This window comes from Carya illinoinensis, chromosome 8 (assembly GCF_018687715.1).
Source record: "Carya illinoinensis cultivar Pawnee chromosome 8, C.illinoinensisPawnee_v1, whole genome shotgun sequence".
Lineage (NCBI taxonomy): Eukaryota > Viridiplantae > Streptophyta > Magnoliopsida > Fagales > Juglandaceae > Carya > Carya illinoinensis.
The window spans coordinates 535,997-816,513 of NC_056759.1; the positions used below are offsets into that span (position 1 = coordinate 535,997).

The window sequence follows — 280,517 nt, forward strand, 5'->3', positions numbered from 1 at the left end:
TGCCATTTAACTCAACAACAAAAGTAATGTAACAAAGTAACTTTTGCATGCTGGCCATTATCATTGCTGAAAGACTAGTAAATAGAGAAGCATTTAAGACCCCCCATGTTGAGAGTGTGGAAATGCAAGAATTGGATTCAGTTTTCTGAAGTAGGAAACAACAAATACTTAGTAGAGTTTCACTAAGAGCTAGACCTTCAACAGGTTCTACATGGAAGGCCATGGTCTTTTGATAGGTAGTTGGTATGTCTTCATCTGTATGAATGAAATAGATCCATCAATGAAGTCCCCTTCACCACAGATTGGGTGCAGGCCTATAACATGCCTTTTGCAAGCATGACTAATGAGGTAGGCAAAGGATTGGTTATACTATTGGGAAATTTCTTACTCTCCAAGCAAATGAGAGGGGCATTGGCTGGGGGAAATTTCTGAGACTAAAGGTAGAGATGGATATCTCAAAGGCACTCCAGAGAGGCCTCTTTCTAACTTTTAAAGGTAAGAAAACATGGATTCCTCTTGTTGAACTCAAAGTTTCAAGTTTTTTGTAATTATATATCTACACATGGATTTTGATGATAACAAATGAATTCAAAGAATAAAGAAGTCTCAAGCTCAAGTTGTCTACACAATGGAGTCAAGCACATCAAGGAAACAAGCATGAGTAAGAAGGGAATAAGTTCACATTAAAGTCATAGAGTAATGTTGTAAATCTCTTAAAAATTCGAAATTAGGATTAAGACTCAAAATTAATATTTTATCATAAAGCATTAAAATACATTTTCCACATGTGCATGAATATTTTGAAAATTAAATTTGAAAATTTTGAAAGATGATTGATTGTCATCTTTCACATGTGCATACCTTGATTAAAGGGTTGGATTTTGAAAATATTAAAGATGATTGATTGTCATCTTTCACATGTGCATGTTTTATTTGAATATTTTTAAAAGTGATTAATGCTTTTTTTTACTTATACAAAAGGTAGATAATTTTATTTGAAAAATTTGAAAAGTAAAGTGTGCTCCTTTTGTCATATGCAAAAAGTAAAAGATTAGCTTTGAATTTTTTGAAAAGTAAAGTGTGCTCCTTTTGTCATATGCCAAAGGTAAAAGATTAGGTTTGAAGTTTTTGAAAGATGAATGATGTTATCTTTGACAATTGAAAAAGAAGAACCTTTTATTTGAATTTTTTGAAAAAGTGAATGATGTTGTCTTTGACATGTGAATCTTTTTAAATTTGAATATGAAGTCTCATATGCCTATAAATAGATCATTTGAGAGCTTCACATTTACAACATCCAGAGCATACAACATTCATTCAAAACTTTCATTCTCTCTTTTCTAAGCATTGAGCCTTAATCTTTATTCATTTTGAGAGATATAGTTTGCGTTGTATTATTCTTATTCCACTCATTGAGGAGTGTTTTCTGATAACCTACCCACTATAAGCTCTTGTATCAGTAAAATGGTGTGTATAACCCTTGTGCATGTAGAAAGTATTGTACACAGGGAATAGTTAAATCACCACGTATAAGGTGATTGCAAATGTAGAGGGTGCTCTACACGGATCCTTTATAGCGATGTTGTTCAAAGGTGTAATAGGTTTCTATCTCCACCTGAATGAGGTTGAATAGTGAATTTGGAAATCCTCAAGAGGTAGCTTGTGGCAAGGACGTAGGCAGTGGGGCTGAACCTCGTTAACATACTGAGTTTGCTTCTCTCTTACCCTTACTCTTTATATTTATTGTTATTTCTTATTTTGTTTATATTTTATATTGTATATTTAATTTATAATTGTTATTTTTTTAATACAACTCAATTCACCCCCCTCTTGTGTTAGTCATCTGGGCAACACCTCTCAAATATGAACGCTTGCCAACCTTTTGTTTCAAGTGTGGGGTAATAAAGCATGTATAGAACGGATATTCAGTTCTAACAACATGCAGCAACAAGTTGCAATATGGGACTTGGTCTCGAGTCCCAGCAGTTAGAGAGAGTGAATCCTCAAGAAAAAAGTATGGTGCAGTAGTGCCACCTGAAGAAGCAGGGGACCAACCATGGGAGGGGGAGGGATAGGTCAGGGATGACTCTCCAACCAAGAAGCATGTGCCCACAACAGATGGTCAGAATTCTAGCCTACTGGATGGGGACAACTCAAACACTAAAGGCAACTGAGAAACAACTTTCTACTACTCAGAATGTAGAGAGCAATCAGGTCCCTTTTAAGGAAACAGATGGGGAGCTACTTTTGGACATCCCAGAGAAGGCTTTTCTTTCTACAGATATCTGTCTGATGCAAGGTGTTGAAGAGTCTGAACCCCCAAACAGCAAACCAATGACTCCCAGCTATGACAAGGCCAAAAATACTACCTTGGATCTTGAGAGCAACAATGACCTAAAGGCCCAAGCATCATCTCTGGCCCATTTTGTCATAGGCCAAGTCCAAGCCCTGCAAAGGATCAAGAGACAAGCAACCTAGAAAAGGAAAGCAAGAGACAAAATTTTTGCTAGCCTTTTAACAGATTTAGAAGAGAACAAAGAAAATAGGTCAATTGGGTCTAAGAGAAAGGTGGGTCAAATCACCAGAGCAGTAGTTGTAAAAGCCCTTAAGAAATCAAACATTGAGAAGAAACTTGCATTATATGTTTGCAAGGATGATGTGGTGGTGGATGGTACCCAGCCCCACCAAATGAGATGAGCTACTTAAGTTGGAATTATCGAGAGCTTGGGAACCCTCAGTCAATTAATAACTTGTGCCTTATAGTGCAAACAAAGTCTCCAACCTTTGTTTTTCTAATGGAAACAAAGAGTAGAAGAGAAAAAATGGAATTAATCAGGTAGCTGTTGAAGTATAAACACAACTTTGTGGTTAACTCAACAGGCTCTAGTAGAAGCCTAGCTTTCTTTTGGAAAGAATGGATGGAGGTTGAAGTTCTATCCTATACACACTCACACATCTCACTGTCAATCATGGGAATGAATGAAGGAACCACCTGGAACCTAACTGGTTTCTATGGTAACCCAAATATAGAAAAAAGACATAAAAGTTGGCAACTTTTGCAAGTTTTGAAACCTACCACAACAACTGGATGGTTGTGTGTAGGAGACTTCAATGAGATTCTGAATTATAGTGAGAAAAGTGGAGGCCTCCCAAGACCTTATAAGCAAATGGAGATGTTTAGGAAAGCTATAGATAGCTGTGGCCTTCATGACATGGGGTACTCAAGGAATAAGTTCACTTGGACTAATGGAAGGCAAGGGTTAGCCTTCACAAAAGAGAGGCTAGATAGGGCATTTGGTAATGGAGAATGGTTAGACCTGTATATAAATCCAAGAGTCATTATCATCCCCTCTCTTAATTCAGATCATAGCCCCATCTAGACAGCTGAAATACCCTGATAACAGAAACACCAAGCCATTTAGATTTGAAGCTAGCTGGACACTAAGTGAAGGCTGTTATAAAATAGTGGAATAGGCATGAAAGACACCAAGAATGGCAGACAACAAAATCAACTTCACCTCAGAAGGGCTAAAACACTGCCAGTAGAAGCTTACTCAGTGGAGCAAGAAGGCCTTTGGAAACTCTAAGAGAGTGGTCCAGGGTTAGATGGCACTTCTCTCTTACTTGTAGAAAAGAAATACAAGGCAATTAAATGAGGAGATTAAGCAAGTGCAAAGGGGTGTGGAAAAAATATTAGAGACCAAAAACATAAAGCGGAAGCAAAGGGCCAAGCAAAGGATGTTGAAGGAGGGTGATAAAAATACAAAGTACTCCACTAGGCTGCATCACAAAGAAGGAAAACTAACATGATAAAGAAGTTGACTAATAGTAATGATCGTGTAGTTAAATTGAGAGAAGGAATTTGTGATCTATTCCAAGACTATTTCACTTATCTTTTCTCCTCCTCCGATCCCAGCCACCCTACAGAATGTCTCTCTTCCTTAGAAGCCTAAGTGACTAAGTCTCAAAATGAGTATCTCGCCAGACCTTACACACAGGACGTGGAAGAAGCAATTTACCAAATGAATGGACTCGGCTCTACAAGATCAAATGGCTTTCCAGTTATGTTCTATCAAGAACACTGGCCAATAGTGGGACCCCAAGTCTGTGATGCTGTTTTGAATGTGCTAAACTCGAGAGGCAGCATGGGAAGCATAAACAGCACTTTCATTGCACTCATACCAAAGAAGAAGACACCAACAAGAGTGACAGAGTTCATACCCATCCCATTATGTAATGTTCTCTATAAACTCATATAAAAAATTATAGCAAATAGACTGAAAAAGGTGCTTCCTAGTATCATATTTGCATCTCAATCAGCCTTTGTACCTAATAGACTCATCTCAGATAACATAATTGTTGCATTTAAGGCATTGCATACCATGAAATGTAAAATGGCAAGGAAAGAAGGTTATATGGCATTGAAGCTAGACATGAACAAAGCATATGATAGAGTGGAATGTGGTTTTTTGAGAGCAGTCCTTCTCAATCTGGGATTTTGCAACAAATGGGTAAAGTTGGTGATGCATTGCATTGAAAATGTCACCTACTCTCTACTAGTGAGTGGTGAACCTCAAAAACTATTACCTTAACTTTTCATATTGTGTGTTGAAGCCTTGAGTAATTTGTTAAACAAAGCATAGGAGAAGAAGTTAATACATGAGGTACTAGTTGCTCGTAGATAGATAAGGGTATCCCATCTTTTTTTTTACAAATGACAGCTTATTATTTTGCAAGGCGTAGAATGGGGCATAATGATCAGCTTACTAATAGTCTATGAAAGGGTCTCGGGCCAGAGATTAAATGTTAAGAAGACTTCAATTGTTTTCAGTAAAAAAACTAGCAGACCTACTCAAAATTTCATCCTATCTATAGCGGGAATAAGAACCACCATGCCGCATGCAAAGTACTTGGGGCTACCTTCTGTGGTTGGTCAAGACAGATTCAAAACATTCAAAAATATCCTAGACAACATAAGAATGAAGCTAAGTAATCAAAGAGTTAATATTCTCTCTCAGGTAGGGAAAGAAATCTACTTGAAAGCAATGAGTCAAGCCCTTCCAACTTACATAATGAGTGTGTTTAAGCTACCTCTAACTTTATTACAATCCATAGATAGTGTAATCCAAAACTATTGGTGGGGTCAGCAAAAGAAAGAGCATAAAATACATTAGATTTCATGGAAAAGATTGGGGCAAGCCAAAGCTGAGGGGGGCTTGGGCTTTAGAGACCTTGAATTCTTTAACAAAGCTATGCTGTCCAAACAATGCTAGAGGTTAATTCAAGACCCAACATCCCTTACTGCCAAAGTATTAAAAGCTAAATACTTCCCAAGTTTGAATTTTCAAACAGCCAAGATAGGAGCCAAGCCCTCATTTGTGTGGAGAAGCCTTCTTGCTAATAGACAAACTGTAGAAGCAGGCTCTTTTTTTAGGTTAGGCACAAGAGACCAGATACATATCTCGATAGACAAATGGATAGCTAAGGCAAAACCAGCAAAGGTAACGAGCCCAGTTAAGGTGCTGGATGGTGAGGCTACTATTGTGGAACTTATTGACCCGACTACTATGAGATGGAAAACTGAACTTGTGCAAGATATTTTTGAAGAAGGGAAAGCCCATGTGATCCTTAAAACACCCATTGGCTCAATGAACTCCATGGATAGGCTCATCTGGCATGGCACAAAAGATAGCTCATTCTCAATTAGGAGTGCATACCACATGGAGAAAACAAAGGAAATGGAAGCCAAAGGCCAAGCCTCAACCAGTAACAGTTTCAAAGAGAACAAGATATGGCAGCTTCATGCCACTCCAAGTGACAAAATTTTTATATGGAGAGATTTTCAAGAATCCCTCCCCACTCAGCTCAATTTGTTCAAAAAGAATGCAGTGAATGATCCACTTTGTCCAATTTGTACTAGAGAGGAGGAAAGCACCTTGCATATTCTGTGGAATTGTGAGGCAACAAATGATGTTTGAGGCCTATGTTCTAAGAGACTACAGAAAAGCACCAACTCTCAACTACCCATGCTAGTTTTCTTGGAGGCTTTGATTAAAGCTCTCAATGTAACAAAATTATAGGAATTCGTGGTGATACCTAGGCAATTATGGATAAGAAGAAACTCTTACATTTTCAACAAAGTTTTTTTGCCTCCAAATTTTTTGCTTAGAGAAACAAGGCTGAGACTAGAGATGATGTCTGAAGAGGAGGAAGTTTTCCAAAACTAAAGTAAGGGCCATCATACATGTGTTTTAGCTGAGATATGGAAGGTTCCACCATCGAATTGGTTCAAAGTCAATTGGAATGGTGCAGTGGACTAAGCAAAGTAAGTGATTGGCATAGGGGTTAGTCATAAGGGATGATAAGGGCCAATTCATAGCAACCATGAGGTAGAAGAAAATGCTCTTCCCTGATCCTCTTCTAGCTAAATCTTATGGAGCACTAATAGCAGCTCAGTTTGCTAAGGACCTAGGATTGTCACAAGTTGGAGAGGGATTCACTCAAGGTAACAAAGGCTCTACAAGAAGAAAAGAAAGCTTGGAGTAGTTATAGTATGTTCTTATGTGAGACTAGAATATGTTTTAAATCTTTTGTGAAGTGGCGTGTTTATCATATTATGAGAAATGGCAACATCATAGCCCACTTATTAGCAAAAGATGCTTTTACCATTTCTGATTTTATTGTAACTTTGGAGGAACTCCCTCATTGTATCTCTTCTTTAGTTCAATGAAATGGGTTAAGGGTATTTCCATCAAAATAAATGAATAAATAAAGATGATTCAAGCATCTTGGTGAAGCCTGAAAATCTATGAACGACATTTGGATTCATTAAAGTAGACTTGTTTTCTAGATTTCTTTAGCCACTAGTCTGGCAATGGATTGCATCCTTCAATGAAAAGATTCATTTCATACATATTGGTTGGTACACATAGAATTTAAAATAGAGAATACACATGCTACACATTCTATTTTTTAGTGAAGCAAGTCTTGTAATAATCAGAATTAAGAAACAATATGATTTTCAAAATAAGTATTGTACCGTGCACTAAAATCTGACTAGCAAAAATATTTTTTAATAAGTTGTATTAATATATGACCGTATCTTCAAGAAAAGAAATCGTTTGTATAAATTCTAAATAGACAAGTCTCGTATAAGTTATTATAAAAGAGTGTAGGAAAAGTAATAACCTTCTATTTTACAAAGGGTTTGGTGAGTAGAAAAATTCAATTAATTTAATATGAGTAAAATTAAATATAATATATAATATATAAATGATAAATAACAAAACTCATAAAGATTAGGTGAGCTTGTGCCAGCAACAGCATGCTCTGGGTATTCACGGAGAAAAGCTTACAACCCCCAAAACTTTATAAATTCTAAGAACTTTTTCTAGGATCTAAACTTATATTTGATAGAAAAATATATCTTTATAATCTTGCCCCGCCTCGTCAAAATGTGTTCTTCCACCCGTAGCTTAGATCCATATGACGTGGAAATCCCGAAATTCAAGACTTTGAAATTGTAAAGTAATAGTAATAATAATAAATAATAGTGTTATAATTAAGCTTTTTGTCTTTCTATGTTTTAAAGGAAGAATAATGCTAAATATAAATTTTAAATAGAAACATTTTGCGTAAATAATTTGTAAAAAAATAAATTTTATTAATAAATAATAATTTTTTATAAATTTATTTTTTAACACAAGCTTACTCAAAAATTTTTTTATATATCATTTCTCTTGAAATAAAATTGAGAATAATGAAAGGGGTGGAGAATCTAGTATTCTAATGTTGGGCTGGGCAGTTCTATACTTGTACAAAACTAATAAACATCCTATCGTTACATAATTTTACTTAATAAAATGTTAAATTTTTAAAATTTTCTTAAGATTTTACTTTATTTTAATGTATTTTAATAAAAATATTACCTTATTATAAAATAGTGAAATAGTTTTTAATTAATTAATTATATTTTCATTACTTCTCTTACTTTTTTAGTTATTATAGTGAGGAGGCAAACGTAGTTTATATTAAAGGCTCTTTTTCCCAACTAAAAAAAAATATTAAGGTCTTTTTTTTATAACACTTTATAATAGTTGATGGCCCTTTACTTTATTAATTCTTATAATTGATAATTTCATACCATTTGCCTCATTATATACTTATTACAAGCATAGTTTCTAATTATGTTCAGGGTATTTCGATTATCTCTTTTTATATATATCATTATTTTTAATAAATTTTGCAGTTCTGTTATTTTTATTTTTATTTTTCTGTTTCAACTTAAATTTTTGATTTTCTTAATGGTATCTTTGGAGACTAATATCTCTACTCTTTTTAATGTTTTCAACATATATACTTTTTTTTTTTTTTTTTGAATTTAACATATATTCATTTTTATAAATAGTCAATTCTTACATATATATATATATATACACACATATATGATGCACATTTACATATACATATATTTATTATATAATTAGTTATCAATTATTATATATAATTAATCCAAAATAGTATACCGAAGCATATTGGTACCAAAATATTACGTTCAAATACTTAAACCGGGATATACAAAGATACGACGTTTGAAATTAACTCCAAACTTGAGAAACTCTCCCATCTCTCTAGAGAACAAACTCGAAAACACCTTAAGAGGGGGGTGGGGAGCCTCGGCTCCTCCCTCCCTCCCATCGTCTCCATCTGTTTTAGTGCTTGTTTATGTCATTTTAGTTTTCTTCAAATAAGGCTTGAGGGGCTGTTTAATGGTGGCTTAAGGGCATTTTTTGGTGTCTCTCGCGTAGTGACTCCGGAGCATATGTTGGGTTTGTGTAGCTGTGTTGGCCTCCGGAGCAGGTAAGGTGGCGTGAGGCTCGGAAGCGCTGGGGGCAGAGGAGCCCTGTTTTTTTCAATCAAAACAGAGGCCGACTAGCTCTAGCATATATATCCCCCAAGTGGTCCGTTTCGAACCCACCACCACGGAGGAGAATGGCGGCATGAGCAGACTGGCATGAGCAAGAAAGCAGAGCCAAGCCGAAGTTTAAACCAACGAGATGAGGCGCTTGTGTGGTGCCAAAGGACGCACGTCGGACTGGAACGGATGGGTGCCCTGTGCAGTGCCAAAGGACGCAGAGGTGATCTGTGTTATGTGCGGCATCGGGGGCAAGGCTGGTTGAGAAGTCGGCGGCTATAGGGACGTCTCTGTGCGGACACTCATGCACTTGTATTTTGGTGGAGGGGACCTCGCGGTGGAAGACGCAGGGGATGAAGATGAAGGGCGGCGGCTCTTAGACGAAAACGATGAAACCCTAAGGGCGAGGGCCGGGGCGAACCTTCACGGGTTTGGGGGAGATACGGGTCGGCGGGGGAAGATGCAGAATATGTTGGGGAAACCCTAACGGGTTTGGGCCCCCACAAGCATTCAATCTGGGCTTTTGTCTCAGACTGGGCTATTTGTTTTTACAACCCATAAGCCAGTTTTTATTTGTATTTGTTAGTTTAGTTTAGTTTTATCAATAAAAAAAAATAGACTTGTGTCTCACTCCTCTTTTGGAGGAAGAATGTGGATGTTAGTCCTACTCCTCCTTTGGAGGAAGGTAGATATTTGTACTCTTCCTCCTTGGGAGGAGAGAGTGTGGTGGTACTCCTCCTCCTTGGGAGGATGGAGCGTGAGTGTACTTTTCTTCTTTGGAAGAAAGGTCGTTTAGCTTTGTTTTGACAGAGTGTTTTCTCTTTTAACTGCTGTCAGGAGAGAAGGTGTAGAAGTTTAGACAATGTCCGTTACAAAGAAATTTGTTGACGGGGAAGCTTCTGAGCAGTTACGTTAGTTGACTTATAGTCTGGTTCTCCTATATTAATAAGTCACAGTTATAACTCCATTTATGAATGAATGTAATGAAGCATTTCTCAAAAAAAAAAAATACTTAAACCGGGATGATTACCGGAACCAAATTTAAAACAAAAACACAACAACCGTCGATTGCTATCTAATTCCAAGATTTTTCATTAACTTAATTTAAAATTAAGTTAAAATAAAAATTATTAGATGTGAATTCTTTTTTTATGTTAAATATATTTTATCCTCCATAGATCAAAATTTTTAATTTGATTTATAATTATGCACGTTTTTAAACAATCTTTTAATTTTTATTATATACAAACGTGTATATATATATAGATACATATATAGTCGAGTGAAAGAAACAGGCACTTCAATGAGAGGTTGAGTCTCAATCGAGTAAAGAGATTCCATTTGAATGGGTGTTGGTTGGCGGATTAGTTAATTATAGCCACATGTATCATAGACACGTTAACGGCTGCCATTGGAGTCAAAATGAGTATGAAAGGGAGGTGGGAAGAGTTACCGGCTATGGCCCATGGGAGCACTTGTGAGGTGTCTTGTCAGGATAGATAACTTATATAAAACTATACCTACAGTGGATTTACATAAGACTAGGCTTAGGCTTGTGTAGCGAACCACTTAAATATTAACTTCTTTACTTCCAGTTATTTATAATTAGAAAAAGTATTGTTTGACATTAACCAAAATACACCTTACATAACTAAGCAGATTGACCAATTTCTCTCTAAGCAAATTGTCCAACTTCTCCCTAAGGCCCCGACACTATGAAGCCCTTCATTCCCAAAAATGGCAAACTATCGAAACTATGTGTACTACGATGGAGAGGGAGGAAGGAGTTGTTGTGACTTAGGTTCGAACAGTGGGGGTTGTTGGGAGGTCGTGGAGCTCGATGATGATAACTGGACTGGCGTACGGCGGCAACATGGTGGCGAGAAAGGGAGAGACCCATTTCGAATTGTGAGATGCGATGGAGAGGAAGGAGAGGGTTGCCGTGACTTGGGTTCGACGGTGGGGGTTGCTGGGTGGTCGTGGGGTTTGGTGGTGGTGGCTGGGCTGGTGTACAGCGGCAACATGGTGGCGAGAAAGGGGGAGACCCATTTCGGGTTGTGAGATCCGATGGAGAGGGAGGAGAGGGTTGTCATGACTTGAGTTCGACGGTGGGGGTTGCTGGGAGGTCGTGGGGCTCGGCGGTGGTGGTGGCTAGGCTGGCGTACGGGCATGGTGGCTAAATTCATGTAAGACCCATTTCGAGAGAGGAGAGGGGGTTGCGCGTGGTGGCTGCCGTGGACGGTCAAAGGTGACTGGACGGTCGCCGGCGTGAGGGAGAGCCGGTGAGGTGGTTGGTGGCGCACGGTGAGATTGGGTGAGTTGAGAGAGGGAATCGGATAGGGGTAGGGGATAAACGTCGGCTGTGTTAAAATAAAATTTACACGTAAAATATGCTACAGATCAACCGTAAACAGTAATTAATTCGTAGCAAACCTCTGCTTAATTGACATGAACGAGAGTTTCAAATACATCACTATCGTGAACCACCACGTAATCCTTATGGAACCAGAAAGATAAGAGAGGAAATGAAAATGTGGAAGGTACTAAAGTCGTGCCACGTGCGTCCTTATAAACCATGTGGTATATATACAGAAGGCTGCCCATGCAATAGTGCTGTCGGTTGCGAACACAGCTGGAAGTAAATCGATGATAGATCTTAATGGGGACCCTTGCCATGGCCGGCTTAAAAGATCAAATTTAATTAAAAGAAAAAATTATTCAAACAAAAACTTTTGAAAAATTTAGTAACGAATTCAATAGAAATAAAAATAAAAATATCGAAAACAGAAAAATACAAATAAATTTCTTTAGAGATGTCGTCTTTTAGACAGTCGGATTAACCATGTTGTGGACGCTTGTGGGTGTTTGTGAGGTACTGGGGGAGGGGGAGAGTAAAACTCCAGAAAACTTCACAAAAGCATATTTGTCAGTAATAGACTAATGTCCCCCATGGCCTACACTCCCCCAATACATCCACTCTGTGAGATCACTATTATTCAATACCGCTCCATTCTTCTTCTTCTGCTGCTGCTGCTATCATGCTCAGTACTCTCTTCACTCATACAGACTTTTCAGAAAAGCAAGTGGGAACTGTCACAGACTCACAGTACCAGAGCTACCTTCCCATATGATCAGACACCCCTGCTCTGCTATATCTTCTCGTCGTTTGAAGTTTGACCAGTTAATCTCGTGTCTGTAGAGATCGAGATCTCTCTCTCTCTCTCTCTCTCTACACGGAATTGAGATCGAGTAACCGAAGCTAGCAATTAAGCAAGTTGGAAAGTAAGTTGCTTTGCTTTGTGGGTGAGCGTACTGCATATATGGAGCAGTTCAGGTTTTAGCTGCCTTGGGTACGTACTCTTACGCACATCTCTCCATTTTCAGAATCATTAACTGACCAAATATGATTCAACTTCTTCACATATTCTGCTTGTTATTCTAATTTCCTTCAAATATCAGATTCAGGTTTTTTGTTCTCTTCGTTATCTTTCTTTATGGAGGTTCATTAAAATATATTTTTTTTTAAATATAATTGACGATGTTGGGTTAGGTTTACTGCATGAAAGACAGCCACCCAACTAATAATAATAATAATAATTACGAGTGAGCGTGTTTGGAAGAATTATAATGTGTTCAGAATTCCTAATCACTTGGGTATCAATATATTGATATGGATCAGGTCGAAAGATGGTAAAGAATGCGGGTCAAATTGGCGTTTCACGTTCACCACTGCTCACAGGCCACCGGTTAGATGATATGATTGGTTAGATCTATTTTATTGGGCGACCATTTTACCCCTTATCTTTTCCCCCAATGGCCGAAATCCCATTTCCTTCCCCTCCCCTCCTCCTCCTCCTGTTCTTGCTCTTTACATCCTTTCCCTTTTTCCCGCCATGTACTCCCCTAACGGTCGAAACTGAAGCCCTCCTCCGCTTGAAAAACCAGCTCATAGACCCCCTCAATTCCTTGTACTCCTGGAAAGCCTCAGAATCTCCCTGCCATTTCTTCGGCATCACGTGCCACCCAGTTTCCTCTAGAGTCACCCATATCTCTCTCGAAAGCAAGTCTCTTTCGGGCGCGATCTCCCCATCTATTTCCTTGCTCGAAAGCCTGACTGTGCTCTCGTTGCCTTCCAACAACATCTCCGGAAAGCTTCCCGTGGAACTGAGTTACTGTAACAACCTTAGAGTGTTGAATCTCTCTGAAAACAACATGATCGGTCGTATTCCCGACCTCTCGTGGCTGCGAAATTTAGAGATTCTTGATCTTTCTACAAACCACTACTCCGGTTCTTTTCCAAGTTGGGTGGGGAATTTAACCGGATTGGTTTCCCTGGGACTTGGTGATAATGAATTCGACGAGAGTGAGATACCTGAGACTCTTGGGAATTTGAAGAACTTGACTTGGTTGTATCTAAAAGCTGCTAATTTGAAGGGAGAGATTCCGGAGTCTGTTTTCAAGCTCAAGGAGCTGGAGACACTTGATATATCGAGTAACAAGATCTCTGGGAACTTCCCTCGGTCGATTGCCAACTTGAACAAGCTTAAGAAGATTGAACTCTTTGACAACAATTTGACCGGGGAAATCCCACGAGAGCTTGCGAACCTTAGCTATCTAAGGGAATTCGACGTTTCTGCCAACAAAATGTATGGGAAACTTCCTGAAGAAATAGGGAATCTGAAGAATTTGGTGGTTTTTCAGCTTTATGAGAACAACTTTTCAGGGGAACTCCCCGCAGGGTTCGGAGATATGCAGCATCTTTTTGGCTTCTCAATCTATCGTAACAGCTTTACTGGGAATTTCCCGGTTAATTTTGGCCGGTATTCGCCACTGGAAAGCATTGACATATCTGAGAACCAGTTTTCAGGTGGTTTCCCCAAGTTCTTGTGCGAAAACAGAAAGCTAAGGTTTTTGCTTGCATTGGGAAATGATTTTTCCGGGGATTTACCGGAGTCTTATGCCGAGTGCAAGTCTCTTGAGAGGTTCAGAATTAATATGAACCGCTTGTCTGGGAAGATACTTGATGGGGTTTGGGCACTTCCATTTGTGCAAATGATTGATTTTGGTGATAATGACTTCAGCGGAGGAATCTCCCCGGAAATCAGGTTTTCTGACAGTTTGAATCAGTTGGTTTTGCTAAACAACAGGTTTTCCGGCGAGCTTCCATCAGAACTTGGCAAGCTGAGGAACCTAGAGAGGCTACATTTGAGTAATAATAACTTTACTGGTAAAATACCTTCTGAAATTGGTGCTCTGAAACAATTGTCTTCTTTGCACGTGGAAAAGAATTCTTTGACAGGATCAATACCACCCGAACTGGGTAACTGTGCGAGTCTGGTCGATTTGAATCTCGCCTTGAATTCTCTGACCGGTAACATCCCGCAAACATTTTCTTCGATGACCTCGTTGAACTCTCTGATTCTTGCTGGTAATAAACTTACGGGTTTGATTCCGGAAAATTTAGGGAAATTGAAGCTAAGCTCCATCGATTTCTCTCAAAACCGGCTGTCAGGAAGAGTTCCATCTGATCTTTTGACCATGGGTGGAGAAAAGGCATTTCTTGGAAACAAGGGACTCTGTGTTGACCAAGAACCTACAGTGCTCATAAGTTATAGGATGGATATCTGTACTGCAAATCATAGTCAAAGAGGGATATTTGCAGGTAAAGTTGTTCTGTTCTGTGTTATAGCATCCGCCTTGGTTGTCATATTAGTTGGATTACTGCTTGCGATTTATAAGAACTCGAAGCTTACTGAGGCTGTTGTAGAAAATGACTTGGAAGAGGAGAAGAAAGTAGATCGGACATGGACACTTACATCTTTCCACCAAGTAGAAATTAATGTTGATGAAATATGTGATTTGAAAGAAGAGAATTTGATTGGAATTGGTGCTACAGGAAAAGTTTATAGACTGGATTTAAAGAAAAATGGCAGCACAGTAGCGGTAAAGCAACTATGGAAAGGAGATGGTGTGAAGATTTTGGAAGCGGAAATGGAGATTCTGGGAAAAGTAAGGCACAGGAACATACTGAAGCTTTATGCATCTTTACTAAACGGGGGCTCGAGTTTTCTGGTGTTCGAGTACATGGAAAATGGTAATCTGTTTCAAGCTCTTCATGGAAAGATCATAGGTGGGCAGCGAGAACAGGATTGGTACTGGAGGTATAAAATTGCTCTAGGAGCCGCAAAGGGAATTTCTTATCTGCACCATGATTGTTCACCCCCTATCATTCATCGGGACATAAAATCAAGCAACATTTTACTTGATGAGGATTATGAGCCAAAAATTGCTGACTTCGGGTTTGCAAAGTTTGCTGAGAAGTCTCATCACGGGTCTGATTATAGCTGTCTTGCTGGCACTCATGGTTATATTGCTCCTGGTGAGTTCTCAAACTTTTTGAACAGTTAATCTTCTTATTTTTATTTTGTGTTCATGCACCAAACAATTACTCATGAATGACATTCATTAAATTCACGTGTTGGTGATTGTCTTCAATCGCAGCTAATTTGACATACTGGATAAAAACAAAGTGGATATGCTTATTAACTTTTCTAGTTGATAGATTCACGCTGCCTTTGAATGTGTGGATTTACTAATTTCTACACTCCAAATCCCTATGCAGAGCTGGCATATAGTCTTAAAATCACTGAAAAGAGTGATGTATATAGTTTTGGCGTGGTTCTGCTAGAATTGGTTACCGGTAGAAGGCCTGTTGAAGAGGCATATGGAGAAGGAAAAGATATTGTTTATTGGGTTACAGATCATCTCAATGACCGTGAAACTGTGCTCAGGGTTCTCGACAATAAAGTGGTAACTGATTCTGTCCAAGATGACATGATTAAGGTGTTGAAGATTGCTATCCTTTGTACTACTAAGCTTCCATCTGTGCGCCCTGCTATGAGGGAAGTAGTCAAAATGATTATGGATGCAGATCCTTTTGCTTTCAGGTCTCCATAGAACAATCCTGACAAAAATGGCAAGTCTTGCATCAAGTCATATTTTCTCTCAGTAAATAGCCGACTTTTGAGGTTTGAGACGTTGCACAATTTACTAATTTGGTGAACACATTGGAGTGTTTTATAGTTATGATCAGAACTCCAATGGTAAGCATTAGATGGTATAGTCTTATAATGATACTTACGTTGCAGAAAGCATATTGTTATTGTTGTCGTCTGATTGGGACCTTCTTGATGTTTTTGTATACGTAATATTGCACTCTTGATTCAGGAATGATACGAGACCCTGATTTGGTCCTCGTTTGAATTACATGCTTTCGAGAATATATGATGCAACATTACCTTTGAAATTTCAACTCGTTGACTTTTGTGAACACTAACTTTTTTCTGAACCACATGTTAAAAAGAACACAAAGAGACAAGTTTCTTTTGTGTTCTTTAGATATAATAGCTTGCGCAGAAACATTCAACCCAACTAGGAAGAAAAGTCCCAAAAAATTAAACAGAGGATCTGTAACCACTCTTGATTGAAATCTAGAAGCTAGACAAAATCACAAATGTTTCTCACAGTCACCACACTCGATGGAACTCGAAATTCCGTGCTCGATCGGTTTTATAAAGTATATGGCCTTTACTTTAAATAAATAACATAGAATTAGATGCTCTAGATCCTATCGTGATAATTGAAAATTTGCATCGACATTCTGGCCATTTGGCATGTACATAAATGTACAATGAATAATGGACTTAACTGGCTTTGCTCGACTTCTATTTTTGTGTCGAGAAGTAAAAAATTTCAATTTTGTTATTGGTTATGATCGATAATGCCACTGCAGATCATGAGTTAACAATAGAGTTTTGCTATTCATAAATAAGGATTTTAAATAGATTTTTTCTGAAATAAGGTGAAACTTTGATTATTTTTAGTGTAAAAAAAATGATTTTATGTATTTTTATATATTAATTTATATTTACTAAATTTAATATATTTTGGTGCATTTATCAGAATGTACTCCTAGTGTGCACAAACATAATGACGAGTAATAATTTGATGAAAGAAAGCAAACCAGGTTGCAAAGTCACGTCAAATTCAAATAGGAATGGCTGCTAGAGCCTAGTGCATGTGATGATATATGTCAATCGGCCTAGTTTTGAAAGCGTCTTACCGAGTTTTGAATGAATGGTTGAAGCTGGATTTAGTTTACTAGTGTTTTACAGCTTTCAGCTCTTTTTTGAGTCATGCCTAAACGGGGTCCAGTTCAAACAATAATATAACTTTTCAAATGACTTGGTCTTTGGTCCTCATAAACCCACCCTCGGTGGAAACCGCGTTCCTCTTCCTTCTTCGGCCTTTATTTTGGAACCCTTTTATAGCCTTGGATTTGACCCAGAACCTCATATCATCACATACTCGTATTTTCTATTGCAGTTTCTTTCTTATCCCACCACCATGATATTATCAAAACCAGCCGATTATTTCTATGGCTTTCATCTTTGATAACTCCAACTTTCTCCTGCTCTTACTCATAAGCTTATCCTTCTTTTCTTGTATTCCACTCGTCTATTCACTCTCCACCCTCTCAATTTCTGAGACTTCCAATCAAACATTAATCTGTGCAATAACTAAGCCCCCTAACCAGCCAGTTTTCCTCCTTAATTGTACTGGTTTCCCTCATGGAATTCAAATTCCCGTGAATCCCAATACATCATTTTCTGCGATAGTAGCTGGGAACGGGTTTCTTTGTGCCTTGAGGTCACCATCTTCCTCATCCACCTCGATCATGGGTTGTTGGAGGTTCTCTACCAATGGGACCATGACATACAAGCGCATCTATCGTGGCCCTGTACTCAAAGAACTTGAAGCTGGGAATTCCCACATTTGTGGCCTTGTAAATGGGAACAATAGCCTAGGATGCTGGCAGTGGCCCGGATTCAGAGCAAGCATGAATCGGAACTTTTCGAGTATTACTGTTGGTGAGAATTTTGTATGTGGGATATCGGGAATTGGAAAAATTACTTGCTTCGGAAACAATACTAATCAAGTCGTTGGCATGGAGCCCAGCGGGAACTATAGTGTGGTTTCTGCTGGCTTTAGGCATGCTTGTGCCATCGCTTTGGATGATAGTAGCTTGTATTGTTGGGGAGAGGGAGATGTGGCACGTGACAAACCACAAGGGCAGTTCACATCTCTTGCTTTGGGAGAGAACCGTAGCTGCGCTTTAAGGCTTAATCAAACAATCGTTTGCTGGGGCCAAAATGATTTCAGTCTGCCAAAGAGTTTGCGAGGGACCTATTTCACCGCGATTGAAGCAAAGCGCAGTATTTTCTGTGGAGTCGTGACATCTAATTATTCCTTGTTCTGCTGGGGCAATGATATTCTTGACTCAAACTTCATGGTTTTTGAGTATGTCTTGCCTGGACCGTGTAGAAGTAAATGTCCTTGCGGTCCATTGCCGGGGTCATCCGGAATTTGTGGCCAACAAATTATCTGCCAGCCTTGTCCGATGAAAACTCCCCCTTCACCGCTGCCATCATTGCCACCATCGTCATCACCGCAACCTCGAGAGGAAGCCGACAGCAATACTGGCTGGGATAACAAAATGGTGGCCTTCCTAGTGGTGGGGTGTGTGGGATCGTTGGCTCTGATAATAACTTGTTGTTTTCTTCTATTCATATATTGCAAAGGTAAAAGTTGCCGCGTCCATGACTCAGGCCGCTTGGACGAGACAGGAAGCACAATTGAAAGCGGTCCAGAGGCCGACGATGATGATCAACCAGCACCAGAACCAATTCTAGAGAAGAGGTTGAGCCACTTGATTAGCTTGGGAAACGGCACATGCCCATTGGAGGAATTCTCTTTGCAAGTGCTACTTAAAGCCACCGACAACTTCTCCGAAGACCACAAGATTGGAACAGGTAGCTTTGGTTCCGTCTACCACGCCATCCTAGATGATGGCCGAGAAGTGGCTATCAAGCGCGCTGAGATGTCAATGTCTTCGCCCTACACCACAAAGCGCGAGGGAGACAAGGACAGCGCGTTCCTCAACGAGCTCGAGGCTTTGTCCCGCCTTCACCATAAGAACCTTGTCCACCTATATGGGTTTTGTGAAGATAGCAACGAGCGCGTATTGGTGTACGAGCATATGCCCAATGGCACTCTCTATGACCATCTCCACAGGCTCCAAAACTCCCCGTTACTCTCATGGGCCGCACGCCTTAAGGTGGCACTGGACACAGCCAGGGGCATCGAGTACCTACACGAGTACGCAGTTCCATCAATTATACACCGCGACATCAAGTCCTCTAACATATTGCTGGATTCCAAGTGGACCGCCAAGGTATCTGATTTTGGACTGTCGTTGATGGGCCCTGCCAACAATGAGTCACACCTTTCACTTCATGCAGCTGGCACATTTGGCTACATGGATCCCGAATATTACAAACTTCAAAAATTAAGTACCAAGAGTGATGTCTACAGCTTTGGAGTGGTATTGCTGGAAATGTTGTCTGGGTACAAGGCAATTCAAAAAAATGAGAATGGGTTGCCCCGAAATGTTGTTGATGTTGTGGTACCCTACATTGATCGAGATGAAATTCATAGGATTTTAGACCCAAAGATGTCACCACCTACGCCATTTGAAATTGAGGCAGTGGCATATGTTGGATATCTAGCAGCAGATTGTGTTCGAGAAGGTCGAGATCGCCCCTCAATGACTGAGACCGTAAATTATTTGGAAAGAGCCTTGGCCATGTGTACAACGCACCCAGGACTCTCTCGATCCACGACTCAATCTTCAACGTAACATTTTGCACATGTGACATGAAATCGTCCAGTTTTGTAAAGCAACAAATCTTCAATTTTTTCCCTCCTCAGTTAATTTGATTGGGTTGGGGCTGAAAGTGTATTATGATGTAACTACGACCAAATGATAGTTGAATGTGCTTTTCAACCCATTGATTGTTTCACAAATTGTCTGACCAAGACTTGGTTTCTTTCAGATTTAGATTTGGTTTGCATTCTTCGAAGACGATGTCAAATGGGGTTGAGATTTTTGTTTTCAACATCAATCATGTAAAAGGGTAGGAATTAATAAAATAAAATAAAAACCATCAAAAGGGTAGGACTTTAAGAAAAGTTTCAAGGCCCCTCAAAATATATATGATAGTGATAGGGGCACGTGTGGTAGACAGATGACTGTAAATCTAGCATCCAACAAGATTAGAGGAAAGGTGAGAAATTAACAAGAATGAGAAAAAGGAAAAGGGAGAAAGATGGTGGAAGAAGTAGTAGTAGTAGTAGTAGTAGAGGTGGCGGTTTTCTAATTATTTCCATAAAAATATTGGGAGAGAGAGGGCACAAAAGTTTGATTTGAGTTTTGGAATGGGAAAAGAATGGTGAAATGGTGAGGTTCTCTTTTTCTTCCCTTCCTTTTCATCTTAAATACATTCCCCAACATACAGATTCCACAAGTTTTTTATTTGTTTCCTAGAAAGAGAAGATTTGACCTCTCTTTTGAAAAAAATCCATCCTTCAATTCAGTTTCGCTGGAGAGGAAGGTGTGAGTTTCGACTCCACCTTCCTCTCCATCTCGCTTTCTTCTTCTCTTTCCTTCTCGCTACCTATTCACATATGTGAATACTTTTATATGATAGTTTTTTGTCGTCGGTTTGGATTTTCTGAGATTTGCTGCTTTTCAGCCATGGAAAGTTGAGACGCACCCCATCATGATGTTCCCCTGCTGCAAATCTACTAGGACTACGCAAAGCCGTGCCCAAAACATCAACACGTGGACCTCACATGCGGCTTGTTTCTAAGTGTGATCTTTAAGCGCCACTACCCTCCAACATCTCTGCTAGCTACAAGCATCGCACCCGCAAATTCCCCTCCCTCCAATCCTTCAAATCAACCAGATCCCATCTCCATCCTACCGGCTTGTGGCCCTCAAGTGTTACTCCAGAGGCACGAGTTAATTGTCCCACCACCGCAGATCTACTCTTACGATGTCAATCTATTCGGATTTTTTACTTTCACATTTTGGTTGTTATATTGGAATATTTGTTGGGGAATCTCACCCCCTAACATGTATCATCTTTTATTTTAATAAAGTTTGCTTGCTAAGAGAAAAAATAAAAAAATACATTCCACAACATGTGCTGGTGCGCAAGCATTACATTGACAAGTCGTGAGTGTAAACGGGGCAACGAGTCTTCCACTCAATGGTCTGCACACATGCTTGGATAATTGGATGGGCCTTTTTCCTTTGTTCAGTTAAGCCATTGATGAGTGGCCTGGCCTCCTTTCATTATTGTACTAGTGCTGGCCCCTTCTGGATCCAGGCCCCTCCCATTATTGTTGGATAAACCAATCGACTTGAATTGTAGTTCTGAAATTGGAAGGCTTGGCAAATTGGACATTGTAGAAAATAATTTCATCGAAATTCCAAGATACTTCTCCTAAAGTTTCGTTGCAAAACATCCACATTTCCTTGAGAATTACAAATATAAGTGTGAGTGAATTTCTGTTAGAAAAAAATAATACAATACACGAAAGATAAAACGACAACATTTGAGGTGTATATAAGTAATAAGTGAATAGTATGCCAGACACAAATTCAATTTCCCAAGGCATCCAATCCAAACACCGAATCAAGAGGCGACATCTTCCTTCCAGCTCCTCGTTTAGCAAAAAAATTAACAAGAGCCCCACCTCCCTCCCTATTTTCCTGAACGCAAACCCGTTTGATCCAACCCATGGCGAGATCCTTGAGAGCCACCGCCCGGTCAATACCCTCTCCATCTCCTACCCTCACCGTCACCCTAGAAAACCCCGCCGCCTCCCCCTCCCCCTCCCCCTCCTCTCAGCCCCACGAACAACAGCAAGAGCCGCAAACCCTCGTCCTCCGTCTGAATCGCAAGAAGAAGAAGGTGACCTGGAAGGAGGGCACCGTGGATAACGAGTTCATGCAGAAGAAGAGCTCCAAGAAGTGCTGCATCTTCCACAAGCAGAAGCCCTTCGACGACGACGACAGCGACCAAGACGATGACCACCCCCTAAACGAAGACCACGCTTGTTGTTCGCAGGATCACTGATCGCTTTGTAAGTCTACGATTTCCTAAAAATCTTTGCAATCGTCGATTTTTTTTTTTTTTTTGGTGTATATTTTGGGGTTTTATAGAAGAATTCGAAGTGGTGTTTAAATTGGTTAGAGGATTCATCCGGTAATCTAGATTTAAGTTGAACAACCAGATTCTAATCTTAATTTAATTTCGTTATCTCATTGTAGTTGTTTTGTAATTAGTTTGTTTATTCATTTCCTCTATGTTTCTTTAAGAACAGATAATTTTCAAATAATTTTCTGTATGAGGATTAAGTAGTAAGATTGATTTTATTTTCCGCTGATTACATTGATTCTAGTTTGGAAACGTCTTTGCGGAAATTTGTTAGATTTGGCTCTGGTATATTATGTTCTAAGAATCTCGGGGGCAAAGAAAAATTTCTTTTGTGATACCCTGGATATTGTGGATTTTTTTTTATGGGTGGGCATATTCCGCGTCCCACATCGATCTGGGCTGTATAAGTGATTACCGTGACTGGTCCCTTTGGGGTATTATGCAGATTAGGCTAGGGCATTCATGTATCGTGACAGCTTCAATTGGGAACCAAGCCAACAATAAGATCAACTTCTCTTCATCGGAAACTTGTATCTGAAATAGTTTTTCAACATGTAAATTAGTGTATTAACATGGGAATCACCTGCCACTTTTCTGGTGCCAAGATGCTAGGAAATGTGGGATACTGTCACCAGTCACTTAGTGACAACCTAACAATTCCATCACATATATAACTGGAGTGAGCCGAGTGGCTAGTATTTAGAGGAGGATTTTGTTTGTGAGGGTATAGGAGACAAAAATCTTATCTCTTTTTGTGATACACTTAGGCCTTATTTGGTTATATAAATTAGACGAGATAAAATAAGAAATATGTTAATGGTAGTAAGATAACCTCTTTTTGTGATAGACTGCCTCATTTGGTTATATAAATTAGATGAGATGAGATGAGAAATATGTGAATGGTAGTAAGATAACCTGTGAATAGTAGTGAAATGGTTTGAGTTAAAATATTTTATAGAATTTTAGGAAAGTACAGAGAAAAATTTGAATAAAAATGTTATTATAATATTATTTTTGTTTGGGGATTTGAAAAGGCTGAATTATTTTTTGTGTTTTGTTTGGAAGTTTGGGACTATTATAATGATTAGATGAAAAAGTTGAAAATTTGAAGATGGTATGCAAAACCAAATGGGGGCCTTAACCTCCCCTGAACAGTGGCATTTGTTCAAATCGCAATTGCAATTTATTTTTGTTTTCTACACATTAAGTTGGTCTCTGTATATCACTTATCCGAAAAAAAAAAAAAAAAATTGGTCTCTGTATATCTGTTGTTTCATTCGTTTTCCTTCAACTTCTAGTTCTGCAGTCGCTTTGCCAAGGTTTGAAGGAATCGATTTGTGTAAGGCTCTCTCCCCGACCATGAAGAACTCAGATGGTGATCTTGTTCAGAGAACAACTTTATTAGAACTTGTGGCTTCAAGCACTGAAATCAACCAAAGCTGTGAACCTAAGTTGGGCAGAAAAAAGTCTATTCTTCGTAACACGTCTTCTTCTTCATATTAGTTGGGCTTTTCGTCTGGAATCTTGTTCTTAATGACTTATTATACCCTTCCTGTGAACTTGTTTTCCACCTATTTTTTAGTTTGAATGAATTCTTATTCTAAAAAAAAACTCATCCCACCGTTTTTACGTTATAACTAGTAACCATTGACACGGAATAATTGCTGTTGATATATTCGTGGACATGCTTCGCTTTCAAGTGATGCTGCAAGTTAAATCCTGTAATTCGTTGTCAGGGTTTTAAAGAAATGATTGTTTGTTTTTTAATCCAGAGGGGTTGGCTCAATTAGTAAGAACTTTTATCTTGGTGGTATATTACCTCTAGGTTTAAGGCTTGAATCCAGAACCTATAAAAAAAGAAGGCTTGACTCCATATGCAAACAATTTTTAGGAGTGGAGGAATTTTGTAACACCCCGTTCCTGTAGGATAAAGACGTTATTATATACATGACAAAATGTCCGGTAGAAAGACTCATTATTCTGAAATACTTTATTTATTAAAAAAAAACTTAATTGAAAGGACATAAATAGTCTTGAAATTGAAATAAAGCAAAACATGAGCTAGTCCTAAAAAAGACTAGTTATTGAAATGACATAAAAGAAAACTTAATCTTTGTATAAATGACACTTATTCATCTCTAAGTCTTTATACTAAAATTACTCCTAGCCATTCAGCTCTGCATCATCATAATCACCATATGTGGCAATCAACATAGAAGAAAATAAAAGACAAACAACAACAAAAATGAGTTGAATACTCAGTAAATAATACATCATATCGTAAAATATTATTTAGCTTAGCATAAACTTGATTTTTGAAATCTCATCATAATTTACATATAACATTCATAGATTATCATAACATGTCTATATTCGTTAACATGAGCGGAAACATACATAATCATGGTAAACATGAAACGTGAATGCATGACTAATTTGTTTATCTTGAATTATACTTATTACATGGTGAACCACGCTTGAGTCCATCGCACCAAATAACTTGTCATGCAGTGAAACACTCTTGAGTCCGTGTTTCACTTAACTTGCATGGCATGAAGTAAAACACGCTTGAATTCATGTTTTACTTATCTTGTATAACATAGAGTGAAACACGTTTGGGTTCGTGTTTCACCTAACTTATATAACATAAAGTAAAACACGCTTGAGTCTGTGTTTTACTTAACTTGCACAACATGAAGTGAAATACGCTTAAGTCCGTGTTTCACTTAACTTGTGTAATTTGTACATGGTATTTTTTTGTACTCAGCGTAGCATAACATGACATGTCTTAACATAATCTAAACATTTTATAACATTTCATGCCATGCATGATCTGAGAACTACATAAACATGGCATACATGATCTGGCTATTTATTACATGGCATGCTTGACTTAAGTTATTGCATGAACAATACATGGCATACATTGTTTAAGTACTTCATGAATATAGCAAATTCATAGCATACTTATCTTAAATTATTATATGATCATAACATGGTTTCCATGTGATTTTAGTAACATTCAATCTATCAATCAACAATCCATAATAGTATATATAAGTTTATTTTCATGTAAATCATCGTAATTCATAGAAGTTCGTGAAAGCGATCTAACCTTAACTTGGCTCTTAGCGCAATGTAGATAATCATCAAAACCATATCATATTATCATACCTAATTATAATATTTTCATTATGCATACATTTATATGATCATACTATTTACCTCTTAGCGCTGCTTCCGAAATCTTACGTCGTAGCTCATGGCCTATAAGAGGTACTAGACGTTACTAAACTTTCTAGAAAATGTGTTGTAACAATCTAGTTACTTAAAATCTTACTATAGAGATAATTTAATAAATATTCAAATATAAAAAGATTATATAAAATAATATTATTTCAAAACTCATATCATATTACTTAATATTCTGTGTAAACGTATAACTTAATAATTTTATAAAAACTATTTAAAAGTTAATTGGAATATGAACTAAGATAATAAGCTGAAACAATATAAAAGAATACTTTAAGGGTATGCTTAAATTAAACATTTTCTATAAAAACAAGTCTATGACTAAAATATTTATTTAAGTAAAACAGCCCGCTCAAAACACTAAAACAGTAAATACCATCAACTCACATTAAACAATATGCTAATTATAAAATCAACTTATTTAAAATAATAAATATTTTCTGAAAATAGAACGGTAAAGCGAGCCTACCCAAATTAAACAAGTCCAGTTAAAAACTAAGTCTAATAGGTTTATAAAAAAACTAGGCCCAATACCCTTAAAAGGAAAACTCTTGGTCAAAAGGCTTAAAGCCCAAAGGCCATTGTAATAAAAGAATCTGGTTATGTTCAGGAGGGTATAAGCTAAGGATCAAAGAGCTTTACAAGTAATTATGGTAGTAATGAAGGGGATTTTTGGGAAATCTGGAACAAAACAATTAAAATGAAAGGCAAAACTTACGGGAATGGCTCACATACATATCATTAAAAGTCTAGAACCAAACAGAAAAAGAAACAAAGACCGTGCGATGCTTACCAAGAGAAAACTGAGGCAACGACGGCTCGGGATGGCTGAAAGTGACCGGCAATGCTACTGGCCTTCTAGAAAAGGTGGTGCGATACGAGAGAGAGAGAGAGAGAGAGAGAGAGAGAGAGAGAGAGAGAGAGAGAGAGAGAGAGAGAGAGAGAGAGAGAGAGAGAGAGATCTATCAAACCAAAACAAAGAATGGAGGGAGAGAGAAGATTCCGGCGTGGGCTTACTGGAAGGGAGTAGGTTCGAGGGGAATGGGCTGGTCGGCACTTTCTATGGCAATTTCTGGCAAGTTGGTTGCCTCGGTTGGCTGTGAAAGTGGTTTTCTAGGTTTATAGGAGTTGTTACGTTGGGCTGGTATGTGTATTTTTTCCTCTTTGTCGACTAAATTTATGAATGATTAATCTGAGGGATTTTATAAAGGTGAGGGAAAGGGTTTTACGTGAGTTTTCAGGAGATTAGTTAGATTTGATTTGGTTCTGATTTTAGAATCTTTTCAAAAAATTTTAAACCTATTCGATAATAACAGAGAATATAAAATAAAGGAAACCACCTTAAAACTCTAATTAATCTGGTTTATTATCTCATTTAACAAATAAATAATTATAAGCATATGATAACAAAATAAGTAAATAATAAAATGAATAAATAAAATAATAACATAAATAAATAAATTCTAACTGAATTAATCTAAAATCTTATTCTAAGTTCGTATGTTACAAATTTTCCCTCCAACTAACTCAGTGTACTTGCATAAAATTCTTAGTTGAAGGCGTGTGTTGGGAGCTCTTTAAAGAAATTGAAGGGTTTGCCTAGAAATCAAAACACCACAACCCCCAACCTCGTATCTTATGTTATAACCAAGGTGATTGAAGATTAAGCTGTTGTTGTAGTCTATAGATAACTCGTTATTAGGCTTCAATATGTACATGTTATTTATGGGTTATATATGATAGTTGCTGGAGCCCAAATTAAGAATAATCTCCAATGTCCATGGACCAGGCCATGTGAGCCCCATGACTCGCTTAAATGAACCTATTCAAGGGCATTTTATTAGCTCTCAAAAGGAAACCAACCAAACGGTATTTTTATGGATCTGATCCCTCCCTCCCTCACTTCCAGAATGTATGTTTCATCATTACATATATATATATATATATCTTTATATATATAAAGTGGCTATCTAACGGAATTTTATTGGTTTAACGGTTTTTGTTGTTTTACCGTTAAAATTAACGCCGTTAGTTACATAAATAAATTAAAGTGGCTCTCTCTTCTTAGAAGTTCTTAATTTTTTAATCTCTCTCTCCCCAATCACTTATGAATAAATTCATAATTATTAAAATTCATGCAGCATGCATGATCCTGTAACCTATGCATTGATGATCATTTATTTATGAGGTATATTAGATATCTATATATATATATATATATATTCTATTATATATATCTATATAAATTATATAAATATATATTCTATATTCTATTATATATATATGATCTTTTATATAAATTATAATTTATATATCAATTTATTTATGTGATTTAAAATTTTTATTCATTCCTTATATAAACAAAGAGAAATGTAAAATAATTAAGTTTAAATCTATTTACCAACTACATTTACGAATACAATTATCCTAATAAAATATTATTTATTTATCAATTTAAATTCATTATGAAACATTAAAATCAAATAATAATATCTTATAAAAACCTTAGTATTTTATTTCTTTATAAAAATTATGTTACTTTTTAAAAATAATCGCTTTATTAAATTAAGAAAACGTGCTATGCACGTTCCTTTACTGTTAACAGTTTATCTCCTGTACTGCACATGTTTGTTTCAAGATTTTTTTTTTTTTTTATAAATTCTAAATGCTTTAAAACTGATTTAAGTTTATCTTACTATTTGACGTTAGAATTTATATATATTTTTTCTAAAAATATTACATTATTATTCAAAATTTTTTCCTTAATAAAAATAATATTTTTATACACTGGATGAACGTCCCTTGGATGTTGCCCAACTACTAGTATAATAAATAAATAATTAAAAGTCTTGCATAGCCATCGTTATTAAGAGAAAAATAACTACATTCCAAAGCATCTTTTCTCTTATCAATCTGTGATGTGATTTCCCTTTTCCATAATTAGAACATAGTACACATGTTTTGTTAGGATTCCAAATGGTGTATGGCGTGTGTATTGCTAACGTGTCATCTAATCGGCCCAATAAAAAAGAAAAAAAGAAAAATGACGATGACGACAAGTTAAACAGTAGGAGACAAAACAGATTCAGCAGGATTTGAGCATATCATTTATTGTATTGTATTGTATTGTGTCGTGTTGGATTCAACGTTAAGAATGTGTTGTTTAACTCAATTGATTATTATTATTTTATTTTATTTTATTTTGAATAAAAACACACTGTATCATTACTTAAAACTCAATCAAGTACAAAGCTTCTCTGACGAAACTAATCCTGACACTCAATCAACTACAAAGCTACCCCAATTAGCCTCTCTCTTAATCAAATCAGTCTCCCAACCTACTCTGTTTTTGAAAACCCTCCTTTTTTAACTATCATTCTTTCATTTATCTTCTTGTAAGCTTGACAGTTAAGTGAAGAATTTTAATAATTTAATGCAGATTAGGGATGATTAATTAGGAGAATATTCAAAATAATAATGGTGAATTGGATTTTGTTATTATTATATAATAAAAATTTGTACTAGAAATAAACATCATCCACTCATCATATTTGTTATTTATTAAATAAAAATATTATATTTAATTTAAGTTAATAATTTTTATTTAAACTTAGTTTTTGTAGATTTCCTATATATATATATTGTTGACGTGGCACTTCCCTTCTTGTATATAAATTGTTGACGTGCAGGTGAAGGTAAAATAATTCAATAATATTGTCTCTACACTACAGTAAATTTAAATCACATCTATCATCATCAAGAACAAAGACTGCAGATCGATCGATCGATCGATCTAGAATTTGACGATAGCATTTAGAAACGCTTATCTCGTTCATGTGCTGTCATTTCGAGAGGACACCAATGTTATGAATTATCAAAACATGGCAGAGTTATAGCATGCAATGGCAGAACCACGAGTTTATGTTTGGGTGGGGTCCACTCTGGAATCTGTTTTTTCGCTATGTAAAACAATATGACAAAAGATCCTAAGATAGACAACATTTTTCAATACAATATATGCATCATTTGTTTATATGTGCGTCATCATTCATTAAGATAACATATAAACATCCATCGACTATACAAAAGGAAACCAAAAGAAAAATATACAAATGTGTCTAAAGCACAAGTTTAGATCTATCAAAGAAACAAAACCAAAACCTAAATCAAAATTATAAAAAAAATTTGAATCTTGTCATGTGATCTTATGTAGAACATGATTTCTGCCAATTAGGAAGTCATTTATTTATTTATTGCATAAAATTTGATTTAGGAATTCACAGTTGGGCTAAATCTTCTTAGCAAATTTGGATCTATAATTTTGTAGAAAATAAAAGGTGCCATTAGCCATCAAACTAATATATACTTTTTCATTTCTCTCAATATGTAAAAATGGAAATTGCTTAGGCCACAGATGGTGGTCACCGATGGTCACTGGTTCTTTTTCTTTTTTTTAATAAAAATTTATAAGTTTTTTATTTATTTTTAAAAAAATTTAATAAATTTAAAAATATAATTAAAAAGATAAAAATAAAATAAAATAAACAGATAAAAATCATCTTGTCTATTCGGTGGAGCTTTCAGTGGACACCCTCTATAAAAGCAGCACCGTTCGATAAAAATTATGTAGAAATTATTGATGATGATGTGATAAACAATACTTTGATTTCGATACTATTCATGTGGTACAAATGTTGTTATTATAACGTGTTATGAATAGTTTGAATAAGATTTCCAAGTGTACGACGTGTACATTTTGGGTGATTTTTTGCCTCTTGGAGATGCATGCAGAATCGACGTTTACCACCATCGATAATGAAGAAAGTGAAATATGGAACAGAATCACGTGTTGGTGCAGGCGCAGCAGAATCACACAAAAATCTAATGGGACCGAAAGACCCCCGAGTAGTACTGTCCTGTGTAGACAATTTCTGATACTAGTCGTCAGTGTGTGTATATATATATATGGAAAATTTTATATGCAGTTATTTTTACGAATTTTTTTTGTACATTTTAGTGATATGATTGGTTGTATATTAAAAAAAAATTAATCCAACCAATCATATCAATGGAGTGCATAAGAAGTACGTAAAAATGACTGTATGTAACATTACTATATATATATTTATACATGTACGTACGTTGGTCACAGGATCTATATCGTCCTGAATAATATTATTTATTATTCTTCTGTCATTTTATAATATGATATTAAATTATTAAAAATTATTTATTATATTTTACTTATAAATTTATTATCTAATATTACATAATAAGATAAAAAGAAAATAAATAATAATTAAATTTTTTCTAAATCTTTATTTTCTTCCGCTAGAAATGATATGTACATTTCATTTTATTATTTTTATTTATTAGAAATACGTGATAATAAAAAGAGCCATCTCATATGTGCTAGTAGTACTATAAATATTACATATGGCACAAACCTAAATGCTATAACTCAACAAGAAGGAAGAAAGAGCTCAAGAAGAAGAAGAAGAAGATCAACATCAGAGATCGAGCTCATATATATATATATAGCAATGGAGAAAGAGATCATGAAGAGCAAAATCTTGATATTTGGGGGAACGGGATACATAGGGAAGTACATGGTGAAGGCAAGCATCCTCTTAGGCCATCCAACTTATATTTATGCTCGTCCCATCTCTCCCAATACCTCTCCTTCAAATATTCAGAACCGCAACGAGTTGCAGTCTATGGGCGCCGTCTTTTTCCAAGTTTGCTCTCTCTCTCTCTCTCTCTCTCTCTCTCTCTCTCTCTCAAACACACACTACATGTGTATGCATAAATTAGCTAAACATATATGCAAATTAATTAGTAGCAACAAGATGTTAACGCCCAGAACATGATGAGGTTAAATTGAGTCAACATGCAGGGAGAGCTGAACGAGCTCGATAAGATTGTATCGATACTTCGAAAAATGGATATTGTGATATCTACACTGGCATACCCTCAAGTTCTTGACCAACTCAAAATTATAGATGCCATCAAAGTTGCTGGTAATATCAAGGTAACTATTCGGCCATAAATGAAATAAATAAATTTTATTGAAGATAATCTTAACGTTCTATTGAATCATGAATATTGTATTCCCTAGAGGTTCCTTCCGTCAGATTTTGGATGTGAAGAAGACAGGATATCCCCTCTACCACCTTTTGAAGCTTTCCTTGATAAAAAACGAAAGATTAGAAGGGTCGTAGAGGCAGCTGGGATTCCTTACACATTTGTGTCTGCAAATTGCTTTGGTGCATACTTTGTCAATATTTTGCTTCATCCTCATGAGCAAGGAGATGATATTGCCGTATATGGAACTGGTCAAGCAAAATGTATAGTATATGAACATGTCCATTACTAAACTTTCATTTTTCCAAACATTTTGAAACAGTACACATCTTCTTTGTTTTATACAATTTTCTGATGATCATGTTATGTTCAGCTGTGCTGAATTATGAAGAAGATATCGCAATATATACAATCAAAGTGGCTAATGATCCAAGAGCATGCAACCGTCTTGTCATTTATCGACCCGAGAAAAACATCGTGTCACAGCTCGAATTGATTTCACTTTGGGAGAAGAAGACTGGTCGGAGTTTTAATAGGGTTCAAATTCCGGAGGAAGAAATAGTAAAGCTTTCTAAGAGTATGTACAAGCTCTGCACTTCAAGTTTCTCGATATCGTCTTAAATGTAAAACAAAATTATTTTTGAGAAATGATAGATATACAACTCTTTTTAAACCCCATAAACATGCCTTTATCAAGTTATTAAAACCCCTTTCTTTTGGTATCAATGACATGGCTCTTTTGTGTGTTAAGATAGCGTTTATAGTGCAACCTATTTATAAACATAAAAAGGTTAGAACGCCAGTGCTTTTTTGTCATTGTAGGACCACTTCAATAATGTGTAGTACTAAGCGTTAGAAAAACTTGCTAATGGAATTCCACCACAACCCCCCCCCCCCCCCCCCCCCCTTCCTTTCTCTCAAATTTTCATGGTTGTTGCAGCCGTACCACCTCCGCAGGACATACCGCTGTCTATCCTTCACAGCATATTTATAAATGGCGACCTGATGAACTATGAACTAGGGGAGGAAGACATCGAAGCCTCGAGTCTCTATTCAGATTACAAGTACACAACCATTGACCAACTGCTTGATATTTTTCTCGTTAATCCCCCAAAGCCCGGAATGGCTACATTTGAATGAGCTTAATTCCTGGGTGGATCACACTTCAAAAAACAGAAAGAAGAAGAAGAAGACGAGCAGATAGATCGAACGAACGCGTTATTGGGGAATGATGGTCGTTGAAGGCAGATACTGCACTACCTATGTTCATTTTAACTATTTCTTGTTTCTTATTAGGATGAGGAAGGTGGTATCCTGTATGCTTTACTGTGGACTATGGATTTATCACATTATGTTCCAGGACTCTCTCTGTATTATTTCTGTTGCCACTCCTGCTTTATTGAATCTTCATTTCACACACCCAAAAAGAAAGGTACTGAAGAGGCGAAATTGGTCTCCGCAACTCCAGAGTTTCAATAATTTCAAACCAAGTAATGCTGTTTACAATTTACATCGCCCTGAGCTGTTTATCACTTATAACATACGAAGCCACAGGGTTCCTTATTTCTGATACTGTCATTAAACTAAATGAAACCAAGCCAATGATTGGGGCGTTTCCCAGCAATTGAAACCATAAGCCTACTGAAGAATCCTGTTATCCCACAATCCATACTCAATAGTGCTATAGCCTCGTGCCAGTCATGGAAATAAAATAGAGGAAAAAAACAATATCGGCACAGGCATCATGCGATTAAAAAAGAAGAAGAAGAAGAAAAGAACATCCACGTATAAGAAAGAAACTATCTAAACCTGCCTTCGTTGATATCATACTTTTCAAGCACTATATACACGCATAAGATCATGGTAATCGCAAAAACATGAAAAAAAATAAGTACAAAAAGAGTGTAGATGTAGTGATTATATGGAATTCATAGTACATACCATAAATTTGCTGATTTGAACCCAATGAAGGAACAGATCAATCATGCATCCTGACCTCTCTCCCGGTTAGACCAAGAAACAAGGCTATTGACATGAGGTAGGAATAAACAAGACAATGGAAAGCATCCCTTTTCCATCTCAACTTTTGCCATCACTTGGCGCTGGAAGTCATAAGCATAAAGTGATCCATCTTTGTCCCTCTTGAAAATCATATCCCCTTTAATCCTTAAACTGAAAAGGGGAACCATATCCATTTTACAACCCTTTGTGATACAATATTGCTTTGTCCAAGATTCGCTTAAGCCCTTCAAGACCCAAATGTCTATTTGCTTCACTCCTTCATGAGTGACAAAACTTAAGAAACCACCCATCTCGACAACCCTATCATGAGTCCTGCAACTTTTTGGGAGTGGCGTTGTATGAAACTTTTCCTCGTTCACATCCATAGACACTATGTAATCACTACGATCAACATGAGGAATCCAGTGCAAAGCTCCAATTGCTGAAACAGGCATGTAGCCAAACCAGCTAACATGTCCAAAAGAAGGTCCATTTGCCCCTCTCCATAATTTTGTACCAAGAATTAAGATTTCACAACCGATGAAACCCAACTCATCTCGAAACAAGTGTATCACTTTGTATTCACCAGTAGCACTGTTTAAGGCGATGCCATAAGATTCATTGTGAGGAGAAAATAAAGTACCCAGAGGAAGTGCAGTCAACTTCCTGGTCACAGGATTCATTACTATTAGTCCTTTCTTCAGTTTGTTATCAAGCAAGATTAGACCATTGCAAGTAGCCCTAATACTGCCCAAGCAGCTTATATTATATTCTCTGATTTTGCTCTTTCCACCATTAATTTCCAAGCACTGGATATAAGACTTTAAATTGGGGCTGATATTTAGCAGCCCAAAAACAGGGGTGCATTCTGTCTGAAGACATTTCTCTTCAACCGAAATGGTATTTGGTTTCTCTGGTGGGATTGATTCCATAGGAAAAGGGTAGAGACTCTCTCTTTTACTTGACGATAGAAAAATCAAAACAGACTCAGATCGACCGAGATGAGCATCGATAAATAAGGGGCTATTGATTATGGTATACCATGGCTTACAAACAAACCTTGACTTCTGAAGAGAGTCGAGAGGAAGTCGAACAAGAATGTTGGAGATGCAATCTTGGGGAACAAAAGGGACTAGAGACCCATGTTGCTTCTTTTTCTTTTCCATTGACAATGCTCTCTCCTCCACCAATCTTAACAATTTTGCATTCTTGTTGCCTGATTTGGCCGTTGTGCCTTCTTAATTTATCATCAAAACACGAGACCAGGGGGAGGGGGATTCACATACACTATCAGTACCTTAAATTTTCAGGAGATTAGATTGAATGAACCAAAAAAATAAAAATAATCTAACATTGGAAAGTGAATTAGAAAGACAGAGGAATGATAATGCCATTTTGCATCCAATATTTCAAAGATCAAAAAACCTCACAAAGACAGAAAACTATAATCTTGTTTCTTGGGGGTACCGTTCATCAATGTCCTTGCCTGTATGCAATGTACTGTCACAAATATAACATGCAGCAGACACATACAAGGTAAATGTTGAAGCCCATACACAAATGAAATCAAATGTTGAAGCCCATACAAGGCAAATGTTTTCAGTTTGGAAAGTATGCCCATTCACTTTTCTTATTAGTGGGTAAATCTTTGAACTAATCTACAACAAATAGTCAATAGGTGTTAATAGTCTATCTAGTAATAAATTTTTTTTATTGACACTGGGTGTTTGAAAACAAAGTCCTAACTAATCCCAGCGGTGCACAAGCCCTCGGCAAGGAGTTTTCCACAAGTGCATCTCAGATAATTTAAGAGGAAGTCTCCCCAGTCCGATAGCCCCTATAAATTGTTTGCACCCAAAAGGATTCCAACCTTAGATCTAGAGGGAGCATGCCACCAAGACCACGGCCTTTACCATGAGAGCCAACCCCGAGGGGTTCAGTAATAATTTAATATGACCTACTGTATTCCTTTCCACAGGTTAAAGCCAAGACATCTACAATCATAATAGAGAAAAGAATCGAGAATAGCAATAGCATACGTAACATAATCAACAAAGTGGATGTGGTTGCCATAAATAGAAAAGATAAGAAGTCATATACCAAAGCACCCTCATTTAGTACGTACATGATAAACACACCAATGCAAGAATATTAAACAAATTTGATTGAGTCAAAGAATTTTCTGGCAAGCAAAATTCTGGTAGCGTACACCAATTTAGGATATTCAGTCATCATCACACAGCTACTATTACATGAGATTTAGAATGCATAAGGTGACAAGGATACCTTACCTTTTTTCACTTCTTTGTTACAAGTATTCATTGAGGGATCCTCCATATTAACTTAGTTCGAATAAACCTCAAGTGGCACCAGATTTAGCCATCTTTTGTGAAGCCCCTCTCCTGCGCTAATCCTAAAAATAAGAGGGCATATATTAGATAAGGAATGATGGAATGTTATGCCAACTGTGGAAGCCATGCACAGGTGTGGGGTTTTCCTGGTTTCCATTATCTTGAAATGTCCAGTTCAGTTGACATATCAGTACCGATTCATAAAGAAACAAATATGGTGATTAAAAAAATTAGAAACGAGTAGTAACAAAAGGCTTCGTTTGCAAGAGTGGTATGTAACAGAAACCATTATGTAATAAAAACTTAGGGGAGGTTTGGATTCAAAACTCATCCCAACTCATCTCATTTCATCTCATCTAATTATTACAAATTTCACAAACTTTCATACAAAATACAATAAACAATTCAACTTTTTCAAATCTCAAAACAAAAATAATATTCTAATAATATTTTATTCAACTTTCATCTCATCTCATCTCAACTCACTTCCTTATAATCCAAGAAACCAAAAAGGTAAAGACGTTCACCTACCCTAAATCATCTTCAAGAGGAAAAATGGAAAGTTTTTTTTTAATCGGAATTGCAGGGCTTAGTCTGAGTACAAAGTTAAAGGAAACAGTTAAAAAGTAAAAGCGGTGGTCTTTCAAAATCTTAGCTACCCACCAATTGTAAACATTTTGTGCAGAGAAACAGATTTATAAAAATCAAACCTTTTATAATCATCCTTCAATGTTGCTACAAATTTCTCAGGCTTATTTAATTCAAACGGCATCATTTTCATATTCATCAAGCAATTCTGACATAATTCATATAAAAATTTGCCCCTCACAGCGGCTTGAATTTTGTTCAGCACTTAACAGGAGACAAGGCTCGGTTAAGGCTATAGTTCAGCCACTCTACAGTCCACAGACACTGAACCCAATACTTGGTAATTCGTCGTTCATTTCTTATAATCTAAACAAACGAAGTACAGAGTAGCAGACTAAACGAAATATTCTTGTTTTTAAATAGAAAGAAAGAATCCGTAAGAAAGTGAAAATAAAAAAATCCGAGTGATCGTCTCCTTGAAGTTGAAGGATACGATCGAGAATGTTCATGTTCTATATACCTGATGTTGTCCCATGCCTTCTCTGCCTTGAGTTCTGAGAGTTTGCAACTACGCAAGAAAAACCAAGCAGCTCGGTCGCTTTCCCAAGGGCGATCCGTTCGATAACAAGGTGTGTTGTTAAGTTGCAAAATTTTTCTTGGGAGGAAGGGGGAAGTGAACTTAAGAAAGAAGTGTTGAGGACTGAGATGGTTGACTGCTGTTTCAGAGCTTTATCTGAGCTATTCCTATTGGATGTCAGACGGATTGGGGGCTCCTTCGATTCATTTTGGGCTTGGACTTTGGGGGCTCCAACTGATTGTAAAGTACAGATACATAAAAGGCTTCCTAGTTCCTATGCATGCAAATGGATCGACATTATGAGCCGTCTATAATTAGTGGCTTTTTCTTTCTTCTTCTTTTTTCTTTTTTATGTCCTTTTTCCCTCTTCAAATATGAACACAAGGCTTCTGATATTAAAATAAGAATAATTGTAACCTTATTACTCTTTTATTATTTTTTTTAATTTTTTAATTTTTTAAATAATTTTTCTTTTACTTAATGATTAAACAAGTGACTATCACTAAAATTATATATTTTTAAAATTTTTTCTTAATGACTAAGAATGTTAAAAAAATACTTAAAAAAAATAATAAAAAATAAATACATTACAAATGATAAAATAATAATAAAAGAGTGGTAAGTTTATCATTATCAATTGAATAATATCGATCTCTTTATCTTCTGTTGCCAAAATGGTACACATTTCACTGTGCCTGATCCCTATGGTATCATCATCCTATTGACATTAATCATGAAAAAGATTAAGCCTTGTAAACTGATTTTTTTTTTGAAAAAAGAAAATAGCATTCAAATCCAAAGTATACATTAACCAATAAGAAACAAGCAAATGAACGTCACGGCATTGTTAGTGACATGTGTTTATCATTTTTTTATAATAATCTTAATTATCAAAAGGCCAAAAAGACTGTCAACAAGATTAAAAGGCAAAAATATGTGGAACGCAAGTTTAGTAAAAAACCCATAAGACTTTTGGGACTTTAAGAAATCCGTAGGTCATAGCAAAAATCTCACTTGTGATTTATCCGTCTAGATTTGAGTAATGTTATAAATTACACTCTCATTATGTAAAATTAAACATTTTTATTATCAATTTTAGATCATTTTTTTATCTTTTGAAAAAAGAAATTTAAAAGTTGATAGAACAATATATATCACTTCATTATAGTAAGATAAAAGAATGATGAAAATATAATTTATAGGATTTTTCTATCAATTTAGAAGCATAAATAAATGGAACCTGGCTTGGCTCGTGGATCTACCTACCAAATTATAATGGAAGGGGCATGGAGTGGGAACAGGTGCCTCTCTCGCTCTCTCTGTCTCTCTTCTTTCTTGATACAGATTCTATCCATATATGCGTCTCTTTTTGTCAACTAAGATTAGTTAGAATGCTGACCTTTAAATTAAAATTAGAGAATTGAAGTGTGGTCATATATATCAACAACCACCGTTAGTGTCAAAATAAATATATATATCAATATATATAACATCGTAAATATGATTATGATGCATTAATATTAGATACGATATTCTTCTCCATCTGATCTTATTTTAGCTAACCTAGGCTACCTAGCTAGCTAGGGCTGCAGGCAGATCGAGTTGATTAATTTGTAACTAAAGAGAGATATTTAATGACTATTGACTACCAATATCATAACTTTGTGACTAAAATTAAAATTAAAAAAGAAATTGAGTTTAAGTACCAATTAGCTCAATCGGATTATGTACTAAGTCAGACACAAATTATGGTTGTGAGATCGATGGAGATCGATCAGGTGCAACACATGACTGGACTATGCTATACATTAGCTATATATGCCGATATTAAGGGCAGAAGATCAAGAACAACACCTTAATCTGCAGAGTCCTCTCTCTCTCTCTCAAAAGGCATCCTTCATGTAATTCACAGATCGAGTGTTGGAGGGAACCCATGGACATGACGGGGAATCACGTTAATCCTGTCTAGCCTCTTTTTATATATAGATCCTTAATTAAAAATCTGATCCGGGACCATGTATAATATTATATATATATATATATATATATATGAACCGCTGCATCATCAGGAATCTAGCTAGATAGCAAGAGATTAAAGCAAGATCTTGCTCCGCGCGCTTGTATGAAAACCACATACTTCAAACGCTCCCAAAGAGAAAAAGATTCGAAGCTGTTCGGTAATCTTAGAAGAACAGCTATACAAGAAATTCAGATAACAGATTAACCAGCAAAAGTTTGTGCTACCGCAAAGGAATTGACTACACCCTGAAACGAGAACGTATAACAGAATATTGCAAAAGAATAGACATATATTGCAGATAAGGCTCTCTCTCTCTCTCTCTCTCTCTCTCTCTCTCTCTCTCTCTCTCATGATCCGGTCCCATGTTAATCAGACTGTAAAGTCACTAGCTTGCCATCAATGAGATTGCATGCCCTTTCATTTCTCATTTATTATATAGCATATATGTGTGGACATTATTCTTACTATTTCTATTCATCGCTAGATTCCTAACTATCAAATGGAATCGCCCTTAAACCTACATACCTGCATATTGGTGGAAAACATTAATGGAATATGGGGCCCATTAACACACGCTTGCCCAAATTGATCAGAGCGCGCATGCACACCTCTGATCCCCAAGGTTCGGACCCTGATCTCGGTTACGTAGTTGTAGGCGTGATAAACTCCCAATATAGAGATAAGAGGGGCCATGCAATGGCCAAATGCAGCAATGGGGCTGGCCTGCTGGCCAGGCAGAGAGGGTAGCAATTGCAAAGCATAAAGTACTGGGTGGTCGTGGTGGGTATTATTACTGGGGCACTATGTATCTATCTGCAGCAAAATGCCCTATTATTAATATGTTCGATCAATTTTTCTCCTACTTTCCTGTCCCCTCTCTAAAGAGTCAGGGAATTACAAAAAATAATAGAACATCGATCATAGGAAACGTTCATCATGATACTGATTATATTGTTTTAGTTTCGATATCGATGTCGTTTGAAATGGCCGGAAGATGAGGATATCATGTATCGCACTGTTGAAGATTGTATATTGAAAGCTAGCTTTGGGCCCAAGCTAGCCCTCCATCTTATACTGTACGTGTGAACTACTGGTGTCTACTATGGTGGGGGCCATAGGCCCATATATATATATATATATATAGTGATTGAACTGAAAATTTGATCAAAATATCTTATCCCAATATGCCTCCTAATTAAAAATATTTTTTTGAAAACTTAAAAAAACACAATGCAATGAAAAAGAAAAAATAAAAATAAAAACACCATGAAATCAAAATCGTAAAGCAAATGATGAAGATAGAGGAAAATAGTATTAGCTAGCTTTGTTGCCACTTTATGTTTGCTTAGTGCTTAATTTCACTGTACCAACATATCATCCATCGCATTGAAATTAAACTAGATCGAGCAGCAAACATTAATCTGACGCAATTAAGATATCATGTGTATATATATATATATATATGTATATATGTATGTATTTTTTTTCCTAAGGTAACATTAATATATAATTTATAGGGCACCATGGCCAAAGATATATATATATATATGTCATGACTCATGGATTCCACTCTTTCTAATTAGGACAGGTATTGGTGGGAATAATTCAATTATTCGATCCATTAACAACATGAGATATGATGATATCGCCAACAAAAATAATACCTGATGATCCCTTTATTTAAATCTGGAAAAGGAAGAACGTGGATTACTTTTTATAATTGCTTTAATTCTCTATGATCACAGCTTGCACTCTTTTTTCTCTAAAGATTAGTAGTAGTGCATGCGCTGCCACCATTTAATCAGTGCAATTTGCAAAGACATTAATATCCAGGCGGCCCCATGGCTCGACAACTCATTCATTTTTTTCATGCAGTACTTATGTATAGACCAAGCAACCTATTTATCTCCATTTAAATGAAGGTTGAATACCTATAAAGACAGACATCATATTTATGTAGTTAGGTGAACCATCATATTCATTCTTCTGGTGCAATATGCGCATGAGCTAGCAGCTGATCATGTATTTCATATATTATCACGAGGCACAGCAATTAATTCTATGCAGATAAATATTGATCAGCTACGAATTTTTTTCTGAATATATTATTATAGAAAATATTAGAAAATCATGAATCACATGAAATATATATAGCACAAGGGCTCCAAATGAAACAAAATTTCTGGAGATTTGATTTCGTTAATTACCAGATAGCTAGTCGATCAGAGGGACGTCGCTCTCAGGCCATCATACATCATTAATTGGTGCAATACATCTGAGCTCTACAGTCTCATGACCATCCAAAGGAGCACATAATCAAGTGCGCAGATAGCGGATACAAATTTTAAACGAATCGGGCGTCCTATGTACTCTCGAGTTTTGATCAGAACAACGTATATAAATATTCCAACATGTACAAAATATTTAGTTATTAAACTTTCAAAGTATCGCTTTTTTTTTAAATATATATATATATATATATATTATAATCTTAAGTTTCTTGAAGTAAATTTACTTTTCATAGGGACAACAATATGTAACATGACCCGTTAATACAACACGATGATAGTAGGTTTGAGTCAAAACGGATTGACCTGTTAAGACACAATTATTTAACAGGTTGATAACGAGTCAACCAGTTAAGAAAGTTGTCACAATTATACCATTATACCTAAAAGTAAAATTATTAGAATTTTAATTTTGATATTTTTATTGTTTGGATTGTAATTTTAGATTTGTTGTTAATTTTTTATCTTTTTTATAAATGTTGTGATTTTAATATTTATATAAAATTATGTTAAACATAATCAGGTCAAATTGGTTAATTTCGGATATGTTCAACTCATTTACATAAACAAATTGGGTCAGGTCATATTAACCTATTTCGTAGTATTTACTAACAGATCGTATCGTATCAACCCGTTATGTTAATAGATCATATTAGGGTTTGAAATTTTAACATGATTAGTTTAACGAATCGTATACGAATTTACTCGTATAATATAATATACATAAAATAACATAATACGAATACAATACGTTAACACGATTTGATACCGCTAACTTTTTGTACTCAAATTTGAAACATATTACTCTTGATTAAAAATGTGTGTAGGTGTGTGGATGAGTGTGTTGTGCACGAGCGTGTTGTGTGAGCGCGTGTTGTATGCGGTCTTTATTCTTGTGAGTTTTATATAATTATAGCCAAAGCATTTCTGGTCTGTATATAGAAATATAGATTAGATTAGAAGAATTCCATCTAATTCTCTCGTGGGCATGACTAGATATTTAAACTACATTGTTTTAATATTAATTGAATTAGAATTAGGATGGCCAAATCCGGCCGTGACCTCAACGAAAAGCAAAAGCACATAAATGCGCAGGTTGATCTGCCTCTAGCTATATATAAATACGAACCCTACCTCTTCCTTCTCAAGCTTGCATTCTATTGCCCCCACTTTCCTCTAACCACAAAGCTTCTTGATTAAGAGAGAGAGAGAGAGAGAGAGAGAGGAGAAATATCAGAAGCATTGCCAGCACAAGCGCAGCAACAAAAACTTCTCCATCAATGTCACCAGCACCATCTTTGTGGAACTCTCCTGTGCCGTACCTCTTCGGAGGTCTGGCGGCGATGCTGGGTCTGATAGCATTAGCTTTATTGATCTTGGCTTGCTCTTACTGGAGGCTCGCCGGGCAACTGGATGAGAGAGAAAGGCGCAGCGAGACGGACTTGGAGAGCGGCGGCGAAGGAAAAGATGCGAGTGATTCCGAGAGTAAGGTGCCAAAGGTTTACGAGGAAAAGATCTTGGTGATCATGGCTGGGGATGAGAAGCCCACGTTCTTGGCCACCCCTGTGTGCGCTAAAGCAGCGACTTGTGGGGATGGGAATGTCGAGAAGGGTGATCAGAAGAAGAAGGGAGACAAAGCAGATAACTTTGAGACAACGATAAAGGAAGTGGATGATCAAGATGAAGATACCAGGACAGAAGAAAATAAAGTGATCTCCAACTCCCAGGAGACCCCAGAAGCCCAAGGTCACAACCAGTGAGCTGCTTGGTTTCTTGTTGGCGTCCTCTCAGTGATTTATTGAGTATTTTGGTCCATTTTCAATTTATTTTCCTCTTCTTTCTGGGGTTTTGGATTTTGTTTCCAGGCATGTAAAAATTTTGCTGAGATGAAATAGAAGATGACATGGTTTCCATCTTTTCTTACTGCCCTGAGTGAGTTTTCTTCCCATTTACTTACAAATTATTACTTCTTTTTCTATGAGCGGTTGACAGAGTTCACCAACCAGCTGGTTTCTGTCTGTGACATGAATTGTTTGGACAAGAGAGAAAAATTTGTCCAACAATTTTCAGGAAGAAAATTTGGAAATTTCACAGAAAGTCGAGAAGGAATTCCATTAATAACTGTTTATTGCGAAAATCATTTAGGGCACCGCAGAATCAAGCAAAACAAGTGAACAAAAATGAAAAAGAAAAGCATAAGAAAAAGGTAATGCCAATAAGCAAGCAGGAAAGGGAACACTCCCTTATTTATTTTGAATATCACTGGCATAAACAACAAAAAAGCATTGTTTACGTACGATAATTTAATTATTTACATATGCTAAATCATTTCTATTGGAGATGGAGTCTGAAAACAAATGATACCAGAATACATACAGCAAAGTAATTATTCGGAAGAAGAGAAAAGTACTGGATACAAAGGTCATGGCGTCCAAATTAAATTTTCATTTTCATAAAAGTGGAGAAATAGGATCTGGACAATGGAGTTGTGTCAAAGAGATCAGAGACTTCATTCACTAGAAAAATAGATATTTTGATTGCTAATATTTTTTTCATTGTTATAAATTAATCATAATTTCTTGTAGTGAATAGAAACTTGGATCGGAAGATAACGCGTACAGCCGTACACATGCAATTAGGAATCGGGATGGGCTGTCCCTTGAAGCCTGAATAAGTTGCGGGCGGAGACGCGAAGCCGCGTCCCTCTCAGCTTTACTTGCAAGCATCTGACTCTGAACTGGCAATGAAAATTATTTTAATAACTTAACCCTCGGGTGTATGTAACTTAGCGTCTTTTATGGTAGAATCTTACCAATTTTCATGCAATTTATGTACATATAATTTTTTACATTAATTATTTTAAGAGAAATGATAGAGACACAAAAGAATCATATAAAGAAATTTCATAAATTGCATGTCCGTTAAATTTTTTTCTCCCCCTCCCGCTGTTGCAAACCAACGTCTTCATTTTATTATAAGGAAATTGAATTTTTATGACTAATTTATTATAATTAAAAGACTATTTATAATTAATTTTAACTAGAGATAATCATTTTGTTAAAATTAAATAGTCGCAAATAAGCAATTTTCTTATAGTATTTCCAACAAATAGCCAACGTCATTCGTCGGAGCCAGTCCTAACAAACCGCTAACGTCGTCTCACCACTCCCATTCCTCACCGGCAGGTATGCACAGTTTTTTTTCCCCACGGTTTCTCCCTTCCCCTCCCTTTCAATGATTTTTCTCTGCAATTCTTTTCAGTTTCGATCTCAACCGGCCACCAAACATAGAACAAGTTGCAAATTCGAACTAAAAAAAAAAAAAATTCCTGTTTTGTGAGATCCTTTTGTCTATAGTGATTACCTTCTTTTTTAAATGAGTGTTGTTTTTATAAAATAATTTTATAAAAAAAAATACTGTTGTAAAAATAGGATATACATGCATCATTTCTGGACCTCGGATTTTTTGCCTCAACTTCAATAATATATACACATCAAACTCATCAATCTGCCTCGACCATTCCTTGCCAAAACCCTGCATGGGTCACTTCTTTTATTTTTGAGAAATGATAGTATGTCAACTAATGTATATCGCTCCAAATGATTGTTCATCAATTTTTAAAAAAAAATTTTTAACTTAATAGTTAAAGAAGTAATTATTAGTGTATTAATATTTGTTCTATATTTCTTAAAATATTTTAAAATAAAAATATATATGAATAAAAAAATTGGGAAAAAATCAAAAACTGATTTAAGACTAGTTATAACTTGCAGCGGGCAGCTGCAAGCGGCATAGATACATAGTAGCACAACTCTTTATTTATTTATCATTATTATTACTATTACATCGTTGGTGTTGTTATTAATATTATTATGACTATGATTCAAAATTTTTCAAAAAAAAGTATCGGCCACCTAGATTTAGTTGTAAAATAAAAATAATGCTAGATTCAATCATAAATTTTATGAGCGGGTAGTGATAGGCTAAGAGCATTGGCAATGACTTATTTATCTTCATATTCATCTTCATATTTATATAATATCCTTTTAAATTGGTCTATATTGGATTATGTATCTTCAAAATTTTACATAACTATAAATAGTGTTTATTCAAGTTTGAAGAATCACAATTCACTTTTCAAACATTATTTTACTATTTTTTCTCTCTCCTACCTATTAAAATTAATTTTGTGAAATTTGTATTAATATGATTTTGATATATTAAGTTAATGATACAAAATGTTTGTTTAATATATATTAATATTTATTGATAAAAGTAGTCATTTTGATATATAAAATTGATAATATTTAAATATATGAAATTTGGAATTTTGAGCACATTGTGTTAATTGTAAAATATATAAAAATAATAATTTTAAGAAAAAAATAAAAAAATAATAATATTTTATTGTTATTTGGTTCAAAAATACATAATTCAATGTGGAAGTTTTTCTTTATATGCAAAATCAATTTTCAAAAGTTGTGATTTTGAAGATACATATAAAAAAACTAATGCTAGTGCTCTAACAACACATGCATTCCCAATTTATAGACAACTTTAAATATAATAATTTTTTTATTATATTTAAACACATGAAATCAAAAGTAAAAATTAAATTAAATTTAAAATAATATTATTTTATTACATAATTGTATACAAATTGTTAATTAGTATTAACTTTATGATTTTCCTTTATAAGCATCGTGTATTTTTTTTAAAAAGAATGAAATCTACCATAAAAAATTAAATTTTTAATAATAATACTAGTAAAAAATAATATTTATAGTTATAATATATTATATTTAGCATTGCTCTTCTCATATTCATTCAATTTTTTAAAATATAAGTGTGCATTATTAGCATACTTTGCTTGGCCCAACCCAATTAGTAAATGGGTCAGTTCTGTTGGAAAGCCGCGAAAACAAATTGGAAAATGGGTCAGGTGTGGTCAATGGTTAATTTCTCAAGTAGAGAGCAAATATGTTAAAAATCAAAACCAGTCACTCACACCTGAGTTAATTGATCAATAGCAACGTACACTCCCATTGCAATCTAAACAAATCTGATTATAGATAGTATAATAATAATAATAAGGCTTGCTTACTTATAGAATAATATCCCAAATGAGATTCGCCATTAAGAGCTTTTTTTCAAAAAAGGGAAGTACATCGTAATACCCTACCACTGAGTACTAAATAAATACCCATACAATCAAGGCTGAGAGTGTCACAAAGAAGACGAAAGCGTGCATTTTTTTTTTTTTCAACTGGTAAACATGAAGTTCTTTCCAGCTTTCCCCCTCCTTGTGGTGTTTCTCCTAGTTTTTTCAACTGGTAATTACTTCCTCTTTATAAACGAAGTTTTTCTTCATAATCAGTAGGTTTTAATAGTTTAGGCCTTCATATACATATGATCATTGACAATTCAATTCTTTGGGAAAACATGTATGTTTCTTTTTCAAAGCTTTCCATGTGCCTCCTTCATCGACTAACTTGTATTTTTATTTTTATCCTTTAGAGAGAAAGAGAGAGGCTCATCTAGCATATACTGCAGACGAAGCCTACGAATATTGCATTTGCTATATTTTGATTGAAACTTTAAATTCATGGGTGTATATGTTTTAGTTAATTTCCCTTTTAAACAGGTACCATCTTAGTGAAGGCGGAAGAATGCTCCAATGCCATCAGTATTGTGAATTGCACAAAGCTGGCATGCGTTGAAAGGTGTGTTTCCCAATATGGCAAAAGTATTAATGGCGGGTGCATTGATGATGATAACTGCTGCTGCTACGGTTCCAATATATGAAACCAAAACATACATCAAATTCTAGCTCATTCGAATAAATGAAAAGAGTTCTATAATGTTCGCGTGTTTCGTTATCTCTCGTTGTTCATATGAATCGGTTTTCTTTTTAGATCAAATAGAATTAAGAATGTAAAACCAAACCAAACCAAACCGAACGGTAGATTTAATTCGATTTATAAGTGATTTAGCATGGTACTGATTCTTAAGAACCAAAACAGCATAAATCAATGCGGCACCGATTTTCATATTTTGAAAACCCCTTTAAACTGAACCGGAATATATATTTATAATTTTTTATATTATATTATATATATTATATATTAAATTGTTAATTCATATAATATAAAATTCTAATATTATTATTCAAGTATATTAATTTTATAACATAAATTAATATAAAATGTGATATAACATAAAAATTAATCTTATAATTTTTAATATAACATTTCATATAACATCTAAATTTTAATCTTATAATATCAAATTAATATAATATAAAATTTTAATCTTAAAGATAAACATTAATATTAAGTTATTAATATAAACTTAGTTTAATATATACATATGATAAATACATTTTTGACATAATAAATTATAATACTTTTTTTTTATAAATATATTTTTACACATTTGATCATATATAAACTAAAATAAAAAGTCTAAAATTTATATAGACTATAATTAAATTCAATACTATTCTAGTACGTATTAATTATTAATAATATTCTTATGCTATAATATAAAAAGACTAATAATTTAATATATGTAAATATAATATTATTACTAACTGGAGAATGTTACAGCAACTACTTCCTTAAACTGCAAGAAGAAAAGAAGTCCTGTTAATTTCAAGTTTTCAGCAACCAAGACCGAAGAACCACTCGGATCAGTATCAGTTAGCTTGGCTTAAATCGTATGAGCGATCGATTGACACCTGATCAAAGTCTATATGCATACCAAGCAATTGAATAATTACACTGATTATGTAAATTCAACATTTGTTGTTGAGCGTGTATGTTTTCTTCAACAAAAAAAAAAAAAGGGGGCGTTGCCAACGAATTATACTAACCAAAAATCGTTGACATTATTTTTTGTATTTTTAGAGTAAACTACGAATTAGGGTTTTACCAACCTTCTTCGTCTTTTCTGCGTCAAAATTGAAGTGTTCCTTAGTGTGCCTTTCTCCTCTGAGGCTGTTTCTCGGAGGCTAGTCTGTAAATCCAGTATACCTGGAAGGAGAATAAAACGCATGGAGGGAAAATAACATATTCGCTTGGAACTAGATGAAGAAGGGAAAGGAAGGAAGTAAATAACAAAGAGATAAAGAAGGGGTTTCTGAGAGTACCAAAGCGAGGACGTGAGCTGCTATCAGGACAACGACCATGAGAGGCACTGCCTCGAGGAGCCATGGCCGCGACGACGATGAATGGTGTTGATTCGCCATTTTGAGAGAGAGAAACGGAGGGGATGCAAATTGCAGAGCCATGGAAGCGGGTTTCCCTTCGAAATACACGGAGACGGAATCACCGTTTATTAGAGAAGCAAGCAACATTAACATATTTGATGTGCAAAAGGGGGCGAGTATCGGGTCGGTAATGTTTACTTTCAGAGTAATTATCCGATTATTGGGAGTTTTGGATTGTGCTTGAAATTGAACTTCCCGTTTTATTATGAATGAGACTAATAATTTAATAATTACGAGATATGCCACTTTATTTTGTGCAAAAAGAAAAAATCCAAAATAAGAAAAATGATATAATTCATAAGAAAATAGGGGCTCACTAAAAAAGGAAGAAAAATATATAACAATTTAAAAGGAGACCCAGTTCAATTATGCTCTGTTGACATAATAATTGAAGAGAAGTAGTATTTTTCAAATAATAGAATCATACATATTTTATTTAAGTAATTAACTTATGAAATCATTAAGATGTACCACGTAAACTTGTATAAGTGAAAATAATAATAATAATAATAAAAAAAACATATAATTGCTCAAAGTTTATATGCATCAATTGGTTGGCTTTGTAGTTTTAAAATTATCGAAATTATCATTCACAATTAAGAAGATTACATAACGTGACTTGAACTCTTAAATTCCCTTGAGAAAGAAGGTTATGAATGATTAATGCAGCTTGTTACATGCGTTGCAACTTGCGCCTCCACTCATTCAATTAATGAATAAACTTGTGCAAATTATTCTCGGTGATCAGGTGGCTTTGCTAATGTACATGAAGATGATGATATGTCATTATTGCGTGCGCTGATGGAACAAGATATCCTACGCGGAGCGAGCTCCGGTTGCTGAAGAGGCTACCCTGACCCCAACCCACTTTCATATTGATATGGTAAAGTGAGACGTGTACGCTAAGGTTATAACCTGAAGACGTATATATGACAGTCCAGATTTTTGGTTTCGCAATCGGGCTTCGCTAGCGTTTTCACTATTTTTAATTTGAGTGGCTCTACTACAGCCACAGTGGGGCTACAGTACTTTTTTTAAAAAAATATTTTTAAAAAATTCACAATATTACTAAAAAGATATTTTCTTAATTATTAATTTTTTTTTTTTTTTTAAAAACACCATAAAAATACCTCATTTGAAGTAGCAGCATTTCTCTTTTAATTTTGTACGATTTTTGCGGAAGTGATAAAACTATACAGATTTCAATAAATTATTTATATATAAAAAAAAAAAAAAGACGACGACAACAACAACCTTGATTATGGTGATCAAATTAAGAAGCTTTATTTTCCTGCCAATGCATTATCGATATACCACGACGATCAACGTCAGAACTGATTAAATAACATTTATCATTCTCATTATATATCATACAGACTGCATTATTAACATATTATTAACATATTAACAAGTTTGATTGATACGAAAAATATGTAACCACCCGATTCAATAATTTTAAGGTCGGAATATTGATACTTTTTATTAGACTTAAATTATATTTAATGAATCATATTAGATAAGCTCATTTATTACTGAACGAGTTATTGAGATTGATTAGAAGTTCTAATTAAACTCATTAACTAGTTTAAATTTTATTTATTATTGAACGAGTTAGATTTTTTTTAGAATTTAATGATCAATCATTATAAATATATTTTAATTTAAAATCATCATTGATTAAAGTCTCTTACATAATCTCAGTCACTGTCAATCCTATATTGAATGAACTATTAGATCACGTTTTTAAATTCAAACTCTCTTCTTAAATGATCACGATTGAGCGTTTAGATGATTAGTGTCACAATAAATATTAGCTAAGTCCAACTTAAACTCGTTGGAACTTTCTCTCAAATATCTCTATAAATATATCCATTCCGTATGTTATTTAGAGGGAGGGAAAAATCATAAACCTCTATAAGTACAGTGACCGAATCCAAAATAATAAGTGACTTGATTATAAATTAGGATTAGTATATGTTAGTTAGTTAGTTATATTATTATTGAAGCTAGTGTTTATGTACCACGTCTATCATGATATTTGCAAGCACGTCATTCATCACGTTTCATTCCGCATATTATAATTATATACGTATTATGTATCTCATGCATTCATGTTACATAAAACACGTAAGTTTTCATAAGATCAAGTCTAACATAAAGCTCTGAACAATTAATTAAATAGTCATTCAAATGTATGATACCAATCCAGTTTCAGGGTGAATGTGCAAGCCACAAACTCAAGTGTGTTCCATCATAGTTTGCAATAATACTATCAGTAGCTTCCATTGTGGCAGTGAGATGTGAGGCTGATGCACAACCTCGCACACATGATTAAGTGTGTAGGCTAGTCAGATCAGTTAAATAAATTAGTTAATTCAGATAAAGTAGTCATGCATACCATAAGCAACAGTTTGAGAAATCATGATTTTAAGTTCTCAACATTAAATATTTTATAAAAAATCTTATGTTAAGTATGTTTACGTTATGATGGATTTCTTATTGAGTTATCAACTCATTTTAGTTGTTTTATATTTTCAAACCACATTGGGTCAAAATATTTATGAACGTAAAGTTACAAGACGAGACTTTTTATAAGGAGGCATGACAGTGGCCTAACTAATGTACAAAGATTTTAAATTTATAATTTTTATGATACCAACTTTGAGAAATTTTAATAAATGTTTCTAGACACTCTAATTTGTTATCTCAATATTTTAATACAAAATTGTTACCTATATGACTAACACAAGAGGGGTTGAATTGAGTTGTATTCAAAAAAATAATAATTATAAATCAAATATACAATATAAAATATAAACAAAATACGAAACAATAATAAATATAAAGAGTAAGGGTAAGAGAGAAGCAAATTCAGTATGTTAACGAGACTCGGCCCCACTGCCTACGTCCTCACCTCGAGCTACCCCCTGAGAATCCCGAAATTCACTATTCAACCTCATTCAGGTGTAAATAGAAACCTATTATACTTTTGAAAAACATCGTTATAAAGGATCTGTGTAGAACACCCTCTACACTTATAATCACCTTACACATAGTGATTCAACTATTTATTGTGCAGAATACTTTCTACACGCATAAAAGTTATATACACTTTTTTACTGATACAAAAGCTAATATTGGGTAAGTTATCAGAAAATACTTCTCAATGAGTGAAATAAGAACAATACAGCACAAACTATATCTCTCTCAAAATGAACAAGAATTAAGGCTCAATACTTAGAGAATAAATAATGAAAACTTTGAATGAATGTTGTATGCTCTTAGTGTTGTGAATGTGAAACTCTCAAATGATCTATTTATAGGCATATGAGACTTCATATTTAAATTTAAAAAGATTCACATGTCAAAGACAATATTATTCACTTTTTTAAAAAATTTAAATAAAATATTCTTCTTTTTCAATTGTCAAATATAATATCATTCATTTTTCAAAAATTTCAAACCTAATATTTTACTTTTGGCATATGACAAAAGGAGCACACTTTATTTTTCAAAAAATTCAAACCTAACATTTTTATTTTTTGCATATGACAAAAGGAGCACACTTTGTTTTTCAAAATTTTCAAACAAAAACATCTACTTTTTGTATAAGTCAAAAAAAGCATCAATCATTTTTAAAAATATTCAAATAAAACATGCACATGTGAAAGATGACAATCAATCATCTTTAATATTTTCAAAATTCAAACCTTTAATCAAGGGATGCACATGTGAAAGATGACAATCAATCATCTTTCAAAATTTTCAAATTTAATTTTTAAAATATTCATACACATTTGGAAAACGTATTTTAATGCTTTATGATAAAATATTAATTTTAACTCTTAATCCTAATTTCAAAATTTTAAGAGATTTACAACATTACTATATGACTTTAATGTGAACTTATTCCCTTCTTGCTCATGCTTGTTTCCTTGATGTGCTTGACTTCATTGTATAAACAACTTGAGTTTAAGATTCATTTATTCTTTGAATTTATTTGTTATTATCAAAATTCATACGTAGATATATAATTACACAAAACTTAAAACTTTGAGTTCAACAAAAATGACTCTATTTATTATAAGAATTTTTATACTTGGCGCTTCCTTCAAAATAAAAGAAAATATTTATAAGCCAAGGTTAAGTAATAGTAATCCGACTTTCCCAAAAATTTATGAAAGTAATTTTATTCTTAAACATGAGGAGCAGAGTGTTACAAAATATGATACCGTTGTTTTAGGGCATTCACTTGGATTGTTTTGTATTTTTATTTAAGAAAAAATATGGAATTAATTAAAAAGTAAAACGCAGGAAGTGATAGTTGAGAAAGTAATTCATTCAGGGTAGAGCGTAAGAATTGAAAACGTTTTTTTCTCTTTCTATAAAAAATGCTCTATAGAGAAGGTCTACAAATCTTACATTCTCTGTCCAGAGGCTCCAACCACCCCCACCTTCCTCCTCTTGTTTGTATAGACCTAACATCGTTATGACATTATTCTACTATATTTTTTGTGGTCTTTCTTTTGTTTTGTGACTATAGCACAGAGAAGTGCCAATCTACTGCTTTCTGGCTGCCCACAACGGCCATGCATCGCACTACAAGATTCCCCAACCACCGATATTTTGAACTGCAAAAGCAAATCGCCGAAAGAGTAGCACGTGTGTCTTATCCGTGACCCAAACAATGCATGGATCTCATGCTACGCAACACTAGGTAGAGTATAGCTATCATCACCACGCATGGCATTTTTGGAATCAGAGGCCTCAAATCTCTTAGATTCGACCAATTTCCACTCTCCCAGTGGGCACATGGTTTTCACACCACTAGGTCGCTCACTGGTGTTTCAATGCTTCTTCTACTTGCTATCTTCCTATATTATCGCTCACCCTAACCAAGTATTATGGGTAAAAAGATAGTGAAAATCTTTTTCAATCAGCCCAAAACCAGTGCACATGCAACACATATCCATTCACTGTAGCTTTTGGTCATAGTATTTTAGTCAATTTATCATACTGTATTAAAACCTGTTTGGGCGACTTCCCCCTATGAGAAATGAGTGGGAGTCAAGTCATTGACCCTATACCTTTTTTTTTTTGGTGCTATATTATCTATTTTGGAATGAATGTTGGGGCTTCCCATCCTGTTATCTCTTGTATCCTGTAACGGTTTTATATATATATAATGGGTAATAATACTCTTATACATCTTTTACTACTAATATACTACTCAACTACTTTTTTGTCCTTTTTCACTTTGAATATGATTAAAAATTTCATAAAATGTCCTTATGACGTAAGTAGAAAAAGATAAATTCAATCAACTAATATAATCATGTAATTTAATTAAAAAATAAATTTAATTTTATAAAAATTGAAATTTTTTTGCTCTTTGAGTCCATTTTTATACAATTAGATTTATTTTAAATTAATGTACATAATTATATTAGTTGATTGAATTTATTTATTTTTAGATTATATCAAAAAGTCATATTCTGAAATTTTTAATGTAAATTCAAATAATAAAAGAAAAAAAAAATTAAACAGTAAAATTAAAAAAAAATATAAAGATATTATTACTCATAATGCTTGCTTAAAAGAAAAAAAAAAATCATTCAGTCTTCAATAATAGAGCTCTACCTAGACAGAATATACGACAAAATAAAGAAGCTGCAGCTAGGCCTAACAGCGGACCTAACAGCTTTAGGCCTCTTTAAAGGGGCCCCCGAAAGCTCAACTGCCTTGTTACGAAAATTCAAAATGCATTTTGTCTTTTGAAGACTTCTTCGGTCAGGATGGATTTTGAACCTTTTATCAAAAAATAAAATAAAATTAATTTTTGATTTCAAGCGTATGTCTTATCATTTTCCATTAACCCCAAAATCAAAATGGCTATATATATATATATATATATATATAAAAGGGATCAAATAACATAGGAGAGAAAAACCGACCTCCTCCATGATTACTCAAGATGAAAGCTATAAAAAAATATATGTCTCATTTCCCATAATTATTTAAGACTTCTAGTTTGTTTTCATAATACATTTCATTTTTTTTAATTATTATAATTTTTTAAAATTTTTATACAAAATAAAATAAATAATTTAATTTTTTAAAAATTTAAAATAATAATATTAAAAAATATGTTTTATTAATATTTTATTTAATTTTTATTTTAACTTATCTCCCGTTACTTCCGAATACAAACAAGGATGAGAAATTGATATTTTCACGCAAAAGATGTAAAGCCAAAAAAGTCAAAACTATCTGTCATGCACTGAGTTAAATAATTAGAAGAAGAAAAAGAAATGGAGAAAAAAGAGTGTGAGGCAGGAAATAAAAAATCTGAAAAAAGAGAAAAGTGAGGAATGTAGCGGAAGGTAAAATAGTGCATGTGAGCCACGTGTAAGGTAGACACTACCGGTAAATAAGAAACACAACTCGCTCATCGCCCAATTTTAGCCTTCAAAGAAAAAAAAACAAAAAATACAAAGTCATTTCCTTTTTTGCGTTAATTCTTTTTTTATTATTATTATTTCGTTATCTGCATTTCATTTTCATTTAAGCGTTAAACCGAAACCTACCTCCCCCTCACCCTCTCACGGCGTTTCATTTCTCTTCCCTCCTTCAGGTAACCCCCCTCTCCCTCTCTCTCTCTCTCTCTCTCTAGAACTTACTCTTATCACACTCCCTGATGAATTCATCTCCTAAGTTCAAAAGGTAAATGCAAAAAATTCAATTATTCACCATGTAATCGTTCAATTTGTTTTTCTTTCGTGTCCATATATGCAGGTCAAATCTGAAAATTAGTAACTTCCGAAATGAAATGATCCCAGTCCCACTAATTTCCATATCATTGCGCTTCATTGGCGTGCGAAAATAGCTTATTTCCTTTCCCATCAACAGCCGCTCGTTCAAATATATTCCTAATAATTTACCTGCTGATTTTCATTTCTCGGCATTCGTAAATTCAAAGCGAAAATATGGGCTATCTCAATTCTGTGCTCTCATCTTCGGGCCAGGTTCATGCCGAAGATGCACCCGTATGCGGCGGGGGCCTCAGGTTTAAACTCTTTTTATCTTTATATGAACAAATTCTTTGTTGGTTTTATAAATTCCAGTGTTTTTGCCTTGCGCGTTATTGAATATATTATGTGCTTTTCGTTGATTTCTTTTTGTATTTGATTGAATATAGCATTCCATTGTGTTTTATTTGCCTTTTGTTGTAGGTTGAGGAACTTTAATGTATTCCTTTGTGAAACCTTTTGTTTATCAAGTAGTTATAGTCAATTATTTTGTATTTATTTTTTTCGAGAATGCTCTCGCTTTTTGCAACCTAAGGATCTTAGTTATGAATATTTATAATTTTTTTTCATCCGGGCTTTTCTTCAAAAGCTAAATTGTCGAGTAGATCTCAGTCCAATGGAGCGATGGGTACCGGTTTTTGTTTCAATTATTTTAAGCGGAAATGAGGTGAAGGAAAATAATTTGTTGTTTATGAATATGCACATTTGCCCCTATCATGTGTTCTCGTTTTTATAATATAATTGCATACTTTATTTGTACTTGGGTTGCAGCCATTGCGCTTAAAGTAAGAAAAGATAGTTTCAAAGATGGCTATGAAGCACAATTAAGAATAGATGGTAAAAGCACAATAGTCAGATATTTCCATACTGGCATACACCACACAGTTGAAGCTTCAATCTTGCTTTCTCATTAGCATTCTTTCCATTAGGGTTGAGATGACCGTATGAGTATGAATATTTTAAATGTCTTAATTATGTTTGCTTATGTCTGCAGCCGGAAGATAGTTCTCTATGGTTTTATCTAAATAGTGCAGAAAGTTTCCTCGTGCTTGTCCTTTGCTTCACTTTTTTTTTTTTTTGATAAGTGCTTCACTTTTAAGTGTATTAATATGCTCATGGGCAATAGCAAACTCAGTCCTATACATGGTAGTCACATTGTGAACCCCTAAATATCCCCATAACTTATGGTTGTACCTTGCTTTGCATTTTTCTGTTTGATAGAGGAGTTTGTTGTTGATATAGATTTTTCCTTTTATCTTTCAGCCAGCAACGTAGAATGGGTTAGGATTTCGACATGAGTATTTGTCTGAATAAATTAACTATAAATCATCCCCCTCTTCCCTCTGTGTGTGTATGTTTGTGTGTGAAGAATGAATCACATATGGTGCTTGTCATGACACATACATATGTTGCAACAGTCAGAATGGAAAATTCAGCTATGGATATGCAAGCTCTCCAGGGAAAAGGTCTTCAATGGAAGATTTTTATGAGACACGAATTGATGGTGTGGAAGGGGAGATAGTTGGCCTGTTTGGAGTCTTTGATGGTATATATATACATCTCTCTCTCTCAAAACACACACATGCATGCAGGGACAGAACCAGAAAATCTGGTTTGGGGGGCCAAGTTATGAAAATATAATTTAGGGGGCCCAAATACTAATTTTCATAGTCTACTCTATAAAAACACCTTTAAATTTTTAATTTTCATCAAATTTTGAAAATTTTGGGAAGCCCCTTAGTAGTTCCACCCCTGCAGGATGCATGCACATGCGCACAAGCACTAGAAAGGGAATTTTTTGCTGCTTATTTAATATTGCCACATTATTATTATTTTTTTCTTTTGGAATATTGAAGATAGATAACAATCCAAATCTCTCCTTTATGGTTGTCCAGGTCATGGGGGCGCCCGAGCTGCTGAATATGTCAAGCAAAACCTTTTTAGTAATTTGATCAGGCATCCAGATTTTATTTCGGATACTAAATCAGCTATAGGTTTGTAGTTCTTATGTATACTGTTATGATGTCTTTCTTAATTTTCTACAGTTTGCTATTTTTAATTTATGTTTTTTCTTATTGTGTTCTTTCTCTGTGCAGCTGATGCATACAACCATACTGACTCAGAGCTTCTGAAATCAGAAAATAGTCAGAACAGAGATGCTGGATCAACTGCTTCCACTGCCATCTTAGTTGGCGACCGTTTGCTTGTTGCAAATGTTGGGGACTCGAGAGCAGTAATCTGTAGGGGCGGTAATGGTAAGGCTCATTGACAATTTGGTATTCTTTATATTTCTATTTTTGACTTTGGTACTTATATGATATGTCCATTACGCCAAGACTAGTCCAGAAACTTGAATGATAAAGGGACTATCTTTCCAGTTCTAGTCATTGTTCTGATGCACACTTACTGGAGTTGTTGATTTTATATGGTCCTTAACATGACAAGAACTTGTTGGGGCTCCATTTAAAGGAACTTTCTGTCCATTATTGGCATTCGTTTCCCATTTCAATTATGTATTCCTCGTAAGGACATGTAACAGAACATCATGTGGTGGATACTAGCACTCCCCTGGTTTTATTGAAATGCCCTTTCTCTGCCCCCAATAATCAAATGGTTCTCCCTCAGTGTTTGGTATGGTAGTGATGCCTATAGTTGATGCATGTTGAATTGATTGTATACATCTTGCTGTACTTTTTGCTCCCCTTGCCTTTTCTTTTCCATATTCAAAACTCCAGTAATATTTTGCAATCAACATCCAAGTAAAAATTTGTAAGAAAAAAGATGTATTATTTTTAATTTTTTAAATATCCCTTTACTTTGCCAAAGCATTTTTTATGTTGATAATTGGTTACTTTTTTCACTGTATTATTGGCCAATATGTTTGTAGTATTTTGTCTTCATTTTTACTCATCAAAGCACTGTGGATCATATCGAATTTTCTGTTCGATTATCATGTGTTGTTAAATCGTGGGTATTATATGATAAGCGTTCTTTGGATGGATCTAATCTCCATCTCCAAAATTTTCTAAGTGATTCCTTCATCATTTTGGAGGCTTAGTTCAATTTTGTTTTTTGGAGTTCTGCTGAAAATTCCAATGATCTATTGCTTGTTTGATAGTGGCCAATAGCTAATCACCCAAAAATATTTCTAAGTTTGTATCTATCACATGTGAGAGATTCTGTTGATAGATTATTTGCTTCCTATTCTTCTTGCTTGTTATGTCACTTGCTTATCATCTTGTGGTTGCAGCCATTGCAGTTTCTCGTGATCACAAGCCAGACCAAACTGATGAGCGGCAACGGATTGAGGATGCAGGTGGATTTGTTATGTGGGCTGGTAAGGTCATATATTTTACTCATAAAGCTTTCTAGTAATCTGGTGAGTGAGTTGCTGACTGAAACTTGTATCATTAGGAACTTGGAGAGTTGGAGGAGTTCTTGCTGTTTCTCGCGCATTTGGTGATAGGCTGTTGAAGCGATATGTGGTTGCTGATCCAGAAATTCAGGTGCCATTTATTAATGTTTACTTTTAATGCTTATCTAATTTAAGTGAAGTGATTGTTTTTTCAATGTGGTAAATGGTTTAAATGAAAAAATTAAGATCAAGAGAGGGGGGTGGAGAAGAAAAATGAAGCTGACAACCTTATTATGTGTATCATCACTACCTTTTTTTGATGCGTAGAAAGTCTATCTTGTTCTCAATATATTTTAACTGAAAGGACATTGACAATATAAAAACTTTATGCTGGTATTTCTCAACTTTCACAACATAACTTAGTATTACATTTCTGCTAGGATAGCAGTTGTCTATTACTGCGAGTCCCTATTTAGAAGAAGGTTTCTTCTGATTGGTATATTTGGTTGGGTAGGCTGCTTCAATCTTGTTTCCCATGGCTCCCATTTTTTAGTTTGTGAGAATAATTAGCAACTGGCATCGTTATGGAACTTGCAGGAGGAAAAGATTGACAGCTCCCTTGAGTTTCTTATCCTTGCTAGTGATGGACTCTGGGACGTTGTCTCAAATGAGGTTAGTCATGCTTTCTGATTCTGGACTTGTTTTTTACCTTTTAATGTCTCGATGATGCCCATTTGGTGCTAAGCTTGAGAGAAAATAAGTAGTTTCTTGTAGTCTACTTAGTTAACGTCATTGAATAGTAATTATTTAAGATTTTGTTTTATCGCCTATGGAAAGAAGGGGGCAATTTGTTGTTTTGAATGGGTATCGGGTTTTCATGACTTTTGAATTGATCAGATCATGTTGGCACTCAAAACTTTTGAATCTCTGGTTCTTTTCTGTTTTCTCAGGAGGCTGTTGAGTTGGTTAAGCCATTTCAAGAGCCAGAACAGGCAGCGAAGAGGCTGATGCAGGAAGCGAATCAGAGAGGTAGCGCAGATAATATTACTATTGTTGTTGTTCGTTTCTTGGTCAATCAAGGGGGTTCCTCTCATAGCAATTATGGGTAAGCACCCTCTTTCAGCTTGGTTGTAGGTTTTGTTTTCCTACAGAGTGGAAGATTGGGTGCAATAAATTGTACTGGGTCGCAGTGATAGAAAATCTTAGTGTTGTACTGTTTAAGGATAGATATGTAAACCCAACTCATGAGGCTGTGTATTGCATATTATCAGCATAGAGCTGTATCCGAAGCTGGGTCTTGAAGGTTGAATGTGGCTACAAAAGGAGACTTTCGGGTTTGAATTTGTAAAGAACCTCCATTTTTTTCTGTTTTTCAAAGAAAAAAATGACCTCAATTTCATCAAATATCCTTACTCAAGGTGGAGGAAAACCATGCTACAGCCGAAGACCTCAGTATTTACAAGAATATACCAAAAGGGCAAAGGCCTAAAACAAAACTGATTCTAACAATCAGAGATACAAAACTGAACACTAATCAAACAAACTATATACAAGAAAGTTATTTACAGAGTCAGGGATGGCAGACCTCTCCATTCGTTGATTTAAGGCAGCAGCTCCTTCCTTTTGCAAAAAATCAGCTATATCTATCTATAAAACAAGTTGAAAAGATAAAAAATAAAAAATAATAGTTGTAGTTGTAAGTGCGCAAGCGTCGTTTAATCATTTTAAAAAAGTTGAATAAATACGTGATTCACATAAAAAAATAATTTTTTAATAATGAATTCTATTCTTTTTTAAAATAATTAAAGGACATTTGCACAGTTGATGACTGTACTCAACTTATGCCTAAATGCCAGCTTAGAAACAACATGATATAGATTTCTTACAACAATTCTACAGCATTATTGGACATATAATCTTGCATGGAGAACTCGTGGAAACAACCAAACTATACCAAGAAGTGGATGCGATTAATTAATGAATAACCAACAATGTGCAAGTTTCCACTTTTGCTTCGAATGGGTTGTAAAACGTGGTCGTATAATAACCTCGATCAGAAAGATGAAATAAATCAATTCGTTGCTTATTTATAAATATCAGTTTGGGCCTTGGTTTAAAAAACAAAGTCATACTAATTCAATTACAATTCCTCTACCATCTAAATCTAATCACAGTCCTCCTTGTATATATCATTAAAAAATATTAGTGTGACTTATAAATGTATCTATTCATATATTTTTTATTTTATTTTTTTTAATGATCAAGAAAATGATTATTATAAATTTCGTGTGCACCCTAACATTTAATGGAGCGCAGCGCCCTATTCATATATATATATATATATATAGAGAGAGAGAGAGAGAGAGAGAGAGAGAGAGAGAGAGAGAGAGAGAGAGAGAGAGAGAGAGAGAGACTCAGATGAATAGAGCAACTCGGCAAGGCATGGAATTTGCCATTACGCACGACGAGCAAACCAAAATGTAATATCTTCATCGTCCTCAGTAAAATACTAAAAATACCACTTAAAAAAAGAAATTAAACTGCAGCACAGGTAGGCCAAAAATCAAGAGACAGTTGATGGCTACCTCTGTTAGATTATATATATATATATATATATAGAGAGAGAGAGAGAGAGAGAGAGAGAGAGAGAGAGAGAGAGAGAGAGAGAGAGAGAGAGAGAGAGAGAGAGAGAGAGAGAGAGAGGGTGGGGGGGGGACTCAGCTGAATAAAGCAACTCTGCAAGGCATGAAATTACGTACGACGTGCAAACCAAAATATAATATCTTCATCGTTCTCAGTAAAAATACCACTTAAACAAAAGAAATTAAGCTGCAGTGCAGGCATGCGCACATGGAGAGATGGTTAATGGCCGCCTCTGTTAGGCTATATATATATATATATATATAAAGAGAGATAGGACTCAGATGAATAAAGCAACTCGGCAAGGCATGGAATTTGCCATTACGCACGACGAGCAAACCAAAATTTAATATCGTCATTGTCCTCAATAAAAATACTTCTCAACAAAAGAAATAAATTGCAACACAGAACATGGAGAGGCAGTTAATGATTGCCTCTGTTACGAGAGAGAGAGAGAGAGAGAGAGAGAGAGAGAGAGAGAGAGAGAGAGAGAGAGAGAGGCTCATATAAATAAAACAACTCGGCAATGCATGAAATTTGTCATTCCGAACGACCAGCAAACCAAAATGAACTCGGTAAAAATATTACTCAACAAAAGAAATTAAGCAGAGGCAGCCGGACATGAAGAGATGGTTAATGGCTACCTCTTTAGACGGAAGGGATCGACTGTACATTCTGCACTCCATACGGGCTTCAGCTTTTTATAGCATCGATTGTCCTTTCTGTTTTCATTATTGTTTCAGTGGGAATTGGAAATGCAAAGTTGTCTGCCTTGCTTACCAAGGCATGAATATTTAAAGATGATGAAAACGCATGCGTACTTTGACTACTTGACCTGTATATTTTTCTTAAACATTAATATACAAATATTTGATTTACATTAAAATTTTATATATTATAATATATCTAACCTATTATTCAAAACAGAAATATACCTAACATATTATTTTAAACTACTTTAATTTATAGACAGAGTAACGGGTCAAAGTTGCCTACCTTGTTTACCAAGACATAAGTATTTAATGATAATAAAAACATAGACTATCTCAGCATTTGTATATTTTTCTAATCTTATGTATAGAAGACTAATGCTACGAATAAATTTTGTGTGCAAGTAAATAATAATTTTTTAAAAATAAATTTTACTTTATTTCCAAAAGGCTTGCGCACCAAGTTATCAAAATCATTTTTAGATGATAATAATTTTTGTTTTTCATATGATACATTAAATATATTTTATAATAAAAATAATTTTACAATTTGAAACAACACATCAAGTTATGTTAGTTTATAAATTTATTTTTATGTAATCTTTTTGTGACTAAACCAATTCTCACAAAATAAAAATGAGAAATGATATTTGTAGTTTTAGTATGTGTAAGCTCTGCACACTCCATTTGTAAAAAGTGGATAAATTTGAGACCCCCGTGGCATTTTTTTTAATAATGGACCATACTTTTTTCATAGAAAATATGTGGGACGACTAATGAGACTTACATACTTTAAAACTGTATTTAACACTACTCTTATCCTGACATTTTTTCTGGAACAAACTGATAATGGACTCTTGCAGATACACTTGTTGAAGAAGTATTGTATTGGCACTCTACTGATATGATTGGTTGTATCAATTTTTTTTTAATATTCAACCATCACATCAGTAGAGTGTGCAAAAGAGTACGCAAAAGTGACTAAACATAAAATTTTTGGAAAGATAACGATATACTTATTACTTTTTTACTATCTATTTAATACTTTATAATGTATTTAAATTTTTTATTTATTTTTATTATTATTTTTTAAAATTTTTGTTAACATCCTTAATCATTAAGAAAAAATTAAAAAAATATACAACTTCACTAATAGTCACTTCCTTAACTATTAAATAATTTTTTTTAAAATAGTAAAAAAAAAATACTAAAAAGATAGTAAGCTATCATTATTCTCAAATAAATAAATAAAATCTATATACAATTGGTGGGTGCAGTCGAAATGAAAACGTCCGACGGTTTGTACAGATGGTCACACTTTCTTACTCCTTTCTCTCCATTAATTCCTCCCACGTGCAGTCACTTTCTTCCTCTCTTTTTCTCTCCACTTTCTTCCTCACTTTCTGCTTGCTACCTCCAAATCCTGTTTCTCGTTTCCTCTTTGCGAGTCCAAAATAGCCCTGGTAGTGAACAAGGAGTCCCAGCACATTCTGCATGTGCTGAACACCAACGTCGAGGGAAAGTAGAAGATTATGTTCACCCTCACCTCTATCAAAGGTATTGATCGCCGCTTAGCCAACATCGTCTGCAAGAAGGTTAATGTCGACATGAACAATAGAGCAGATGAATTAACTGTTGTTAAGCTGGACAAACTCATGGTTATTATTGCCAACCCTCAACAATTCAAAATCCTATACTGGTTTTTGAGGCTTTTATGGAACAACCGCACCTATCTTACTCCCATGTTGTAATACTCAGAGAGAGAGAGAGAGAGTTGCTTGAGATAAAATCTGGAAAACACGCTAGTGTACAAAGAAGGAAAAAAAAATAACTTATCCAGAACCAATAGATAGATCTATTAAAAAAAGTTGGACAAAAGATATAAAACCAGCCACAAAATAATTGATCTTAGAAAAAAACAAGGAAAGAGAGAGAGAGAGATGAGAAAGAAGAAACCAGAGAAAAAAAAATTTTAGAAAAGAGAAAAAGAGATGTCTAATTTACTTTTGTACTTTTTACTTTTTTTTATTCATCACGTTTATCTGCAGCTTTTATACGCCGACTATACGTAGAAAAATTACAAATAAATTATAAACAAATCATATTTATATATGCTGCTGTTCGACATTCATGTTTCGCATGCAAATTATCCCTATCTTTCTTTCATTTCCCATTATTTCTCCTCAGATTACAACACTCTCTAGAAATCTTGGCTCTCTATCTCCCTACTTCATGCCCTCAAAATACTCGAATTAATGCTGCGGCTCCTCTAATGACATCACAGTCTTCACTCTCCATCTCCCTACTTCATATCCTCCGATGACATCACTGTTTTTAACCTCCATCTCCATCTCCTTCTCCTTCTCCGTCTCCCTATATCGTGTCAACACTCCTTATTGTTTAAAGATAGGTCTTGCTGCATATGATTGAAGTCCAAATTCAACCATGTTCGTCATTCCCACCTCATTTCCCTTGAACTCCTCTCAGCTCTCCTTTATTTTATGGAAAAATCTAATTACAAGTACAATTGTGTATTAATATGTACACTAATTTATTGTGATTGCTTAAAAAGTATATTTTATTGAAAACAGTACTAATTTAAATTTTAAGTATAAAAGAATCAATATTGATACGTAGATTAATACGTGACTTTGCTTGTATGTAGCAAAAATCTTATTTTATATCATCTTCGTACGACTGTTGCTCACAAGAAGTTTGGATAACATTAAAAAGGCAGATAGATTCAATCATTGATGCATCTTTTTTCTTGTTATTCTAAAAAGAGAGCATGGATTAGAGAATCTCCTTTGTATTGGTGCTGCAAGAATTTTTGTGAAGAAAAAATTTTTGGGACAGTTTGATTTGGGACAATTAAGGAGGTGGAACATGGATTGGATTGGGAGTGGCACTAAAGAGAGGGAGAGATGAACAAAGTGAAACAGTAAACGGATTCAAGAAACACTACGATAGAGCAGGTGGTTGGCGATAACATGAATGCATCCATGTACAGAAATGAGATGCTCCTCGGTCTGAATGAGGTTATGTTTTAAGATTTGAGTAGCGAGTAAAAATCCCAACCAACCAAACTGTACTGTACAGATGTCATCCTAATTTTGATTTAATCATAAACTAATTAGTATAATATTGATTTAATCGTACCCTGCACTCGCAGCTTACCAATTGTAATTCAGATATTGATACCATTCCCACTTACAATTCAGAGCGTCACCAAAAGTTCATTACCAAAATAAATAATAATAAAAAAAGGGCAAGAGAGGAGAGAGAGGAGAGCCTCTCCATTCGCAGCACCACCACCACCGCTCTGGAGTTCATTTCATTACATATATATTAAAAAAAAAGAAAAAAAAGAGCAATATTCATTACTCACTAGTCATTACTACAGCATTAACATTAATTTTGTAGTCTACAAAATCAACGGTCAGCATTCCATGCCATCAAACTCCATCCAACAACAACTATATACAATACAGCCGTTATGAATTTGACGGGTTCACAATTACTGCATAATTTCTACTTAAAACGACGGCACCACTCCGTAACCGCACAAACGATCAACGTCCGATCCCATGTCCGATCGCTTCGCGAACCTCCCTTTTATTCGTGGCCTCGTCTCCGCATACGCTTTTCGCGACGCGTATCGGATCGTCTTCTCGAACTTTCGGTTCTTCCTCTTCTCTCTGTACCTCAGCACCCTCGCTTCACGATCCGCTGCTGAGATCTGAACTGCCCGATTTGCTGAATCGGTTACGGTGCCCATCGGCTTACAGTATGAATCCGACACATCCGTCACGGTGCTGCCATCTGGCACGACGCCCACGTCCATGGAGGAGGAAGACACCTGAGAGTGAGAGCAAAGTACGGGTTCAGAAAATCTCTAGCCGAGGAATCTATTTTGAGCAGCTGCGAAAAAAATGAATTACCGATTGGTTGCTCGATCAGAAAAGATAAGAAACTTACGCTGTGACTCAGACACTGAGCGTTGTACCCATAAACATAGGGCTTGGAGCCCGAGAAATCCATGTCGAAGCAGTGGTGATCACTCATCAACGGAGGCTGATGAACGCTCTTGCTCCGTACGGGTACAACTCCGTCAGTACCCGAACTGTTCTGCTCCTGAGCTTCCGACTTCGGATCCACAGGCCCGTAGTCCAGATTCAGATACGGATCCATGTCCGGGAAGACATACTGACCGGTATTCGGATCCGGATTCTCCATCACCTTATTATTGTTATTATTATTGTGACTCTGGTTGTTGTTGGGAGGAGGGTTGGGAAGCAACCAAGAGGCAGCCTCGGCCTCTTCCCTACTAACGTCATCATCGCCCTCGACGTCCGATAAGTAATCGTCGTGGAGGAACTTAACGGCAGCTCCGGCTTTGACGGAGTCGTAGAAGGGGGTGACGGGTACGCGCTCGTGGCGGCTGGCGAGTGGGTTGGCGGAGTGAATGTCGCGATCGCAGGTGACGCACAGGGCGGCAGCATCGGCCTTGCAGGTGACGTGGGCAGGTGCCTGCTCACAGACTTCGCAGAGCCAGACCCGCGCGTGTCGGGAGGCGAGCTTGTTGGCAGCGTGGATTTCAGAGTCGCAGCCCTCGCAGAGGAAAGCCGAGTCGGCTCGGCAGAAGAGAGTGGCGGTGGCCGATTTGCAGGAGTCACATAGCTTGGACGCCATAATAATCAAAACACACGCTCTATCCCCCCACCTCTGTACTGTCTGTAAGCACTGCTGAGTATTCCTTCCCCCCTTCCTTTTCTCTCTCTGGTCTAGGTTTGTGGTGGTGGTTGATTATGAGTAATTAATTGGGTCTATCTTGTGGCTTGGGAGATCTGGTGCGTGGCCAATGGAGGAGAGACGCGTGTGAAATGGGTTAGCCAAATAAATGGACTTTGTATGTCTTCTTATTATTATTGAGTAGAAAATTGGTGTTGTAGGGGCCCACGTGAAGGGGAGGTGAGTGTTTGGTTTTGCAGGGAGGAGGATGGATGAAGAGGACAAGTGGATCCCACGGGAGTGGCAAGTTGGTATTCCAGATCGATCTGTACTGACCTTCGCTTGCATTTATCCTCGTGAAGAAATTCTCGCTTGGGCTGTGGCCCATGCTAATGGTAAAAATGCTTTCTCATATTTGTCAATTTGATAGTTTTTTTTTTAATTATTTTTTTCTTCTTTAGAAAATAGGATATTTAGTTATAGATAAACTAACCTTACAATATATAAGTTCAATAGGATAGAAATTTTTTATAATCTTTCTAAAATCAACACACATTACAACATAAAGTAAACAAAATAAAGGAGATAATTGGAGTCAAAAGATTGGCTCCCATCCAATTCTCATAAGGAAAAACTGCTTGATGATAGTTTTAAAAAAATATGATGAACAAACTATTAAACTATAACTAAAAGCTGTAATACAAAGGCTTATGCTGTAATGTGTTAATCTGGACTGGCTGGAATAAATTATCATATCTACTTTCATTAAATCATTGGTTAGGAAAATCGGTAATAAAGTGTAGTATCAAAAAATTATGACAAATCGCTAATGAGAAGGTGTTATTAGTGGTAACGGCACGTGCAAGTTATCGCGCCACATCTGGAGAGAGGAGACCACTTTCAATTTGATGTTAAAAGAAAGTAAGATGCTATTCTCACTATTATTATCATTTTTTAAAAACTCCTATGTAATGCTAAATATTAGAAAATCAGCAAATGGTATTAAATATATTTTTAATAATTTAATATTACATTATGGGATGATGCAATGATAATAATTGAAATAATGGTAAATAACACTTCTTAAAAAAATCTACAATATTGTCTAACCATATTTAAACTATCATATTTAGATACTTTATTCCAGATGATTGCTTAAATTGTGATGTTTGGGTTTAATTTAAAGAGTTTTGTTAGGTGCAGGTAGAGTTGGTGCACTAATTCGCGCATCGATAATTTTTTTATTTAAAAAAAATATAAAAATTTTTTTGAGAGAAGAAGAAAATCTCCTAACTCAAAAATTATTTCTATCTTTAATTCACATCATTTCATTAAACATATGTTTTACATATTAATATTGGTACACGAACTCTACTTACAATAAGATTTTTCCTAATTTAAATGGTTCAGGATTTCATTTAATTTAGTTCCCGTTTAGATTCAGAGTTTATCTCAACTCATCTAATCTAATTATTATAACTTGAGAAATGATATTTGCAGTCGTAGTTGTGCAAGCAGTGTGCAGTCGCTTTGAAAAAAATGAATTAATATAAGACTCACATGAAAAAAAAATTAACTTTTTAATCGTGGACTCCACTCTTTTTCAAAACGATTGCACGGCGTTTGTAATTCCACGACTGTATGTAGCATTGCCGTTATAACTTATTCAAGTGTTTATATAAAATATAATAAATAATTTATTTTTTTTAATTTTAAAATAATAATATTAAAAACTAATATTTTAATAATATTTTATTTAATTTTTAATTTTTATCTTGACTCGGTTGAACTCAATTAACTATTTAAACTTTATTTTACTGTTCCTGCAAGTATGTAAAAAGTACTTTTTATTGTCCTACATTCTTCCGCATCTTATGGCATGCTAAATTTGTAAGAAAGAGAGAGAGATGGACCCAAACCCAAGTTACTGTAAGAGCTCTGAATCTTTCGTTAAAACCATTCATCAACGGCAGCCACAGCCACGGCTCACATCAAGTAGCGACCACTCCTTCTTGGGTTAGCAAGAAGACAATCATATTCATGGCCTTAGGGCCACTGTTTCCGCTATGGATCTTTGACCCAGTTTGCCTTCTTTGTATTGCACTTTTGAGCCCAACCCCAATCGATGCCTCCGTTGTCTCTCGCCCCCTCCCCCCCCCCCCCCCCCCTTTCTCTCTCTCAGCAGTTCTGTTTTTGTTGAAACTTCTTCTATCCCTTTGTAATTATGTTTGTTGCTAATAATGAAATTTGCTTTATCAGGAAAAAAAAAAAAAAGGAATGACCAGGTCGCACATTTTGGCTTTTTCTTGGTCCATTTTTATGTGCTACAACCAAATGATACATATTAACATCATGTTTTACATACTTTTAGACTAAGATATTAGCAACTTGGATATTTGATATTGGATCTGTGGATACAAAGAAAATATCGCAAGACACGAGCCATGGCGGTGGCCGGAAAATTTCCGATGCCAAAGTTAGTATTGTCTTAGAGTTTAATGCAAGTATGTAAATAGTTTAGAGATATTTCTTGATATCTGAGAATTACCTTTTATACCTGATCTCTAGGGTTTGATGTCCATGTTCTGTGTTAGGGAGATGTGTCTCTTCAACAGTTCTTTCAGTTAGGCTTCTTTAATGCAGTGTGGCTTTCTGTCCCGTTTAGTCAGAGGATGCATGTCGTCAGACTTTTCATTCGCCATCCGTTAGGAGATCAGGAGCTCCTCGCAATCTGAGACATCCTATCTTTTCAAGGTTAGATGGGGTCAAGCTTCATTGAGGTGACATGTTCCTTCTTCATTTGCATTATGGTAGATTTTCTGCACGTTTAAGGTTATAGACAGATTTCTATTTCACGACTTGAGACCTTTTGACTGGGCCATCGGGTCGTTCGGTTGGGCTAGGCTGGGCCCCTTGTGATATTGGACACATGCCCTGGGCTTCACTCATGAAAAAACTCCCTTACAATACCCATGATGATGATTATAGCTTTACCGATGAAATAGTAAATACCAAACATAATGAAGAAAGGGGTTCGCAATTAGGTCCAAAATAACAAGGCGATAATTCATACTGAAGAGGCACAGCCAGGTGGAATATGCCTTATTCTACTCGTTCTGAATTTTGATTGATGAGTGGTGAGCTTTTGCTTTGCCTGCAATTGGACGCTCTTACCCTTGCAAAAAGTTAATATAATAGGAAAAAAAAAAAAAGCTTGGTACAAGGGAAAGTATGCAAAATTTTATTTTACATACACTATTAAAGTATTTATTCGATTTCGTTGCTTTTGACTAGTTAGTAGTGCACACGAATCTCTTAGCTTACTTATAACTCTTATGGTTATTCCTGCCTCATTAATCCTGAGTTTATTCATGCCTACTAATCTCCCATGAATGCGCTTTGTCAATAAAAAGGTGGGACGTTGGGAGGGTTGTTTTTTTTTATAATCAAGTCAGAATCAGAGGGAGGGGATGATCTTTTCCCTCACGAGTTAAATCTTTTTTTTATTTTTATTTTCTAGAAAACTGCCTTAGAACTACTACTACTGTTACATAATGGTCAAGTTGCAAAATCCTTGACCATAGTAATAACCTTTTTTTTTTTTTTTTTTTTTTTTTTTTTTTTTTTTTTTTTTTTAACTTACACATTTTCTACTAGGGTTGAGCAAAAATTTGAAAATCCTATTACTCTATTTTTTTTTTCATATTTTTAGTCGGAGGTGTCACTAAACTAATTTTGACTCTGACTTTATGTTCCGACTCCAAATCCAACTCTCATATTGTATATATGTTGTAAAAATATGTATTTATCTATATATTTATCATAGATACTAGTATAATTATATAACTAGAACTTATATAATTAAATTCTATAATATACTAGCATGGGCTAATTATTATAAAATAATATACTTATATTATAATAGTAGAATATAATTAGACTAATGATAATTTAGCATATAGAAACATCATAGTATCATTACCATACATAATTAAGTATAAAAATAAGTTAGATAATAGTATTTAAATAAGTTTAGTATAATAAGTTAATCATTTATATAAGTTTTGCTATATACAATTACTTTTACGTAAGGTAGTTATTTTATATTTAAAAAAAATGACACGACCAATCACATTAATGAAGTGCACAAAAGAGTACGTAAATGTGATTATAAATAGAGTTTTTATATAAGAAATTAATAACATATAATACTAATTTACTAAAATATTATAATATGTAATTAAAAAAATAAAAATAAGTCCAATATAAATATAAGTTTAATATAAAAATAAATTAAATACAATATAATATTATATTTTCAACAAAAATGCTTCGGGACTTGAATTTAGGTCCCGAATGTTTTTTTATTAACTTAATGATTAAGAAAGTGTTTTTTTAGTGATGTTTTAAATTTTGTTATTTTTAATAAAATATTTAAAAATATCAAAAAATAATAATTTTTTTTTTTCTTTTAGCTTATTCGGTGAGTTTTCGACCTACATCCTTCGGTGAATGGAGTACCACTCTATTTTAAATCGATCAACACCTTGGACAGAACTGGACAAGACAAGAATAAGGAAATAATGATCCTACATGCACCGATAATCCCTACTGATAATTAATTGGTAAGCGTATTTCGATTTTTTTGCTTTTATTTTATTAATTTTTAACATTTTTAAATATTTTTTATAAAAAATTAGAAATTCAATAATATTCATTTACTTATCACTAAGAAAAAAAAATCAATAAAATATAAGTGAAACTATATGTTCAATCAACATTATTTATAAGGAAATAATGATGCTACAAGAACCGATAATCCCTACAGATAATTAACTGATAAGTGCATTTCAGATTTTTTTATTTTTTTGCTTTTCTTTTATTTATTTTTTAAACTTATTTAAAGACATTTTTTAATAAAAAAAATACATAAACTCAATAATATTTACTTACTTAATTATTAAGATTTTTTAAATTTTTAAAATAAAAAAAAAACCCCAAAAATCCGGTTCAAACTGCATTGTGCAACTTCAGTAATATTCTTACTTCAAGAAAGAAAAGAACCTATAGCTAGCAGCGTCACCTTCTTCCAAGAGCAAGAAACACTTTCTTCCTTCCAAGAGCAAGAAGCACTTTCTTCCAAGAACAAGAAGTTTGCCACATCGGTGAGTGCAACTTGTATAAATCTTAATTGAAACACTAGGGTTTTATTTGGCTTCAAGATTATGGGTGAAGAAACAAGACCGAATGGTACTAATCCGAGAACTTCCGCACCACCGACGATTGGCTCGTCTGTGATCCCGATCGTCAACAAGCTCCAGGACATTCTGGCGCCGGTTGGGAGCGAACTGTCCAATATTTCGCTCCCACATGTGGCCGTGGTTGGCAGTCAGAGCAGCGGCAAGTCCAGCGTACTCGAGGCGCTGGTTGGCCGTGACTTCCTTCCTCGCGGCCGCGACATTTGCACCCGCCGACCCCTAATACTGATGCTCGAGAATTTCCAGCCGAAACCTGGTGACCACAATGGCGAGTGGGGCGAGTTCCGTCACTTGCCCGGCCAGCGCTTCTACGATTTCTCCAAGATTCGTCAAGAAATACAGGTGATTTCCCTATGCCCTTATTTTTAAGAACGAAGACAATTATCCACATTCAAAAATACTAGTAAAAATAAGTAATAAAAAGATATGTCCATGTAATTAGGAAAAACCTTTTGCTGATTTATGCTCTTGGCCAGTACAGACCGAGACTGAAAGGGAAGCAGGATATAACAAAGGGGTTTCGGATAAACAAATTGGCTTAAAAATTTTCTCTCCGAATGTCCTTAATATGACCCTCGTTGATCTACCCGGTATCACCAAAGTTCCCGTGGGAGATCAACCTAGTGACATTGAAGCGAGGATTAGGAAGATGATAATGGCACACATCAGCCAAGAAAACTGTATCATTTTGGCTGTTAGTCCCGCAAATTCTGATTTGGCAACTTCTGATGCGCTTCAGATGGCAAGAGAAGCTGATCCAACCGGTACGCACATGGATATATCAAGTACTTGTTTTAATTGTTAAACTCATCTCTTATTAATTATCAAAAAAACTTGTTTTGTTAAAGTCATCCCACCGATGAAAAAATTTGTTTAACTTATCTATGCTTTTATATCTGTCTGTGGGTATATGCTCATTCTACTGTTCAATACCTGATGTGGTTCAAATGTTGACATAAATTTATTAACAGGTTCTAGGACTATTGGTGTAATCACCAAGGTTTGTTTTTCTTGCCCTCAAGCCCAAGAAGGATTGTTTTCTCCTACTTTAGTTTCCAGTATGCTTATACGCTTGAGTACCGGTATAATGTGGTACTTCTGTACTGTCTGTAGCTTGATATAATGGATAGGGGTACCGATGCCCGAAACTTTCTGCTCGGAAAAGTTGTCCCACTTCGCCTTGGTTATGTTGGTGTTGTGAATCGCAGCCAAGAGGTATTAATTGTTGTAGACTCATGCAACATCCAATCTTTTGTTTGTACCATAATGAAATGTATAATATTCTTCAGAAGAAATGAAAAAAGAAAAATAACGAAGAAAAATGTGGCTTTGATTATTTTGGGAACGGGGTTGGGGTTACAAAAATAAAAAAATACTTACGTAGTAACATGATTGAAGCTGCTGCAAAACATCTCTTGGATTTTTTAGACTTCAAATGCACCATTGAAATACTTACATATCTATATAAACACACGTATAAAGATATGTACCATTGAACATGGCCTTATTCTCTCAACTTGGGCAAAAAACCGCATGGTTGTAATTTTGCTTCTATAATCTGTTCTGTATTCTTTGATGTGCTTTAAGAGGGTTTGTGAAATAAGGTTATAAAAGTTTTTTTAATGGTTTGTTCTTTAGCAAGCAATCGAAGGTTTTATTGAAGAGCACAATTGGCGTAGCCCTATAAATAGTCAATTTCTGAAACAAAATTACTATTCCTTTGACCTTACCATGGTTCATTATTTCATAGATGAATCGATGATCTATTTTGGGGCTATTATCATGTGGTAGCCAGAATCATTTTTGGAAGCAAATAATGTGTCACTACATAAGGCTAACTTCTACAACCAAATATTTTGTGACTACATGGTATCTATGGTTTCTTTTCTTTTCTTTTAAAGTAGATAGAAAGCTACTAGGCTGCCATGAATATATGCTAATCTATTTACGACTTTCTATTGCAAGATCTTTCTCGCAGAGATTCCATCCACTATAAACTAGCTGAGCAACTGCATTCTACATAATTGTCACCTTGCTAATATGGCCTCTCTAGTGAGGTTTTTTATTATTCTTTTTTGTTTAATCAATGATTGGCCAGCTTTAATCATTGATATTGGTATCAATATGCATGTGTTGGTGCATTTGGAGGGAGAGAAATGCTAGAAGTTTCGAAGATCGAGAGAGAACAATGGATGAGTTAAAAGTTTTATTTTTTTAGTCATTGTTCTTATGGGCGGGGGCCATAGTTTGTAACGGACTAAGTGTCCATGACCTTCTTCTTTCTATTGTAACCTCTAGCTAGGCATTCCTCATGTATACTTTCTGTGTACTTGGGCTTTGTCTATTTCTACGAATATAATGTCTTTGATTACGTATCAAAAAAAGTTTTAATCATTGATATTTTTAATCTTTAAGAAAAACAGAATGCTTTAAGCTTTGAAGATTGAGATGTAATGCCCAAATGGAAGGCCCAAACCACATGGCCTATACTCCAAAAGGACTAGTCAGTGATACAATTGGAGCCTTATTGGAACCTTTAAGGAGTAAGAACTTCTCATTCCCAAGCAATGTGGGATCCCATACACCACCTACCTTTATCCTTATCATATAGGGTATCACGCGAGAGATGACAGTGTTAGAGCTAAATTCATAGTGCTCAGATTTCTTTACGTTTGGATGACGGCCCACCACCATTTTCACTTTCCTACCTTTGTAGATTTCTTGCATTCTTGCTTTCCTTGTTTCCCAGCTTATAAAATTGATTTACTTATGAAAGAAAATGCTAAAAGACAACTGCTAGATCACTCTTCCCTTCTTATGGTACTCACAAAAGTTTCTTGTGTGCTATACAATGAAGAATCCAGGTGGTGTCGCATTTACCTTAGTGAAGCCTTTTTTTTTTTGGCTACTTACGATTTGAATCTTGAGTGGTTGTTTTGCTTATTGTACTCAAAAGCCATCATTAATTAGCCCTATGGTGAATATTGGATTTGGCTCTATGGATAATATGTTTGTCACATCTATTTTTGTTTGCGTCACAGGACATTAATAAAAATCGAAGCATTGCAGAAGCTCTTGCATACGAGGAGAGATTCTTCCGTGATCATCCTGTATTTCTACTTTCTCAAATGATTTTTTTGGTTACACTAGTGATTTAGTTTTGAGTTGATTGTGTTTTTGCTGGATTGCCATGCATGTGAAAGGTATATTGTGGTCTATCAGATCATTGCGGCATTCCACAGTTAGCTTCCTTGCTGAATCAGGTTGGTTTGCACCCATTTCTTCAGTTTGATATTGTCAGTCACGAATGCATTCACTGTTTACAATTGATTACGAGTTTCTTAGTTTGGCTTACAGTTGTTTCTCAGCATTGTTGTATATTGTAATTAACTAGGGCCTAATAACAAGTTTAATTTCATTTGCCTAATGACAACTGCAAAATGATATGTGGGTGATACAGATTAGAAGAAGCTCAGTGTTTTTAGTTTTCCCTGAAAGCAAGTAGCAGTTGTGGACTCAAACTGTAATGAATAATTTTGAGATGCTATCCTTTCAAATGGGATAAGAGAATTCCTACTATTGTGTTGCAGTATTATCTTTTTCTTCTCTGAATTGAAGAAACAAATTTCAAAATAAGACAAGTAAAAAATGAATAATAACCCCAAAAGTAATTTAATTGTCATATATGAGAGTGTCAATTTTTAAGGAGGGCATTTTGGCCCAGTTTTGGGGGGGATTCAAAAACCTAGCTGAAGGCCCCATGGTAGATGCCAGTTAACCAACAGGTCATTGGCACTTTCTGTTTCTTTTTATTGGTCATTGTTGATGATATTTGTTTTCCATTTCAGATTGATTGCTCTTTATTATTTTTTTGTTTCTTTTGTTCTTTCATTTGTCATTGTCCATGTTATTTGCTTTCTTTTCAGATTCTGGAACAGCATATCCGAATGGTTCTCCCAGGTTTAAAGGCTGATCTCAATTCCCACATGGGTGGTATCGTTAAAGAGCTGCGAACATATGGAGATGCCATGGAATCTAAAGTGAGTTAGGAAACTATAAAATATATAAGTTGTTAGGAAATGCTTAGTATTCTTTGGTGCTTACAACGTAATTAAAAAGTTTGCAAATAGTGTGCTTTATTTTCATTGAAGTACCTTGTAGATCTGATAATCTTAAAATACTCTACCTGCATAGTTGATATGCTTTTTTCTTTTTGGGTCCTTCTAAACTGTACCACATACATACAAAAATGCTGCCATTTGGACCCCATCAGCAGATCAGATAAAAGAAATACTTTTAAGTTTCCATATTTGTAGTCTATAATGGAACAATTTAAAATTATCTAGGTAGGCAATCAGTTGATATCACCTTCCCTACGAAACAATGAGTTTCTTGTGCATCTCACTTGTCTGGCAATATTTTTATGACTCTGAAGTCGTTGGGTTGTTTCTTGTTCTGTATTTGGGCATCTGGTACACGTGCACTCACATTAATTTTGATCATTTATTGTGACTTTATTTGGGTGATTTTGCATTGAATAGGAAGCGTGCTAAGTTTGTAACTTTATCTACCTCTGTTCTGTCTAAGCATCTTTTGGCATATGTCATTAACTAGGGGGAACAAGGAGTGATTCTGTCGAACATTTTGACAAAATATTGTGAAGGTGAGATTTACTTATTCTGGAGTGAGGACCATGTAATTTATTACTTGATTGAGGTTTTCGACTTCTTTTTCCTTTGACTATAAATATTTTTTAATGCGCTAATTCTTCAGCTAGTTGTTGTTATAAATTGCGAACATCTTTTCACTTCACACTAATGTTTTGGTGTGGGAATATTTGTACAATGGGTGATGCCTGCCTTCATTTACCTCTAACAGCCTTTTCTGCCATGGTGGATGGGAAAAGCAACAAAATGTCAACTAAAGAATTGTCAGGCGGAGCCAGGATTCACTACATTTTTCAGTCTATTTTTGTAAAGAGTTTGGAGGTGCCCGTTAAGCACATATGATTTTCTTTAGCACAGCATATTAGATGCATTTAATTCATACTTCTATTGCTTCAATTTCTTTTTAGGCTTGATGTGCATGGTTCATGGAATTAAGCTTAAGATACACCATTATTTAAGGGCATTATCAGATTACTTTTGATTAGTCCGTTTGGAAACGATGGAAAGCATTATGTTGTTTTCCACATGTGCTGGAAAAATTAGTTGTGACTATAACTTTTAACCATTAATTAGCTGCTAACTGCCTCAGAATACTTGTAGGAAGTGGACCCTTGTGAAGATCTGAATGATGATGATATCCGAACAGCTGTTCAAAATGCCACTGGTCTGGGAAATACTTTGTTTGTGCCAGAAGTGAGCATTGCGACAATTACATAGGGTGTATTTGTTTTGCATTTCACCTGGGGGATTGGATGTTAAGTTACGGTGTTGGTGCCTCAGGTTCCATTTGAAGTTTTGGTTAGACGACAAATTGCTCGGCTGCTAGACCCTAGCCTTCAGTGTCTACGGTTTGTTTACGATGAACTGATGAAGGTGATGTGTACAACTCGTGTACTGTTCTCTTGGGAGTTCCTCTTTTTTGTTAGTGTGATGAATTTCAAGATGTTAATGATATTTTTTCCCTGCAGATGAGCCGTGCTTGTGGGGCAGTTGAGTTGCAAAGGTTTCCATTCTTAAGAAGACGTATGGACGAAGTCATGGGAAAGTTCTTGCGTGATGGTGTAAAACCTGCTGAGAGAATGATAGCAAATCTTATTGAGATGGAGGTTACAAGATATCTCTGTTCAATTTACTTTACCTTTTAGTACTTAAGTTAATGATCATAATGGAAAAGTAGATGAAAAATTATCTATAGTTAGAACTTCAGATTGCGTCTCTGTCCTAGTTAATGTTAAAATCAAATCATAAATTTTTAGGATTAATTGAAATTTTGTATAGGATATACTTTCTTTTTGAAAAAATAAATGTTGGGAATTTTAATTACAGAAAGAAGTACAAATCTGCCTTGAAAATGGATTAAATTACAGAGATTTCTCCATATGTTTCATTGCCTACTACAATTTTGATACAAGAAATAAAAATCTGATTCCTGCTTTCATTAGAACATTAAATGTGGTTTTAGCTTTTCAATATCACCAACAAATGATTTTAGAAACTTGTATCCTGAGATGAAGCATTCAGAATCACTTAAATATTTTGTATTTTAACTTCCAGTAGCTTTGAAAATTTCCTGCTTCAATTGTGCACCCCCAGGATTAGTCGGGACACTGTTCCCGGACACACGGTACAAATAAAAAAATCATTCAATGCTGTTGAAATAATTCTATAAAGAACAATGACATTCGTCCGAGAAGTGCTATACATCACTCAGGTGGCATTAAATGATTGGAAAATTATTTTTTATCCATCACTTATCACCAATCATTTGATGCCATGCATAGGGATGGTGAGAGGATAGTAATTAGGATGATAGTAAATTAGTTTGAATTTTAAATTTTACATAACCACCCTCCATTTATAAGAGTTTTACAAAAAGTTGTATGTGTATTATTAATCTATTACGCTTTCGACTAAATAGAAGTTTTTTGCTGAGTGAATATGTAATTTTACTCTATGTTGTTTGCTATATTGAACTATTTTCAACAAATAGTTTTGTTACTATTTTTCATGGCTTTGAGAACCTGCTGCTTTCCTCAGTTCAAGCAAATGAAAGTGATAAATTCGTTTGCTTTCTTTTTTCTTGCATGACAAGTGATTTTACTTCAGTTACTGAGGCATTTTATTTTAGATGGCAATCCTTCTAATGATCACGTCTTGTTTCTAATGACATCAACTGAGATGCACGCATAAAGCTGGTTGGTTCACTGCTGACACATGAACTTATTTTGTCCAGATGGATTATATAAATTCTTCAAATCCTAAGTTTATAGGCGGCAGCAAAGCTATTGAGCTTGCTAAGCAGCAGTTGAAATTATCACAGGTATATGCCACCACTTTGATAGTATCAAATATTTAAGTTTGTGGACCCATAGCTGATAGGATTTGTGATTAAGACCCATTGTACGTGCTTGTAAATGACTGGATCCTGTGTGAATGTTTTATGATTTTGTGATTTATGATCGACTTGAACTCATATTAACAGATACATATTAATTTCATATTACATTTTTTGACCACTTCTCCCTCTCTCTTTAGGCTCACTAGAAGTATACCCACTATCTACGGTGATAGTGCTTATTTTTCTTGATTATCAATAAAATTATCTTATCAAAAAAACCAATAAAATTATCTTATAAAAAAAAATCAATAAAATTATCTTATTTATCAAATTATCAGGGAAAAAAATTGGATCACTTGTCAAAACAAAAGAAAGGGCACCATTTATTTAAAAAAAGGGACCAATTGAAATTGACTTCCCTACTAAAGACTTTGCCTACCTTAGCTTCAAAATTTTTTTGTTCATATGAGTCGGGGCTATAGAGATGTTGAAAAGGTACCCACATCAGAGAGGATCCAGAGTTCTCGAAAGTTGGTTGTGAATGGTGTTTTGCTAACCAGGTTCTCATTTTAAGAAATTTAGTGGAAAATACACATAGAACGTTTCTTGTTATAGGGTTAAATGCTAAATTGGTCCATGTGGCTTGTCTTAAAATAAAATTACTCCTAGTGCTTTTCAATTAGACTTTTTACTTTCTAAGGTTGTAAGATCGGTAAAATTGATTTCTCCATCAAATTTCAGATTGTAAACTGTTAGTTATGCTGATTCTGATTTGTATATGATTACTGATTTATGGAATTAAGTGTTTTCTTTTGTATAGTTCTTGTGTACATGGGCTTTGCCTATTACATTCGTTCAATAAAATTTCATTTTCCTTGTCAAAAAAAAAAAAAAAGGGAACCAAATAGGTCTTTTGAGTACAGTTAGTGAAAAATATTGTTTAAAAGTAATATGAAAAGGAAATATCTGGTAGCGAGTGTGTGTGTGAGAGCAAGCAATGTGGAGATTGGTATAATCCATAGAGGAGAGATGCATATCCGTAGAAAAGTCAATCAGCTCAGCTAAGCATTAATCGTACCCAAACCTGTCATTCACTAATTAGGTTTGGTCACATGTACCCAAACCTGTCATTCAAATATAGCATACTTCAAAATTTGAAAAATGCAAAAAAATGATTGTGCATTTAAATTTTCACGTTGTCAAATCCTTTTTACATTTGGATTTGATTTCACTGTAGGATCTTTTAAGCGTGTATGGTTTCAAAGTTTTAGGCCTTGTTTGGGAACAGAAGTATTCTCTGGTATTCTAAGATATTCTAAGATATTTCCTTCCCAAATATCACTTAAACAAAACATTTTTAAATTTCAAATTTTAAAATTTTTCATCTATTCATTACTTAATTATTACAACTTTTCCAAACTTGCAAACGAAACACAAAAAGCAATACAACTTTTTCAAATTTCAAAACAAAAATTATATTCAAATAAGCTTTTAACGTTATGATATTTTTATTCAACATTTTTTCTTTCCTTTCCCAAAATCCAATAAAACATCTTAACTCAATCCATTTAACTACTTTTCACAAACTATTTCACAAGCATCCCCTTAGAATATCTATGAATATTCCTGAAATTGTTTGTGAATAGTAGTGAAATAGTTTGAGTTATGATGTTTTATTGGGTTTTGGGAAAGGAGAAATAAAAAGTTGTTAATTTTTAATATAATTTTTGTTTTGGAATCTTAAAAAGTTATTTTTTTGTTTTGCCTTTTTTTTTATTGTATTTTATTTGAAAGTTTGGGAAAGTTGTAATGATTAGATAAAAAAGTTGAAGATTTGAAATTAAAAAAGTTTGTGTTTTAGTGATATTTGGGAAGGAGATGAGATGAGATGAAACCTATTCCCAAACAAGCCCCAAGTGTCCAAACGAGCACTTAATCTTCATTGCTGCTAGGTGGGTTGGGTTGTTGCCTCCATTGCAATTAGTTTGTTTGGGGTGCTGCCCCTTTACTCAACGTAGGGCCGCTAGTCATGGCATGCTTGGCAATGCCCTCTGCATGTTGGTCTGCAGGAGTGGATCTTCAGCCACCATGGGTGCGTCTTGTCTTGCACATGGAGCCAGCAGGGAATGAAAAAAAATCCTTTTTTTTTGTTTTTTTTTTTTGTTTTTTTTAATTTTTTTTGTCTATTCTCGATGTATGCATCCCAATCTAAGGAAAGAGGAAGTGAACTCAACCTGCACAATAGATCACTGAGGGGGGCCTGAGCGATATCCTCATTAAATGCTCTTTCAAGTGGGAGTGAGTGACAGAATGACCCAATGTGTCTTGCCTTAAGGACTTACATGAAAAACTCCTATTTCTGGCAGCCGGCAGACTTGTATGTACGAGAATGAAAAGAAGGAAGATTGTTGTCTTGCTCTAACTTAGGACTTTAAATAGAAGAAGTAGAAGTCCTTGATCTACTATTAGCAACTAAAGGAAGTATGCTTTAGTCCTAGTAAAATAGTTTGAGTTACGATGTTTTATGGAGTTTGGGCAAAGGAGAGAGAAAATGTTGAATAAAAATATTATAAAATTAAAATATTGTTAGAATATAATTTTTTAATATAACTTTTGTTTTGAAATTTGAAATAGGTGAATTGTTGTTTGTGTTTTGTTTGTAAATTTGGGAAAGTTGTAATGATTAGATGAAAAAGTCAAAAATTTGAAATTGAAAAGTGTGAGTGGTGTTTGGATGTTGAGATCAGATGAGATTAAATCATATCAACGTCCAAACAGAACCTTATAGGCTTCCACTTAGCACATACATTTGGATTTCATTTCATTGTATAGCTTCACAGTTTTAATCTCTTTCGAAGACACTGGAATTGCTTAATCTTGCCTTTATTTGCACGGTTCAACTTATTTCAATCATACTTGGTATTGCTTTAGTATCATTCAGATAAGTATTGGAGATAATCAGTTTATGTCAGAAGACAAAGATACATGACAAAAATATTTAGAAGGCTTTGTGATACCTCATGATAAAGATAAGGGTAGGTGGTGTATGGGATCTCACATTCTTGGCAAGGAGAAGTTCTTGCTATTTATAAGGTTCCAATGGGGTTTCAATTGTATCATTGACTAGTCCTTTTAGAGTATAGACTATGTGGTTTGAGTCTTCCATTGGGGCATTACAAATGGTATCAAAGCCTATCTCAACCAGAAATGTAGGACTTGAGCCGTGCCACCTACAATGGACAAGCCCGACGAGGATGTCGGGAATTTAAGAGGAGCAGATAGTGATACCTTATATGATAAGGATAAGGGTATGTGGTGTATGGGACCCACATTGCTTGAGAAGGAGAAGTTCTTGCTCTTTATAAGGTTCCAATGGGGCTCCAATTATGTCATTGACTAGTTCTTTTGGAGTATAGGTCATGTGGTTTGGATCTTCCATTGGGGCGTTACATCTTTCCTGTAAAATTGTGGGAAAATAAGCAAAATGAATTGGAAATAGCTGACGGAGTAAGGATTTTTCCAACAAAGGTTGTCATTTTGGGTGATGATTTTGGTTTCTTAAAGTTATTCATTTGGTTGTATCTATTAGCTTGACAACGTTCTTGGCTATAGCATTTGTTTTTGACTATTGTTGTGAAAATGGTTTTTCCCTTTCTAGATAGGTGAATCAATTGTATTGTTGTATACATCTTGGGCACTTGGATTGCTCATTTTGTGATTTTAGTGATATTTTAACTAACAGAAAAAAAATCGTCCGGGGTTACTAGTATTGCTTTCAATTTTGTCCTTTAATCTACCTTTTTGTTTGGCTTTTGGCAGGGAAATCATCCTTCCTTGAATAATGAGAGACCTGTATCATCTGGTAAATTTTATTTTGTACTGATGATTTCCTAAGTTTTGGTATCATTATTTGCTTCGTGGGTAGCACATGTATAACTTTCTAAATTTCTAAATCTGGTAAGCTCTAACTCAAATGGCATTGCCTTCTTCCTTAAGAATGGGCCGGAGAGTGAGGTTTTGGATCAGATTTTTACTGTGTGCGTGTTTAGCATCCTAATAAAAAGAGGAAGTATTACTACTGTTTATCTCTATACGTAGTTGTATAGAGAAATTTGTTTATTTACCTTTTACTGGGACTTTCTCACTTTGTTAATTTGTTTATCATTTAATAAAATTTTCATATAACAAAAACCGTGTATGATGGGAAAACCCGAGGGTTTTGTGAGTGTTATGTTGGCGCAAGAGGATTCCTTTTGGCTTGGATTGGTGTGGATAGAATGAAGAGAAAAACTAAAGAAATGGGTGAAACTCTTCACTTATTTATTCTCTCCAACAAAAAAACAAATGATAATATATTTTTTCCAGTTAAAACTTTTGCCCGTTTTGTGCCCTACCCATCCCCCCCGCCCCCCACACACACCCAAAAAAAAAAAAAAAAAACAGTTCCCACTGAACCATAGAGTTCTGTAAGTTAAATTAGCTCTTAATATTGTTGTTATTTTACGCCTAATGGCTGTTAGGGACCTTGAATCAATATGGATTTGTGCTGGTAGCAGTTACCGTATGAGAATAAAAGTTACAGGAAACAAAGGAGATATCAGTTAACCTATGCAAGAGAGTGGATGTGCTAATGATTTGCTTAGACCATTTTTGTGTTAGCGTTTTAAGTGCTGTAAAACTCAGGTTTCCAATCTATTTCTACCCCTAGGGCTTGGCTCAAGTGGTAAGGGCCTTGGTCTGGGGGGTGTGCTTCCTCCTGGTCTAAGGTTTGAATTCTTGAGTGCAAACAAGTTACGAAGGCATGGGGGGTTGGTGTTCTAGGGAAGGTAGGGGGGCATATGGGGTGTGGTTATGGAAGTATATAAGGAAAGGTTGGTGTTCCTTTGCTAGTTATACTCGGTTGTGTGAGGGGAATGGCAGTAGGATCAGCTTTTGGCATGATGTGTGGGTGGGAGACACGGTCCTGAAGGATGCTTATCCTACTATTTTCAGAATTGCTCGGGATAAAGAAGCTATGGTGGCTGATCTACGGGTAATAACTAATGAAACACAGGAGTGGAACATTAGCCTTACTCGGGATGCACATGATTGGGAGATGACTGGGCTGGTGGAGTTTTTCAGCCTGCTGTATAATACTGCTATTGATGCCATAAACGAAGATAAGATGGTATGGAGTCCTTCTAGGAAATGAATTTTTTCAGTATGCTCTTTCTATGAAACAATTACTATGCAACAAAGGCACAATAATTTTCCTTGGAAGAACATTTGGAGGAGTAAAGCACCTACCAAGGTTGCATTCTTTGTATGGACAACAGCATTAGGGAAGATTCTCACTATGGACAACCTAAGAAGACAAGGCCTTATAATCACAGAATGGTGCTGTATGTGCAGAAAGAGTGGTGAATCAGTGGACCATCTTCAGCAGAATGGGTATAGCATGGGTCATGCCGGGAAGGGTGGTAGAACTACTAGCTAGCTGGAGAGGAGCCACGGGGACACCACAGATTGCAGCCATGTGGAAGATGGCCACTTTTTGTATTCTTTGGTTTATTTGGAGTGAAAGAAACAATAGACTTTTTGAGGATCATGAACGCTCCTTAGAAGAGTTTAGGAGGTTTTTTTAGAAGACTTTATTTATGTGGGCCATTGCTCTAGAGTTGAATGGTCTCAGCTTCCATGATTTCCTTGTATTAGTCACTAGTTCCTAAATAGGTGTATTTACATGTATACTTCTAATGCACCTGAGCTATGCCTATCTCTACATCAACAAAATATCTTATTACTTATAAAAAATAAACAAGTTACAAGGGCCACATCTTATCAGTAAAAAGCTGTTTTACCTGATCTGTATGATGTTGGGCGATACATGGGTCAAGGGTTTAACTGGGGTAAAAGACATGTTGCATTTACATGGTTTCTGGGGTGTTCCTTGTCTTAGCAAAAACTTCGGGTTCCTTTATTTTAGTTTTTTCATTATTATGCTTTTAAGTACCAAAATCTATTTGTTGAATATCAGTACCAGAAAGCTTTAAAAACTAAGACATGCATGTTACAGTCAAGTAGAGGATATTTTCTGTGAAATCCTCTTAAGTAGCTGAAATTTATAAGCATGTTTTATGACGTGCAGAATTTAAAAATAGATGGCTATGGTCCGGGATTTGCTCATTGTAGTTGCTATTTTCATTGATTACAAGAACAATAACTCTTTTCATTAATGCAATTGCTTCAAGGAAATAAAAGTTACATGAGCAGTAACATTTATACTTGCAATGCAGGAGGTAACACAGCCTCGAGGACTTGGGGAATTTCATCAATGTTTGGCAGCAGGGCAAAATCTGGAGAGGTGCAAGGTAGCCAATCTGTTGGTGAAACTGTTCCGTTTGTGGAGCAGATACCTTCTACAATCCAGTTGAGAGAGGTAATAATGTGGTTCACAGATGCTTATATGTAATGTTTTGTATTATCCATTTCTTCTTTTTCACGGCACTTTCCTCTGCCTTTGTCAATTCCAGCCACCATCCATGCTAAGGCCACTTGAAATGACAGAGCGTGATGCAGAGATAATAATTGCAACAAAATTACTCTTAGGGTCTTACTATGACATTGTTAGAAAGAACATTCAAGACTTAGTACCGAAGTCTATAATGCACTTTCTGGTAAGGCTTTTTTAACATCTAGTATCTCATCTATGCGCTCTACTTTATATCAGAGCGACTTTCTAGATCCTTTATTTTTGACACTTTTTCCTGTTCATCTGAATGTTTATGCTATTGCCAATGTCCTTCAGGTTAATCATACAAAAAGGGACCTTCATATCGTCTTTATACAAAAACTATACAAGTACGTGTTTAACCCTGGGACTCTTGGGCCTTTTGTGTTTATTACAACTATTTGTTTGGTCTCTTGATTTTGTTAAGTACTTAAAATTTTTCCTATTTCATTGGGCTTAAAATTCTACCAGTTTATTTCCAAACAAAATTCACAAATGTAATTAATGAAAAGTATTCTCCAAATAATGACATTTAAAATACGTAGTATGTTTACTTATAAAAACTATGTATGTACTGCATTGAGTTAAATACTGTACTGTATTTCAATTAATATGCATAAAATATATCATGCCCAGCCAAACTAACCTTTGTATTAGTTCTCTTATTACTTGATTATGATTATAAATGGATAAACACGGCGACTAATCCCTTAAGGTAGGTATTTTGACGTGGGGTTTTCAAAGTTTTTTTTTGGCTCCAGATCATTCGGATGATTCTGATTACTTGAAAGTGGACTCTCTGGGGATTTTGACATGACTCTGGTTATCAGTGTGCTCACTTTTTTTGTACTCTGAATGGCTAGCCATGAGAAAAATGAATAATTCTACTTATCATCCCCACTCACCACACATTACACCTATTTTATTTTATCTTTTCATTTTTCCTATAACAAGTATGTGGTGTATGGATGATAAATAAAACAACTCAACTAGTTTAACAAGAATAAAATAAAAATAAAAATAATAAAAAATAATTTTAAAATATGTAAAGTGTGTGGTGTGGGACGATGAGTAGCATTCCTCGAGAAAAATTTATTGGTTTTGAGATTCCAAAGATCTCAAAACCTGTCTATGGTAGCTAGTCTATGGTAGCTATATAATTTCCTTGGAAGTACCGACTTAGGCTTGCTCATCATAAACCATTGATTCTGTGAAATATCCCATACAAACAAATATTGATGTCATTGTATAAAAATCTGCGTGCTAATAAAAAAAAAAGAGAGAAGCATGCGCACAAGCACCCAAACTATACAAATAAATGCTGATAAAGGACATTGAACATGTTATTTTGCTTGTAATTATGCAGAGAAAACCTTTTTGACGAGCTATTGCAGGAGCATGACGAAGTTGTTGTAAAAAGAAAACAGAACCGAGAAATGTACAATGTTTTGCAACAAGCCATTCAGGTAGTTAACTTCTAAATCAAAGATTAATGTTGGTGGCATTCCATCTACTTCTGGTCTTAGTGGCAAAGAAAATTTACTAATTGTCTTGGAAATCTCTTCAACACATTGATCTGAAACAGCTTCACTTGGTTAATCTTTATTAGATCTAGTCCTTATGCTCGTATGGGGAAAATTATTATCTTTCGAATGATACCTAATTTGATATGAACTTTATGTGATGCTGTTGGACATTAGGGTTTCATTACACTTCACATTGGCAAAAAACCTGAGCTCTCTCTTGTTATTTGTAGACACTTGAGGAGGTTGAGTTGGTTGTGTCATCCCATAGTTCAAACTTAAGACCAGGCACTGATGCTACCACCGGATTGTCAAGAATCCCTGACTTTTCATCCCATCTACGCTCAACAAATTATGGTGAGAACAGGTCATCTGACGCATCATCATTTACTAATTCCAGAGCTAGTAGATTATTTCATTCAGAAGGGGCGGCGGTATTGCCTGTCAACTCAAATGGACTGTAACTATCAAGCACGTGGTAGGGGGTGTACACTAATTCAGAAAATGCAATTTGGATTTCCATATAGAAATTTAGCTAGGGTTCGAACTTTGCTGCGTCAATATTCTTTGATTTAGAAGTTTGTGATCAAGATTATATCTGTGGGGGTTTGGTATTGCTCCCAGATTTGGAGGTGGGCGTTACTACATGTTCCTGAATAGGTTTATTCAGAATCTCATATATATATATACACAAATTATTTGTGGTGCTTAATGGGTGTTATTGTTGTTGGTGTGATTATTTCAATTTGAGAATCCCTCCTTTAATTTTTAAATTCATTTAATGAACTCTTGGTTCCGATTTCACTAACAAGTGTTAACTTAGTTTTATCATTATGTAATACATTAAATAGGTAATTGATGATGATCGATGTTAATTGAGGGGAAAATAAGATATTGCTAAAGAAATTATATATATGTACTTTCACATCGGACGTGGTGTTAAAAACAGATCTACACATTCCAATATAATTGAGACATCTGCTTCCTAAGAATTTAAGAATACGACCAGACTCGAGGATTTCATACATCTCTCTCTCTCTCTCTCTCTCTCTCTCTCTCTCAAGTAGAACGTTTGTTTGTTCGTGGTGATGAATTTACATATATAGGCACAAATGAATGTGATGGTTTGAGGGGGGAGAGAGAGGGAGAGCGAAAAGTGCTTATGCTTGAGGAGAGAGAGAGAGGGAGAGAGGAGAAAGCATGCAAGAGCGATCGGGAGGGTTTGGCCTTTTAGATTTTTCATAAATTTTCATATAAAATACAATAAACAATTTAACTTTTTCTTAATTTTTTTAAATTTTAAAATAATAATAATATTAAAATATAATATTTTAATATTTAATTTTAAAACTCAAAATTTTCATTTGAAAAATCTCAGTAGCCAAACAGAAGTTAAGTATACAAGATTTGAAGATTTAAAGACGTCACAAGTCTATTGAAGGTGTAAATCCCACTTTAACACTGCATCCAGTCCCTAGGCTCTCTCTATGTATATAAAGAGAAATGCTACACATTCTATACCGTACACTTTATATATTAAAATATTATTTTTTTATTTTTATTTTATTTTATTCTTATTAAATTAATTAAATTATTCTATTTACCATCCATACACACCGCAATATGCAAGAGCGATGAGAATGGTTGGAAGGGTATTTCGGTGGGCCATCTTGAATTCATAAATTTAAGGAGTGTTACACGTAAGAATGGGCCATCTTGAATTCAGAAATATATTCCCCACAATGTTGGGCCCAACCAACCAGCGAAATTGTGCCGAGTTAAGATGGTCTTTTATAGTCTCCTATGTATCCTTATGAAGTTGGTTGTGTTCAGGGCAATGGCAGTTGAGCATCCATAAACCCCAGCAGAGCACAAGGTTGCCAGTACTAAAAGAAGGGCCTTCCACTGCCTTCCAGTTGCAAGGATCGCCAAAGCCGTCAGTGCAAGAGCTGCGGCAGTAAGGGCATTTTTCCAGACTTGGAATGCTTTAATGACGGTTCTGCATCCCTTGCAATGGATTACATGCCGGAAATACCGGTTGGCCAAGTTCGGAGCATGCATTGTTCCAATCCCCCCCTTGGCCGGGGAAGATGCAGAAACTCCAGCAACCAGTCCAGCAGGTGCATGTTCCACCACAGCAGGCTCTTTAGGCAATGAAATAGTGCTGTGCCCAAAATGATAAGGCATCCCATGCCCTACCTTGTCCATCCACTTCCGATATTCCGCCACAAATGTATCAGAGGATTTTAAATTAAGGTACAGCTCCTTGGTTGGCACTTTTGACTTCATTAGGTACTCGTTTTGGGAAGAGAGGAAACCCATATCTTGCTCAAACACCTTACCGGCATTCTGATGGAAGTACCATTGCGGGAACAATTTGGACAAGGGGGATCTTTTTGTTCCTCCAAACCTTACAATAACCATGGATTTCCCTTGTCCCGTCGGTCTACAAAGGAATAGCCCTGTGAAGTAGTGCTTCTCCCCATTCTCATCGACAAGCTCCCGGTTATTTTGAAGAACACAAGGCGCTTCAAAGCGTAAGAAGTTTGGCAGAGGTTGATCTTTTGCCTTACCCCACCAGCCTGCAAATCCTCGGTCAGTACGCTCAGTCACCTCGAAACCCAGCGGTTGAGCATCCTCCCTTTTTGCAGTCCAATCTGTTCTATCATGTGAAATTGGAATGTGTGCGGGATCCATGAGGTTTTCGAGAAGTATGGAGTGATCATAGGGAAGCTCATGAGTGGTCGAAGTATCCTGAAAACCTGGCCTGGCAAAGTTCTCAAACCAAGGTATTTTGTCAATGTTGGGTGGTGTCTTCTGAGACATCCACACCCACACAACTCCTTGTGAGTCCCTCACCTCATACGTTCTGAGGCAAGCTGATCGAGGAATTCTGGCATCACCCGGGAGCTGTATCGTAGAAATTCATGGTCATTAACTTGGATTAATCTGGGAGTAAATTAGTGTTTACCCGCATACAAAAATTAGCGACAAGGTAAACCATGCAAGACATACCTGAGGTATCTTCACACATTTACCGTTGCCTTCAAATTGCCAGCCATGGTACAGGCATTCTAGTCTTCCATCAATCAACTGGCCTTCGGATAGTTTTGCAAGTCTGTTAAATCAAGCAGCAACAAGGTCAAGGCTTTGTTCTTCATCTTCATATGCATGTTATCAACTACTTTGGCATAATGTTATAATTATATGGTTCTTACATCTACCCCGTACCCAAATGGCGGAAATTACCCGTTCATCAATAGCATGACACATTGTCTAAAAAGGCAATTTCTTTTAGTTACTACTTCTCGAATTCAGGAGTAGAAAATCAGATCCATCATTTTGTCTTTGTATAATTGAGCGTTTGCCCGTTCATAATTTCTTATTCCTCCTTTCCTTTTAGCTTATTTCCCATATAATACCAACTGTAAAATGGCATTGAAAACGACAAAAATCTGTCCCCGAAGCATGAATCGAACCCCCAAATTCTAACTTCATTTTGTGATCATATACAACTGTCAAACTCAATTTAGAATTCCACTAGTATGTTTGGGTTCGTAGAAACCGGATAGAGAAATATGAAGAAAGTCTAATCTGCAGTCTCTTCTCAAATCCTCCTATATATATATATTTATTTTTTTGTACGGTTCTTTTCTTCACCTGTGGGGGCAGCGATCCTCGTAACAGCGCGGATGCCCTTCCGCGTCTCTATACAGAACGATATGCTTATCAAAGACGGTGAGACCCAGAGGTGCATCATCGGGCACGTTCTGGGTGAGGTACAGCGGGTACCATTCTTCCGTCCAATCGTAGTCCGCCACGACCCTCTCCCCACGCCGCTCCTCTTCAGTGGCAGGACCCACAAGAACCTGGTGATCCTCTTCAAGCGGAGGCACAGGTTTGATATCAGCGACCGCATCGCACTTGGTGTTGCTTTTTCGTAGAAGTGTTTGTCTGAGGGGCAGTGGCAGAGAAAGTAGCGGCGGTAATGGCGCTGCTGTTAGTTTGAGGTTTGAGGTGGTTAGAGAGAAAGAGAGCGAAGCATTGTGAGAGGGAAATGGGAACAACAAAACCATTTTTTGTTTGTGAAGTGTAATTGCAGAAAGACGGAAGAGGGAAGAGAGAAAAGGGAGGAAAGAGAGAGTGAGGTGCTGCTTGCAAGAGGGTGGCACCACTCCTGGCCACAAATTTCAGACTCTATAACAAAATATTACAGGTAATATTTTTCCGTGCCAGAAGTAGGAAAAAAACGTAGGTGGATGATTTTTTCCTTTAATCAATCATACTCTCTGGACTCTTGATCACGGTATTGTAAAGGCCCCGTCACCCCACGTCTACGATATTCATGGAATATATTAATCATTATAAATAGAGTTTTGTTACATATAAACACAGTCACGCATTAATCTGTATATTAATACTGATTTATCCATACTTAAAATTTAAATTAATACTATTTTTAATAAAATTTACTTTTTGATCAATCACATCACATTAGTACACAAATTAGTACACAATTATACTTACAATTATATTTTTCTTATAAATAAGCTGTTACGACTTTCTACATAGGAGTACGATCAATTTCTATCCACCTGTCGCATTTCTTGTCTTATGCTTCCTTTTTATTTATTTATTTATATTTTAAAATCTATTCATCATAACGTTTCATCTTCAGAGCACAAATATATCACTCGAAAGCAAATGTATTAGATTCTCAGGTGCAACAGTCTCGACAATATATGATGGGGTGGTAAAAGACAAAAAACAACATTGTTGAGCTCTATATTCGAATAGTTTCCGCTGATCAATGATTCCTGCAAAACAGACAAAATATGAAATTAAACTTGTCGACAAGGGTGATCTAGGTGGTTGCTTTTTAAGTTAATGATAGTGTTAATAGAAGAGTATGCGGAAATTAGAGTGCAAAGTGTTCCTTAATTACCTGGGTTGATTAAGCTGTTTCATACTTTCATGTCAGCTGTTTCCCGCAATATGTCATCTTCTGCTCCAACTATCAGTTCGTATCTCATGTTATGCTATGAACACACGTATATGCGATCATGCATATGTTTGTTTCTTGGTCATGACTTCAGATTCATAACTGGTCGTGATCATTTTCAAATTGTTGCGGATTGGATATTTTAATGTCAGCACCGGCCACATATAATCGGTTTAAGGCAATAGAATTTTGAATGGTAATGTCACCGCCCGCATTTACCTTCCGACATCACCAAAACAACATAAATCCAGCTTTAATTAGAGATATGAACGTACACACGGCCAAAATGGATCACCTTTCACTCTCTTTTAGATGTTTTCTTTGTCACGAAGGAAGAGACTGAAAGATCTCGCGTTTACATAAATTAAATTACTTGTTGTGCTTGGAGTACTCCTCCTAATTAAGATTAGAAAGCCAGGACCCTCATGGACGATCAGTTCCTTCTGCAATACTCTTCATTAATTTTGTTGTGTTCTCCATTGCTACTGCTTCTCCTTCTTCTGCCAACCTCTCGTTTGACTTCCATGCAGCTTCATGCCCTTCAGCCGAGTTTATTGTTAGAAACTGTTGATTTGATATATCTTGATTTGATTAATTTGATATTATCTTCAACAGAAGAAACACAGTGAGATCGGCTTCCTCAGTCAAACAAACCATCCCTACAAAACTTCTTCGCTTGCTGTTCCATGATTGTTTCGTGGAGGTGGGTCCTTCTGTTTATTTTAATGTCGGGATATGATCGGTGGGGAACTTCCGGGGATACTTCTTTCTTATGGTCACCTAGAATATATGGATTATATAATCATTTTAGTAGCTACAGCAAAACCTACTAGCCCACCTTTTCTTTTGGCGGAGAGGTTTCAGATTGACGCTGAAAAATAGGACGATGCACGTTTCTTGGAGTAATATCTTATTCTTTAATATGCTCTTTACAATGTGGAAAAGTGGTTTCCATGCAGATTTAAATTCCAGATACAGTTACTTGAGTAAAAAATCTTAGGGCCCAATATGCAGCAAATAAATATATATTTTTATTCCTGAAAATGGGGTTATTCTTGGGGTTTAAAACCTTTTAAAACTAGTATTCAGACTATTTCTTGACAATGGCTGATCTTTTGGACACTCCAAAAAAACATAAAAAATCTGTTTCTGCCTTTGGTAGTCTTTCCATCTTAATAATCCAATTTGTAACATTGGCGAATGAGAGTTTAGTACTACATGAGATTTCATATTGTCTTGGAGGGATTTAAAATATTAGCCTTTGTATCTTGACACTGATCAATCTTTTTCGAGTATAGGCAAATATGTGCCTACTCCTTTCCTTGATTCATTACAAATCTTGATGGGCGAAATTTCACGGCTATACAGTCTAGCTAATTTGGACGTAATCCAATAAAAAATTACTGGGTTGTGATGCATCTTAGCTGCTACAAGGAAAGGTACAGAGCAAAGTGATCCGGCAAACAGATCTCTTGGAGGGTTTTCAGTAATAGATGCAGCTTAAAGAGTGCTCGAAATTAACTGTCCAGGAACTGTTTCTCGTGCCGATGTTGTTGCTTTGGCTGCTAGAGATGCTGTTGAAATGGTGAGACAGCCCTCATCAAGTACTTGCACTTTCCTGTTTTATTTGATTTCCCCATGAGTTTATTCATGAAGGCTTGGGAACAGGCTGGAGGACCAGCAATTCAGATTCCAACAGGTAGGAGAGATGGGTTGGTTTCAACAGCGTCAAATGTTAGATTTCCTGTGGATGAGATGATAAAGCTCTTCTCTTCTAAAGGGTTGTCCTTGAATGACCTTGTCACTCTTTCAGGTAATGTTACTTTGATAAAACATTAAGGTCTCGATCACAACTTTTACAGGGAAGTTGTCTTGAAATTTCATTTCTTGCTTTTAAGTCATTATCGATGAACGACCACATAAAAGTTTCATTCCTTTCAGCTGCAGATGCCCGAGAATTTGAGTTTCTTCTTATATAGCTCATATAAAATAGTTTGGCATATATGTATGATTGAAAAAGGATACCAAGCAAAATTTCCTTATGTTTTGTAATTGTCTCCGTCCTACAATCTATGCTTATTGAGACTGCACCTCCATGTTTAGTCTATATTTTAGAATAGTTCATTTTTACCTCTGGAGCTTAATCGTGAAAAGCAAACGCTCCATGATTATAGGAAATAGTTGAAATATTAACAATATTCATGGGATATTAGATCTTTAGTTGCATTTTCCACTACATTTACAATTGCCAGCTCACTGCAAATGAAAATTCAACCTTGAGCCAAGTCTTTTTGAATAAATTTTTATGCGTATACGTTTAGGTTATGTGGCAATCTAGGGGACTTGTTATGAGTACCAATAACGGTTGTATTACTAGCTTATGCATGATGCTTTGGGCTGTGCAGGAGCTCACACCATTGGAACAGCTCATTGCAGTGCATTCAGTGAGGGGAAGCTCACACTCATTGACAGGTCCCTTGACAGAAGTTATGCAGATGAGCTAATGAAACAGTGCCCTGCAGGCTCAAGCCCCTTTGTAACTGTTACTCATGATCCCGAAACATCCTTTACGTTTGACAACAAATACTACCGAAATCTTTTAGACCACAGAGGGCTATTCCAATCAGATTCCGTTCTCTTAAATGATTACAGAACCCGGAAACGGGTAGAAGATTTTGCAAATGATCAAGTTTGTTTCTTTGAGAGTTGGGGTCAGTCATTTTTAAAGCTTACTAGCATCGAAGTGAAAACAGGTGATGAAGGGGAGATTCGGAGATGTTGTTCGGGAAGAAACATGTAAAGAGATGGAGAGAGGATTCGCTTTTTCATATAATTAGCCTCACAAAACAATGACACTTTCAAAGTACTCTTCAATGATACTTAAAACTACATTATTAATATGTGCAAACTTGGTGAAGTCAAAACTACATTTATAGTTATATAAAACCCTGATTTGGGTTGCAAATGCAGAGAAACTCTGGGAACTAATGGTGGGATCAATGCAAATGCCGCTGCCCTTTTTAATTTTTTATCGACCGTGAGTGAGTGAGAGACACCAGATTCTCTCTCACAAAACGGCCGATCAAATAGAAACACCCATGGGTTTCTTTCTTCCTCTTGAACATGATCTTTTCATTTTCAATCGCATTTATGAATATAATATAATTTAAATAATTTCTTATATTAATTTTAATTTTTTAAAATTATAATAAAATATTAGATGAAGAATTATTAATTGAGGACAGCTATAAAGATAGAGTAACGTTGGGAATAAGAAAAATTATACTCAGTAGTCCTACGTCACACATTTATATATGTGATTTTTTATTCTTTAGTTTTTCTACTTATCATTCATATATTACACATTATACTTGATTTTTTATTTTATTTATTTTGTTTTATTATTGCTAAATTAAGGAAATTCTTCTATATGTTGTTCATACACTATATATTTAATAAGAGAAAAAAAATCACATGGTGTGTGATATAGAGATGATGAATAGATTTTTTTTTTTTTAATTTTTATCTTTCTATGTCAAAATTTTCATAGAAGGATACTTTTTTTTTTTTTAATAAAAAGTATACACAAAATTCATACATTTTGAACTTATATATAGACGAAAATGTACTAATTACTGATTCGGCCCGTTTCGTTGGTGCGTTGAAATACCTCAAATTGATGGTGTTAGGCTCCTAAAAAATGGACCGGGCCCATATGTGAAATTAAACCCAACCCGGCGTCACCTCGCAAAGCCGCATTTCATTATCTTCTCCAAACGAAGAAACCCTAGGAGCCCTCTTCGCGCTCTACCTCTTTCTCATTCTACAGTCCCCACCTTCCTCGCAGCGCACCAGGAAACCCTCTCTATCTCTCCCCCCCTCTCTCTCTCTGGAGGACTTGGTAGCTGAAGAAAGGCCGCGATGGCAGACGTGATGTTGATGAAGGAAATAGAGACAACAGCGGATCGGCTCGGTATCGATCTCGCCACTGTAGACCTTGACTCCATTAGCTTACCTCCTGGCCAAGATTTTGGCATAGTAAGGTAACCATTTCGAAACGGAACAAAAAAAACCAGCTTTGAGCCTTCTGTTTAGTTACGATTAAACATAGAAAGGATTTGTCTCCCAAATGCCATTTTACTCTGTACCATGTTTTGACTCTGAGCCTTTGTTCGCTATTTTGTAGCGATGACGAAGATGTCCTTCAAGGCGGGGACAATCCAGAGTTGGACATTGGGTTTGGAAATATAATTATTGTTGATAACCTTCCTGTTGTTCCTCGGGAGAAGTTTGATAAGCTCGAAGGTGTTATACGTAAAATCTACAGTCAGATTGGCGTGATTAAGGAGGACGGGCTATGGATGCCTATTGATCCCGAGACTCAAAAAACTTTGGGTTATTGCTTTATTGAGTTTAACAGTCCTCTGGTAATTCTCTCTCTCTACGGTACGATTTAGCAAAGATTTTTTTTTTCCTTTTCATTTCTGTTGAAAGGTCTTTTCACTTGAAACGTCTTCTAATATTTTCACTATGATGTTTAACGTAAGTATAATAGTTATGTCCTGCTGAAGGATTGATAGACTGAATATAACAAGTGCAATGAGTACAGAAGAAATGTAGATTACTTACAGTCTACCTTGGTTTTGAGCATGGCGTCGCCAGCTGGGCCGATCTTTGGTTAAGATTAGCTGGATAGAAATATATCGTGTATATATATATATATAAAAGTAACGGTACTTTTTTTATATGGTTATTAGAGGTTTTCCTTGTTACGGAGCATTGTACAATCCATATCCGAGGGTGAGGTATTAATGGTGTAAATGCTTAATCATATGTAGCCGTCATCTTTAGATTTAGTGGATTATCTGATTCGATTGTAATTCATCTTGGGGATGAAGTTAAACTGCTCATACACTTCATTATCAATGTCTTATATTCATTATACATGGCTTTTCCTTTGTCATTATTAGTAATGAGGATAGATTTTATAATGTGCTTGTATCCTCCAGTGCTTGGTGGTTATTAGGTTTATTCTGTGTATAATTCCTGTGTACTTGGGCTATGCCTTTTACTATCAATAAAATTTTACTTACATAAAAAAAAAAAGACTTTGGAGTTCTTTTCTCAAGTTCTGAAATTTTCTTATCAAATATCAAGTGAAGCAGCAAGGCTTGTTCAAAAAATTATAAATGTAACAATAAACTTTGGAAAAATATCTACAATGCAATTGGATTATTAGTCAGTTTCTGTTCATGTGCTTGTTGCCAGTTTCTGTTATTCATTGGGAAAACATGTACAGCACTTTATGTGGGTGCTATTGCGGTTCTTTAGTAACTAGTGAGGTGTGCTTTAGTGTATTTATTGTCAGATATGGTTTTTTGTTTGTTGCTTTTATAGGAAGCTGAACTCGCCAGGGAGAAGACAAATGGTTACAAGTTAGACAGGTCTCATATTTTTGCCGTGAACATGTTTGATGAATTTGATACATTCATGAAAGTTCCAGATAAGTGGGCCCCTCCTGAATTTACACCATATACTTCAGGGGTAATTTCTTCAATCAGTATATTTTGTTTTGTTTTGTTTTGTTTTGTTTCTTTCTTTCTTTTCTTTTTTCTTTTTTTTTTTTTTTTTTTTTTTTTTTTTTCTGGAATTTGCCTTAAAATCCATATGATGCAGTATAATGAATTGCATGCTTAGGCTGCATTTGTTTCAACGTAAAATAAGGAAAGTAAGAAAACATTTTTGGGTGAAATAATATGTTTTCCACCGTTTGGTGGGAACTAAAAAAAATGTTCTGAAATATCATTGGGAAATTGGTTCATTTGCAAATTATTGACAGGCTTCTATCACTCATATTCACCGTGTCACTCATATTTTATTTCTGCAATCATCACAAACCTTTGGAAACTATCTTAATCCCATCTGCCATTATCAATTCATGAACCTGCAAACCCCTAGGGGTTGTCTCAAGTGGTAAAGGCCTTGGGCTTGGGGGTATGTTTTTCTAAGGTCTAGGGCTGAAATCCCCTTTGGTGTAAACAATCTCTAGGGGCCATTGGACTGGAGGATTTTCCCCTTGAATTACCCGAAGTGCATTTGCAGGAAACTCCTTGCGAAGGGCCTGTGCACCCCCAGGATTAGTCGCGACGCTGTTTCCGGACACCCAGTGCCAATAAAAAAAATTAAAGTCGTGAACCTCCAATCCCAATAGAGGCATAGATGTTGTCAAGATGGGTTCTGATTTGAACTTGTATATTGTATTTTAAACTGCTATATCATTGCAGGAAAATCTTCAACACTGGTTGACTGATGAAAAAGCTCGTGATCAGTTTGTGATTCGTGCTGGTTCAGATACTGAGGTTTTATGGAATGATGCGAGGCAGCTGAAGCCTGAGCCTGTTTACAAGCGTGCTGTGAGTACAAATTAGGCTCTGTCCTCTCACTGCCACTTAGGACCATTAATTATGTATTTATGAGGTTTCGGACTTTTTGGTAGTTTGGTACAGAAGTTTAGTGTGGCATGCATCTATGAAATATAATGAACTTCTGCTCACTGCTGCATCATCACGTTAATTGAAGTTAATAAATTGGTCAATCGGTTTTTTATTTTGCAAAAAGTTAGTTACCTTTATTTTTAAATTTTGCTTCAATGAATGATCCCACCTGTTTCCCTTTACAGTTCTGGACTGAGAGTTTTGTTCAGTGGTCCCCACTGGGGACTTACTTGGCAACAGTTCATCGGCAAGGTGCCGCAGTTTGGGGAGGTGCCAGTACCTTCAATCGCCTCATGCGTTATGCTCACCCTCAGGTTGAATTTGGTTTTTGATTCCATGTTGTGTTCCATTTTTTACCATGATATTTAGCCTTGTTGATGTTAATTTCAGGTTAAACTTGTTGATTTTTCCCCTGGCGAGCGATATTTAGTGACCTACAGCAGCCATGAACCCAGTAATCCTCGGGATGCAAATGTGAGTTTTTCTACTTTGCCATTCAGTTTTCAATGTAACTTCATTTTCCCCAAGGACCATTGATAATGTGAATTCATATTTCAGAGGGTCGTGATAAATATTTTTGATGTGAGAACTGGAAAAGTGATGAGAGATTTCAAAGGAAGTGCCGATGACTTTGCTATTGGAGGAACTGGTGGTGTTGCGGGGGTGGCATGGCCTGTTTTCAGGTGATTTTTCTTGGTTTTTAATTTATGCAGGCCCATTGACAAGTATTTTCCCATGTTTTTGGGTTGCTTCTGATTGTATTCAGTATCTAATGGATTAATTGTTCTATTTTTCCAGATGGGCTGGCGGAAAAGAGGACAAATATTTTGCCAGAATTGGGAAAAACATAATCTCTGTCTATGAAACAGAGACCTTTTCTCTCATTGACAAGAAATCACTGAAGGTTGAAAATGTTGTGGATTTCTGTTGGTCACCAACTGATCCAATTCTTGCACTCTTTGTTCCTGAACTAGGGGACCATCCTGCTAGGGTGAGCGTTGCTTGTAATGCTTTTTATTCACAGTTTCTATTCTTTTTATCCTCTTGTTAATATTTATATATTAAGTTAAGTCGATATTCTGCATTCATTTGATTCTCAGGTGAGTCTTATGCAAATTCCAAGTAAAGATGAGTTAAGGCAGAAGAATCTTTTCAGTGTTAGTGATTGTAAAATGTACTGGCAAAGCAATGGGGATTATCTAGCTGTTAAGGTCGATCGATATACAAAAACAAAGAAAAGCACTTACACAGGCTTTGAGCTTTTCCGTGTAAGAGAACGGGATATTCCGATTGAGGTTTTTGAGCTTGAGAATAAGAATGACAAGATAATTGCCTTTGCTTGGGAGCCAAAAGGCCACAGGTTTGCTGTTATCCACGGCGATAACCCAAGACCCGACATAAGTTTTTACTCTATGCGTTCTGCAAACAACACAGACAAGGTTAAGAAGCTCACTACCCTGAAAGGCAAGCAGGCAAATGCTCTTTTCTGGTCACCTACTGGTCGCTTCGTAATACTTGCAGGATTGAAGGGTTTTAATGGACAATTGGAATTTTACAATGTTGATGAGCTTGAAACCATGGCAACAGCTGAGCATTTTATGGCTACAGATATTGAATGGGATCCGACTGGAAGGTAGTTTTGAGAGTGCGTTTGGTAGTATTCAAATAAGTAGTGGTTTTGAATTGATCTGAATTTATTACTGCTATATTTATTTATTTTTTTATTAAAATACCTGCTCAAATTCCTTCATGTCCAATACCATGTTCCTTTGGGCAGCCACTATAGATTTTAATGGGCTGGGTTTTCATGTTTTCCTTGTATCTTTTTCTGACTAAGTTTTTCTTTTGTGCTATTCTATAAAAGGGCTGATAACCTGTCGATACACATATACGTGTAATCTTGTGACTCTGTATCTTACTTATCTTGGTTGTTATATGTGACCTATTATCTATATGTATATGTATTTAGGTATGTTGCAACTGCTGTGACTTCAGTTCATGAGATGGAAAATGGTTTCAACATATGGTCCTTCAATGGAAAGCTACTCTATAGGATCCTGAAGGATCATTTCTTTCAGGTAACTTTACTTCTATTCCTTGGTTTAAACTGTCTCTTTGTCAGCCTATAAAAAAATGAACTGTCTAATATGCACACATCCATATACATATATGCCTCTATGTATATGACTTGGCAACACCACCTGTTTTGCAGGATGGTGTAGAGCATTTCTGAAATTGAAGAGATTCTATAGATTATATTGTTTTATATTAGACATAACAAAGTGGAATTGGAGTGAACTATATATAAGATGCCATGCTCCTAGTGCTTAAGCAAAATTTGGAAGGAGACTCCAAATTTGTGGTTTCTAGATTTATTGGAACTGTATTAGATCTATAATGATCCCTAGGCTACGTTTGGATTGCTAAGGTGATTTGAGATGATTTGTGACTAGTAGTGAACTCTTTATGAATAGTAGTGAAGTAGTCTAAGACTATTTCATTTACCAAACATAGCCTTAATTATGCCAAATGGGCTAGTCCTATCAATCTTGCTGAATAATTGTTTGTGTTGTTTCTGACAGTTCTTGTGGCGCCCAAGGCCACCATCATTCTTGAGTCCTGAGAAGGAGGAGGAAATTGCAAAGAATTTAAAGAAGTACAGTAAAAAGTACGAGGCAGAGGACCAGGATGTTTCGATGCTATTGAGTGAGCAGGATCGGGAGAAGCGGAGGATGTTAAAGGAGGAGTGGGAGAAGTGGCTCAACGAGTGGAAGCGGTTGCATGAAGAAGAAAAACTGGAGAGGCAGACACTGAGGGACGGAGAAGTAAGCGACGAAGAGGAAGAGTATGAGGCAAAAGAAGTAGAAGTTGAGGAGATATTGGATGTTTCAGAGGAGGTACTTTCTTTTGAGGAGTGATTAGTGATAATGATTTGGAGCCTTGGATACCTCTGTTTCAATACAACATACCCAAGCAGGACAGCACTTAAGTGCTGAAGTGCTTTTGGACACGTTTTTTGGTTCTTTTTTTTCCCAGTTTTGCCACCTGCCTTTTTCTTCGCAGCATCTTTTGTTAATTTTTCTTCATGATGTATTTTTTTAGTATAATATTATCATCGACTAGAGTTGTGATAGTCCCAATAGCATATCAGTCTCTAATCCGGATCCAAATAAATATGAAAATGCTATTAAAAGAAAAAAAAAAAAAAAAAAGATACACTGAACGTTCCAACACTCCGAACGCTGACTTCGGAAATTTGAGGCAAGAATGTACAACCAAAATTGATTGAGATTTATTTATTTGTAATGCTCCGTACAAAATCGTGGACGAGTAGAGGTGCATTAACCTTCCTATTAATGGGTTGAATTAACCTTCCTATCAATGAATAAGATTGATATTCCTTGCCATTAACCTTCCTAGATACATCTCTCATCTTTCCTGGACTGGATACGATCCAGGTCCCTTCTTATGAGTTATAAGGTCCATAGCCGGCATACGTTACTGTACTGCATGAGCTCTCTCTACTGGCTGGGTTAGGCCCTATAACTAAGGAGTATTGTTGGTATTAAAATTTGTATTCCTGTTATATCCAATAAGGATAAAGATAGGTGGAGTATGAGAATCTACCTTACTTAAATGAGAATTTCTTACTTTTTATAAGGTTTTAACAAAGCTCCTATTGTTTTATTTAGTAGCCTTTTTAAAATATAAGAAATGTGGTTCAAGCTTTTTATTGAGGCCTAGAGATTCATGGTTTTAAAATAAATTTCAATTTTATTTTACCTTTTTGCTTGGAATGCCCATTTTACTTTAAGAAAAGATTATGTAAGATTAATTATCAATTACTTGCTTACATTTGGGTGTGGTCACAAATGTGTTTATAATACAACCCACGACATATGCTTGAAATTACTTGTCATTGTTATTCAAACGCGATCTATTATTATATGTTAATTAATAGGCAAATCAGTGGCTTCCAACTAGACCAACATATATTAGTATGCCTAAGCGTAACATCGTTACAAATTTACAATTTGAGCTTTTGAAGGTACGTAAAACCATGAGAGAATAAATTAAAACTTCGTGTTAATATCTAACAGATTACATCAATATAAATTAACTGGCATCGCGATTCCAGTCCATAGGAAGAGAGAGACGTATGGGCTACCATTTCGGCACACGGTTCGGTTGGCCGACTCAACTATGTAACGAGTAACATGTTGAAAATAAATGGGTCTGTAATATATCAAACTCAGGCGAGGATGTCAATGGGTCTGTAATGAGAGGTAAAAGGCATAATGTCTGAAATTAAGTTATGACTCCTATTCTAAAGTTCTTGCATCTGATTTTGAAGAGATACATTTGATGCAAGTGATTGTTTCACGACAAGCCATTAGTTCAGACTGATTCCGGGATGAAGATCTTAATTCTTTACCCAAAGGTCAAGAATTACTCAACTTTGAGGCGTCTCATTCAATCTCGATTCAGACTCCAGACAAATAAACAGAGACCGGCGAAAGACCAAAATTGAAACCAAACCAGTCCTCTTCCACGTCCGCTGTTATTATTTTCCAAAGGGCATTTGAATTTCGTAATTCGCTGTTGTACACAAACATACCATCTCTCGCTCTCTCTCTCGCTCAATTGTCCTTCTTCTCTCTACTGTTCTCCCTCATTATTTCTGTTCCGTCGGTGCGTCTCACTTGTCTTATTTCAGACTGCCACTGCCTTATCTATTCGTTAAAGAGAACCCATGTGGTTTTGATGATAAAGATCTTCATGGACTAGTAGATTAATTTACATTATATTCTCCTGCACAAAAGAACAAACGGCAGCCATGCATCTCGGTGGTTCCACTGCATCCCAAGAAGCCATTTGTGTCCTCGATTTGGTATCCCAATTGGGTCGCTTTGCATTCGACACGAGGCTCCACACTTCTGGCTCGGATGGGTGCAATGCCTTCCTCTCCAATTTCCTCTACTACGAAGCCCTTGATGGTTCAGAGAAGCGCATCTTGCGGGCCTCACTGAGTTTAGGTAGTAGAAGCGCTTCTGGTATTAGGAGTATTTTGCATGACTTCAACAGATATATAAAGTTCCGTTGCGAGAGACTTCCAATTGGGTTCGCCTCTGTTCGGGTTGGCTTGGGGAACAATAATGGGCTTAGAGAAGATGGGTGTGGTGTGTTGGCGGACGATGGCTTGGCATTAGACGCTGTGGAGGCTAAGGCCCCCAAAAAGGTTTTGATTTTGATGAGTGACACCGGTGGGGGTCACCGGGCTTCGGCCGAGGCTATAAAGGCCGCGTTTCATGAAGAATTTGGGGATGAGTATCAGGTCAGTTTTAATGGATTCTAGTCTGTATGACGTGGTTTCAATCAATATTTTCTGTTTCGTTGCTTAGAGAAATGTGGGAAGAGAATAGAAATTCTCAAAATTTGACTTTCGATTCTCGAAGTTTGCCTTATTATGAACACGAATATGGTAGGATTAGAACATTTAGTTCGCCGAATAACGTATGTATTCGGTTTAACTGGGATGGAATTTCAACTTTAGAAAGCCGGAGATACTTAAAATTTTCTTTATTTTCCCCACCATTTCTCCTAAACGAAATGGAGGAATTAGTAAATGAAGTCAGTTGGCGCGTGATTCGTGTTTGTTGATTATTTTCTGCATGTTATGAGTGCGTGTCGCAGGTGTTTGTTACCGATTTATGGACGGATCATACTCCTTGGCCATTTAATCAACTTCCCAGGAGCTATAATTTTCTGGTGAAACACGGGACCTTGTGGAAAATGACATACCATGCAAGTGTTCCACGCGTGGTGCATCAGTCTAACTTTGTTGCAACTTCAGCATTTATAGCTCGGTGAGACTGTTATTCTCTGAGTCGAATACTTGTTTTTCATTTTTCTGGCTAATTAATTATGTGATGTTATAACACTAACGGATACAATGATATAAACATTTTAAAATTTCTTTTTAACTTTTTTCACACAGCATACAATTTAGGCATTCAAAGTATTAATTGAAGGAACATGCCGATGGAATTCATGTTACTGATTTATGATTGTAGAAGGAGAACCACTGAATGTTGAAAGATGAAAGCCCTATTAAACTTCTTGAAATCCATACTATGAAGTTGTTCCCCTTTCATCAATTTCCCAGCATGGGGAAACAGTGTTTAATCCAATTGGCATGCCAACCAAACCAACATGTCCAGTACCTGAGTCACTGCTTTCTTTTGTCCTGTATAATTAATCCATACTATTTGTATTATTTTTGCTATAAGATTTGTTGATCTTCTTTGATTATTGTTGTTGTTGTTTTTCCCGGAGTATAGAGAGGTTGCTAAAGGACTGATGAAATACCAACCAGATATTATTATCAGTGTGCATCCACTGATGCAGCATGTTCCTCTTCGAATCTTGAGGTCAAAGGGTCTTTTGAAGAAGATTGTCTTCACGACAGTAGTCACAGATCTAAGCACTTGCCATCCTACATGGTCTGTTCAATGCAGTCTATTTTAATGATACTCTGGTTGTATGGTTTAGGTCTTTTACGACTTTATCTTCAGGTTTCACAAGCTTGTAACCAGATGCTATTGCCCATCAGCAGAGGTAGCGAAGAGGGCCCTAAAGGCTGGACTCCATGCATCCCAAATTAAGGTTTATGGACTTCCTGTGCGACCCTCCTTCGTCAAGCCTGTTCGTCTGAAGGTTGCTTACTTTCTAATTGATACTCTTTTTAAGTTTGCATCGGGTCTGATGCAACTTGTATTCTGTTGCAATGCATGTTTGGTGATGGAGCTTTTAATCCTTGTACATTGTCGCAATTTATGTTTGATGAAGAACTTTTGGTCCTTTTATGCTCATACATGGCAAATACCTGTTGCTTTGCCTCTACTTTTCTGGGCATTGTCTATTTAGTAAAGTTTTGGGATAACTTTTTCAAGATCCTTCGAAACTACTTGTTGAATGTGCTTTAAAGCATCTTTCCAGTATGTACTGACTGGTACTTCTCCACGTTGGATTTTTTTTTTTTTTTTTTTGGTGAGAAATCAAACATTCATTTGTAAACTGGTTATTTTTTGTATTCCAATGTCTGTTTGTCATTAGATGTGTACCACACGATGATATTGACTACCGTGTGCCCACTTCATGTTCAACACCTATAGTTTGAGCTAAGGAGAGAACTAGGAATGGACGAGAATCTTCCTGCTGTGTTGCTGATGGGAGGAGGAGAAGGGATGGGCCCTATTGAGGCTACTGCTCGAGCTCTTGGAGATGCATTATATGATGAGAATCTTGGGGATCCTATAGGTCAGGTGCTTGTGATATGTGGCCGCAATAAAAAGCTTGCCAGCAAATTGCTTTCTATAGATTGGAAGGTTCCTGTCCAGGTATTAATATTCTCTCCAAAACCCAGCCACTGCCTTGATTGTAGTTTGCCTTCTCGTCGTGTGTGTGTGTTATTAGCATTTGGTATATTAACGTGCTGCAATGGCCATGGAGGATGGCGTTTCTCTAGGAGCAGACCATATGTAAACTCATGGAAGAACACTAATATGTGAGCTGGCATATGTGTATGGTAATATGGAAATGCAAACTCATTTATCGTAATATGCTTACCTAGTGTGGAAATAGGCAGAAGTGGCTGAAGGTAATTACTTCATAAATATAGGTGAAGGGGTTTGTCACCAAAATGGAGGAATGCATGGGAGCTTGCGATTGCATCATCACAAAGGTGGGTTTCTCACCGCAAATATGATTGTCTATTCTATTTATAACAGCCATCTACTAACAATTTGCTTTTGCAGGCTGGCCCGGGGACTATTGCAGAGGCCATGATCCGAGGCCTCCCTATTATTTTGAATGGTTATATTGCTGGCCAGGTATTTCTGTTGTAAGCTGTTCTTTATATTTTCTCAGTATTTTCTGTTAACTCGATTTAAAAAATCTTCATAAAATGAACAGAAATGTTTATGAATTTTTACTCGCAACTTCTATACCCATAAACATTTAGATGATATGAACATTGCTGTCACTACAGATTTGAGGCCATGAACAGCAATGTTTATGAATTTGATGTTGGTACTGAATGGTCAAGTTAGAAATCTGAGAGAATAGTTTATAGATTAGATGATATGAACGTTGCTGTCAAAATTATCAAAGGATCTGAACACCACCATGATAGTCATTTTAATGTATAAATAGTAAGTGGAAGAAAAAAAAAAACTAAAGAAACTCTACCAATTTTGCTGTTTTATTTATTTAGTTATTTATTTCTTCAGGAGGTTGGAAACGTGCCATATGTAGTTGAAAATGGATGTGGGAAATTCTCTAAATCGCCATAAGAGATAGCAAATATTGTTGCCGAGTGGTTTGGCCCGAAAGCTGAAGAGCTTAAGGCCATGTCCCTAAATGCATTGAAGCTGGCTCGCCCTGATGCTGTGTTCAAGATCGTTCATGATCTTCACGATCTTGTTAAAGGAAGAAGTTTCGTACCCCACTATTCCTCCACAACTTAACCCTCCTCTCATCTCCTCTGCAATTTTGGTACATCATGTGTTGGACAGATAACAAATTGACCATAATGATCACATACCTGCATTTGACAATTGTAATACGTAGGGACTTTTTACTGTTTTTCAATGCAAAATTAGATTTTGTATGTACATTAAACTTTCCAAAATCGTGAGCATTTCGTGTGTAGAGCACATTATATGCATTACTTAAATGGTAAGATTAATAAGATTTAAATTTAAATTAAATTATATATATAATTATTTTAATTTTATTAAGTGTGTTTCATACATCAACTCAAAAATAATTTTTTTTAAAAATATATTGCGCGGATAAGGAGAAACAATCGCTCATCCCCCCCAAATGATCGGGTTTCACTGTTTACAAGCCGGGTGCCCACCTAATTTCTATTCAAACTGATTGGGCTTTTTAAGATTGTTGCAAGCAGCCTACCTACATTTTCTTCGGCCCCAAAAAAGGGGAAATTTCACTCTCCAATAGCGTCGGGCAAGAGATCGTACAGAAGGGAAAGCGCAGAGAGAGAGGGAGAGTGCTAGAGTGACAGTTCCATTCTTGAAAATGGAGAAAGGAAAGGGGGTGATGGTAGGGGGTAGAAGATGGGCCGTTGACTTCACTGACTACTCCACCTCTCCTTCTTCCCGCGACGTTCCCGATCCCCCTGGTTTCTCTCGAGCCTCTCAAGATCAGGTTTTCTCTTTGTTTTGAGTGTCCTTCTCTTTCTTTCTTTTATTTTTTAAGATTCTTTTTTATTTTTAAATTATTTTGGTGATTATTTTCTGTAGGATGATTCAACTCTGAGCCGGCAAAAGAAGGACGCAGAATCAAACTGGAAATCTCAGGTATTTCCTATTGCTTTCCATCTTCGTATATTTTGGATCCCGATTAGGGTTGGGGTCGATTTTGGATTTCTGTAATAAGGGGATGTTCCAACTATTGTTTTCCACACGATTTTTTTTTTCCGTGTCTTTTCACGTTTCTCCGCTTTATCTCTTGTGCTAAGATTGTGTAATGGATCCCAGAACTCTTAGAACAGAAATGGAAAATAGATGAAGATTTAACGAAATGGGTTGTCACTTTTACTCACTGAATTGATAAAGTCATACATCCATAAGCTTCAGGAATTGATTCGAGGTAATTCCCAGACCTCCAAGGAAAGTTCCAACTTCCAGATGCAAGCATTTCGAATAATTCCCCTTCATCCCTTCCCTTCCCTTTATATGAAATCACAAAGAAAATAACAAACTCTTCTAACAGTCTCCACTAACTTCTGATACAGCCAGGCTACTCGACACGTGAATAAGACTACCCATTTCTGCATGCTACAATCATAAAATGCAACACTTCACTAACACTAATACTAAACGGCACCGTACGAAAGTTCCCTTGAACGACACTGTATGAGCAGATGATAGTTCATGGCTATACATCACCGTGGGGTTTACTCCAAGAGCGACGCCGTCTCAGTCAGATTCATAACAGATTGCATGGTTTGGAGCAATGTTTGCGTATGAAGAGTGCAATTGGGAAAAGGAAGCAAGAAATTTTGGGGGGCATTGAGATTGATGGTTTTTAACATTGAATATAATATTGGTTAGATTAATTGGTCCTATAGACATTTAAAAATATCGAGGCTTCAGTAGTTTTGATCCTCAGTTTGGTAAAATTGTGAAATACTGGGCAGAAAGCATGGAATCAATGAATCAAGTAAGTAGATGTGGGAATAAGATTCGCGCTTGAAAGCGTTTTTGGTGATATATGTTGGGAGTAAGCATAATTGAGCTTGTTGTTGCAGCAGATATATGAGAAATATTTTCAATTTTTTTTATTTGAGGGTGATGAGGTTTACTGGAAAAATATGGACGTCATAACTCTAAAGAAGGGCAACGAGCTGGATATGTAACTTCAGTTGTGTTTCTAATTTCTTACGGTTGTTTATTCAAAAGCTTTGACTGTGCCATTGATTGTTACTATTCTGTCTGAGTTGTAGGAGTTGATCTTGTGTTGTCGATATGATATGCATGGGCATTAGAATTGTTGAATACTTGTTATATTCAGCTGTTTTCCTTGTATTGTCACATGCTAACCAGACAGTATTGATTTTATTGGTGATGCAAATATACTGGACAAAATAATGAATTCAAATATGCTGGATAAAAAATGCAGTAAGTAATATTATGATCTGTTTCTGTTTGGACAGAAAGCTTGGGAAGTGGCACAGGCCCCTTTCAAGAATTTGCTAATGATGGGATTCATGATGTGGATGGCTGGAAGTACAGTGCATTTGTTTAGCATTGGTATCACGTTTTCTGCTCTTTGGCAGCCAATCAGTGCTTTACAAGGGGTTGGGAAGGGTAAGATGACAGCTAATTTATATATCTCCAGCTGTTATGTCTTTTAAGTTTTCTTTTTTTCTATCAAGTCTTGGATTCTCTTTTTCAATGCCCATTTGAATGCTGTCTACTTTGTGCTTATAGAAATCGGTATAAATTTTTTTAACAAGTAATTAAAGAATTCATTAGAAAAATGCAAAAGGCATACCTCAAGTATACAGGAAGGGGAGTGATCGGAAGGGGATTCATTGTGGAGAGAGGTTTTTTATCGGAAGTGTGGATGTCATTGGGGGGGATGGTGTTCTAAGAAGGGTAGGGGGCCTTGTGGTGTGTGCCTATGGAAATTTATTAGAAAGGGGTGGGATAGTTTTGAAAAACATATTAAGTTTGAGGTTGGAGAGGGTGCAAGAACTCGTTTTTGGTTTGATGAATAGTCTGGTGAGAGAGCTTTTTATTCTGATTTTTTGGTTGTTTCCAGCTTGGTTGGAAATCAGCAGGCTGCTGTTTCAGAGGTGTTGTGTCGTGCTAATGGGACTGTGCATTGGAATGTTATTTTCACTAGAATTGTACAGGATTGGGAACTTGATGAGATTGCAGATTTTTTCAGCTTCTTGTATTATCTGAATATAGGAGGAAATGAGAGGGATCGAATGCTGTGGAAACACACAGGGAGCAAAAAGTTTTCAGTTAAATCATATTATAAGGTGTTGGCTGTTTAGCAGCATATCTCTTTTCCGTGGAAGAGTATTTGGAGGGTTTTTGTGTCGTCTAAAGTCTTTTTTACTTGGACAGCTGCACATGGGAAGATTTTGACAGTTGACAATTTAAGGAAACGTGGTATGGTTTTTATGGAGCGGTGCTTCCACGTGTAAAAAAAATGGTGAATCAATTGATCATTTACTCTTACATTGTGAGGTGACTAGGGCATTATGGGTTGGTGTTCTTAGTAGAGCTGGGTTGAGTTGGGTTATGCCAAAGAGAGTGGTGGATCTACTAGCATGTTGGAATAGGCATCAAAGTAGCTCTCAAATGGCAGCGGTGTGGAGGATGATTCCTTTGTGCATAATGTGGTGTATATGGATGGAAAGGAACGAGAGGTGCTTCAACAACAAGGAGCGAGCTGTTGAGGATATCTGGAAATTTTTTGTCTTCTCTGCTTCAGTGATTTTCTGCTGTTGTTCCTAAGGGAGGGAATGTTCATGAGTTTTTGTTTTCGTTTCAGGTTTCTATAATGTAATTAGGTGTTTCTTTTGGATACATCATGTGTACATGGGCTTCGCCTAGTTTCATTCAATCAATAAAGTTTCTTACTTGTAAAAAGAAAGTGTACAAGAAGTATACAAGAGAAACGTTTAAATAGAAATCAGAATACTAGCACAAATGACTTTTCTGTACTCAAAGTGGATTGTCTAAGTGCTCCCCACCCCCCCCCCCCCCCCCCCCCCCCCCCCCCCCCCCCCCCCCAACCCCTCTCCTCTTTCCTTCTCTTTTCTCCTCGGCTTCAAGTCCCTCCGGATTGTGGGAGCCTAAAGTCAACTGGAACTCAATCTGGATATTCCTAGCTGAATGTGTGGCTTTATACCAGTGTGCTCCTAATTGGGCCCAGCCATTGTTTTTATGTTTTTGGAGATTGTATTCCTCTCATGTTTCTTACTTAACCAAATATTTCCCTTCCCATTACAATCGAGGTGAAATATGTAACAAAGATGCATTAATATGGCCTAAGAAACCCCTAGGGGTTGGCTCAAGTGGTAAAGGCCTTGGGCTTGGGGATATGCTCCCCCAGGTCTGAGGTTCAAATCTCCTTGGGTGCAAATAATCTCTAGGGGCCATCGGATTGGGAGATTTTTCCCTTGAATTACCCAAGGTGCACTTGCGGGAAATTCCTTGCCAAGGGCTTATGCACTCCCGGGATTAGTTAGAACGTTATTCCCGGACACCTGGTGCCAATCAAAAATAAAAAAATGTGGCCTAAGAAAGCTAGTTTGATTTCGCATCTCCCTCTGCTGGGTTGCCTGTATAACAGTTGTTTCTTTTTCTTTCTTTCTTTTTTTCCCTTTTGTTGGGGGTTGGAGAATCTGTTGCATCGAATTTGTTTTCTCATTTGGCTTGACATTTATGCTAGTTAAATGTATTGAATGAGTTAGTGTGAATGTCTCTTTTGTATAAACACCCTAGTTTGACATGTCTTATTACTTCCTGTAGCTAAATATTTATTTGATCCAAGTTCATTCAAGCACTTCTAATTTGATTTTGCAGTTTTTGAGCCTTATAAAGACGTTAAAGTAGATCTTCTTGGGCCTAAGTTGCTCTTTATTGCCCTTAATTTGGGCGGTTTGGCCCTGGGTGTTTGGAAGGTGAGATGTATTTTCTATTTTTAATTATGTCTCGTTAAACATGCTTTCTATATTTCTCCATATTAGACTTTTTGGTTGTAATTGTTATCCTTCGAAAAAAAAAAAAAAATGGCAGCTAAACACTTTGGGACTTCTTCCTACCCATGCATCAGACTGGGTTTCTTCCTTACCTCCGGCACAGGTTAAATTCTTCCTCCTATGATAATTGAATTACCAGATCAATTTTGTTTACCTTAGTTGTTTTTTGGAAATGATTGCATCAGAATTGGCAACGTTTTTCTAGCTGGGCTCGGTGCATCTAGTAGCTGAGAGTTTGGGCAGACTACTAATGTAGACATTTAAAATTGGAGTCTCATATCCCATTGCCATGGTTTTCATGGCTATACCATATTCACCAACAGAAGCAGCCCTTTGTTTTGATGTTTCTAATTTCATTGCAATCATGAATACAAATTACAAAAGCATGTCTTTAAGGTTCATGTTCTTCACTTTCTTTTCCATTATTTTATAAGCTTACTCGAAATGAGGTTGATATTTTTCCTTTTGAAGCATTTAATCTTGGTAATTGTCATTCTTGGTGCCATATCCTGATTATTGGCTTGCAGCAACATAGGGTTTTTTTTTTTTAATTGACTAGAATGCTTTGCACACCTTGCTATATACACCATCTATGGAGTTCCTCCTTACATTTTTTTTTTGTCTGGTTTTCAGGAGGTTGAATATTCTGGCGGGGGAATTCCTATACGTTGACGTGAATTTTTGGTTCAATTGGCCGTGGTTCTTAAAGATAGAATGAAGGAAACTTATTGGAGGATGTTTGATGTTGTTTATTGGCTGACGGGTTTTGACGCCTGGCCACCACGGACTGTCTAACCCTGTCGCATGAAATGTTTAAATTTTCTCAAAACGCTGTAGCTGAATTTTTTGGCACCTAAAAGACGTTGGAATATTGATTCAACCAACGGTTACTAGCAGTCGGATACTGACTGTCTCAGAATGGCAGTATTTTCGTTTTATTACTATTATTAAAGATGATTTTTCCTCTAGTAGAAGATACCCGATGTTAAAATGTGGGAAAATTAACCTTTGTTAAAAGATGATTTTCTTTCCCCTCAATTTTTTTTATTCTTCCACTTTTTTTTTAAAAAAAAAAAAGAATAGTTTTTGCTTGCGATGTCAACTTATTTCTTGTTTGTAAAATAGGCGTCACAATTCAAGCGCCGTTTAGGGGTTTTAGATCAACGGCCTGCCTTAGTTTCGTTTGGTTATACCAAACATATGAGATGATATAAAATGTTTTAAATAATAATAAATAAAATATTATTATAATATAAATTTTTAATATTAATTTTGTATTAAAATTTAAAAAAATTAAATTATTTATTATATTTTATATAAAAATTTAAAAAAATTATAATTATGAGTTGAAATGTGATGTAATAAAATTTTTAATATTATATAACCAATCCGGGCCTAAAGTATTCAATCATTGAGCTCTTGAGTTGCGCTTATGAAAAGGGCTAATGCCCCACTGACTCCACAAGCCTCGTAAGCTTGGAATTTCATCAATTTCGACTTTACTGTGTCTGTGCGGCCCAATGGCCTTCAGATCCTTTGGAGATTGAGCCCTCCTCCATACCAATGTCGGTCTTCTGTTTTCTTGCCCAACACTCTTAACTTTGACCACCCAACCAGAACCCCCCACTGGGACAAAGTTCCGACATTGAGGGCAATGATTTCCCAAAAATGTTTACTCCCACGGGATGAAAATCGAAATTCCTCAAAACAGCGACGGCTCAGATTTGTCCACGCAAAAAACTAATGAACTCCACGCAGCGCCGCACTGGTTCTCCCCTTTGTTTTTTTTAGTCCCCTCCATTGCCTTGGCACACAGCAGGCGCATCGCTTGGGGCTTCACTAATCAGAAGTCGAGAGATTGTTAAAGAACCTTCTTCTTCCCTTCTTCATCAAGTCATTCCCAAACAGACCTTTACTTCTCTCTCTCTCTTCCTCTAGATCAGTACAACCAAAACAACTACAAAATCAAAGGCCATTCTTTTCAAATCCAATATCAATCCTATTCTTAATCCTTTATTTTTTCAATAATTCCATTGAAAAATAGAATCTTCTTTTGGGATTATTGAATTATTGTTATTATTTATAATATCGACAGCTTTTCTTAACAATTTTTCTTTTTCGTGATCTGCAACAAATCAAAGTCTCTTTCAATCTTTCATCAACATGACGACAGGAAACCCTTCGTACACAAACCCAAAACCCTGCAAGCACCTTGCAGATTACAAGCTTAACCATGGCTTGAGTGGCTATAAATCCCTCCAAAAGCACCTCAAGACTGCCCCGCATGGGAAAACAAGTGTTGGGAAACCCAACACAAAGACACCCAGATGCATTTCTTGTGATGGGTTTCAAGGTAGACTCTATTTTTGCCTGATTTGCTCCTCAGTCTCATGTTTGGACCATAACCTTTTGCATATCCAGTCTGAGATTGGTCATGATGTGGCTGTAGACATTGAAAGGGCGGAGCTTTATTGCTGTGTGTGCTGTGATCAGGTCTATGACCCTGATTTTGATAAGGCTGTAATCTCCAAGCACATCATGGGCATCACAGGAGACAAGAATGGTGATGAGAGTATTGGAAAGAGATTGGTTAAGAGGAGGAGATTGAGCTCAGGTGTAGTTGAAGAATTGGTGGATTCGAAGATATCTAAACAGTTAATTTCCATGAGAGATCGGAGGGCGAAATCTTGTTATCCATTGGGTTTGAGAGGATTGAATAATCTTGGGAATACTTGTTTCATGAACTCCGTGTTGCAAGCATTGCTACATGCACCTCCTTTCAGGAATTACTTCTTGAGTGGAGGGCATAATCACGAAACTTGTCGGAAAAGATCGGTGGGTCGGCTGTGCTTACCTTGTGACATTGATGTCGTTTTCTCGGCTGCGTTTTCAGGTGATCGGGCACCATATAGCCCTGCTCAGTTTCTTTACAGGTCTGCCATTGCTCTGCATGTTCCTCTTTGATTCCCTCAAATCTTGCTGGTTATGCATTTTGATCCCATGATTTTGATGATTAATTTATATTAAAGGAACACTCACTTAGATTTGTTGCTTGATTAAGCTTGAGCGTGCTCGTGTGGATCAACCAATTTGAATGAATTTACGATTTTACGGAAAATTTTTCATCTGATTCAAAGTTATGTAATGAGGATTATTCTTATAGATGTTGAACACAGTTATCAATATTGTCGTGCACATCATTTTTCCCATCACTTGTTATGTGTTTGAAGAAAGCTGAACGGAATCACTTGCAATAATGTCATTGGATTCTGGCTCGGCTTATTGTCTTAGTTCTTATAGCTTTATCTTCCCTCCCCCCCTCCCAAAATAAAAAATGTCCGAGTCTACTCTGAAATGATGAAACTTTGTTTGCATTCAAGTTGGTGGCAGCATTCAGCAAACCAGGCAAGTTATGAGCAGAAGGATGCTCACGAGTTCTTCATTTCAGTCTTAGATGGGATCCATGAGAAGGAGGTAAAGTCAACTCAATCAAGGAACCAAAATAGAGGTAATTAGAAGTTGACTTCTGCTAGGTCTATTTAATTCTGAAGGGGAAAAAAAAGTGGCTTTTCTTCTTCTTAGTCAAGGAGTTGTAAATATTATGGTCCATGGTTCTCTATCGTATATGTGGAGAGACCATACATATGATTTGCAAAATAGGGACTGTGTTTTGAAAGGTGTAATTCACTAAGCATATGGATAGTCTATTGCATTTCTTAGTGGTTTTGTGTCTTATATAAATTAGTGATCTATTCTACAGATAATGGAGATTGCCAGTGTATTGCTCATGGGGTATTCTCTGGACTCTTGAGATCAGATGTCACGTGCATGACCTGTGGATTCACTTCAACAACTTTTGACCCTTGTGTGGACATCTCACTTGACCTGGACACAAACAATTTCCCTTCAAAAAATACAGCTACCAAGTCAATCAAACCCGATGCAAACAGCAGTATGTCTACTCTTCTGGGTTGTTTGGATTTGTTCACAAGGCAGGAAAAGTTGGGATCAGACTCAAAACTTTACTGCCAAAACTGTCATGAAAGGAGAGACTCGGCGAAACAAATGTCCATAAAGAGGCTCCCATTGGTGTTGTGTTTGCATATTAAACGATTTGAGCATTCACCTGTTACAAAAATGTCGAGAAAAATTGACCGCTATTTGCAGTTTCCTCTCTCCTTGGATATGACACCATATTTGTCCTCCTCAGTTGTCAGAAACAGATTTGGGAATAGAATCTTTGCTTTTGAGACTGGCGAATCAGATATTTCTGCAGAATTTGAGATTTTTGCCGTGGTTACTCATGCTGGAACGCTTGAATCTGGCCATTATGTTAATTTTCTGCGCTTAAGAAACCAATGGTACAAATGTGATGATGCATGGATTAATGAGGTTGACGAGGGGATGGTGAGAGCATCGCAGTGCTATATGATGTTCTACGTGCAAAAATCGCTTTACCAGAAAGCCAATGAGGATTGGAGCTGCCTGCCGATTTCCCCAAGGAGAAACATGTTTGGCCAGTGAGAAGTGGGGGAGAAAGAAAAGACTTCCTTGTTGATGGGTTGCTTTCAGGGTTCAGCCATGGAAGACATCATAATTAACTGTTTATCAAGGTTTAGCCATGAAAGGCATCAACAAATGCAGAACAGGATGATCATTAATTTGAAAAGAGATGCTCGTTTTCAAATTCCTCTAAATATGATTTATTAAATGGCTGCACAGGAGATTGATTGGCTGTATATAGGGTGACTAAAGCTAAATTCTGGGGTGCCACCTGAACTTGTACAAGATTTTTCTCTCAAGATTCTTTGACCGCTGGCCAGTCGTGTGCAAAATAAATCCTCACGACTGAAGTCATTCTGTTTTTAATGTTGCTATTCAAATATCTAATTGGATTAGGAAATGACTGGTTTTGGCCTCCAGGGTAAGATACAATAGCCTGCTATGGTGCTATGTCTCTCACAAACTAAGAAATTTTGATTGCGAAGCTCTTTCTTGTAGGAATTACAGGACAAGGTCTCAATGTACACGCTTGATGGTGAACTATAGTTTTCTTTCTGATGGAGAGAATAGAGAGAGGAGTAAAGAAAGATTGATGATGAGGGATAACTTGGGCACTCAACTTTTTTCTCGTTTATTTTTTTAATTGAGAAATGTCTGAAAGTGTTTGGTTCTCAAGGAGATTCTCTAAACATAAAATTGACAAATTGACGGGACATTTTGTGATAAGTTGGATCATCAACTTTTTATAAAAAAATCTGATAGCAAGCAGAATTGTGCATTAATATGTACATTAATTAATGTGATTCGTTAAAAAGTAAATTTTATTAAAAATAATATTAATTTAAATCTTGATTTTAAAGGAATCAATATTAATATTCAGATTAGTACGTGATTTTGTTTGTATGTAATAAAATTCTATCAATCATCGTGGATCTTGCATTTTTCTTTTACGTTTGTCGGGCCACTTATTTGGACCGTTTCAAATAGAGTGGGCTGAGTCAGGTTGAATGTAATCCGACGTAGGCCCATATCTTGAAAGCCCAAAATCTAACCCAAGTCATTCTGTTGTGTCGACAATTCAGACTTCAGAGAGCTACATAAGTCGGGCCATCATATGAATTTCCATTTTTACCCTCCTAGGTGACTTGCCAGGCTCTCAATACGCCAGTAGCCCAGTCGCCCGAGTCGTTCTCATCCCCTTCTCTGAGTTCTCTCCCTCTGTCTTTCTGGTGCTTCGCGCCGCCCTGAACGGAGACCATAGTCTTGCTTTGAACTCCTGCCGATTACTATTCCACATGGTATTCTTTATTTAAAAAAAAAAAAAATCTATGCTTATTCATTTATTTGTTATAGCTTTTAATTCTCTTAATCCCATGAATCCTAAGCTAATTTGGGTAGACGTTTATCTTTCCCGAAAATTAGGGTTTCAGCACTGTGCTATAACTTCTTATGGCTTTTTACCTTATTTTTAAGTTTTCAAAGACGTTCCTTCCTTTCTCTTTCTTTCCATCTAAGGCCCTGGTACTGGACCAAAGTTTATAGGCATGTCTTAGATTTTTCGCTACGTACTTGTTACAAGCAAGAAAAACAGTATCCGAAACGTCTTCAGCGTTGGCCCAGTCTTGTTTTTCTTTTCGATTTGGCTTGATGACCAAACTCCAGGCTTGGATTTAAATTCCCGCTTGACATATTTCATGCTTTTGGATTCTGATAATAAATTTTGTTTGGATGCAACGTATTGTATTAATAATTTGATAGCGTTTTTAATGCTTTTTGTTAGGTTTGTTTCGCTAATAATAAGTACGATGTATACTTAAGTATTAAATATCTTTTTGTTAGAAAACTCTTCAGAATGTAACGAGAACGGTCAAGCATTTAATGTTTCGCTTTTATAATGTATTAATAATGAAAGAGAGTAAGAAGCCCCACATTTGTTGATTAAAGTATGATAGAGGTAAACGTATAGGATAACTGTGCATTGAGTGCCAAGTCTTATATTAATTCTTTACTGGGTGAAATCAAGTTTTCTAATGATTCCAAAAAGCTTCAATTGTAATCTTGACTAATCTATTTGGAGTGTAAGGTCAGATATAGTGTTTGCTATCCTTGGATCGTCACAAAGGATATTAGAGCTAATGCAGTAACACTATACGACGCTAGGACACTTGATGCCACGTGGGCCTCACATGGACATGAGAGATTTGAGTAGGGGATTTAATAATGCCTCGCCAAATCTCATATTGGTTGGGTGAAGTATCCTAGAGTGATTAAGGTGTATTGAGTGCCAAGTCCAACATGAGGTCCTTACCAGGTGGAATCAAATTCTATAGCAATTCCAAGGAGCTCAAATTGTAACCTTAATTCATCCTTTTCGAGTAGAAGTCTAGACGTGACCTTGAATTTCCTTGAATTATTCGATGAATAAAATCTTTACTTAAAAAAAAAAAAAAAAAAACTTTCCTTGAATTGTTACACATATCTATTGTCAACGACTCATTTGAGTTTGGATTTATAATATTGTAGCCACTCCTCATGTTAGGTCTGATGATTGATCTTTCTTGAGGATGTAACTTTAGTGTGAAATAGTTCACTTTTCCTCTTTGGATTGACTACATGCTTGTTAATGGCAATGATGCCTGCTAATTTTCTTCTGTCTTCTTATGTAGGCTAATAAGCACACCATTATCTTGATGCAAACTTCTCCAAACAGAGCTACTAGAACATTTATGGATTATGATTCAATAAGTCAAGCTATGGATGGTATGAAATGAGCTATGTATATATAACATACGGTTCTTAGTTACTAGTACACATTCTTCATGATGATCCGGATCTTTTTTTTTTTTTTTTTTTTTACTTTTTTTTAATGTTATTCTTCAGCCATGGTTTCTTTTATGCGATTGTAAATCTGTAATGTTTAAAGCTATTGGGTTTGTGGTTTTACTAAAGAGTTACTGGAATGAGTTTAGACTGTGTGGTTACTCATTCAATCTCTGTCTCTCTGTTTTTCTCTCATGCTATGATTCTATAAACTCTACATCTAACCTTCTACGAAAAATCTAATGGCTCCAAAACTACTATAATCAGGTTGATCTATCAATTTTCTTGCACTTACTAGAGGTGACATTGTGCTGTTTGCAGGCATATGTGGTTTATACGAAAGGAAGCTTAAGGAGTTAAATCCAGCCATCAGAAACATCACGTATGACATTGCAGATCTCTACAATTTCATTGATGGGCTTGCAGATATGAGTGCCTTAGTGTACGTCTCTCTCTCTCTCTCTTTCTCTCCCTCAAAAGTGGTACTCAAAGCTCTTGAAACTTCACTAAACAGCTCCAGAGATACAAGTCCATGACCCCTAAAACTTCATTTTATAAATCGAGGCCAGCCAGTCAGCCAGTTGATTACTATTAGAGGACTTATTGACAGTGAGTGTGATCTTAAACTATGATTACTCTGTTTTGGTGATAGAGAGTATTCTCTTTTCTGCAGAAAAATTCAGGAATGAACCCAACAACACCATGGTGTGATAACTGATATATTTGCCATTTGATACTGTTTTACAGTTATGATCACTCCATCCCTGCTTATTTGCCGTATGATAGAGAATGGATTAAACAGCGGACGTTTCAACATCTAAAGAAATTGGCACACTGAATTTAGCATGATGCTGCAGCTCAAGTCTGTAGTTACTACCAGACTGTTGAGTTGGAGCTATCCGTGTGGGAGTAGCTTGTCTTTTGACACAAGGTGTTTAAGCAGAAACTTTTACCCTCTCTGTGCATCTATATTATACTCCCTTCTCTAGGGAGGTTGACCTTGACATCGGAAGCTACTGTACTTATGTGTGAAGTTCGATGTTTTTTCGAAATCTGTTTGCCTATATTGTTCTTCCTCTATCCTTCTATCCGCCGGCCTCACTTCCAAATCAATGCGTTTATGTATGATACAATATACGGTCATTATTCCTTGGGACTCTGTAATGGACGGTCAGATGTTTCATGTCAAATATGTGGAATATCCTTTGAACTCGAAGGAACCAAATTATGGGCTTGTGGATCAAAAGAACGTGGCCTCTTTGTGAATTGTTGTTAATTGCAAATGTAAAAATATAAAGCTTATTGACTCGGTCTCGAGTGAGTAATTCGAATAATGTTTCATGGTGTGCTATTATTAGCCTATTTCCTTTTGTGGTTAGCATAACTAAAATAATGATAGCCTCCTCCTCCTTAACTCAAATTCCCTTTATAAAAATCAATTATAATTATTTTATTATTTATATTTTGGACGTGTATGTGGACGTTGTGTATTTAATTAATAAAAATTTTATGTACAGTTATTTTTGTTTAGTTTTTGCACGTGTCACTAATTTGATTGACTGTATTATTTTTTTAATATAAATTAATTATTTTAATTAATCATATCATGTAAAATATATACAAGTGACTAATAAAACTCTTTAATTAACTAATAGGAAAGAAATAAGATAGTAAGATACTAGTAGTTATGGACTTGTTAAGAGTGTCACGGTCTGGGCTCAAGCCCTGAAGCCCGTAAAGTTCTTTTAGACCTGAACTTGATAAATCAGACCGACAGGAGAAAGAGATCTCATAAAACCCAGAACCCTAGCAAGCAAATGGGGGTTCTCTAAGCTACGCTTCTTTGTAATTGTTAGTCTGGAAGGATAGAAGGAAATCGAGTTCAAAGAAAAAGAAAATGGTGGTGAGGATCCGCCTATCGAGGTTCGGATGCAAAAACAAGCCATTTTACCGGGTCATGGCTGCTGATAGCAGATCTCCTCGCGATGGCAAGCATCTTGAAGTTTTAGGTTACTACAATCCATTGCCAGGTTCTCTCTCTCCAGACTGAAATAAAAACGGCTCTCAGAATTTATCTGAATTCCCCCATCATTTTTGTATTTTTTTACCTTTCGGTTTAGATGAAGAGTAGAGTTTTGAACAATCTTATTTCCGTTCGTATCGATTTCGGGCTTAGGGGAATTTGGATTTCCGTGTTTAGGGAGAGAATTTAAAACGACTTAATATTTGGATTTATATTTTCCATGGGTAAGGTTATTGCTATTGTTGCTTCCACGTCCTTGCAGATCTCTAATTAAATGCTTGCAAAAGACTGTGGAAGCACAAAGTGGGTCTGGCAATATCGTTGCCATTTGTCTGTCTTCCCAGCCATTTTGCATGCTAACCAACCGAGGTTCACTGTCTGGTCGGTGCGAAATTGTAGCGTTTAAATTTTTTACTTACTACATTAAGAGATTGTATTAGATAAACTTCATTTTCAAGTTTTCTTCTTAAATATTAGACAAATGAAAATATTAATGATTTGTGATTTTCTTAGCGTTTGATATATGTATTAATTTGTGTAGGCCAAGATGGGGGCAAACGAATGGGTCTTAATTTCGAAAGGGTGAAGTAAGTAATATTGTTGAATTTATTCTGCTTTCTTAATTTCAAGAAATACGATTTGAATACTCGGCCAAAATAAGCATTTGAAGATATTAACTTAATTTTTCAGAGCTGAAAACGTACATGTCATTCCTCTTTGTTTTTCATTATTTAAAATTAGTTGTGGAGGTAGCTGCACATTATAACCGTATAATCTCTCTCTCCCTCTCTCTCTCTACACACACACACAGACGTCATTCGTTTGCTATCATTTTCCTCTTACTACGAAGGTCAGGTTTTGAAAATAATGAAACAGTTGGTGCGGCTACCTGGTGATCCAAGTGTCTAGAGTTTGGACCTCAAATACAGGAAGAAACATGTACGCTATGTAATATACGCCCTTAGAAATGTCTGTTTGGTTGTGTGTTGACTTATTTGTTATAGGTTTGTTGTTGGATAAACAAAAGACCAAATAGTTCACATAGAAGAAAAGAGTGGATGAGACACATAGAGAAAGGCAGAAGTAGGTCAAGGTAACAGAATGGTTGGGAGGTGAACCTGGTCTGCACAGTCAGACCACCGAAGTAAGGAGAAATATGCCTGGGATGTGCTCGAAGTCAATTTCTATATGCATGGAAGGATTAAGGAGATGGAACTTTCATGGGAACCCCCCCTATTCATTGCTGTAAAAGGAAGGAGTGGAGGAAGAAACTTAAATTTAGAGTATGAAGGACCAAGAGGCAATGCAGCATGGTTGAGGGTTCTAAGATGATATGTTTTATAAGTTTCAAGAGTAATCTGGAGTAAGCTTGAGCTGAGGGTATTCTTCAACCTGAACCATGCTCTTGGAAATCATGCTTCAGATGTTAAAGATGCTCCATACAGTCCATAGGCTGTCTTGAGAGGTTCCCCGACATCAAAAAAAAAAAATTATAGCCATTTGTCAGGTCTTGTGGATTGGTCTTTCAAAAATTGCAGTTAGGGGCCATTTCTCTCCGATTCTAGATGCTAAGATGGGTTTTATCTGGTTTCTGAGCTGCTTTCAAGAAGACCATCACTTCCTAGCCACCTACAAGTCTTTGCCTCTTTATGTGCTTTTCAGTCTGATTTGAAAATTGACCCTCCATTTTAATTCTGTTCTGCTAATTTTGTCCTCATGGTCTGCAGATATTGGCTCTCTGTTGGTGCTCAACCCTCAGAACCTGTGCAGCGGATTCTTTTCAGATCAGGGTTACTGCCTCCACCACCAATGATGGCGATGGGACGGAAAGGCGGACCACGTGATACACGTCATGTTGATCCTATGACCGGTCGCATCTTGACTCTGGAGAAGCCAGCTAATGCTGACCAGCCAAAAGACCAAGATAAAAATAGTGAAGACGGTTCAAGTACCTCATGAAACTCTTCATTGCAATTTTTAAGATCTTATTTTTGTTTCTTTGATCCTTTCTTAGAGGGAGGGGGTATCCTGGGTACGAGTAATCCGTGTTTCTACTCAATAACTTCAAGAGAACCAGTGGTCTTGCTTAAATCCAAAGAGTAATTTTCATCTTTTTTGGGAATCAGCATATACAATGGTATTGAATATTATGTGGTGCCTTCCCTTGTCGATTACGTTCTATTGAGTATTATGCAGGCTGCTGAATGTTATTTACTAAATTGCAATTCACCATGTGAAACCCATTGAGCCCCCCCGTCTTTAATAAACTGTCGCTATCCCCAGGCATGTGGAGGGAGCATCCTTTCTAGATTATGCTCTATCAAGATGTGCTTGTCATCTTACTTATTTTCTCTCAAATTTTCGATTTTTCTCCTCTCTGTTGCGTTTACTAAATTCCTATAAATGTAATCTTTGTTAGATGAGGCCACTTAGATCAGAGGATGGAGCATCGCAATTGTAATGTTTTGGAATTTCAATTATAAGCTTTTCTTTATTTGTTTAAATGTAAGATGAGATGAAAGTATGTGAGAAATGTTTTGGGATAGTGTGATGAGGAGCATACTTTGGAGGAACTTCGAAATTTTTTTTTTTGCTATTGCTTTGGTTTTCTGCTTTAGTGATTAACGGAGCTTCTGCTCATATTTTTTGCTATCATTTTCTGATCGACAGCTGGATACTGGCCGCAATTCAATAACGTTTGGAAAATGATTTTTACGGCAATATTTTTCACAACGTTTTATATATTTATATATTAAATAAGAAATATAAGTACTTATCAAAAAAATAGTTTTTGCTATCATTTTCCGCTTCTTAGAATGTATTTAGGTATTTTCTTTTATACACTTCTTGTCTACATGGGCATTGCCTATTTCATTCGATTTAATAAAATTGTCTTTCTTACTTGTCGAGAAAAAGGTATTTGTGGATGGTTATAAGATGAGTATGAGATTAGGTCTTAACATGCTTGATGAATGGTTAAAAATATATTAAGGCCGCGTTTAGACGTTGAGCTGAGCTTTTTATGAATAATAATGAATTGAGTATGTGAAATGAGTTGTATGGGATTCATCTAAAATGAGTTTAATATTTGGATGTTAAGATGAGTTATGTACTATTTATGAAAAACTGAAAAAGATTGTGGGTTTCATTTATAAAGATGTGTTGAGTTTGAAAAGATTGTGAGTTTTACGTGTAATGAAATTTGAAGTTAAGATGAGATTAGTAATTTAAAAGTTGGATATTTTGATGTTATAATTAATTTAAAATTATATTGAATTAAATTGATCTTAGATGGATATTACAATTAAATGGGACCTAAATCCAACTAAATGGTAGAGCCACGGGCAGTCCAAATCCATGGCACTGCCGTGCACTTTCACTTTTTTTCGTAACAAAACATTTATCTTTAGAAGTATCCTCCTTGTGAGTAATCGATTGTGTGATTCTTTAAAGAATGTAATGGAAGATTGTTTTTCAATTAATGAGTTCTCTCTCTCTCCCTCTTTTATTTTTTGGTGAAGTTATAAAATTAAACCGTAGATACAACTATGTTTTGCAAAACATAGTGTGTCTAGTTAATTACTCTCTCTGTTCTCGAATGATAGGCCACATTTTTTATTGCCATCCTCCTAAAGTGTCAATTCATTGCTGGAAAACGTAGGAACAATTTTTGAGTCATGCCATTGCAACCGACGTGTGCCTCAAAAAAATAGAGTAATGGATATAGTCATGGATTACGTATGTATTCAGTAATTTTTTTGAAAAAGAATAGAATTTATTATTAAAAATTAATTAATATTTATTTAAATTTCATATTTAATCATTTTTTTCAAAAATATTACGTAACTCCACAACTACCACTATTATTTCTCTAAATAACATTCGACATTATCCCACAATGCAGGTTCGATTCAAAGAAAAAGAAAAAAGCAAGTTGCAAGCCGAGATGGGCTTAACAAACGTGGCGAAGTGGCCCACAGACCCTATAATTTGGGCCATAAGTGGGCCAGTCAATAGTCTTTTGAGTGCTTTACTTATCTCCTCTAAAGGCTAATCCAAGACTGGCGGGGCGGTCCCCTGTTAAGACCTCTCTTAATTTGGTCGTTCCTGCCATTTCCGGTTTTCTGTTCCGATCCGCCACGTCCCTCTCGACTTGGTATACCTCTCCGAACTCGCGCTAGCCGTCTTCTTATGTAACCCTAGAAACGAACACTGATTCGAATCGTTCCGCTCCGTACGAATCGGTTCGTTATTTTATCATTACCTTACTCTGCTTTCGATTTCCAAATTACACTTTTTGTGGGTTGAGTTCAACGATTTCTGGGCTTTTATTCAAGTTTTTCTTCGTCCAAAATTAAAGTTGAATTAACTTATTTCTTGCTCGAAAATAAGTATATCAGCGAGTTTGTTTCTTTCCTTTTTTAAATGGAAACTATGGGGGATTTTTAGCTACCTGATGTTGGTCGTATATCCTTTTTCATGCTATAAGAATCGTATATCTTTTTTTATGCATTTACGTAATATGCATTTATGAACTTTGGGCGAGTTTTTTAAACATTAATGATTGCGGCATGGGTCTCAAATTTGGGTATTTATGACTTTGGCGTTTTAGCTTGAATGCATAATTTTGCAATAGTTTGGAGTCGAGTGCATAATTTTTGGCGCATTCTTTTTTAAAATTGGTTTTCAGAAGTGGATGCAAAGATGAGTTCTTTCTCCATTACGCGGAAGAAGACGCCTTTCCAGAAGCACAGAGAGGAAGAAGAGGCAAGGAAAAAGGTATAGATTCTTTTTCATTATTATTACTAAACTTGCTGAGCCGATGGATTTTCACTTATAAGCGGCTTGCTGATATGTTATTTGCAATTTGTTTTGCAGAGAGCAGAAGATGAAACAGCTCGACTATACCAAGAGTTTGTGGAATCATTTCAAGGAGATATTACGCCTGGGTCGAAGACTTTTGTTCGAGGAGGAACAATAAACCCCAATGAGAAACTGAAGGCAGTTTCTGAAGGTTAGTGTCACATTAAAACTCTATTTTGCCTTATATTAATTTCCGATAGTTTCAGTTTTCAATTATATGTTTATTCTTGTTTTGTTTCAAAAACGGATAAATAAATAGTTTTTCTATTGTTGTGGGGAAAAATTAATAAAAGCATGGGCCTTTTTATTCATTCGCGGATGGCAGGTGAAAAGTCCAAAGATGGGGTGTCTGTTCCAAAGAAGGGAAGTAGGTAAATAATGCTTTTGATTAACCATGTTGCAATACTATTTTTATCAGGCATCGTAAATAGGATAAATATTTGGTCATAATAGCCACAGCTTCAACCTTATAATGCCTCAAGAGTTATTTGAGATGTTCTGATTCTAGTTTTTATAGAGAGAAGCCAATAAATATGATTGAGAAAACAATCTGAAATTTCAGTATTTGCAAAGTCGTAGTTTTCTTCACTTATTCTTACTTTCATTCACTTTTATTGTGAGATTGTGAGAAAACACCTGATTGAGGCAGCATGTAAGTTATGTGTTAATCATCTACTCTTATATTGTGAGATTGTGAGATTTCTATCTTCTTCTTCTTTTTTATAGGTAAAAATATTATATATATTAATATCAATAGGAGTAAACAAGTACATTGGGCCTATACAAGAAACACCTAGCCCATACTTGAGAGCCCCTAGTGACCTTCTACCTTTTTAGGTCAAAGAATGTTATGAACTTTGACCATAATGATTCACTGAAAAAGTTACCAATCAAAAATAATGACTCAAGAAAAAGTTATCTTTTTTAATGGATGGCAAGGAAGCTTTGTACTCCAAAGCATCAACTATGTTGTTTACTATTTTGATTTTCATCCATTAGTGCTAGATTATGGAAAAATATGAGCAGTTTTTTTGTTAGCAAAGAATGTATTCGAGGTTAAACTTGCAATTGATAATTTGTAATCTACCATGTTATTGCTGCCTCCTCAATGTGGATAAGTGTTTCCCAATGTGCTTATGGCAATGATATTTAGCATTTTTGGTTTTGAGGGGGTTATGCCCCAGACAACGGAGCATTTATGCCTCAGAAAATGGCGCATTTGTTGACATGTTGGTGTAATCCTTGTGATGATCGCATAAATTCAGAGTTTTGGAGGATGGCCCTTTGTGCTTAATGCGGTGCATTTGTCAAAAATGCAATGCTTGAACCTTTGAAGACTGTGAGAGGACGATGACAGAATTAAAAGCCATTATTTTCAGCAATCTCTATGTTGCTGCTCATTACAGCTCCCTATTCTACAGCCTTCTAGACTAAGGAATTTTTCTCTTTTTCTCCTTATTGCTAGCTGGTGGAATCCTTTTGTATATTTCCTGTATACTTGGGTTGCGCCCCTCTGCGCTTTTAATAAAATTTGTTACTTATTAAAAAAGAGATTTTTCCTTTCAAAAACTCATTCTTGTACCCTGTCTCTTATGGGATTTTACTTGTGATAAATATGAAGAGCAACTCCATTTTTGGTTATGCAATTCTTGGGAATTACAATCATATAGTTAAGAAGGGTGTAGAAGTCACTGGGACTTCACCTGCTTGCTTCTATGGATTGTTTATGAATAATGAAAGCAGCTGTGAGTATATTTTCTCCCTATTTTAACTGCTTCGTTTATTGCCATATCTTTGTCGATTTTGGTTGGTGTCCATTGGGTGATGTTCTAAATTAATGTTTTTTCTCCCTATGCATTTGTTTTCATTTATATCTTCTGAACTCAGTTTTGTTCATCACTAGTTAATATAGCTATAGAAACTTTTAGGTACATTTTTAATTCAATTCACTGATATAATTGTGCATGTTTTGTTTACGGTGTAAACAATGTAAGTTATAGCAATGGCTAAAAGAACCTTATTCTCCATTGTGAAGTGGCAAGGGCATTGTAGACTGTGATTTCAAGCCTTTTCGAAGTAGAGTGGGTTATGCTTAGAAGGTGATAAAGTGTCATTAGATTGTTGGAGAGGTCAATGGGGAGATCATTCAGTGGTAGTTGCTTGGAGGATGACCCTTTTTTGTTTAATCTCCTCTCTCTAGGATTTGGACTAGTTGTGTAGAAGGCATAGTTGTTTGCCTGGTCGTAACACTAGGAAGTTAGAAGCTTTTCAGATCTGTCCTTTCTTTTGCCTTTTTTTATATTATTGTGAAAACATCTTTGTAGTATGAAACTTTTCCTCTATTTTTTTTTTTTTTTGCAGGTATGTTCCATCTTTCATACCACCTCCCTTGGCAACTAAAGGGAAAGAATCTGAAAAGAAAGTTAGTAAAAGATGGGAAGTTATGATTTTTATGTTTTAGCCTTTATTAGTAATTTTCTAGTATCTCTAATCCTCAATGCGTTCAAACATGTAGAAGGAGGATGACAAGCCAAAGGAAAAAGAAAAAGGAAAGTCTCGGAATATAGATCATTTCATGGAGGAACTGAAGCATGAGCAGGAGATGAGGGAGAGGCGAAATCAAGAGCGTGATCAGTGGCGTGATGGGCGCCACAACGAAAATTCTGCTGTAAGTGTTGTTTTGTGCTTGCTTCTTTTCAATCTTTTGGAAAAGACAATAGCAAGTTCATTTGACCATTTAGATATACTTTCATCATTCTTTCATCAATCTATATATTTTTCTCTTCATGTATTTATATAGCTGTCAAGCAAGACTGTAGGGTATGTTCTGGAAACTTATGCAAAGAGGTGTCATGCGACACACTCCCTTTAATGCACACATTGATTATACATAATTTTCCTTTAGGCTATTTTTGCACTACACCAATTTGTCAGTACTTTATATCATTTGCTGAACTGTTTGCATCAATTTCTCATCTTTCATTTTTATTCAAACATTTTTTTTTTTTGATAAATAAATAAATTATATTGATCAAAAAAGGCAATGTCAGTACACAACTCTAATGCCCTAACTAAATTTTTTACTAAATTATGTTTAAATGTCGGTACACAACTCTAATGACCTAACTAAAAAATTGAAGCTTATAAGGTTAATGTTTTCAGCCATCTAGTCGCTTTGACGAACTGCCTGATGATTTTGACCCAAGTGGAAAGCTTCCCGGATCATTTGATGACGGCGATCCGCAAACTACTAATCTCTATGTTGGAAATCTCTCCCCCCAGGTAAGATCATTGTTTTTAAACATGTTAGTCTCTTTACTTTCTTATGACCTGTTGCCTCTAAGAATAATGACGTGTCAAGTTCATCTTTTCCTATTTTCTTAATAATTCAAGGTTGATGAAAATTTTCTTCTGCGGACTTTTGGAAGATTTGGACCCATTGCTAGTGTGAAGATAATGTGGCCTAGGACTGAAGAGGAGCGTAGGCGGCAAAGAAATTGTGGCTTTGTAGCTTTCATGAATAGAGCTGATGGACAGGCTGCAAAGGATGAAATGCAAGGTCTGGTTTTTTCAACTGTGTTCATCTTTGCCATAATTTGGATGATTGCTCTCAAATAGTGCTTGTTATATCTTATGTTGAGTTGCCTGCTATGTTTATAATTTCTACAAAGCACAACTTTACCCTTCTAACGAATAACATTTTCCTTCATAATTGGGATACCAAAGTTTTTTTTATACTTGTGTAGTCATTATTTTCTGAGTCATTACACCTATAAAAAAATATATTTTTTGTCTGAGTCATTGCTCATGATTCTATGATTGATTTTTGTTTTTTACTTGAAATAACATCTCCTTTTATATATAACTATGTCTGAGGGAATGATGTTAAGGGATTGAAGAAAAATATTTTATGTGCAGGAGTTGTTGTTTATGAATATGAGTTGAAGATTGGATGGGGTAAGTCGGTCGCTCTACCTTCGCAAGCACTACCTGCTCCTCCACCAGGACATATGGCGATCAGGAGTAAGGAGGTATGTTAAACAATACTCTGATGAATTGAGTGTGTGCATGCATATATTTACTTTTTTTCTAGAGAAAAGGTTTTTTGCAGTGGTGTAACCTATATGTACTCTAAGTTTATTTGAAGTATCCCTATGGTGTAATGCCATTGGCTTATTGGGAAAAAGGTTTTTTTTTCTTTTTTTGTATTTGCTTTGGGCCCAATTCCACACCTGCAAGAATACCAACACTGCTTCTTTCACTATTCTCATCATCAAATGAAGAATTCAAAAAGGCTGATGCTATGATTTTCTACTTGTTAAATATAAATGAAATGACTGATATCTAATTTACATTTTTGGTTGACAGGGTAGCACTGTAATTTTGTCTGGTCCATCAGGCCCACCAGTCACTTCTGTTCCAAGTCAGAATTCTGAATTGGTAGGTTAGTTAAGTCTATATTGTTTCCTTTTTTTATTATAATTCCATAGTTACGCTAAAATATTGACATTAGGATGTTCCTTTTTGAATTATTGCTTGTTTCCTTTTTTTTTTTTTAACTAAAAATCTTATCTTTGTTTTGGGCCACCAAGGGAGCTAGAGAGAATTTTATTGTTTGTGCGTTTTTTTACTCTTGAGGTTTTCTCTTTTCATTTTCAATTGGCAAAGTATTACTTGTCAACGTACAAACAGTCCATACGGGAGGCTACATACGGCGCTGCAATAGAGGGAGGCTGGTCAACACTGCTAAATAGAGGGAGGCTACATACGGCGCTGTAATCTAAATCCTTAGGCGTAATTTTAGGGGCTCTTCCCGCTCAAACTAGACAATACATAGATATGTAAATATGTTCTATATAAGGGGGATAAATCCTCTGAAAATGATCATCGAATTGTAATCCATTTTTGACATGGTATCAGAGCTTGAATCTTTTTTGCTCTATCTTGTTTCAGCCTATCTCTAGTATTGTGGTCCTTTGAGGCTGTCGACAGTTCTTTGCAGTATTAGGAAACCCATCCGGTCAAGAGCCAATCCAGCAGATAACGGAGCCAACCCCGGCCAACCCACTAAACTCCCACTTGACCCATACTCGGACTTCAGCTCAACACGGGATGCAGGGACTTTAAGTAATTCTCGGTCAACTCTGTTCGCTTCTCTCCCTTGCCCTGTTTCTGCGAGCTGGCTTCAAGCTTTCACAAATCTTCGGTCAATTTCCTTCACGTCTCAGCTTGCAGCAAATAATTATTTTTTTTGCTGTTCTCGGTCCCAATAATTGTTCACATGCTATTATTGAACTCGATTCAATTTCACTTGCTCAGCCATGGGAATATATAGATAAATCCAAGCTTGCAAGTTTCAATAAAGTCAGAAACAGTAATAGTCAAAAGTTGAAGATATTTGATTGACTCACACCTCAAAAGTTGATCCATCTTGTCCAGAGAATATCAACCTGCGTGAATAAATCTTTTGGGTTGAGGTGAAAAGTTTTTAGAACTTTGTTTTGATCTGATCCCTTGCTAGTTATTCCAAAGCACTTCGTAATTTCTTAGCCTTTTAACCGTGGTCATTTTTTTGTGGGTTTGCCGTGGGATATAATTTATTAGTCTTATCTCGGGTTCTATTTAATTTTCTTCTCGGATTTAATTTTTTAACATGGACTCCGTACCTGTATGTACTAAGTTTTCGGGAAATAATTATTCTACATGGGCGTTTCAGTTTGAACTTTTTCTTAAAGGAAAAGATCTTTGGGGGCATATTGATGGCACTGATTGTGCATCTAATCCTGATAAATCCAAGGATTGGGATGTGCTTGATGCTCAAATTATGTCTTGGCTTCTTGGCTCAGTTGAGCCACATATTATCACCCACTTACGGCCTCATCGTACTGCTCAATTCATGTGGACTTACTTAAAGAAAGTATATCATCAAGATAATGGTGCTCGTCGTTTTCAGTTAGAGCATACGATTGCCTTGTTTTCTCATGACAGTCGTTCCATTCAAGACTATTATTCGGCCTTTCTGACTCTTTGGAACGAATATTCTGATTTGATTACTGCGGATGTTCCTGTTACCTCTCTTTCCACTATTCAAAGTCTTCACGAGACTCGTCGTCGTGATCAGTTTCTTATGAAACTTCGCCCCGAGTATGAATTTGTTCGATCTTCTCTGCTGAATCGCTCGCCTGTTCCTTCTCTTGATGTTTGTTTTGGTGAGTTACTTCGTGAAGAACAAAGGCTCAGTACTCAAGCTTCTCTGGAACACTCTCATGGAAGTTCAGGGTTCCCTCCTATGGCTTATGCTGCTCAACGACGAGGACCGCCTGTTCATTCTCGCACCTTACAGTGTTTCTGCTGCAAGGAATACGGGCATATTGCTGCTAATTGTCCTAAGAAATACTGTTCTTATTGCAAGAAGAAGGGTCACATTATCAAAGACTGTCGTATACGTCCGCAGAATCGTCAGGCTCACGCATTTCAAACTTCTGTAGCACATGGCTCTTCCTCAGCTGCTTCCTCCGATCTTGCACCTCCTGCAACAAATTACTGTACACCAGAAATGGTGCAACAAATGCTAATTTCGGCATTATCTGCAATGGGGTTTCAAGGTAAAAATACAACTAAACTCTGGTATGTAGACTCGGGTGCTTCTAATCATATGACGAATACTCCTACTGCTCTATGTCATGTTCGGCCCTATGCTGGTCAATCTGCCATTCAGACTGCCAATGGTAGTGCCTTGCCAATAACTGCTATCGGAGATGCCTCTTCTCAATTTACTGATGTGTTTCTTGCTCCTCAACTTTCCACAAATCTTATTTCTGTTGGTCAATTAGTTGATAACAACTGTGCTGTTCACTTTTCTGGTGATGGATGTGTTGTGCAGGACCAGGTAACGGGGAAGCCGATCGCGAAGGGACCTAAAGTGGGGCGTTTATTTCCACTATTTTTACCTGTTCCACTACTTTCTTCAGTTTCGTCTATTAAGTCCTTTACTTGTCATAATGTTCCAACTCTGAGTATGATGTGGCATCGTCGTTTAGGTCATCCCAATGCTCAGATTTTATCTCATGTATTGCACTCGGGTTTTCTTGATAACGAAGAACGTTCTTCTTTATCTTTTCAATGTGATTCTTGTAAACTTGGTAAAAGTAAAATTCTTCCATTTCCATTACACGCTAGTAAAGCCTCTCACTGCTTTGATCTTATCCATAGTGATGTCTGGGGACCTTCCCCGGTTAGTTCACGTGAAAAATTTAAATATTATGTGACTTTCATTGATGATTATAGCAGACTCACTTGGGTTTATTTTCTTCGCTCTAAATCTGAGGTTTTTCGTACTTTCACTGAGTTTTTTGCGTACATTGACAATCAATTCTCTGCGACTATTAAAACATTACGCACAGATTCTGGTGGTGAATATTTATCTACTGAGTTTCAGGCATTTTTGGCTTCTAAAGGTATTATTCATCAACGTTCATGTCTTGCTACTCCTCAACAAAATGGAGTAGCCGAACGCAAAAATCGTCATCTTCTTGATGTGGTACGTACACTCTTGTTAGAATCATTTGTTCCATCCATGTTCTGGGTCGAGGCTCTGAAAACTGCTACTCACTTGATTAATCGTTTACCTTCCCAAGTCTTACACATGGAGTCTCCCTATTTCCGCTTGTTTGCTAAACAACCTAGTTATGATAATCTTCGTATCTTTGGTTGTGTATGTTTTGTCCATTTACCTCCTCATGAGCGACATAAATTATCTGCTCAATCTGTTAGATGTGCATTCTTGGGATATAATGTGTGTCAGAAGGGATTTGTTTGCTATGATCCCACTTTACATCGTACGCGCATTTCTCGGAATGTTATTTTCTTTGAAAATCAACATTTCTTTCCTGTGTCTTCTATACCTTCTTCCTCTACTGTGGTCCTCCCATCTTTTGAACAGCAGTTCTCAGATCTTCATCCAGTCAGCTCCCGTTTTAAACCAGGTATTGTGTATACAAGACGCTCCCACTCACAGTCTCTTCCGGTGGCTCAACCAACCACACCTGGGACATTGAGTCATGTCCTCCCACCATTGTTCCTCTGGGTTGCAAATGGGTTTATTCAGTCAAAATCCAATCTGATGGAAGTTTAGATCGTTACAAAGCTCGGCTTGTTGCACTAGGGAATAATCAAGAATATGGTGTCAATTATGAAGAGACCTTTGCTCCTGTGGCTAAAATGACTACTGTTCGTATGATTCTAGCTCTTGCTGCTTCCAGTGATTGGCCACTACATCAGATGGATGTTAAGAATGCTTTCCTTCACGGGGATCTTAAAGAGTGTATTTATATGAAGCCACCCCCGGGATTGTTCAGCTCTCCGACTTCACATGTGTGTAAGCTTCGTCGCTCTCTTTATGGTCTCAAACAGGCTCCGAGGGCTTGGTTTGATAAATTCCGCACAACTTTATTACAATTTTCATTCAAGCAGAGCAAGTATGATACTTCATTGTTTCTTCGGAAATCAGACATGGGTATTGTTGTTCTTTTAGTCTATGTTGATGATATTGTGATCACTGGTTCCGATTCTGTCTTACTTGGCCAGCTCAAGACTCATCTCTCAGAGTCCTTTCATATGAAGGATCTTGGATCTCTCACATATTTTCTTGGTCTTGAAGTACATCGTAGTCCCTCTGGTATTTCACTCAGTCAACATAAGTATGCTAGTGACTTGGTGGCTACAGCTGGTCTACAAGAGGCTACTTCTGTGGATACTCCTATGGAATTAAATGTCAAGCTTCGCAAAGAGGAGGGTGACTTACTTTCTGATCCCAGTTTATATCGAAAGTTGGTGGGTAGCCTTGTTTATCTCACTATTACTAGACCCGACATTTCTTTTGCTGTACAGCAAGTCAGCCAGTTTCTTCAGACTCCTCGTCATCTTCATTTGGCTGCTGTTCGTCGGATCATACGATATGTTAATGGCACTTCTGCTCGTGGTTTATTCTTCCCAGCCGGCAACTCGACTCGTCTGGCTGCTTATAGCGATGCTGATTGGGCTGGTTGTGCGGATACACGTCGCTCCATCACTGGTTGGTGTGTATTCTTAGGTAGATGCATTGGTCTCTTGGAAGAGTAAGAAGCAAGACCGAGTTTCTAAGTCATCTACAGAATCTGAATACCGAGCAATGTCTTTAGCTTGTTCTGAAATTATTTGGCTTCGAGGTATGCTTGCTGAGCTAGATTTTTCTGAGACCGATCCCACACCTCTACATGCCGATAATACGAGTGCTATTCAGATCACGGCCAATCCTGTCTATCATGAGCGCACGAAGCATATTGAAGTCGATTGTCACTTTATCCGTGAAGCATTTGAAGCTCGTATTATCACTCTTCCACATGTTTCTACTGAACTCCAAATTGCTGATATTTTCACCAGGCTCTCACTCGTCATCGACATTGCTTTCTAAGTAGCAAAATTGATGCTTGTTGATCTACGGGCATCAATTTGAGGGGGGCTGTCAACGTACAAACAGTCCATACGGGAGGCTACATACGGCGCTGCAATAGAGGGAGGCTGGTCAACACTGCTAAATAGAGGGAGGCTACATACGGCGCTGTAATCTAAATCCTTAGGCGTAATTTTAGGGGCTCTTCCCGCTCAAACTAGACAATACATAGATATGTAAATATGTTCTATATAAGGGGGATAAATCCTCTGAAAAGGATCATCGAATTGTAATCCATTTTTGACATTACTTACGGATGTGATAATGATGGTACTTTTTTTATTGTGCTGATAATGATATACTAAAACTATATCATTATTTGCCAATTGAAAATGAAAAGAGAAAACCTCACAAGAGTAAAACATTATCACGTCCGTAAGTAATACTAAAACATTATCACGTCCGTAAGAGAAAAACTCACGTGATACTTTGGGTGGGTCCAAAGGGCCCTGCCTTGGAGAGGTTCCCCGACATCAAAAAAAAAAAAAGAGATATGATATACTAAAACTCCACAGCTGTGTGGTTCTTGAAGTTAAACTCGCATTTATTTGTCCCAGTTTGTGAGTCACTTTCAGCCTGTGTAACAGGGCTGTATGACCCTGAATATGATCTCTATCCTTAGTCTTCATGCTCTCCACTTATGGTAGATCCTCGCATTTATATTACTATTGTGAAAAACAAAAAACATAACATCCGTTGGAAAAATTTGCACCTATTATTTGTTGAAAAAGTAAAGTATATTTCCATGACCAGTTCCATGAGCTTTTGAACTATTGGGTGATCACCATTCTCAAAAGAACTGCAAGGGGTTGGCCCAAGTGGTGAAGGCCTTGGTCTTGGAGTATCACTCCCTTCAAGGTCCAAGGTTCAACACCTCATGGGTGCAAACAATCCTTTGGGGCCACACCCCCTGGTGAAAAGCCAACGATTTAAATAGTTCCGTGTAGGGAAACTTTCGAGGGTGTGGTACATGAGACCGGAGTTTACTCTGCAGTGGTGGGCCCGAGGGGCCCTGCCTTGGAGAGGTTCCTTGACATTTAAAAAAAAAAAAAAAAAGCATTCTCAAAAGGCCATTTGCAGGAAATCAATGGAAAGTTTTACAGAAGGATATTTTCCAGAACATCATGTGGCTTTCTTTTAATGAAGGAAAAAACTGTTCATTGATATTGGAGAATTGGGTTTTATGGCTTGGTGACTTGTTTGCGGGGGTTGTGTACTATCCGAATCTTTTAGTGCACCGGTTGAAGTCCTGAAAATTCTGTCATTTGCTGCGGACTCGAGGTTATCTTAAAGGGTTCTAAGAGACTTTTTGCCATTTTATTATCATGTCTTTGCCTCATTCTGGATTAATGTTGTCTTCACTTTAGTTTGGCATTCCAGACGGAATTTGGGAGTGCTTAATTCTTATAATTTATGCTTAATTTTAAGCCAGTGGTTTGGGTTCATTTTTTTCCCAGGTCCTGCTAATTGTTTCTCATGGTAATCAGGTTCTTACCCCAAATGTTCCCGATATAATGGTTGTTACGCCCAATGACGATCATCTCCGCCATGTAATTGACACAATGGCTCTCTATGTTCTGGATGGAGGGTGTGCCTTTGAACAAGCTATTATGGAGAGAGGTCGTGGGAATCGTCTCTTCAACTTCTTGTTTGATCTTGGCTCAAAGGAACATACTTACTATGTCTGGCGGCTCTATTCCTTTGTTCAGGTACATCCTATCATCTTTCATTCCAGCCACCAAAATAAGAGGGATATCCTCTATTTGCCTGAATTGAAATATGTCACTCTCCTCGTAGCTTTTATAATGCTTTCACACATTTTTTGTAAGAATAAAAATAACTTTTTCTCTTAAGAGTGATTTCCTTGTTCTTAAAATATATTGGTCTTTGTATTGAAAAGTAAAAGGTGTATTCTTTTCCAAATGTATATTGGTTTGGATATATTGATTTTTTGATATATTGGCATGAATGCAGGGTGATACCCTTCAAAGATGGCGAACAGAGCCTTTTATTATGATAACTGGAAGCGGAAGGTACTGTCACCCATTGTTTCCTATTTCAGCGACTACAAGAATGATGTGATACATTGTTTTATTATATTTGCTAGATGGATTCCACCAACTCTGCCAACAGTAAAAAGCCCAGAGCACGAAAAGGAGTCTGGCTCCACATTTGCTGCGGGAAGAAGCAGGGTATTTTTCAGTGTTAAATCCATGAGCAGAATTAGTTTGTTTTATCAACATTGTTTCATGATTTAACTCTCCCTTTATTTCATTAATACTTAAAGCGGGTGGAACTGGAAAGAACACTTACTGATGCACAGAGGGATGAGTTCGAGGATATGCTGCGTGCTTTAACATTAGAGAGGAGTCAGATAAAGGAAGCTATGGGGTTTGCCCTGGATAATGCTGATGCAGCTGGAGAGGTAATACTATTTTTCCTTATTTGGGCCACTTAATTTAGCTACCCATACCACAGTTACTTTGTGGATTGCACAAAGGAATTGTCCCTCCAATTTCTAACCGTATCAAACAGTGCTTAATTATGCACCTGTTATCGATTTTTTTTTTCCATGGATGTTAATCACATGGTGTGTTTATTTCGTTTACTCTACTATTGATAGTTTCCACACATTACCTCAGTTTGGCTAGTGACAAGCTCGTGCAAGCAGAGATTAGTTAGCTTTTAATTTAGCATTTTCATTAACACAAAATAATAGAAAAAGAGAGAGGAAGACCCAGCTGTGATCAGCTTTTGGAACTTCTGAACTGTTAAAAAATGTGCAGTGATTCAATTTCTTATTGATATAGTCTGTACTGCAGATAGTTGAAGTTCTGACGGAGTCTTTGACACTTAAGGAAACTCCCATTCCAACCAAAGTTGCTAGGCTTATGCTTGTTTCTGATGTTCTTCACAATAGTAGTGCTCCTGTAAAGAATGCCTCTGCGTACCGCACCAGATTTGAAGCAACTTTACCTGATATTATGGAGAGTTTTAATGATTTGTTTCGTAGCATTACTGGAAGGATTACTGCTGAGGCTCTTAAGGTGGGCTGTATATATTTCTTGGTTTTTGGGCTTACAGTCTTTCCTAATTTATTTTGTTTGTTTCTGATTTTGTTGAAAACTCTGTTTGAAAATTCTTGTCTTTTCTTCTTCGAGATATGCGTCTTTATTGTGTACATCATGTGTACTTGGATTGTGCCTTGCGTGCTTTTTAATGAGGATTTATAACTTACAAAAACAATCTGTCTGAAATTCCAAAGGAACGGGTGCTCAAAGTGTTGCAAGTATGGTCAGACTGGTTTTTGTTTTCGGATGCATATGTTAATGGTTTACGAGCTACATTTCTCCGACCTGGGAGCTCTGGTGTCATTCCATATCATTCCATATGTGGTGATGCACCTGAACTAGAAAAAAAAAATAGATCTGAAGATACAGGTGATGGGGCTAAGGTCAACCAAGACGCTGCATTGGCAATGGACAAAGGAGCAGCAATGAGGGAGCTAATGAATCTTCCGCTCACTGAGCTAGAGAGACGTTGCAGACATAATGGATTGTGTCTTGCTGGTGGTAGAGAAATGATGGTTGCACGGTTGCTAAGTCTGGAAGAGGCTGAAAAACAAAGGGTCTATGAAATTGATGATGAGTTGAAATATGCACAGAGTCATTCAAGTTCTGGCAGATATTCCCACAGCCGTAGAGAAATGACTATTGAAGCAGAGCAAGTGGGTCTGTCTGGATGGAGTCATCAAGGGGAGGATGATTTGCCATCACAAGGTGAAGAGTCTGTTCCTTTGGCTCCAACCCTTCCCATTCCGCAGCCTGAACTAAAAGCTTTCTCGAAGAAAGAGAAAATTGAACCTATCCTGCCGGCATCTAAATGGGCTCGAGACGATGATGAAAGTGATGATGAAGAAAGAGGTAGCGCTAAGGGTCTGGGGTTGAGCTACTCATCTTCTGGAAGTGAGAATGCTGGTGATGATCCTGGTAAGGCTGATGAGATGGAGTTTGCAGTTGGTACGAGCATCCCAACACAACCCGATTCTGGAATGAATGAAGAGCAAAGGCAAGATCATACTTCCACTGTAACATGCAGTCATAGTTTCATTCTTTCAAGAAAAGATGGTTTATCAAAACATTCTGATAAGACCTTGCACCTGTCAAAAATTATTTCGAATTTTCCTTTGTTCTTCTTTTCCTTTAAGGTGTGATGGAGCTTAAATATTCCAATTTGAAGTTTTTCTGATGCTATGCAGAAAAGGTGTAAATGAGTTCATTTACATCTACTGGCTAATGCTCCCTGCTTGCCATGAATTATGTAGATTGCTTTTTTTTGGTGGTCTATTTATGTTTACAGTTCTTGACTGTTCTTATGTTGCTACAGACAAAAGCTGAGACGTCTAGAGGTAGCCTTGATAGAATATCGTGAATCCCTTGAAGAGCGGGGAATCAAAAGTTTGGATGAAATTGAGAAGAAGGTTGCCATCCGTCGGCAACAGCTACAATCTGAATATGGGTTATTTGATTCTAACAGTGATTCTTCAGGGAACAGTAAGTGCTCTCATTTTGTAAGCAGGCAAGATTTAACATGGTTGAATTTGTGAATATCTGTCCACTCTTACTGTTTTGTTTACCGTTCTGTACTATATATAGGTTTATGTCTACTTATAAAAAAAATATATATATCTAGATAGGTTTATCTATTGCTTTCCATGCCTTTTAATTCTATCATGATGTTAGAATTGGTATGAGAACTATTTCGACAAGTTGCTAAGAAAAACAAACTGGATTTCGATGAGAACTATTTTATAGATTTTTATTTGAGTCCTCGTTTAGCTTCTGTGTGAATGGTTCTTTGCAAATTTCAAGACTGGATTGGATTTGGTGTTTAACATGTTCCGGTTAAAGCAGCCTATTCTTTGTGATGCTCCTGCTGATTATGCAGTTTCTGTTATAAATTAAATGACTGTTAAAGATGATTTTTAACTTATTGTCATTTGATTTGATCTGGGCTTAGTTGTAAGCGTTGTAATCTGTTTTCTTAAATATTGCACAGCACATATTCAGGCTAAAACTCCTAATGTTTCATGCTCGGCTATTTTAATAAAATATTTTTCGTTTTACTTTGAAGCTGCAGCAAGAACATCTTCTGAAAGGAGGGACAGACGGAATGATGCTCGAGATACTTCAAGAAAGCGGCACCGCAGCGAAAGCCAAAGTGAGAGCCCACCATGGAAATTCTTAAACCGAGACAAGGAAAGGGAACATGCATTAGACAGGGACAGAGAGAGGCATAGGGATAGAGATAGAACTCATGATTTTGAAAATGAGAGAGGGAGGGAGCGGGACAGTGAGAAGAGTGGAAGCAGAGAGAGGGATGACCATGAAAGGGATCGAGGCAGAGAAAGAGACAGAGATAGGAGGAGACGGCCAAAGTGAGTTATTCTTGGGAGGAAAATTGAGGTGGAATGTTTTGGAATGAAGAGATGCCACCCATGTAATTGGGCCAGAGAGGTGCCATAAAATTAAGAACGTGTCGACATTGCTATGAAAAGTAGCTTCCTTCCATTTCACGTAATAAACCCAAGAGTGGTTTTTTGGTAAATTGTATTTTAGCTAGATGTATTTCGATTCCAAATTTACAACTTCAAACTTTTTTAACAGTGATCCATGAGAAGTTCTGAATTGCTTCAGTTTACGTGTTAATACAACCTGATGTGTGGTCCATGCTCTTTTGTGGAGAATTAGACATGCCCCCAATTATTGAATGAAGCCTCCAATCTCTCTCGTCTTGTCTGTAAATATTGTATAATTAACTTCATTTGTTTATGTTTATCTCATTGTAGGTCTTAAATGTTTGTATAAATACTTCAAAAAATCTTGATCCTTGATTTTGAATCTCGCCTGAAGATATGGACTCGATGTCATTTGGCTCAAGATCACTCCCATCTAAAAAAACACCAGTAAAACTTGTGGTGCATCTAAAACCCAACGCTACATTTCAGAGGTGTAATCCATCTATAGAATATATTGACTCTTCTAATAAATTGTGTACAGGGATATGCTTAACACTGTTCTGTTTCTGCACTATATTTATATATGGGTGATCGGGTAAAGGAAAAGAAATAATTATCTTATTCCGTCCCCGTCGAGAACCCTTCTAAACGTGGTTCATAAGGTCTCTTATTTGGGTTGCAGGGTTATCAATCGTGGGTGGTCTTTTTTTTTTTTTTGTTAATATTTGTGTTATATATTCGTTTTATTATTTCATTTGTCTTTTTCGACAGTTACAATCAAATTGATACATTGAGAGAGAGAGAGAGAGAGAGAGAGAGAGAGAGAGAGAGAGAGAGGGGGGGGGGGGGGGGGGGGCGCTCAATCGCTTTAGATATGTATTGGAGCTATTTATTAAAAAAGAAAGGCAGAAAATGTGGAGAAGGTAAGGAAGAAAGCAATATTATAATTATGAATCACGAAATAACTTTACATGGAAGCTAAAACCGCGTGTTATGTATACTCCATACATTCCTCTTACCCCTAGCATAGCTGATGATCAATATATGCCTCTGCAGCTCTATGTTCATCAGTTCAAGCAGCAAGGAGCCGTTGGATATCCTTCTGAAATAATTTGAGCAATAGATCAGAGAAGCAGAGAGCAATTTCTTCCAGCACTCTTTACATATAAAACAACTTAAGCTGCAGAAAATGCATCACTAAATGATACCAATGATTTATTCATCTTTGCATTACAGTTCCTGTTTTATTAACATCCACAGGACGCCTATTGGTGTGAGCAATACAGTAGTGGATAGCCCTCCCACAAATGTTGGTAGGATGTACTCAAATTTAGATCTGATTCTTCTTAAGTTTGGACCTATATATTAGTAGTTTAGCTGAGGAAAATGCCATCCATATACTTCAAGAAGATTGCAATCGAAAACACATTCAAGCCCCTGACATCTTTATATACACAAGGAATACTAATATGTTTCTCTCCACCAGCAAATCTGGGAAACCATCATATTAAGCTGACTTCATATCAATTTATCTAAATTAGTTCTCTCCATGTTAGAGCTCCGAGTGTCAAAAAATAAGATGCAAAACAGGCGGTATAGTGTACTCCTGTTAGCTTCCGAATATGACCTAGTTCGAAAATCTTGCACTTAATAATGATTATGTGTCCTGAAATATGTCGAGTATTAACATTGCTAGTAGTTTGCAGTTGTTGAAATGATTGATTTCAACCACTATCTAATATCATGGAACTTCCAAAACTCTAGAACTGAATGTGAAAAAAAGAGGAAAAAATACCTCAATTTGAAAAGGTGATATTGTCGGTGGGTATCTTTCGACAACTTTACCCTTTTTGTCAACCAAGAACTTCTCAAAATTCCACTTGACAAGATCACCCAAAAATCCTCCAGCACTTGATTTCAGGAACTGGTAGACTGGAGCTGTATTTGGTCCATTGACATCAACCTGTTGTGCACGATCTTACTGCTTCAGTAACACTCTCGGCCATTCATGTTTTGTATAGAAGGAAAAAAATATATTAAACACACCTTATCGAAAATTGGAAATTCTGCTTTAAACCTCGTACATGCAAACTGCTTGATGTCTGGGTTTGATCCTGGCTCTTGCCCACCAAACTGATTGCAAGGGAAAGCCAGAATCTCAAATCCTGCGTTCAGAAACAATTTAGGATAATCATTATTCATGAGAAAGCAATTTCTTCCATAAGTTATAAAACCAAAAGAAGTCTCTTCTTTTTTCTAGGACTTCTACAAAATGAACATGAACCATACTATTGCAGCAAGTGAACAATGAGTGTTGATGGGTTGTTACCATATTTCTAGGACAATAAGAGAGACAGAAACGAACTACCAAGTTTGACTAATCCCTACATCCGTGAACGTTACACATTTATGAAAAGTACACAGCCAGAGATATTAATCACGGTTCACTTGGGTGCAAGTGTCATAGATCTGAAAAATGAAATAAATAAAATGTAGACACTATCCTCCACTAACCATAGCATACCTTGAGTTTTGTACTTTTCATATATGTGAGACAGTTCTGAGTAATTTGCAGTCGTCAAACCACTGTGATTTGGAAAAAAAAACAACGTTGTGACAAATTGAAACGAGTATTCATGATGCAGCAACCGGGATTTTAAATAGTCAAAAAAGAAGATAAACTTCAGCTTAAACACAAGTAATCATAGCTGCAAATCATCATTCAGGTGCGAATACCATTTTGAGGCAACATTAACAATTAAGAGAACCTTCTTCTTAAACTTGCTAAGAGAAACATCCTTCTCGTCAATATCCTGCACCAACAACCTCCAAGCATAAGCACAATATATATACACACACACGCATGCATGCTTACTCGCTCTTTCCCAAATTCAGCCGTCCTGAACTCCCTCTCATACTGATAAAGGACAGAGCTGGCACATACCAGTTCATAATGTTCGATTATTTTCCTCTCGTACAAATTAAAATTTAAAGGTAGTAAACTTCCACACACACACACATGCACGTATATGTGACAATAATTCATTATTCAACTAAGACCAGAGCCACTAACCAAACTCAGAAGACCTCACAGAAGAGTCACAATTCCCAAAAAAATTTACATTTAAACATGGCGAAAATTAAAACCGTGGGGGGTAACAAAATAAGGAGTTCTTCCCCGAAACACTTACTTTGACAGTGAAATCATAGATAGTCTTATCCGTAGCCGCTCTGGCGTTAACTGCCAAAGAACGAGATTTCACAAGGAACCCAGCAATAGTTGGTTGTTGTAGAGAGAGCCCGTTCTGAAAAATGTCTGATTTGGAGGAGCCCATCGAGGTTTTGAAGGATGGGATCGATAAAGACATCGAAGGCCATAGAGGATAAGAAGTTAGATTCATTTTTGTTCGAGAAAGGCCATTTAAAGAAGCAGAGAACAGCATGGTAGCCATTCTTGTTTGCTTTAGGAACTTTGGTGGCTTGAGAGTTGCACAACAAGATCAAGCTTTGTTGAACCAGTTGAAACTAGTTGAAGGTTAATCGTGGACGCTCTGTCTCTCTCCATCCTTGTTTCTCTAAACAGCTACTTTAGTGGAACTCATGTTTCCACGTGGTATTTTTTGTTTGTTTGCTCCTTCGTTATGTATTTTGCTCGAATTTCGTTTTCAGTGTTCACGAAGTAGATTTTCCTAGTATTTTTCCTTCCTGTTTCATCTTATCCAAAAGGACTATAACTTTGGAAAATTCAAAAATTCAAAAAAGACTTGCGAGAAGTTACCCAATGATGTAGCTGATGTTATCCGTATGTGCTTTGAAATTGAACAGATTCTTATCTTGTGTGACAGTTGTCGCCTTAAGAATTTAATTGTTTTATTTATGTATAAAGTACTTCGGTTTTTTCGGCTGACAAATTTTCCTATGGATAAACGTTATCATTTTGTCGTTTAATTCCGACGGATGTCCACCCTATGTTTTCGATAATTTTTTCGGAATAATGCGAGTGCGCTCCGTGAATTTGTTTCTTTATTTTGATCGTTTATATATTTTAATTTTTTATTATTATTTTATTTAATAATGAAGAAAATAAATATTAATATATTAATATATTTTTTTATTTTTAAAAAAAATTTAAAAATTAAAAAAAAAAATTTAAAAATAACATTTAATCTATAGGACACGGCAGACTATCACAACTCATTTTTTTTTTCTTTTATGCTGGATGAGCTATTTCTCATGATTTTAGATGCACTTTGCATATTTTTTTTTTCTTTTTTAAATAAAACATCCCTCCTTTCGTTCATGAAGTCAAGAATTACAGAGCTTTTCAACAAAAATACATTGCTTAATAACATCTGGTCCATCTTCCAGCCATATAACTTCATTTTCATAACTCAAAGCTAATTTTGCAGCCTGATGAGCAGTATTGTTCCTTTCTCGTACTGGTGTATACCGCAAGTGCCAATAGTCACTCTTAGTGAAAACCTTCTTCATATCATCAATGAGCTGATCAAACCAATAGCAGTTTTCTTCAAGTGTTTCGATATCCTTAATGATATTCATTGCATCACCTTCAAATATAACAATAGTCAAACTAATTTTCTTACAAAAAGTCATTACTCTCGTAAGGCATTAAGTTATGCTAGCACTAGCACTGGGTTAGTTACAAAAAACTTAGGCATACATAGAGAATCAATTAAATCTCCTTCACAGTTTCTAATAACAATCCCACCACCCATCTTTGAATGATTCTCATCAAAAGCTACATCCCAATTAGCTTTATACCAAGCCCTTGCACCTTTATGCCATTTCACATTTCTATCTATGGTGCTAACTGTTTCAGCCGAAACTTTTGATAAAGCCTGTGCCTTTTGATACTCATCTAAGTAAACTTTGGCATGATTTTAAAGTGTGGTTGGACTATCAAACTTCCCATAAAAAACAACAGCATTTCGTCTGAAGCATATAACACAGGCTATTTCCTCCAATTCATGCTTCATGCTTCATGCTTCTGAAGTCTGCTAATCAACTTCTGCCACAGAGTTAAACAACCTTCCGCAACACATGGCCATTTCCGTAACAAGCTATGAGATTTTACCCAGACATCAGACACAACATTACATGTCCATAAAGCATGACAGGTTGACTCCACCAATTTACAAATTGGGCATAGACCATTGTAGGATCTTTCTATTACATGTCCATAAAGTGATGCCGCCTTTATAATATTTAATGAAGATGAAGATTATATATAATTTTATTTAATTATTACACCTAAAATCAAGAGATGGATATACACATTTTTAAGTCATAAAATTAGTCTCATCCCATTAGTCTCATATATCCCACAATTCTTATAAATCAAGTAACATTGAATATTTATAAATCAAGTTGTGTTAAGATTGATTTTATATCCCACAATACTACTTGTTTTTTAAATATTAGAAAAATGATTTATATAGTTCTAGGGTGTGTCGCGTACTCATTTAAAAAAAACAAAAAAAGTTTTGCTATATATAAACACGGTCGCGTACTAATCTGTATACCAATACTGATTCATTCATACTTAAAATTTAAATTAAAATTGTTTTCAATAAAATCTACTTTTTGACCAATTACATCACATTAGTGTACAATTATGCTTGCAACTATATTTCTAAAAAAAATAGATAAATTTAAGCCCCATATAAAAAAACTTATTTTTTAATAAGTAATATTAGATACAATTTTAAGGTGTGCATGCAAGTTTTGCACACTTTCTTTAAAAAATAGTGGGATCCACCATTAAAAATTTAATTTTTTCACGTAAATTTTATATTTATTCACTTTTTCAAATGGAGTATTGAGGCTTTCAGTATCTACTACCTAGAATTGCAAATATTGTTTCTTTTTTTCAATGATTGACTCTATTTTTATTCAAATAGAGTATATGATACATGTACATCCTAACATTATATCTAACATTATTCTAAATATTATCATTATCAAACATATTTACTAATGTGGTATTTTGTCAGCAGTATTTTTATATGTCAACCACACAAAATATATATTTTTTAGAAGTCAGGGAACCCCTCCAAGACAGATCCTTTGGAACCACCCTTGCAGGATAAACTCTAATCCCGTGCACAACACCTTTGAAAGTTTCCCTATACAAAATTGGTTAAATCGTTGACTTTTTACTAAGAGTATAACTCTAAATAATGTTAAGAAAAATAAAATATGGAATGAAGACCAATATTTATGAATTCGTTGTCTTTAATTACGCTCACCACTTAAATGAATCTTTTAAGGAAAATTCTATGTGTAGCCATTTTTGTGGACTCCTTTGTACACTCCAGTGATATGATTGGTTGTGTATTAAAAAAAAATTAATCCAGCCAATCATATCAGTGGAGTGTGCAGAGAGTGCGCAAAAATGACTGTATGTAGCATTACTCATCTTTTAAAATGTGTTATATCAACCTTTTAAGGGTTAAAATGATAAAATCAAATGCAAATTATACCATCGCCCTTTTAATGTGTGTGTATATTATGCAAATTGTATTTTTTTTTTCTTTCAAATATTTTAAAACATTTTGAACGTTTTAAAAAAAAAAACACCACTTCACTCATAATTACTTCTTTGACTATTAAAAAAAAATTAAAATATCTTAGCAGGAACTTTGAGGAATGATGAGGCCAAATATCATTTTCTATATGTATATATATTTGTGTGTGGATGTATTATCATTCTAAATTCTAATAATTAGGAAATCCAAAACACCTGAATATATTTTAATTCTCAGGTGAAGTACCATTTTGTTTCAGTCTGGCCATATTTGGAAGTATGACAATCTTGGCCTGCAACATCCTATGCCTGTCGAAACTGCCTGACAACCCACGAAGTTGGAATGAGACCATTAAGGAGCAAGTGCTCAAAGGTCATCCAAAGAAAGCAATTCTAACATATATACGTATGCAGGAACTTGGTTTTCATGCCGATAATTATACATTTCCCATTTTACTTAAAGCAGCAGGAGACCTTCCTAGTTCTCGTGTTGGGTTTGCACTCCACGGCCAGACTATAAAAACTGTTTTCTGTGTTCATGTTTTTGTCCAAACTGCCTTGGTGAACATGTATTCTTCTCTGGGATTCATTGGTGATGCTTGTAAAGTGTTTGAGAATATGCCTGTCAAAGATGTGGTTGCTTGGAATTCGATGCTAGATGCATACGTATCTAGTGGGCAGATGGATAACGCAACTGAACTTTTTGATTCCATGCCTTTGAAAGATCTTTCATCTTTCAATATCATGGTCTCCGGGTATGCAAGCACAGGAAGAATAATATCTGCGAGGCGTATCTTCAGTAACATCCCTGCAAAAGATACAGTCTCGTGGAACTCTATGATATTGGCGTGTACCAATGCTGGAGACATGGTTGAAGCACAAACGTTATTCAAGGAGATGCCAGCAAAGAATATCATATCATGGAATATAATGGTAAGAGGCTATATACGCAATCAACTCTACTCTGAGGCGGTTGATTTTTTTGATAAAATGCAGGCCGCAAATGTGGAGCCTGATTTTCTAACGGTAACTGGTGTTTTAACTGCCTGTGCTCATCTGGGATCACTTCAAAGAGGCACTAAAACACACACGCATGCTAAAGATCACGGGCTAGACTCGAGTCCTCATGTCACAACAGCCCTAATAGTCATGTATGCCAAGTGCGGAAGCCTAAGGAATTCTTTGGAGGTGTTCTATAAGTCTCAGGTTAAGGATATTTATTGTTGGAATGCCATCATCTCTGGACTCGCTCTTCATGGCCATGGCGATGCTGCTCTCAATTTTTTTCATAAAATGAGAGAGAACTGCATAATGCCTGATGACATTACGTTCATTGGCCTACTCAGTGCTTGTAGCCATTCAGGTTTGGTGGAAGATGGATTCCAATTGTTCGACAGGATGGAAAGGGACTTTGGAATCACTCCCAAGAGAGAGCACTATAGCTGCATGGTTGATCTTCTGAGTAGAGCCAAACTTCTTAACCGTGCATTTCAACTCATAGAAGCCATGCCATTTGAACCGGGGGAGTCCATCTTGGGTGCTTTGCTTAGCGCCTGTGTCATTCATCGTGACTTTGATACCGGAGAGAAACTAATGAAACTGTATTCAGAAAGGACGAGCCTCATGAGTGACGGGGAGTTCATGATGTTTGCTAACTTGTATGCAGCATTTGGTAAATGGGAGGAAGCGGAGAGATGGAGAGGCAAGATGAATGATTCAGGCATTTCTAAGACTGCTGGGTGCAGTATAATCGAGGTTAATGGGAAGTTGCACAAGTTTTTGGCCGGGGAAAGTGGCCTTGACCAGTGGTTCACATCCTGTAGAGTAGCTGGTCTTGAGCATATATTATTTTTGTGATTCGATTGATTTACATGGTATTGTTGGGTTGAACTCTCTACTCTAAGGTATAAATCTCAAAAGTCCATAACTTTTAAAATGGGCCTTTAAAGGAAGGATATCTTGATCTTATCCATCAATATCCACCGATTTCTAATTAAACCAAAAAAAAAAAAAAAAAAAAAGAACGAAGGATAGAATGTGAGAAATGTCTTTATACTTCTTTAAAATATATTGGAAACCAGCTGTATCTAAAGTCTGCATTTTGTTAGCAGACAGCTAAATTTTGCTACACCAATTACGATAAAGATCTCCTGATTCTGCAATAAACATTTTGAAGTATGGAATATATATTTTTTATGCACCTCCCATTTGTATATTCATTCTCAAGATTTGGATTCAATGTACTGGAAGATTTGGTACCTTGACTGAAATTTATTTAAACCCACATGTCCACACACTCGTATACACAGAGAGATTCCTTGCAACTGCAGGCATATTAGGTCACATTTTATCCTATAAATAAAGAAAAGGATATGCAGCCTTAACACCGATTCGTCTAGCCATTTACAGGAGAAAATATAAATTAATTATAATTTTTTGAAATTTGTTAAGCTTATTTTTAAGGCTGACAAGGTTCCACGTCCCGAGAATTAAACCATTCCATGTCCCCAGCTCGCATCCTTTTGTCTAATCACCAATTTTCCAAACTACTCTTGTTGTCGTTATCATCACCTCCACCGCGAAATCTGTGTGCTTCTATCTTTCTAGCTATACACGCCACTCAGAGAGATTTCAAACAAAATAAAAAATATCCTGAAATGTATTGTTAATTTGTTTTACTAATGAAAAATTGTAGACCCAACGGTATAATTTATAATCGTTTTTGCTTATAATATGTGTGTGAGCGCGTCGTAGATTTGGTTGAAAAGCGAAGAAAAACTGGCTGGGCACGTTGCAGGGCCCAATCCCATTTGTATTCATAAATTAATCAGTTTCTTCTTTCTTTTTTCTTTTTTCTTCTGACTTTTCTTGGTGGTGAAAGAGGCATTTTGATGCCATCTGAATGAAATGGAAATTATTTATGTTGTTGACGTTACAAAGTCATTTTCAGAAACTAATGTCTTATAAGTATATTCTTTCTAGCATCGTTGGCTGATGATAAGCCTCGTATTTACTGCACTAATCTCATCTCATGACTTGTTTATATATAGGAAATAAAACTGCGAGGTTAACTGGAAATAGAAAATATACGAGGGGACCAAAATTTATTGGAAAAGTGTAAAAAAAACTCGTACAGAATTTTTTTTCTTTTCTTTTCGTTTTTTTTTTCCCAGATATTTGGGAGGGTATGGTCCCTCTCCTCAAGCCCGCTGGCTACCTCGTTGGTGTAAATAACATTAATGATGAACGTCTGTCATGGCAGTGGTTTGCCATGAGTGATATTAGCACCAACATTTATGTTTTTTTACAATTTATTAACGAAATTATTATGGATGAATCAGTTTCATAAAAAATATATATATTCAATGAAAAAAACCACAACCATCAATTGAACTTCTAGGAAAATCAAAGGGATTAATTTTGTGTCAGAAGATTAAAATAAAATGGCCTCTTGATAATAGAACACAACATTCAGAATGTTAGAGTTGATGTACTACAGGTTTCTCCGATGTGTCGATTTCTTCATCGTTACTGTCGATGAATCGTCATCCTAGTCAGACATAAACCAAAAATGGAGGCCATCTTATCATTTGAAGTTGGAACTTGGGAAGAGAGGAGCACCGACTGTCTTTCACATAGATGACATCCTTAACATTATTTCCAAATAAAGGATTACCCAAATTCTCAACAAATATCTTATTAGTTTTAACCCAGTTAACTATTTTAGTTGTTATTAACTAAATAAAGCAATAAAGAAAGGCTTTATCTTTATTAGGTAGGTGGACAATAGAGATATGTCTCTCTTCGATTTAAAAATAATGGAAGTTCGAGGGAGAGAGAAGAAACAAATGAATGAATATAGAGGATGATACAAAACAGGTAGGAAGAGAGTGATAGAGACAGAGAGAGGCGCTCGAGAACATTGGCGCAGTCCACCATTAGTCACCAGAATTCCCTAAGCTTCACCAAGACACAAAGTAATCTCTCTCTCTCTCTCTCTCTCTCTCTCTCATAATTCATTGTTTCTATCGTCCAAATTCTGTGCTTTTCTCCTTATTGCCTAATAGTTCTCGTGGGATGTTTTGAATTCTTCAAAAGAAGCCTCCTTGATAGGCCCTCTTCTCCAACTCTGAACGGAGCCCCTATCATGCATCATATAAGTGTAACTCCAAATCCAAGGCACCTGAGCATTTTTTTTTTTTTTAGCTATTCTTTGCTCCACTTTAGTCACTTTTATCTCCATTGATGATCTATCGTTATCTCTGAGTGAAATTAGCTTCCGGCCTTGCACATACATATATATATATATATTTTAATCTTGGTTATAGTTTTCTGTACTTCGAAATTGTCTTCTTCTTCTTTTTTTCTCAGTAGTAATTCGTTTCTGATTGGTGTACGAGGTTCTTTCATGCTCGGATTCTGAGTTGATTTTGTGATTCTTATTTTGAACACGCAGGTCCGTGCTGGATTGAGATTAAAGATGTGGGTGTGATCTTATTCCATTGATCTTGCAGTTTGAATTCGACGTCTGGATGACTAAATTTCTCAGTTTGGTTGATAAGGAAACCGAGAAAACAAAGTAAAGAACTGCAAAGAAAGTTGATCTTTGTTTCATCTATTTACCATTTCTAAAAAGTGACAAGTGGTTGTGTTAAGCCAAGTCCAGTGGAGATTCTTCCTATACTCGGTACCAACTAATAAGAATGGAAATACGTTATGAATTTTTACTTTTTTTTTTCATTGTTTCCCCTGCATTTTCCGGGCAACTGAACGTAATTTAGAGGAACAAATGTTGTGAATTTGTGGCATGGAATCAAAATGGCCCATTTTATTAAGATGTTGTTTGATCCATGTTTTAGTTAATCGTTGCTAACCACGAGCAGAAGAAAGGTTTTTTTATTGGGTTCTGTGTGGTTTCAGATAGATATGGGTACATACCTCAGCACTCCCAAAACCGAGAAGTTCTCTGAAGATGGGGAGAACGATCGGCTTAGATATGGTTTATCATCCATGCAAGGTTGGCGGGCAACCATGGAAGATGCTGTGAGTAAATAAACAAAACCTTCGCAAATTCTTTTATTTTCCCCCATTTTGCTTCACTGATGTAAGTGGGATTGGGTCCTCTATCAAGTGACTGGGGTGTGTGAACACGGACTGCATTGCATCAACTGCTATCAATTGTAATGCAGTCTCCGGGGGTCAATAGCAATTAAGTAATTATACGACATATGGTGTTACACTTAGCATTGGGTTTGTCTCCTCATTTCTACTAGCTTCCACGGTTAGTTTGGTTACAATTTCTACTGATGGTTTGTTGGATTTCACTCTCTTGCAGACGTGAAGAATTCAGTTAGGACTTTGACAACTCGTTTGATTTTGATAATATAATCGTCACCTGTATGATTCTCTGTATTGATTCTGTAGTAGTTCCACGTTTGTTTTACTTCATGCAAAATGGTGCATCTAGTAAGCCCCCCAAGGATGTTTTTCTTTTTCATTTTCTTTTTCATTTTCCTCCTCACTTGAATCCTTTGTCGGGTGGGATTTAGGATAATTGCAACAGCTGGTTATGAGATTGATTCAAGCATTTAGCGTAAATTATTTTTTCTTTCCTCTATTTGAATTTATATTTTGATTTACTTAGTACACATGTTGCATGATTTTCCTGGAGTCTTGTAAACTGCTTTCTACTTTCTGTTCGGGAAGTAAAACCTTAATTCTTTAGGAATGTGGAACATCACAAATAAATCTAGTGTTCATTCTGGTGATTTAGCCTTTTCTGGACTTATTTGATTTTCTATTTACTTTTTAGAAAATATTAATATGTTTTTTGCTGATATGATTGTTGCTTTTGTCAGCATGCTGCATATCCTGATCTTGATTCATCCACTTCATTCTTTGGTGTTTATGATGGCCATGGAGGTAAGAACTGTCAGGTTCAGAATCTTCAGATGCTCAAATCTATGTCAGATGGCCATTTTGACACATGAAATGGGGATTTTTTTTGTTTTGAATCATTGTTGCTTAATATTTGTGTAGCTTTCCAGTCATTGGTTATGCTGTCCTCTGGACTTAATAATGACTTCATAGATCAATCTGTGGTGTGATTGCATATGTTACAATATTATGTGAAGGGTATTCTGCCAGATCTGATCTGCCTCTGTTTTGGTTATAGTATACGATCAACTATTTACATGCTTATAAAAGGACTAAGTTTTGTTGTATGCATTAATCAGGCGCATTGGTTGTTGTGGTGCAACTTTATATTTTCACAGATATATTTAATATCTCAAAATCTTTTAATATTTCAAAACCTTTGAGGTTCTATAGATTCTATTTGGCTTTTTTGCTAATCTCAAATGGTTAATCTATGTAGTAATCAAATTCTGTGTTTGCAAGTGTCCATTCCATTGTCCTAAAACATCAAATCTCTTGCCGACAGAAAAGGAGGGGGGGTGGGGGAAGAAGATCGTGCAAAATCCAATATTGGAAAACTTAAATTAGTGGTCCTATTCTGTGTGTAGATATGGGTGGGGTTTCTTTTTATTGACATTTTGTTACAGGGGCCTGCAGAGAACAGATTTTTAATTCAGGCTCCACGAAATGGCTCTTATGTACTCTCTTCTTTTTTTTTTAATTTTTTAATTTTTTAATTTTTTAATTTTTTTATAGAGACAAGACCCCATAGAGATCTTATGTACTTAGATGTTTGGCAAGAATTCAGTTCTATTTCTAATCGTATTCCTTGTTGGAAAACTATCTGACTCAAAGTCTGAACCCCTTCTGCTTCTTGATCCAAGATCCAATCTATTTCTCATATTGGTGTAGTAACTGAGAAAATTGTACTCATGTAAATCCAATTGCTTTTCAGGCAAGGTGGTTGCAAAGTTCTGTGCCAAGTATCTTCACCAACAGGTGCTAAAAAATGATGCATATGCTGCTGGAGACATAGGAACTTCTGTTAAGAGAGCTTTTTTCAGGTTTCATAATTATATTCTTGAGGATTCAGTTCTTTTTAATAACTTTCTAATAATCAGGATGCTGTTTCAAAAGGCCACTGTTCTGCTTCATGGTAATCATACCCAGATATTTATATATATAATTGATTGGGAAAATAAATTGGTAAGACTGTTGGTAGCATTATTTTTTCTTGCAAAAAAGAAACTTACGTATGCATATATACCTGTCTGCAGACATTTGTGTAAAGCATGCACATGTGCTTTAAGAAGGGTATATTATTGTATCTTTTGTGACGGGTAGTTTTAGCTTCTTGGATTAAGTGATAAGATATTATACCTCATTATTTACAGGCTTACCATTGGCTTTCAAACCTTTTGTGGGTTTATGTCTCCATTGTTAGTGGTGCTGAGTTTACACTTGTGTCCTTTTGTGGTTTGAACCAGTGATGTTTTGGTTACGCAGAATGGATGAAATGATGCGTGGACAAAGGGGTTGGAGAGAATTAGCTGTTTTGGGCGATAAGATAAACAAGATTACTGGCATGATAGAAGGGTTGATTTGGTCTCCAAGGAGCAGTGATAGCAATGAACAGGTTGATGATTGGGCTTTTGAGGAGGTAGGATGAAAACCAGTTAGTTTGTTGAGGTTATTGTCCTTATATACTGTCAACAGTGATCTTTTTGTTCCATTTTTGTTTCCATGTTAAGTCAAAGGGCCATTCAATAAGTGAGTGGAACTAGATCATGTAAGGTTGAGGGAAACATCTGTTGGGCATGGTATACGAGTTTCCTACTTAGATCACTGCATAAAGCTGGCCAACATAAAAGTGAAATTACTCAATGGAAGCTTTGAAGGTTTAAATGCGTTTTTTTTTACTTGAAAATCATTTGAGGTTAAAAGTATAGATGCCATCTCATAAATTCACGAGTGCATATAGCATGCATACAGAATTCATCACACTTATCTATGAATAAGGAGTTACATATAAGGATACTGGTTCATAAAAGTGGCAGCAGTTTTCGGAACATAAATATAAATCACAATAGAATTTAAAATTGAGCTCATATGAGTTCCACATACACCTTGCCTCAAAAGTTTGCATGTATGCATGTGTTTAGTATGTAGAACTTAAACAGGCTTATGAAATTTGTTAATTTCATTTGAGACTAATTGGTGCAGAATATTTCATCTCAACTAGAAAATCATTTTTTTTTTGGGAAGAAAAATGGAAATTCTCTGGGGCAATCATCTTAATCAAGCAATTGCAGTAATCTGTTTACTGATTTTTTAGGAAACGGGTTTTAAAATCAGAAAAATTATTGGATCAATCTGTAACTTGGTTTCTCAGTGTATGGAATTTGAGATTAAAAGAATCTGATTTAACCATATTCCTTGGGTTTAAATGCATCCATTGTTACCAGGGACCTCATTCTGATTTTGCTGGGCCAACTTCTGGGAGCACAGCCTGTGTTGCAATCATTAGAAACAACGAACTTCTTGTTGCAAATGCTGGTGATTCTCGTTGTGTGATATCTAGGAAGGGTCAGGTAACTTTTTAATCTGCTGGAGTTCTTACCAAATTTTGTGTTTCATACGATGGATACACATCATGTAAAAGAATCTGTCGACAAAACATATGACAATTTCATTTTTCTCAAAAACCACAGGAAATATATTTTTTTACTATTAAAAACCACAGGAAATCTATTGACAGTTTCCAAAGGTATAGTTAATTTGTAATCACTCATAATCACGGGTAGGTAATTTGTAGTTTGCCCAAAAACTTTTGTATTCAAAATCGTGGACATATTCCGTGTTTATGCTGGAGCATATCCCAGACAAAAATTCTAGATTTAAACTTTGTTACTGGATGTATTGTGGCCTCTCTGTCTGTCTCTCTCTCTCACTGGACATCTCTCTTTCAGGCATATAATTTGTCTAGGGATCACAAACCCGATCTTGAGGTTGAGAAGGAAAGGATTGTAAAGGCTGGTGGTTTTATACATGCAGGGCGTGTTAATGGCAGTTTAAATCTTGCTCGGGCTATAGGTAACTTGTCTACACCTCTGAAAGCTTGATCCTGAAAATTTAATCAATTTTTTGATATCCAAGTTCCCTGTGCTCCAATTGCATAGCTTAGGCTCAATTGAAAATATGAAACTTTTGGACATGGCCTCTGGAGCTTCCTCCGTGGAGGCAGTTAGGTACCATTAGTAGAAACCCCGTGCTACTCTTTTTGTGGATTGAATATATATGCACAAATGCATCTTTCTAAATTTCACGTTTGATGGAGAGAGGAGAGAGAGAGAGAGAGAGAGAGAGAGAGAGAGAGAGAGAGAGAGAGTTTGTTGGTGTAGTTTCCATAATTTGATTCAGTTCCATTTGCTGCAGGTGATATGGAATTCAAGCAGAATAAATATTTGCCTGTTGAAAAGCAAATAGTAACTTCTAATCCCGATATAAATGCGGTATGTATATTCTCATAGTAATATGAAAAAATTGCTATGCATGTTATGTACCTCACATTCTGTATAAATGCTTCAATATTTTTTTGTCAAGACTGAATTTATTAAAACATTGATATGAAATTAATTGTTTTCTCTCAAGGTTGAGCTTTGTGATGATGACGATTTTATTGTGTTAGCATGCGATGGCATCTGGTACACATCTTAAGCTTTTTCCTTTCCAGTATAGCCATTTTAGTTTGTTAATGTCTAATGGGGGGGAGTCAGACGTACTGCTTCCAAATCCTTGAAACATGAAAGCTACTGAAAATATATTTTCAATTGGTAATGCCATTAAAAATGGAGCACCTTCTAATGAGAAGGTGAACTGAACATATCATTTTGCGCAGGGAAAGGTTGATGAGACTAATGGGTGACAGAGATTCCTGTAGAGCCTTTATTTATTTATTCTTTTTGTTGCACAAGGGTACCTTGTAAAAGAGCCTTCGTCAATTTAAGGAATTTATTACCTATTAATTCCTATAAACTACTTATTGAGAGATTTGTCCTGATAGTGAGTTTCTTAATATAATAAGCTATCAATATAACTTTATAACTCCTGGGCATTTGATGTGTGATCTTTATATGTGGATTACTGTCTCTGTTAATTGCTTTCAGGGATTGCATGTCAAGCCAGCAACTGGTAGATTTTATTCACGAACAACTAACCTCGGTGAGTGCGTAGGTCTCTTGATACCTATTTAATAACATGAACATCTAATTAAGATTTATGGTGTTTGTACGTTGGTTGTGAAGAAGTAATGAATCGTGTTTGGTTTTTACTTACATATATACATACATACATATATATATATATATGAATATATATTAAAAAAACAAGAAGTAAGTTTTAACTCAAGCCTTGAAGGTCTAAATACTACAACCTGTTTGACAGTAAACGTTGTAAAGATGCAGGAAAACAAGCTTTCACTGGTTTGTGAGAGAGTGCTTGATAGGTGTCTGGCACCAACAGCTGGTGGTGAGGGATGCGACAACATGACCATGCTCTTGGTGCAGTTCAAGAAACCCATTATGTCCGTGGCATCTCCAAACAAACAATCCTCACCATCCAAACCAGCTGATCCTGAATCAAATCTGGAGGACAGCGGATCAAAGTAGTTGCTGCAATGCATCCACAAATCAGATCCTGTACCGGACTACTTTCTCTGGGAAAAAAAAAAATGCAAGAAACCCAATCTTCTTGGATCTTTCTTTTACTGTAGATGGTCTTGTAAGAAAATATTCGGATCGAGTACTAAGAAAAATCTTTCTTGTTGATGTGCGTGTTTAGATTTAAGAATTTAAAAATGCCACAGCGTAAACAACATGTACAGTTTATCAACAACCAACCACATCGCTAAACACAGTCTGTAATAGCAATCCTTACATATATTTTGTTAAGTGTATCATGCCCCTTAATTGGGGTCTTTGTTACTTTTAATTATCATCTTACGCCTCCAATACAAAATTAATGCAATTTCTTGTAATATTTTAACCATCTTTTGGGATCTTATATAATTCTTTGCGTCTTTGAATCAACAGTATTAACTTGCCCAGTCTTTACTAGCCAGGGTGTTGCAAAAGCATTTTCACTTTAAATAATTGTAGTACATAAAGGAAGGGAGTTATGCTATATACTACGTTCTCATCCCACTTCCCTCCCATTATGCTAAAACGGCGGTACCTGTCAACCACAAGATCAACTCTTATTTTTCAAATCGATAAATTCAATGATTAAAAGTTCCGAACAGGGGCGGATATCTTACTACCAACCTTCATATAGATTAGCGTCGATACGAATGATGTGATTCCCATACCATTCAATTTGAAATGGATGATCACCCCCCACATCCATCTACTGCAGTTAGGATAAAATAATATCGGTGAAAAGCCAATTTAAGCATACATAAATATAAAATGAACCCCAACACCTGAATTTTAATCAGAAAATGATGGTTAAAATGTAGAAGTATCTTCTAAAGAAGATTTTCAACAGTGCATTTCAGTTTTACAAGGAGAGTTAAAAAAGGTAGTACCTTGCATACCTCAAGAACTGTGAATTGCAGCATGTATAATTCCGTAACCCCACGAGCACAATGAAGTCAGGACTGATTAGGAAGTTGGGCAATTGTTCCCATGTTGGGGCTGCAACCACCTGCCATCATCTTTTTGTAGACTGTGTAAGCATGGTCTGGAGTTCCTGACGTACTATATCCTCTAATGAGGGCATTATAGGTGAACACATCGGGCTCAAGACCTAAAAGCTGTAGTTCTTCATACATCTTCCCAGCTTGCTCCACCATTCCAACAATCCCAAGATTGAGGATTAATGAATTGTAAGTGTAAAGATCAGGAGTAATGCCTTTATGCCGCATTTCATTGAAAAGAGAGAGAGCTTCTTCTACTCTACGTGATCTTCCAAGTCCACTAATGATAAGATTGTAAGAGACCAGGTCAGGATCAATGCCGGTCACCTTTAGTTCCTCAAAGTAATGCAAAGCTTCATCAACTCTCCCTGCCAGGCACAAGCTATCCACGAGAATGGTGTAAGACTTCAAGTCCGGTCTTATTCCTTCTTTGACCATCCTCTTAAACAACTCGCAAGCAGTTTCCAGGTCACCAGCTTTCCCATACCCATTAATGAGAATATTGTAAATAGCACAGTTGGGCTTGCATCCATAGCTGAGCATCTCTTCGAAGAACTGCATTGCTTCCTCCAGTCTTCCTGACTTCAAAAGTCCATCTAGGAGAGGGCCATATGTACAAGGTGTGGGAGAAAAATCACCACTTATGAGATCATAGTATAAATCCATAGCCTTTTCTAAACAACCTGTTCTTACAAGACCAGAAATCACTATATTATGAGTTATGGTGTTAGGCTCGCAACCCAAGCAATGCATCTCTTTGTATAGGCCAAGAAGTTCATTGGTCTTCCCAGCTTTCCCATGGGCATCAAGAAACAAGTTGTATGTGAAAACATCTGGGGCACAACCAATCGTCTTCATCTCCTTAAAAAGATCCCAGGCTTTTCCAGTACTCTGGATTTCAAGAAGCCCATCAATCAAGCAATTATATACTTCTAGTGTTGGATTAATTCCCAGATTTTTCATGAACTTCACAAATAAATTATGTGCATCAAGAGCTTTCTTACGCTCACACAAAAAGACAATCAAAGGTATCAATACCGACCCATCTTGACAAATCCCATTGCACACCAGTCTTTCAGCAAATAATGTGGCCGCATCTATTTTGGCTTCAGTCAAAATCCCTCCCACTAAATCTCCCCAAAAAGGCCCATCTATTTTAACCCCAACTCGACATACAAAGTCCTCGGCAATCTTTAAAGCATCTTCGATCCGACCATCCTTTACAACACCAGGAAGGAGGGTGCACAAAGTCACACGATCTGGATACAACAATTTCTTCATCTGATGGAAGAACCAGAACGCATCACCAACTCTGTTTTCTTTAACTAATCCATCAATTATAGTGTTGTAAGTCAAAACATCAGGACGACAATTAGTTGTCATCATTTTAGAAAGTGTTTTCAAGGCCAAATGAACCTCTTCGTTCTTGCAAAGACAGTCCATGAATGTGTTGAAAGTTACTGTATTCGGAGGACACCCCAGTACAGTCATGCTCTCAAACAACTCAATAGCTTTCTCGACTTGACCATTCTTCCCTAGTCCAGATAGTATTGTGTTGTAGGTCACGACTGTAGGAGCAAGCTTCATGTCCTTCATTCTGCAAAACATTTGCCACGCTTCATCTACTCTATTAGCCTTGTAAAGTGTGTCGATCAAAGAATTAATTATAATAACATCAGGTTCACAGCCATTTTCCATCATATCAAATAGTAATTTAATGGCTTCATCTACTTGACCCACCTTACTGTAGCACTTCATCATCATGTTATAAGTTATTGAATCAGGAACAAGCCCACTAATTTTAAGCCCATTAAATATATCTTTCGCCTCTCCAAGCCTACCCATTTCAGCAAGGCTATACAAAGATGCGTTACAGGCAACAAGATTAGGAACAATTCCTCTCATTTTCATTTGTTTAAACATCTGAAGAGCTTCGCTGGGATTGCCAGACTTTCCGTAGTAGTCAATGAATAGGATATACGTAAAAGCAGTAGGTTCAACACCCAGAGCTCCCATATCATTGAAAAGTTTCAATGCTTCATCCAACCTACTTACCCTCAAAAGTCCACAAATTAATACATTGTATGTGTGAAGATTTGGTGAGATCCCTTGCTTTTCCATAACATCCAACATGCCAAATGCCTCGTTGAAATTCCCAGCTTTGCATAGGGCATCAACAAGAATGGTAAAAGTAACCACATCAGGAGCATAACCATCAACTTCCATTTCATTCCAAATTTCTTTAAATGTACCCAAGTCTCCACAGTCACTAAGCTTATTCAGCAAAGTAGTGTAGGTTACACGATCGGGTTTATGACTGGAAGCTTTCATCTTTGCAAATAATTCTTTCGCATTATCAAGTTTCCCTGCATTACAAAGAGCATCTATGATAACCGTATAAGTAATAACATCAGGCCCACATCCCTCATCCTCCATTCTCTTCAGAATTGCATTTGCTTCATCAATTTTCCCAGCTCTCCCAAGTGCCCTAATGCATATAGTGAACGTGTATATATTTGGCCTCAACCCCAAAGTTTCCATCTCTTTCAATAAATCCATTACAGTTTCAGTATCCCTTCTCTTCCCCATTGCCACCATAAGCGCCGAGTAAGTCTTTAGGCTGGGCTTAATCCCTTCGGAAACCATACCTCTATAAACCTCCAAAGCCTCCCTACAAAACCCAGATTGAAGGAGCAAATGGATCAACCCATTATATGAATATGCATTCAAAACAAACCCAGCTTTTCGCATCTTTTCAAGTGCACTTGGTGCTCGCCGAATCCCCCCTCTTATGTAAAGGCCTTTAAAAATAGTCAAATAGGTCTTCATGTTCCTGTTAATGATTTGCTTTTGCATCAAATCAAACACCAGAGCCATATCCCCTACCCTCCTATGAATCCTCAAAACCTCAAGCATGAAATTGCACGTTTCAGTGGTGTGCACAACACTGGGCAGCTGGGCAACATAGTTAAAGTAAGAAAAAGCACATTTTGGGTCAGAAATCGATTTTAAAACCCCAATAACTTCCTCAGAAGACAATGCTTTGTTGGGCTTCCCCTTAGCCACCACCACCCCATCTGGACTCTTCATCACAAACCCACAAAAACCCACTAGCTTTCTCCTATGCTTCTTCCAGTTCACCATAGACCCACTAGGCAAAGCCTTCAAATATTTACTACTTCTACCTCCTACTGACCCATTGTGGCTTAAACCATATATCTTACCATCAGTAAAAGCACAAGCATAATTGATACCCGTACAGGAAATACTTGAAGAGCAGAGGATTACCACAGCCATGAAGAGATTATTAACATATAAAAAAAATGAAAGAACATAGCAAGTAGATCCTAGAAATTAGAAATGAACTGGTCTGTGCATGTTTGATGATTGCTGAATTGCTTGTGAGAGCGAAATTACATGGAGATATAAGAGCTGGCTTGTACTGACCTGTATCACTTAAGGCCAGAGAGAGAGAGAGAGAGAGAGAGATGCTAGGTAGAAGATGAGATTGGCTTTGGTAAGAGTGGGGATTAGCTAGGAACTCCGTGGCCACGGACTTAGTTTCTGTGGCTGGGTTGCTGGGTAGCTATGGATATTTTTTCCCGAGTTTTGAAACGCAGAGTCCAACCCAAGTTGTCTCGTCAAATCGTCATGCAGGGAATCCGTAATCGTACAGACAGTACGCACACTAATTAAATTACGATAAAATATTCTAATTTAAATTAAATAAAGAGTATTTCTATCTCATTTCTGCATAATATTGTCAGATAGAGTTACAATTGTCGTATAATTTTTTAAAAGGAATATAGCCATCATTAAAAAAATTAATCAGTTCATTGGATTATAATTACGATAATATCTTATTAAGACTACAGCTGTTAATCAACGTTTTCATAACAGACAAAAAAAAAAAAAAACAAGATATTCGTTTCAAAAAGATATTGATATAATTACAACCACATATCATTCCTATTATCGCCATAGTAATTTCTAATAGATCTTGAAAGAGAACATCTTTTATCACGAAGAGTATTGACAGAAATAGAGTGTTTTGCAGTTTTATTTTAAGCGGAGGATATTCTTTTAAAATAATTAAAGTAATATTATTATAAAAAGAATTATCAAAATACTTTTGATTTAAATTATTATTATTTTAAAGAAAAGTTTTGCTATATACAAACACAGTCGCGTACTAATCTGTGTATCAATACTGATTCATTAATATTTAAAATTTAAATTAACACTATTTTTAATAAAATCTACTTTTTAATCAATCACATCATATTGATACACAGATTAGTGTACAATTATATTTGTAACTATATTTTTCTTTTAAAGAATATTATTAGATATAGTTATAAATTATATAAGTATAACTTATTTTTTTATTAAAAAAAGGAAGTTTATTATTACAAAATTAATTTTTTAATATAAATTATATATTTATTATTTTAAAAAAATACACGATATTTACTTATTCAATAATTATAAATATCATTTTTTTTTTTAAATTTACATATTTCTTGAAAAAATTATAAAACATTTTGTATATCTATCCGGCCGCCGTAAAGAGAGAGCAGTGAAAAGTGAAAACCAAATACCCTCTTGGCCCCGACGACTATTAGGACGACTTGGAGGAAATGCCACTGAAGCACCAAAGCATTATTAAAGCGCGCGCAAGCTCTCACACTCTCTCCAAACCCATAGGCCAAAGCCCTAACCCAGCAGACAAAATTCTTCCTTCCTCTCTGTTAGCATCGTAGTCAATACGGTGATTCGTGATTCGGGGTATCCATGGAAGGAGGGACAAGAGAAAGCTCGGTGGTACCAGCCTCGGTCTTGGACTCTGTGAACCGTACCTTGGCCAACGTAGGAGAAGTCGAGCCCCACTTGCTCCAGTTCTTGTCTCTGTCCGACCCGGATGTCCTCTCCCAGATGCCGCCTCTACAACGTGCTCAGTCTCTGCTCTTACTCGCTAGAACCACCTCAACCCTCTTTACATGTAATGTTGTCAATTAATGTAATATCGATGATTCTGAATGTTGGTTCTGCATGGTTTAATTGCTGGGTTTTGTTATTTTACAGTGAGGGTGAGGTGCTCTGGGGTTCACCCAGATGACCATCCAGTCAAATCAGAGCTTGTGAGTGTGCTCATACTGTGGATTTGTGTTTGATTCTTTGCTTCAGCCTATGATAATTTGTATATTTGTATTTGATGTTAGATTATGGTTATCATATCGGTCTTTTCTCTGTTGGTCTATACATTTGGGAGATAAAGGGCTCATTATTTGCACTTGTATAATTTGCTTTTTGGATTTGATTGTTTGATTCTAACTATTTTGAAGTTTTGACGTTAGGTCTTGTTAAACTGTTTTTTCCCCTGCCCATGTGATGTAGGAAAGATTAAGCTTGTATCAGGACAAACTAGAGAGGTTCATAGACTTGAGTAAAGGTACATTTCTCTCTTTGAAATTTTGACGTTTGTAGTAAATTTCTCATCTTAAAATGTCATCGTGAATGGTACTGCAAGGGCACTCCTAATCTTACTATGAAGATTCTACTTTGTTTTAAGGTGAAAGTGACTGGGCTGGGTCATTTAATATGCAGAGCATACTATCATATGTTCAAATTTGAATATTTTTTAAGAATCTCTTTTTCTAATAACATTATTCTTGTGTAGTTCTTTTCCTCTTAACTGATTGCATGATTTTGAATTTGTTCTTCAAGCACCACTTCGACCATCTACTACCTTGAATTATCAGGCTGCAACGCGTTTTATTGAGCATTCTTTGCCTGACCTGACTCCAGGTAAATCGTTCTTTTCTATTTGTTATGTTCATGAATATTTTAAACAGTTTTAGCTCTTTGCATTGAGGGGTTGCTCATTTTTTTGCAGACCAGAAGCAAAGTATGAGAAATATTAGTAGAGGAGAGGGCCCAAAGATGAAGTATCTAGAGAGCAGTGTCCAAAAGAAGCGGAAGTATCAATCATCTGAAAAACAATCGGTCCAAACAGCTGCCAAGGAATTTCTTGAGAAGGCAGCCCGTGAACTTCTTGGTGATAATAAAGGTGGTTTTAGGGGGCCTCTACAGGCCGAAGCTTCGGAAGAAGAAGATGCACCTATGGGCTGAGTTTCCTGATTTACTCAGGTAGAGTTTTAGCATGATGCTCATATTTATGTCATCTTTTAATTTCCCTTGATATTTACAATTTGTTTATTTGTTCTTTATAACATTTAACTTATAATCTCTACCCCCCCAAAAGAACAAACCTAATTTCAAAATTACTTTGGAAAATTTTGTTGTAGGCCCTCATATAAGTTTTATGAGGATCTTATGTGAGCTTCATTCGGAGCTTTTATTTTCCTTACCTGTCCTAGAAACTAGAAAGGAAGTCCTAACACTCATGCTTTTGTTGACAATGTAGTTGCTAATTGATTTTTGGAGCTTTTATTTTCCTTGCCTGTTCTAGAAACTAGAAAGGAAGTACTAACACTCCTGCTTTTGTTGACAATGTAGTTGCTAATTGATTGTTAAATTGTAGCAACTTTATATGATAACTATTTTATTTTATGATTAGTACAACTGTGATATTTTTTCACTGATTTTTTATGAGAAAGTAGTCTGCCTTTTTCAAATAGCTTCATGTATGGCACTCTAGTTTAATATTTCATCATTATTTTATTACACGCATATACGTTGTTTACTTGTCACAATCCCAATTTGTAGAACGCACTAGGTGTATGATTTGTCTCCTGAGCTTATTCCTTTCAAAGTGCAGATTTGATGTGGTGTTGTTTGTGAGAATTGGGTTTATGCTTATTGGGTTGGCTGTCTCAGTCTTTCTTTTTTATTGTATCTCCACAGGATTGCAGGACCAGATCGCTCATATCTGTAATTGTCTTCAAGCGAGTGTTTATTTCAATTTTTAGTTGCTCGTCTTCTTCTTTAAGTAGTATTCTGCTTTCCAAATATTCAATTTCCCGATCTCTCTGTCTACCTACCCGTGCCGATAGTTCATTTTGAGACAAAGTTCACAATATTTGAGTTTTGGTTGTGCTGTTTGACGTTGTCATCAATACCCAATTTTAAATTAGATCCAGTGGAAAGAAACGGTATTCATCATATTTTTTAACTATGTCATATTCTTTCATCGTCAATATCAGTTTTCTAGTGAATGTAGCCAACAAGCAGGCCCAACACAACAAGAAAGGTCCTTTCTTTGATTCCCACATCTAATTTTGCCGAGATGCAGCACACCTCTGGTTCAAAGCTTGAGGGATTTTACTTCTAAGCAACCATAATCGGTTGTGGGTGACCGTTGATGGATATGATGAATGCTTTTTTCTCAAGGACCATGGATTCTTGAAGTTATAAGGTTATTTTTTTAAGTGAAGCACTAAGGAAAATGTCAGAATCCCCCATCTGTGTGGAAAAAAAATTTGAAAATAGGCAGCAAATCTGTGCATGGAAGGAAAACGGGTGTTTGTTTTGTCACAATGTCAGAATCCCCCCATCTGTGCATGCTTTCTGGAATCTTTTTGGTATGGGGATTTTACTTCTAAGCAACCATAATCGGTTGTGGGGTGACCTGACCGTTGATGGATATGATGAATGCTTTTTCTCAAGGACCATGGATTCTTGAAGTTAAGGTTTTTTTTTTAAGTGAATGCTAAGGAAATGTCAGAATCCCCCCGTCCGTGTAGAAAAAAAATTTGAAAATAGGCAGGCAAAATCTGTGCATGGAAGGAAAACTGGTGTCACAATGTATAAGCCAAGCCTGAACATGCTTTCTGGATTCTTTTTGGTGGGGTGACATAAATTGTATTTGGATGCTTTTTTGTATGATATGAAACTGACTCCTAAAACAGTCTTGATTGTAGGGGAAAAGTGGAAAACATCTTTATCATTTTAATGTTTGTTGTCATCTAATTTATTGTAGGGACGTTGCTGTTAACAATATTTTATTGTTTGTATTTCCTATCTCCAGAAACGCTATTGTGCACATCCGAAAAGTGCAAGTTTGAGAGCGACTCAGATGAGTTTCCATTTGAGCTTTGCTGTAATCAGTATCATTCTCGGATCTTTCGATTGACTCAATTGTGAAACTATCATATCTCTCACAGGCCAAATCTCCTGGTTGCTGTCTCCCAAAAAGGAATTGTCAGTAGTTCTCTTGAGAAGGGGTCATTGATCGTATAACAAATGCAAATTTATTGTTTTATAATCAGAATTTGGAATACATATATCATCAATATCCAATCCACCGTATAGATTAAAAAATATAAAGAATCCCCCGCAAAAGATAAATTCAAACGCCGGTAATCAAATGAATCACCCTGGGCCCTTTTCTTCTTTTGGAGTCGCATCAAAACAAACCGAAAGCAAAAACCCACAGTGCAACCATCAAACCACCCTGCAACCTTGTAGCACTGCTAGTCGGAGCAACAGCTGGACCCTCTAACTCTACTGGAGAAGGCGCTGGAGAAATGCCAGTGTACCTGTGTCTTGGAGAAAGGACCACCACAACCAACTTCTGACCCTTCTCGCAGTGTCCGTTCGCCCCGCTGATGAAGTAGAATGGCCCAGATCGGTCAAGCATTACCTTAGTGTTCCCATCTTTGTACTCTTCAATGGGTTTAGAAGTATTGCAGCTAAGATAATCTTCCTTGTTAACTTGCAATACCGAGTCTTTCCCGCCGTCATATTTCCACACTACGAGAGACAAGCATGAAAAGAGGTAGGTAATGTTCGAAAAACTCGATAAAATGATTGAACAAAAAAAGACTGATAATATCCCAATTCGGATAGGAATTTACCGAGAGAGTCACCGACGCGGAAACGAAAACTTTCGGCCCATTTATTGAGGGATTCAGATTGAGAGGACGGGGTCTTCCATGCATCCGCACTGCCTCCAACCACGATCTCTCTGGCTTCAGAGAAGCTGAAGAGTAACAGAAGCATAAAAACTGGAATTGCTCTTGGAATAACTGCCATTGAGAGAGATCGAGGGGCACGACCAGCAAAAAAGGAAGGAGCTGTGAGAGCACCGGAGCAGTGAGTTTGTATGGGTGTGTGTTTTCTTTCAGAAGAAGATAGAGAGATTATTGATTGGGATTTATAGAGGAGAAAAGGAAAGAAAACTAGCCGTTGGACCTTTTGAGCTTTCTGGGTTTTGTCCGTTACCAGTCATCCTTGCGTTAACTAATCTACAGATCAAAAGACCGTAACGGTTAAAAAATAAAGCATTATATGTTTGAACGGTCTAAATAGCATGAAAAAAAAAAAAATGAATACAGAGCAGAGCAACGGTCAGAAAGAAGAACGAGTCTGGCAAAGACGGGCCCCATTCACGTAGAATAGAGCACAGAGTACACAGTCGCATTGAAGATCATATATTCATGAGTACAGAGGCGCTTCGGGACCGTCCTGTTGTTTATCGGAGAAAAACAGCTCTCCAACCAGCATCAAACACGTAAGAAAAAGGAGAATCAGCACAATACAGTCCTACACAAGTGATTAAATCCGTAAATAGCAAAACACAAGCTTTCTTGAACGGTTTTTCCCTCGGTGCATGTGTCTCTTGCAGTAATTAGAATCTGGGAATGCCTCTTCGAGCACCTCCATTTTTCCCATCTGTTCTTCTGCACCTGCCTGGCTCTGGGTCGATTTTCCTCCCCAAACCTATCTGCAAGTAGTTCCAGCCAACTGCACCCAGACACACCTCAAATCCCATTTGTTACTGGAAAAAATCTACACAACCTCCTAACATCCCACCCTTTTTTTAATTTTTTAATATTTTTTTTTAATTTATTTTTTTTTAAATTAATTTAATTAATTTATTCATTATTTATATATTAAATATTTAATAAAAAATAAAATAATAAAAATTAAAAAAAGGATAAGGTGTTGGGGTGTTAAGAAGTTGTGTAGCAAAAATTTTTGCATAGCCTTTTAAAATTAAGCTAATATTTATAATTTATGTCTCTTCTTTAAAATATTTTTATTACTGCAAAGGTGGCGGATGAACAGAAAGTAAAAAAGCCCAAGCCCAAAAGAAAGCAAGAAGATTGGTTACATGGATGGAGCCTATTGGACAAGAGTGCACCGAAGCCTGCCAGTATTGGACCGAATTGAAGTAATGAACCCATGATAGCCTTGCCTCGTATACCAATTTCTCTTCTTTGTTACTACTAAAGGACACATGAATATTCCCACAGAAAGGAAACGACTAATTAAAATAAAAAAAATTGAAGTTAAAAGGAAATGGTGTGGGAACAGAAAATGGGGTCTATAGTATCAACAATTCCACAAATAGAGAGACAGTTGTGAAAGGGGCAAGGGGACACCTAGAGAATAAATAAATATGCCAACAAAAATTATAAATAAATAGGGGGGCAGAGTTAGATACGAGGAGGGTGAGTAGTTAGTACAATGATGGAAGGCTATAGAGAGCATATAACCCGGAGAGAAGAATCCACTACGCCTAGCTACTACAATAATATTGTAACTCTTAAATAAATAATATTGTAACTCACAAAAGAGGTAGGGCAGGTGGCATTAAAAGGGATTCCTATATTTTCAGATCATAGGCCTTTGCTCAACGAAAGGCCCATCCATTATTACATTGGGCCCCCTCTTCTTTTCCATTATCATTCATTTATGATGCTTTTATCCTCACGCCTAATTTCACCAGCAATTATAAAGCCACGCGTGGTGAATCATTTGACCACCATTTGCCTTTTTTCTCAACACTCATCAATATTTTCTTTTATTATTCAAATAAAAACTCATTTTTTTTTATATTATAATATATATAGAGAGAGAGATAAATATGTAGATGGGACCCTAAGGGACTACTATTATTATTATTATTATGAGGCAGCTGTAATGGATGAATGTGAAAGGGAAATTGGTCCAATAAATTAGGCAGCCATTAAACTATAGGATATTGCATATATGTACTGCCTAAGGTCCCCTACTCTCATGCAACCCCCCACACGTCTAGCTGTTGGGACCATTCATTCATGCATGCATGCATGCACGCACATCTCTCTAACTCCAACTCTCCAAATTCATCAGCCTTTGTTTGTGTAATAAAAAATAAAAGAATTACAAATATTAATATAAACGATGCCTATCATACAGCTTTTGGATTGCTGTTGAATGCGATGGATTGCAAACCAGACCACCTTTTTAGCTCGTGGTCCTGACTAATTAAACCATATAGTTGAACTATTAATTATCAACATGATAACTCATGATTAAAAAATGGACACCAAAAAAATAAAAAATAAAAAAAATGATGAACATGCATGATGCCATGTCCACACACATATGATGTAATGCTTATTAATAATTATGGTTTGTGGTCCAATATTAAATTACTCGATGAACTGATATTGTAATTAATCTGGAAAATCAATTTATGATTTGTAAATAAAAAACTCGCAAGTGTATATTGTCCCCTCACTCAAGTGTGACAATTCATATTTATGAATTATGTTCTTATCGGTGTCAAATTATATATATGATTTAAATAAATACACACTTGGCATCATAATTGAGATAAACTAATATTTTAGATATTCTCGACATTTTAATAATAAATTAAAAAAATATTATTTTATAAACGTGAAGTGTTTAAGGGTTATATAATTATTTAAAAATAATAATAAATAAAAGATTGACATAAAAAAATTAATTAATTTTTTTAAAAATTATACAATTATTGCGCGCTCTATAACACTATAAAGCCATTCGTACATGGTGAATTTATTCGAAAACAGAAACACGTACATGTATATCCAAAGAAATCTTAAAATTCGATAAGTAGAAGGTAAAGGAAACTACGCGGAAAATAAATCCCGTTGACCAATACATCCGACCACATTACAGTTCAGGCTACCGACAGATTTATGTAAGAGTGGACTCGTCTCAGGAAAGATTAACACATGTAGGGCATCAAAATCAAGGTTAGTCAATTTGATTAATCACTGCAAATTTACTTTAAACTTTCTTTTTTTAAAATAATAATAATAATAATCTGATTTAAGAATTAAGACAATAACGGCTGTAATCAACGGTTAAACGATTTCACAATATTAAATATTGTTATAAGTAACGTAGACTTCAATATTAAATATATAATAAAGTCTATATATTGTGTGTATTTCTCTTCTAATTATAAGAATTTTTTGGATAAAAAAATATAAAAAATAATGATAGAAAAATGAATCAGAAATATTTTTTTCTGTTCTTAATGTAATAATCTGTCTTTTTGGTTAATTGCGGGACATGTAATACGTATAATTTTAACGTTTGTAATTCAAAGAGAGTTTATAATAGGAGTTTTGCTATATATAAACATAGTTACGCATTAATCTATGTATCAATACTGATTTATTTATACTTAAAATTTAAATTAATACTGTTTTTAATAAAATCTACTTTTTGACTAATCACATTATATTAATGTACAGGTTAATACATAATTATATTTGTAACTATATTTTTTTTATAAGAGTAATTTTTTTTATTTTTTTTATATAATGTACGAATTTTAAAATATAAGGAGTAGTTGTATATATGCATGTGTGCAAGTAGAAAAAGATAAAAAAAAAATGGAAATAAAATTGTAAGTAGGCCCGAGCTAGTGGAAAGATAGGCAGAGGAAGAGAGTAGCACTGTAGCAGAGTACTCGATTTACATTGCATATAATAATGTTGGACAGAGTTATAATTACATTGCGGCAGTAATAATAGTAAAAGAGGTAGCTGATAGCAGTGTATTCTCTGGAAGAGTCACCGCTTTTCCAATCCAATTGACGGGCAACCTCTCTGTGTCCATTGGAAGAAAGCTCTCTCCCTCTCTCTCTATCTCTCTCTCTGTCTCTCTCGTGAATTATGGCCCATGGAGGTGCCCTTTCCAAACTAAACCAAGCTACTCCATCTGCCATTTGAGAGCTCTGCCCATTCCCCATTCCCCACAGTACTCAACTCTCCCGCGTACACATGACAATTCTCAACACAAGGAAACAAGATCCGAGACAAAAATCTTTACTTTTTAGAGGACTAATCAATTCGCCAGTTTGCTCTGATCCGCCACTGTTTGTTTTAATGATTTGTCTCTGGATTTATATTATCATTCTCTCTCTCTTTCTTTCTTTCTTTCTTTTTAAAAAATTCATATATATAGCTGTAACAGAATGCTTTCCACATTGTTGATCCAAATTTGAGTGAATTAATCCTGAAACAATAACCAGACTCAAGTATTTAATACTTATGGCTCAATCTTGCACTTGTGCGGGTATAGGAGACCAGTCGAAGAATTTTCAATATGCGATTCACAGCGTCTAATTCTTTTGTAGAAACATTTCAACCTGTTATGACTGCACAAGGCTGGTCAGTTTGGCTTGTTAGGTGCAATACATATATAGGATGGCACCAATCTATATATACTGGACCCAGATGATACTTTGTCGTAAAGTTCTTGTAAGAGTATATTTCTTCTGTTGTACAAAGCAGAAAGAAAAGGACCCAAGCTACGTCCTTAGTATCAAAAGGAGAAATCGAGGGAATACATCCGTATCTGTAGGTATCATTTCGACCACATGTTTCTAAGATGATTTGTCAGCAGGTTTGGTATTTGGGCTCTCAAAACCTACACAAACCTAATCTATTCAATGCCCCATTATGAAGAGGGACTCGGATTAAAATGCAACAATTCTCGGCTTGATTTTTGGTTGTGGTCCAATCCAATTTATGGGAGTAATGAGAACCGAATTGGTACTTTCGTTGGGAAGTTGGGAAATGGTAGACATGAAAATAGAGAATGAAAGGAGGGGCAGAGGGGTGAGAAAAGTGAGGGTGGCGTGCTTTAACGGCACAGAAAAAACCTTCCTTTTTTTAAGAGGGTGTTGCTTCTCTGACAGACTGACTCTCCAGTCTCGGCCACTCTGTAAAACACAGTGCCCCCCCTACTTTCAAACACAAACCTCGGTACAAACTGCAAAACTACGCCCACGCATATATACTACCGCACACGCACGCACAAACTCCGTTTGTGTTTCTTTTGTTTCCTTCTTTCTTTGCATTCTGCAGAATCTTTGCATACTGCAGGAACTCAGGGGCTACGAGAGACAACTGCGTCAGAGAGAGAGAAAGCCATTGAGATTTGCGCCAAAAAGAGAGAAGGAAGATCTTGAGCGGATCACGATGATTTAAAGCAAAGGCGGCGATAATTTATGAGCTTGAGAGAGAGAGAGCTCCTCTCTAACGCCAACACTGCTCTCTTCATCATACAGCTTACAAGCACTCTTATTTTTCTCTGACGCTCTGTTTCCTTTTTGCATTACTCTGAAGAACCATCTCTGTAGGATTTTTCGTGGTAGGATATTCATTTCATTCTATCGTATTCTCTCTCCTCGAGCGTCATCATCGTCACCATAGAGCCTCAGAATCGATGGCAACAGCTCCAAGATCGAGGCGGGGGTATAAGGTCGGAGACTGTGTTGGTCCGGTGTTCAGCTGTTTCAGCATGTTCCAGTGGCAGCGTGTAAGTTTGTAGACAGAGGAGGAAGTCACTGAAGAACAGCCATTTCTGGACTGGGTTTTTGTTTGTCGTTCCTGGGTTTGTCTCTGAATCGGTCATTTCAGAGAGACAAAGTTGGAGGTGGCGTGTGGACAGCTCCACTGCATGACAGGGCCGTGGTTTTGAGCTTTCTTGTCCGAAGATTTGTTTGTGATTTGTGGTACTTGTTGCGGAGTATTTAGGGTCAACAAAAATGAAGTTTATGAAGTTGGGTTCAAAGCCTGATGCATTTCAAGCGGAAGGGAAAGCTGTCAGGTGAGGGTTTTTCTAGTCTTGCCATTGGCAATTTTTAGAATCCATGCAGGCCAGGCCCTCTTTCTTGTGAATTTTTGTTTTTGGTTTTTATTTATTCTGTTCTGATTTTAAGGTTAAAGTTATACATAATATTTAAGCATGGTTTTGTTCCTCGGTTATATTTCTTTTTCTGTGGATTGTGTATTTGGTTGTGTTTCTTTGTCATGGCATGCTCTGGCAATTTTAGGGAAAGTGTAGGTTTTGTTTAATGTTCAGACTAATACGACGTGAAGTGAAAAATCTAAATTAACTATTCCTTTTCAGATTTTGGGAAAAAAAATAGTCATAAACTTTTGATCTTTTAGCTATACAAAAAAGATATTGGCAAACACAAAAAGAATGCGGGTATTGAAAATACGAATACAACTACTTCAAGAAGAGAGAATGGGAAGGAGGTGTCGCCGTTTTGTATGAGTCCATTCAGGATGTGGTCCAGCCATTGAACTGTCCTTTTGAAGAAGTTGTGGTCCAGATGTGGAAAATTCATTTGCGGTACCCGAGTTCTCTAATCATCAATTCGAGTAAGTTCTTACTGTACGGGGTGAGAGGGACGTTATTCCACCCACCATTTATGATTTCTACCTTCCGCAAAACATCAACATGTGGACACTGCTTGTAAATTTGGATTTGTCTAATTATGCCTCAAACAGGTCAGGGGAAAGGTTTAATCCGTAGATGGATGGTTTGGCTACGACCAATCTAGCTCTCTTGCTGTAAGATAATGTTTGACAGTACGATTTTAGAACTTCTTGCATGTGCAATGTCTGGTTACATATTGAAAAATCAGGCAACCACAAAACTGGATTGGTAGTTACCATATTTAATTACGTGATCATGTGATCATAGTGCAATTTGCATGTTTCTTTGGCTGTATTATTGTGATAATTATGGGTATGTTCCAGTACACCCAAGTTTGCAGATCACGATGCTGTCATAGATTAGTTGAGATTTAAGATAGTTCTGGTGCCCGTAAAATGTGGTTTCAGATCTTTATTTTCCTATCACATACAAATCCAGAGAGAAATGATATCACCTTTCATGAAAGTAGATATCATATGGCCCAATTTTGTCTGTCTTGGACATTGATTTTGGTTGTGATTTTGGCTTTTAGACTCTAGAGGGGTTTTCTTGACATTTGTATCCAAACACGAGATAAATCTGTTCTGTTCATCTACTTAAGCATTGAGCTCAGTTTGTTGTATAGAGCTTAGCGGAAAAATCTTATAGCGCACATTGGACTTTTTAATTGGATTTGGGTGTCTTGGTACTCAATACTCGAGTCACTATCCTTCTAAGACTAGGCCTTAATTCTGAATTTAAGTTGTCATACTCTTTTGATTTAAGAGTGGATGAAAATTATAGTGCACTATGACTGTAACTGTTTTGATCAAAGCTATTGACTTTTTACGAGATCAAGATTAAGTTCTCTAATTGATGTTGCATGCAACCCTTCTGGTACTGGTACCTTATGTTCCATATGGCAATGCTTTAGGGATTGAAGCCTGTTTCTATGGTCTTTGGAGATACAAAGCATTTTATATGGAGAAATATGCTTTGTTTTTCAAAAATAGCATAGATTTGTGTACATAACTACCAACAGCACCAAGATAACCATTTCTGTTAACTTTTTCTTATAAAAACAAAATTCTAGTTTATAAAACATGAGATAGTCATCTGCACGTATTTCTTCCGTTGCATGTTCAGCATCATAGTTTTCTCTTTATTGGAGTAGCATATCAATTTCCGTTTATGCAGGTATGTATCATCTGAATTGGCAACGGACGTCATCATAAATGTGGGTGAGGTGAAGTTTTGCCTTCACAAGGTATGATATCCTCTTTCTACTTTTTCCTCTAGTGAGTTGAATGTCCGCATTCTTGGGTGATTGAATTGTTATACTTTGACCTTTAGTGAATTGAAATTGGTCATGTTTTGCTGAAGAAAAACCTCCCAAAAAAATCTGTTAAGAAAAGCATAAATAATTGGTTTTTTTTCCAGACTGGGATTTGTGCTGGTTTTTAATACTGTGACTGTCTTTTCAGTTCCCTCTCTTGTCCAAGAGCAATTGCCTGCAGAAACTAGTGTTGAAGGCCACTGAGGAGAATGATGACGAAATTTGTATGGTTGATTTTCCCGGTGGGCCAAAAGCCTTTGAAATTTGTGCGAAATTCTGCTATGGAATGACTGTTACGCTCAATCCATACAATGTTGTGGCTGCTCGTTGTGCAGCTGAGTACCTAGAGATGACTGAGGATATTGATCGAGGAAACCTAATATTTAAGATTGAGGTATTTCTCAACTCTAGTATCTTCCACAGCTGGAAAGATTCCATTATTGTTCTCCAAACGGCCAAATCTCTTCTGCCATGGTCTGAGGATCTGAAAATTGTTGGAAGATGCATAGATTCCATTGCTTCTAAAACTTCTGTGGACCCTGCAAATGTTACTTGGTCCTACACATATAACCGGAAATTAGCCGAGCTTGATAGAGTTGTTGAGGATAGAGTAAAGCTCCCAGTGATAGTGGAATCTGTTCCAAAGGATTGGTGGGTTGAAGATATATGTGAGCTGGACATTGATCTTTACAAGCGAGTAATGATTTCTGTAAAATCCAAGGGAAGAATGGATGCTACTGTGATTGGAGAGGCACTAAAGATGTACGCAGTTAGATGGTTGCCAGATTCTGTTGATGCTTTGGTTTCTGATGCTCATGCCCAGAGGAACAAATCTTTGGTAGAAACAATCATTTGCTTATTGCCATCTGACAAAGGCGTGGGTTGTTCTTGTAGTTTCTTGCTGAAACTGTTGAAAGTTGCAATTTTGGTTGGAGCAGATGAGTCATCAAGGGAAGATTTGGTGAATAGGCTCAGCCTGAAGTTGCATGAAGCTTCTGTTAAAGATCTATTGATCCCAGCTCGGTCTCCCCAAATTACTATATACGATGTTGAGTTGGTGCAGTGCATTTTAAATCGATTCTTGATGCATGAGAAGTCCAACCAGGATATGGATGTTGAGAAGAATGAGAAGGAGACTGATAACTTTGTCTTGAAACTTGGGTCCTTGTTGAATGTTGGTAAATTGATTGATGGATATCTGGCGGAAATTGCACGTGATCGAAATCTCACTCTCTCTAGTTTCATTGACTTGGCACGGACGGTACCTGAATTAGCTAGACCTATTCATGACAGATTGTACAAGGCCATTGACATCTACTTGAAGGTAGGATCTTATTATGCCATATATTCCAATATTGTGCATCTTTCCAATTTTTTCAGGAAGCTTTCTTAATATTGAAGTGGCATTTTCATTCTCATCAATAAAGTAATTGTTTACCGGTAAAAAAAAATATATTCGTGAATGGGCATCTGCTCATTTTGTATGAGACAAGCAGGTGACCGAAGCCACCATTTCACAAGTTTTTCCAATTCTTTGGGCTCTGGCAGATGAGCCTGAAAATTTGGAGCTGTGCTATGTTGATTTATATCTGCTGTGTCTGAAATGCCGATTAATTTTTTCTCATAGCTTCCAGCATCCAAGGGACCAGTTTCACTGCTTTGCCCATCATGTTTACAACACAAACAATCTAAAGAGACTAACATTAGGAAATCTTGTGAGGTTAATACCAAGGTGGCCCCTGCAACGGGTTGCATTTGAGTTTAAACTTGGTGTCCAATGCGATTTGAAGTGGAAGAGCCACTCAAATCAATCCCTTGGTGTTCCAATGCTCGCTCTTACTGAGCGGCAGTGTTACTTGCTCTATATCAATGATATTTTACGTACTCTTACACACTTGTGAATGTGCTTGTGATTTAGAAGATGCAGCCTTTTGGGGTTTGAAGCATGAACGCATTTCTTTTATGAAGATCTTATGGATTATTATGTTCCAGGAACATCCAAGTTTGACAAAAGTTGAAAGGAAGAGGATATGTGGACTTATGGTTGTCAAGAAACTGACGATGGATGCATCCATGCATGCTGCTCAGAATGAGCGCCTCCCACTTCGGGTTGTTGTCCAAGTTCTCTTTTTTGAGCAGGTCAGAGCATCTGCTGTTTTTAGATCTGTTAGCAACAATTCACGGGATGCTTCACTTTCCACGCAAAATACAGACGAAGAATGTGAGAAGACAGCCGAAAACTGTAGAACCCTCGAGAAGCAGATGAATCAAATGGACGGGAAACTTGCTAAGAAGAGCAGCAAAAACAGCAGAAGCAGCATGCAGTTGCTGCCATCCCGGTCAAGGAGAATATTCGATAAACTGTGGGCTGTGGGTAAAGGGCATGGAGATGACAAGAGCCCTGAGACGTCCGTGAGTTCTCAGAGCCCAACTTCAATGGTTCCTGGGGACACCAAATCCTCTGGTTCATCTTCAAGACACAGGAGGCATTCAATCTCGTAGAGAACTTTTGAGGGAGGGTTCATTCAGACTTCAGAAGCAGAGGGAGACAAACCACTTTTCAGGTGTAAAAAATGGTAGGTTTTGTTATAGCTGCAGAGTGCAAAATGTTAGTTTGAAAAGGGTTACTACACCCAGGAAAAAGGAGATGTAATGAGCCGTTTGAGTGCCTTTTTATTTCTAACATCTGTTGGTTCCAAATTGTAACTTTGTTCTATCATATAAAAGTCCATAGATGTAGGCCATTGGAGTATGGGCTCTATGATTTTCTTCATAATCAATCATTTTTCTTTTAATTTCGAAATTGCTTTTCGATTATTTATTGAGTTCATTTTTCATGTCTTTCACCTATTGAGTTAAATTTTTTATTTTATTTTAAAAAAATTGATTGTAATTTGTAAGTCATAAAATAATTTAATTAATTAATTAATTATTATTTCTAAAAAAAAAGGGATCGCCAAAGTGAACATCGGGTTCAATTTGTGGGCACCCGGTTCGCGGTATATGTAACGGAGCATGAGACAAAATCACTGGCCCACAACGAAGGGGCCGCCCCGACCCACTGTAGGCCCGTCCGGCCCAGAGAGAAAACAGAATTCCCGTGCTAGTGTTTTCCGAGCACTTACCGTTCCCCTCCAAATAAACATGCCGAATACAAAGTAGTTTGGCTGATGGCCGCGGTCGCTGGTCACCCAAAAGCCTGAGTTAGCTGCTGATACTAGCGAAGAGACACCAAAGAACACCTCAGCGAGAGAGAGAGATCCAAAGTTGAAAGCTACGGAGGCATTGAGAAGGAGGTCTTCATTTCAGAGTGTCGGATTTCTCTGTCTCTTATCAGAAAAGAGGCTTCTCTGCTCTGCCAAACCTTGAGCAAAACGATAATCTCCAAGACCAGGCCATTATCTCACTCTGACTCCCACCCTCTCGCCCTCTCTCGCTATGCTCGTATGTTTTAGGTTCGAAAATTTAAGTCATAGTTCGGTTTGGTAAACAAAAATTTTTATCTCAAATTTAAAATTCTCATCTCATCGTTACAACTTTTCCAAATCTCCATACAAAATATAATAAATAATTTAACTTTTTCAAATCTCAAAACAATAATAATATTAAAATATTTTATCTTACACTCAACATTTTCATCTCACTTACACTCAAGATTATATTACCTAGCTCTATGCCTACGCGCTCTCTCTCTCTCTATAATCTTTGTTCATTTTCAGTCTAAGGTGCAACCCCATTTACGGGTTTGTTTTGTTACTGTCAAAGCTTCCTAATTTGCGCGTGGTTTCAGGTTTTAGTTCAAGGAAGAGCTAAGCCAATAACTACCATTCTCCACAGACCTGCTCTCTCAATGCTCTTACCCTCAAAAGTTACCAGAATTCTTTCCTCGTCGCTGTTTGTTCATTTTGTCTTTTCAGGTCATCCCCATTTGGTAAAACCGTGAATTGGAGTTCTTTTCTTTCGTAGGCTGCTCGGCTTAACAGATTGTATAAATCATGGGGAGAAAAATCAGGTATCGGCTTTTTCTTGATGAAGGTATTGCATTGTTATTCGTTGCCCAAGGGGTTGGTCCTTCGAACCCTGACTAAACACTAGAAGGGAATAACTTTAGCAACAAAAACGCAATCTTTACGTTGGGATGACTTGGGAATGGAATTTTGAGAACATATTGCCGTCTTTATTTTCTAACTTAATAGAATGTAGATATAAATGCTTACTAAGCTGCTTTAATATGTTTCTGAAGATGGGGAATTTGAAATAATCTTCTTACTAAGCTGCTTTAATATGCATCTACCTCGCCAAAAGCTGGCGGTTATTCAACTGTAAATAAAGCACAAAGAAAGTTTTATTCCAGAAAAGATGCCGGCAGAGATGGCCTTTGCTTCTAGAGGATATATCAATGACTGGATAGAGATCAATGTTTCCATCACTTGGATATTCTACAGGCAAAAGGAAATAAAAAACTGATCCTTATCACTCTGATAAAGCCACCGCTGCAACTGAACATGAAAAAAAGAAAAAAGAAAAAAGAAAAAAGAAAAAAGAAAAAATCCTCATACAATCAAGAATATGCCTTTTCATCTCATCAACAGGTTAAGGCTATATGCTTGCCTTAATGGTCGAGATTATAGGGTAAAATCCAAACAAAGTACTTCACTTCGAGGAACTCAACACTTCATATAAATGGAAGATACAAATGACTCCTAAAAAAAGTTAGCAGTAATAATTCAAGTTAGCAGGGCATTTTTAGTTTTGATAAGTAAAAGAAACAATTCAAGTCAAGAGGGCATTGCAGCTGTTGCATACAGTTTTATCGGAACATTCCTGGAAGGCACCTCCTCCCATGGTGATACAATCCAAGATAGCCAACAGTATGGATGTGAATTAAAAAATCATCAATGGTCCAACTCCCAAATGTTAGAAGAGAAAACCTTATGACCGGTTGGGCCTATAACTCCAAAAAATCAGCCCCCCAATAGTGGATTGCCACGTAGACTGTACACTCAATTTTCTGTGTGACCGCACTACACACAATCTCTCAACTATTCACTCCCCCTCTCCTCTCGCACGAAACGCCCTCTTCTTCCTCTGAAATTTAGGGTCACCAAAAGTCTAAGATGTTGAAGAAGACGACCCATAAGTGATCTTCCCCTTCTTGAGCTTCAACTCCCTGTTGTTGCCCATCTGAGTTTCTTTTCGCCTTTCTACTCTCTTTCCACCTTTTTTTTTCCTTCCAGTAATTTATTTTGTATTTCTGCATGTAAAAGGGTAATTGGTGACTATTTTTTTTTTTTTGGTATAAAAAAATTGAGATTGCAGAAAATATTTTCTTCAAAACATCGGAGTCTGCTTACTTGTATTTTTCTTCATATTGTCTGTGTTCGACAACTGGAGGTAGGCAACATCTTGGTCTTGGGCAGTAGTGCAAAGAGACGGGGTTGATGGTAATTGACGAAGATGAAAAGAGGGGAAGAGTTCCATTGGGGTTGCTATGGCTGAGTCAAAGGGTTTCCCCTCAGTCTCGACTCTGTCCTGGTAGACAAGATGAGTAGTTGGAAAAGTTTTGAGAGGTAATTTTCAGATTGAGAAACCCTAACTTCGTAGTTATTTTTTCTGGGATGTATCTATGTCAGCTTCCAAGAACATTTTGTAAATGGGATGAACTAGGAATTCGAAGATTTTTCAATGGAATGGTTCACCATTGTCATCGGTTTGATGCTCTGATTTTTTGATCAAAACAAAAGGTGATTCAAATTGGTTTGCATGTTTGGATTTGTGATTTGATTTGCTTTTGTAAAAATCTAACTTCATAGAATGTTGATTTGAGGCATTGACGGTGGTATCAGGGATTGAGGCATCAATCTGGGGTAGAGACGAGGACAATGATAGTGCAGATTGACGGAGGAATGGGGGGTCCGTGGGTGAGGTGTGACGCGATTGTGTGTGGGTGCATCTACTCTCTATTTTGTGTGATGTCTAACGTGGCAACTGATAATAGGAGGGCTGCTTCTCTAGGAAAACCAGTCGGACCGCTCAGAAGCGTTTCTGTATTTTAAAAACTAGGATAAGGCCATTTTTTCTTTGCTTTTTTAAAGCCGAAGGAAAACTTGGTTCAACTTGTTTGTGTGAAGCCTGTTTTCTATTTGTGTGCGACCCGATAAAAATTTATTGTGGTTTTTTTGGTGGATCTTTAATAAGGAAAATTTTGACCTGTTTTTAGCTCTTGAGCCGACTTCACCCGATCCCCTAATTACGATTTATCCGTTAGCTAAGGTTTTGCTATATATTTGTACTATTTCATGCAGCCGCCGTACTGCTACAATGTCTATTTGACTTTCATACGAATAAGATCATCTACAGTACTGTAGACGTATGTACGTTACGAAATCACGTAAATCTTATATTCATGTGTGATTGAATTTTTTTTTTTTTACTTTACTTTTTCTCTTATAGTTCCACAACCATGCAATTCCCTTAATATTTCTACAAACCGTAAAAGAATGATTAAACATGGCCCTATCCCCAAGTAAAAAACAGATATCTTAGATGAGATGGGTCATTCACCAAAAGTTTTTAAACTTCAAAAGGGTTAGTCACATGTGGCTTCCAATATATTGCTTGAAGATATATAAACATATATAATGTCTGAAAAAACTGTTTAGTCAGAAACATTAAAATTTTCTAACCTATGCATGAAAATTGCAAGTTTTTTCTAATCCAGAGGCTCAAATAGGTTTCCATCCTAATGCAGGGGCATCCTTTTATCCTTCTCGTCTATCAGGCTATTTGTGTGAAGTATTTTTCTTTCTGAGTTTGCAATATGCTTTGTTTCCAATAAACACAAACTCAAACATAATGATGGACGGAATATTTGGATTCACACAGTTTCTGTAATCTGTTTAATCACTAGGATCCAGTATTTAACTGTTTTGAATTGGTAACAATTTCTCATGTAAAACCCTATCCTGATTGGAAATGTTTGGTTTTTTTTTTTTTTTTTTTTTCCTTTCTTTTTTTCTCGCAGGGGAATACTTAGCTCTTACAGAAGACAGGCTTAATATTGCCTTGCTACACACTATTCACTTAATGCGCTTTGTTTTCACTTAATTTATGTCGTTGTTTCTGTTTCTTTGTTGTTCGTGTTTTGTTCTTCATTATCAGTAGCTTTTGCTAACCATTCTCTTTGACAGAGACTTGCTTTTATTGAAGAACGCCTGGGTAAATTGATCACAGATAAGCCTTCTGTTATAGAAACTTGCCTTGCACAATGGGTGGTGACCTTGTTTATCCAGAAAGGAGCAGTGTTCTTTGCAAGTAATGTTCTGTCAAGCATATCTTAGTTCTGCAGAATTCTTGTCATGTGATTCTTGTCCATCATATACTTGTGCAGAAATCTTTTATTTTGGTCCTCAAAGAGTCAAAATTATGCCTAGGATGGATTTGTTTTGCAAATTTTAGTAGTCCTAAGCTTCTTCCGTAAAATCCCACATCCATCAAATGATAGTTGAATTGCATACGTGACTAACCGAAGGCTGAAGTGGCAAGGTTATAATCCAATGTGGCATTCAAACTGATGGATGGACGGACAACAATTATGTTGAAGTATGGTAGGGGGGTATTTTTCTAGAGTTAGTATAAATACACATTATGTAATCCCAATTGATTGATAGTGAATTTCCGCGCCGCTCACTGCCTGTAGATGTAGACGCATCGCCGAACCACGTTAAATCTCTGTGTCAATTTTTTTTTTCTTTTTTGATCATTCCATACAATTCATCAACAATTACCGCACGTGTCACAACAAATTACTATTACTTAGATTTTTCAAAGGATAAAATTGTTTTAAATTTGATAGATGATAATTGAAGGTCAAAACTATCAATTGATGGTGATGGCCTTTTCTGTACATATACATTTCTCTGTTCTTGTAATTCTGCATTCCTGAAATGCAGGATTTGACTTTTGATGGCCTGTTTGAGAAATATATGCTGCAGCACTGATCCAAATGTTTCCACAGTTAATTTACATTCTCTCCTGTTTTGATGTTGACTCAGGATTGACACCATTGATAAATGTTTCAGTCATGATACAGTTGAGGAAATCATGGATGCGTTGTGAAGCATCAAGTCCTCAAATCTCAGTTGTAAATATATTACAAATATGATTTTCCTCTATTATAACTTACATTCTGAAACCGGGTCGGTTTTGAAACTCCATCGCGTTGATGATTTGAATATGAAGGAGAATTAGGCTTCAATCAAGGCGGTGTAGGAGGTACTCAACTTCGACAAGCTTGGTAAGAGGCATCACCCACTCCCCATAGAGTCGAGAAACTATAGAGGGATCAACCTTGTACTTTCCTCTTTTTTCTTCCTTATTGTCCAGGGTCACATCTTCCCCAAACACCATGGCCTTCTTCGCAACTCTCTTCTTCACTTTCTCTTCCACACTCTCAAATGTCAGCAATTTCATCAGAGCATCTCTATCCTGAAGCAACGCAATTGTTGTCAAATACATGACCTTATATATCTCTTCAAGAGTTGGTGCCTATAAAAATTAGGTGTTAAGTATTCTTATGTAAAGGTCCTTCAATATATGTTCTCGTTTCTCTCAAATGCCTCTCGATTAAGCATAAGTAATTGCAGTCTAACATAAGATGGCTATGATGAATTTGATTAATGGATCACCATTCACTGCTTCCTTAATTCGTTGATCACAACAAATCAGATATAACTACGAAAACTGTCTACTTTAGAGTAATGATGCACTCATTATACCTGGGCGCGAATTGCTGGCTCATAATCTTGAGGGGATTCTCTGAATTTTACCTCAGCTACTAACTTCCCATAATGAATCCTTCTGGAGAGGGCCTGATGGTAATAATAGTCATATCATTCCTTATCAAAATGAGAGCTAGGTCAATCAAATGATCAAGACACCCATTTTTATCCAGAGTTCTTCAAATCCTAAACTCACCATGCATGTCAACTAAAATTTAAAAGAAGAAAAGGTTTACAGCCATCTTTACCTGTAAACAGACAAGATCACTAGCAGCAGTTGATGCATAATTGCCATCATCACCCGGGGCAGCAAACAACGCGAGAAGTTTCTCAAAATACATTTCCCATATGGACTTGTTCATGTTAATGAAAACGGCTGGTGGATGTAAAACCTATAGCTGGAATTAGATCCAACAAAAATCGACCTTTTTGCAAATTTGAACAGAAGGACATATCATTACCTGGGTATAGTTGTAAGGAGGAACCAGCGAGGGCAGTAAATCATCGGGAAAAAAAGGATGTTCTTCAGGGTTTGTAAATCTGCCAGCCTGTAACATTGCAGGTCATATTGCAAATCAGACTCAAATAGGGAGTAGCAGCGGGACCTAAACCAGACAAGTCATTTGTGGCTCATTGTACTGGTTTTATCATGTTCATGTTTGGCACCCACACTGAATCAGAAAATATTCAAATCCATGACACAACTTAGCAGACAGAAAAGAATCAGTTCTAAGATCTTGAAATCCCTTGCTGAAAGGATTGTATGGGCTTAGGCGCCTGTATCAGTTACCTTTAGCATCGTAAAGGAGTCGGGACAGGTCCTATTGCCAATTTTGGTCATTTTTTTTTATGTAAATTGAAACAGAAAAAGCCATGGTTCAGAGGTTTTAACCAATCGAACTATTTATCACGAAAAACTTGACAACAATTTTTTTTCTGTAATGATTCTAGCCAAAATCAAAGAATACAGAACCTCAAAGTTGCCTGTATGCTGTCTAGTCTGCTACAATGGTGACATTTAACATGAAGCATTTTTTTCCCTTTGGAAGTTGGAAGAACAGCACATACATACATACCTTAGCTTGGAGGGCCTCGGTTTCCCGGACAAGAAACTGAAGCAAGGAGCCTGAAAACCCCGGGATTTTAGCGTAAGAATGATCGTAAGCCGGAGAATTGATGGGGAAACGGGCCCGCTCTATCAGAGCGTAGACGATAGTGTCTTCTTGTCTCACCAAGGAGTCTCTTACCGATTCCAGCGTCAGCGCATTCGCCGAATGAGAATCGCAGAGTGCCATTGCAAAATGATACTGTTCAACAGCTCCACGAGATACCACAAAAAGAATCAGTACTAACACCAACATGTCAACGCGGGTTTGTTTTTTCGTTTGTCAGAAGCAGAAAATAAAGAAAGAAAAAAAAAAATGGAGAATTATATAAGGATACCAAATCTCTGACATTATTATCCAGAACAAAAAATCTAAACCACATAATATGGTTATCGTCATTAAGAGGACAATTCCACAAAGTCGATCAAGAATCACGCTGTTGTTGTTAGCATGTGGATGATATAAAGAAAAAAACAAAAAAAAAAAGTACCTGGAAAATGGTGGTCCCGTGGCTGTGGCTGTGGCTGTGGGAGAGAGGGAAGAGCCAAGAGGCAGGGAAGGAGGAGGTGAAATGATGATGGTATTCCCAGAGCTGCCTGGAGGAAAACAGGAAAAGAAAATCTGCTTAGTGCTCGCTAATGGGAACGATCTGATTTTTATGGGGTGTTTTTACTACTTTTTGCGTGTGTACGTGATGGCTGGCCTAATATGCGGAAGTAGCTAACTTGCTTGGGATGTGGGACTTTGAGGGGCCCACGCGGCCGTTCCTACAGTTTGTTTGGTCGGTACGCGTAATGCTTTCGGTTATATTCTATTTTCTGTGTATCATATCTAATTCATATGAATTGTGAAGGTCTCATGGCAACCCGAAATTCATCGAAGGGAGGAGGAGGTTGTTGCAACTTCAAACTAATTTCATCCAAACGCCAAAAAATTGATAGAGTACGTACGTACACCCACTAGATTACACGTGCATATATGTTGCCTTGATCGCTCAAAAGCAAAGCTGTTTGTTTACGAGTTGATGCTTACAGTGACGTCATTAATGTAAAAATTAAATCTTCATCGCCTAAATTATTAATAGGAGATGTCCAGTCCAATTATAAAAATAACTGAAGCCCAACTCAATAACGATATCTCAAAACCAAAAGCCCATGGGCCCTGTAAAAGTTAAACAAACCAACAGCTTTTCACTTCAACGGGGGAATTACCACCGTTCAGACCATTCATTGAACACCATGTGTGTATCGGCCCACACGACAATGTTCTTTCTATCTTGGGCCTGGCCCTTCTTTGTTTTAATAGTTGTTTAACGTATCACACTCGAATTATGATTTATTATCCGAATTAATACAAAGTTTATTATATATAGTTATTTTTATATATTTTTAATATGTTTTATTAATGTAATTAGTAAAAAAAATTATTCTATATTTAAAAAAATATACAATTAATCCCATTAATAAAATTTCAAGGTGGTCGATTAATTATTAATTAATTAAATTGTGGTGGAGAAGTGGCATGCAGGGTTGCGAGTAATCATTTGCGTACCGAAACGACAATGAAAGAAGAAAAAAGGGAACAAGGTAATGATGAAGCAATGGTTGAAGAAAGTGATGATTGATGAGACGTTGATTAAGGTTTTAATTACATAATTTAACAAACACGTCAAATCGTTTACTCCTAAAAGCGAGATTTGCTTAAAGGGTCACCGTGGACCAATCAGAGCGGAAGCCACGTTCCTTGCCAAGCTCCATTTAATATTTTTCTACATATATATATATATATATATTATTAAATTAAATTAAACCTACTACGTAACATGGCTACCACATTTCTTTGTTCTTTTATTAAATTAATCGGAAATAAACATATCACTACTACAACTTGCTTGCTGTTACAGTTGTTGGAATGTTGTTAAGAAAAACATTATTAATTCAAAACATAAAACGGAAAAAAATTATATATATAGTATTTTTATTGTTCCAAACTTTAAAATGAATATATGAAAAAAACAAACAATTCTAGTTGGATAGGTCGGTTAAAGTACCTTTACAGTCGTCGGGAAGAACCACACACACGTGCCACATCATTATCAATTTATCGGCTTCCTTTTGCTTCGAAATAAACAGAAACGGGCGACACGCACCCACTCAGGCAGAGAAAGACAGAGACAAACCTCAGATCCTGCGAATAGGATCACATAAATAATTCCTCCTTAAAACAACCACCATATCCCACTCTTTTTGTTCCCAATCTACAACGTAAGAATATGCCTAATCTCTCCTCTCGATCTCTCTCTTTCTCTCCCCTCCTCTCTCTACAGCTCTTCATGTCTTGATTGAAAGGAAAGCCAAGTCTCTCTCTCTCTCTCTCTCTCTCTCTCTCTCTCATACACCAAAGTGTGAATGTGAAGACAACGACAACAATAATACCCAGAAAGTGTTCCTTCAAGAGCCAGCAAAATCCATTCCGCTGGTTAATTTCTGAATATTCACTCTCTTCAATACCATCATGGCCATTCTCAAAATTATGCATTTTGCGGTTCCTTTGATCTGGGTATTTCAGCTGAGACGGGGTTGAGCTTTCGTACCATATACGAGTGTTGCATTGGACCGTTTAATTTCTAGGTTTCCCCGGTTGGGTATTCTGTCGGATCTCGAAAGACCATGGCATTGTTCCGCAAGTTCTTTTACCGGAAGCCGCCAGATGGACTCTTGGAGATCTCTGAAAGGGTTTACGGTATGTTTCATTCGGTTGAGTTCTTTTAAATTTTGGTCATTTGAGGTTGCATATTAATGCGTCCGTAAAAAACGAAAATAGTGGGATTGATTGGAGATTATTGGGTTCTGTTGAATTTTTATGATTTCATTTCAGTGTGGTGAATTTCCATCATTGGTGTCAATAGTAGTGCCTCTGGACATTCTTTATATATACGTTGGTGAATTATTTCTTTATGCATACATAATGGTCTTTTTTCATCATTTTACACATTATTATCAGTATAATTGGGAGTTGCTCAATGTGTGATTAGCATTTTGGATATGCTTAAAGATGGAGATTTTGTGGGTAAATCATACGTCAGGTATTGGAAGCACTAAAATGTCAGCGATTTAGAATTGTAAACTCTGTGTCAATTTGTGGCAAAGTCCTTAATTAGTTGCTTATGACTGCTGACAGGTTTTGGACCCTGTTATATTTGTCCAAGGACTGTACTTCAATGAATGCCACTTACATACACGCTCATATATTACATATGCATTGAAGCGTCAGTGGAGTGTGTGCGCGTGTATGTACAGTATGTATGTATGTTTGTACGTATGTAAGTGCGTGTGTGTGTTGTATTGATGAATTATGGGAGTGTGTGCGTGTACGTACAGTATGTATGTATATATGTAAGTGGGTGTGTGCTTGTGTATAGGTATACACATATGCGTGTATGTACTTTTACAAATACAATACGTACACATGATATATATAATGGTCTATGCATCCTTGTTTCCATTCACCATTTAGTCTCGAAAACTCTAATATATCAATTTGGTTTTCAGAAAATATAAAAAGAGATATCATTGTATGTATAATAGCCTTTGCTTGTTTCCTTATTTTGTATGTTTTGGAGGAAACATATGTATTAGGCCTGGATCTGAAGATTATTACACTGTTCATTTTCATACTGTAAAAGAATTTGACTACATCAAAGTTATGCTGTGATCATGCTGTTGTACGTACTGTAGTCTTTGACAGCTGTTTCACCACGGATGTTTGGGAAGAAGATGAGTATAAAGTCTACATGGGAGGAATAGTTGGAAAACTCCGTGAACACTTCCCTGATGCTTCATTCATGGTCTTCAACTTCCGAGAAGGAGAGAACCAAAGCCAGATTGCTAACATATTGTCCGAGTATGATATGACGGTGATGGATTATCCACGACACTATGAAGGCTGCCCGTTGCTCACAATGGAGATGATCCACCACTTTTTAAGATCAAGTGAAAGCTGGTTGTCACTTGGGCAACAAAATTTGCTCTTAATGCACTGTGAACGAGGTGGATGGCCAGTTTTGGCTTTCATGTTGGCTTCTCTTTTGATTTACAGGAAGCAGTACACCGGGGAACAAAAAACTCTGGACATGATTTACAAACAAGCACCTCGGGAACTTTTGCAATTGATGTCACCACTGAATCCAATGCCTTCACAACTGAGGTACCTTCAGTACGTCTCCAGACGAAATGTCGCCTCAGAATGGCCTCCATTGGATAGGGCTCTTACATTGGACTGCATTATTATGAGATTCCTTCCTAATATGGATGGAGAAGGTGGTTGCTGTCCAATATTTAGGATATACGGACAGGATCCTTTTATGGCTGCTGATCGGACAACCAAAGTTCTGTTCTCAACTCCAAAGAAGAGCAAAATTGTTCGACGCTACCAGCAGGTCAACCTAGGTCTTTTAACTATTGGATATAAATTTCCTTTTTTTTAATCTGTGAATTCGATTGTGGTTCTTTCTGGATTAGGAAAAGAACCGCTCTTCATTCGATTGTGGCTGTGCTTCCCATGATTTATCTCACTTTTAGAAGAACTAGTTACTTTATGTGCCGTATTTTTGTTTGTCTGTATTGTGCTTCACAATTATTCATGCTCGTCTCTTCCTCTGTTTATACCGGCTACCAAAAGTAGAGCTTACAAATCTTCAGTCTCGTGCTGGTGATGCATATGATGTGAAAATGTCATACCTATTACCGATCCACCCAAAGAAGGATCCTGGGATGGTAGCTTGGGTAATGAATATGATGTATGCTTATTAAGTTTTTAATCCGCGATGGTTTCTGGACGAAGTGAATATCATGATACATTCAAGTGTCATGACACAGTACATTCATAAGGCTGTCGTGCAAAATGATCTATGTATGGAAATCATTCTGATCATGGGCCAACTAATTAGTTTAATCAACCAGTGATTAATAGAAAACTTGCCCCTGATGGTTCACCATATGATTTTGCTATATTGTTGTTACTGTTGTTTTGATCATTATTACAATATATCTTTGTTAGAATTTATAGATAGGTTAGTTCTGGTTTAAGCAGTGGAGGTTAGAGCATAAGAACTCCATGGCAACTGAGAAATGTTTCACCTAAGCAAGTGCCTTAGTTCTTCATACTTTTGGGATTTTTCTAATTAATAAAAAAAAGATTTTGAACTGGCTAGTTAATATAATATGGCGAAGCTGGCATACTTGCCCATTTTAATCAAATTCAAAGCGGCAGCAATGACTAAGTTGGTGCCTTCTCACTTTCAATGGTTATTGCCTATTGTTTTGTCTCTCTCCATCTTTATGCATTGCTAATGAAAGGGAGCTTATTACTGCATATTTCCCAATTTAATTTTATATGATCCTAGTAATATTTCTCCTTACTACCTTATAATGCAGGCAGATTGTGAACTTGTTAAATTTGACATCCATTGCCATGTCCAAGGTGATGTTGTTCTTGAGTGCATTAGCCTGGATAATGATCTGGAACGTGAAGAGATGATGTTTCGAGTTATGTTTAATACAGCATTTATACGCTCAAATATTTTGATTCTTAACGGTGACGAAATTGACATCTTATGGAATGCCAAGGATAAGTTTTCTAAGGATTTTAGAGCAGAGGTAGTGATCTCTCTCTCCCAGTAGTTCTTTATTATGTTTACTACAACAACAACTATATTGTTGAGGGACAGATTGCTTCATGTGTGGACTCTGCTAAATCTTTTATCTGATCTGACCACTTGTGAAGGTTCTTTTTTCGGAGATGGATGCTGCAAATTCTCTTATTTCAATTGATTGCCCTGGAATCGAGGTGAAAGAAGGCCTTCCAGTAGAAGCATTTGCTAAAGTACAAGAGATTTTCAATAATGTAGATTGGCTTGCTCCAAAGGTAGATGTAGCATTGAATGTGCTGCAACAAATCAAAGAATCAGATTTTCTTCTGGAAACATCGGAAAACATTTCTGTGCCTACTGCAGAAGGTATTTCGTTGCCGGATTCCACTTCAGAAAATCTAAAATCAGAATCAAAGGCATCAAAGGCTCAGGGGAAACAACCTAAGATCATATCCCAAAGAGGACGCCCCACTTCCCTATCAGCTCCGGCTTCTTCACATGGCTCACCTGTCAAAATATCAAGATACCACAGTGCGCCATCGGCCCTTGGCATTACAGCTTTGTTGCAAGATCATGTTGCGTCTAATAGTGAAGAAGTAGTCAAGCATGCAGTGACAATGGCTTTACCTTCTCCAGCTCGTTCTATTTCAAATAAAGCTAAACCTGTACAGCAAACAAAAGAACCCACTCCTTCAAAGCTAACACCTTCACATGCCTCTTTCTCATTACAGTCTTCAACTGATGCTACAAAAGAACCCACTCCTTCTAAGCTAACACCTTCACATGCCTCTTTCTCATTAAAGTCTTCAATTAGTGTTCCTATAACTTCCGGAAAAACTTCTGCAGCTTCTCCATCTCAGTTGATGCCTCTCTCAATTTCAAGTGCCAAAGATTCTTCACCTACTCAACATTCTGGGACCACAATACAGTCATCAGTACGTCCTCCCTCCCCTCCTTTTTCTGGGGCAGCTCCTTCCTATGCTCTCAAGAATTCTTGTTCAATCCCCCCTTCTCCTCCTTTTTCTGAGGTATCTCCATCTTCGTCTGTCAAGAACTCATTTTCAACTCCCCCTCCGCCACCTCCACCCTCTTCTTTGCTGGGAACACCCTCGTCTTCCACAATAAAAAACTCATTTTCAACTCCCCCACCCCCTCCTCCACCTCCTCTTTCAGAAACACCACCATTATTTCTCAAGACCTCACTTTCAGGTTCCCCTCCTCCTCCTCCACCCGCTGCTATTCCATCTTCAAATGCTTGTGCTGTTGATTCTGCGCCGTTTGTGAAGAATGCAGCAGTTACATCTGCTCCCCCACCGCCTCCACCTCTTCCACATTCTGGGCCTGCCTCAGATCCTACTAAAATATCTTCGGCACCATCCCCACCACCACCGCCACCTCCTTCCCTTCCTCCTAATTCTGCCATGAAGGATTCTTCCTCAAAGAATTCTGCCCATGCTCCGCCTGTACCTCCCCCTCCAGCTCCCTTTGCCAAAGCTGGCAGTGCCTCTCCACAGTCTCACTCTAGAGCTGGTGCTGGAAATGTGCCTCCAATTCCTGGACCACCTTCGGGTGGTACATTAAGTTCAAAGGGATGGGGCGTATCACGTTCGAGTCCCAGAAATCAGGCTCCTCCTAAAAAGTCCAATCTTAAGCCATATCATTGGTTAAAGTTGACAAGAGCGATGCAAGGAAGTTTATGGGCTGAAGCGCAGAAAGCTGATGAAGCTTCCAAGTAGGCATCTTCTTCTTTTGCCGACTAGTTTTGTTCATATGATTCTTGTGAACTTTTATTTCATATACTCTCTTATTGGTGCCAGGGCTCCAGATTTCGACATGTCAGAACTTGAGAGTCTTTTCTCTGCAGCTGCGCCAAATTCACAACATGGAAGCACTGGTGGAAAATCGAATCGCCTCGGCTCTGGATCAAAGTCTGAAAAAGTTCAGCTGGTTAGTGTTTAAGTTCTCATTCGCTCAAAACTCTGTTTTCATACTTTCCTGATTCTGGCCGGTAATTTTTTCCGAAATACAAAAAAGAATTGGGTTTGGGTCAGTCTCCTGGCCCTTACGGCCCTACGGTTGATTCCTGTGGGTTAACACTCGAGTTTTTATTTCTCAGAAAGATATATATTAGGTCTATGCGTTATAAATGATAAATTATAGACTCTCCCTCTCAATATTCCATTACGTATGAAGAGGAAAAACAAATTGACTAGTATATCCTTCTCTGGCAAAATATATTTCATGGGTTCCTCAAACATGTATTACAAGGGTATTCTTTCCCTTCAGAATGGAAAATATGTATATACAAATAAACTTCAAGTGGTTACAATCAAAGACTATAAACAAATCTGCAAGTTGTTCTCCAGACTTCACAAATGGAATAAATATCTTTAGTCAGGATTTTTTATTGAACGAAGTAACATTCAATTTCAATATCATGTTTGTTCTTCCCAAAGACATTGATAGCATTTCTAATCTACAATATGTATGGTATTAATGGGTTTCTGCAGATTGAGCTAAGGCGGGCATATAATTGTGAAATTATGCTTACTAAAGTTAAAGTCCCTTTGCCTGAATTGGTGGTATGGTACTCCTCATGACATTTCTTTTTCTCCTGAGCGTACTCCTTGTGGCATTTGTTTGCACATAAATGTTAGTTATGGCATCATAATTGCTTCCCTGTCCATTTCTTTTAGAGTTCAGTCCTTGCGTTGGATGAATCAGCACTAGATGTTGATCAGGTGGAGAATCTCATAAAGTTCTGTCCAACGAAAGAAGAGATAGATTTGCTAAAGGTATCCTATCTTCTTCCAATTGAAATCTTGATCTAGACCCCCCATGTCTGCATATCGTTCCCACTGAGTATTCTATATCCCATTCATGAGTACAATTCTCCAGATTTTTGTTTTAATCTTTCTCGTGTTATAATCAAGCTTTAATGTTCAGGGTTATGGTGGAGATAAGGAAAACTTGGGGAAATGTGAACAGGTATGGGCCAGATTTTTCTTCTCTCTTTTTGATTTGTAACTTTGAGTAGTATGGCTGATGCCACCATTACAATCGAATAGACAAGCCGGCCATTGGCCTAGACATGTACATTAATCAAATTTTCAGTCCATTGTATCAAACGAGGAAAGAAGATATACAGATGATCATCTATGGGCTGTCAAATGTATTATGTTTTAGCTCATCATTCAAGTTGGAGTCCTATTTATTGTATCAATATTTGACTTTTCATCATGAACTTCGTAAAGATCTCAATCCTGTTTTTTCCATGATGTTCTGAATCACTTTTTTTCTTCTCTAATAGTTTTTCTTAGAATTGATGAAAGTGCCGCGGGTGGAGTCAAAGCTGAGAGTTTTCTCCTTTAAGATACAATTTCATTCTCAGGTCATATGATTTCTATTTCACCATTTTTCCACATCCTTTCTGTTGTTATCCTTTTTGTTGCTTTAGCCCTTGTCCTGTAATATTTCTTTCAGGTTTCCGACCTTAGAAATAATTTGAATATTGTCAATTCTGCATCTGAAGAGGCAAGTTACATTGTCATATTCCATTATCTTGTGTCTTCAAAATGTTTTTCTGAATAATTCTCTCGAACACCATTTTCCAAAAAGCAAAATTATGACACCATTTTCACCATTGTGCTTATCAGATCAGAAATTCGGCCAAGTTGAAAAGAATCATGCAAACCATTCTTTCCCTGGGTAATGCTTTGAACCATGGAACTGCAAGAGGTGAGCTAAATTTCCTTGGAAGTGTCTTCTTTACTTTTGCGCATCATCCCAAGGTATATGAATTGTATATGAATTTTGGGTATACAACGATACCCTGTATACAAGACATGAGATATCAAAAAAGATTATTGTTTTTTAATTAAGTATTTTCTCTTGTATACGCGCTTTATGTACTCGGGTTTCATCTATTCTTCATTCTCAATAAAATGTACCATTACCTATATATATAAAAAAAATTACTGCAGTGGTGACAAAGCCACCTGATTTTTAAATGATAATAATATAATAGGTTTGGCATTTGTAAAGACAAGGAGAAAATGTAGAACTGAAAGCCAAAAACTGGAAAAAAAAAGAGAAAAAAAAAAGGAAAAGAAATCATCTTTCCCTGCAGATTGCCCTCACTTGTCAGTTCCGTGCTAGCTTAAACTTGATCTGATCATATTCTGGGTCTGATGAGAATGCAAAAGTTAAAAAAAAAATACCCTCGGGAATTAGAGTATCTTCAAGTTGTTGGCCTTTTGAGTAGGTGACCCATCTATATTTATTTTCACATCGGATCTATTACGTGAACGAGGTGCCGATATCTTCAAGTTGTTCTAGTTGCAGGGTGGAGTTGGACCATATATGGGTCATTTCAAGTCATACTGCTTTGTGCCAGAACTACGAGCTCAACTCTGGAACAACTTACATTTTTTTTAATGGAATTTCTGACGTCTCTAAGTTAATGTCTATGTACAAGCATGTTTGTTGATGTTCATCTATCTATCGTGGAGTACCTTTTCCCTTGAAGCATTAGCTGTCACCATATGCCTTTAACTATGCTGTACAATTTATTTGGAGCAACAATACCTCTTTCTTACTTTCTTGCAATAAGTTTGTAACACTATTGCTGCAGGTTCTGCAATTGGATTTCGATTGGATAGTCTCCTTAAACTCACTGATACACGAGCCCGGAATAACAAGATGACTCTCATGCATTATCTTTGTAAGGTAGAATATTTAATATAACAAGATGACTCTTTTGGTTAATGTTAAGACAAAAGAATTTTTTTGAATTTCTTTTCCCTCTTGGTTAATGGTTAATTTTGGTTTCGTTTTACTCATGTTGCTTCTCCATCTCCGTCAACATTAAAATTTGTATTTCTGTACACTTCTCTTTGGAATGATCATTTATAATTTTTGATAATAAATTTCTGCTTGGCAAGCTGTAGGTGCTTGCTGAAAAGTTGCCAGAACTTCTTGATTTTCCAAAAGAGCTTAAGAGTTTGGAGGCTTCAACAAAGGTATCATTTTTGGTTTTGTTTTCTTTCTGGGTATACACTTTGTGGAAGCAGTTAATTTCCTGTATTTCTGTCTTTGTAGCTAATAGTCACATTACCATGCAGATACAATTAAAATATTTGGCGGAGGAAATGCAGGCCGTTAGTAAGGGGCTGGAGAAAGTTGTACAGGAATTGTCTGCCTCAGAAAATGACGGTCGTGTTTCAAATGAATTTTGCAAGGTACTCTGTGCATCGACTCCCAGATGTGTTCATTTGTGTGAATGAAGCTTCTTTACATGATGATACTGCATTATTTTCCTACAGCCGATGGATGCATTGATTTGAAGCATGTGATATACTTTCATTAACTTAACCTATATATATTAGCTGGACCCCTTGCGATAGACCATGCCAATAGCATGCCTTACTTCTCAAGGATCTGATTCTGTGTAATCTGTGGCAACGACGATTCTCCATAATCTTTTTCTGCTATCTCCTAAACTGCCTCTCTATTTTCCTATGGAGGAGACTAGTTCCTAGATCATGACAAGTGCCTTTGCTGATTTGCGCCCCATTTCATTTCAATCTATCTCGTGGTAAGTGAATAGTTAGTCGAAAGAGTCACTGCCAACAACTTAACGAGATTTTGTAATGAAAGAAGGGCCAGTGAGTGAAGAGAGGAAGTACGTTAGCTTGATATTCTCTGCTTCCAACTAGCCTAGCTTTGCCTTTTAAAGTGCCCTTTCAATACAGACTCCCGATCAAAGTTATTCCACATTCAGAGTGATATATTTTGCCTAGGCTTGGATGGTTAAAAGCATTAATATGGCCAAAAGGAGGGGAAGTACTAGGACATCATTTTTATATTATCCTACCATTGATTTAAAGTGGGGAATAAAAAAGTGTAAGAATAGCAAGAAGAACTAAAGAAAACGAGTGAAAACATAGAATGAAGAAGAATGCCACTGCATATCATAAATTGAATGATTCCCTTACACAGTGCTGCTGCTTTATACTAAAAATGGACAAACAATGCTAACCATCTAAAGAATCTTCGTGTCACCTCAATTCTGTACAGTTACAAAATAACGACCTCTAAAATTACATAAAAATACATTACAACTCATCTAGAAGAAGGACCATTTAGTAAATTAACTATAGGTTTATTACAAGAAGCAGATCCATTCGGTAAAGAGTGAGGCTGCATATCAGAGTCATTGATGTTGCCATGAGCAACTGCATCCACATGATCTGGACTGTTGGAAGAACTGATGCCATGCTGCTCTAATAAAAAGTGTTCACTTGTACCAGTTGAATTCCCTAACTCAAAATCAGTCACCTGTGTTGATTATAACAGAGGGCTCAAATAGTCATAAAGATCATATATATTACACTAGTACATACGTACATGGTAATAAAATAAAGCTTGAAGTCACCGAAGTCCTGCCATGATAACAGATCTTCTGCCATGATAACAGATCTTACACTCCTGGTGGATCTTGAACTCACACTTTAACCTATCCTTATAGAAAGAAGAGGTGTTATCCAAGCTCTTAACACGGTGGAAAATTCTGCTTGATTTAACACCATTTGAAGAGGGCGTGGTCTTTTTCCCGTTTAAATACTTCCCCTTTGTCGAATACCTGCTTTTAAACTTAAATTAGTTTACTTGGATTGGTTTTCTGATTAAATTTAATTCAAGTTATTAATATTACTTCTTTCCTTTGGAAACATTCAGATTTTAAAGGATTTTCTTAGCTATGCTGAAGCTGAAGTGAGGTCTTTGGCTTCACTTTATTCTAGTGTGGTATGTATCTAGCTCACTTTGATGGAATTGGTTTTAGAGTACATTAGTTAGGTGCTTCCAAGATGATATTACTAGACATATTTCTGAATTTGGATTTTCAGGGTAGAAATGCGGATGCACTGGCTCTATATTTTGGGGAAGATCCAGCCCGTTGTCCATTTGAGCAAGGTATTCTTGGTCTTAAGGTTTCGAATAATCTGTGTTCCTGTTTAAACTGCAGTAGGAAAAAGAAATGAAAAAAATAAAACAACCAGTTATCTAATTATACATCAGTGATTGATCAATTACTCAAATAGCAACAGTTCGAGCAATGTTTAACGTGGCTCATCGATTATTCATTGTCCTACTGAGTTAAGGAACAATGATCAGTTGCATATCATGGTTAATTTATATTAGCTAATAGAATTTCTCCAATCGGTGAGCATCATTACTTATTATTAGCTTGATATATTTTGCATTTACTATGTACTCCAAGCTATATTAATCTCTGAATCTTGAGTGTGGTGCATGCATGCCATGCTATATTGATCTATTGCTTGTTTTAACGGTTGCAGTTAGCATATATAGTGGCTTTTAATTCTTTTTTTTTTTTTTTTTTCTCTTGATTTGTTTTATTTACTCGTAGTCGTATCTACTCTGCTCAACTTTGTGAGGATGTTTGTACGAGCACACGAAGAAAACTGCAAATACATTGAGCTCGAAAAGAAGAAAGCACAGAAGGAGGAAGAAAATGAGAAGGTAGCGTTGGGTGCTTCCAAAAAGGAGTCCGTAAACCTGATGCGGACTACCATCAAGAGTGGTAACATGAATTGATCAAGCTAATCATTTGTTAGCAACACAACATAACCTAACCTAAGTAGTACTGCTGCATGAAAAAGAAGGCCCTTACATGCAATTAGGACGACGTATAGCCAGCAGCTAGCACTGCATGGTATATATTGATGAACTGATGGTGTAGCTGAGAAATTTTTTATTTTTAACTGGTAAGCCTTATACTTCGCCCTCCCTTTATTTCCCGTTCTGAAATTTATGTTTTTTTCATTATATATTTTGAATGATTTATTTTCTTTGGAGCAGTACTGATGTTGGAGCTGCATGCATGGAGTCCTATTCAATGAGCATGGAGGCTTCCTGATCTTATGCTGATCTTTGGAAATTTTGCAGTAAAAGTTTCCGTTAAGAGTTATGACAACCCCACTGGCCTGATCTTCCCCTCCGATCCCTAGCTAGCTCGTTTCTTCCATCATTAATATTTGATCTGCTTGTATATTTTTTGGATGTTAGGATGTAAATGTCGATATATATATACACATATATAGATAGATTAATGTTACGATTGTATGACTGGAAATTAAGGGCAATATTTGATCATCTTTCTGAAAAGCAACCAGTGAGGGAAGTATTTGCGGTATGAGTAATATATATAATTAAAGCCATTTTTTTAAGCATATATTAATATGTCAGGCATAACCGTTGGGCGGATACATGCAGAACCTGTACGTAGTACTATTTATCTGATCTGATGTTGAAACTACAAATTAAATCAGTTGAACGCTTATAATTAACGCATGCATGAGATCATATATATAACAATGCCTTTTCCCTTTGATCCCATTTTTGTAAAGATAAACCAAACTGATTCATAAAAATAGAAAAGTTAAAGATCGAAACTTCAAGCACTTGAACCTTATTTCTTAAAAACTAACACCTAAAAGAAACCTATATATCATTCTAATTAGACTTAGATTCTATGCTGTTTTCCTCTCTTTACAAGATGAGATGAAGAGATCATGTTGATATTCAAATCTTCGATGGTTTAGGCTGCGGGTGGGTCATGGAGCGTGCAACTGCTGCAGCTAAAGCTGCGGTGAAGCTGGGATCCTTAGTGAAAGAGGCCACATATTCTTCAATGTTGACGTTGCAGTTGTTGTTATGGAGTTTATTTTCCACAATATGATCATTTCTTCGACTTTTTTCATTTGGCCCAGAAAGACTAAGATCTAGGGCGATAGATGGTTCAAATGAGTGATTCTCAACCGGGTACGGAGGATAAATAATATTAGCCACTGAGCCGGCTTTGGGTAGTACTTCATCATCTGATGAAGATAAAGAGTCCCTAAGAGCTGGAACATGATAATTAGCATCATGGTTGTGCTCTCCATCATAGGTTGCCACAAGAAAAGACTGATCTTCTACGCATCTTTGTACCTGAATTAATAGCGCCAGCATCATGAGGAATTAGAACGAGCTTTATATAATTACTCCTCGTACAATGCTTGTTTAACTTATTTTATAATCGATCGAATCATTCCCAAATGGATCGAAGAGATCATAATAACAAATGATCATGAGATTCGAAAATTATGCAATCTGATTAATTATATATACCTTCTTTTTGACGGGGCATCCCGCCGGAGCCATGGAACACCTGAAATAAGCTCTAGGTGATGGGTTGTCTTTAGTAACCTTCTGCCCATATTTCCTCCATTGATAGCCATCTTTCACTACCTAAATTCATGACGAAAATATAAATTATGATGCGAAGAAATCACATGACAAGCTAGCGCCCACAGTCCACAGATATTTTGTATGTATGTAGCAACAAGACTGACTTACTTGGCTATTGTCCGTAGAGTCTGTTCTCACTAAAATTCGTGATGTCTTATTAGATGTCGGAACCTGCAGCTCGATCCGTGCTCTCTTGCAGCTTGTAATTTCACTGTTCGAGCGGCTTTCAGTTAAATCGATTACGCCCAATTTTTGTGCCTTTTTTTCTTGAAGCTGGACTTGAAGAATGTTGCATTTTCTGTTCATAGCTTCGAGCTTGAATCTTAGAGTCTCGTTCTCTTTTCGCAAACTCTCCAAGCCTGCTCGGAGGGTTTTCACCTGGCGGAACAGCTCTTTTTTCTCAGAATATATATACATACATACATACATACATACACATATATAGGTTATTCTATGTCTAATATTGACCTTTTATTTTTAGAACTTGCAGTGATATAAAGTTTGAAAACTGCCGAAAATTAATGAAGCTACAAAATAAGTAAAACGAAGAACCCAGCTATGTCAGTACTACTTTTCCCTATTTCATGACGATCATGATCTACATATATGGAACATCAATTAATATTGGAAAGAAAATCAAGACGAACTTGTCGATTTTTTCTTCCATTCGCACAGAAAAGAAGCAATTAAGAAGAGAATTGAAATAAATATTACTACCTTTTCATTACAAGAGGTGTGAGCTTCCATGTTCATGATCACAAACTGGATGAGCTTAATTCGACGATATAGCTAGCTAGACAGTTGGAAGATCATGATCGATCCGTATATGTAAAAGAATATTCTCGTCCGGTGGCTCTCTCTGGTGGTAGTACTACTACTACTACTTTTAAGGTAGTTTCGTTCAAGGAATTTAAGCGGAAAAGATCAAAGAAGACCAATTTGATGGCTGCTCTCTGATCCCAGTGTTAGTAAGCCAGCTTGTTTTTGGTCTTAGTTCTTCGCAATGAAGGGGGGTTGAAATCAAATCCATGTGTTAGAAAGGATAAAAAAAAAGGGTAATGAATTCATGGTATTTAAGAACATTTGAATGACCATGACGATGACATACGCACGTAGCGTGCATTACATCACCATCATTATTAATATCGTAAGCCCTATGGCTATCCATTCCAACAAGTGCTACTGGTTCACACTTTGAATATCTTTGGTCGTCCGGGAAGCGTGCAGACATAAAAAAGGTAAATCCAAAGACTTCCAAGTCTTTCTATTTTGGTGGTCCCCTTAATTTGGTGGCCAAATCAAAAATTCTATCCTTTTACCAGTTATTACGGATAAGACAGTAGCTAGTAGGAAATATCTGTGAATTTTAAAGTTAAGTCGTGACTAAAACATCAACATGTACAATGACAAATTACTAAAGTCAGCTGGGTTATTCATGTCATGGCGTACCTCTGACGGTTAACGACTTACTAATTAACGTATTAGAGGGCCTGGCTTGATTATATCCTTAAAAAAGAATCAAATCCATCAATTATTCTATTGTCAAGTCTTTTAAATTTTAAATTAATATCACGAAAATATATTTAATAATTTTCAAAAGCTACTATACTGATCAATTGAAGAAAAGTCACGCCTGTATAAAATATAATAAATAATTTAATTTTTTTAAATTTTAAAATAATTATAATACTAAAAAATAATATTTTAAATTTTTATTTTAAACTCAAAATTCTCATCTCTATCCCCAACATCTATTTTAAATTTTCAACTGTTTCCATCTTCTATGAGGAAATTAAAAAATTAAAAAATATAAAAACAATAATATATATATATATATATATATATATGTATTTATATTAATTAGCCGGCCAGCTAGCTTCCAGCCGCCAATATTAATAATCCAGGTACCGATCTCGGCAGCCGAATGAACCATGTGCACACAACTTTAATTTCAACCAAAAAGATATAAAAAATAAATAAATAAATAAAACCGAACCATATGAATAATACATGAGTTATATGTTCCTGAATTTAATATCAAAGATTTTTAGCAGTTGATGAAATAAGTTTCAAAATCAAAGTGTCAAAGATATATACATATATACATGACTTTGATTTTTAGCAGTTAATATCAAAGATTTAATAATTGTATTTAGTATTATTCTTATTTATTTATTTATAAACATGCACTCTATTAAAGAACAAAATTACTAAATTTTATGTAGAAGACCGAATATAAATTAAAAGTTGAATGTATTTGAAAATGAAATGTTGTTCGATTTGTTAAGAATTTTCTAATGTCACTACAACAAAATTGACCTTTTCCCACTAGTTCTTTTCCCACTATATATGCTCATGAAAAATACCTACTTTTTATTACAAATTGTATTTGTGGAAAAAGAAATGTTCTTTTGCCATGACTGCATTCCCACGGTTTTAAAATCGTGGGTAAAACTGCCTTTTGCCACTACTTCGTGTAGTGAAAAATAAACTAACCTGTTAACACCAAACGGTGGAGACGGAAAAAAAAATGGCCTTTTGCGGCGACAATAAGTCGACGCAAATAAGTATTCCCTTCAGCTGATTCCACTCGGTATTTAACCTTCATCGTTGGATTAAATTTAAAGATCCGACGGTTTACATTAAACTTGAAACCCTAAAATTCCCCCCCCCCCCCAAACCCATGCGCCCTTGTTTAATCTCTGTGTTCTCTCTCTCCTCCGACGCCGTAGCATGGACCCCCTCCCCATTCGCTTGTTCTCTCCTCGGCTCCATCCCAGGCCATCGTCGCCGCCACAGGGCACGACGGTCTCATCGGACCGGCCACCCCACGCCTCCCTCTCCCTCTCTTCCCTTTCTCTCTCCCCGAGGCAAGCCCAAACCGAGTCCCCTCTCCCTCACTCGGTTCCTTGCCGTCGCCAACCAACTCTGCCGCCAGCGGTTGAGCCGCACCACCACCACCAGCCCCCCACCTCGGCGATGATCCCCTTCCTCCCTTTCCCACAGCCGAAGCCCCCACCTCGGCGACGACCCCTCATCCTCCCTCGCGTTCTCTCTCTCTCATGGATCCCCTGTTCTGTGCCACCAGATCCAACGCCATGAGCCACAATCGCCACCTCTAGCCACGACGCCGCACCAACACGAGCAACCCACCGACACAGCAGCAGCAGCTCCCGCACGATTTCATCACTGTCGAAGCCCTTAAGCATGGTAAAATCCTACATTTATATCTTTAGTGCATTATTTTGGAGTAAAGGGACGTGTATATCTTTAGTGCATTATTTTGGAGTAATTTTTCTGTGTAAACTTCGATAGATAGAGCACTACTGAATCATGGAGAAATTTCTATAAAATGTTGTGACAATTTTCTGTAAAAAGTAATTATGTGACTATGTCTCCTTGCTATGTATGAGAGCCTACGTTGGACCTTTACTGTGAATTGATGACATAATTAAGATGTGCTTCATGGAGAGGACAAAGCATATGTACCAAAACAAATGCCTTAACTTTGTACCCTATGATTCAACGATCATTAAATGGGGGAAGATTTCTTATTGGCCCTTTTTCCTATAGGGATGAGGAAAAGCTTTATCACCCAAATTAAAGAATCGTCCCTGTCAAAGATAGTGCTAAGCTATTTGATGCTAGAGAGCAGTAGCCCATGAATTTCAGCCATTCCTTAGTCAATGTCACAAGCCATTCCATATTACATATTTTTTAGTTGAAATGAGTTAAAAACAAGCAATATATCAAGAGGTAGTTTTATACACTTATGTTTGTTATTTAACAATATCTGAAGATGTAGTTTGATCAATAGGCTGTATAGGATCAATGATCACTTGGTTGAGATTTATGAGTGGTATGTTATAAGTAAGGGAACCGTTTGTACCTTCTGATTTTTAGGTTCAGTTTTACATGATGAGTCCCTCTGTTTTGAAGACTTTATCAACTCACAAGAAGGTACTTAAATAATTAATCATGAGTTGCTTGTGATTTCGCAAATTTTTATGAAGTCTTTATTTTTTATTTTTTTGTCCTAAATGAGCGCCTCTATTTGTAATTTTGTACTCTTAGAGGGTCATTATTTTACGGCATTCAAGGATGTTCTTGATTCAGGATTTTTCAGTTCAAGCTTGAGTACCAAAGGCCTGGATACACGGGCTTGTCCTTGTAAAAGCAGGTATATAATGTACTTGAGTTATTTAGAGGTAATCATAAATTTGTTTGATAATATCAATAGGTATAGTCCAAAAACATGGGTTATATGTAGGAGCTTAGTATTCTTACAAGTTGTGTCGAGGATTCAAGAATATTGCCCCCTGATTGTGTAATATTGCCCCCTGATCGAGAAATCCATTATAGGAGGTATTTCTAGGTGATAGTTGTGTAATATACGATTGTAAATCCTTCCATATCTGTACAAATAGTCAATGATTGTAAATCTTTCCATAAGATGACTTTTTTTGCTTTTACAATTTTTTTTTTCTGAATTCTTTTATATGTGATATTTAGTAATTTAGTTGAATGTTGATTAGTAGGTGTGAAACAATATCATTATTTTTTTTCTTCAATTATTATTTTTTCTGAATTCTTTTATTATTTGCCGCAAATATGTCTCGTGGCAAATACACTTTTTTTTTGCCAAAAAACATTTTTTTTCCACCAAATGCTCTAGTGGGTAATATTAATACCCACTAGCATATTTCATCATAAAATATAGTATTTCTCACTAATCAATCTAATTTGAGTAACTTTTTACCACGAAATTCGTTGGCTATCTCCACTATCTATTTGGTGGAAAAATATCACAATTTCCCACCAATTCACGAATTAGTGGAAAAAAATACTTAGTGTCACCAACTTTAAGTCACTACTCTCCCACGGATAGATTTAGTGGGTAAAGAGCATTTTCCACTACGACTATAGTTTTTCCGACCACATACTCTTGCGGCAAAAACTAACAAATGTTGTAGTGTGTATGTCTATAGTTTGACTGCATTTCCATTAGCAGCCAATAACTTTTTGGGGTGACACGTGAGATCCATTGGTATACGGCCACGTCACACTCAAATTACATCTTAAATCCCCACGAGGCAACAAAAGCTCTTCCGTAGTACTCCATATATGAATTTTGATAGTTTGTTTTTCATCTTTTTGATTGAGGATTGGTATTCAATCACTATCAATGAAGACTGATATTAAGGAATAACCCTTCTAAATAAGAGTAAGAAATCTCTTCACCTAACTTTCTAATAAAATAATCCTCTCTCGAATTGTCTTAATGAAAGGTTGCCTTGGTTTACCAATCACGCTTACATCCCTTATAAGATATTATCAATTTAAAATTTAAAAAATAAAATATATATATGCAACATTAGTTATAAAATATAATACATGAATATAAAAAAAAATTATATACTAATTAAAATAATGAGAAATTGTTTTCTGTTATACCATTCGATCAAATTCCTAATCATTTAAACATTATAATTTTTACAGTACTGTTTAGACGTGAAACATATACGTTCAAACACTGAAATTATATTCAATTCAAAGGTATGGTAAATCAATCAAACGTTCGACATTTGAATTCCTACCGTTCAAATAAATTCAAAATTGTTTGAACAGAATATGAATCGAGCTCAGCTATGACTGAGTCAACTCAACGGCCATGAAAACAAAAAAGCATCCATTGATTCCTTTCTTCCTTCTACGGATAATAACTACACAACAGTTTGAAATCAACTTACAATAGATTCCCAGCCACCTACGGCATCCATGAGCGGATAAATAAAGTTTTTCTATATTTTACAAATAATACAACAAAACGTATAGAAGTAAATGTATAGAAATTATTAATAAAGAGACATACTTGCACTGATTAATTGAGAAATTGATTGTAAGAGAGTTGTAAGGATACATACTTACTATTACCCATTAGTTAATACATAGATATATATATATATATATAATAATGTAAATAAAAAAATGATATACATATAATTATCATTTTCACAATTCTTTACATAATTCTATTTTAAATAAAGACAATTTTGATAAAATAATTTACAAAAATAATATTAACTTATAGAAATTATATCTTGATTATATAAAAAGTTCGTTAAAATAAATGGCGGGAGTACGGCGGCCTAAAGTCAAGTCTTTGTATAAAGTAGCCCCGGTTCCGGTGTCATTGGAAGTCAATGACGTAAACACGTGGACATAGACAATGTTTATGATTTAACTCACTCATCAATCCATGCACGAAATCTCCCACTTGACACGAGAATTAATAAAAGGATTCAAATTTCAATCGATCACCTAAACTTTTAATTATATAAAGAATAATTTTATTATAAGAACTCTACAACATATATTATTTATATAGTATATTTTAATTTAAAAAATAAGATTTAAAATTTAAATTATATATCAAGACGTTTTAACTATTGTCATAATATATATATATGTATGTATTTACAAATAATTTGCTAATTGACACACTCGCCACATGATCAATTAGCATAAAAAATATTAGTATTTAATTAAATTTTTTAATAATATATAATTATAATAAATTATCTTAAAATAAGTGATTTGTTTACCCTCATGCATATATAAAAAATGAGTGATGATACATGTACACCTCTTTTTACAACTTTAATTTCTATAATCATGCTTTAAAATGAGGATATTTATGTAAATTGACGTTAATTTTATAAATTATTTTATAAAAATACCCCTCATTTAAAATATAATTATATAATAATTTGTAAAAACGGTTGTATATATGTATATCAATCATTTTAATTCATTATAAATATATATATAGATCATATATACATAAATTAACAGAATAGTAATAATATGCTTATATATGTCTAATTTTAATAAATTCAGTTTAATCTAATTTTAAATTTATAATTTCAAATTAAGCATGATTTTATATATATATATATATATATATATATATCCACGCAAGCTAGCTATTTAAAGCTGCACAAGTATATATTATATGGAGGCTGCTTTAATTCATGTGCGGAGACTGAAGACTTGGTTTCTCATAATTAAAGAAAGAAGACCAAAATTAAAGGACCTCGACAGCTAGCTGCTGGATCAAATAATATATATATATATATATATATATATATAATATATTAAAATAGACATGATCATGTGGTTGTTATAAATAAATAAATATATATATATATATATAATTAAATTAGAATTGAAAGTATGTACGTAGATTGTTTATAGTCAATTAATACGGCTGTATATTTAATACATGTATTAATAGTATTAATTAGCGGGGGCCCAGTTTACTGGTTAATTAAAACAAATTAAGAATCGTGCGCATGCAAGTTTGTAACATCATGTAGCCACTTTGTCAATATATATATATATATATATATATATGTTTTTATATTTATATATGCTTGTTTTATTATTATAGCCGTCCTTTCCTTGTGTAATATCCTTTTAAAAATAATGTATTCTTTTGCTCTGAATTTGTCGTTAATTAGGCATGGGATCGTACGTCTGAATTTTTGTGGTTATTTCTAAGCCATCAAAAGTCTTAATGACATTCTTAAAAAAAAAAAGTGGTCTTGATATATGTTCAGTCGTTCGACTAATTTGCTGATCAAGGTAGTGGTTATTATAGTAGTTTGACTACAATAAAAGCAGCTTTTTGTCATAGTTGAGAGTTGTCGAAAAAGGCTACCATTAAGTCGCAATAACATTTATGCCACTAAATTACATTCGTGGGAGGTTGGTGGCATATAATAAGTGGGGAATATTATTTTGTCACGGATAAAAAATTTCGTGGAAATAGATTAATATTTACCACGAAATGAGTTCGTGGGAAAATTAGTATGGTGTGGTGGCAAACGCTATTTAGATTTCTTTAACTGTGGTAAGTTAAATTATTTTGCCACACTTATACTAGGTCGGGATAAGTGTGTTTCCCACGAGACTGTTCATGGAAAATATGGTGGCAAAAAGGTATATGTAATTATATCTTCTGGTTACAGTTACATAATTCCGACCAACTTCGTGGTGCCTATTATGGCACAACTTGGGTTGTACTTTTGAAATTCCACCCTTTTCCACCACATGGTTTGATTGGTAATAGATGTTTAGTGTCGGCTCGAGTGGTCGGAAAAGGGTATGTGCTATGTATACCAACGTGGGATATAATATGGCAAACAATTTTTCCCCATTGGATGCTGTAATGACAAATATTTGTTTCGGACAACTATTTCTGGTGGCAATATATTAATACCCATTCTGTTTTGTTTTGACAAAATATTATTGCCCGCAACTTCGATTTATTGGAAATAGGTCCATTCCATTTAACCAAGTAGTCGGGAAAATACTACATCCATACACCGTGGTGGTGGGAAAAGGTTTCTTCTGGGGACCAAGGCATTTCCACCCCAGTAAAAACTCGTGGCTATTGTTTATTATCCATCTGGTCTGTTGTACAAATAAATCTTTTCACATCAATTTTCCTAGTGGGAAAAATATAGTACAGATCCTTTTTTGCCATCCCTTGAAAGTAGTGGCAAAACCGAGTATTTGATAACCTACTTTTCTAGACGAAATGGGAATATGGGAATAACCTGTTTGCCATATTGAATATATAAATTTTACAGTTCATAATAACCATCACTTATTATGAAAACCCCATTCACAATGCTCCTGTTACCCCATTCAGAATCCAAGTATTTGCCAATTTCTTGCAAAGAAACACATACAAATGATACACTTATCATTGAATTCCATAATAACCTGTCAATATACTATATCTAAGCACATTTCCAAGATATACAAGAAATGAAAACATCCATAGAGACACAAAAGAACGCCTGCAATCTCTTAACTGAATTACAGTACCAAATGTGACGTCAACCTGAAACCTTAATGTGTATTCATCACATTAAGAATTCAATTCGATGAAACCTACAATTTTCATTACAACTGATATTCCAAGTACATGAGGGAATTATATCTACTGGCAATTTAATTACTCTTTGAAGGATGGGATGAAGGACATATACACAGATTAGAAAGCATTAATCTAATCTGCGTTTCAATTTGTCATCAAGTCTACATGAGCTCAAAGGCTTGTTGCTCCAAAAATGTTGGATTTCTGTTGTTTCCTGAGAATGAAATAGATAAGCTTTCTACTGTCAATAGGTATTATATATACTGCATGCATATTTCATGACATATGTGTCAGAATCTACATAAACAAATATTCTCGTTTCCCATATACATTATGAAAGCCTGCATCATTTATATATTCTCCCCATTCATACACAGATTGTTTTTGTGTATCATCTACCTATATTTTTTCATGAATGGTTGTCCAGTATTATTAAGTTGCAAAATTCCCATACAACTGCCCCCTATATGACCATTATTAGCATTACAATTATGCTAATAGTGTATATACTGCAGTTGAATATTCTGCAGTATATGCAGCTGCTATATCCAAATATTTATAGGTATTTTAAGCTGCATTTCAGTCATAAGTTTAAACCAATATTACTCAACACAGTTTGGGAATTAGAGTTATGTACTACGTGCAGGAAAACTGATCAATATATTCAACACATCTATAGGTATTCCCATCTACCATCTCGAAGATATTAGGATATGCAAGTATCTCCTTATTTGTTTAGCTTATCAAACAATTTGAAAGGTCATCCCTAGGTTGCACCAATTTCAACTTCCTCTTCCCATAATTACTGATTACACTTTTTCCCCACAACCCAACTCTGAAATGTAGTGATTTCTCCCCCACCCACAGGTTTTGTTCCCAATAATTATGACATACTGAATTAGTTGGCATAATTACTGGGGATTACAGAAACAGTAAACTGGTTTGCAAGGTACAAGAGCCTCACATGTCCTATGAGTACTTCATTATGCCATGATCTGTAAACTGTCCAAGCATCATTTTCCACCTAGAAACTGATGACTCCATTTAATGTAAACTATATAAAATGTTTACTGAGTTTCCTTATAACCCACACTGTTTCATGAATTGTAAAACCTGAGTTAACATTGATCATTTCTATTTTCCGAGACATTAAGATGTTATCTATTGATTTATGGTGTCCCTTCCAGGACTCTTGCTTTTTGTTAAATAATCTCCAACTATTAAGATAACCATATAGTAAAATGAGGCTGAATCCCAAGAAATTACCTTTCATCTGAAAATGTGTTAGACCATGAACCATCCAGGTGCTCTACCATCTACAATCCATGAGGCTGAAATCCCTGCCTATCATCACTGCTTGATGAGCCTGTAATTTGGAATGGAAGGGACAGCCAATCAGCATATATATATATATATATTCTGTTTTCCCTCCATTTATGCAAAGCAAAGAAAATGTTTTACCTTTTGTGTATATTTGTTTCAGAATTGAACCCTTATACATATACAAAAAAGAAAAGCAAGTCAAACCAAGTTTACCCATCATCTTACCTTTCCTCTAACTATGTGTTAAGATAGCCAGCCTAACTAGCATGTTACAGACCAAAATAACAGTACCTACGGATGTCTTAGCTGGGAATTTAAGGTGTTACATTAATGTGTTCAAATCCCTCCACAAAAAATTTCCCCCCACAAAATAATCCCTCCACAAAAAACTTATTCATTAAAACCAGCTATTCATCCAGTTGAGTCTCTCTATGAGACTCAGTACCGGAGGGTAAATCAGTGTTTCGATAGCTCATCAATAGCTTCTCATGCTATGAAAAATTTCTCCTCAATTCTACAATATCAGCCAGCATGCTATCCAGTTTGCTTTTGTACATTTCAGCATCGCTCTTGTTCCTTTGATTCTCCTCCGAGAGACGAATGAAAGCTCTACTCTTCTGCATTGAAGGAGATGGTTCTGGAATCACCATGTGCCCCATACCAGACGTGTATCCAGATTTTTTGCCCAAGACTTCTTTGAAGATGGTGGAAGCCGCTTCTTCAAGATCCTCGTCTGACTCTTTCTCAGCTAACCTCTCCATCATTAAATTCTGTTAATGGCATGGTAAGAAGGAAACTTAGCAGCAATTGACACCTAATTTTTCTGTTTGTCAATATACATGAAATTATAGAAGAACCATCAGCTTACATAATTGAGTTCAGTAGCTTCATTTATGAATTTTCCTTTCCGTGTCGACCAATGGGTATCCTTATAGAAGGCCACCATATTTTGCTGCGTCGGTCGCTGAAAACCAGATATGAGCAGTCAGTATTTCCTTTGGGATTTCTACACTATTAAGTACATAAAACTTTATGGTTAAGTATCACAAACCTTCTCCTCTAATATTCGAATAAAGGATTTGCGACCACCGGTATGCGCAACCTTCAGCTTTTGCCTATTTGAAATATTTCTTTTCGACTTCTCCTGCATGATGTTGTAAGAAATTAGTTTGCCCCCTCAAAAGTACATCACTTTCCTCAAAATCAGACATAAGCAACCTTTAACTAAAGATGATTCCCTGAATGTAGCAACACGTGTGACTAAGCTCAGTTCTTATAATGTATTTAAAGATGCAATTATATTTATAATCTGAAAGTTAAACAAAAGTCCAATACCTTGAATGATGCACTTGCCCACCTTTCACATAGTTTTTCCCATACTTGTTTGTCCACCTTGTTTGTCCCACCACGTAGTGCCTCTTCATGTGAGGCATATTTATTATACACTTTGTGTAATGCATAATGAAATGCATTATACTTGTCGGCCAAATGGTTTACAACCATCTCCCAGTGGTTGTCTCTTGTCCAATCCAGTAGAAAATCTGCCTGCATGAAAAAATGTAGCTTTTGTTACATGAGTTTGATATCAATTATTTGATAAGCTATCTAATGGAGTCAGCACCAACGAAACTTCCAGTTTATTAAAAATAAGGACTCGTACCCTGACACGGTCAATCAGCTCTTGCTTTTCAGCTTCGGGTACATAACTCCACGATGCATGCCTCATGTCAGCATGTATTTTAATGATGTCTATTAGCCGGCCAGTGAATATGGATGCATTCTCGCAAGATGGCCCTCGATGACCATCTTGAATTATCAAAGGTATCTTGCCCACTTTCCGCATTCTATCAAATAGTGCGCCCTTCGCAGGCCCTCTACCTCTTTTCTTCCTAGGTGGATGTACATCAAGACATCAATTGAATAGGATAAATATTCCGACAAAGTTTCATTGGATACCATGCAGCAACCAATAACTTGAATGTTAGTCATTAATGTATATGAATTTATAACACATTATTGCAGCTAATCGTTTATTTATTGATGACATACCTATATTAGTTTGCCCCTCTCCAACGACATCTCCACCCATAGCCTCTTGTGCGGCAGCAGCTCCTATATCCTGAGTTGAATCATTTGACTCCGACTCATCTCGCAACATGGTTTGAGGAGGCAAGGGCGCTTCTGGTATTGGACTACGACATATCTCTGCTCTACCTTGTCTGACTCGGCCCTCACGAAACTTCATAGTTCTCACCATCCTTGCCTTCTCTGCTGGGTGGAAATACCAACTATTAATTGAACCATGCAACCATACATATACAATTAAGTTACCGTGATTTAATACTGTGACACAGCTTAAACAAGTTGTAACAAATCAACTGTTTCAGACTACCTTTTTGTATGTTGGAGGGAATTATTTTTGAGTACCATCTAGCCATAATGATTAATAGTATATGTGCCTAATCCCAGGTGTCTAAATAAATTAATTCCTACTAACTAGAGTATGTATTAACCCATCCTTTGCAATGTGTAACACACATCTGAAATTATTTATTTGTATAACATTTTCCGCTTTCTGGACTTTTTTTAAAACAGCTGAACCAGGAGGTTATACTAAAGCTTTGGACTTTGTGTTAGACATATACAACAACAAACATCTTAAAGCCACCAACTAGGTTATTTATATTACAATCCTAAAAACAAAACCCCCTAACTATCACATCCAACTTTCCATCACACTTTCTGCACAAACATATTTCTGGGAATTTTGGACCCAAACCAGTAATTGCTAATTGTTATTATTTGTGAAGTAAGTTCACAATTAATTTACCTTCTTAAAGTTTCTGTAGATTGATGGTAAGTGCCTTTAAGTACAGATCAGTTTTTGTATTTGCTATACATAACATGGCACAAAAAAAGTCCTTGTAATATTAATGTTGGAAAGTGTAAAACACCTTGACACTTTTCACGTTTTCCTCCTTTGATAAACTGCTGTCCGAGGACAAAATTCTAGTACTAACAAATTGGTTGTCTGGCATCTACACCCACATCCATATCCAACACTCAAGATGCCATGTACATTCCTCAAACATTAAATATCAGACATGTATTTTATGAATGTCGTACATAGAAACTATATTTACTTTGCTTCTGACATGCTAGCCTTAAAACAAAACACACTCTAACATATTTCCCTTTCAAACTCTCTCAGCCTAATATGGACAGAACATTTTTCCACATCTTGACATGCTAGCCTTAAACCAAAACCCACTCTAAACAAAGCACACTTTTGAGAAAAGGGGAATGGTAACCACTCAACAGGTTACTATGAGTGTGTAAAACAACCATTACAAGAAGTAAGTGTTGGCCTTTGTTAAAAGCTTTTAGAAGTAGTAGAATAAGTAATCTGAAACTTAAAGTACCTGGTTGCAGCTCAAATTTGTTGCGGGGCAGAGAATATTGTTCTTAAAGCACTCACTTGTACACTGTGTGCTTCAATATTCAGCAGTTTTCAGAGTTCTCAATATTTTGTGCAGACCTGGTTAGCAGCTCCACTGAAAAATGCTATCTCCCAACCTCAGTTTGACCATTTTACTTCTGGAAATCAATTTGTTCTCTGTTGGGTGTGTTAAGATATGGGAGGGAAGGCATACGCTGTGAAGTTTTAAGTATCTCTGTTTCCTCCTCAAAGCTGATACACATCTACCAACTTTACCACGTGTCAACCCCAGGTTATTTTGCATTCTGCACAAACAGCCTTGCTGTGGACCCCAGCTACTCATCTCTGGCGCCATTTCCCACTCAAACTACTCCCCCCACCCAATTTTATCCCGCCCAAAAATTTCAGTGGATAATGTTAGAAAGTCACTGCATCCAACTTTCCAACTTTACCATATATCATGTGGGTACCACCTACTTGGTCAACTATCGGGTTGGCTAGATATATAATATATATATATATATATATATATATATAATAGAGGGTATATACATGACAATTTACCATAATCAAATTAAAACCACCTATTATTTAAAAAGTACGCAGTTTCTTGTGCAGTTACTAAAAGCTGGATATATGATATGAATGTTGACATATCATATATATATATGGCAATATATATATATATATATATATATATATATATATTTCATAAACCTTATTTTCCATAAAACATATTATGGAAATAGAAAATTAAACTCCATGTAGCCATTTGGTAGGCCCATCCCACTCAACAAATATTTTACACAAATGTAATGAAACAGATGCTTCCAGAGAATGCATCACCTAATTTGCCATTTACATATACAATCATTTTTCCAATATATTGCATGTATCCATATTTACTCAATAGCTGTGAGTGGCCGACTTGGATTCCTTCTATTGGATTATGGTTTGGACTTTGTGGGAATTATTTTATGGAGCATTAAAAATGGATAATTTGCACCCTCAATTGACATGCTGCATAACTAAAGGATTAAACCCATAGCTTTGTGTTAGTGCCTACTGAAACAATCACTCAATATTGTCCTAAGCATTTTCTCAACAAATCAGTTTACATCCCAAAGCTCTGCATACTGTTATATATATATAGGTATATATAGGTATATATATATATATATATATATAACAGTATGCATATTGGATAATGTTAGAAAATTACAAGCCCTACTATATGAATGCCCACGTAGGACTTCCAGTTCATGTATCATTCCTGCCCACTACTCATTATACAGCAAGAGATTTCTGTCTTTACCCTTGAAGCCTTTAGACAAAACTGACACTCATAAATTAAACAAATTTATTCTAAAATCCAGCTTGTAGAATGTTGCAGTGAACTGAAATCTTTTTAAGTTCAGCTGGTTGTGTTCCTAATATATAAAGTAGTCATCCCCATCAATCTTAAAACATGGTTATACCCTGCATGAGCTTACCAACCAAGTTGAATTTCCAGCTTTGCACCATATTTATACCCCTCATTATAACCCCACAGGTGATATAAATTAGCTTTCCCTTATACTACCCCATGCTAGTGCATTTCTCCCATATGTGATCCATCTAAAGTGCCTCTTGCATCAACTCTATCAAGTCATTCACATGCAGTCTTAGCATGCTATTTTGCCAACATGTTCATGCCATGGAAGTACAAGCCATGTACAAAATAAGTGTCACTAAGTCAGTTACACAAATTACACATTAAGGCCAATATTTAGATTGACCAGAATAACATAATTTTCTACAACTACATCTCCTTATTCACCCTCCTTGCTTGTACTTCAAAGAAGATCCAACCTCATCTCACAGCATCCAACCTCCTTCCATCAACAGTCGAGCAATGGTGTACAATTCTGAAATTTAATGCTTGAAGGTGCAACCAGCTAATCTGCACACAATGTTAAATTCGACTATGAGTATCTCTTTACTTCCATAGGAAAGCTAACAAATATACTTAAAATCTTATTAAGTATAAACCGCCACCCAAAATCACTACGAACTACATACCATATTAGGACTAAGTAGGTTATACCCACATGTATAATGTCCTAAATGTGCATTTCAGCTGTATCGCTAGGCTTTTATGCAGGAATATTTACTCGATACACCAGCTTGTAACCTCAAGTCTAGGCTAACAAACTTTTTGCCCACTATACAGTGCATTATAATTATAACGCCATAGACTTGATAAGTATACTAATTATCAAGTTTCAGTTTTATTCTTATTCCTATTTTACATACATTTTCTCAACTACGAACATTTTGTAATATAAAGTTAAAATATTGGGTTGTGAAATGCATGGCATATAGTTCGATATTTTTATGCAATCCTAACAAACTAACAAATATGGATTACCGTCATCATCATCTGTCCCCCCATTTAGATGATCCACGGTCTCGGTATCAGAGTTATCGTTGGCACTTAGTATCTCTGTTCCCATGTCTTCACGAATTGGGCTATGGTCATGCAAGACATCATCGTCAACTGGTTGGGACGATTGAAGACGCGAGAGGTGTTCTACGTCTACGGGCAAAGTCTCTTCATCGACTCAGTTCAAGGGATCAAAGATGGCTTCATTGACATCGAGGATAGGGGGATAGTTGGAGGGAATATTGTGCTCCTCATCCTTAAAATCACCCATGTCTGAATCATCATCATCTGGGGCCACAACTACAGGAGGGATGTTGTAAACATTCCTACTTGTAACCTTTTGGACTACCTGCCAACTTCCACCCAAAATCGGATCAGGCAAATAAAAGACTTGCGTCACTTGGCTCGCAAGGGCTAACGGCTCATCTTTATACCATTGCCTACCAGTATTCACTAAAGTTAGATGATCCCTTACAAGTATCCCCCTTCTCGGGTCCCCAACATCATACCAGGTGCATTGAAATAGATAAACCTTACGCCAACCCATGTAACGTATTTCTATAATATCATGCAACAAACCGTAGAATTCAACTGGAGACCCCTGATGCTTGCCATGAACAACAACCCCACAGTTTTGAGTGCGCCGATGCCTTTCACGCTCTTGAGTATGAAATCGGACACCATTCATTATTCATCCGGCATAAGACGCGACACACGGATCTGGACCACATGCTAATGCATATATCTCATCGGTTACCTTAGTTGGGCTAACTGCACGCAGCTCTCAAATCTACCACAGAAAAGGTTCGAATATGATCAGATTACTTCTGTAATGGACAATTATTTTTAAGTTCATTTAGGGTAACAAAATGTATTAGGAATATATAAATTATCTTACGAGTGATCTAAACCATGATGGAAACTGACTCTAGTGCCTACAGTCGATGTTATCAGGGTCCTCTTCTTTCATCTTATTATAGTGCGTCCTGCTAATACAAGGTAATGGTTACAAGGCATGGGCAGATTATATATAAATAAACGCTGAACTTAACAATTTGAGCATATGGTACTTACTCAATGTATTGATCAACCTCTGGGCAATTATTAAGTACATACCATCGGGCCTTGCTCAAAAGTGAGTCGGGTAATATGTGCGAGTGCGGTGTCCCCAATGGTCTAACCTTTTGTGAGAAAATAGATAAGCTTTCCGCATTTCCCGTCTCAACTTCTCCAATAAGTACATCACTATTGCGTTCGTCCCGATTAAATTTCGTTTCTATATCATGGAGGTACATTGAGCAAAATGTTAGGCACTCGAGATGCACATATGCCTCAGCAATTGAGCCTTCAGGACGTGCTCTGTTGCGGACGTAACGCTTGAATTTCCCTAGATACCTCTCAAAAGGATACATCCATCTGTATTGCACGGGTCCTGCTAGTAGAGCCTCCTCTGGCAAGTGAATAGAAAGGTGCAGCATTATATCAAAAAAAGCTGGAGGGAATATCATTTCTAGTTTGCATAGAATGATAGGGATATTAGCTTTAAGACGATCCAATACAGATATGTTCAAAGTCCGGGAACATAACTCTTTGAAGAAGCCACTCAACTCTATCAATGCTTGTCGCACATCGGCTCGTAAGAACCCACCAATCACAACCGGTAGCAGTGCTTGCAAAAAGACATGACAGTCATGGCTCTTCATTCCACTGATCTTTCCGTCATTGGCATTTACACAACGGCCTATATTCGAGGCAAACCCATCAGGGAATTTAACTTTTGACAACCATGCACAAAAATCATTTCGCTCATTTCCATTTAACATGTAGCAACCAGGGCCCATAGTTACACGATCGCCCATATGTTGTAAGTGCAACTCTTTCCTTATTCCAAGGTTTGCCAAATCCCTACGCGCATTGGCAGAGTCCTTAGTTTTTGCTTCAATATTCAATAATGTTCCCAAGACGTTATCGCATATGTTTTTCTCAATATGCATATTATCCAGGTTATGTCTCAAACCCAAGGATAACCAATAGGGAAGTTCAAAAAATATGGATTTTTTGGTCCAATTTAGCTGATTGGGCGTTCGTTTCCTCTTTGAAGTAGATTTACCAAACTCAACATGTGATATCAGACTTAGTTGTTCAAGCAATTCGTTTCCATCGACTCTTGATGGTTGGAGTCTGTGCTCTTCAAACCCATTAAATGCATTTTTTTTTGCATCTCCATGTGTGCCCTATGGGCAACCATCGTCGATGACCCATGTAGCAATGTTTGCGGCCATATACCAACCATTGTAAATTTGTGTCAGCTGTACAATATGGGCATGCCATCTTGCCTTTTGTGCTCCATTCGGAAAGATTGGCGTATGCAGGGAAATCATTGATAGTCCAAAGTAGAACTGCATGCAGTGTAAAGTTTTGCCCACTGTATGCATCATAGGTACGAACACCCTCTTCCCATAACTCCTTCAACTCATCGATGAGAGGACGCAAGAACACATCAATATCATTACCTGGTGACTTAAGCCCAGGGATTAGCAATGACAACATGGTGTATGGATCTTTCATGCATGACCATGGGGGCAAGTTGTAAGGTACAAGTAGTACAGGCCAAATGCTGTATGGTCTACTCATGTTATTGAAAGGATTAAACCCATCACTGGCCAAACCAAGTCTAACATTCTGAGGATCTTGGGAAAACATATGATGTTTTATATCAAAGTCCTTCCAAACCCTAGAATCCGATGGATGTCGCATGCATGTTGGATCGTCAACACGTCCTTCTACATGCCATCTCATGGCCTGGGATGTCTTCTTTGACATATATAGCCTCTGCAACCGAGGCTTCAGCGGAAAATATCGGAGGACTTTTTTCGGTATCCTTCGAGCGGGACTTGTGCTTTCCTCCCACCTAGAAGCTTGACACTTAGGGCATTCATTGTAGGTGGCATTTTCCTTCCAAAACAAAGCACAATCATTCGGGCACACATGTATCTTTTCGTAACTAAACCCCAAGCCACGCTCCAAGCGACGGGCATCGACATATGAATCAGGGAATAGAGCTTCCGGAAATGCCTCTTGCAAAAGCTTTATGACCATATCAAAGCTCTTCACGGTCCAACTACCAATGCTCTTGATGTGAAGCAGCTTGACGATGAATGACAACTTCGAGAACTGCTTACATGAAGGATAAAGTGGACGTCGTGCATCAGCGACCAACTCCTTGAAAGTAAAGTTTGATTGAGAATTAGAGGTGGATGGTTGATCATCCACGTTTACATCTCTGTCCCGTTGCCAGTCACTTCCCATATACGAGCCATGACGAATGTCATCTAACATCTCGTCCAGATCATCTGGGTATTCACTGAAATCTCTGGTGTTATCTTGTTCTTCATCAGACAAAGGAGTGGAAAGGAAAGGATCATCTTCTCCATGGAATATCCAGGTTTGATAAGTTGGATCAAACCCTCTAAGGAACAAATGATCTTCGACAGTACGAATGGAGTAGAAAGCTCTATTCCGACATCTTCTATATGGATACCTAATCTGATCAGTGGTTGTAGTGTGTGCTACAGCCATAGCGAGGAATTGTCTAACACCTTCTTCATACTCACGGGAATGCAATCTATCATCAATATGCATCCAAGGCTTATCCATCTTATGCAGCTGACCATGTAGTAGAAAAAAGTGGAGTTAGGTGCATACTGAATTGTAGTGGAATAACTAGGTTACGAAACATATATATAGTGCAAAGTTTGCAACCTCTAAGACTAGTACCACCTTTCTGGCACGCAAGAAGTTGGAGCTAAATATCCAACATTAACCACGCTACTAGTTATTTTCAATTTTAAGTATAAGGTCACATAACAAAGAGGCTAATCATGCCATAGATTAGGCCGACATCCGGCATCGAGGGAAGGGAACATGGGAAGAAGAAGATAATGTAGAACAAAAGTCAGGTCTAACACTTTCTGAATTGGGAAATAAATAAGTATAATGCCTTGTGCTGGAATTTTGAGGATAAAAGACAACCCAAGGGATAAAACCTTGGGTTGGTAGGTCAAAGTGATAGGACACACGTAGCTTCAATACAGCCTAACTACTAAAAAGACAAAGTTGAGAAGATGCATTATGACTCTCTATGACCCTGCCTATTAGAATGTTAGACAATTTACAGTATTGAACATGTTCTCCAACAATTTTATTTATTGTTTCTTCTGGGCTAATATGTGTAAGTAGAGTATAGGCATTACACCACATAACTGTGCACTTCCTATAGCAGCAATTGCCTATGTGTATGATTATCACCAAACCATACACGTACCCAATTCTATTAATGAGTAAGATTTTAATTGAAATCCTAAATGGCTAAACAAATTAAACCATCTACTTTAACCAATATTCAGTTATACAGGAGGTTTGTTAATGATAGTAAACATATGTCCTCCAAGAATGTGTCTTCATATCCACCCTTGAAAAAATTAAACGATGGCTCTTCAAGATCAAGTCAACCTAAGAAGAGCACAACAATTTGAACTTCTTACATATGTAACATATGTAACACAAATAAGTTTCATGAAAAATTGCAATGCCAAAGAAGCCCCTCACCCAAAACCTCAAAAGAAAACACAAAAAAAATCGGGTACGCGTTACAACAGGATGTTTATACAGCCATATATAATTGCTTAACACCTATATATATTATGATTTAAAACAACTACACATGGAACAAGGAACAAAACAGTCAAACAGATAGGCTGAATTAACAAAACTGATGGGTGAAAAAATCTCTCAAAATAAGATACAAGTATGTAAGCATAAATAGATATGACACAAAAGAACTTCCAGTTTTGTGTGGCGGTTATATTATATACTCTCAAAATGTACAAATGATAGTAAAACCATACCATATCATATGCCTAGACTGCAGGGAGGTTTATTAAATTCTGTTTACTCCATTTTTTTGAGCAATGGTGTGAAATATACAGGTTGTTGCAGTAGGAATGCGTGGGAAAATTGTCGCTCAAAATGATAACATAAAACAGATAACAGAAGATACGGATGATTACCTTTTGCCCAATAGTAAGTTGAATACCTATCTACAGCAGAAAGATGAATACAATCTAAAACCAAAATACAGGAGAATTATTTCTTTTGGGATTTTCATGATAAGATAAACATACAGCATATATATAAGAAGGCCATGGACAGGTAAAAATGCTAGGACAACCAGCTCAATATGTTCAATTCTCAGATAGCATGTATGTAACTGCCTTGCAAAAAATGGCCTATATATATATATGTTTGGTACTAAGTTTACTTAATTATATATATATATATATATATATATATATAATGCAAGCCGGCTAAAACAATTTAATTAAGGTTTTAAGCCTATTTATTTAATTTATTCGACTGTGATACTAGTAATTAAGCTTGCATGCATGGGAAAGTCCTCGCTAGGTATTATATATATTTACATACATCTAATTTATATATATGCAGAGGGTAGACTTTTGTATTATGTCAAAGCTAGCTAAGCGAATTATATAATATAAACTATATATTATGCCATACCTATACATGATACATACATATAATATAGTTGACTTGACATGCATGCAACAAGCACTATTAATATAATAATATCATGTACAAACCTCAAATAAATAAGTTCCCTCACAAGTCTTTTGAAAAAAAAATAAAAAAAATAGGTCACATCTTTTTTTTTTTTTACACTTTAAAGTTAGAGACAACTTGATTACCTTTTTTTTTTTTTATAGAATTGTTACAGAAACATCTATATTAATTGAGATTTGTACAAATGATCATTTATTTTATTAATAAGCATGGATGGGTCAAGAGAAAAGCGTGTCATATGTTAAATCTACATTTCTAGGCTAGCTAGCTAGTTGTTCAAAAACAAATTAAAAAAAATTGCTTTAATTAATTCTCATGTCAACCACGCATCTACTGGCTTTTAAGCCACTTGGTTTACCGTGTTAAGTCACGCTAGCATGTATATATATGGTGGCATCTATCATATCCCAAATCACCAGCTTGCACAACACAAAATCATATCCCAAATCATATCCCAAGTCAAGGCTAGTCCTATCTGGAAATTTTTGGAATTCATGAATACAATAAAGATTGCACCAAAAATACACACAATTTTAATTAACACATGAATAGAGGTTGGGAAATTACTCAAAAATTGTTATGTACATGAACAGACAGTACAAAAAGACCAACAAATAATTAAATATGTTTAAAAAAGTTCAATCCAACATGAGGGGAATATATCGTTGAATAAGTGTAATTGTATATTTTGATTGATGGAGTGTTCAAATGCAATTCGGGCAATATTTTCCTTTGATCATCCCCTACACTTAAGCTCAAAGGCTCCTATCCTTGTTTTTTACAGTTTACACAAAAGCAGCTGATTATCGGCACATATCCATCCAAGTTCATGATCCCCAAATATTTATAAAGGTTGGCAAACATTTTCACAGTGCCTATTAAATTACACAAATTTATATTGCAAAATATAGAAATTGCGTGTAGCCAGAAGTACCAAACATGCATATATATATATAACAAATTTACAGGAACCACTCATAACATTCATCGAGAAAGAAAATGAAGGGAGAATAGAGAGAGGCTTACGGTGGCAAACGAGCCTCCGCGAGACACCAAACCACTGTGGCCTGATAAACTGGAACCTGGAGGCTAGGGAAAATCGTGAGAGAATGCCCGGCGAAGATGATGAGTCGGTGAGCTTCTATTTGGTTGGGGCTTCCGGGGATTAATCTGAGCGGAAAGTGTTGCACAAAATTTCAACTCAAGATGCTGCTTTATGGTTCAATTTGCTTATCCGAAGTTTGGGGGAGGGGGTTGGGGAAGGGGGTAAACGGCTGGGTAAGAAACGAAACAAGAAGGGGAAAAAAAAAAGCTGAAAACAGAGAGTTCCAGAATCGCGCGTAAACCCGGTTTTATATCCTTTCTTTTTGCGGCAACATCTACTCGTGGGAAAAACAAGTAATTACTCGTGGCAAATTAATGTTATTTACTCATGGGATCATTTGCCTATCATCACGTGCAAAATAGCGACGACTGTGTTCTAACGTTAAAAGTTTTAAGCCATGAAGAATATTAATTATTGGATTCTTTTTCGCCTTAAAAGAATTTGGTGGCATTAAACTGCATAATTCGTGGCAAATATGTAATTGCCAGTAAAATATTTGTCACCACTATGATATCATGGTAAATGAGCTGTTTCGCTCCCACAGCTTGCTCTGGTGACAATACCAGACTTATTGTCACCAGAGTAAGCTGTGGAACAAGAACTCATGGCAAAAAGCTGATTTTCTTGTAGTGTAAACAAAAGGCTGGGTGATCGAGCACATGCATTAATTTTATATCCAATTAATCGATCGGCTCTCGATCGATCGACAGTTGATTAATGAATTAATTTACAAGAAAATCGAATTTTTATGATTAATTTATTACAATTAAAAGACTATTTATAACTAATTTTAGTTAAAAATAGTCATTTCGCTATAATTAACTGATTTCAAATAAGTAATTTTTTTATAGTTATATATATAATTAATCCTAATTAAGTGAAATTACTTGTCCTTAATTTGATTTACAGACCTAGCTAGCTATAATATTACATGATCGATCCATATATGTATTTCTATGGACGATTGGGTCATGGGAAATTGAACACACACACACATATATATATATATTTATATTTATATTTATATGTGATTGTACATGTGAGAATATTACACATGGCGAAGGTTAATTTCTAGTTAACAATTGGAAGATATGATTAGTGCCAGCGCCGCCCGATCCTATCTATCAAAATATATATGATAGAAAATAAAATATAGTAGAAAAGAAGATGGAGAAGAGAGAATAAGCAAGATAGAGTATTTTAGAGTATTCTCACCGTATTAGCCATTTCTAAAATTTATTGTACTTTTTGACTATTAGATATAAAACACAATTGCAATGGATTATCTATTATCAAAATTTATAGCTTTTAACTACAGTATTGGTAAAGAAAAACTCAAATTTGGTCTATACTGTACATATAGCAAATCTTATTTTATTATTTTTTTATAACACTCTCTTCTATCTTTCTACATCCACAAACTTCTACAAGTTTCTTTAAATTAAATAACAAAATGTGATAAAATAAACTAAACTAATAATTAATAATTAAAATATGATAAAATAAAATAAATTAATAATTAAAAAAATTAAATATTTTTTAAATTATTAATTACTCATTACTATATAATAAATAAATAGATATCTAATGTGGAGATTTGATATGAATATTTAAATTCAAATTCATCTTATATTATTTTATTGTTATATATAATGAAAAAATGGTTATTCCAATGTGGAGATTTATGTAAATGGAATAGTCAATATCTAAATTTATCTTCTATTCATAAAAAATGTCTTTTACATATAGATAATCCAATGAGAGTGCTCTTAAGAGCTTCGCCTTTTTAATTCTCAATTGTTATTGAATACAAAATACCCAATCTAAATATGCACACCGTGATCGATTTTGTGTCAAAAATTTTAATAAGCAATACTACAAGATAATTAAATAGCTTGATCATAAATTAGGATTAATATATATACGTAATTAGCTAGTTATATATAATATTATTATTAAAACCAGTAATTTCGAAACCTGTATTTATGTACCATGCACGCATGTCATGATCTGTCATTGGACGCTCTCTCCTCGATTGGACAGTGACTTAAAATATTCGTATAAGTGAAGTAACTATATATATATATATATATGTAGACGATTAGTAGCACTGCAGATTCTTCCTCAATATTACTATTCATAGAACAATATTACATGCATGCGTTTGATTAAGATGGAGCATGCATGTATGAACATTAATAATAAGTTTTATATTTTTCGAATATTGCGAGAAATGCTAGCTTGATGTGTTTCTGTACCAGATCAGTTTTTAGACATGTATGGATTCATAGTGCTAGAAGCCAAGCATAGACAATCCCAGTTAGTCAAACACAAAAGTGTTAATTGGCCTTTGATCACTTCTCTCAAAGGGGAGTACGTACGTACGTACGTACGTAGTAGTACTACTCTTGGTGGAGTAGCAGTATCGCTTATTGGTTTACAATTAATTAGGGCTTTCGTTGGTTATTCAGAGTAGTACTTCACGCCTTTGTGTAGTACACCAAGAGTACTAGCTAGCACTATTCCCCTTTAAGAGAAGTGATCAAAGGCCAATTAAGAGCAATGGTACTCATCATCATTTTTTTTAATAACTTTCTCTTATCTCGTTTTATGACGTGGCATTATATGATTAAAAATTATTTATTATATTTCATTTGTGAGTCTATCATTTAATGTCATATCAAAAAATATTAAGAGGATCATAATGATTATAAAAAAGATGATAAATAAATTTTTCCTTTAACAAATTACTTGCGCACGGTACTTCTTTTCTACCCTGAAGAAGTTATGATCTGCTTTCGTAATTCATTCTTGCATGCTTCCTATTGATGTACATCAAAATCATCATCAACAATTCAATATTCCAGATACATATATATATATATATCTCTTTTTTGAAAGAAAGACCTAGTTATTTATCAACCGTCACTTGTAGAAATATCGTTTACATGATCAGTATACCCTTATAGAGAAAGAGGCCGAGTGAATAAAGGAGTGTACTTCTAATCAAAGCAATATATATCAAATATTTAATCTAGGTAGTATTCTAATCAACTTTGATTTGATATTAATCATGTCTTGATCTTAATTTGATATTATCTCCAACATGGCAAATCAAAAAATGCAAGCAGCAAGAAAGTACCAAGATTATCATTCCAGGTCTCAAAATATTGCCATGTATGTTGTTAAAACAATGCACCACTAATAGATCGATCAGAATCATCAGTTTCAACCACAAAGTAAAAAATTTGTAGTTGATAACATTCATGGCAACAATATTCCAAGTTTTAAAGCAAAAATTAATCTCGACAAAGATATTAATGTCATCGCCTAAATTGCTGGAAAATCTACAAAGAAAACTACCCATCACGAGCCCTAAAAGCTCAATACAAAGAGGTACTTTAGAACAAAAAAAGAAAAGAAAAGAAAAAAGACCCATTACTTTCTAATTCTATTTACACTACCCCTACTACGTACGCTAGATATATATTTCCGAGTGGAGCTAGCCAAGAAAACAACAATATAAACTTTCTATATAAGTGTACTCCTAATGTCACGATTTTTCAATTCAGAGTATAGTCTAAATTAATTCTTCCTGAAATGGCCGCGGCAAGTGTTTCTGTGAATTTGGGATCTCTTGTCAAGGAAGAAGCCATTTGTTGGATCAAAAACTGTTGGAAAGCCGGTGAGTCAGCATGTTGGATTGAGTTTTTGGCACTTTCCCTCAATCCAGATTGGATCAAATCAAGTGTCACCGTAGGACATGATGAAGATCTCATGGATGAGAATGAGTGAACAGAACCAAGGTTTGCACATTGGCTCGAGCCTGATGATGATGATAATTGATCAGCTCGAAAAGGGTGCATGTGATTGTGCTCTCCTTCATATGTGGCTACCAAAAGAGATGGATCTTCAGCACTTCTTTGCACCTAATTAATTAAAGATGAAAAAAAAAAACCATTATTTACAAAATACAATATTTACCAAAAGAGACTAAATACATAGGTTTGTAAGAGAAGCTTCTCGGTTACCTTCTTCTTGACTGGGCAGTTTGGTGCAAAGGAGCACCTAAAATAAGCTCTTGGAGACGGGTTATCTCTAGTGACCTTTTGACCATATTTTCTCCACTGATATCCATCCTTCACAGCCTGCAATGCATTGTAGGCTTCATAATTAACACTTGGAATCTGGGCTAACTTCCATATAGCACACTATGTAAAGCTACAATTTTCCAACATTTTAAAGCCGATTTTCTATTTAATTAATTGATACTTAGATCGATGCCCCATATTGCATATCTTTCTCAATGTCAGGGATAAATATAATCCAATATAATGCATATTCTAGTTTCTCAACAATCTTAAATATTGGAAGCCCTAAGAACTTACTAGGTTCGTGTCGGATGCATCCGTCCGTACACAAACCCTTGAAACCTTGGTCTTGAAGTGCTCGGCCTTTGGCCTTTTGCATGAGTCTTCATCGCTAGAGTGGCTAAACATATTTCCAAAATACTCTTCCTCGGCCTTTCTCTTCCTCGATTTAATGAATATTTCCTTTGTGGAGTTCTTGCTCTCGATATCAATCAATTGGCTTTGCAAAGCATTGAAGTTCTCACGCATGTGAGCTAACATTTCAGTCAGCTTCTTGTTCTCAGAGCTTATACGATCCAACTCCTCAGCCAAATGGCCAGCCTGATTACATCATGTGAATTTTGTTATGATGGGGTCAATTCCATTAGGGTTGGGATATATAAGAACAGCTTTCCGACTAATTAGTTCATGTTGAGCACATACTTCTTTTCTTTTTATTAGAAGAGGATGACACTCCATTTTTACAGGTCAATTAGTAGCTAGAAATTGGCTAGCGCGTTCAGTGAAATTATCAAGGGCTTAACATTTTAAGGCAGTAATACTACCAAATTGATAAAATTAGATCAAGTTATAAGAAGTTGGAATATCATACCAATCTTTGGTCAAAGCTGCCAAGAAGAAGAAGAGAAGATAGGGAAACCCCAATCAAGAACTGTGTGAAGTTACTGAAACTTGGAAATAATTTATCCATCTTTTATTGAACAAAGCTATAGCAAATACAGTACTGAAGTATAGGAGAATAGTTAATCTTTATATATATATATATATATATATAAATAATGCCCTATATTGAAATATTATTATATGCCCCAGTTGTGCCTACAATACCGATTAATATATGGCAGTAGTGATGATGATGACATGAATGAGCTGTTTTTTTTTTATTAATTCGATAGGGAACTCACCTCTTTTTTAATGGATGCTTTCTCACAAGCCTGAGCGCCTAAAACTCCATCAAACCCTTTCTTCTGGTCCAAAGTAGATGAAGATTTTTAACTTTAACAATTATTACATGACAGATTAACAAGCTATATATAATATACAAAATAGATCAAACAAATTTGTACTTACCGGAACTTCTTCATCATCCATTGGCCGGAAAGGATTCAGGTTGAGGTCCAGAGAAGTACTGTTGACAAAGGATTTCGATTCCATTGTAGAGGTAGTTTGGAGTCTGGCAAGAAAGAGGTTACTAAATTATATATGATGGCCGGCCGGACAGGTAATTGTGTCTCGAAAGTGGTCAAGTGAATGAGAAAGAAACCCCAAGAAGTGAGGAAATATATAGGAAGAGATTGAAAGGAAAAGGGTGAGAAATCCATGATGGGATTAGTTTTCAGGGGAAGCTTCAAGGAAATGTGGTGGTTTTTCCAGAATATTGAAATTCTCCGAGATGTCAAGGTCAAGACAACTGCAGTATTTAATCAATCAATTAATTCACACAGTAATGGAACACCCCTTGTCGCTTTATAATATATATCTAAAGCGAGTTTTTTAATTGACTGAAGACTTTATAATATCTAAAGTGGACTTTTTATTAGCTTCGGCGCATTCATTGCCTTCCATATGCAAATGCAATGCCTTTTCAGTATATTACAATTATTGGATTATGATTAAAAAAAATGAAAAAAAAGGAAGCTTGGTCTATTTATATACGTGTAATTTCCAGAAAATATCGTCTAAGTTCCTGGTCCTGATTTTTCTTGTTGACTCAAAATTAGCCAGAGGCTTTAATGCATGGTTGGCAACACGGTTTTGAAGCTTCGTGCATGTTACCCCCATTTTTCAACTAACCCATGACGTTTTAGCCACTGAATTTCTTCCGGCCCTTCTAGATCATCTGCGCCTACCTTGCTAGCTATTTGCTCCGGCCGGGCGGTGATTTTGGCGGCTTCAAACCTACTACTCCTTAATTGTAAGCTGCTTCGACATGATCAGTACCTTCTTCGATCCTAGCTAGCTAATTCTTTTAAGACTGCGTTTGGGTGTATGTTAAGATCATCTCTTATTATTATTTAAGTTGGTTTATTAAGAGTAAAATGATTTAAGATCGATATTTGAGTAGATTTTGTGGGTCTATTAAAATATTAAAATATATTATAACTTTTTTATGAAAATTTAAAAAAATAAGAGTGAATCTATAATCAGACAAGCATCTAAAGATAAGAGTGTCTCTTCAAAGTTGGTATAGGTCGGCCACCTCAATATTATAATTAGAGATTAATCATGCTTATAAATTGTTTTTACGACCTTCTTCTGGAATATTATGTAGTGGACACAGAATATTTATCCGGAACACGTACATGTCGACATATATATATATATATATGTGTGTGTGTGTATATAAAGTACTGTTAGTATATTTAAATAGGAATTATACATAATACACATGATTGATTTGATTTTTTAGTCGGTCCCCAGCTTGACCAAAGACCTGTGACCACTTGACCGCATGGAATATCGGTGGGGCACTAACTATATCATGATTTCAAGAAAATGGGACTTTTATCCCAGCCGATCGATGATCTTATCCTCAAATATCTCTTTCTAGAGTCCAGCTGATCATTATCCTTATTTATGTAATGCAAAATTGAAAATCACCTGCGCATATATATATATATATATATATTAATGCATGTGTCATGTGTATGTGTTGATCATGACATCCAGATGCATGCATCCTGCGCGCAGTTCCTTAATTATTTATTTTCGATGACAGTTGATTAAAAATGAGAATAATCTTTGATCAATTAAATTTATATTACTTTACTTATTACATGAAAAGCAAATAGAGATATTGATCAGTAGTACTTAATAGCTGAAAGTGAACGCAATCCGGATGATGATCTCAATTAACGAGCCTCAGCTCGCTCGTACGTCCATCTAGAAGCTTTGGATCATGGCGTGGGTACAAATTATTACAATGTGAAACGGGGGCAACATTTCAAATATTGCAGTCAAAATGTACCTACTTTTATTTATTTAAAAATTAGTGCTAGTTTTATTTTTATTTAATCATTTTTTAAATATCATTAGCCATTAAGAAAAAAATAAAACATATATATATAAATTTACTAATAATCATTTTCTTAATTATTAAAAAAATAAAAAAATAAAAATATATGAGTAGACACATTTAATAAACATATTAATTAGAAGTCATATTATCATTTTCCATATTATATATATATAATAGTGGAAGACGACATCAGAAACTAGTCAACAAAATCAAGTTAATTTTAAAGATCAGTAAAGTTAGATACAATTATAAATTATATCAACGTCTATATATATATATATATATATATATATATTAAATAAATGAGATACAATATTATTAAAACATTAATTCTTTTTTATATACATTTCATATTTATTTATTTTTTTAAAAAAAAAAAAAGAGCACGCGGCCGGTTTGCGCACTACAAAATCTCAATTCTCATATATAAATCATGTCGACGTCTGTCTTAATTCGTGTAGTAGATAGTAGTAATTTTCAGTGGGTAATGAGCGGACAAAATGCCCCAACGTGAACTTTATTTAAAGCCATTAATTTGTCCAAAAAACAAAGGTCTGATCTTCTATACATACGAAAAATTATTATATATTATTATATGGAAGATCGATCACATAATTAATGTTTTTACAATTTTATTTTAATTGATTATAATTTTGTAAAATAATGATCATACTCATATATTAATACTTTTAATTAGGCCTGTGCAGAAAAGGCTTGGCCCGATTAAACCGAAAGATCCGATATGGCCCAAACCGACTAAAGTCGGGTTCAACGGGTCAAACCCTTTACGGGTTTATTATACATCGAAACCGACCAACCCATCGAAACCGTCCCCATTTCTCCCTCATCCTCAAACCCTAGCATCTCTAGAAACAGCCCATAATCTCCTACTCCGGCCACACCCCTGGACATCAGGAGCTGCTGTTGGAGCATTTGGATGATTTCAGAATTTCAGAAAAACTGAACGAGCGAGGAAAGGTTCCAACAGGAAGATTCGGCAATGGAAAGGTTCCCTCAGACAGTTGCCGACCACAATTTCTTCTATCTCGGTAATTTCGTGCACCTTCAAAGATGTTGATCTCAGCGATTTTAGAATTTTAGAAAAAAAAAACCCACTGTTTCAGCCCTTCTTCCCGCAAGAGAAAACCCACTATATCAGCCTCTCTCTCTCTCTCTCCATAAACGCAATATTCCGTCGCCTCACCCATCTCCTCTCTCAATTTTCTCTGGATTCGAAAACAACATCTACTCGATTTGAGCTTCAAGAGTGTACCGAAATGGTGCTGGTGGGTCTTGTAATCTCGCGGTGGCATGAAGATGAAGAAATGCGATCTCGAAATCATTTTTAATGGCTTCTATGGTGTCGTACCCTCTCAATCCGAAAGTTTTCATAAGTTCGCAAGAGTGTGTTTGGTTGGTTGATGGAATCGGAGTGGCTATGAGAAATGAAATCAGAGAGAAATCTGGGTGTGTTCGGTTGGTTGATGGAATCAGAGTGGTTGTGATTAGAGAGAAATCTAGGTGTGTTTGGTTGGTTGATGGAATCGGAGTGGTTGTGATCAGAGAGAAATCTGGTTGAAACCCTTGGGTCTGCGAACGAAGCCGAAGGATCTAAAGCAAAGAAGAGCAACGGGTTCGACCCGACCCGAAAATATACGGGCCAGATTGGATCGGATTGATGAGCCATTTCCTTCGGGTCGGGTCGGGTCGGGTTGGGCCCAAATCTGATTCGGCTGGGTCGGTGTGCAGACCTACTTTTAATACTTATTTTATAAAATTTCTTCTTCTAATTAAATCAGAATTATGGAAAAAAAATTAAAGAAATTGCGTTTCTATTCGTATAATTCTTTTAATTAGATATATATTATTAATACATCCAAGACAATATGACTTCTTTTTCGGTCGTTCGTTGATCACAATCGCGCGCGCCAACCAGCTAATTATATATTATTATGAAGCAATTAATATGAATGTGTACGGGTGAGTTGATTTCGTTCAACATTGGGCGCCTTTTGAATTTTGCCTATTATTACTTATTAGCAATTAATTGAGAAAGATGTCTATTTATTTTAATAAAAAAAAAGGGTAAAAATAGTACGTACTGATAATCACGTACTTATTACTATTGTAAACATATTTGAAACATAATTGTAAAGATCAGTTATAAAAATGGTTGAATGTAAATCATTGTAAACATATATCCACTTCGATCTTCTTCTTTTTTCTCTCATATAAGAACCTGTGCAGTCTTCCCCGAGTCAATGCATGGGCTATTTTTTTTTATATAATTTAATAATTTTAAAATTAGGTACAAAAAGATTCCTGTTTAAGTCAATATACCGTCGTCGCGCTAAAAAATGATTAGGTTACACCTCAATCCCATGAGAAATCCACGTGTCAAGTACATCATCTTGTGTTTGTGATGTCAAGAGGCATACGTTTCCCTGGATGGTGGATGCATGCTAGCAGCTTGTCGCGTCATCCAAGTACTCGATCGATCTAGGTCGTCGTCGTTGTCCTCGATCGTTGCTCTAGTAATGATGATAATATTAATGGAAATTATAACGGAGAAAATTATAATATATGTTGATTAACATGAGTACTAGTACGGCCATGAATCCTTCAACTGATTAGACCAATATCGAAGAAGAAAAGTAGTCTGATTCAAATTAAGATTCTTTCTTTGAATCTGAACTAGTAATGAATAGATCAGAAATCCGATTGAAATGAACTTATTTTAAGTGTGAAAAAAAAAAAAAAAGAATCTTGATTACTGATCCCGATCATCATATTCCATCCCCTAATGTCCAAATATATATTAGGTGAGATACTTTTATCAAGTTATTCTGTCCCTATTAATGGTGATTCACATTGTACAGTAATAACTTTTGAATGAATACTCAAGTATTTGAATATCATATTATCAAAGACCTGTGGTCTGAGGGACATAACTTCTAATCTTTCAAATAGAGTTCTGAAGTTTGAATCTCTCAAATGTATCAAAAAATTAAAAAGTATTTGAGAATATTAATTATAATTAATAGACTAAGTATATAAATTGAACACGTAAGTACACGATAACGCAAGGAACGTGCAAACAAAAAGAATCAGAAGCTGCTAGTTGTTTCCCCCTTGATGCTTTTCCACCACTAACAATATTAATATGCATGATATGTTCGGTACAGGCCTAATTTGTTGGGATCCACCATTAATTTTGGGTCTCTCATGTGGTCCATAGACGAACAAGAAAACAAGTATAGGGAGTTATTGCCACAGAAGTTTACAAAAAATTTCCTATCATCATCAACTTGACAAGACCTGCATTTTGCTACCCACTATATGTATATATGAGGAAGCAGATGGCAACACGACTACCCACTAATTAATTAATTTATGTCCTATAGTACTTGAGGAAAAAAATCAAGCTAGCGGACCCAACTTAATTATATGATTGGGGTCCACTGGTTTCTTAAACATACCTAGTGCGCTCGCTCGCTGTAGTACGTGAATCACACGGACTTCAATTACATGGACGACTTAAAACTTTTAGGTCAAGTAAATGATGGATGGATGATATTCTAAAAGTCATCATACCTACCACTTAAAATACTAGAAGCCTTAATTTCATCATACACCAGCTAGCGATGATATCAGCTCTCTCACGCATGCAGATGTTTGAACCCCTTCGTCATCATCGATCCATCCTGCATCATTAATCCATGAGCAACTAGCTAATTGCGTGGCATCGACGTTGCATGCAGATCATCATATTATAAATTAATCAACTTCCTTTCTTCTAATAATTTAGTGGGATTATCGTGGATGTCTTTTTTAAAACAAGAAAATAAAAAAGTAGTGATTTTTCATTAATTAGCTTTTATATATAGCTAGGTCAAGATCATCAGACTTACTTCAGATCATCATAACCTAGCTGCGCGCGCGCGCGAAGACTTTTCCTTAATAATATTCCATGGAAGACTTGCGGCCAGGTCGTTGAGAAAATAACACTACAAAATATCTAAACTAATTCGTGGTTGCGCTCGTGTGGACCACATGAAATTAGAAAGATGCTGGATGCAGTAAGATTTGATGATGATCTCCAAATTAGACGTTGAAACGGTCGTAAGGGCATGCATGCACTACTACATATATGCTGGAGAATTTCGATCGTTTCTTCTTACGTACGTCATGCGTACAGCTAGCTTTGGTCCCTTTGGATAAGCTGATCTTGTACCTTTTGTTGGCACGGACGGACGTGATTTTCTTTCTTCCACCCATGTGCATTACTTGGCTGAGAGGCCATTTCTTCTGACTTTGGAAGAATCTCTTCGTTTCACATTGAAAATTATATCATTTGCAATTCAGGACAATTTTTAGCCGTTCCTGGCTTTATAATTGATCGTAACTGGATCGGGATGGCCTCATTAATTATTTGTTGCTTTTTTTCTTCTATAGGTAGCTGAAAACTGACATGATCATGACTTCACAAGTCCAGAGACTTTCAAAGGTTTGGTAAACAAAAATTTTCATCTCAAATTTAAAATTCTCATCTCATCATTACAACTTTTTTAAATTTCCATATAAAATATAATAAATAATTTAACTTTTTCTTAACCTTTTCAAATCTCAAAACAATAATAATATTAAAATATAATATTTTAATATTTCATCTTAAACTCAAAATTTTCATCTCACTTACCAAATAGAACTGACCGATCTCGATCTTCATTTTCTTAATTAATTTCTTCTTTTTTACCATTGAATATTACGGTATGTACGTACCGATGAATATTATTGATAGATATAATTGTTTTTTGTGATCGTAAGGATACTTAGCACATGGGTATAATAAATCTACGATATCCTGATTAAAAGTTACATAAAATCGATGCCTCAAACACTAACAACAATATCTTATCATATAATTATATAGTAAAAAATTAAAAATGAAATCCTAACGAGTAGCTTAATTGGGATCAGTCATTGGGTTTGCTCCACAATAATCACCAGTTCGAATCCCCTCAGGACTACTGAAAGTTTACTTGATCGTTAACTTCAAGGTCTCGTGAAATTCAAGGTCTCGTGAAATTAGTTGAGGTGCACACAACTAATTTTAAAAGATAAGTATGTAAAATAAAAAATAAAAATAAAAATGGAAGCTTCAACTTGGTTGGTATGTAGGCCGACATGAGGTTTCGTTACATTTTGTAATTTTAAAAGATAAGTTATATTATATATATATAAATAGTAAAACTATAGTGCTTCATTTACATTGTTTTATAAATTCTAGGAAATTTATCAGATTAAATTCTAGGAAATAATTATCCCCCAAAAGTGAGAGTTATCTGTAAAATTGGGTGTAGTACCATTTACTTTCTTAAATAGAATTTAAAAAATTTATAATAGTATCTGAGTAATGGTACATCTACAACTTTCTTACAACTCATTTTATAATCAACCAATACAATCATGCCACTTCATTTTTTTTTTTTTTATAAAAAAAAAAAAAAAAAAAAAAAAAAAAAAAAAAAAAAAACCTCTCAATTTTACAAAACTACCAACAATTTCATATTATTTTCGTTATTCAGTTGACGTAGATAAAATCAACTCTTTTCCTTTTTATAGTTGACCTATTTATATAAGCATATATTTGTAAATATTTGCAAAATTATTAAGTTGAAAAAAAAAATGTGTGTTTGACATGTGCATATATATAAAAGCACACGTTCTTCTTTATTTCAACTCTATTTTATCTGCTTGGACCTTCAAAAGGTGTAGCCTAACTTCTATTGACTACTTTTCCTATTGGGTTTAGCCCCTTCTCTAAGTCTGAATGACGAGATCCCAAGCCCAAACCTTTACTTGACTATGATTGGAAGCTTTTCAGCGGGCCCACCAAAGATCCCCTGCTCGTGGCCCATTGTTCTCTAATGAATAATGCCCAAATGAATTTCAACGGAAATTGTACAAGCCCAGCCTTTTTCTGTTTTTATTTTGCATAGAGTCATATTAAGTAGAATCTCAAATGGACAAATGCTCTAAACAGTATTCTGTAAAAATGTTTTTTCCTACCCCTATAAGAGATCAAAGAGTGTTAAATTATTTTTATATATATTTTTGTGTATTCTAGTAATGTAATTGGATACATATTAAAAAATAATTAATACAATCAATTATATCAATAAAATATATAAAAAAAAAAAACTCGTAAGTGATGATATTATTTATAGATTTATATGCATTATTTCTCTTATGCATGATCAAACAGTTTTTTGTACACTTTTTCTTTCCATATAAATATAAATATATATATTCTCGTCCGCCAAACAGCAGTCTCAAAGAGGAATAAACGGTAAAAAGCTTCCCCCTGGTGACCTCGGCGAAGGGTTCGCCACCGTGGACTGCATACTCCAGAACGAGAAACATCTTGGTCTTGGTGAACATGACTTCCTTGAGCTCCACCAAGTTGGGGTGTCGGACCAGGCGCATGATCTCGCACTATATCTGCTCCATCATGCCTTCTTTCTTCATCACCTGGTCCTTGGTTATGAATGTAATCGCCGCACTCTCACCGAATACCCATTTCTTTGCCGTAGTAGCCCTTGGATGCTATTATTGAATTGCATAAATTTGGCGGCTTTGCTTTGGAAACAAATGTAAATAGGTATTTCGTTTACAATGTCGGTGGAACATACTGTATAGGAATCCAAGAAAGAACAGCGGATATGCGTATCTTCAAGGATTCCACCGAAGGGTTTGTGAGTTGAAAATGAAAAAATCGTGGGCTGCAGGCCGGGACTGAGAAATCTCTTCAATGAAGTTGTTGATTTGGAGGAATGGTGGAGGGGGGTTCCGGGTTGGCTTGAATCATTTGGAGCACCTAGTGGTATTATCTTGGGTGCACACAGTGCAATATCGCCGTGTTTTTAAACAAGAGTTTTTAGGAGCAGTTACAAAGTTTTCATGCTATTTTAATCTGGGCTTCTGTAAGCTGATACTCTTCATTTTGGGTTTCCTGGAGACGATATTGGTCTTGCTGGTTTGGGTACGGACTTTACTAATTAAGATCGGCAACAAAGAATTTGCAGATCCTCGATCGGTTTGAAAGTCTTCAAACCCTTGATTGAGGTAGCTAGCCATTTCTGATTTCTTGACAGGTTGGAGGTTGCTTTGTTTTGGTCCATCACCATGTTGATATGGATGATCAGCTGCATGCACCGCCAGTTAGCTAGCTAGTACTGCTGGAAACTGGGACTCAATTTCTTTTACAAAAAACCTATGAAAATATAGCATTCATCCATATATAGGATCTCCCTCAAAAAGTTCTTCCATAGTAACTCTTGCATGCCTCCAGCCATTAGTACTTGAACCACTCAATGCACTTTCTACCCACATCGATCGCACTAACAACAGCTAGCCATGCAATATTGCCCAAGCTTTAATATTTTTTTCCCATAACAACATTTTAATCATTACAAAAGATCGATCAGGAAAAGATAGATGCCATTGATATGCAGCAGCAATCACAAATAATTGCTTTCCTCGTTGACCAATTGCAGCATTTAGTTTTGGGCTTTAAGTTTCTTTCATTTGGTAGTAAGCTGTTGACTGGCCATGCGATTGGGCACAGTACCACCTCAATATTGCACTATATATTAGATCATTAAGCTTCAAGATAATCATCAAATACTATTTGCATAACCAAAGTACTCTAATTTGATTTAATTTTACATTCATCTTATTCCTATCTCACTGTATATATTATTTCATGATGTGGTATTAACTATCAACTTGTAGATGTTTTTTAAAAATAATAATAAAATTGAATGTTAATATACAGTATCAGATCATGAACACAGTGGAATGAGGAATTAATAGATCTACTTGCAATATATATAGCAATTCTATTTTGATATTTCTAAAACAATGATCTATATCATCTATCTATTCTTCATTGCTTATCATCTTCCCATATAGACAAGTGAAACAATGAATTATCCATCTACAATGAGATGATAGAAAGATGATCATCAGTATGATAAGTAGCATTATTCTGACTGTCGAAATATATTATAAGCAATGTAAGTATTTTATCAACAGTGTGCTTTTTTTTTCCATATATTTTAGGCTAAGAGGTAGAGAGCTGTTTCTCCAGCTTTTAACCCCCAAGCTTATAACTTGGATAATTCATAAATCTAACAAGCTAGCACTAACATGGAAGATATCACAAAACAACTCCGATCTTATCATGATCAGAAAGATATTTTAGCAGAATTCTCCGATGAACTAGAGGGAGGCATGCACATATAATATATAACATTGGCAAAAACTGAGCTAATTACCACTTACCAGAGGAAATATTTTAAATCACCATTTATTGCAGCCAGCTTGTGAAAAATATTTTCTCCAAAACCCAATTAAATAGATATTTGAGCAAATCATGACATATATATGTATACGTATATATCACTCGTGGTATTCCGCAATAAGTAAAAAGTAAACATGACACACTTAATGCACAGTGTAAAAAGTAAACATGAGGTCTTTGATCTTAGAATCCTGAATTAGGGCCTAAGAATGCAGCTTGCAAATAAGGTTTCAATGTAAAGCTAGCTATGGCTTAGGCTCGAGGCAAAGTTCATGATCAGCTCATGTAATATTGGACCAAACTGCATGCAGTGTGTGCCGATTACCTAATAGAAACCGTTTCAAGGCCGCAAGATTGGCATGAACGAAAAAAGATCATGAATAGCCACATTTTGATCACAAGGCGGCATGCTACATGAGTACTACACAACGATCATGTTATACATACATAGGAACGTCATTAAATGGAAGACACCTAAACTGCATGCATTTTCATCAAGCTAGATATCGAGCCACATTGTTCTTCAAAAATATACCAATTTAAATAAATAGAAGTGAAAAAGAGATACTAATATGCAGTAACACAATTAATTAAGGAAATATATATCTCCCGGCTGCAGAGTTGGACAGGACGCACTCGTTAACAAATTATAACTACTGGATCAATAATAATGGGATTAATGTACAGAAACGATTGTAACATAATTAAACATGAGACTCTAAGTTAATACAAGAGCTTGCTTTTCACAAACCATTCCTTCACTTTAATTTCACTAATGGCGCAGTAACAAATTAATGACATCTCGATCTGTAATTAATGTATAGACTGAAGTACTTGATATTTGGATGATCTATCGATCTGTAAACATGACAAGAAGAAGATCAACCAAGCGTACCAGCACTCATTGAAATTTATGTTATCATAATAGAGACAACAAATTGCACGTACGGTACCTTAACATGACTATACATCTCTAAAACTACTACTAAATTTAAGGACCTTTTTCAAAGATTAAAACAGATCTGCCATTATATTTGGAAGAGAGATCAGAGAGAGTCATTCATCAACAGCCCTGAAAACTGGGAAAATTTGATAGCTAGAGGAACCATGAAGAGCCAGGGGGACAAATTAATTAAGGTGGAGAGAAATTGGTATCACAGCATATATATATAGCTAGCGAGGACAGTAGTACTAGTGATTCTTTAATTCAAAAAGCATGGCATCGACCAAAAGCTATGAGCATACAAGCAATAAATATTTTTTTTTATCACATCATCATATATATATATATATATATATATGCGTGTGTGTGTGTGTGTGTGTGTACAAGCTAGCACTTGTGATATCACATCATAGAGCAACATTGCTGCATCTGAAAGTTTTTTACATGCCACCATTATGTCATTCAGCGCCCAACTGAGGGTGAAAAGCCTACCAATTAACATGAACTTGGTCTTGATCTTACTCCATGTATGTGATCAAGTTTCAATATGCTCAAAAATGCAATAACATGCTTAAAGCTTATAACCCACCAACTTGTCGATTTTGTGCAATTCCCCACATAATTTTCTGTTTTACAAGTAAAAGTATCTTGAACTTCATTTTTTTATAAGTAAACAAAATGGATTAATTAAAAGTCCGATCGAACCTGAACATGTCGAATATCTTGAACCACATAACTAATCGCATATGAGATTTCTTTCCCTTTTTGGTTCACAAATTAAATAAGGTAGCTTTATTATCTCCAAGGTCAATAAGAAACACTTTTTGAAAGCTAAAAAGAAAGTGTTTTGATGGACAATATATGAAATATGATTTCGTTATTCTTCAACCACAACCACCCCTTTCCTTAGCCCCTGGTATGCATGACCTCCTAGTTAGCCATTGTGAAAATACCATCCATGGCCGCCAAACTCAAATTCACCATTTATCATAATATACCAAAGACCTTTATCACACATGCACCATGACCACACAATCCACACCTACCCCCAAAATGCAAACCAGCAAAAACCCAACAAACCAGCCATCACCACCCATCATATTAAGACCTCCTCACAACCAACTCCTTAACACCCAACCCCAATAGGGAAACTAATGCCACCCTCGACATGACCTGTTGGCCCAATATTGCCCGATCTTATTCAAACCAACCACCAGTACCACCAATCTTGCCCAATAACTCAAAAGAGCTCGCTATGTCTTCCCTCTCCAATTCATATGATGTCATCCTCCTAGGGTATCAAAACAACCAAAAAGACCATCCTCAAGCCCTATCATTCACATTGATATCATCATCCAATGGTCATTTACTTCCTTAAAGATAAAAGCTGCTCCAATAAATCAACAAATTTGTCATCTAGCTCTTCGGTTGAAGTTGGCGTACACTACACTATCTTTAGGCAGAGACGAAGTCAAAAAGGCCAATCAAGGAAATGAGGGGGCCGAAGATGACGGACTCCTACCACACAAAAAGCACATTTGTTAGTGAAATATTCCACCCTTAAGCAAACAAAAGCTCATGAGATTTGATACCCATACCCACCCCTCATAAACCTCAAAGCCAGTAGTTCTGAAGCAGCTCATCATTTGATAAAGACTAGTCGTTGTAATTGAACATGACCAAATATCAATGACTTTTCTCAGTTAAGCCCACCAACATGCATGCATTTCTTCAACTCCATATAATCACATTCAAGATTCCTTTCCATTTCTTCCACCTAAAAATGATGCACCTTAATTTCCATCTTTTGTTATATACATCCTATATACATAGGCTATATATACAATATGCTTCATGCTTTCATTAATAAAAATTCTTGATTACTTGTGAAAACAATGCTACTCTTTCCTCCCCATGCATACATAAGGATTCTCTAGCTCCTATTTCATATATAGCTAGGTTAATTATGATTGCATTATTTGTATCCAGAGTTTATTATTATTTTTAAATGAGAGATCGAACTCCCTTTTATTTGGACGTTTATTATTAATTTAATGTCCCCATCAAGTTTTTTTATTCTTATTTATTTAAATGTGGAAATCAGTGGAAATGATGGATAAATGGTAGATTAAATATAGAATGTCCACCTGAATCAGCATGATATTCTATTGTTCTGCGCCATTCTGCACGAGAAAATATTATAAGAATCCTTGATACATATGTAATACATACATAAATACATAATATGTACACACTCACACACATATATGTATAATATAGCTAGGCAGACCGATCAAGATATACATAGGTTACGTTTTGAAAAAAAGAGCATTCAGTACATGTTGATCAATAAGCAAAAGAAAAAAAAGGGGGGGGGAGGTTTCATGATAGCTTTTAAAATATTGAAATCAAGCTGCTTTGAACCTGAAGAAAAAAAAATCTTCCCTCCTCCCAAGAAAATTCTCCATGCAGAATTGAGCTTAGGAGTTTCTTACACATTGATTTAGAAGGGGCATTATTATAATTAGAAAAATAGTCATCGATCTACATATTATAATTTCAAAATTCATTAGTACAGCTAGCATATGTCTAACGAAAATTCATCTTGATGGACATCTAATAGCATCAGAAATCAATTGGAAACCATAGTACTAGCTTATGCATTCCAAAAAAAATGTAAAATGCCGGCCGATTCATGCATTCATTCATGATGATTAACTACTCTTCCATTTTGATGAGCATCAATGCATCCATGCAACTACTCTTCCATTTTGATGAGCATCCACCTACTACGTACTAGTATTGCAACTCCTTATAAGTTTTTCATACAAATGACTTCCAATATGTTGCGACTAAATACATAAATACCGAACACAATAAAAGGAATAGCAAAATATATAATGCATGCATGTCACATGTTGTCTGGTCTTAAACAAAATCATACATATATATGTGACTAATGCTATACTCTATATACTGACATCCTATTTACATCTTATTATGTTATAAGATGCGTCATATTTATCATTATTAGATGATAAATAATCATCTAATAAATTATGATCATCCAATAATAATAAATATGTATATAAGATGAGAGTGAGATCATACTGGTGTAGTGTATATAATAGAATTTTTCATATATATGTGTGCTCACTAAAATAAGATGCCAACATGGCCCAAACATGTATAGCAGTAACTAAAGTATCAATCCCCCCCCTCGCCTCCCCCCTCCCCCCAAAAAAAGATAAAAAATCAGAAAGTAATTTATAACACCAAGGTATTACAAGAAAATGAATTTTTATTATTATTATTTTGCAATCAAAAAGCTATTTCTGATGAAAACGTACATCGTGATTCTTTTTTTAACCATGCATCGTTATGATTCTCTTTTTACCCATGCATCTTATGGGAGTCTCATTATACGTACATGATCATCAGATGATAACAGTACAGATAAAACTCATCTCTAATTAAAATTCTAAAATTAACATAATTAGAACAGTGAAAACAAGACATTAATAAATAATTAATCAAAACCTCGTAATATGTGCAAAACTCTAGTGCTATAGGACGGCGGGACTGAAAATGTGCCAGCAATAATGTCAACGTTTTAGCATACGTAAACAAAATTCTGAATTGCAAATTGGACAAGAGTAATGTTATATATTAGACAATTATTTTACTTGTATTTTATTATATATAATATGACATATTTATCAATATTTAATAATAATAAAATATGTAATAAATAATTATTTAATAATAATAAATATATCACATCTTATTTAATGAAATGCAAATAAAATAATAGTATAATCTATAAAATTTTTCATTGAGTTACCTTAATGTAAAACATAGGATTAGTAGTCGAACATTCCATTTTGCAGCCTAGGCATTTGGCAGTAGTAGACATAAATGTCTGAAATTGAATCGTCACTAGAAGTTAGAAGATATAATTAATGAGATGTTTTAACTCAACATAAAATAGTAGTACTATATATAGCTATGCTCCTACCAAAGACCTCACAGATATATAAGAATATTGTCGAATATATGAATGAATACAGTATACATGATGAGATAAACTCCTCCAGAAAGAGTCGGATGAAACTTTCGAGTACCAAAGCCAAATCATGATTGAAGAAGTATGACTCTTTCGGGTGGAATTTTTCGATTCCATGTATCATGCAGAATCTAGACATCGAAATGATCTGATCACAAAGGACACAACAGCAAGTAAAGATTAGGGATCTCAGCAGAATATTCATAAACGAATAAGCCATCTATTTCTCTGTTGATTTGCAAGTATTGAAATTAATTATAAATAACAACTGTTGTTTATTTAAGAGGCACAAACCAAACTCTATCCAGTAGAAAAGAAGGGTTATTGGAAGCACGCCCAAACCTGTTTGACAATGTAAATTCTCTAGAGAGAGTTCGATCTTGATATTGAGTTGAAGAATCCTTAATATCTATATCTATATATATATACGCCCGCCTGCAAAACATCAACACAGGCAACATACTATTTCCGTAAAGTTCCCATTACCATGACCTAACCCAAAGAGCTTACATCTGTTTAATTTTGAATTCAATACGTCCCATCAAATAGCAATTATAAGACGAAAAATGCTAGAACTTGTTTTCAAAGATCATATTGGAATTAGTGGTTTTCTGATCCAAAGACCCATCAGTACAAGGGATGTAAGGGACCAAAAGCCTTCTGCACTCAGCCACTCATGCCAAAAGCGACCTCTCTAATTATGGCTAAAATAGGGTTTCAAATCAATAAAAATAATAGTATCTATCTGAAGCGAGATAACAAGCAACCAGAACCTAGCTAGATTCAGGTGGAAACAGACCCCAAGCAGAATCAAATCTCCAGTGAAAAATGCATGCGCAGGAATAAAAAAGGGGATGGCGCTACAAAGATGGCATACTTCCTACTTAAGAAGCAGAAAAAGGAATAGGAGCCAGGAGGGAGGAGTTGGTGAGGACCATACTACTCCTATCTAACGTGAATGGTCCCATGCTATAAACAAGTTTTGCCGCTTAATCCGCACAGTAATCGGGCATACCTTCTCGCGAAAACTACATCAAAAGTCACGCTTTCAACAATTAAATCTATAATATATAAAATTAAGCATAAATTATTTGTCGAATTCCAAACAGTAGACGCTGAAAACACCTGTTCACGATCCATCCAACCCTCGATTATCATCGTGATCGGCTCTTGAAGTTGGAAGTCCCAGAAAGCCAAGAAAAATATCATATAGGAAATATCAGAGAGAGACAGTGAGAGATAGGATCTGAAACAAAGGCAGGACGGAGGAGGGGTGATAATGGTTTGGATTTCTCCGGCAATGGAATCTGACAGAAAGAGAAGTAAGCACGCAAAGCAATAGTATAGGCTTATACCATGTGGCTCTGTGTGCTCACTCTCTTCTGTCAATTTCTATGCCCCGGGGCCCGGAGAAACGGAAATCAGAGGAGTGGAAGCGAAAATGAGTAAAGATAAAAGGCTTCCCAAATGAGGGAACGAAAAGGCTTCAGCATATATACACACTCAAAAAAGATAGAAAAAAAATATTGAGTCAGATCTGAAACACAGTGAGGCACATTTAAGGAAAGCAACCAAAAGTCGCTAACAGTCTGCGATCTCATTCGCGTTTGGTGTAGAACAGAGAAAAAGTAAGCATTTTTAGGGTTTTCTCGGACCAAGAAAAATAAAACCCAGAAACCAAAGAAAAGAAAACCCATGATCATCTCTCCCAGGCTCTTCATTCACAACAACCTCCCTTGTACTCTCCTTCCTCTCTCATGCATGATGTACAGGTGTCGGTCATGACACGTCTCCAGAGCCTCACTTCTTTCGGAACAAATCAAACAGTACCGACGGATACCACAGCGAATTGCACCCAAAAAGGGCCAAAATATGGAACGGAAGGGCTGTGACTTACCAAAAGAATGAGGAAAGTGATGAGGAAGGGGCGGATAGAGAGAGAGAGAGAGAGAGAGAGAGAGAGAGCTTTTAATGTTACGACAGAAAGAGTCAGTCACTCACCTGAGTCTAATCAACCCTCGCTTTGCTCGTCACTTTTGTGTTGTTGTTTTTGCTTTTGGTCTGGCTTTCTCTCTTTCTTATCACGACTCGGTACGTGCGTGCGTCTGTGCGTGTGTGGTGGGGATATTCTTCGCTAGTGTTCTTGTGTTTTTTTATATAACTTTACTATATATATAAATATAATTGCGCACTAATTTATATATTAATATTAATTTATTTATATTTAAAATTTAAATTAATATTATTTTTAATAAAATTTATTTTTTAATTAATTATACCATATTAATATATAAATTAATACACAATTATATTTATAATTATATTTTTTCTTTTTTATATGTACTATTTATCTTTCTTGATGAGGGAAGGCAAAGGAGCAAAGCAGTACACGAAAACATTTTCGAGGATAAAACTTAAAGAGGCCAGAGAGAGAGAGAGTGCGTGTGTGCGCAACTTGCATACGGATCTGGTTGGTTGGCTCAGATACTTGGATGGTACGTGTTGCTGTCATGGATAGGTTGACCGGTGAAGGATTGTCAGCCGTTGATTCAACTCTCTGAAGGAGACTAATCCCTGCCATCGGATCAATGTGACGTGGGGTCTGTGTAAAAGTGTGGCCGCCTTTGTTACGGTCGCCTGTCTGTCACTAAACTTGATCGGTAAAATATTTGTCGTGGGGGAGATGGGACTGCGTTTTCCTTTTGGCATTCTTTAAAGGGTAACTCCTTGCGACAGCAACCGCCAAGCTGGCACCAATCACTATGACCCTTTACACGTTCCTCTTCACTTAAAATCCCATCCAAACATCCAGTAGTACTACTTGACAAAACCCGGGACTCGTGGTTTTTTTTTTCGTCTTTTTTTTTTTTCTACTGACGTTGAAGATATTCTATTATTACTATTTGAAAATAAAGTATTTACGTTATATAATTTAAGATCAATTTTAAAATTTATATCTTATAAATAAAATAATATTAATATTTAAATAATATATATAATCTGTTCTACCTATTGATTTGAAAATAGAAAATTTCTTTTATAATACCGTAAATAAGTCATCAGTTTGATTTTAACTCATTTCATTCCATCATTATAATTTTTTTAAATTTTCACACGTACACAATATAAGAAACAATTCAATTTTTTTAAATTACAAAATAATAATATTAAAAAATATTATTATAATAATATTTTATTTAACTTTTTAACTTTTATATAAAACAATCTCTTCTTATCTCACTATTCAAACAACCTTCTAGATCATGATTTGACTTGGAGATCAATACTTGAGTACCAAATTACTACAATTTTTCATTAATTCAGTTTAGACGCTAGCTGATCGATCTCATGCATTACGGACACTTTCGAAGTATTCGAGATGGATGGAATATTAGATTTTTTAAATACGTATTTAAGAACTAAATGGAATATAACTAAAAATAATAAAATGCTAATCGACAACACATGCATCATGGGTTGATCATCACATTATCATTCGTTAATTTGACTTGTACGAACGTACCGATGATCTAAATCTTAGTACGTACTTCTGATCTAGTACGTCCATTTTAAATTTATATACTGATCGTTTCTCAAACAATAAAATGATCCAAGATTTGAAATTCTGTGTACATGATATATTATATATAGCACTGTACAGCTCTAATAATTAATAGCAGGTTCGTCGTGAGTGAAATTCAAACAGAGACAGCATCGTATTCGTACGTACTGTAATTGCCAGAAAGGCCAGCCGTTCTTGCATCTAGCTACTAGCCAGCATGGCTGATCGATCGGCTGGTCTCCGTTTCTGCCCACAATCTCGTATATATATAGCTGGTGGCATAATATTTACACACACAACATATAGATGTTGTCTCTAATTAATGCCGAAATATTTTCATTGCATGAGAAATTGGAAGGAAATTTTTTTATTTTTTTGGGTCTTTTACTGGCATTTGATTCATTTATATGGTGGCAACTTTATCGAGATAGTGATCATCATCAGGGATGATGGATGGGGAATATATATATATATATATATATATAGATACACGCTGATCATGAGGTTAAGGCCGGTTTGATTTATATATGGTTGGAGATCATCATGAGCTCTTCTGCATGCACATATAATTAATCGTTTTAATTTTATTTTCAGAACAACACATGTATATATATATTAAGAGTCTATTGCTCTGTATAATGTATAGTTGGAAAGCTGTAAAAGCATTAAAAAAAAAAAAAGTAGAGAGAAATAATAATAATATAAAGAAAAAGAAAGAGAAAAAAGAGAGGCTGTAAATTATGCATGGAAGGCAAGGAGCTAGCTGGAGTGATTAGATTCTGAAGTCTGAACCCGAAAGGAGGGTCAGTATTCTCAGTACCTTTGGACTCGCTTTAGGTGCAATATTTATTGCCTTCTGCATCATGATCAGCTAGCGGGGACCGGACCGATTGTACCTTTTTCTGATATTTTGTTTTCTTTCTTTGGGACGTGTATTTCGTTTAATTTATATTTTCTTTATATATATATATATATATATATATATATATTCTGGGCGATGAAAGGCTCGATCCTTTGTGACTGTGGAGTCATAAAAATTAAGCTAGTTAGTACAAAAACTACAACTTCATTCTGTTGGTAGTACACATTATATATGTCTTCCTGCCTGCTTGCATGCATGCGCTTGCTTTCTCAAGGTTTAAAGAGCAGCAGTAGTACTACTACTAGTACTGCAAACAGAGTTGAGTTTTCACCACCTTGTTCTTAAATTGGGGGAGGGCACTTTTTTGGGTCTCTCTTCCAGTATATGTCCACGGTAAAATGCATGATAACTTCAACCAGTTATCATTCCTAGCTACCTACGCCGGTCATATACCCCATTTCAATGCTTTTCTTCTTACTTCAACCAAAACAATTAACACACACACACACATATATATATATATATATATATATTGAAATAATAAAGAAATAAATGCTGTTGTATATATGAGATGTGTATATATATATATATATATTATGTAGAGAAGAAAAATTAAAGAAGTGACATGCAGTACTAGTAGATGCAGTAGTTTAAAATTTAAATTGTTAAAAAGGAAATTGAGAAATTAAAGAATAAGGTAGGTAGGTAGCTAATCCGAAAACTGCACGAATTAATAAACAAATAGTAACAGATCACAGAAAAGCTTGGATCTGCAGGAACAAGCTGAGACCACGCCCAAAAAGCTACTTACTAATGTTGTAGACCTATATATACAATATCTAACTCGTCCTTTTTTTTCATTAAATACTTCGGGCCTTTAACTTTAGGGTTGTTGGCATATTGGACCACCGTTTTTTTTTCTTATTATTATTAGGTGTGCATGAGAGCAGTGACGGAATTAACAATTATTGTGTTGATCAGTCAGAGGGATCAATTTTTCTATTGTATGACATATTTGTATAAAACATAATATTAAATACAGTGTTTGCTATTAAAGAGCAGTGGTAGTACTCATTTATGGCATTGATCATCAAATAAATAAATAAATCGATTAAATTTGTGTAAGGGAATCTTTGACAAGTGGGCAATTACAACCTGCGACAAGTTTCCTGAGTTGCCTGCAATTTGCATGCAAATTGTAGGGGTACTGTTAATGTTTGATTCAGACCGTTTAATTTGAAAAAGACACTCGTATTATTTTATTTTACTTTATTTTATTATTATAATTTTTTAAATATTTTACAAAAATATTTTAATAATATTTTCAACCTCTCATCTGCTCCAACAACCTGTAACTTATAAAATGTATTAGAGGGGATGAAATAATATTATTATGAGTAGCAGCTATATATACCCACTTTTCTTGGTTATCCGAAAGCTTTACGAATGAGGACAAAAGCTAGCTAGCTAGGACGGGAATTCCCATAGCGTTGCATGGTGTATATCTTTTGTGCGACAGCCGACATGCACCTATCATCAATCTCACATCATGTAATTCATCCATCATGTATTCATTCTTTTTAGTTTTTCGGCTTTTTATGTTATTTGTTTTCGATCTTTTGAATTAGTTTTTAAATAACTTTTAATTATCTAGCTAGACGATCATGATATGCGAAATTGAACTAAAAACAACTACTCTTCAAACATATATAGCATCAATAACTTGAATTAACAAAATAACAAGTTATTTAAAAATAATGATATTTATAGTTTTCAGATGTATAAATTTTGCATCCTCATTTTAGAAAAATAGATAAATTTATAATTTACATTAAAAAATTATTTTTTTTATATGAGTATATGAGTGTGTATTTAAGTTCCAATAAAAGGTAAAAACCCACTCTTCACCTACTAATACCCAATTTGCAATAACCACAGTACCCTATAATTTTGATAATCACCCACTTAAACTACCAAAAAATTGTAGTCTAGTCACTAAAAAAATTGACATAAATATTTTTTAATAATTATTAAAGAAGTAAAAAAAAATCTCTAAAAATATTTTTATCATATTATATAAATATTACGTCAGATGAGATTTCTTAACATTGCCTCAATTATGCTAGCGAAGGTTCCGCAAACTGAAACATGATCTATGCTAGCTATATATTATTATATTCACGAAAATAGAACCATATATTAGTACGTATAATTTTAGCATCATGCATGGTTAAAAGTAACTTTGATATTGCAGCACTGGATCGATCGAGGCAAATCAGAAAATGAAGATGGGTGTTATTGGAAATGGGAGCTTTATAGATAACTAAACAAAAAGAAAATAAAGAGTTATGCTATATTCAGTCGATTCTATAGAGGAAAGGGAGGATACATGGTCATGGGGCAACTCATGATAGAAGACATAAGACATATATATCTTCTCTTAAAGATCAGATTGAGAAGTTAGATTTATCTACTAGTCAGAAGGCAATAGTGTGGCTCATGACTTGGCTAAGAGGGCATTATAACCGATTGATGGAGATCAACATGTCGGATTGAAGTTGGACCACCTGGAATTCATGATTCTCTTGTAAAGAAAGATCATATGGATTGTATTGATTAAGCTCATTCTTAATGATGAATGAGAAGAAGAAATCTGATGTTTCAAAAAAAATAAAAAATAAATCCTCAGCACCCCCTTATACATATATATATATATATATATATGCATTTGGGGAAAAGGACAAAAGGAAAGACACTTTTGCTTGCTTCACGAACGACATCATCAAATTTTATAAAAGATACACGACACGAAATTGAATTTTGCAGCAACATTTTGACCAATATAAAGTATTTATACGATAAGACCCATAAGGAACAGGAAATAAAAGCAATCCACTAACTCGATGAAACTACGCTAGTGGGTGGCAAATAGAAATGTGGGCCGGCAGTGCAGCAATATTAATATATCATGACTGACAATGATCTTTCAAGTAATAATTCATCCCAAAAAAAAAAAAAAGGAAAATATAATAATATACAGCGTTAATTTCTCACTAACTAACAATAAGTTCATGATGCTATAAGATTGTTATTTGATTTAAAAGATTTATATTATAATATTTGAAATTATGCAAGAAAGAATATATATATATATTAATACACTGATCAGTATAAACTGTGGCAGAATTTTACTTTAAGAATTATTCCTCAGCATGCAATTCCTGGACAAGGTGTAGGCTCGTAAGTATGATTTGTTTCTTTAATTGATATTTGACACAAATGACAAATCCCAAAAGACGAAAATCTTACAGTCATTGCCATTGGCACATTAGACTTCCTTTCTGTATGAATACTGTCGTATTGGATTATTAAGGAGGACCAACATTTGAAGGTCTCTAAAATTTAGTCGATCATTTATTTTCAGCTTACATGGGACTCTTACACAGAGAGAGAGAGAGAGAGAGAGAGAGGGATCAGCTTCATCTACTAAAAACAAATTGATAGATGCTACTAAAAATATCCCATTAGAAATGATTTTATCTTGTTCCTAATTCGATCGGGATTTTAAAAGTACACTTTGCTTTTATAATATTAAAAGGATTCTTACCGTCTGCCTGCACATGCAGACCATGCAATCGATGTACGTAGGGGGACCATTAATGGATCATCGCGATCTCTTCATAAGTGAAACCTATTGAATTTAATTAATGCTATTTCAAAGAAAATGTACTGCGAGTTTAAACTTTAAATAGAAGTGACAATCGATGTACGTAGGGGGACCATTAATGGATCATCGCGATCTCTTCATAAGTGAAACCTATTGAATTTAATTAATGCTATTTCAAAGAAAATGTACTGCGAGTTTAAACTTTAAATAGAAGTGAAGGTCATTCTTCCAGCCACCAGGAAGGTCGCCTATAAATTAGTGAAAAACAGGTAAAAAAAATGAGAGAAGAGAAAATGTAGGAAGACAGTCGGATTTTGTGACCAAAACCATGTGTTACAACTTACAGCCGTAATGATCGTTGAACCTTTTTTTCGTTAAAGCACAAAAACCTTGTAAAAGTTGTTCACAAAAACCTGGTATACAAGAAGGCTAGTACAATCAAGAGGTGTTGTCATTCCGCCAGCTAGTTTTGATTCTTGAATCTATTACACTGCTTGTGAAAAAGCATTTCTGACAAAAAGAGATAGCCATTGTTTTCCAGTGCTGTCAGCCAAATAACGTAAATTCCATCTAAAACAATAATAAAGAACAAAACTAACTATAAACTCTAAAATAACTATAAACTAGGCTACCTGTGGTGGAGTACAATCTAGTTGCAATCTCGGAATTATGTCAAAGATGATGAAGAATACCTAATAATTGATAGCTTAATGTTAACTGCACTGCTCAGATATCAAAGATAGCTGGAGAGGGTGGTAGGCGGAAGATTTTTAAGTGTTCTCCGTAGGAGAGAAGAAAAGGCTTGAGAAAAGATGACAAATCATCAACCTGTCATTCCCCTCCGGCGCTTCTTCCCACTCTTGGAGTCACGTCCCTGTGCTTTCGACGAAGTCGGTGACTTCCCCTTAGTACTTCTAGGCACCTTTGCAGAATCAGAAGAATTATCCTTCATATCCTCTCTCTCTTTTGCCTTTGATGAACCGTCCAATTTCATCTTGCCAGTACCATTAACACTAGACTTACCACCACTTTTGGGGTTTTTGTCCTTGGAAAGGGAGGCACTCTTTGGCGTGTCTTGCTTGGACTTTCCAGTCTTTTCGGCGTTTTGCTTGGACTTGGTGGAAGCTCTAGGTGTGCTGGTATTATCATCCTTGAATTTGCCAATCTTGGGTGTGTTTGGATCATTTTTCTTGGATTTTGCACCTGATTTAGGAGCAGCACCAACTGATTTACTACCGCCACTTCTAGGTGTACGATCCTTCGATTTGCCACTATTGGCATTCTCTGATTTACTTTCAGTCTTGAGAAAGTCATCTTTGGACTTGCCATCAACTTTATTGCCTTCACGGAATTTGTGACCAGATTTTGAAGATGTGCCTTTGGATTTGCTGGAAGAAGCACCTCCACCCCTAGAAGGTAAACTGGAACCCTTATAAGCCAGCCAAAAACACAGAAAAAGCTTATCACTAAAAGAGCACTCACTTTTTGGGTAAAGCATCCATCTTCGCTTGCTTAGTTGGCTCATCAGAATTATTTTTTGCTTTCTTCTTAGGGGGCCTGCTAATAATGATGAAAACAGAGTAAAGTATATGTTATAATGACTAAGCAAGAACATTGTGAAGAACACAAATCAGAAAGCCACAGGTGCCAAACATATAAGCCACTTTACATAAAGGACAATCACTAAATGAAGGGTTCTTTATATATATACATATAGGAAAAATGAAGGGATACATTAATGCAACTAAATACTCATAAAATAAAATAAAAAATGTGCCACTAAACCCAAAGGCTTTGCTATGGAAAATGTGCCACTAAACTCATTAATGCAGTAGGTTATTCACATTTAATGAATAAAAAACAAATCATTTCATAATTTCACTGCCATACTGCACAACATACCATGCCAGAGCAGGCAGAAACGAAATCCATTCATTCTATCAAAACTCAACGTCCCATCTATCAAAAAAAAAAACTCAACATCCCATATGATATGTCATATAAGTAATGGGACAGAATTAACAAAATGCTAAAATAGGTTCTGGGTGGCAAAACTTTGACAGCTAGTACCAAAGTCACAAATTTTAGAACATCTCAAGAGAAAACCACCATGCAACAAATTCTTGATTAAAAGATCAATACCAAAGTAGGCAATACGTACATTTCAGAAGAAGCATCAGGACTTGGTTGATCAGCTACTTGTTCCTGTAAACAGATCTTATCAGCATCACTCAAGAACAAAGTCTAAGCTACAAAATATAAATCAGGGAGCTACCCACCCCATCTGACCCAGAGTCACCTCCAATATATTCCCACTTTTCCTTCTTAAGATTTAACACTTCTTCATCGCCATCTGTATATAATACCTATACAGAATCCAAACAGCACATCCAATATAAGTAAAAATAAAAGTCAACACTAAATGCAACATACAAGATTTTTAAAAAAATATCTATTGTTTGAAAAAATCTAAATATTTTGTAAATCATGGAGCAACGACCCCATTAGTCAATACACAGAGAGAGAGAGAGAGAGAGAGAGAGAGAGAGATCACAAAAGATGATAATTCTTTGGGGCTTGTATAATGGGCATCTCACCCTATGCTTCTTTGAGCTAGAAATAAAAGAATCAATTACACCATCATAAAACCTGCAAAATTACAAAATAAAACGTAAGGGAAAACAAGCTCAACATCCTTGTAAATCCACCACGTATAAGGAGTTTCCCCATCAAGGACCAAACTTCTCCAGAGCATAATATAAAAGCAAATGAAACAGAGTTCAGTTAATAGGCAATGCAAAAGGTTAGATTATACAGCATACAGGTTCCAAGGTTGAAACTAGGAGCAGTTATCAAGACACTTCTGTTATAATTAAAGTAGTTACAAATCTAAGAATCAGAATAAAATAACCTTTAAGGGACCAGGTCTAGGAGCTTGCATGTCCGTGTGACAGCCATGATGTAAAGGACTAGGATCCACTGGGATCACACCCCTACATAAATCCCCTACATAAATCTGATGTTAGAGCTTCCTCTAAACCAAATAAAGACACCCGCTTTCGAGCTTCCTCTAAACCAAATAAAAACACCCGATTTCTTCATATACAAACCCCCAGAAAAGCTACTGCTTACTCAGCTTCCCAATTGAGACCAAGAACCATTTTATCATCTCATTCTTTTCAACTTCATTTGTAATTTAGATTTACATTTTCCAAGTAATCTGAGATACAACACCTCTAAACTGCACTGTGGCCACACATCATAAATGCCGCCAATGCTGTAAAGAGACGACTTCATCTCACTTTTACAACTCCAAAATTTCTCATATTCCCCCCTTCCAGATGAACCATAATAACTCCTTATAGAACAAATTTTAACAAACCCCCAAAAGGTGAAAAGCCATCTTATCTGAAGCTTTAGTTTTCAGGTATGATACAAATTTCTTACTTATTAAAAAAAAAAATCAGGTATGATATACAACAAAAGCTTGTTGGGTTGATGATGAATTAAAATTGATAAGATTTTAGTCATAAATAGTTGACAACTTTGCAATGAGTTATCATGAAAGAAACCAAGCCCCAATTGAAAAAAAAAAAAATGGCATGACTGAGTCTATAAATTCTTGAGGGCCTTAAAATGATTGAATAATACTGTTTATAAACACCCAATGAAGACCACTTTAAGCAATTCTACTGTAGGAATAAATGCATATACACATGCATGGCATTCAACAGTTTAATTTACAAGAAATGATTTGTACAAATCTCAAACAGACAAGCCTCACGCAAGCCCTAGTCAAAAAGTGTAAAAAAAAAAAAAAACTATTCTTTCTTAGTAGGACCCACTTTTTTACAAAGGACTTGTATGGAGATTGTCTATTTGGGGCTTATACCTAGCATTACTCTTAATTTACAAACTTTCCAGAAATGGATTAGAAAATAAATTAAGAAAATATAAAAAATAAGATATACAATGTCACAAAAAGCCATCATTTTAAAAGATTAATCGATGAAGATCCCCAATAGAGAACACGGAGAAGATAACGACAGTACTTACATCCGATCCTTAGGCCACCAAACCTTAATCTTTGAACCAACCAAGTTCTCACCATAATCAGAATCCTGAGATAGCAATCACTCAAATAAGGAACTGATTTCTAGTAAAATCCAAAGTACAAAAATATGCACGGATAATTCTTCGACAACTTTAAAATTGAAAAAACTGCTTAACATTGGAAATATTTAAAGGAGGAAAGCATTATAGACACAAAGAAATCCCACAAAGAGATCCACAAACTGGTACTGTGCCACGTCAACTTTTTTTTTTTTAATTTTTTTTCCCTTTCACTTCCTCCGCTCCCCGGTCTCTCTCCTGCTTTCCTTTCCCAGAGTTCCCCAAACAGAGCAGTGCCAGCCACCACCATGGTTGAAAACCGAATCCCTCTCCTGAATATTCAACTCTCCTTCCTCTTCTTCTTCTTCTTCTCTCTCTCTCTCTCTCTCTCTCTCTCTCTCTCTCTCTCTCTCTCTCTCTCTCTCTCTCTAAATCTTTGTTAATTTAAGAGAACCAAGAGAACTTGAAAATGAAGAGGGAGTCTGAGGATGTGAAGCGTGAATCTGGAAGGATGAAGGCTCAATCGTTTGATCTTTCTATTTGTGGCCACTGAATTTTTTTTGTGTTTCAAAGTTTATTCTGTTTAGATAATAAATTCATGTTTGAAAAGACAGATCTATATCATTCTGTGCTTTGGACAAAATACTTTTCTTTTTTGGGGTGATTCTTCAGCACCGAAGCATTTTTTTTTTTTTAATCAGAAACCCATAATCTTTTTTTTTTTTTTTTGATAAGTAAAGAAACCCATAATCTTGCAAACAGCCTAAGCTATTTTTCCTATCTCTTCTTCTATTTCTGAATAGATAATTGCCCGGAAAAAAATGCAGCATCACGGTGGTTTGAACGTCCAGAAATATGTTAAAGCTATAGAGGGCGAGCTCTGCAAGATCCAGAAAGCTAACTCTCTGTTTAGAGCTTGTTACCCAAGATAATTAGTCCAAAAGAATGATGAAGTAGACAGGAACGGAGAAAGGAACAACGGAACTGAGTTTGGGGGGTTGAGGAAGGAATGATCGAAAAAAATAAAAATAAATAAATAAATCACTGGCGTGGCACGTCAGTTTATGGGATCCCTTTGTGTCCCTAGCAGGACTTTTTATGCCAACAGTAATTTCAACACCCCAACAGGGGTAAAAGATACCAAAATAAAATGTACTCAGCTTCATGGAGGATATCCCATGTTAATATGACAGGCACAATAAATAGCGCCAGTTAGAAATTTCATTTTGAAGCTAAAAGCATAAGAAATCAAATATATAGTCTTACGAACCAAAGATACATACATTTTCTTTGCCTGGAGTAGGCTTTCTCTTGGAATTTGTCTTAGGGGTCTCCTGCAAGTGATGATCATCTTTGATTGATTTTGTGACTGACTTCGGTGAAGACACCATTTCCTACATAAATCATTGAAACAACATTTCTATTAGCTTTAGGATCCAGCACAAAAAATCTTGAGCATTATATTGACGCTACAGCACGCTCATGATTCAAAAGCCAATTAGAAAGTACTTTGTCATCAGCCTTGGCAGGAGATTTTGTTTCATCCTTCTCACGAATAGCTTTAACCTGTCCGCGCCTTTTCTTGTCCTCTGGTTGCTTTGAAGATGATCCATCACCAATCTTACTGCTTCCATCTACCTTCTTAGCTGTCTGCCTCAAAGGTTTTGCCTCTGAATCACTACTTTCCTTTTTAGATTCATCTACCACAGTCGGTGTTTTATTCAGAGTGGAAATCTCACTAGGAACCTTTTTCCCTGAGCGTCTTGTTGGTTTTAGCTCCAAATCACTTGTTGCTTCAGATACCTTTTCTGAAACTTCATCTGTTGATGGTGTAGCCTCCTTAGTCAAGCTCTCTTTTTTCTTTGGTCGTCCACCTGCCTTCTTGGAATAACTTTCATCAGGAAGGCTACCTCTTGAGGATAGGGGAGCAACATTCCCATATTCATTATCCAAAGTCTTAGGTGAGGATAGCTTAGCACCAGTCTCTTTTTCATTTTTTGGAGACCCAGTTGCCTCAACAGGTGGATCCTCCTCAGGAGTTGAACTAGGCACATCCTCACTGTGATTTTTATGCTCCAGCAGTTTCTCAGTTTCCATTTCATCTTCAATGACAGAGTTGTCAGGAGGTTCCGTGTTTTCAGAAGGTTCTGTTGATTTTTTTGTAGAGTTAAATTTTCTTCCTCTTCTAGTTGTTTGTTGGGGCTGGTGTTCTATGTTTATTGCGTTCTCAGTGTCCAAACTATCAGGCTCAGCATTGCTCGATGCGTTCATACTTATGGACGGATCAGGATGATGACCATCCTCTTGCTTTTGATCAGAGTTAGAATGTGGCAAAGAGTCATCTTCCCCCATCTGTGTGACACCATTGCTCTGAATAGCAGGTTTGACTGGTTCAGAAAAAGCTATTGCTTTTGATCTCCCACTATCCTCCTGAACAATTGAAAAATGATATAAAAGACACCTCAGGCTCACAAATTTAAGTTCCAAGATAAGAACAAATAATATAATTAAAGCATTAAATAAGTGGAAGAACATACCGGGGCTTCCTCATCCACAGATGACTTCACTGACTTGCTCTCATCAGCCTGTAGAATATAAACACAACAGAAGCATGAGTATATTCGCATCACAAGCAAATTATTATTATTTTTTGACCTCAACCACCAATGATTATTTGACCAGATTGGAAGAGATATAACAGGAGTCAACCACCCGCCCCCCCCCCCCCCCCAAAAAAAAAAGTGTAAAAAACATCACATAGGCTTCAAATCCATGTAAACCGATCATGATGTTTCGTGAACCTGCTCTCAGACAACCCACCTCAACAAAATTACCATACAAAACTTCTACAAAATCAACAAACAATCTCAACATTAATGCTACCAAAATCAGTGAATAGCATTGTTCCAAACCACTGTTTCTATGGAAACATCACTTAGTCAATTGAAATTTTCACTGTTGAATTATTAAGAAAATAGTTTTAGGAGAAGAGATGGTGATTGGAGGACACGGTGGTAGTAAGATTGTAAAATGGAAACAGTGATGCCAGATGAAAGTGACTAGATCTTTTTTTTTTTTTTTGATAAGTATGAAAGTGACTAGATCTTGGTTAATACTGATAAAATGTTATGAGACAAAGCACAGAGCAGATGTGTTGATGGTTATGAAGGGAGAACCAAATCGAGTTCTTTAGCATTCATGATAAGGCAACGAGGGACAGAACTTATGTATCGATGGTTTTGGAGAGAATCAAATAAGAAGTTATCTTACAATCCTGAAACAGCAAAAGATGTAAGTTTCACTATCTTGGGATAAATGACAAGATTACCGTATCTTTTCCAGTTGCATGGGCTTCATTCTGCTCAACAGCACTAGATGTCTCTTGGCATATCGAACCAACAACTTCACTATAATCATCGAAAGATATTCCCAAAGTTTTCACTGCTTGCATTAGGTAAGGCTTTACCTTCACAGCACAAGTTTCAAGCACTCTCTCTGCCAACTTCCGTGCTACAGGCAGAACTTCCTGGAAATGGAGGGTCAGAAAATTGATAAAATTGAGAAGGCAGATGAATATTGTCAGGCTCACTGCATAACTAACCTCATTGTCCTTTTTCACACTAGCTAAGATGGGAGTGAGCAAGTCTAGAGATATATCTTCACTTTCTTCCAAAACAAGGGTCATAATTGTCTCCATAGATGAGAAGACATTCTCTGGGTGATAATCCCTGACATTTGAGCAAGAGGAACCATAAGCAATGAAAAATAAATAACAAATACACAATTAAGTCCCAAAAAGTTTCCTGGTAACAGAAACTATAACTTATCAGATAGATATTCAAAACAGGAGATTCAAACTAAAAGATGATCAGGGAGTTAAATAGAAATCAACTGTGTAAAAAGAAAACTACACCACGTTAATGCTGAATAGCTCTCTTTTAAAAAAATTAATAAAATCAAAGCGCCCAAAATAACAAACAAAATCATGAGGATGAAAGACAGAGTAGCTGAAAATCAGGGAGCAAAAAAAGAGAGAATACATTAACTTATCAAAGTAAATTTGAGAAGAATAGTGTGGTAAGAAGAATGGTCAAAGACAAAGCATCAGGTCCAGACGGCTTTTCTATGGGATTCTTCCAAACATGTTGGGAGGTAGCGAAGGAGAGAATCTAATGAAGGTGTTCCAAGAGCTGTTTTCAGCTGGAAAATTTGAGAAAAATCTAAATGTCACTTTTATTACATTGATTCCTAAGAAGATTGGGGCATTGGACGTAAAGGATTATAGGCCCATTAGCCTTGTCAATGAGGTGTACGAGATCATCTCCAGGGTGCTTGCAAATTGCTAAGGAGAGGTATTGGGAAGATCATTACCAAACCACAAAATGCATTTGTAAAGAGTGGGCAAATTCTAGACTCAGTTCTTATCGCCAATGAATGCCTGAATAGCATACTAAAATCTGGTTCTACAGGTAGGGCTGTACAGAAAACCGACAAACCGGCCGGAACCGATCAGACCGGCCGCCGCCGCACGGAATCGGCCGAAACCGTCAGAGAACCGGTCGGCCGGCGGTAGGATTTAAGCCAAACCGACGTCGGCCGGTTCGGTTCGCGGTTCGCCCAGGGAAAAACCGCTGAACCGGCCGACTATATTATTTATATTTTTTTTGAAAATATTACTTATCTAAACGGCGCCATTTCACTCATTTAAGTGGAACGGCGCCGTTTAAAGCCTGTGCATTAAAAACATCACTTATGGAACGGCGCCGTTTAACTTAAACTTAAGTAAAACGGCGTCGTTTTAGGACTCAATAGTTGAAAAAAATAATAAAAGGAACGGCACCGTTTAACCCTAGGGTTAACACAGCGCCCGTCCCCTTTCTCTTCTTCCCCATTTCTCTTCTTCAACTTCTTTAACACATCCATCAGACCGGCCGCCGCCGCCCTCCTCCTCTCTCTCGCTTTCTCTCTCTCTCAAGGCACACGCAAGGCCAGCTCCATCGCCCCCCTCCTCTCTCTCAGTCTCTCTCGCTTTCTCTCTCTATCTCTCTCTCTCTCTCTCTCAAAAATTTCAATCACCGCGGCTTCATCGCCGTCTCTCGCTCTCTCTCCCTCAGCAACCGACGACGCCGACGAACCGACCGGAGTTACGCCGAGACCGAGGACGACGGTTTCCTCCCATTCTCCGGCCGGTTTCGGTCGAGATTTTCAATATTTTCACCCATCGGTGCGGTTTCGGTTTTTGTCCAAAACCGAAACCGATATGTCGGTTTTCACCCCTATCTACAGGGATCCTATGTAAGCTAGATATGAAGAAGGCCTATGATCATGTAAATTGGGAGTTTCTACTTTACTTACTGGGGAGGTGCGGATTTGGGGAGAGATAGTGTTTGTGGATCAGATGGTGCACTTAGACGGTGAGATTTTCAGTTTTGATAAATGGCACTCCAATTGGCTTTTTTAGCAGTTCGCAAGACTAAAGACAAGGTGATCTGTTGTCCCCACTCATCTTCGTCATTATTATGGAGGCACTTAGCAGGATGATATCGGCTTTGGTTATGAATGGCTTTGTGGATGGCTTCTCGGTTGGTGACCCCACTAGGGGTATTATTAACATCTCTCACTTAATGTTTGCAAATGACACTAGTATTTTGTGAGGCAGGCCAAAACGAGCTCCAGGCACTGGAGGCACTTCTACTATGTTTTGAAGCAGCGTCAGGTTTGAAAGTGAACTTTAACAAATCAGAGTTAGTGTCAGTTAGTAGGGTTAGCAACATTCAGCAATTGGCCAGTATGCTTAGATGTAAGGTTTCCTCTCTTCCCATGGATTACCTTGGACTTCCATTGGGGGTTGCCTCAAGGGCTATATTTTTTTGATAGGTAATCAAGAAGTTATATTCATAGAAATAGGCAAAGCCCAGGTATACAGGAAGTATATATGAGAAACACCTAGCTAGTGGTTACAATAGAAAGAAAAAGGTCCTAGACCCTAAGTCCATTACAATCAATGCCCCGCCCATAAGAACAATGACATAAGAAAAAAAAACTTTTAGCTCCTCCATAGTTCTCTCTTGATCTTCAAAGCTTCTAGCATTTCTCTCCCTCCAAATACACCAACACATACATATTGGGACCATTCTCCAAATTGCCGCTACTTGTGAGTTGCCAAAGAGTTCTCTCCAACTTGCAAGGAAATCCACCAATCTAAGGGGCATGACCCAAGACAGTCCTCTCCAACGGGATACAGTGATCAAGAAGATAGAACGTAGATTGGGAGGGTGGAAGCGGCTGTACTTGCCGAAAGGTGGCCAAATTACTTTAATCAAGAGTACACTTTCCAACTTACCACCATATTTCTTGTCTCTTTTCCCAATTCCAGCTAGTGTGACTACCCGGATTGAAAAACATCACCGTGATTTCTTATGGAGTGATGTGGGGGATGAATTCAAATTCCATCTAGCCAACTGGGGCAAGGTTTGCATTCCAATCTCCTATGGTGGGTTGGGAATTAAAAATATGAGAATTTTCAAGCGGGCCTTACTTGGAAAATGGTTGTGAAAATATAATATGAAATCGGAAGCCCTATGGAAGTTGGTAATTGATTGCAAATATGGTTGTTTGTGGGGAGACTGGTGTACTAGAGAGGTGAGTGGGGCTTATAGAGTGGGAGTTTGGAAACACATTAGACAAGAGTGGGGGGTTGTTATTTGTCATACCAAACCGACGCTAGGAGCAGGCTCTATAATAAAATTTTGGAGTGACATATGGTGCAGAAATAATGCACTAAAGGACTCGTTTCCTTCAGTTCTGGGTTGCATGTGATCAATAAGCTTTAGTGGCAGATCTCATGGTGTTATTGGGGGATCAAGTCCAATGGAATATCACTTTCAGTAGGGCAACACATTGGAAAAATGGCAACTTCGAGGACTTTTTTAGCATATTGTATTCTGCAAAACCGAATAGGCAACGAGCTAATACGTTGTGGTCGGTACCTGCAGGTAAGGGTACATTCTCGGTTCGATTCTTCTACAAGTCCCTCACACACTCGTTGAATAATCAGTTTCCATGGCAATGGATTTGGCGAAATAAGGCGCCTCCCAAAGCGGCATTCTTTATTTGGACAGCTTCCCTGGGTATAGGGGTGAAAACCGACCATTCGGTTTCAGTTTCGGTTTTGGACCCAAACCGAAACCGAACCGATATATCCTAAATCCTGTAAATCTCAACCGAAACCAGCGTTTGAAAGGGGAGGAAACCGTCTACATCGGTCTCGGCGTCACTCCGATCGGTTCGTCGGCGTCTACGGTGGCGATGGAGGCTACTTCTTACCTCAAAATGCTCCAGTTCAACACCGTGGAGAAGGAAAAAAATGTATGTTTTCCCATTGATCTTCTCCTCCACAACCAAAAAAAAAAAACCACCGAAAAAACAAAAAAAAAAAAAAAACCACCAAAGTCACCACCACAACCAAAAAAAACAACCACCGAATCAACAATGCCAAGAGCTGCGATTTGAGAGTGAGAGAGAGAGAGAGAGAGGAGGGGGCGGCATAGAGATGAAGAGAAGTGAGAAGAACTGAAGAAGAATCGAGGAGTTAAAACCCTAGAGTGAGGCGCCGTTTCATTTAGTTTTCTTTTTGAACTTCAAATGTTAAACGACACCGTTTCACTTAAGTGAAACGGCGTCGTTTAAGTAACGTATAAATCAAAAAAATATATAACTTATTACGTCAGCCGGTTCAGCGGTTTGAACCAGGGCCAAACCGCTACCGAACAGACGTAGGTCAGTTCTGAAGAATATCTACCGTCCGCCGACCGGTTCACAAGCGGTTCCGGCCGGTTCCTAACGCGGCCGGTCGGTTCCCGTCGATGGCGGCCGGTGGCGTCAGTTTCTGTACACCCCTACCTAGGTAAGATTTTTTTTTTTTTTTAAATTGGCACCAGGTGTCCAAAACAGTGTCTCAACTAATCTCGAGGGTGCACATGCCCTCAATAAGGAGTTTCCCGCAAGTACTCATCAGGTAATTCAAGGGAAAAATCCTCAAGTCCAATGGCCCCTAGAGATTGTTTGCACCTAAGAGAATTTGAACCTTAGACCTAAAGGGACCTTGGGTAAGATTTTGACAACAGATAACCTGAGGAAATGCAGGGTGATTATACTTGATTGGTGCTGCATCTGTAAGAAATCCAACAAGACTGTGGATCATCTCTCATCTCTTACTACATTGCGAGATTGCTAGAGCGATGTGGAATGCAGTGTTCAGCCGAGTAGAGTTATCTTGGGTAATGCCCACCACAGTGGTTGAGTTTTTGGCCAGCTAGACGCAACCAAGAGGTATTCCACAAATCAAAGCCGTGTGGAAGACGGTACCTATCTATATTATGTGGTGCATGTGGCAGAAGCGAAACGACCGGACGTTTAAAAATAAGGACCATTCACTAGTGGAACTTAGATCTTTATGTTTTAGAACTCCATTCCTATGGGCCATAGCGTAGGCTTTAATGGCCTTGATTTTCATGACTTTCTTGTTTCTATTGCTACAACCTAAATAGGTCTCATCTCTTGTATACCATCTTGTATACTTGGGTTATGCCTATCATTATCAATTCAAGAGTCTTCGGGAGACCTTTCGAGATCATGAACATTTTGTTGTGGGTGATGGTTCTTGTGTCAGTTTTTGGTTTGATAAATGCCTAAATAGTGTGGTAACCATTGTTTATGAGACACTTCCCTGCTATCTTTGCACTGGTTAGAGAAAAGGAGGCAACAATCACCGATCTTCTGGTCTTTTCAAATGGCTCCCCTCAATAGAATATTGATTTCATTAGGGCAGCCCAAGATTGGGAGTTGGAGTCTATTACGAAGTTCTTTACGGCATTATATTCCGCAAGTATTTCAAGGGGCACTGGAGATAAGATGCATTGGAGTCATTCTAAGAAATGTATTTTCTCTGTCATCTCTTTTTATCAAGTGCTTACGTCTATGTTCCCATGGAAGAGAAAATGGCAGACGAAAGCTCCTTCCAAAGCTTTTGTTTGGACAGCATCGTCGGACAAGATCCTCACTACAAATAATTTGAGGAAACGACAAGTAATTGTGCTAGATTGGTGTTGTATGTGTAAGAAGCATGGGGAGTCAGTTGATCATTTGCTTTTACATTGTCAGGTGGCCAGGATCATGTGGGATATTTTTTCTCACAAGTCGGATTGTCTTGGGTTATGCCTTATAGATTGGTGGATTTCCTCGGAAGCTGGAGAGGACTACACGGCGATTCACAGGCAGCGGCAATTTGGAGATTGGTACCAATATGTATGTGTTGGCGTATTTGGAGGGAGAGAAATGCTAGAAGTTTCGAAGATCAAAAGAGAACAATGGATGAGCTAAAAGTTTTCTTTTTTAAGTCATTGTTCTTATGGGCGGGGGCCATAGTTTGTAATGGACTAACTGTCCATAAACTTCTTTCTATTGTAACCTCAAACTAAGCATCTCTCATGTATACTTCATGTGTACCTGGGCTTTGCCTATTTCTATGAATATAATATCTTTGATTACCCATCAAAAAAAAAAAAAAACTTATCAAAGCAAACACATCCTCGTGTTGTGCAACAAAATCATGCCATGCCAAATCATTTTCAACAACACAAATCTCCTGTTTTTCCCTTCCACCCAACAACTCTTTTTATTATATTTTTTATTAATCGACTTTATTAAAAGCACAAAAGGGACGAAACCTAAGTACATACAAGATATAAAAGAAAAAGGCAACTAGAAAGGCCAAGACTATTCCAAGCCGAAATCCAGACAGAATTTTTAGCATTGTGGCCCTGAGCTCAGCCACCATCATCTTGCAATCTTCTTAAGATCAAAGTATTACATTCATTCCACCCAGCAAATTCTGAAGTACTAATCAATGAATGGATGAATCAGAAATCATATGCAACGAAACAATACATCCAAGTGTTAGTAGCTTTCAATTCCACTTTAACATATTAGCTAAAACAAGTCCTGTAATCACCATTAATAAATTTATTTGCAAATAATAACCTTATTGTGCCTGCTAACCTTTATTTAGGGGGGCAATTTCGCATAGAAACCATGTAAAGTGTACTAGATGTAGCAAAAGAAGAGTCTTTATGAACATCAGCTATATGAATTACCAAACAAAGGTACATAAGAAACAGTTTGGGCTTGTACATATCTACTTTTCATAAAAGCTAATCGGTCTTCCAAGATAACTTAAGTGAAATTTCTTTTTTTGAAAATTAACATAAGTGTAATTGCAGCTGTAAAACCAAGGAAAAAAATGTAAAATTGTTGTTTAGTATCCAACATATTTAGGGATCAACTTTTTATGGATATAACACTTTATATTTAGGCTTGGTTTAGATAGCAAAAGCCTCACATCTCATCTCATCTCATCCCATCTTATCTCAACATTCAAACACCACAAACATTTTTCAATTTCAAATCTTCAACTTTTTCATCTAATTATTATAACTTTCCCAAACTTCCAAACATAAGACAAAAAAAAAAATTAAACCTTTTCAAATCCCAAAATAAAAATACTACTAAAAATTATATTCCAACATTTTTTTATCTTTATAGTATTTTTATTCAATTTTTTCTCTCTCATTTCCCAAAACCCCATAAAACATCTCAACTCAAACAATTTCACTACTATTCACAAATCATTTCACTATTATTTACAGATCATCTCATCTCACCTTCCAAACAAGACCTAAAGTAAGAATTACACTCTCACTAACTACTCCAAACAACTCGACATATACATAAGCCTAACCTGTTTTAGACAGCACCACTCATGCCACAGTTAAAATGTTTGAAAAAACATCAGTCTAATAAGTAAGTACCATTTCACAAAGATAAAGTCACTACAGGCTACAGCAGATAATTTCAATGATAAAACATCCTTAAGATGGGGTGACGTTTCATACCTTAATGCCTTAAATAAATTCTGGAACATCTCAAGGATCAGAGCATCACATTCAAGATCCAACATCACCACGCATGACCTGACCTTGGCCACAGTTTCAAGAATTGAGGTCCTCTTTGTATATGACCGGCTGGAATTGTCAGAAAGATTTTCAAATGAAGATACTAGCAACTGAAAGATCTCCTGCAAAACATAAAGTGAAATATTATAAAAGCAATATGACACTGGAAATTTGTTTTTAAAAAAAAAAATTATAAGGGAATTTGTTTTTACAAATAATAATGTTGAGGCAGCTAGCTAGTAGGTAAAATCCCCAAATATATCCCACCCACAAAGTACAGATACCTTCATCTGGTTATCGTCATAAGGAGCATCAGGTGCAGTTATCCTTGTAATTTCACTGATGCAAGAGGCAACTGCAACTTTCACATCAGCATCTGAATGTCTAAAAAGTTTATCATCAATCAATGCTTTCAGTGATGGAGAAAGTGCACTTTGCATTGATTTGGTGGGAGACTGTTCCACTCTTGACAGACAATTCTCTACACGCTAAAATCACCAGGGATAAAGAAAGAGCGTGATTATGCAAATACAAGGCTGTCAGAAGAAGTAAAAAGTAACAAATTTTTCCATTTCCAGTCTGCCATCATTACAATAGTTAAGACAAATACAATTTAACCATTCACTAACGCTGGATACAGGCCTGAAAGTGAACATAAAAGTAATCTCATAACCAATAACTTTCAAAGATCAACAATTGCAGACTAGTTTGGAAACATTTGCAAAACAAGGTGCATCATTATTAATGAAACAGAAAAAAAGTGAAGATGCTGCATGTAAAACGAACTGAAACTTAACTATTAGCTATGTAAATCAAAAAACAACAGCATGATATTGTGATAGCAAGAGAACATAAGACACAATTCTTGCATTCTCTACGCATGCATGCTCCTTGTATCCCATAATTACCTCCATAACATTTGATTTGCCAAATTTTCCAAAAGAAGAAAATCCTTCAAATATTTCCCTTCCTAATATAATTTTCACTATTATTTTTGTGAACTGGTCATAATATTATTCAACACTAAATTGCAATATTCTCTAAAGAAATCAAGTAAATTTCACATTCACATCAAGGACAGGTACTTGATTATTCATGGCTGATAAAGCTCAGTTATAAATTATAATAGTGCCTGAGAATGTGTCCCATATACTCGGGCCTTTGTCAATTTTATGCTTAATAAGATTTTGTTATCGATCAAAAAATAAATTATAATAGTGCATGCTTGCTTAAAAGTATTAAGTTACTGATTGAATATGCACCATCGTCATAACTTATTACAGAGAGAAGAGGAGTCAACAATAATTTTTTAATATTTCAAAAATTGTGAATGTTCCAAATTTTGGAAACATATCTTATGTGGGTTCATTTTTTGTTTTTATATCTTATGTGGGTTCATCAAATAATACGTTATAAATTCAAGGTGGGGCTCATGTTAAACAAATCCAGGCTCACGAGTTTCATACATACACAGACAGAAGGCATTTATGCCTTTTATGCCCCATACACCTCACACAAAGGCCTGCAAAATCGGGCTTTACTACTTTCAGAAAAGGAAAATATATCGAGTATCTTTAACAACATATGATAAAAAGGTTATTACACCCTCAAGATACCCTTCTTCGAAAGGATATTGAATTCTCATATAACTCAATTCCAACCACAATATGAAAAATTGATACAATCCACCCCCACAAAAAGACATATAGCAGTGAATACATTAAAAGAATAACAGGCCTTTCTCCAGTACATGATTAAACAGCTAAACAAGCAGACACCCAAAAAGGGTAAACGCATTGAGATGTGTTCAAAAACGTGATTTTACCCAAAAAAAGGATATGAATGGAAAGAAATAAAAACTTCAGCTATTATAATGTTGTGCTTATCCATGACCGTCCTCCTTTGGAAAGTTATAGTACAAAAGCCAGTTCTGCTTGTCAATTATTCTCTTCCCAAAATTTCTGTGGGGAAGATGCCAAGCTCGTGAGTTTACAATTGAAATGTCTCTCCCTCTCTCTTTTCCCCCTCTCCTCCGGATAAGATGGCAAGTCCTGATTAGTGATTATAGCTCATTCGACAATATCCCAAAGAAACTACTAATGCGTCAATGTGTTTAATGCAGAAACCAAACAACTGCACGCATACCTGAAGATAAAAACTAATATATACATATATACAATATATATATTTGCGTGCAGACCAATTTAACAGAGAAACTAGCCCTACAATTACTTGTCTAAAAATCATCGAAGTTAAAGATACGATCCCTCATCCGAGAAACTTTCGAGGATGAGTGTTACAAACAAATAAAAACACAGCAGCTTAGCATCAAAAGATTAGTTGTATAGCATGCATAACTCCTAATTCAAAACAATTCCAGTATAATATACGTCAGTGGCACCGTGAAGTATTAATTCAGAAAAAATCGTATAAACTAAGAAAATAAGCAAAAGAATTACAATAAAACATGCAACACGTATAGAAGACAAAAGGCTAATAACACAGATGACGAAAACCAACAAAACCCTACATCACAAGCTTCAATGGTATTCAAATATCAAGAACCCGTCTCATTAAATAGAGGCAACAATCGCATCTACGGAATTTAATAAAAAGACAAAAAAAATGTGAGAATTTTTTTTAAAATGATCATTTTTTATAAGTAAAAGAATTTATTAAATAACCAAGGGGTTAAATAAATTAATAGGGAAACAAATTTTGAATAGGATTGGGGAAAAATAAGAGCTTTACGTCGAGGATTGGAAGGAGGTCATCCACGGAAGAAGGAGGGTCCACGAGCTTATTCCCAGCTTGGAGAAGCTGTTCTTCGAGTTCTGTATCCGAAGACGCCATTGTCGCTGGCTTCGTAACCCTGAATCCTTCCAAATCTCAGGCGTCTTGCGTCGATTTCAAACCATAGAAACCCTAAGGAGCGCACGAACGAGAAAGGAGAATTCGAATTTCAGCGAAAGAAAGAGCTATTAATTTTTAGAGAAGAAAACAAAATTAGGGTTTTTTCACAGAGGAGAATTGTAGGGATTTCCTGAAATTTCTGCAGAAAATATATACTAATAACAATAAAAGAACTCCGCTGTGAAATATCATACCCAAAATATATTGTGGGCCTATTTACATGAAGTCATCCAAATTATCAAACAAATTTGGAATATGAATGACTTTATTCTTTTATTTTATCACAATGTCGTAATGATGTCATTCAAATTATATAATAAAACTTGTATAATTAATTCATAGTTTGCTATACATAAACTTACACACCACATATCATATATTTTTTATCTTTTTAAATTTTTTTAAAATTAATTAAATTCTTTTACTCATTATCTATATCTTAAATATTTAATAAAAAAAAGAAAAAAATATATGATGTGTAGTGTGTAAAGTTTAAAATTTTTCATTAATTCAAGATGTAGGTGTTATGATGGATTGCTCGCTCCAAATCATTGAATTTTTAAATTTAATTAAAGAGTTATAGGTGAAAGTTGGCATGAAATTTGTGAATGATCTATCATTCGTGCTTGCTAACAAATAAATTTCTTATCTATGTTTTTAGCTTCAGATCGGTTAATCATGTAAGTATAGAACAACATAGACCAATAAAGCAGTGCCACGTAAGTGCTCCTTCGACTATCGTGGTGCGCTGCGTTGCAGGTGAACATGTATGTTGAGACTCCCACCCCAACCCTCTCTCTCTCGAATCAAAAACCTCTATCTCTCTGTTGAACTCAAAACCTCTCATTCACGAACCCTAACGTGACCTCATATATTAGAATCTTCTAGCCATGGAGTACTACAAGCAAGCAACACGTAGAGGACCAAATTCCTAGGATGCCAAGTTTGTCAAGGTCGACTACCGTTTTCGATCTTATTCTAGTCCGTATTATTTTCTCTTCATTTTCCCTTCTATTTTGGGAGGCAGTTAAGGCAAAAGTTAATGTTCAATGGTGATACATTTTCCATAATCACAATCTAGCTTAGTTAGTTAGTTATCTATTTGTGGGCTTATGTTGCTTTCGACAAATGCTTTACCACTTCTCTTGAATTAGATGTTTCTTTCTTTCTGGATGTGTTGTTTCTGAATAGTGAAATTCACCAGTCCATGTAGTATAAATCCATTGTACATGGAATGGCCATGACCATCACCCTAAAAGACTTTTTCATTTGTAGTCTGTATTTTGTAACTATTAAGAATCCTGCTATTCTAGACTTGTAGTTGTATTAGCAAAGCTTTTCCAGTTATGTTGTGATCACAACAACATTTGGATACAAAAATAAGAGAATGACAATTATTTTAAAGGAAATAAAAGACTGATTTGGACTAGAAATTGACTTGAGAGTGAATAACTTTTAGCCAAAAAAAAAAAAAAAGATAAAGTACATTCTTATGCACCAAGGAACAAGTTATGGGGATTTTGAATTTCTAACCTCGAGGATTCTAGAAAACTCATTTTATATTTGATACCATGTTGAGTGAAAGGGCATTCAACTGCCTAGGAGGGAGGGAGATATTGAGGAGAGAGAGAAAGAGAGAGACCGTGCATGAGAGTTTTATGGGTTTCGATTTTATGGTTTTACTTGGATGGGTTCGAATGAGAGATAAAGAGAGACGAAGGGATGTGTTTGGTTTTGCCTGGATAGGTTCAAAGCAGAGAGAGAGAGAGGTTTGGAATTTAGATGGCTTTCCGTGTTGAGAGAGAGAGAGTTTCCGTGTAGCACAGTTTGCAAATTGATGATGTAGTCCTTACATGGCTTTCACCTATTGGTTTTCAATAAAAATGGTTAGTAGGATAAATCGATGTGAAGTTATTCCCTTTTAGCTTACTTATTTTTGAACATCTAAAAATTGGATACTGCTAAATCATATATATCGTCGCTGATAAATAATCCAAAAAATAGTAGATAGTTTTTAAAATTCTCAATGTTATGATAAAATTGATAATCTATATAGTAATGTTAAATATAAGTTTCAAATAGACAAATTTCGTATAATTTTTTTATAAACAAAAAGTGGATTCCATTAAAAAAAAATTTATTTTCATTACTACGAGGGATGTGTCTATTTAAAATTTGTGCAAATTATTACTTACGCACGCGGACACACACACACACATATATATATATATACATATATGTTTTCGAAATTTAGTAGCTCCCTTCTTAAGTAGATGGGTAAAACTTGCATCTTTTAATGATTTGTAACTTAACTCATAACCATGCATGCAATATTGTATGGCAATTATGAAAGGTTGTTGTATCTTATTTTATGAACAATGGTAATTTTTAAAGCATGCAACTTTTTTGATTATCATAAAAATGCGTAAGAAATATATAAAAATGATTATATATTACAGAACTTGTACTATTATAAGGGCTTTGGTTGCATGACAAGTGCCACCTACTTTATGTATCACATGCCTCTCGTGGAATATGGAGAGGAGGAGGGATATTGCTGAGTGCTTTTAATCCAAGCCACTCTCACAAAGGACACCGATTTGGGAAAAAGAAAGTTGTGCTTTGACTAGATTATCAGTGTAAAATTAATTAAACTCTTTAAAATGGTTCCCTCGTTTAATATCAGCAAAAGAAAGTGGGCCAAAAGGTACCATTCATCGCATCTTTTCTTTTAGTCCAAGGTCTACATTTATCGCCTGCAATACGAGGGAAATTGTGAATAGTTTTGTGTCAACATCCAATAGAAATGTAAAAGACAAGCAAACTTTCTGGGTTTGTATGTTTTTGGTACCACACACTGTTTTATAAAATTTCTGAAACGGTGAAACCCCCAAGAAAGCCAAGATGGTTTTGATGAGATGCTGGTTTTTCAGGAAATTTTCCCTCATTTTTTGTAAAACTAAAGCTGTACTCTCTCTTACAGCTTACAAGCCAAAAAGAAAATTGTGCAACATGAAAGAGAGTTTGCTGTCCCTGTTTTTCTCCAAAATGCTAAAGAAAGTTTCATCTCATTTGCAGATTATGCCAAATACGGTACAAGAGCTGCATCTCACAGGCCTGCAGAATTAGCTAAAATGTGGTGCATGCATGTGATTTATATACTTGAAAACATATTAAGCCAACAAGGGAATGATCATGCACATGGGATTCAAAAGGAGTTACTCAAATCACAGTTATTATCTCAGCTAGGCAAAATACAAACTAACATCATAAAACTTGCACTGGAGGAAAGGAAGTAAATGCCAGTAAAAGGTGTAAGCACACGTTATTAGCTATGCTAGCTGGATGATTCTATATTTGTTTACTAACTCATAGTGCAGTACTGCATATTGTCTTGCAGAAGAAGAAAGAAGTCGTCTTTCTTCCGATGCTCTGAAACTTTAACAATTATTCTTCATCATGGTCCATGCATCCATGAAATTCAGTAACATGGAAAGATAATGCACCAGGAAAGTAGAATGATGCGGTCCAAGAGTTGCTTTGTCTATGTCTCTCGTTAAAACACAACCTTGCAATTGTACATCAGCTTATAAGGAATTCTGGAAGTGGCTGAACCAAAAGGGAAAAACTAGTCGGTGCAGAGGAATTTTTGAACTAAAACCATTCAAATGATGAAAGAGAAGTAAAGATAATGTTTTCACTGCCCCAGGGAGTTTGAATTTGTTGGCAGCGGGTAACCCCCATGACCCTTGTTGTGTCCACATGGGTGTAAAATTATATATTAACTCCACACTACTACCACAATTTCATCACATGAAAACTTTTTAAATAAAGGTTTACGTACATTAAATTAGGTATGGAAAAAATTTACATAAAAAAAAAAGAAAAACTCTAATCTCTTTATAATTTTCAAGAGAAATCATCTAGATTTTCTAATCTTGAAACGTATAATTTTTTAGGAAATTCTAGTAGTCTAAAAATTTGGTTTTGTGAAAATTCAACTCCTTGAGATAATTCAAATTAGGCTTATTTAACCGAACTAATCACTATCTCAGGTTGTTTGGGCTGGTCGATCTTGATGATCAATTTCTGATATGGTACTCAACTAAAAATAGCATTTATCAAGGAAAACAAATGAAATGAAATTTATATTACGATTATACCATGTCATCTGAGTGCTTTGCAAATTATATAATGCAGTCATTGGTCAATGATTCTATGGAAATGCCTTAACGCATGTTAGTATTCCCTAAGAGTAAAAGTCAGAAGGCCTCGGAAAATAGCCCATATAACACGCCAGGACAAAAATCAATTGACTAAAGTGGTCCTATCAGCCACACCACTTGCCAAAATACAAGTTACTTGCGAATCACAAATATAACAACAGTAATGCAAGATACAATTTAAATACATTTTAAATAGTAGTAAAGCTTATTATTAAAAAACAGATTGGTTCATATATTTTTTAAAAAAAGAGTATGACTGCTGAACAAATCAAGGTGCTAACACAACACGCGAGCTCCTTTACAAAAATTCAGGAAGACTTAGGTCTTGTTTGATTGTAAGATTTAGTTAAAATCAATTTAGTTTAATTTAATTTTAAATTGAGTCTAATATTCACATACCAAATTCTCAAATTACTAAATTCATCTCAATTAAAAACTTTTTTATACGTGTAACTAATAATCTTTTTCAACTTAACACATCTTTATACGTGAGAATTATAACCTTTTTTAATTTTTTATAAATAGTACTAAACTCATTTTAGATATGCTCTACATAACTCAATCCACATATTTAACTTATTATTATTCATAAAAAACTTAACTCAGCTCAACATCAAAACGCAACCTTACCTTTGAATTGAGGCAATATTTGATCATCTCACAATACCATAATTATTTGAAAATTTATAAATATGCATACGTGCTTCTATTCTATATTTTATTTTATTATACAATGATATACTATTGAAATTTTCGTATAATTTATAAAGTATACATTATAAAAACTAACAAAAAAGTTTATTCAAAAATTTATATTTTGATAATTAGGCCTAGTTCCATGTTTGAACTTTCAACCGTGACGAGGACGGGGCTTCTTTCTTTTGCTTCTTCCGTCGTTTCTTTTTATTCTGAGATCATCCGTTCCCTCCAATAAAAATCATCCACATCATCATAACTCTACGTGTCTTCTCCTTATTTGCAAAAACGTGTCACTGAGCGTGTCCCCGAAGTACAAGTCAGTGACTTGACTTCAACCCCTACCTCTCTCGTCCAAACAGACTCCAGATCTCAAGCAAGCCTTCACAATTTTCAGAAACTCGAACCCGAACCCTAACCCTCCACGATCTCTATATCTCTCTTATGATTCGCTCTGGATAGTTCTTCAGATCGAACCGTGGCTTCCTCAGGGTCGCCGAGCCTATCTCGAAGGAAACCTTCTTCTTCCTCAAGGCCACCTACGAATTCTTCCGGAGCGACTCGCATCGTGTACAGAGAGTCCAGAAAGTCTTCGCAGTCCGATTACCCTTTCTGGCAGCAAAACTGGTTCATAGGTCTGCTCTTTTTAATGGCTCTCGGATTCTTCGCTCTCGCTCTCTTCCTCTTCCTCGGTCTGGATACCGATTTTGGCTACACTTCCCCCGCTTCCGCCGCTTCTTCTGAGGGCGTTGAGGTTCGGTGTCTCTATCGACTTTTTTGTTTGCATATGTGTTTCACATCAATATTTGTGATTTTGAGTAATCCTTTCATCGTTTTATTTGTTTGGTCGGATAGTGTGGGGAAAAGAGAGTTACTAAAGGCCCCTGTTTGATTGACGAGAAAATGTTGGAAATTAGGTTGTGTACAAGCTGATATTCCAGCTCGTTTCCTCAGTTTCTTCTGGTACTAAAATCTGCTCATACTCAGAGAGAATGAGTGAACGGTTCCATTGCTCCGATCCAGGATGGGTTAACAAGAAGTTGAAATGTAGCTAAATCGGCGTGATTGGAAATTTAATGCGGTTTAGTTTGACAAGAGATGGTTTGTTCAAAGAAAAGGTTCAAATCATTTTTATAAAATATTTTATAAATCATATTGTAATGTAGTTTCCGCTTGTATACTTCCTGTTCCGTGTTGTACTTGGATATGCCTATTTACTTCTCTTAATAAAACTTCTTATTACTTATCAAAAATAAAGAAATAATATTGTAATGTGTTTTTTTAAGTAACAATTTTGGTGTTGTATTTATAATTAATAGATTTAAACGAATATAAATAGCCCTGCACTATGAGTCGTCCCCAACCCCCCCCCCCCCCCCCCCCCCCCCCCAAAAAAAAATAAAAAAAAAAACACAACAGCAATCTTTCTTCAGAAACTATGTGTAAATATGGTTATGTTTCCGTTTCTCTGCCCCTTGCAATCAAATAAAAGTTAATAGGATTGGGGATGTCAGTAGCCCTATTACCTTTGTAATTTTCTTTTTGTTTGGGCAGATTACCTATGGGTCGGTTCTAAAGCTGACGCATGAGAAGACCAAGTTTCGGTTGCATTCCCACGATGTGCCTTATGGTTCTGGTAGTGGGCAACAATCAGTCACTAGTTTTCCCAACGTCGATGATTCCAATAGCTACTGGGTATCACCTCTCACTCTATCTCTCTTGATTGTTTCTGTTTGTTTTATCATTTATCTTCTTTGCTCTTTACGTTTTATTATATTTGTCACAAGAAAGTGTGTTGATCAAAATAAGTAAGATTTTTATTATTTCATGTTTTTACGTGGAAAACTGTTCACCTGACAAGTTGCTTTGTAGGGGCTACAGCAATAACTAGTTAAACAAAAAAACTAGCTTGGATCAAAAGTACTCGAGGCTAGCATTACATGCAAATGTTCAGAATGCATAGATTGACTGTCATATTCACTGTTTTACCTTGTATAACTACCAGTCTACCACCCAAATTTTGGGTGCATATCTTTGTTTTTATTACACAAAATCTTCGATGTGTCCTTAAGCTGATTTTGTTGCATTGAAGAGTCCATTGATTTACAGAATCAAGTTTGAGTATATATAGGTGATTAAATTTCAGGAAGGAATTGGTCGATTGTAATAGACTTTGATGGCATGAGCATTCGTGATTTTGTTGTATTTTTAGAATAGGTGTTGCTCTTGGAAATTTCCCGCGTACTTGAACTTTGCCTATTCTCATTAATAAAGTTTCTTTTTTACTGATAAAAAAAAATCAGGAAGGTGAAATCATACTGTTCAGGTAAATGAGGTATTGACTATGGACATAAAAATGGTTTTCATTTGCAGATTGTTAGACCTCAGCCAGGAACTTCTGCCAAACAAGGTGACACAATTACAAGTGGGACAATCATCAGGTTGCAACACATGAGAACTAGGAAGTGGCTTCACAGCCATTTGCATGCATCTCCTATAACAGGCAACCTAGAGGTTGGTTGTTGTTGATTCATATTTTTTTTGCATTTATATGACATATAATACGGAATTCCTTCCGAGTAATTATGACTTAAGTTTTTTTTTCCTTGTGAGGCGGTGGTCTGCTAGGGGGGATGTGGGACACGACCATCTTGGCAATCATGTTTTATATTGTGCATGATTGACCTAACACAATGCATAAGAAAGGGTTCCAGTGAATCTTGGTTCCTATTAGTGACCTCTCTTAGTATATACTTTCCTCAGGAAACTTATTTAATTTTATGTTGCTGAGTTATGAGACATGTTTCAATTATTCTGCAGTTCATCAGAATTTTGGTGACCATCTTGTGTACTCCGGTTTTATGCTTGATAACTGTCATTTGAAGAAACATTTTTCTAGAGTTTAGGGACTTTGGGTGATAATGAAGGTGCAATTTTTGTTAATGAACCAAAAACAAATCTTAATATACTCTTCTCGAATGCGCCATTTTCTATCTTCGGGCCTCATCATTTTTCTGATCTCCCTTCTATTTTATTCTATTTGCATTAAACTCGGTTCAATTGATATCTTTCTAGCCTTTTTGGAAAAGGTTGGGTTTTCTATAGGAAGTCGCACTTTTTCCTTTGCTCTAAGAGGGGTGAGTTGTTCAAGGGGCCTTTCTTTCGCGCTTTTATTAGTGCTCCCAATGATTAGCGCTCTCAAGGGCACGCTCCCGCTGGAAAACAGCATGTTGCCTGGAGGCCCCCTACACCTGAGGTCTTCACTTCAATTGCTCAGTCCAAGTCTACTGCAATTAGAAATTTCATTGGATAAGTATTGGTTTTCGTAGACTCCTCCCGCTCACGCTAGCTAGTCTTTCTTTTTTCATTGATCTTCTGCCCGTCTATCTCTTTCCGGTAAAGTGCGCCTATCCAGGGATGTGTAAAGCAACGGTAGATCAACATATGTGTGAACAAAGCACCATTCCAGGAGGCAGCTAGCTATATCATACAAAGGCATCTCCTTCCAGTGATTGCACAAATTGTCGAATACATAATGCTCCATTCTTATTAGAGGTCTCCCCCGCAACGGGAAAGAAAGTGTGCCAAGTCTTGCTCTGGGTTGCCCAAAGTGTTGAACATACAGAATTAAGGCATTACATACCAAGGCGGAAATGGTACACTATCGATCCAAGCCGGATAGGGTTTACGATACCAATAAGATGGACGAGACACAGGGTGATGGAGTCAATCCTAAGTCTCACTCAAATCCCTACTCTGGCCTGGTATGGGAGAATAGTACAAGAGAAGAACACTGAACCAACGTCAATGGGTATATGTAATGAGATTCGTCCTCCAACCAAAGGGATCAACAACAACACATGCACTTTGTTGGAACTAAAAGAAAAGGTTATTCAATCCACTAGTGCAACTGAAGGAATTACCTCTTCTAAACTGGAAGTGGTTGGCCCAAGTGATGAAGGCCTTGGTCTTGGGGTATCACTCTCTTCAAGGTCCAAGGTTCAACACCTCATGGGTGCAAACAATCCTTTGGAGTCACACTCTTTGGTGAAAAGCCAGCGATTTAACCAGTTCCGTGTAGGAAAACTTCTGAGGCTGCAGTGCACGGGACCGGAGTTTACAATGTAGGGGTGGGTTCGAAGGGCCTTGCCTTGCAGAGGTTCCCCGACATTTAAAAAGAAAAAATAAAAATCTCAGTTGTACTCTCCACTTTTCTCAAAGCATTGTTTATGAAATCTTTCTTTGCTTTTAATCAAGTCTTAATCAAATCTCAGTCGTGCATTTTACTCATAAAAAAAATCCCAGTCATATGCAAATGTTTAGTCTTCTCTCTGGCATAATAAAGAACCCTGGTGGTTTGGGAAAATCTTTGTAGTGCCCCAATAATGAACCTATATGACCCCCCCCCCCCCCCCCCCCCCCCCCCCCCCCCCCCCCTCTTCTTTCTTTTTATGGGTTTAACTTTCAGCTATTGACAAGCTTCTCATGACTGACTCTGTGATTGATTTTATTTATTCATCTTTTGTTCAAAATGTTCATCTTGTTAAATATATAGAGTGTAATTCTACTTTTGAGAAATTTCCTCTTTCAAATACAACCATATTTTCATCTGGAAGTGATATGCCATCTTGATGTGTGCAGCGTGCTGTATATTATTACTTAATTCACTTATAGTTTTAGCTTGACAATTCATTATAGAGAATCATGAAACTAAGAAATAGATGAAATAAGATGGTATCCCTCCCTGGGATGAAATTCTGCTATTCATCTTTTCATTATAATAGCTATTGAATCTGAAGTATTGAAGAAATACTTTGTATCTGTTTCGGCCAAGATTTAATTAAATCTCAGCCATTGTTTTCAGAATAAATGGTTGAGATTTTTCCACATCATTGTTATGTCACGGACACTCATATTTGATAATGCAAGCTGCACTTCTGAATGTAGGTGAGCTGCTTTGGAGGAGAGAATGAATCTGACACTGGGGATTACTGGAGGTGAGACCGGGAATGAT

General features: G+C 36.1%; 32 protein-coding genes and 1 long non-coding RNA gene across 61 annotated transcripts in view; 21 read left to right on the forward strand and 12 right to left on the reverse strand.

Annotated features, from left to right (window-relative positions):
* Nucleotides 1–11,775: 11,775 nt before the first annotated feature.
* LOC122318814 (receptor protein-tyrosine kinase CEPR2-like) lies at nt 11,776–16,180 on the forward strand. The gene is made up of 3 exons (XM_043136457.1): nt 11,776–12,264; nt 12,594–15,293; nt 15,537–16,180. Exons 2-3 carry the CDS (start codon nt 12,728–12,730, stop codon nt 15,869–15,871), a joined length of 2,901 nt encoding a protein of 966 aa, XP_042992391.1. The 5' UTR covers nt 11,776–12,264; nt 12,594–12,727; the 3' UTR covers nt 15,872–16,180.
* Nucleotides 16,181–17,071: 891 nt separating this feature from the next.
* LOC122319355 (serine/threonine-protein kinase-like protein CCR4) lies at nt 17,072–19,824 on the forward strand. The gene has a single exon (XM_043137389.1). The coding sequence runs from the start codon at nt 17,352–17,354 to the stop codon at nt 19,671–19,673; it is 2,322 nt and encodes a 773-aa protein (XP_042993323.1). The 5' UTR covers nt 17,072–17,351; the 3' UTR covers nt 19,674–19,824.
* Nucleotides 19,825–30,737: 10,913 nt separating this feature from the next.
* Nucleotides 30,738–32,765, forward strand: LOC122318397 (eugenol synthase 1-like). The gene is made up of 5 exons (XM_043135694.1): nt 30,738–31,031; nt 31,190–31,324; nt 31,412–31,640; nt 31,751–31,954; nt 32,318–32,765. Exons 1-5 carry the CDS (start codon nt 30,837–30,839, stop codon nt 32,515–32,517), a joined length of 963 nt encoding a protein of 320 aa, XP_042991628.1. The 5' UTR covers nt 30,738–30,836; the 3' UTR covers nt 32,518–32,765.
* Nucleotides 32,766–33,165: 400 nt separating this feature from the next.
* On the reverse strand, nt 33,166–37,045 carry LOC122318396 (F-box protein CPR1-like). 2 transcript variants are annotated; one of them, XM_043135693.1, is made up of 3 exons: nt 36,838–37,045; nt 35,670–35,791; nt 33,166–34,612 (listed from the first exon to the last, which is right to left on the reverse strand). In XM_043135693.1, the coding sequence occupies exons 2-3, from the start codon at nt 35,713–35,715 to the stop codon at nt 33,360–33,362; spliced, it is 1,299 nt and encodes a 432-aa protein (XP_042991627.1). In that variant the 5' UTR covers nt 35,716–35,791; nt 36,838–37,045; the 3' UTR covers nt 33,166–33,359. The 2 variants fall into 2 exon arrangements, with proteins under 2 accessions (XP_042991627.1, XP_042991626.1); XM_043135692.1 differs by having other exon boundaries at nt 33,166–34,615.
* A 5,299-nt stretch (nt 37,046–42,344) lies between these two features.
* Nucleotides 42,345–43,125, forward strand: LOC122318145 (protein GLUTAMINE DUMPER 2-like). The gene has a single exon (XM_043135325.1). It carries the CDS (start codon nt 42,483–42,485, stop codon nt 42,960–42,962), a length of 480 nt encoding a protein of 159 aa, XP_042991259.1. The 5' UTR covers nt 42,345–42,482; the 3' UTR covers nt 42,963–43,125.
* A 3,307-nt stretch (nt 43,126–46,432) lies between these two features.
* On the forward strand, nt 46,433–47,064 carry LOC122274286. The gene is made up of 2 exons (XR_006228270.1): nt 46,433–46,535; nt 46,847–47,064. It is a non-coding gene; the product is annotated as an uncharacterized LOC122274286 (long non-coding RNA).
* Nucleotides 47,065–47,971: 907 nt separating this feature from the next.
* Nucleotides 47,972–48,653, reverse strand: LOC122319147. Its single transcript, XM_043137084.1, has 2 exons — nt 48,353–48,653; nt 47,972–48,236 (listed from the first exon to the last, which is right to left on the reverse strand). Exons 1-2 carry the CDS (start codon nt 48,563–48,565, stop codon nt 48,177–48,179), a joined length of 273 nt encoding a protein of 90 aa, XP_042993018.1. The 5' UTR covers nt 48,566–48,653; the 3' UTR covers nt 47,972–48,176.
* A 6,294-nt stretch (nt 48,654–54,947) lies between these two features.
* Nucleotides 54,948–60,040, forward strand: LOC122319375 (probable protein phosphatase 2C 59). 3 transcript variants are annotated; one of them, XM_043137421.1, is made up of 9 exons: nt 54,948–55,106; nt 55,268–55,538; nt 56,700–56,827; nt 57,177–57,275; nt 57,378–57,536; nt 58,532–58,618; nt 58,696–58,787; nt 59,234–59,308; nt 59,587–60,040. In XM_043137421.1, the coding sequence occupies exons 2-9, from the start codon at nt 55,459–55,461 to the stop codon at nt 59,743–59,745; spliced, it is 879 nt and encodes a 292-aa protein (XP_042993355.1). In that variant the 5' UTR covers nt 54,948–55,106; nt 55,268–55,458; the 3' UTR covers nt 59,746–60,040. The 3 variants fall into 3 exon arrangements, with proteins under 3 accessions (XP_042993355.1, XP_042993356.1, XP_042993354.1); XM_043137422.1 differs by having other exon boundaries at nt 55,060–55,106; nt 55,452–55,538; XM_043137420.1 differs by lacking the exon at nt 54,948–55,106 and adding an exon at nt 55,136–55,195 and having other exon boundaries at nt 55,452–55,538.
* Nucleotides 60,041–65,334: 5,294 nt separating this feature from the next.
* On the reverse strand, nt 65,335–66,816 carry LOC122317999 (zinc finger protein CONSTANS-LIKE 4-like). The gene is made up of 2 exons (XM_043135117.1): nt 65,965–66,816; nt 65,335–65,845 (listed from the first exon to the last, which is right to left on the reverse strand). Exons 1-2 carry the CDS (start codon nt 66,676–66,678, stop codon nt 65,522–65,524), a joined length of 1,038 nt encoding a protein of 345 aa, XP_042991051.1. The 5' UTR covers nt 66,679–66,816; the 3' UTR covers nt 65,335–65,521.
* A 4,933-nt stretch (nt 66,817–71,749) lies between these two features.
* Nucleotides 71,750–87,705, forward strand: LOC122317998 (dynamin-related protein 3A-like). 3 transcript variants are annotated; one of them, XM_043135115.1, is made up of 22 exons: nt 71,750–72,317; nt 72,457–72,739; nt 72,947–72,975; nt 73,089–73,190; nt 75,017–75,085; nt 75,179–75,238; nt 75,902–76,015; nt 76,590–76,638; nt 76,854–76,963; nt 77,243–77,335; nt 77,423–77,515; nt 77,611–77,748; nt 78,876–78,962; nt 79,022–79,026; nt 79,463–79,526; nt 82,020–82,055; nt 84,260–84,270; nt 85,233–85,398; nt 85,493–85,636; nt 85,768–85,820; nt 86,837–86,936; nt 87,227–87,705. In XM_043135115.1, the coding sequence occupies exons 1-22, from the start codon at nt 71,943–71,945 to the stop codon at nt 87,455–87,457; spliced, it is 2,412 nt and encodes an 803-aa protein (XP_042991049.1). In that variant the 5' UTR covers nt 71,750–71,942; the 3' UTR covers nt 87,458–87,705. The 3 variants fall into 3 exon arrangements, with proteins under 3 accessions (XP_042991049.1, XP_042991047.1, XP_042991048.1); XM_043135113.1 differs by lacking the exons at nt 79,022–79,026; nt 79,463–79,526; nt 82,020–82,055; nt 84,260–84,270 and adding an exon at nt 82,800–82,842 and having other exon boundaries at nt 71,752–72,317; nt 85,256–85,398; XM_043135114.1 differs by lacking the exons at nt 76,590–76,638; nt 76,854–76,963; nt 79,022–79,026; ... (1 more) ...; nt 82,020–82,055; nt 84,260–84,270 and adding an exon at nt 82,800–82,842 and having other exon boundaries at nt 71,752–72,317; nt 85,256–85,398.
* A 932-nt stretch (nt 87,706–88,637) lies between these two features.
* On the reverse strand, nt 88,638–91,191 carry LOC122319293 (protein TIC 55, chloroplastic-like). The gene is made up of 3 exons (XM_043137291.1): nt 90,654–91,191; nt 90,009–90,111; nt 88,638–89,903 (listed from the first exon to the last, which is right to left on the reverse strand). The coding sequence occupies exons 1-3, from the start codon at nt 91,067–91,069 to the stop codon at nt 88,785–88,787; spliced, it is 1,638 nt and encodes a 545-aa protein (XP_042993225.1). The 5' UTR covers nt 91,070–91,191; the 3' UTR covers nt 88,638–88,784.
* A 1,947-nt stretch (nt 91,192–93,138) lies between these two features.
* LOC122274259 (peroxidase 18-like) lies at nt 93,139–95,031 on the forward strand. Its single transcript, XM_043083279.1, has 2 exons — nt 93,139–93,808; nt 94,401–95,031. Exons 1-2 carry the CDS (start codon nt 93,634–93,636, stop codon nt 94,793–94,795), a joined length of 570 nt encoding a protein of 189 aa, XP_042939213.1. The 5' UTR covers nt 93,139–93,633; the 3' UTR covers nt 94,796–95,031.
* A 707-nt stretch (nt 95,032–95,738) lies between these two features.
* Nucleotides 95,739–101,622, forward strand: LOC122318686 (eukaryotic translation initiation factor 3 subunit B-like). Its single transcript, XM_043136250.1, has 11 exons — nt 95,739–96,038; nt 96,182–96,422; nt 97,393–97,539; nt 98,280–98,408; nt 98,675–98,803; nt 98,880–98,963; nt 99,048–99,172; nt 99,288–99,480; nt 99,590–100,122; nt 100,459–100,567; nt 101,072–101,622. The coding sequence occupies exons 1-11, from the start codon at nt 95,917–95,919 to the stop codon at nt 101,405–101,407; spliced, it is 2,148 nt and encodes a 715-aa protein (XP_042992184.1). The 5' UTR covers nt 95,739–95,916; the 3' UTR covers nt 101,408–101,622.
* Nucleotides 101,623–102,722: 1,100 nt separating this feature from the next.
* On the forward strand, nt 102,723–107,181 carry LOC122318578 (monogalactosyldiacylglycerol synthase, chloroplastic-like). 5 transcript variants are annotated; one of them, XR_006244875.1, is made up of 8 exons: nt 102,726–103,824; nt 104,184–104,356; nt 104,831–104,992; nt 105,065–105,206; nt 105,665–105,889; nt 105,966–106,077; nt 106,171–106,233; nt 106,307–106,383. XR_006244875.1 is itself a non-coding variant. In XM_043136068.1 (8 exons), exons 1-8 carry the CDS (start codon nt 103,327–103,329, stop codon nt 106,841–106,843), a joined length of 1,401 nt encoding a protein of 466 aa, XP_042992002.1. In that variant the 5' UTR covers nt 102,732–103,326; the 3' UTR covers nt 106,844–107,181. The 5 variants fall into 5 exon arrangements, 1 of the variants encoding a protein (XP_042992002.1); XR_006244874.1 differs by having other exon boundaries at nt 106,002–106,077; XR_006244873.1 differs by having other exon boundaries at nt 106,018–106,077.
* A 216-nt stretch (nt 107,182–107,397) lies between these two features.
* On the forward strand, nt 107,398–112,766 carry LOC122318580 (ER membrane protein complex subunit 4-like). 2 transcript variants are annotated; one of them, XM_043136069.1, is made up of 6 exons: nt 107,417–107,720; nt 107,816–107,872; nt 109,231–109,384; nt 111,623–111,720; nt 111,836–111,901; nt 112,432–112,766. In XM_043136069.1, the coding sequence occupies exons 1-6, from the start codon at nt 107,592–107,594 to the stop codon at nt 112,468–112,470; spliced, it is 543 nt and encodes a 180-aa protein (XP_042992003.1). In that variant the 5' UTR covers nt 107,417–107,591; the 3' UTR covers nt 112,471–112,766. The 2 variants fall into 2 exon arrangements, with proteins under 2 accessions (XP_042992004.1, XP_042992003.1); XM_043136070.1 differs by lacking the exon at nt 111,836–111,901 and having other exon boundaries at nt 107,398–107,720.
* A 549-nt stretch (nt 112,767–113,315) lies between these two features.
* Nucleotides 113,316–120,367, forward strand: LOC122318577 (ubiquitin C-terminal hydrolase 22-like). Of its 3 annotated transcripts, none has more exons than XM_043136067.1 (7): nt 113,316–114,151; nt 114,248–114,731; nt 115,179–115,306; nt 115,559–117,599; nt 119,443–119,563; nt 119,636–119,730; nt 119,869–120,367. In XM_043136067.1, exons 1-4 carry the CDS (start codon nt 113,962–113,964, stop codon nt 116,320–116,322), a joined length of 1,566 nt encoding a protein of 521 aa, XP_042992001.1. In that variant the 5' UTR covers nt 113,316–113,961; the 3' UTR covers nt 116,323–117,599; nt 119,443–119,563; nt 119,636–119,730; nt 119,869–120,367. The 3 variants fall into 3 exon arrangements, with proteins under 3 accessions (XP_042992001.1, XP_042992000.1, XP_042991999.1); XM_043136066.1 differs by having other exon boundaries at nt 113,324–114,731; nt 115,559–116,722; nt 116,800–117,599; XM_043136065.1 differs by having other exon boundaries at nt 113,324–114,731.
* Nucleotides 117,465–120,367, forward strand: LOC122318582 (enhancer of rudimentary homolog). Its single transcript, XM_043136073.1, has 4 exons — nt 117,465–117,599; nt 118,968–119,061; nt 119,443–119,563; nt 119,869–120,367. The coding sequence occupies exons 1-4, from the start codon at nt 117,597–117,599 to the stop codon at nt 119,957–119,959; spliced, it is 309 nt and encodes a 102-aa protein (XP_042992007.1). The 5' UTR covers nt 117,465–117,596; the 3' UTR covers nt 119,960–120,367.
* Nucleotides 120,368–120,866: 499 nt separating this feature from the next.
* On the forward strand, nt 120,867–123,363 carry LOC122318581 (30S ribosomal protein S16-2, chloroplastic/mitochondrial). The gene is made up of 3 exons (XM_043136071.1): nt 120,867–121,151; nt 121,686–121,731; nt 122,872–123,363. The coding sequence occupies exons 1-3, from the start codon at nt 121,019–121,021 to the stop codon at nt 123,101–123,103; spliced, it is 411 nt and encodes a 136-aa protein (XP_042992005.1). The 5' UTR covers nt 120,867–121,018; the 3' UTR covers nt 123,104–123,363.
* A 1,828-nt stretch (nt 123,364–125,191) lies between these two features.
* On the forward strand, nt 125,192–141,301 carry LOC122318069 (protein RRC1-like). 4 transcript variants are annotated; one of them, XM_043135201.1, is made up of 18 exons: nt 125,192–125,388; nt 125,835–125,923; nt 126,023–126,158; nt 126,333–126,378; nt 128,369–128,429; nt 128,523–128,675; nt 129,170–129,289; nt 129,401–129,566; nt 129,926–130,038; nt 130,376–130,447; nt 136,985–137,206; nt 137,472–137,530; nt 137,605–137,689; nt 137,785–137,922; nt 138,320–138,544; nt 138,763–139,565; nt 139,884–140,050; nt 140,637–141,301. In XM_043135201.1, the coding sequence occupies exons 2-18, from the start codon at nt 125,849–125,851 to the stop codon at nt 140,936–140,938; spliced, it is 2,943 nt and encodes a 980-aa protein (XP_042991135.1). In that variant the 5' UTR covers nt 125,192–125,388; nt 125,835–125,848; the 3' UTR covers nt 140,939–141,301. The 4 variants fall into 4 exon arrangements, with proteins under 4 accessions (XP_042991135.1, XP_042991133.1, XP_042991134.1 ...); XM_043135199.1 differs by having other exon boundaries at nt 125,193–125,388; nt 140,631–141,301; XM_043135200.1 differs by having other exon boundaries at nt 125,223–125,300; nt 140,631–141,301.
* Nucleotides 141,302–141,939: 638 nt separating this feature from the next.
* LOC122317763 (phospholipid hydroperoxide glutathione peroxidase 1, chloroplastic-like) lies at nt 141,940–144,593 on the reverse strand. Its single transcript, XM_043134758.1, has 6 exons — nt 144,207–144,593; nt 143,752–143,828; nt 143,540–143,601; nt 143,062–143,180; nt 142,811–142,978; nt 141,940–142,117 (listed from the first exon to the last, which is right to left on the reverse strand). The coding sequence occupies exons 1-6, from the start codon at nt 144,465–144,467 to the stop codon at nt 142,088–142,090; spliced, it is 717 nt and encodes a 238-aa protein (XP_042990692.1). The 5' UTR covers nt 144,468–144,593; the 3' UTR covers nt 141,940–142,087.
* Nucleotides 144,594–147,653: 3,060 nt separating this feature from the next.
* On the forward strand, nt 147,654–149,762 carry LOC122318207 (pentatricopeptide repeat-containing protein At3g29230-like). The gene has a single exon (XM_043135408.1). It carries the CDS (start codon nt 147,842–147,844, stop codon nt 149,417–149,419), a length of 1,578 nt encoding a protein of 525 aa, XP_042991342.1. The 5' UTR covers nt 147,654–147,841; the 3' UTR covers nt 149,420–149,762.
* Nucleotides 149,763–151,351: 1,589 nt separating this feature from the next.
* Nucleotides 151,352–158,302, forward strand: LOC122318123 (probable protein phosphatase 2C 60). 6 transcript variants are annotated; one of them, XM_043135270.1, is made up of 13 exons: nt 151,352–151,539; nt 151,661–151,724; nt 152,019–152,249; nt 152,483–152,605; nt 153,421–153,484; nt 154,434–154,542; nt 154,985–155,138; nt 155,944–156,069; nt 156,448–156,571; nt 156,914–156,990; nt 157,130–157,182; nt 157,645–157,699; nt 157,936–158,302. In XM_043135270.1, the coding sequence occupies exons 4-13, from the start codon at nt 152,489–152,491 to the stop codon at nt 158,143–158,145; spliced, it is 1,089 nt and encodes a 362-aa protein (XP_042991204.1). In that variant the 5' UTR covers nt 151,352–151,539; nt 151,661–151,724; nt 152,019–152,249; nt 152,483–152,488; the 3' UTR covers nt 158,146–158,302. The 6 variants fall into 6 exon arrangements, with proteins under 6 accessions (XP_042991204.1, XP_042991201.1, XP_042991203.1 ...); XM_043135267.1 differs by lacking the exon at nt 151,661–151,724; XM_043135269.1 differs by lacking the exon at nt 151,661–151,724 and having other exon boundaries at nt 152,019–152,141.
* Nucleotides 158,303–158,601: 299 nt separating this feature from the next.
* Nucleotides 158,602–162,855, reverse strand: LOC122318122 (pentatricopeptide repeat-containing protein At4g31850, chloroplastic). Of its 4 annotated transcripts, none has more exons than XM_043135266.1 (3): nt 159,072–162,855; nt 158,800–158,881; nt 158,602–158,710 (listed from the first exon to the last, which is right to left on the reverse strand). In XM_043135266.1, the coding sequence occupies exon 1, from the start codon at nt 162,468–162,470 to the stop codon at nt 159,129–159,131; it is 3,342 nt and encodes a 1,113-aa protein (XP_042991200.1). In that variant the 5' UTR covers nt 162,471–162,855; the 3' UTR covers nt 158,602–158,710; nt 158,800–158,881; nt 159,072–159,128. The 4 variants fall into 4 exon arrangements, with proteins under 4 accessions (XP_042991200.1, XP_042991197.1, XP_042991199.1 ...); XM_043135263.1 differs by having other exon boundaries at nt 158,800–158,884; XM_043135265.1 differs by having other exon boundaries at nt 159,063–162,855.
* Nucleotides 162,856–163,792: 937 nt separating this feature from the next.
* Nucleotides 163,793–167,088, forward strand: LOC122318816 (nuclear nucleic acid-binding protein C1D). The gene is made up of 6 exons (XM_043136461.1): nt 163,793–164,175; nt 164,259–164,314; nt 164,571–164,625; nt 164,901–164,981; nt 165,070–165,323; nt 166,041–167,088. The coding sequence occupies exons 1-5, from the start codon at nt 163,968–163,970 to the stop codon at nt 165,303–165,305; spliced, it is 636 nt and encodes a 211-aa protein (XP_042992395.1). The 5' UTR covers nt 163,793–163,967; the 3' UTR covers nt 165,306–165,323; nt 166,041–167,088.
* A 275-nt stretch (nt 167,089–167,363) lies between these two features.
* Nucleotides 167,364–168,273, reverse strand: LOC122318817 (early nodulin-like protein 1). The gene is made up of 2 exons (XM_043136462.1): nt 167,993–168,273; nt 167,364–167,888 (listed from the first exon to the last, which is right to left on the reverse strand). The coding sequence occupies exons 1-2, from the start codon at nt 168,168–168,170 to the stop codon at nt 167,542–167,544; spliced, it is 525 nt and encodes a 174-aa protein (XP_042992396.1). The 5' UTR covers nt 168,171–168,273; the 3' UTR covers nt 167,364–167,541.
* Nucleotides 168,274–172,949: 4,676 nt separating this feature from the next.
* Nucleotides 172,950–178,726, forward strand: LOC122318614 (BTB/POZ domain-containing protein NPY1-like). 3 transcript variants are annotated; one of them, XM_043136141.1, is made up of 5 exons: nt 172,950–174,020; nt 174,324–174,772; nt 175,815–175,884; nt 176,102–177,277; nt 177,946–178,726. In XM_043136141.1, exons 2-5 carry the CDS (start codon nt 174,735–174,737, stop codon nt 178,453–178,455), a joined length of 1,794 nt encoding a protein of 597 aa, XP_042992075.1. In that variant the 5' UTR covers nt 172,950–174,020; nt 174,324–174,734; the 3' UTR covers nt 178,456–178,726. The 3 variants fall into 3 exon arrangements, with proteins under 3 accessions (XP_042992075.1, XP_042992074.1, XP_042992076.1); XM_043136142.1 differs by having other exon boundaries at nt 172,955–174,020; nt 174,324–174,580; XM_043136140.1 differs by lacking the exon at nt 174,324–174,772 and having other exon boundaries at nt 172,953–174,020.
* Nucleotides 178,727–183,950: 5,224 nt separating this feature from the next.
* LOC122318616 (chorismate mutase 2-like) lies at nt 183,951–186,510 on the reverse strand. Of its 2 annotated transcripts, XM_043136144.1 has the most exons (6): nt 186,330–186,510; nt 185,810–186,040; nt 185,195–185,281; nt 184,982–185,125; nt 184,731–184,823; nt 183,951–184,440 (listed from the first exon to the last, which is right to left on the reverse strand). In XM_043136144.1, the coding sequence occupies exons 2-6, from the start codon at nt 186,026–186,028 to the stop codon at nt 184,207–184,209; spliced, it is 777 nt and encodes a 258-aa protein (XP_042992078.1). In that variant the 5' UTR covers nt 186,029–186,040; nt 186,330–186,510; the 3' UTR covers nt 183,951–184,206. The 2 variants fall into 2 exon arrangements, with proteins under 2 accessions (XP_042992078.1, XP_042992077.1); XM_043136143.1 differs by lacking the exon at nt 186,330–186,510 and having other exon boundaries at nt 185,810–186,236.
* A 1,471-nt stretch (nt 186,511–187,981) lies between these two features.
* LOC122318617 (formin-like protein 18) lies at nt 187,982–199,698 on the forward strand. Of its 2 annotated transcripts, XM_043136146.1 has the most exons (18): nt 187,983–188,581; nt 189,577–190,277; nt 191,275–191,496; nt 191,624–193,221; nt 193,307–193,436; nt 194,000–194,071; nt 194,186–194,284; nt 194,436–194,477; nt 194,800–194,880; nt 194,973–195,023; nt 195,146–195,227; nt 196,123–196,217; nt 196,439–196,510; nt 196,613–196,729; nt 198,228–198,296; nt 198,398–198,464; nt 198,922–199,279; nt 199,374–199,698. In XM_043136146.1, the coding sequence occupies exons 1-17, from the start codon at nt 188,509–188,511 to the stop codon at nt 199,107–199,109; spliced, it is 3,759 nt and encodes a 1,252-aa protein (XP_042992080.1). In that variant the 5' UTR covers nt 187,983–188,508; the 3' UTR covers nt 199,110–199,279; nt 199,374–199,698. The 2 variants fall into 2 exon arrangements, with proteins under 2 accessions (XP_042992081.1, XP_042992080.1); XM_043136147.1 differs by lacking the exons at nt 198,228–198,296; nt 198,398–198,464; nt 198,922–199,279; nt 199,374–199,698 and having other exon boundaries at nt 187,982–188,581; nt 196,433–196,510; nt 196,613–196,676.
* Nucleotides 199,699–199,782: 84 nt separating this feature from the next.
* On the reverse strand, nt 199,783–201,862 carry LOC122318618 (WRKY transcription factor WRKY71-like). Its single transcript, XM_043136148.1, has 4 exons — nt 201,522–201,862; nt 200,913–201,182; nt 200,685–200,804; nt 199,783–200,504 (listed from the first exon to the last, which is right to left on the reverse strand). The coding sequence occupies exons 1-4, from the start codon at nt 201,555–201,557 to the stop codon at nt 200,097–200,099; spliced, it is 834 nt and encodes a 277-aa protein (XP_042992082.1). The 5' UTR covers nt 201,558–201,862; the 3' UTR covers nt 199,783–200,096.
* Nucleotides 201,863–218,011: 16,149 nt separating this feature from the next.
* Nucleotides 218,012–220,598, reverse strand: LOC122318648. The gene is made up of 2 exons (XM_043136206.1): nt 219,270–220,598; nt 218,012–219,175 (listed from the first exon to the last, which is right to left on the reverse strand). Exons 1-2 carry the CDS (start codon nt 220,596–220,598, stop codon nt 218,012–218,014), a joined length of 2,493 nt encoding a protein of 830 aa, XP_042992140.1.
* Nucleotides 220,599–226,971: 6,373 nt separating this feature from the next.
* Nucleotides 226,972–229,424, reverse strand: LOC122318484 (WRKY transcription factor 18-like). 2 transcript variants are annotated; one of them, XM_043135872.1, is made up of 5 exons: nt 229,128–229,424; nt 228,962–229,021; nt 228,075–228,377; nt 227,718–227,834; nt 226,972–227,615 (listed from the first exon to the last, which is right to left on the reverse strand). In XM_043135872.1, the coding sequence occupies exons 1-5, from the start codon at nt 229,209–229,211 to the stop codon at nt 227,250–227,252; spliced, it is 930 nt and encodes a 309-aa protein (XP_042991806.1). In that variant the 5' UTR covers nt 229,212–229,424; the 3' UTR covers nt 226,972–227,249. The 2 variants fall into 2 exon arrangements, with proteins under 2 accessions (XP_042991806.1, XP_042991805.1); XM_043135871.1 differs by having other exon boundaries at nt 228,962–229,024; nt 229,128–229,421.
* A 23,549-nt stretch (nt 229,425–252,973) lies between these two features.
* On the reverse strand, nt 252,974–270,758 carry LOC122318566 (G patch domain-containing protein 8-like). Its single transcript, XM_043136051.1, has 14 exons — nt 270,420–270,758; nt 267,953–268,156; nt 267,609–267,790; nt 260,258–260,384; nt 259,985–260,182; nt 259,194–259,241; nt 258,166–259,086; nt 257,940–258,050; nt 256,600–256,664; nt 255,141–255,192; nt 254,823–254,909; nt 254,705–254,748; nt 254,026–254,103; nt 252,974–253,964 (listed from the first exon to the last, which is right to left on the reverse strand). Exons 1-14 carry the CDS (start codon nt 270,519–270,521, stop codon nt 253,367–253,369), a joined length of 2,817 nt encoding a protein of 938 aa, XP_042991985.1. The 5' UTR covers nt 270,522–270,758; the 3' UTR covers nt 252,974–253,366.
* Nucleotides 270,759–275,843: 5,085 nt separating this feature from the next.
* The window catches only part of LOC122318568 (stromal cell-derived factor 2-like protein), a 5,234-nt gene continuing 560 nt past the window's right edge, over nt 275,844–280,517 (forward strand). Inside the window, exons 1-4 of the mRNA XM_043136053.1 lie at nt 275,844–276,257; nt 277,058–277,198; nt 277,877–278,017; nt 280,451–280,500. Of these exons, the coding sequence (XP_042991987.1) occupies nt 276,153–276,257; nt 277,058–277,198; nt 277,877–278,017; nt 280,451–280,500 (437 nt within the window). The 5' untranslated portion in view covers nt 275,844–276,152. The remainder of the gene's footprint in view (nt 276,258–277,057; nt 277,199–277,876; nt 278,018–280,450; nt 280,501–280,517) is intronic.

Excerpts from the sequence above, each read along its gene's own strand:
- LOC122318814 (XM_043136457.1), top strand. The coding sequence starts at position 12,728 with ATGGCCGAAATCCCATTTCCTTCCCCTCCCCTCCTCCTCCTCCTGTTC. Across the intron at positions 15,294-15,536 it reads TCATGGTTATATTGCTCCTG|AGCTGGCATATAGTCTTAAA; the intron begins GTGAGTTCTCAA and ends ATCCCTATGCAG.
- LOC122319355 (XM_043137389.1), top strand. The coding sequence starts at position 17,352 with ATGGCTTTCATCTTTGATAACTCCAACTTTCTCCTGCTCTTACTCATA.
- LOC122318397 (XM_043135694.1), top strand. The coding sequence starts at position 30,837 with ATGGAGAAAGAGATCATGAAGAGCAAAATCTTGATATTTGGGGGAACG. Across the intron at positions 31,032-31,189 it reads TGGGCGCCGTCTTTTTCCAA|GGAGAGCTGAACGAGCTCGA; the intron begins GTTTGCTCTCTC and ends GTCAACATGCAG. Across the intron at positions 31,641-31,750 it reads TGGAACTGGTCAAGCAAAAT|CTGTGCTGAATTATGAAGAA; the intron begins GTATAGTATATG and ends TGTTATGTTCAG.
- LOC122318396 (XM_043135692.1), bottom strand. The coding sequence starts at position 35,715 with ATGGAGGATCCCTCAATGAATACTTGTAACAAAGAAGTGAAAAAAG. Across the intron at positions 34,616-35,669 it reads TAACAAAGAAGTGAAAAAAG|AAGGCACAACGGCCAAATCA; the intron begins GTAAGGTATCCT and ends TGATAAATTAAG.
- LOC122318145 (XM_043135325.1), top strand. The coding sequence starts at position 42,483 with ATGTCACCAGCACCATCTTTGTGGAACTCTCCTGTGCCGTACCTCTTC.
- LOC122319147 (XM_043137084.1), bottom strand. The coding sequence starts at position 48,565 with ATGTTAATGTTGCTTGCTTCTCTAATAAACGGTGATTCCGTCTCCGTG. Across the intron at positions 48,237-48,352 it reads CAGCTCACGTCCTCGCTTTG|GTATACTGGATTTACAGACT; the intron begins GTACTCTCAGAA and ends TTCTCCTTCCAG.
- LOC122319375 (XM_043137420.1), top strand. The coding sequence starts at position 55,170 with ATGAATTCATCTCCTAAGTTCAAAAG. Across the intron at positions 55,539-56,699 it reads GTATGCGGCGGGGGCCTCAG|TCAGAATGGAAAATTCAGCT; the intron begins GTTTAAACTCTT and ends ATGTTGCAACAG. Across the intron at positions 59,309-59,586 it reads GGGACGTTGTCTCAAATGAG|GAGGCTGTTGAGTTGGTTAA; the intron begins GTTAGTCATGCT and ends CTGTTTTCTCAG.
- LOC122317999 (XM_043135117.1), bottom strand. The coding sequence starts at position 66,678 with ATGGCGTCCAAGCTATGTGACTCCTGCAAATCGGCCACCGCCACTCTC. Across the intron at positions 65,846-65,964 it reads CTCAGTGTCTGAGTCACAGC|GTGTCTTCCTCCTCCATGGA; the intron begins GTAAGTTTCTTA and ends TCTCACTCTCAG.
- LOC122317998 (XM_043135115.1), top strand. The coding sequence starts at position 71,943 with ATGGGTGAAGAAACAAGACCGAATGGTACTAATCCGAGAACTTCCGCA. Across the intron at positions 73,191-75,016 it reads TTGTGAATCGCAGCCAAGAG|GACATTAATAAAAATCGAAG; the intron begins GTATTAATTGTT and ends TTTGCGTCACAG. Across the intron at positions 85,399-85,492 it reads CTACAATCCAGTTGAGAGAG|CCACCATCCATGCTAAGGCC; the intron begins GTAATAATGTGG and ends TGTCAATTCCAG.
- LOC122319293 (XM_043137291.1), bottom strand. The coding sequence starts at position 91,069 with ATGGTTTTGTTGTTCCCATTTCCCTCTCACAATGCTTCGCTCTCTTTC. Across the intron at positions 90,112-90,653 it reads GAGGATCGCTGCCCCCACAG|ACTTGCAAAACTATCCGAAG; the intron begins GTGAAGAAAAGA and ends TTGATTTAACAG. Across the intron at positions 89,904-90,008 it reads AATGTGTGAAGATACCTCAG|CTCCCGGGTGATGCCAGAAT; the intron begins GTATGTCTTGCA and ends TCTACGATACAG.
- LOC122274259 (XM_043083279.1), top strand. The coding sequence starts at position 93,634 with ATGAGTTTATTCATGAAGGCTTGGGAACAGGCTGGAGGACCAGCAATT. Across the intron at positions 93,809-94,400 it reads TGACCTTGTCACTCTTTCAG|GAGCTCACACCATTGGAACA; the intron begins GTAATGTTACTT and ends TGGGCTGTGCAG.
- LOC122318686 (XM_043136250.1), top strand. The coding sequence starts at position 95,917 with ATGGCAGACGTGATGTTGATGAAGGAAATAGAGACAACAGCGGATCGG. Across the intron at positions 98,409-98,674 it reads AGCCTGTTTACAAGCGTGCT|TTCTGGACTGAGAGTTTTGT; the intron begins GTGAGTACAAAT and ends TTCCCTTTACAG. Across the intron at positions 100,123-100,458 it reads GAATGGGATCCGACTGGAAG|GTATGTTGCAACTGCTGTGA; the intron begins GTAGTTTTGAGA and ends ATATGTATTTAG.
- LOC122318578 (XM_043136068.1), top strand. The coding sequence starts at position 103,327 with ATGCATCTCGGTGGTTCCACTGCATCCCAAGAAGCCATTTGTGTCCTC. Across the intron at positions 103,825-104,183 it reads AATTTGGGGATGAGTATCAG|GTGTTTGTTACCGATTTATG; the intron begins GTCAGTTTTAAT and ends TGCGTGTCGCAG. Across the intron at positions 106,382-106,780 it reads ATGGTTATATTGCTGGCCAG|GAGGTTGGAAACGTGCCATA; the intron begins GTATTTCTGTTG and ends TTATTTCTTCAG.
- LOC122318580 (XM_043136069.1), top strand. The coding sequence starts at position 107,592 with ATGGAGAAAGGAAAGGGGGTGATGGTAGGGGGTAGAAGATGGGCCGTT. Across the intron at positions 107,721-107,815 it reads CTCGAGCCTCTCAAGATCAG|GATGATTCAACTCTGAGCCG; the intron begins GTTTTCTCTTTG and ends TATTTTCTGTAG. Across the intron at positions 111,721-111,835 it reads TGGCCCTGGGTGTTTGGAAG|CTAAACACTTTGGGACTTCT; the intron begins GTGAGATGTATT and ends AAAAAATGGCAG.
- LOC122318577 (XM_043136065.1), top strand. The coding sequence starts at position 113,962 with ATGACGACAGGAAACCCTTCGTACACAAACCCAAAACCCTGCAAGCAC. Across the intron at positions 114,732-115,178 it reads CCTGCTCAGTTTCTTTACAG|TTGGTGGCAGCATTCAGCAA; the intron begins GTCTGCCATTGC and ends TTTGCATTCAAG. Across the intron at positions 115,307-115,558 it reads ATCAAGGAACCAAAATAGAG|ATAATGGAGATTGCCAGTGT; the intron begins GTAATTAGAAGT and ends TCTATTCTACAG.
- LOC122318582 (XM_043136073.1), top strand. Across the intron at positions 119,062-119,442 it reads AATAAGTCAAGCTATGGATG|GCATATGTGGTTTATACGAA; the intron begins GTATGAAATGAG and ends TGCTGTTTGCAG. Across the intron at positions 119,564-119,868 it reads GCAGATATGAGTGCCTTAGT|TTATGATCACTCCATCCCTG; the intron begins GTACGTCTCTCT and ends ACTGTTTTACAG.
- LOC122318581 (XM_043136071.1), top strand. The coding sequence starts at position 121,019 with ATGGTGGTGAGGATCCGCCTATCGAGGTTCGGATGCAAAAACAAGCCA. Across the intron at positions 121,152-121,685 it reads TTACTACAATCCATTGCCAG|GCCAAGATGGGGGCAAACGA; the intron begins GTTCTCTCTCTC and ends TAATTTGTGTAG. Across the intron at positions 121,732-122,871 it reads CTTAATTTCGAAAGGGTGAA|ATATTGGCTCTCTGTTGGTG; the intron begins GTAAGTAATATT and ends CATGGTCTGCAG.
- LOC122318069 (XM_043135199.1), top strand. The coding sequence starts at position 125,849 with ATGAGTTCTTTCTCCATTACGCGGAAGAAGACGCCTTTCCAGAAGCAC. Across the intron at positions 125,924-126,022 it reads AAGAAGAGGCAAGGAAAAAG|AGAGCAGAAGATGAAACAGC; the intron begins GTATAGATTCTT and ends TTTGTTTTGCAG. Across the intron at positions 139,566-139,883 it reads GGAATGAATGAAGAGCAAAG|ACAAAAGCTGAGACGTCTAG; the intron begins GCAAGATCATAC and ends ATGTTGCTACAG.
- LOC122317763 (XM_043134758.1), bottom strand. The coding sequence starts at position 144,467 with ATGGCTACCATGCTGTTCTCTGCTTCTTTAAATGGCCTTTCTCGAACA. Across the intron at positions 143,181-143,539 it reads TGAAAAGTACAAAACTCAAG|GATTTGAGATTCTGGCTTTC; the intron begins GTATGCTATGGT and ends TTCTGAACGCAG. Across the intron at positions 142,118-142,810 it reads TATCACCTTTTCAAATTGAG|AAGGATATCCAACGGCTCCT; the intron begins GTATTTTTTCCT and ends AAATTATTTCAG.
- LOC122318207 (XM_043135408.1), top strand. The coding sequence starts at position 147,842 with ATGACAATCTTGGCCTGCAACATCCTATGCCTGTCGAAACTGCCTGAC.
- LOC122318123 (XM_043135270.1), top strand. The coding sequence starts at position 152,489 with ATGGGTACATACCTCAGCACTCCCAAAACCGAGAAGTTCTCTGAAGAT. Across the intron at positions 153,485-154,433 it reads TGTTTATGATGGCCATGGAG|GCAAGGTGGTTGCAAAGTTC; the intron begins GTAAGAACTGTC and ends ATTGCTTTTCAG. Across the intron at positions 156,070-156,447 it reads TGATATCTAGGAAGGGTCAG|GCATATAATTTGTCTAGGGA; the intron begins GTAACTTTTTAA and ends TCTCTCTTTCAG.
- LOC122318122 (XM_043135266.1), bottom strand. The coding sequence starts at position 162,470 with ATGGCTGTGGTAATCCTCTGCTCTTCAAGTATTTCCTGTACGGGTATC.
- LOC122318816 (XM_043136461.1), top strand. The coding sequence starts at position 163,968 with ATGGAAGGAGGGACAAGAGAAAGCTCGGTGGTACCAGCCTCGGTCTTG. Across the intron at positions 164,176-164,258 it reads CACCTCAACCCTCTTTACAT|TGAGGGTGAGGTGCTCTGGG; the intron begins GTAATGTTGTCA and ends GTTATTTTACAG. Across the intron at positions 164,315-164,570 it reads ATCCAGTCAAATCAGAGCTT|GAAAGATTAAGCTTGTATCA; the intron begins GTGAGTGTGCTC and ends CATGTGATGTAG.
- LOC122318817 (XM_043136462.1), bottom strand. The coding sequence starts at position 168,170 with ATGGCAGTTATTCCAAGAGCAATTCCAGTTTTTATGCTTCTGTTACTC. Across the intron at positions 167,889-167,992 it reads CCGCGTCGGTGACTCTCTCG|TGTGGAAATATGACGGCGGG; the intron begins GTAAATTCCTAT and ends TGTCTCTCGTAG.
- LOC122318614 (XM_043136140.1), top strand. The coding sequence starts at position 173,959 with ATGAAGTTTATGAAGTTGGGTTCAAAGCCTGATGCATTTCAAGCGGAA. Across the intron at positions 175,885-176,101 it reads TGAAGTTTTGCCTTCACAAG|TTCCCTCTCTTGTCCAAGAG; the intron begins GTATGATATCCT and ends CTGTCTTTTCAG. Across the intron at positions 177,278-177,945 it reads CCATTGACATCTACTTGAAG|GAACATCCAAGTTTGACAAA; the intron begins GTAGGATCTTAT and ends ATTATGTTCCAG.
- LOC122318616 (XM_043136143.1), bottom strand. The coding sequence starts at position 186,094 with ATGTTGGTGTTAGTACTGATTCTTTTTGTGGTATCTCGTGGAGCTGTT. Across the intron at positions 185,126-185,194 it reads CTCCTTACAACTATACCCAG|GTTTTACATCCACCAGCCGT; the intron begins GTAATGATATGT and ends TTCCAGCTATAG. Across the intron at positions 184,441-184,730 it reads AGCCAGCAATTCGCGCCCAG|GATAGAGATGCTCTGATGAA; the intron begins GTATAATGAGTG and ends GCGTTGCTTCAG.
- LOC122318617 (XM_043136146.1), top strand. The coding sequence starts at position 188,509 with ATGGCATTGTTCCGCAAGTTCTTTTACCGGAAGCCGCCAGATGGACTC. Across the intron at positions 193,222-193,306 it reads AAAGCTGATGAAGCTTCCAA|GGCTCCAGATTTCGACATGT; the intron begins GTAGGCATCTTC and ends TATTGGTGCCAG. Across the intron at positions 194,072-194,185 it reads TCCCTTTGCCTGAATTGGTG|AGTTCAGTCCTTGCGTTGGA; the intron begins GTATGGTACTCC and ends CATTTCTTTTAG.
- LOC122318618 (XM_043136148.1), bottom strand. The coding sequence starts at position 201,557 with ATGAACATGGAAGCTCACACCTCTTGTAATGAAAAG. Across the intron at positions 201,183-201,521 it reads ACACCTCTTGTAATGAAAAG|GTGAAAACCCTCCGAGCAGG; the intron begins GTAGTAATATTT and ends CTGTTCCGCCAG. Across the intron at positions 200,805-200,912 it reads ACTCTACGGACAATAGCCAA|GTAGTGAAAGATGGCTATCA; the intron begins GTAAGTCAGTCT and ends TCATGAATTTAG.
- LOC122318648 (XM_043136206.1), bottom strand. The coding sequence starts at position 220,598 with ATGGATAAGCCTTGGATGCATATTGATGATAGATTGCATTCCCGTGAG. Across the intron at positions 219,176-219,269 it reads GGAGCACAAAAGGCAAGATG|GGCACACATGGAGATGCAAA; the intron begins GCATGCCCATAT and ends GGTTGCCCATAG.
- LOC122318484 (XM_043135871.1), bottom strand. The coding sequence starts at position 229,211 with ATGGAATCGAAATCCTTTGTCAACAGTACTTCTCTGGACCTCAACCTG. Across the intron at positions 228,378-228,961 it reads AAGCATCCATTAAAAAAGAG|GCTGGCCATTTGGCTGAGGA; the intron begins GTGAGTTCCCTA and ends TGATGTAATCAG. Across the intron at positions 227,835-228,074 it reads ATGCATCCGACACGAACCTA|GCTGTGAAGGATGGATATCA; the intron begins GTAAGTTCTTAG and ends AATGCATTGCAG.
- LOC122318566 (XM_043136051.1), bottom strand. The coding sequence starts at position 270,521 with ATGGCGTCTTCGGATACAGAACTCGAAGAACAGCTTCTCCAAGCTGGG. Across the intron at positions 260,385-267,608 it reads AATTTATTTAAGGCATTAAG|GGATTATCACCCAGAGAATG; the intron begins GTATGAAACGTC and ends CTCAAATGTCAG. Across the intron at positions 258,051-258,165 it reads CTGCCAAGGCTGATGACAAA|GAAATGGTGTCTTCACCGAA; the intron begins GTACTTTCTAAT and ends TGATTTATGTAG.